Below are 288,358 nucleotides of genomic sequence, written 5' to 3' on the forward strand. Positions count from 1 at the left end.
TATTCTGATAATTCATATAGGAAACAATTTTACCTTAGAATTGTAATTTCTGAATATACAGTGATAACAGATTAAAGACTCAAATGTATTTATTTTTAGTATTTTACACTCTGTGAAAAAAAAAAAGAATGTGAATCATTTAATTGTCCCATAGTTTTGCAATAGGTATACATGTATATAAATGTATTTGTTTCATGAATATATCTTATGCCCAATTTTGTTTAAATTAAAAATGAAACAGCTAACCATTGTGGTTTCTTTATAATGTGTTAACAATAATTCAATCACATTATTTTTGTGTTCCTTCTACACAAAATTATTTCTGTGATCTCTCAGAATTTACTACTTATTAATAATTGATTTCAAATATGCAACAAGATTGTCAATTTTTACATTAAAAATCTGTAAGTTGTTCTTGTCAAGGTAAATGGTAATGTGTGTATGTGTGTGTGTGTGTATATATATATATATGTATATATATATATATATATATACACCAATTACTGTTCTAGATGTCGTAAGAAATACAATGTTGGTTTCCTCTTTTCAATGCCATATACAGAATTTTAATTATGGTGAAAATGCTCAAATAACAAAATTAAGGTATTGCCATATGGAACTTAAAAAAAAAGGCCTTAGGGAAAAGGCTTGTAGTCAGCTGATAAAAACTCATGATACTTTATCTAGAATTTTCTCAATAAAGCATGCTAATTTTCTACAAACTAAAAATGTTCAAATATATTATATAAAATATTTAGATAGTGTTTACTTGAAAGAATCAGTAAAATTATATTTGGGCATAGAGGAAGTAACATGTTGAAGAAATATTATTTTCAAGAATTCGACTGGATTATCGAGACTATTTCCCTATCTGGGGCATAAAGTGAACACCTAACAGCTTTCCAGGAAACTGACGACCAACAGCAGTTTGTCAGCTATAAAAATAAATCTGAAAATGACATGATTTCAGCAAATTCTGGAGCCCTTTAACACCCAAGTTGGACTTTCCCTTGGATTTTTCCATAACATATACTAAACTTATGCTAAACATATCTTGAGTGTTACTTATACCTAATCGTATCTGAACATGTTGAACATTTGCTGATGACAGATGGTTTCTCTAGAATAAGGCTAATGTCAGTTACATTCAATGTTACTACTTTATATTATCAAAATGTCTAATAATGTTCACAGAGCATGAATCCATAGTCAAATCTTATATACAAATGCTACACTACATAAATCCACCCCAAGTCCAAGCTATAGGACTTTTTGGTGACACAAAGACCCAAAACCAGACATGTGGCCATTTTGGATGAATCATGAATGACTTGGGATCAGACTGGAGAATATCCACACGTGCTTTCCGTCCAACTAATATGCAAACACAACACTGATTTTTACAATACTCATGAAGCCATTTCTGAAGCTTGGTCTTAGAGTACTATTAAGTTTTCTGATCCAAATGACATCTTCTTGTTCATTTTATTTCTTGTCAGAGGGCAAGGGTTCTCCAACACTTATCAAGAAAAGGGGCAGCATTCCAGGTACTCCTCACACATTTCAATTTACAAAGTAAGTCAAAGTAAATTATGTTCACTACCAGAGCCAAATTATGGAGTCCTTTCAGTATTTGAATTTCATCTAGTTAGTCAACAAGTTAATGGTGAAATGGAATTTAATCCACAGTTGGCCAAGACAGGAATGGGGACAGAAGAGGGAAAAGGCAAGATAACTAGGAAATCTCAAGAAAGCAGGAACTGGATATTGAAGAACGTGGGCATTACTTCAAAAACAGGGAAGAAAGTCATTTAATATTAATGACAAAACAGAGTGACAAAAATATGGGATATACTTGAAAAATGCAATGTTTTCTATGCCAATAAATTTGTATAATCTAAGTGATAAGGAGTTAAATATACCTAATTAAATTTCTTTTATAAGCTAAAAGAAGATGGCAAAAAAAAAAAGGCAGTGGCAATATTTCGTGTATCTAAAAAAATAATTTTTGCCTTGCAGGTCATACAGTTACTCTCAAAACAGTCACTTTTTTAGCTAAAAAAAAAAAAGAATATAGTTGATGGTACACATAATTACATGCTTCTACAACTGACACTTATATACAGGGATCTAAAGTATGTGCTATATGATGGCTTCAGGTAAGGCTCCAAACAGACAATTAATTACAAGTCTCACATTACGTGACTCTCTGCTTCTTGGATTTGGATAAAGTCAGCTAAAACAGGACTCTTGGAACAGGGATGTGCAGTACTGTAGTCCCACATAACTGTTGCCTATCAAATGAGTATTAGCCCTATCCTCAAAACCAGAGTTATAAAGGAGTTCTATCGCATTTCTCTTTTAAAGATTTGCATCATTGGTTTGCACCGAAAAGGTAACATTTCACAATCCTGAAGGCTCCCCAGTTTTTGGAACTCTGATTTTGTTCAGACCATGTATTAACACTTCTCTAAAGTTATTTCAGTTTCATTATATAATTGTAGATGTGTAATTTAAAAATGGGGTTTGCAACTTATTTTCCAGAGGAAGAAAAAAAGATCATATTTAAACTATGAGAATTTTAAAAAATACTGTTCAGACTGGCTGTTGGTGATAGTTTTGATTTATTATATTTCTAGCCAGTGGCATTCCTTTTATAGATTTCATGAAAAATGAAAATGCAGTTAAAATGAAGTAGAAGTTAACTTAATATTTTAAATATTCTAGTTAGGTTATTAGGTAACATTTATTAATTACTTGTTATGTTTAAGCTCCTGATATCAGTTTTTAGAATTACTAATAATTTCAGAAACTCAGCTACATTTTTGGGGGATATGTTTTACTTGTTCTAAATTTTAGGCTCTGATTTCCACACACCCCCCTCATCCCAAATTTAGAGGCGACATATATTTATTAATACTGCTTTCTACTGTCTCCATCAAAATATATGTAACCCCTTCTTTAATTCTGTTGAATTACTTAAATGGCACAAGAATTTTAAAGTGCATTATTGAATTTTAAGGCTCTCTTTATAATAGACACTAACACCGAACAATAAAGCCAACCCCAAGAAAAATTACTTTCAGTGACTGGGATAGATTTCAGCTACAGATAGGAAAAGATAAGCGTGTAATCCAATGTGATGACTCACATTAAGGCATATGTGCAGTTTTCTCCTGAAATTAAAAAATAAAATGGTTTTTGGCATGATTAAAAGAAAAAATTAAAAGAAAAAATCGCACTTAAGGAAGCCTACCAATCAATCTCCTTGAGGCCACTAGCTTTTTCTATAATGATAAATTTAACAGGCAGCCTGAGGTCTAATGTTACAAACAACTGCAGTGTTTAGCAAGGCGGGAGCTGGATCGATGTCTTGGCAGACATACTTGAACTTGACCGAGGCTCAGGAAGGAACACCGCTGCTTTGCACCTGCCAGAGCAAGCTTTTCACCCGTCCCGTTCCTCCTCCTCTTTTGCAGTGAAGAGGAGCTAATTAGAGTTATCAGAGGAGTGGAGAAAAACCACACTGGGGAGAGTCACCAGGGACTGGAGGAGGTGACAGGGGTTGGATGGTATTTTAGGGGAGCCAGGGGTCATACGGGTGGTAGGATTGAATGATAAAGGCTCAGCTGGAGGATTGGGCCTCAAGAGCTGGGGGCTTGGGTGGCAGAGGACAGGGAATTTCCAGACAGGCACAGCCGAGCAAGCACAACGAAAGAGAACAGGTTGTGATCGGATTGTGTTTAGTAATCTTTGATGGTTTTCCTGTCTGTTCTGCCTGTAGGATAAATAGCACCTAGCAGAAACTCAAGGTGATGGCAACAGGTTGTTGCTTGTACCAAAAGGTTGGACCCCTCTCCTCTTAGTGCCACATGCAGAAGGTCTTAGGGAACTTCTGGGACTCGTTGTAAAATGAATGTTTTACGTGATTCCAAATTCCTAAGCATCCCAACAAACTACCAAACCTTACAAATAGTAAAATTTATTTTTTGCGGATAATTGTGGTCATTCTTAATTTCCAACATAATTGCTTCCTATTTTTCACAATGGCATAATTAAGTTCCTTTGTGGTGCAACATGCATGAACATGGATAGTGTTTAAAAAAAAGTGACATTATCAGTTTAGCTATTTGCTTTAAATTCCTCAAGTTTAAAAATAAGGCAACCCAAATATCAGTGTATCTCACAGACATCTTGTAGACATCTCACATTATCTTAGAAATAGCTCGTTGCATTTTATTTTTATTGGAATAAGATGGACTTTCCTTTATACGTTTTGGCCACATATTTATTTGGCTAACCAAGCAGGGGGGGAATTATCCTGCAAAAGATGCTTTTCTTTAAAAAACTCCTACATAAAACTCCTACATAATCTTTCTTTTTTCCAAGAAAAGGGTCTGAAATATAGTATCTCTATGATCTCATTCACAGAAAATACGTTAAAATTTTATTACAAATATCTTATAAAAACAAATTTTAAAAGTTATGGAAATGTGTACATAAAGTGATAAAAATATATGTAAAAGATCTTCACTGATAAAAACAATCTCGATGCCCATTCAATAGGGACTAATGAAGTAAAGTATAGTCCCACAATGGAATATGTAGTAATTTACAAAAGAATGAGGTAAATCTATTTAAACACTTATGGGAAGGTGTCTACTAATGTATAATAAAACGAAAAAATAGTCACAGGACATTAAGACTACCGTCCTATTTGTATAAAACTAATACACATGGACATATACAAACACACTCATATATATGCACAAAGTTTCTAGAAGGACATATATCAAAACATTAACAGTGGTTACCCCTAGAAAATAAGGGGTGGGCTAGAGCAGTTGAATTTGCATTTTATAATTCTATATGGTTTGATTTTTTAAAAGGAGTATATATTACATTTACAATAAAAATGACAAGCTTTGGATAGAACAATATTTATTTTATGTATGTGTTTCTTTTTCTAAAGTAGCTTTTAGAATTTATCCCAAAAGTTACTAGTGTTTTACTTTCCATGTTGACACTAACATATAAATAATCCTTCTTATTTTCTTCTTTCTTTTTAAGATCTTGATGACACTTAGTAAAAACATTCACAAATTATTACTTTAAGTCACTATCAGGGAAACGCCTAATATATACCAACTTTGAAAGATAAAAATGTATACATCAATTAAAAAAAATCTATGCAATAGAAAAACGAAAATCCTGTGCAACACTGTGACAGTATCTCAAGCATTGATGAGAGAACCTTCAACAATGACAGATGCCACTTTGTAATTGGAAAATTGGAACGTTTCCAAATAATATAAAGGTATCTCCAAAAGATAAGTTATTCAAAGGAAGGAATAAAAATCCCTGAGTAAGTCAAAGACAAGATACACAATAACCTAAGAAAATAGATTATCTAAGACCAGAGAGTATATTACTTAGCTACTTGGTTTATATGTATGTGGAGTTCGTGTTTATATGCAGCTATGGAAATAGTAGATACATGTGTATGTAGATTGACAAATACATATCCATACACATATCATACATAAACATATCCACTAGATTTAGAGTTCATTGCACTCACATATTGTCGAACTAACACCTAAGTCCAGAAAAACATGAATTTACGAAAATTAAGCACTCTCATGACAGACTTACATGAATTTAGGATAGAAACTTTCATTCTCTTGTTTTAATACTAGAGCACATAGAATAGGCACTGAAAAATGTTTGTTGGCTGGATGGATGAGGGGTAAGATGAATTTGTGAAATTAGAGCATCTCTTCTCCTTGCATTGTGTTACGTTTAGAAACGTGCCATCGGAGAATCATAAATGGCACATCCTCCTCTACCTGAATGTAGACGAGTCCAGAAACTGCAGTACACCATTCTGAGTGTGATCCAGAAAGAACAGAAGCTCACTGTCCTTGCAAGTAACTGTCACGAGCATGGACTTCCGTGGGCTGATAAAGATGATAAATGTTTTTCTTTGGAGCCCAACAAGATAAACTATCCATGTTAATGCATGTTTTATCACAGAATTTATTACCATTCAGATAAGGCTGCTGAAAAATAAATGCTACATCTATGCAGATAGCTCATCTTAAGGATCTGGAGACAAGTGGAAACTTCAGGCTTCTTAGTGCTCTTTACGTCCATTCTGCTGATGAACTTCCATGATGAAAACAAAGGAATAGTTTGTTTAGTTTAGTTGCTTTTCTTTTTCTTATTTTTAAAGACATCTCAGTTTGGTAAAACTTCCTGAAGATATTTCCTTCATTTTTCCAAAAGTTGTTCCTATTTTAGATAAACCCATGAACACAAAAAGCTGTGTTTTTAAATTACCCCATCCATAAGAAGATATTAACACATCTGATAGTCTTTGAGCAGTAAACATAAGAAAAACCCTTCAAAACTGTATTTCTTTTTTTAATGAAAATCCTGGGGACAGATAAAAAGATAGAAGAGAGAGAGAAAAAGAGAGAAGAGGCAAGAGGGTAGGGTTTCCAAAACTATCACAAACTGACCTAAAGCAGAATTATTGGCAATTACAAGTTGATTAAAAAATTAGCAGAACAAAAAAAAATAGCAGAACAGTGATTATTTAAAGGCTTAAGCAGCTCTTGCTACAGCAAATTTGTTTTTTAAATTAACTAATCCCATCTGAAGGATTTGTTCATTTAGTAAAACATGGATGCCAAAACATAAAAAAATCTGAAAAGACTAAACGTCTGGTCTTGAGCAGCCTACCAGTTTCGTCAGTTAATAAAGTTTGATGATCCTCGAGGTGACCTTGCACCAATTTCTGGTGTGTGTGCCTGTGTGTGAGACAGAGAGAGAGCAAGCAATGGAAAGGGCCAACATCAAAATAGCCTGTGTCTACATTGACTTTAATTCAGTACATTACCAAAATACGCCCAGAAAGGAACGATCATCTTTAAATATGTCTATGAAAATGTGGAAAAATAGCGTAGAGGCATAGAACTCGACAAGTACAAGGTTATTGGACCTAGTTTTAATACAGATACTTATACACATACACTCACACCCCTGCACAGATATACACGTCAGTAACTCATGATTCTTCTCATTAGTTTTGTTTCACTAGTTCCCTTTTGAGCAGTGAGATTTTTAACAATTATAGCTTCCGAAGGATGAAGGAATTATACTGCTTGGGGCACAGATAAAAACAGGTGCATATGGTGAGCCTCTGTCTTCTGAAAAGTGGCCTTGCTTGTTTGTACAGGTGGGATGATTTCCGCTATTCACACCAAGTCTCAGAAGAGGGCCTGGAAGGAGGTTTAGGTACAAAGACCATCCAAACAATGCTCAGGAGAGGCATGCTCAGACAATTCTGAGGATACCTGGTTCTTAATGAAAATATCTTCTTCCAAGAACCAGTAAGAAGGTCAGAGTTATGATACAGATATTTATAGTCTATGAAAGTGACCATTTTTGAAAAGCAGCAAACTGTCTAAGGAAAGGAGTCAGGATACCATGGAGGGAGTGCACTGGAGCGAGAGGCACTGTGGCCTGCAGACAACCACGGGGTGGGGCAGGGGTGGGGCGGGACAGGACTCAGTGTTTTTCAAGACATGAGTCTCAGATGAGTGTGCCATTCTGTGTGGCTCCTACCCGGGCCGGCTTCGTTCCATGAAATCATCCGCATTTTACCAGTGCATTCCTGTCCGTGATCGCTTTCTCTGTTTTTTACAAAGGCAATAGATAGGAAATACAAATAAACCTGAGGATAAAAAAGATGAAAGGTAATTAGGAGGAGAGGCATTTAGGTCTATATATTTGAAAAGTTTCCATTTTCCATTTTTCATTTTGCAGTCATTTACAAATGATTGCTACTTAGCAAAACGTGTGGATGAAGGTGGGGAGACACCTACACTATGAAATGGATTTACTCCTATAAGATGTCATTCCATGTTAGTTTTCTGGAGTTCTCTCCCCCTTTGAACAACCTCTCTGACACCAGTTTGAATATGGAATCATGTCTTCTATCAAAATACACAATCTTAGGTTGATCTTCTTTGTTATCCCTAGTCGTACCATTTGCACCCTGATGGGATACTTCAGTCTCGGGCAGGACAGCACATTACTTAGGAACATGGGCTGTAGAGCCAAATGCCAGGTTCGAGTCCCTGTTCTGATGCATATGAGGTCCCAGTAAGCCTTATTTCCTCCATAGTAAAATGTAAATAATAACAGTATCTACTTCCTAAAATGCTTCCTAAATTGTAAGAACTTAAATGTCAGTTACTTTATAATTTTATCTGTCCTGTACATGTAAATTACTTGCTCAATAGAAATTTACATACAAAAATTTATTTTATTTAGAAAAGAAAAAGAAATCCCACCTATTATGTGGAACAGTCATCAAAGCAATCTTTATCTATAGTGTTTAATTCAAAATTCTCTAAAGCAATGGTTCTCAAAGTCTGGGGTCCCTGGACCAGTGGCATGAGTATCACCTGGGAACTTCTCAGAACTGGAAATCCATGGGCCCTGCCCCTATATGGAGTCAGAAACTGAGAGTAGAAACCAGGAACCTGTGTTTTAACCAGTCCTCAAGGTTATTCTACAACATGCTGGAGTATGAGAACCACTGTTTTAAAACACATATTTCAGTAGACTTGTATGAAAGAAACTATGCGGAATCACTCATACATTTTCTGTTTGCCAGTGCTGAAGTATATGTTGGGTATAAGTTCCTATTCATGTCGAAGGTATCTTTTTTACCCAGGGTACACTTTCACTAGAACAAACCAATTATACAAGGGTATACCAGAGCCTTTTTTCTTGGTGGTCCAACCTAAACTCAGAATCAGAAAATCTGGGTTCCAGTCCATTAGACTCTATCATTAAACTACTCGTTGTACTAACTTTCATATTAAAAGGGAATTAATAATGCTTTATAAGATATATGAATCAAAGTCTTTACAGACTGCAAAAGTGTCACACAAATACATCCTATATGAAATACACCCTCTGAATCCATAAATCAAGTGCTGATTGCTCATCTAAAGCAAGCATGGAACAGATATGTCCACTTAGTAACTGACTCATGTTACTACATTTACACTCATATTTTCTCTACGGCACTCAAAAGATTCTAATCTCAGATATTTTAAGTGCTTCTTACCGATTACAACTGCTATGGCCCCTAGTGCTAATCCCAAGACCAGGATTAGAGGTGCAACGAATAATTTTCCAGCTGGAAAACAAAAGGCAAGACCATTTAGAGTCTTAAAACTAATTTATCAAACAATTTCAGCAATGCTTTTTAATACCACAGTGTACATTGTTTTTTAAGAAGTGTGATTATAATTAAGGCAATATTTCTCTTAGGAGATGGAGCAGGTGTAGAACAAATATACTTATGTAAATTCAGTAACTCCACAGAAGTCCTGGGCACATTAGTCAAACATCTCATAAATCATTTAAACTTTCTAACCAAAAAAATTCCAATGTTAGTGGTTCACTTTATTCTACCAGGACCATTCATCTTGGTGCTTTTCCTTTAGATCTCTGTCATTTTTCAAGATTCTGAAAGATTAATAAGGAAGTGACAGATTCTGAGTTGGCAGAAGAAAATCTAATTAGCTCACAAAATGGAAAGCTAATAGGCGCTACAGACGGCTTGCATCCAAGCCCACATCTGAAAAAGTGATCTACTTACTTCCTGGGTCCAAAGAAGAGTAATAATATGAAGACCTAGCAGACTGAACTACAACTGGGATGCTTAAATATTGTTATGGAGCACCTGGGTGACTCAGTTGGTTAAGCATCTGACTCTTGATTTCAGCCCAGGTCATCATCTCAGGGTCCTAGAATCCAGCCCCACATCCAGCTCTATGCACAGCCAGGAATCTGCTTGAGGATTCTCTCTCTCTCCCCCACTCTCTCCCCCTGTCAGTGCTCTCGCTCTCTCTCTCTTTTTTTATTTTTTAAATATTTTATTTATTTATTGGATGGACAGAAATCACAAGTAGGCAGAGAGGCAGGCGGAGAGAGAGGAGGAAGCAGGCTCCCTGCTGAGCAGAGAGCCCAATGCGGGGCTCGATCCCAGGACCCTGGGATCATGACCTGAGCCGAAGGCAGAGGCTTTAACCCACTGAGCCACCCAGGCGCCCCTGCTCTCGCTCTCTTAATAAATAAATAAATAAATATCTTTAAAAATAGAAATAGATAAATATTATTAGAGAAAATTACCAATAAACATACAGTATATTTAAGGTTATTCAAATGAATCATTTTAATAAATTCAGAGAAAAAACTGATACTGCCAGAGGGGAGGGGGTAAGGGAGATGGACAAAATGGGTGAAGGGGAGAGGGCGATATAGGCTTCCAATTATGGAATGAATTAAGTTACTGGGATAAAAGGCATAGCATAGGGAATATAGGCGGTGATATTGTAATAGCGTATGGTGGCAGATGGTAGCTATCCATGTGGGGAGCACAGCATAATGTACAGAGAAATTGAATCACTGTATTGTATACCCAAAACTAATGTAACATTGCATGTCAACTAGAGTAAAAAATAAAATTAAAACATAAATTGGAAGGTCTGCATTGGTCCCATGGAAAATATAAAATGTGAGAAAAATAAAAGAAAGCACTTATAAGAAAGCTACGTGCTGGTCAGGTGGCCAAAGGATGGCATCAACCAGCACTTTTTTTCTGAATAAATAGCTGAGGAGTGATTATACTAAATGCTGGTTTCATGTAAACAGGGCACAGAGTTCACAGTCAGAATTCCACTCACTTTGAAAGGCATAGCACACACGGAAAGAGGATAGTAGTTAATATCTTGTCATTATATAGTAACCTTGACCTTAAGGCATGTGAACAGCTGCACCACTCAAACACAAGAAATGAGAAGGAATGGAAAGGCTTTGCCATTTAAGGGCACACCAGCAACAGCACTCTACAATTAAGGACAGTAATTTGGAATAAGCAATTACATTAAAACAAAAAAAGAAACATAATGCTGTCATTTGTTGGAAGTTTGTCAGAAAAGTATTAATTTTTTTTATGTTTAAGGAATGGTCTTTGGAATCATGACCAAACAGCTAGAAAATGCAGTCTTTAATATCTAATTTAAAAAGATGACTATTTAAATGTCTAACCATGAGATTTATTTATATTTTTTGCCAATGGCAGAATCCAGTTAAGTAATATGAAATCTTTTTTTCAAAAGATTTTATTTATTCATTTAACAGGGAGAGAGAGAGAGACCATAAGAACAGGGAGCAGCAGGCAGAGGGAGAGGGTGAAGCAGGCTCCCTGCTCCCCATGGAGCAGGGAGCCTTATGTAGGGCTTAATGCCAGGACTCTGAGAATATGACCCGAGCTGGAGACATATGCTTAATTGACTGAGCCACCCAGGCACCTCAATAATATGAAATCTTATTGAACAATGACATTTTTTACATTCTTAAAGCTGTGCTTAGGAGAGTTTTAGAATATATTGGCCTGGATATTTTATTTTTATTTTTATTTTTTAAGAGGTTTATTTATTTATTCTAGAGAGAGACAGAGAGAACAGGGAGGGGTAGAGAGAGATGGAGACAAGTAGATTCCCTGTTGAGCAGGGAGCCCACCTTGGGGCTCGATCCCAGGACCCTGAGATCATGACCTGAGCTGAAACCAAGAGTTGGATGCTTAACCAACTGAGCCACCCAGGAGCCCCTGGTCCGCATATTTTTCAAAAAAATCTGCTTTTTCCTGTACCCATTGCCTAGCATAATCATTCATGTTTCCTTTTAAAATAATTAATATATTTTAATAATAATAATGAAACATGATTGCAGAGTAACAGCACTAATTTTTTTTTTCCTCTAAGTATCACAAAACTCAAAGAACCAATGAGCTTTTTCTTTGGGAAGTAATAAACTTATTCCAATCATATAATCAATGTTTAATACATGTTTAATTTTACTTTTGAAACTGTTTTGAGGAATTAAGCACATCTTCTTTTATTCCTAGATTATTAACAATTCATTTAAAATACTATTCTCAATAGCTGAAATAATATTCTATTATATCCATATATATCTTACCTAAATATTCATGTATTTAATTTTCTGTTCCTTTTCTTTGCTATTTTAAAATATACCTGCAAATAAACCACTGTCAGTCTAGATTTATCATTTTTTAAAAAGATTTTATTTATTTATTTGACAGACAGGGGTCACAAATAGGCAGAGAGGCAGGCAGAGAGAGAGGAGAAAGCAGGCTCCCTGCAGAGCAGAGAGCCCAATGTGGGGCTTGATCCCAGGACCCTGGGATAACGACCCGAGCCGAAGGCAGAGGCTTTAACCCACTGAGTCACCCAGGTACCCCTAGATTTATCATTTTAAAATATCCTTCATCTTACTATCCAATTTCTTTGCCAAAGAATTGCACAGAATTTCTAATTCATTCAGTAGGGTATGAAAGTCCAGCATTGAGTATTAACAAAAAGGTTTGCTAATCAATAGTTCAAAAAAAATCTCTTTTTAATTTACATTTCTTTGCTTACTAATAGCATTGAATATTTTAAAAAATGTTTATTGGCTACTTGCATTTTTTCAATTCTGGTTCCAGACTTCATTATTTTAAAAAAATTGGATATTTATTTTTGGAGGAGACTCTATTGCTTTTGTTCATATAAACTATCTGCCACTTAGAAATCAGTTAAAGACCTATATTTTCTTTACTATTATACCCTTTAATGTAACACTTTGAGCATCTGTATGTAATGGTATGAGAATTCAGTACTTCTTCTCCATCACTTTTATTCCCAACACCATCCATTGAATAATCTGCCTACTCCCACCAGGGGGATACCCCCATGTCAGAAGCTGCTAAACCCATCCTGAAATCTCTGTTCTCCCTTGTTCTTTAGGAGTAGAACCTCTGATCCATAGGTGGGCACACGGTCACATGGAATGCAAACCATGTTTCCCATCTTCCAGCTGTGAGAGCAGAGCAGGCACTTTCTCTGCCTCTGTCCAAGGACATGTGGAGGCTGCAGTCCCAAATGGAGGGAGCAAACTGGGTTATGCCCCATGAAAACAAAGTGTAGGAGGGCTTTGCTATCATCCCCCTTCTCTCTTATATGGCACGGAGAAGCTAAGTTTGTGACTTCCAGAGTCATTCCTTTTCCAGCCTTTTGTGTGGCTGGGAGAGGTGTGGACCACCTTTTTTGGAGTTATGGTCCAAGAGCAGTTAGAGACAGCCATACAGAAGGTGGGAAAGCAGGTGTGGGAGGGAGAGCTTCTTGGAAAGCCAGCTGCTCCCTACTTGTCAGGTTTGTCCCGACACACAGGTGCATGCACACACACTGTAGAAAAGAGGCCCCAAAGGAAACCATTTACAGAAAGCTGACCATAAAATTTTAAATAAAAACAGAAGAAACTGTGCAGAGAAGATATTCCCTGCCGATAATGTTCACTGGCTGTGCATTTTATAGGCCGTTAAATAACTCAACTCCTATTTTATGACCCAAGAAGAGGATTCTAGTGGCCTCCAGGCAAATAAGATGACCCAAAGAGAATGTATCCAAAATATTACTGGACAAATAAGGCAAGAAATAACTTCCCTTATTTAAGAGTGATTAAACCAAATAACAAAAAGGGGAAGATGATGATGAAATAAGAGGTTATTAAAATAAAAAATGGAAGGAAACATCTTATCACAAAATGTCATCGAAGTAGGAAAAAAACCTAGTAATACAGAAAATATAAGAATTTTGTATTTTTTTGGTTGTTCTCTGTATATAGTCTTACAAATAAGTTATAGCTCAAAACTTAATTTGCAATTTAGTATCCTCATGGTAGTAATGTTATAAATAGGCATTAGATTCCCTAGTTATCCCTTCAAAGTCTATTTAATAAGCAAATATTGGGCATACAATTATAATACATACAAGCAAATAAATAGCAAATATATATACTACAAGCAAGTAAACAGGCAAACATTGAAAATCATTAAAACCAATCTTGACTATATTAAATGCTATTGGTTGTGAGCAATTACATTTAATTAAAGGTCAACAAGGATATTTTCATAGAGATCATACAAGATTTTAGAAAATGATGACACTGTTTTCCATAAGTTAAAATGAATTTTTAAACAAATGTTCTATCTTTTACCTAAAAGAAATGCACCATTAGCACCAGCTTTGTTCTGATTCGCCATCATATGATTCTAGTAAGGTGAGAGACCTACAATAATAATAAAGTGATGGAGGCTTAAAGAGAGATAAAAAGAGATTTTCATGAAGTAACTAGGCAAAAGTAGGCAGGAAATGGGAAATGTGGAAGATGTTTGCACATACATGAGAAAGACTCTCGGAGGAAGAAGTAAGTTTTGTGTAATGGAATAGAGAGAAGAAACCTCACAGTGGATACATTCCAGAGAAGTAGGGAGCTAATGGAGGAAGAAGTATCAGGTCAGAAGAACTCTTATCACACAAAGGTGGTGGCATCAGCCCAGAGCAGGAAATCTGGGTTTATGTTTGCATATTTGTGTATGAGATCATGTGTTGTTGAGGACAAAGAAGGGGGTAAAAACTTAAAGCATAAAGGCATCACATTTGGATATTTAAACTTGGGTTTGTATGTAATGAGGGCATTTGATACTCATTTCATTAACTGTTAGCTATTATATTAACTATTATTACAATAGGAACATACATACAATGGCATCGACTATATAGATACAATAAGAATCCAGTACAAGGCTCTGAAACATGGGGATTTTTATTTATTTTAGTTTTAAATTTTATTGATTGATTGAGAGGTAGGGCAGGAGAGACCCACATGCACTAGAGAGCAGCGGGGGGCGGGGGGGCAGAGGGAGAGGGAGGACAGAGAATCCTAAGCAGGCTTGATCTCACCACCCTGAGATCATGACCTGAGCCAAAATCAAGAGTCCAAGGCTTAACCAGCTGAGCCACCCTGGTGCCCCATAGGGATTTTCAAAAACTGTAATGCCCGTCCTCCATGAATGGAGTATATGTGTACAATAAGTTGCTGGGTATTGTCAACAGAAAAATAAATGTGACATGGTCCCTCTCATCAAGGGGCTTACAATACGGCTTCAGAAATTTAAAATATGAATTTACATTTCTGCAGTATAATAAATAATTTGTTTTTCAAACAAAATCTGCTTGCTCATATAAGTTGTGTCTAGCTACCAAATTTAAATTTCCATTCCAAACTCAAAAGTAGAGAAAATTTCTTCCTCCTGTTTTTGGGTAAAGTCCCCACTAGAATACCTGACAGGTGCTCAGAATTATCATGGCTAATACATCTGAATTCTCTTATCATCGCTTACTTCCCAGAAAACATTCCTATAAAGCATGTCAGATACTTACCACAGACTGACCCTCGCACTAATCTCCTTAGATGAGGTCTCTCTGGGAGGTAGCGATATTTGCAGCCAAATATACTGAGGTTTGATGTGTGGTCTCCAAAGAAACGGAGTTGGCGGTATCTTTCCCCACATCGATAACAAAAATTAGTGTTACATTGTGAGCAGGTCATATGGTCACATCCTTCAGTTCTCTGGATGTGGATCTGTATTGACGACAGAGGAAAAAACAGGAAAAAGTTATTATATGTTTTTACAAGTGAAATCTGGCAAGTGTTATCGAACAAACAATTTCCACCAAAACAAAAGCCTTCCACAGCAGTTTACTTACAATCATACTGTGCAAGATTGTGTTTGTATCAGATACTCTAATGTATAAATCTCAGTAACATTTCAGGTACTCAAGCTGTTGGCTCATTTTGGCCAACATATAAACAGGCACATCCCAAAGAAAACTCACTTATCTGTCTAGACATACACCTAACTCAGTGGTTAGGAGGCAATTTAAAATGCTGTGAAAGTATATTTTGTTTATGCTATGATCAGCAAGAATGAGGTGATTTGAGGAATGAGAAGAGATGAAGAATATTCCATAAAAGAAAGGATCATGTAAAACTCTGTGTGCATAATTAGAAAGGCACAGAAATCTTTCTTTTTTCAAAAAATTTTATTTCTAAGTAAACTGTACACCCAACATGGGGCTCAAACTCATAACCCCCTGAGATCAAGAGTCACATGCTCTACGGACTGAACCAGTCAGACACCCTGAGTAGGAGTCTTTATTTGGGGAAGAAAATGATAGCAGCTGTAAGTGTATTCACAATAACATTTCAGTTTCCAATTCTAATGTCATTCGCAAGTATGTTTTCGGGGCTGTTTATACAACGCCTTCTGTTAAACTCAGCGTTTTCCTCTATTGTTGCAGTCAAGTTACATGTAAACAGAGCTTCACCCATAATGTAACAAGAATTGTACTCCCACAGTCTACCAGGTACCCAGCATGGGGGGGTCACTGTCTCAAGCACTGGGACCATGTTACAATAAAGATATATTCCTTGGGGCACCTGGGTGGCTCAGTCATTAAGCGTCTGCCTTTGGCTTGCGTCATGATCCCAGAGTCCTGGGATCAAGCCCCACATTGGGCTCCCTGCTCAGTGGGGAGTCTGCTTCTCCCTCTCCCACTCCCCCCTGCTTGTGCGCGGGCTCTCTCTCTCTCTCTCTCTCAATCTCTTTGTCAAATAAATAAAATCTTTAAAAAAAAAAAGATGTTATTCCTTGAGACATAATTGGATACCTGGCTCAGAACCTTTATGGACACTGTACATAAACTGGGGCCATCTTTCTTTCAAGTATATGCACCCTTTGTTAGGTGAATTACCATGGAAGAGAACTTAACTCTACTTCATAAAAAAAGAAAAAGATTTGGTTACACTGTCTAACCTTATGTTAGGTTAAAACAGGATCACCAGAAATAGTCTTCCCACTTCACTACAGAATAGGCATTTGCTACTTCAAGTCACATCCCACTCATTCTTGTTTATTTATATATTTATTATTTCTATATTAGTTCTTTGCTTAGAAAATGTATTCAAAATGTCCCCAGTACCTTTCTGACTATTGTCATTTCTACCCATGACTTTGCTTGGGGATGAGTGTGTCAGCGAGTATTTAATGTAATGGGGAATTTCACAACATGTGAGTCAAACCCACCACTGGTTGCCTCTTTTTAGTGAAGCCTTGGTTGCAGTCCACAACTTGCCACAATTTTAGAAGAGTAAATTCTACACCCAGCGTGGGGCTTGAACTCACGACCTCGGGAGTTATATGCTCTACCACCTGAGCCAGCCAGGTTCCCCCAACTCTACACATTTCATTTAAAATCCTACTCTCCTTCCCCTGATACACAAGGTAGTTCCTTGAACTTCAATAGTACAGTTATATATTTATATTTTTCAAAAGCTTCTCAACAATTATGGAAATGAGATCAAATCATCCAGGAAAAAGAGAAGATGTTTAATGTGAAAAGAGAAATTTCAAAGTTGGGAGATAAAGGAAGTTATCCATTACAAAATATGACCGTATTTCATAGTTTTTGAAAAGAAAAATTTTGAAATTGCTAACTCCAAATCATATACAGTATTTCAGTTTTAGTGATTCAATAACCAAAATTTTGAACTTCAATTTAAAAGAACAATATGAATTTTTAGAAGGACTTTTGAGGGTGCTTTTAAAAGAACAGTACATAGTAATCATAGTAATGGCGAAAGTTTGATTTGATAATATACATATTTGTGAATCCATCCTCTATCCATCTATCCATCCATCCATCTACCATCCATCCATCTACCTACCTACCTACCTACCTACCTACCATCCATCTATCTACCTGTTTACCTACTACCATCCATCCATCTACCTACCTACTTACCTTCCAATCTACCTACTGGAGAGTTTCTAGGCAACGATGACTATCTTGAAGAAGTAATAACTAAACGAAGGGCAGTACAATGACTGCCACCATAGCAGGCACTTAATAAATGATAACCTGAATGAACTGAGAAAGAAAAGTGTCCTAAGTGGTTGGCAGGACATTTGGTACTGAAGATCATTAGGCTGATTATAGGTTAAATGTCCTTTCCCTCCCAGTGGCTGACTCTTGGCAGGTAAGCCTTAGCTCATAGGGAGGTAGAAAAAATCTGGGCTTTGACTTCACGAAGCCCTGTGTTTGAATTCTGGCTCCACAAGCTATATAGAAAGAGGTTACTACTTGCTTCAATTTAGATAATGTTACTTACACGAGAATAAAAATGTGATAATGTATATATGGTGCCTAACCCATTGTTGGGCACTTACTGAGTCAGATCAATATAATATTGATTCCATCTATCCCTTTCCCTTCCCCCACCTAAAAATGTGAGAAATCCAATGCCTGATAAATGTAACTGCACACCCTCTGACCGCTGGGTGGTCCCTATGTTTTCCTATGTTTTCATATGGGTAGTTCTTATGTTGATGCTAAACTAGAGAGTGCCTTCCTAGGCAAGGACTAGTTTGTGGTCAGGTGCATAAGAACATCTCTGGTCCAGGGTTACTAACAAATCCTTATGGGCCAATAGAAGCAAAACTTGTTTTTCCTGCTATTGGACACTTCATCTTTTTAAATTATATTAATTTTTTTTCTTTTACCTGACAGTCCAGTAAGAGTGAATCCAGATGTTGTGGGACCTGAAGATTATCCATTTTGAGGGGCCCTCTTAAAGGAGAAGAATGTAAATTACAAGTACAGTTGACCCTTGAACAACAGGAAGATTAGGGGCAATGACCCCCCTGCAGTAAAAAAATCTGCCTGTAACTTTTGACTCCCCCCCAAATTTGCTAATAGCCTACTGTTGACCAAAAATCTTACTGATAACATAAACAGTTGATTAACACATATTTTATATAACACATATTTTATATTAACACATTTTATAATATATTAACACAGATTTTTTAAAAAACATATTTTATATATTATATGCTCTTACAATAAAGTAAGCTATAGAAGAGAAAATGTTACTAAGAAAATCACAAGAAAGAAAAAATACATTTACAGTGAATCTGCACAGTTCAAACCTATGTTGTTCAAGAGCCAACTGTACAAGTTAAATACAAGGCCTAAGAAGGGGCTTGTACAGGTGAGGGTCTCTGGGACTTAAGGTCCTTAGCTTCCTGATAATTTCTCATCTAATCCAGCGCTTCCCCTCTGTTGTGCCTGTTTCTGTGAACAATCCTGAAGAACCATTCCTGTTACCACAACCATTTCATAGTCATGCCATTCAGGAATAATAGAGGCCAAAAGTTCTAGTGGACCCTTGAACTATTTCTGATCCTTCTTCAGATCCCTGAGCACTAGCAGAAATCATGTTCAAAGACAATTGCCGACCACCCAAAATAAAGGTTACTTCAAGTCGACTCAACTTTTTGATTGTATGTTGTATTTGATCTTTAATGGAAGTAAGAACGCTTGACACATTTCCTGGTCACACAGCATAGTGTTGTATGTGACCTATAAAGGGAAAAGGACTAATATTTGTTTAGAGCCCATTAATGTGCCAAGAATTGTACATAGATCAGCACTGTTAAGCCTCCTAACCGCACCATGAGATTGGCGTTCTTATTCTTAACCTGAGGTAGGAAAAGTAACCTACTTGAGTGAACGGAGAAAGGATTTTGATTCGAGTCTCTTTCTTTATTATGCTAAGCAGCCTTTTATAAACTTAAAGTTAAAAACAGAGGGTCAATAGTGTTCTTTGCTAACTGACAGCATAATCTTTGTGCTAGTCAAACAAACGTGTGTGTTCTCACACACAAGGCATATCTTGAGTCTTTCAGCTTGTTTTAGCTGCTCTCTGGACCGATTTACATTCTTCCTGTAACACAATATCAAAACTTTTTGACAGGAGACATGTACTAATAAGTCAAGCTTGTCACTGACATTCACTTGGCTCAAAATTTCACATGAAATTGTCACTGCCATTTTATCTCTGCTTTTTGCTTCATTGGGTTCTAAAATCTTTACGTAGTATATCTTATTTCATTTAAATAGTGAAGACTATAATTTCTAGTCTCTTTGAACAGTCTTTCCTTCTCTCTCTCTCTTTTTAAAGATTATATTGTAAGGAATATCTACATCCAATATTGGGCTTGAACTCACAACCCCAAGATCAAGAGTCTCATATTCTACTGACTGAGCCAGCCAGGCACCTCTTTCCTTATTGCTAAAATAATATCTGTATAGAGCAGGCAACTAAAATATTGTTAGTTCAATAATCTTTCTGCACAGGGACTGATAAAATTCCTTTTTTTTTAAAAGATTTTATTTATTTATTTGACAGACAGAGATCACAAGTAGGCAGAGAGGCAGGCAGAGAGAGAGGAAGGGAAGCAGGCTCCCTGCTGAGCAGAGAGCCCGATGCGGGGCTCGATCCCAGGACCCTGAGATCATGACCTGAGCCGAAGGCAGAGGCTTTAACCCACTGAGCCACCCAGGTGCCCCTAAAATTCCAAACTCTATAGTAAACTTGTACATTGCAGGATTATATGGTTCTAAAGATTAATTTGAATATCTTACACAAGACAAGCAATGATTTAATTATGAAAAAGTGGTTTCAACCTTTAGTACACAGTGCTTCCTTTAATACTATTGTAACTATCTTTTGATTATACATATTTTACAATTTGATAATTACAGAGAAATGAACTGACACAACGCAAATTAATGTGCAGGAGGAGACATTACTTTTCACATGTGCTAAGCAAGTTGTAATTTTGAATTCCTAACACCCAGGGGATGATAAATTTCATGTGCTAAATGAGTGCCCTAAGTATATCATTAAAGGTCACCCTTTGACAATGCCATCTTTGTTTTTAGAACATAAAGCCTGAAAACATGCTTTAAATTATATTTACATAAGGTACATTTTATTTCTCAAAGAAGCTATTTTTACTTGGTATTATAGTTTCAGAACATTTGTCATTTTATCTCTGCTACAAAATGAATTAATTTAGCATCAAAATTCTGGTCTTGCTTAAGAGATGGAGAAAGGTATGACAGACAAGAAACTCTTAATCTATTAGATCAAACTGACTACTCACTCATAAAGCACAACTCTCATTTGATTTGTTATGACTCACAGGGTTTCTTCTCTCCCTTTATAATAAGTGAGTGGCTTTTTACTTTTTAAGTAAAAAGTTGAATATTTAAACATTAAATGTTTCTTAGACCTCTCTACACTTAAAATTCATGAGATGAAATATTCAGAATATGGCACATATTTCTTTAAAAAGACCTTGAGGGTTGCCTGGGTGGCTCAGTCGGTTAAGCGTCTGCCTTTGGCTCAGGTCATGATCTCAAGATCCTGGAATCTTGAGCCCAGCATAGTTGGGCTCCCCGCTCAGTAGAAAGTCTGCTTCTCCTTCTCCCTCTGCTCCTTCCCACACCCTCCCCACTCGTGCTCTCTCTCTCTCTCTCTCAAATAAATACAAAATCTTTAAAAAAAAATAGAAAGAGCTTGATATTAAATCCACTTTATAGTTGGGCAGAAATGACAACATGGACCTTTTTTGAGTCTATGACATTCCTCATAGGGCTAATACATTCACACCTATAATAAGATATTAATTATGAAAACCATACTATAGGTACATTAGTATCTGCCATCCTCAAGTTGTTTATGTTTTGTTTAGTAAAATGCCTACAAAGTATCAAAAAAATACAAGTAAAATCCAGCCATTAATTTTCATATAGATTCTATTTAACCAAAAGGTGGAAGAATAACAATAAATGAACTGCAAGTATCTAACTTATTTTATAATTAAACCAGTACACCTCCCCAGGGTGCCTGCGCGGCTTAGTCTGTTGAGAGTCTGGCTCATAGTTTTGGTTCAGGTTATGATCTCATGGGTCCTGGGATCAAGTCCCATATCAGGCTCCTTGCTCAGTGGGGAGCCTGCTTCTCCCTTCCCCTCTTCCTGCCACTGCCCCTGCTTATATGCTCTCTCTCTCTCTGACAAATGAATAAATAAAAACATCTTTTTTAAAAAAAAAACTAAACATATATACAAAGCCTTCAAAGATCTGATAAAAGAATTATGAACCTAGAATTATTGCCCAACTATAAAATAAATAATACGTGAGGGCAGAAATAAAACATTTCCAGAGATGCTAAGACTCCTCTGTACCTTCTCTTGGGCCACCAATTAAGAAAGCACTTTAGTAAGCAAACGAATGTGAAATTCAAGAAAAGACCATTTAAGAACATACAAAAAATGTTGCAAGAAATCTCAGAGAAAAAGCTGGCAAGCAATTGTCCAATTTAGAATAGAAAGTCAGTTGGTTTAAAGAACATCTCCGAAAAACCCACAATGGAATATACACCAAGCCCTTAAATTCCTGAGGAGTAAATATTCAGTAACATGATAATTAAAGTGGGCATTTCCACTCTCAATAGAGGGAAAAAAAGAAACAACGAGAACTTTCAGGAAAAACAAAACAGAAGGAATGTAATTTCAAATATGGAGTGTAACAAAATACAGCACAATTAAGTAACTGATAGTGAGAAAGGATGCTAGAGGCATTTTTCCTAAAAGTTGTGAACTCACAGAAAAAACAATGTAATCCTAATTCCATAATTATATGTTTTTGATTGTGGAAATACCCAATTGGTTTTTAAACGTTAGAATCATCCTTTAGGAAAAAAAAACAGAGGTATTAAATATTATATTAGAGTAGAATATGAATGTTATTAAATTTAACAATATAAAAACAAAGTTACAGCTTATAGAGAATGGGAAATAAGGAAGAAGGTAAAAGAACTATAGGAGGGCCACATCCTCATAGATCATCTAAAGTTGTCAGGATATGGAATAGACGTTTGAGTACATTATTTAAAGGTAAAAGATAATCAAAAGAAGAACTAAAGTAATAACTATCAAAAATTGGAAGGAGAAAAAAAGTTGGAAGGAGAAGAAAGGAAGGGATTACATAAGTGAAATGAGTGGTCACCTCTATGAGAGTAGACTACATTGCAATAACAAATAAGACGTTGACTGCAAAATTATTTGATGTCTCCTGCTCTGTTAGCTTTTTTTTTTATTTTTAAAGATTTTATTTATTTATTTGACAGAGAGAGACACAGCAAGAGAGGGAACAGAAGCGGCAGGGGGCGGAGGGTGGGGAGCAGGAGAGGGAGAAGCAGGCTTCCCGCTGAGCAGGGAGCCTGATGCCGGACTAGATCCCAGGACCCTGGAAGCATGACCAGAGCCGAAGGCAGATGCTTAATGACTGAGCCACCCAGGCGCCCCTCTGTTAGCTTTTTAAAGCCAATACTCTCTCTGATAACTTTAGTTGTCTTCCAATGCACTGGCTTTCTTTGTTACAGAGAATTTCATATATACTTCAAGTTAAATCTTATGACTGATTCATGATGACAAAGTTTTTTTTTAAAGATTTTATTTATATACTTGAAAGAGAGAGCATGAGCGGGGGGTGGGGGATGGGGAGGGACAGAGGGAGAGGGAGAAGCAGACTCCCGCTGACCAGGGAGCCCCGACAGTGCTCAATCCTAGGGTTCTAGGATCATGACCTGAGCCGAGGCAGACACTGAATCAACTGAGTCACTCAGGTGCCCCGACAAAGACTTGGAAGAAGAGCATAGAGTACTGTCTAAAGCTTATTTTCCAGGTGAGAAATGTACTATAATTTGGCCCCTAATTTTCTTCCTTCTTCTTCCCCATACTTCTTGTGACCCCATGTCGATGTTCTCAAAAATCTTCTGATGCCAATTCTGCCAAAGGCTCAGGTGTCTTCCCATCCTGATAAATCCTTCCTGTAATTCTGCTCGATCTTCTGACCATTGATTACCCTCCTACTTCCATCTTTCCAAGGTTCTTAAAAGAATATACTCACTGCTTTTCTTATTCACCTCTTAATCCTTCAGTTGACTGCATCCCCACGTTACTGAAACATCCAGATCAATTGTCTTTCTCCAGAAAAGATTCATTCATTCACTCATTCATTAATTCATTCATTTACTCAGTAAGTATTTATTTGTTCATTGATAAAATATGACATGGCTCCTGCGCTTAAGGAGTTTGTCGTCTGAGGTGTAGACAGACATTAATCAATAGTACAGATAAATAGTCATTCACAACCTAAGGCAAATGCTGTGAAGGAAAAGGAGGTATGAAGAGAATACTGAATAGGAGGAGCTTGGTCTGGTCTGAGGGTCAGAAGAGGCTTCTCCAAGAAAGTGACATTGATCTGAGAAATGAAGGACAAGTAGCAGCTCACCAACTAAGAGGCCTCAGACATAGGGAGTGCATTCCTAGCCCAGCATCTTCATGACACCATATCCATGAAATGAGAAGCAAACTGCATCAGCCCTGTCACAGCATTCCTCATTCTACATTTTAAAACTCTTATGTGTATCCTTCTGCTCAAATGCTCTACTCTCCCAGTTGATAAGACCTAAAAGGGCCCTAGATCATGTACATCTTGTCTGTTCTTTTATTAAAGAAACTTGCACCGGTCCTATCACATAGGCATGTTCTCAATAAATATTTACTAAAAGAACAAATGAATATTATCCATGACCCTCTAATTGCCAAATCCAATAACTATGTCTTCTTAAAAGACTTACATATTTATTTGTGTGATAGAGAATGCGTGTGGGTGGGGAGAGGGGCAGGGGGAGAGAGAGAATGCTTAAGCAGATTCCTGACTGAGCGTGGAGCCTAAATCTGTGGGGCTTGATCCCAGGACCCTAAGATCATGACCTGACCTTAAACCAAGAGTCTGGCACTCAACTGACTGAGCATCCAGGTGCCCCAATAAACATCTTTTAAATTCTTATCTTATGATATCTATTAGTGGCATTTAACTGGTTGATCACTACTTCCTTCTGACCGTTGATATACTCTTCCTTCAATGCCACCTTTTTTCCAGGTTCTCTTTTGTCTCAAAGGTTCCCATTTCTTCACTTATCCCTCAATTCTCCCCATGACTCACATACTCTTTGAGGGATACTCTTTCATATTCAAACAGTTCCAGCTTCCCTCCACTAGATCTCATTTCTTCACTTACACCGTGGAACTGGCTCTTGAGCAGCAGACTCATGTAACAACTATTTGTGGGTCATATATACCTATATGCCTGACAACCATTTCAAAGTCAAATAAGAAAAGCCAAACTCATCATCATTTCATGGCCCCTTATCCCAACAATGACAAAATAAAACTAGGTTGAATTTCATTATTTTATCTTAGTTTATGGTATCACCATCCATTTAGAACAGAAGTAAATATTTGGTGGTTATTCTCTTCTTACATCGTACATCCACATATAATCATCAAGGTCAGGCAGGTTTAACCACAAGATATTTTATGTAATCCTTCTCTTTTCTAGTCTCTTGACCACTGGCTTAGCTCATGCTGTCATCACTTCCTTCTAGATGTCTACAACTACCCTCGCAGGATCAACAGCAACTAACCCAAAATATAAATTGGACACCATGCCCCTGCCTACCGCTTTTCAGTCTGGAGGCTAAAATCCAAGTTTCTTGACTTTGCATGTAAAACCCGACTTCTGTTTCCTTCTTCAGCCCCACCTTTCACCACTTCCTTCTACAAACTTTACTCTCAGGGAACCACAAAGTCCTTGTGGCTGCTGCACAGAGTACACATTTCCTGGCTCTGTGCCCTTGTATTTTTAATTTAATAATCTCACTGCTGGATACCTTTTATCATGCCCAAATCCATCCAATAATCCTCAACAACCTAGCTCTCCCTGGATTCCTCAAGATGAATGAGATATCCATTAACCATGAACCTTCTAATAATACTCTACGCAAAGCCCTACTGGAGTGCAACAGTGTTTGATCATTGTCGATGTAATGGCTGTGTCTCCCCTTCTGTGAGTTTCACCAGAAATAAAAAAAAAGCACGTTTTGCAGAGCATGTAATGGACTCTCACTAAAAGTCCTATGTGTAGGAAAGAAAAATGGCATTTATCCATTCAACAATTTTCTATTTTGGCTGCAAAATATAGCCACTAATTTATTTTATTTTTTAAACATTTTTAATTTAAATTCAATTTAATTAACATATGGTGTGTTATTCGTTTTAGAGGTAGAATTTAGTGATTCATCAGTGCTCATCATAACAAGTACACACTCACACACACACACTTTCTCAAATAAATAAATAAATCTTAAAAAAAGATGAAAATATTGTCTCATAAGTGGAGAATAGTATGAATTAAGAAGCAATGAGATTTAAATAAAAATGGCTAGGTAAAGTTAATCTCACTATGCTGTTATTAATTTTTTATAAAAATGTCTTATAAATAAACAACTTGCAGAAACGTTTATATATTTTTACGTTACTGTGAAAAAAAAAATCCCACCATGAATAAGCCTCTTACACATGGGAGAAAAATATTTCATAGTAATTCTGGTCATCTGCCAAAATTCAATTATAAACAATAATTTTGACTTCTCAGCATAAGTCAAATCTCTTCATAATATTATACCATACATTAAACTGGTCTTTCCACTTGAGCAAATGGTAAAAACTCATTATGGGAGACACAACATTTGTAAGTGAAGTTATTTTATTTGGAATGCTAACTAAAATAATGAACTTATAGATTATCAAACCATGTTTGAATGGGTACCTTTTACAAAAGCATAATCTTTTAACACTCCCATTTAAGCATGGACTTTTTTTGAAAAATCAGCAGCAGCAAGATTAGGGAGTTAAGAGGAGAGACTTTTTTTTTTATGTTTCCTGTTTTTATTTAAATTCTAGTTAGTTAACATATAGTGTAATATTAGTTTCAAGAGTAGAATTTAGTGATTCATCACTTACATACAACACCCAGTGCTCATTCCAACAAGAGCTTTCCTTATTACAGCCCATCCCCCCATCTGTCTCTCCTCCATCACCCCTCAGTTTGTTTTCTACAGTTACAGTCTGTTTTATGGTTTGCCTCCTCTCTTCTTTTTTCTTTCCCCTATGTTCATCTGTTTTGTTTCTTAAATTCCTATACAGAGTGAAATCATATGGTATTTGTCTTAGAAGAGAGTATTTTATATATATTAATTTAACATATGGTTAGAGAAAAATTACAAATCAATGGGTAGGAGGAGAATTATTTAATAAACAATTAGGTCAGTTAGTCATAATTTGGAAAAAACAGTATAAGTATTTGATGCATAGGAAACATCAAAATAAGTTATGATGAGATTAAAGAGTTAAAATATTAAACTATTTAGAAATTAAATAGTTAAAAGAAAAGGAAAAAATGAACTATTTTATCAAACTTCTGGTTGATAGGTAACTTTCAGAGCTTAGGAACAAAATATTTACAAAAAGTAGGTAAATATATAAAATATGTGTATAAATATGACGTGTGTTTGTGTATCCACCCCAAAAGAAAAGGAATGATATATTTGGTCAAACTAAAATTTTTAAAAATAAACACATAATTTTTAAAAAAGTAAAAAAAGAAAAAGTAAAATACAAAACAAAACCCAAACTATCATTGACATAAAAAGAAAGTAACAAAAGACAGGAGAGGAAAATGCCAGAAAAGGAGTTAATACTTCCAAACAAAGAGTTCGTATAATCTGATACAAAAAATATGCCCTGACCTGATCCATACAAATGGACAAAGAATATGTACAGAAAGTCAAAAAGGATATTACAAATTAAAAAGTACATGAATTTATATTTGATGTAAAAGCAAACAAGGAGATTCAAAATACAAGAACAAAATACTTTTAACCCACTAAAATAGCATTTTAAAAATACTTGAAATGGTAATCAGAAATGTTTATATAGAAACAGGTCCTCAGATTTTTCTTGTGGAATTATAAATTTCAATCTTTTATAAAAGCAAATTGGTAATATGTACCAAATGCTAAAAACACTGATATCCTCTAATTCAGTGATTCTATCTTTAGATATATAAGCTTTTAAAGATCCAAAATAGGGGGGAAAAGATATATTCAAGATGAACACCATCAACTGGTTTAGAAAATATATATATTAGGATATATATATTTTATATTTATACATTTTATGTTACTTGTTTTTTAAATTGAAGTCATTTAATGGACATATTTTCACTTGTTAGTTCAACACTGATTTCCACTATACATGCACAGCCATTTAATTTAACTTGCTTCATATTTATTTACTTTCCAACATGCTATATTTATAAATTTTAAAGGATTATTTATGAAAGTAAAGCCCTGGAGTATAGGACAAACATTAAGTCACTGAGGAATATCTCCTCATGGATTTCTGTTCTAAGAATAGAAATGTTTCACGAGGGAAAAATAATTTCAAGGTCCAACAACAAAATCACAGTTAAGAAAATGCAAAGCTATAAAGTCGTATGCGTAAAAGAAGGAAAACCGAGCCATTTCTATTCAAAAGAAGCCCTAAAATATGACTTAAGTTGACATGAATTGTATGGAGCCGAATCTCACCAGAAACTAGATTCTCTACTACACACCAGTCATGTAAACGGATTCCATGGTTCCTTGGCTCCTTTCTTTTCAGCTCTTTAAAGGCGAATTCCTTTCCAAGCCCGAACATTTTAGCAATTACTTCAAAAAACAACCAGCATGTATGCTTCCTCTTAACTGTGACCTGTCTTTGTTAAAACTGTGAGAAGTCGTCAGTGCATTCGGGAACTCCTTCCAGTTGGTTGTTTTTTCTTTCTATATATCAGAGTCCATTTAGTGTTAGATTGAAGGATTACGGTAACCCATGTATGTTTTAATGTATTACCTCCATTCATTCAGAATGTCCCCAATGTATAATGCTGCATTGCTCATTCAGCATACAGTCTGGGAGCCAGGCTAACTGGTAATTGTTTTCACAGCTTTCCAGAGAAATATAAAGTATACTTTCAAATAAAGTGCTAAATAGAATGACTTAACAGCACTCCTGAATTCCTGGTTTTTATTTGGTTGAAACTGAGTAGCAGCTGGAATAAACTGGAAAGGCCAGAGCAATGGGGAAAGACCTCATCTTCTCATTGTTCTTCCATGGGTGAAAAATAAAAGTGTACTGAGCAATTGATGCTGTGATCTGGAATAACCTTAAAATCAAAAGAATAACTGTGAATGAATTTGCCTTCCAAAGGGAAAACGAAGAAAGCTTTAGCTCAAAGTTCCTTAGATATCCTTTTAAGAGAGCCAGGTCATCAAAACCACTTCAAATTTTTTTTCAACTATTAAGAATGCAACATGTTATTTCAGACAATACTTTACTTATTATATGTATAAACTTGTACATGAACCTAATATAGTGAATCTGTGCATTATATTTATGCTCATTAATAGGCTTCAGGATTTACTACTTCAAGTTGGATTTACAATGATTAATTTTTAACCATTTTCTGAAACTCAGATTTTATTTATCTGGTGCTAAATTTCCAGAAAGGAATTGCAGAAGGATTTCTAAAGATTAATTTGGCAAAAAGTGGAAAACATACCTGGTAGAGTGTACATATGCACTCTATATACATATATGTGTGTGTGTGTGTATATATGTATGTATATATATGTATGCATGTACATACATACATATATATGTATGTATGTATACACACACACACACATATTGTTTTCTAAAGTGAGCTTTGAGAAAAAAAAAAAAACCTCCAAATTTCAACAGATCTCTACCCTGTAAGAATCAAATCCACCGTTTTCGAGCTGGATTTACTTGCTGATTTCTCTGTAGGTGAGTCTTCCCTGGTTGCTTGCACGGTTGACTTTCAACATCTAAATCTCAGCTCAAATACCTGTTAACTCATGATTTCCTGCCTGATAAGAGAAAAATGAAAAATGGGATTCACAAAATCCCCAAGTCCTGACTTCAACTATTAGCTTCTACAATTTACAAAATGCAAACGATCAGCTTACTATAATCCTAAAGTGATAAGCAATGGAAGGGGAAAGAAAAGCAAAGGACTGCAAAGTTTCAGAGCTTACCTAAATGAGAAGTAATTACAGTGCACGTGGCAAACTAGAAATAATACTTTTATATCATTTCCATGCTAACTTTTCCCTATACACACACCTCCATTTTTATTTTTATTTATTTTATTTTTTTAAAGATTTTATTTATTTATTTATTTGACAGCAGAGATCACAAGTAGGCAGACAGGCAGGCAGAGAGAGAGGGAGAAGCAGGCTCCCCGCTGAGCAGAGAGCCCGATGCGGGGTTCGATCCCAGGACCCTGGGATCATGACTTGAGCCGAAGGCAGAAGCTTCAACCCACTGAACCACCCAGGTGCCCCACACACATCTCCACTTTTAAATGGAAAATAAAATCTTTGAAGTTTAAAATCAGTAATTATATGAGGCCTCCTTAAATTGTGAAGAATAATGCAAGCAAGAAGAATATACATTGTTTATATATAATATGTTCCATTTAGTTAGGTAATATAATTACTCTTCTAAAATGAAATAGCAAATACCCTTTTCCTTCACACCTGCATTAAGCAAGTCATGCATGTTCAGGCACCTCGGTGGCTCAGTTGGTTAAGCAACCGACTCTTGATTTCAGCTCAGGTCATGATCTCAGGGTCATGAGATTGAGCCCCAGACCGGGCTCCAAGCTCAGCAGGGAGTCTGCTTGAGATTCTCCCCCTCTCCCTTTGTCCCTCCCCCCACTTGCATACATGCTCTTTCTCTCAAATAAATTAATTTTAAAAAAGTTATACAGGTCATCCACTTTAATATTGTAAATATTACTCTTCAATGATATCCAGATGCACATGTTTTTTTTTTCTTTCGTAAAGGTTCGTTCTCTCACCTTGCACTTTGGACACTTCTGGGCATTTCTCTGTCCATGCTCAATTTCGCTGGCCCAGTGACGCAACAATTTGTCCCCTTTTTTGTACTCCTTGCAGTTAACACCTTCATGCCAAGGAGAATGGCACTTAAAACACCAGACGAATTGGCAAGTGGGGCACTGGATCTGTATAAGGAAAAGTAATATTAAGCACTAGCAGATATATTGAGAGTGTCTAAAAAGATACAAATAGTGATGTTTGAGGAAATTAGCTAAAAGATTATAATTTGTCCATATTTAAAATATTGCTCCCTCTACAAGATTAAACTATAAGAAGATGTGACTCTTAACATTATTAAAGGAGGAAAGAATGGCTTTGGTATAGGTGATAAGGCTGTCTGTACACTATACTGGAATTAAACACTGGGTCCTTCTGGAAATCATTCTGGCCTTATGAAAATCCTCTGGGTTGAAGCACAGAGTAAAACCTGAAGGCTCACAATACCTCTAATCTACACACTCAGACTGTTGCCTTTAAATCCACCTTTCCCTTGAACCAACTTCCCAGGCATTTCCATTGCTCTTTTCACCAATGGCTTTATTCACTTTTAAAAGTCAAAGCCTCAAAAAAAAAAAAAAAAAAAATCAAAGCCTCATAGATGCTCCATCAAATGAAAAACACACTGGCAAATAAACTTAATAAGCTACTAAACCAGCATTTTGCTAGCAAGTACCCTTTCAAATAAAGGATATGCCTCATTTGCTATTAATCTAAGGGAAGTTAATTATAAAATCAATACAAAGGATCCCTATTAGACATATATCTGTATGGGGGTCCTGTGGCCTGTACCTAGGAAACCATCAAAAAGATGTCTTTGTATTCTCACTATATGAGAGTGTGTGTTTATGTTCATTGAAAATATTTGTCTTCCACTTGACATGGAAGACATTTTATCGGACTTCCTTTATTTTGAATGACGGGGAAGTATCCCATTATCATACAGTATTTCTGGTCTTCACTATCTAAGAACATATGGGCATAATTTGATTTTCTCAGCCCTATTTGATTAAAGTGAATGAATAAAATGTTTCACTAGGAACAACACTGGTAACTACTCTTCTCTGTGCTCCTGTATATTATTTCACGCAGCGTGAATGAATTTACAAGTACACTCTGAAGATTAGTTAGAATTTCTTTTGTTAAACTGTTGATAGTATCACTACTTACTTTTTCAGTAAACCACTTTTTTGACACAAAGTTTCCAATATGCAGATTAACCACGGAGCAATTATAATCACAGCTCTTATGTTTATAACTCAAAGCAGTGCAGTTTTCACTAATGTCTAGAATAGGTAATGTTCTTCCTATTTAAATATGAAGTAACAGAAGTACTTTTGCTTTTAATTTATATCAAAACAAAACCGTATTTTGTCATAAAATTTTAAACATCATGTCTATTTATTTGTTGAAATTCTGTCACGTGTAATGTTTATACTGCTGCATAACATGCAGTATTTATTTTTACCCACAAAATAATGCTACAAAGTAGGTAAAATCACAAGTTTACATATAAGAAAACTAACATTCACAGAGATTAAATAACTCACCCAAAGTAATATAGCAAGCTTGTGTTAAGAAGAAATTTAAACATAAGTTTGTCTGGCTCCAAAGCCAGCATTCTTTTCACTTTGGCAAACACTCCCTCATACTAAACAGTATTCTTTCTTCGGTAATTGAAAACCAAAATGTTAGCAGTCAAAGGTCATGTGGTTAAGCTATTCAGTAAGTCAGAATTCTGTATGACTACCAACATACAGTGAATTTCGAAAATCCTTTTCAAAATTTTACTTACATAAATTAGGAGACTCTTCGGTTAAAAAAAAAAAGGCATGTTGCTATTTAGTCCTTTAAAAATCAACATTTTTGTCTTCTCTGATCATTAAAGTTAAAATAAGTCATTTTAAAGAACAATGAATTGAAGTGAGTAAACTCCAGCTACTAAAATGATATAAAATGATCATTCCTCCATGTCCTTGAACAATGATGAATAAATGTAAATGCCACATGGGTCCTCCGTGAATGTCATCTTCGGATATAATGAATGAAATGGGGAAGAAGTCAGAAAGACTTGCTTTTCCTCACTCATCTGCTATTCTCAGAAGGGCTTGAATATTCAACTAAGTTCTCTTCTATTCAACATTATTAGTAGTTCTGTCACTGACCTCTAGCACTGTCAAATTAAAAAAAATTCTCTCTGGTTCTTAGTCAGTATTTCTGAAATAAATAGAAGAGTGGATGAAACAACAATTTGACACTGGGATTAACTCTGTGGATATTGGACATCACAATGGTTTGAGGATTTTTGTGACCAAGTGCTGGACGGTCACCCCTATGGATCCTTAATGAAGAGAGTTAGAAATGTGTGATTGTCCTAATGTACCAGAATGATAAGGAATCTGATACTTGGGTGTCTACACCAGTGAATCTGGTTCCCAACTTTGTGCAATAAACAGCTAAATCCCACAGCAGATCCTACTGCCAATCTTCACCAACAACATGGACTCCATGGCAAACTGTGAAAAAAGTTTGCAGCAAGCTCTCAAGTGAAGAGGAGTAATTTAAATTCAGACCCAACCGCTTATTTTTCTCTCACTGAAAACATTAAACTATTGCTTTGCTCTGGAATAAGATAATAAAAAGACTAATAGGCAGCCCCAACAACTCTGTTGTTCTGAATGGTCTAAATTCTAACTTTCTGGTCTGAAGATGCCTTGTTCTATTGTGGCCTTAACCATATTCAAAATTGGCCTTATTAAAAAAACACATATCGACATCAATGCTGCATCTTCTTTCACTCCTTTTTTAATACTTATTTCTCCACATGAAACACCATCTCACAACCACAGACCTCCCACACAGATTGCCTGCCTTCTGAGTAATTATATTCACCAAGAGGTCACTATAGTTCCAGCCTTGTTACTCAAAGTGTGGTCTGGGGACCAGCAACATTGGCATCACCTGGGAGTTCGCTGGGGACAAAAAATCATGTCACAGCCCACACCTACTGAATCAGAGTCTGAATTTTCACTAGGTCTCCTGGTGATTCAGATGCACGCTCAAGTTTGAGGAGGTCTGCTCTGACCCTGTCTCCCTGGCCACAACTGATTCCACCAGCAATGAATCCCTAAGCAGAAGCATGTATCCTCGGGCTGGCAAGCAGCCTGTGAAATGGCTGCCAAGACAGATTTCTTTTTCTCTTGAGGAGTAAAATGGGAATACACATACGCTTTACCTTTGTTGTGGAGACAAAGTTAAGAAAAGCTTAGTGACCACAGTGCAGATCACAAGAGAAGGGAACAATAGACATTCACATCTAGTGACACAACAGAGGGGCTCTCATGCTACTAGAGACAGTGTCCAATTCTCTGCAAGGTCTGCCTTGGTGGCTGCTGAGGCTGCTCTCTTGCCCTTCCTTCTTCCTGTGGAGACTTACAGTAAATCTCATGAACTGAGATAGCTTGAGACAAAGTGTATCTCTGCCTTTTGTAATTGGAGAAAGTCCAATTAACACAATCTGTCTACTGAAATCTTATCCAGATCAAATGCTACTTGCTTGGAGATGTCTGCCCTATCCTCCCAAACAGATTCAGTATCTTTCTTAGAGAGCTCACATTCAACATGTAGATGTCTAATCTCTCTAACAAGCTACAAGCTCACTGAGGTTACAAAAGCTGTCTCAAGTATCCCCTACTTCCTGAGATAAGTAACAGAACTTCTGGCTCATGGTAGGTCCTCAAAGTTATTTGTAAAATGAATTGTTTGGCACACAGCAAGTACTATGTATTGGCTAATGTTAAATGAATGAAAAGAAAACCAACATATCTAATTTATGATCAATGACTAAGATGGTATCATCTTTTCTTAGATTACCAGATCATGTTTACTAAATGTTTTATCCATGTGACATTTTACTGAACATCAAGATTGTGATCAAACTCTTCTACAACAGACAGGGCTGCAAGAGTTTCAAGAATAAATTTATCAGAGTTAAGAATCTTGATTAACTTGTTCCAGAATCCATGAAAGATAAAAAAAAAAAAAAAACCAAACACCTTTATCTTACATTTTAAACTTCTGAATTTCTTTTGTTTTTCTAGAAATCTGGGCTACTATGACACTTACAAGATAATTTAAATGCACTGACTTGTCTTAAGCAAATGGTATTTTCTCTTGACAGTTCATGCCAAATTAAAAAAACCCCACAAAATATGGAGTTCCAAACCAAAAAGGACCCCAGAAATGTCTTTTTTTGCCTAATTATATAACACTCCTATATACATAATTATTTTAAACAAATCATGAATCCATTACTTATCAAACTTAAAATATTAGACAATATCTATGTTTGAAATAATCGTTGCAAATATGCACTAACTCAGTCTTCCAAGAAAAATTTGCTTCATTAGAACTATAGGGTAAGACAGATACACAATAATGAAACATACTCATCAATTCATTTGCCCATTCACAAATATTTATTGAGCACCTTCAAGTAGCAGGTACTGAGTGTACTATTTCAGGCACATACAAAAGAATGAAAACACTTATCCTCAAGGAATTTATTGAAGATGGACAGGTACAAACACAGAGAGCTATCAAACCATGTAATTACTGCTAAAAGAGAAGCTTGGACAAGTGGGAATCATGTGAAAGGTGCTTCAGGGAAGATTGGGAGGCTAATGTTCAGAGAGAAGGTGGCCTTGAAGGCTGAGTGGAATGTCACTGGGGCCAGTGCTGGGGTAACATTTCCAGCCAAGGGCCCAGCCTAAGCTTCCACAGAGGCCTGAAAGCACCTAGAGCACTAGGGAGAGAGCAAGGGTTCTCATGGGGCCCCAAAAGAGATGCCACTTCAGCTGCTTCAGTCCTGAGCCTTGCTGAAGTGTCCAATAAACAGGGTTCAATTAGTCTTATATTTATGTTCCTACACTCTTGATGTGTCTCTCAAAATACACTGTGGTCCAGGAACTTCTTACATGAAACATAAAACTTACGGCTGTCAGACTAGGCTGTGTCCTAAGGAAACTGATCAATATAGACGTAAGAGGGAAATCTTGTGGTTATAAAAAGTTTTATAATAACTTAAGACGAGAAGATTGGGAAGAAGTGCAGGGTATCACAGAGAGGAGAAAAGTAGTGTTTGATGCATGGCCTCATATACCTTCAAGGAAGCACTATCTGCTCCCTTATCAGATCAAATCCTAAAGCAAGAGTGGCGGTGGAGGGAGGTTCTCCACATGGCAAAACATGGGCTTGACTTCTTGCCTCCATTCTTAGTCCCTAACATTATTCCCTTAGTCCCAGCCTACTTGGGGATATCTCCCTGAATACTGTATAGCGCTAGTAACATGCAAGCTGCATAAGGCACCGTTCCCTGAACACAGTCCGAAAGTGGCCCAGTGACCCTTGCCTTAATTTTTCAGAGCATAGCTGAAACTAAACCAGAAAATGAAAGGGAAACTTTCCTAAAGGTCAGGGATCAAATGAGGACAACAAACAAGCAAACAAACAAACAAACTCAAAAAACTGTTAACACATGACAAGATAAACCATACAGAGTTGTAGTGGTTATTCATACAAACAGCCTTACCGACATCCCTCATATTGGTTTCCAGGATCCTTTTACATATGTGACACATGATTGCACAATACTTTCACTTTAGTCCTGGCTTTCATTTTCAACTGTGAGGCATACTCTTCCAAGGGTTTTATTCTTTGAAAAGAGTCCTCTCTCCCTAATTTGAGAATCATTATTTCATACCAATCTATTTTGATTCTGCTGCCTGGAAACACCTTTAAACATTTATAGACTCTTCCTTTAAACCTAGAAAGCAAGGCCCAGAAAAGTATCTGCCTGAATTTATTTCTTGTCCGAGGACCTACCTCTTCATAGATGAATATAAATAATACTGGAAGATTCTGCCTGATTATGTAGTACAAACTCACTAGCCAGAGCAGATGGCATCACCCCATTCTCAACAAGACATCTATTCTGAAAACAACACAGTAAGGCTAACATCTCACAGAGATAACCTACCTAGAGTAGTTGGAGGGCCATCTAAGTATATAGTGTATCTGAGGAAATGGGACCAACAGGTGAAAGCAAGAGACAGATTTCAGCTTGAAGGTAACAATGAATTCTTTTGAATAGAAAGGAATGATTCTCTAAGTAGAAAGTTTCTTAAAAATGGAAGTGTTTAATCAGTGCCTGAATGGCCACTTTTAGGTATTTTGTAGAGAGGACTTATGCACACGTAGATGCTTGCATTAGGTTCCCGTAAAGATCTGAGAGGGTTAAGTATGGCAAGGTAGGATTACAGAGTGTGGTAGGTGAGAAATGCATAGCCCTAACATCTTCCAGACCATTTCATAATGAGCACCAGACGTGGCTTACTTTTACCCACTCTTTAGCATGTCCTCAGTGAGAAATGATTCTTCAACTTGTCTCTTGTGCTGAAGACCCAAGGGATGATGTAGTGAAGAAAAAAAAAAAAAGTTTTCAGTCCCATTGTAGGTCAATTTATGGTAGCTATGGGCCTTGATTATTGTAATTATTGCAGGGTTTTTTGGAACATCAAATGTAGGTTAGGATACTAAATGAATTCTAGTCTTTGGTTTTTGTTGTTAGAAGTTCAAGTAAAGACTCCATAAAATATTATGGCTAATTTATACATCAATAAAGGAAACAAAGAACAGCTTTAGCAAAGCACCTCATTAGTAACTAGAGAGAAAAATGCATCCTAATAAAATTTAGTGGATCTGCATCATAGCTGGATATTGCACTTTTTTTTTCAAAGTTAGCATATATAACACATCCTTTGCTTAAGCTGGCTTCTTTATTTTTTTAAAATTTTTAAAAGATTTTATTTATTTATTTGACAGAGAGAGAGAGAGAGAGATATCACAAGTAGGCAGAGAGGCAGGCAGAGAGAGAGAGGGGGAAATTGGCTCCCCACTGAGTAGAGAGCCCGATGCGGGGCTCGATCCCAGGAACTTGGGATCATGACCTGAGCCGAAGGCAGAGGCTTTAACTCACTGAGCCACCCAGGCACCCCTAAGCTGGCTTCTTTAAACCAGGCTAGACAACTCCATCTTTATCTTTCTCCCAAATCCATTCTAGCAACAATCATTTAAGAAACTACACTTGTTTTCTATAGCCCCTAACATCAATGATGCATTAATGCCAAGAGAAATTGGTTTGTGTCACAGGATGAACTGATCTTGCAGGGCTCATGCACAGTCTGATTCTCAATTTGTAAACATCGTCAACTTCAAGCGATGGTGTTGGGGAAAAACCAAAGAGCAAAGCAGCATGCTTTTTATAGGAAACCCTTAAACATTTTTACACACAGGAAAAAATTCTCAAATTATCTTTACTAAAAGAAAGCTCAAGTATATTGATTGATGGATTGATATAAATAAAAATTGTTTACTGGAGGAACAACTGAGGACGTGCTGCTGGGATCTGAACAAAGGATTGGCAGGGCCCCAGTAGACAGAGTGGGAAGCCACTGTCACTCTTAGAGCCAAAGAGACAAAGGAGGAGAGAGGTTTTTGCAGCTCAGTGAGAATTAGAAATATGGGGGAGGGACGACCTAGCGGGAGGTACAGTCCTAGAAGGACACGGCTACGGCCAGAGCTTTGTACTGAATTAGGAAGGAGTGAGGAAGCAACGTTATCTACTGTTCTCTCCTTCCACCCTTTTGTCTCCTGCCAATGGCAACAGTTGGCTGAACCCAAATAGGAATCGAGATGTAAGGGAGTCTGGAAAAGCCATTCAAAGGGGCAACTTTCTGGAGTACAGGACAGGTCAGAGAGGGCTGAATAACAGACACAGGAAAAGGGTAAATTGAGTATTACCACAATTCCAGCCTTCCACTTACACACATTTTAAAGTACATTAGTCAGGAACAGCAAACCCATTGATTTGATTATAAAGACCTTAGAAAAGTTCTTTTACCACACAAGGAAATAATGTATTTGCAGTTTTATAAAATGTGATTTCTTCCCAGAGGTTTTAATAATTAAAAGAGAGGGAAAAAAAGACAGCTAACTATATAAGGTAAGAACATAGAGGGAGTTTCCCCAGGACATTTTACTGTTTTCCTTTTCTTTCACTTTACAATGAATTAAAGCACCATTCTGTGAATTTTCAAGGTTCTGTTTATTATTTGTGGGAAGAAGAGTGGGGTTTATGTTAGTTTTGCCTCAAGGAAACCATAAAGAAAACGACCTCTAACACATTCCCTGTGTTGGTTTATGCATGTCCTTCAACCTAGTCCAAATCAGTATAAAGAGGGGGGCTTGTTCTTGGTCTACGCTGGGAAATAGGAAAGAAACTGAGAACTGCCCTTATCTCAGTACAACTCTTAAGGCATAAAATGACTATATTTAATCATTTGTAATTCTTGACTCTTTTTCATGAAAAACGATCACTTTCTCTACCTCTCAGAATATTTTATCCATTTCTGTCAAAGTCACCTCCCTCTGCCTCAAGTTCCTCAAATATTAATGCTTGTCATCAGATCCCTTCTCATAAGATCCGCACTTCTTAGAGATCTCCTTGAAGCCCCAAGGGTCTTCAAACTTAACATCATCAATACATTTCAAACCGAATTTGTTTTTCACTCCCCAAGCCTGTTCTTCTTCTTCAAGACATGGTCAATATCATCCCTCCTTTGTTCCCGCCATCCATCAGCGACCCAAACTTTCATTCCACCTATCTTGTTCTTGACTCCTCTATCTCCATCCCAATAACTCAGGTTGCTTATTCTGTGGCCGCTGCCTAATAATGAGAGCAGACATTATAATTTCTAGCAAATGTTGAGCACTTAGGATGCATCAGACATGGTGCTAAGCACTTTACATGTGAGACCCTGTTTAATCCTTAATCTGCCCTTCTGACAGGTACTTATTACTAACCCCAGTAAAACATGTGAAAACTCTACTCACAGGGGCAGAGCTCGTATGTGGTAGACTGAGCTTAAACATAGCTGGAAGCCAGTGCTCTGACCCATCTTTTCCAGCTTGGCAAATTAAACATTTCAAAGCTCAGTTTACTCTTATTGAAGTCTTTCTAATCTCTCCTGTCCTTTCTTCTCCCAGTGATCTCAGCATTTTCTACCCACATTTACTATGGTACACATTATTATATATGCATTGGCCCATTTATTATTTCCTCCAGCAAATAAAATTTCAAAGCTCAGTCTATCAGACACAGGGCTTGACACAGCTTTTCAGCAGTCAGCAAGCCTGGACCTGGCCTCCTAGAAATGAGTGGGAGAGACTTTAAGCAAATAACCACACAATAACACCCTAAAATCCCAGATGATAGCAGATACAGAGAAAAACTTCTGGTGCTGGGGATGTGTCTGTCACCAGGCATCACATGAGCACCATTAAAGCCACAACTTCAGCATTTTCATTTTCCCATCGCTAATGTGTTCACTGTATTGATATGCAGTTGCACTAATACATTCTAGGAACTGTTTCGGTGAGACATTAGATTTTTTTATTGGATTTGAAATTAGCGTTGAAGAAATGGAATGGTAAAATATTTTGCCTCATGGCAAGAGTTGTAGAAATAAGAAGACAAATATTATGAATGAGAAAGACTGAATTTGCACAAAGGCAAGGTTGTCTCAATGTAATTTCTCCATTCAAGAATATACTTGTCCCATTTGATACAGCAGTAGTTTAATGGAGTTCAGAACATAATGAAAAGCTCTGTGTACTCAAAATGCTGTTAGAAGGGAGATGTTGAGTGAGGGCTTGGAAGCACGTATTGGCACCTAGAAGTTCTTCTTCCTGCTTGTTGATATATTCTGTTTACCCCCTTTTCACTTGCAAAGTACAAAAAAATTAAAAGTGGTATTCACAAACCTATTTAAATGAAATCCCACATATGATATTTTAGATTTCAAATTTCATGTGAGATATATCAAAAGGTATTTCCTATTATAAAATAGCTGTGATATTTCCAAGCAATTTTAACGTTCTATTTAAGTGCTTCTCAATTGACAGAAATCATAAAAAATGTTCAAGAAGTGACATCTTGGATCACAACATTATAATTCAATGACACAAAAAGAGTAATATTGAAATACCTATTATAAGGGTTTCATCAATAGGTACAAAACCCATTTAGGCTGTAAACAGTATTATAAAGAGATTTTAAATTGCTCAGACATGTAAGACATTCACAGTAATCTTTCTTTTTGTTTCTGTTGTGTTATGACTCAGTTCATTACATTCAGGTATTTGAATTCAATACTCTTAAAGTTGTAATGGACTACATCATTTGGAAGTGGGGTCTGTTATTGGGAAAACAGAATTTTTTAAAATAGAGCAAACCTAAAAAATAGCCATTGATTTACCACAAAGAAGAAGGATAATAGTCTCAATGTAGGGTGCTATGCTATAACTATGAAAGTCACAGTTGGTTTGCTGAAGCATCCTTGTCCAAGCTCTCCCTACTCATAATATCCAGACAGGTATGGACATGCAAATCAAGTAGTTAATGTTAACATAAGAGTTTACAGTTTAATGATGGAAAATGCTATCTAATGTTATAGTAAATACTAGAAATCTTTGCTTCAGGAATTGTGTGAATTATCCCTAGATCTTTGTACTGTATAGAATGGGGGGATTATTTATCTTTTCTGTTAGAGATCTTCTCTTCTACAAGAGTAAAGATGAGTAATAACAGTAATCATCCCCAAATTTTGTGGTAGCTATATTTTTCTTGAAAGTTCTTTAATAGTTTTACTTTATGTTGAGATTTTCATCCCTCACCCATTACCAAGAATTTCCACTGTTTATGACAAAATGTTTATTTTGTGTTGAGTTTCTCCTGTTCCTAAAGCAAATATCCTTCTCCTCTGTTCATCAGAAATAAAAGACTGAGCTTACTAAGTTTGAGGTCTTGATTCATTTGCCCCCTACATCTCTTCTTACCTACAACCCAACTGATGGACATTGGAGGAAGCCTGACATAGGGAAATGTTGTCAGGATACCCTTGGTTCACTCAAAATTATACAAATACTGGATCTTATATTTTTTAATTTTTACATATTTCCTTCTCAATACATGCACATTCTGATAAATAATGCTCATCACCAAAGGACTTAGTGATCTGGGGGTGAAATGGGATTTATAAAATTTTACTACAGCTATAATCACACCTTACACTACACCTTTCACCCATTTCATAAGAACAGTATATTTTTGAATGATTTCCACTTTAACTCTATGCATACATGTTTTAATTACCAAAATTCCAAAATAGTATAATCTGAGTTTATATACATATATTTTATAAATATATATTAATTGTATCAACATATATTTTATAAGCAAATAAATTACATTAAAATGTATATTATGTGTGTGTGTATATATATACATATATGTACATATATATATGATTCCAAACAAAATTTAGAAAAAAATAAAATATGCTGTTATGAGATAAGAAGTCCTTCTAAAACTAGCAATTTCTGATCACATCAACAACATAAAATTGGAATAAAAATAACAACCTGGGGCACCTGGGTGCCTCAGTTGTTAAGCGTCTGCCTTCGGCTCAGGTCACGATCCCAGGATCCTGGGACTGAGTCCCGCATTGGGCTCCCTGTTCTGCACGCAAAGCGTGTTTCTCCCTCTCCCACTCCCCATGCTTGTGTTCCCTCCCTCACTGTCTCTCTCTCTCTGTCAAATAACTAAATAACTAAAATCTTTTAAAAAAATAACTTTTAAGAACATACAGAGTCAAATAAAAGTATGCTTTTTTTATTAAGTTAGTATTCAAAATCACTGTGAGTGTATTATTTGAGTTATACAGTTTTGCAACCTCAAAAAGATACTTTTTAGAGAAGAAAAAAAAAGGGGTGTTTCCTGCTAGTTACGAGCCTAGGCTTCACAAAGATAGTAAATAAAAGAACTGACTATGAGAGCCAAGCCATTTCAAAGCCCAGTTACTCATTAAGAGGTTTTGACTAACCTGCTATAGCTCATCCTTCCAACCCACGGAGGGAAGTACTTGCTGAACCACCGTCCCTCAAAGCTACAGAACGCATACGATACCACCACTGCTTCCAAGAGCAGAACGCCGGCTAAGACTTACCTTAAGTGGAGAGAACTTCACACAGCCTTTGAATCACCTCACCCTGCCATTCTACTGTAATGACAAGGATGAAAATCTAGGGCCACAGACCTCATCTTCCTGCTTCATTTACTGCAAAGGTTCCCAGTTCTGCTACACTCTAGCAACACCCAGTGAAGCTCAAAAATGTGCCAGAGTGTTGTTGGGGGGTGGGCCCGGGGCACTGGTTGTCTAAAAGACCCCCAGGTAATGGTGAGGGACAGCGGGCGCTGTGAATCAGGGATTAGCTCCCACAATGGCTGCCTTTGCCGCCCAGCCTTCAGTCTTGCCCTCCTGTGACATCCGCTACTAATGCTGCGAGAATGATCTCTCTGTAATGCCTACAGAATTAAATCTAAACTTCTGGGCTCGGTGTAAGATTCAACACGATCTGCTTTTAAGTACCTGCCCAGCTGCCTCTTGCTGGCTGTCTCCCCACCAGCCCCACCAAGCATTTGTTTCCAGTGTGGCCGCCTCAGCCTCGGGGCCTGTGCTCTTACTCATTCCTTCATTCCTTGCTCCGACGTGTTCTCCAATGTTTATCCGGTTATCTGCCTGGAGAACTGCATCTTCTCCAAGAAGCCTCTCCTCACGTCCTAGCCTCTTCTCCTCCATCAGTGTTCTCAAAGCGCAAGTGTACTGGGGTTCTTGTTTTTGTTTTCTTCTTTTGACTAATCATATCGAACTGTCATTTTAGAACATATGTCTCTCTCACCTTCATTAGACATTTTTGGAGCAAGGACTATGTCATATTTGCCACTGCATCCCCCAAACTTAGCTTACAGTCTAGCTCATACTGGCATTTTGTACCAGAATGAATAGCATTTTATACTATATTCACTTATTATAGATGGAGCCAGAGGAGAATCACATTGGGTCTGCCGAAAAAGTCAAACTTACACTTAAAAAAAAAAAAGGATTAATATTTCCTTAATATTTAGTAATAGCAGTGACAGTTACTTTAGAAGATTAGTCATTCCATTTGGCTACTAAATGAATTTTGAACATGGTTAAAGTCAAAGAAAAACTTTAAGGAAATCCTCAAGAGTGCTTTCTTATCATCAGCCTCCCCAAACCACTTATTTTCAGAATCACAGCCAATATATACTCACCTTAGACTTGGGTAAGGGAAGGAAGCCCACTTAATGCCCACCACAAGTTGGCCTAATTTGGCATCATGTGACATCTAACCCACAACTCTGGTGAACATGCTTACTTTGTATTTGCTTTCTGATCTGGAAGGGGTAGGGATATGTCCTTTTTTCTTGAAGGTTGTAAAGTGCTTGCACTGAGGACATGGCTTGGTGCTGGAATCAATACGGCCAAGTTCCAGGAAATACTTATATTTGATGGAATCTTCATGTGTTAAGTTAAAGACAATCGTTCTTTCTTCCAGGAATTCAAAACATTCTGTGATAGGGCATTTGATTTCTACTTGGCCAAGTTGTACCTGTGTGAAAGAGCACATGGAGACAAAAAAGGGCACTGGTTAACTTTCTATTCTTTTTTCTCCTCACATATTATTGATTATTTCATGATTACAGTAAAGGATTATCCATCATTTCTCAGGATTTCTAACATAATAAATGGTAATCACTTTGGTATCTATGTTAGGCAGTACCAAAATAATCACTATATAAAGTTTCCAAAGCATTCTCTTATCACATTTGTGAACTTAAAGGGACGTAAGCCACAGGCTCACCAAAGAAGCAAATTATCATCCCAACCTTCTGGGTTTTTCCAGAAGAATGGGATGATAATTTGCTTCTTTGGTGAGCCTGTGGCTTTAGCTGCCTTTAGGGTAAGGCAGCTAAAGGATAAAAAGGTGGTTCAGATTTTCCAAGCTTACTGCAAGTCTCAACATTAAACTTAGGGTGGCTTTACTATAAAGGAAAAAAAAAGGATTTTGAAAGTGTATATATATATATGTATATATATATCACCTAGTAGTTTAACAATATTGCAGTAATAACCTCATTTTCCCTGACTGTTCTGTGTAATGAACATACAGTAGTTTTTATGTCATCAGAATCAGAGGAACAAGTAAGAAAATCACACCAATCCCACTGGTTTTTTAAAAAAATCCATACGAGATCTGGCTAAAACTGAGGTAATTTATAGAATGAATTTCTTCCCAGGACCACAGTTAGGTTAGGAGAGAGGAGAAGGATGTACTAGAATGCTACATTTAGCATTTGGTATGGCATTCTAGATAAGGTTAGCATTAAAGATTACAGCAAAAGATAAAAACATAAAGTCTGGACAAAACTGAATTTAAAAAGATGAAGAAAATAAACTACTTAGAATTAAGGAGTTCCATAAATGTTTTCCATAAGTATTGAACAAGAAGCGTTTACTGTATTTATATATCATGGCATCATAATCTCTTTTTGCATATCCTAATATAGCAAAGGGAGGCAGCTAAAGTACCAAATGGCAAAAAAATGCTAAATTGTTTCTTTTTCACTTGGGTGAACCTGACATTCTAAGAAGTCTGTTGACCTTAATGAGAAAAAAGCCTCCATGAGAACTGAGGAAGGAATGGGGAAAAACGATGCTGTCTGGGAGAAGAAAAACATCACTACAAAGAACAATTGAAAAAACACACTACTGACATCATAGTAACTTTGCTTTTAACTTTGCTGTTTATCTGGCACAGACTGTCGATGGGTAGTTACAAAGCCACAGGCTGAAGGATGCATGGGATGATGATACATTTAATATGAATAAAGGACATGAGCCAGACCGATAATGAAATGAAGGAGTCTGGCTTTAGATAAACCTTCTTCTTAGGACCAACCTGCTGAAAGTGTCAATTGCTACATAATTTTATACAACTATTGTACAAAACTCAGTCTAGAAAGGTTTTTCAAGTATCAGCCCCAAATAATATTTTTACTTTTTATGATGTCTGCTTATAGCTGCAATCAGATTTATTATTACACTTGTTAGAGTTATGAAATGTTATTATAAACCCAATTAAGTTTTCTAATAAATTGTTTTCAGTTATAGCTCAAGACATAAATCCGTGGAAGATTTTTAAACAGACAAAAATCCCACCTGTGACATTAATAGAAACTGGGTTAACAAAGCATATAAAACCTTTAAAAAATGAACACGTTTCCTCTTTTAATATTCTGTCAATGTTTATCAAGCCTGCTTTGGAGCCAGGTATTGGGTTAGGCACAGAACTTTGCAGTGCCCATCAGCAAAGAGGTGATCATGACCCAGAGCCGTGAGTCTGCCTGAGAGGTAGAAACAGGGTGTCAGGAGAGGAGATGTGGGAGGCTCAGGAACTGACACTTCGGAGACTCAGAGGAGCCTTCTAGGAAGAAGTGAGGTTTCAAGCGAGATCTTAAGATTAGTAGGACTTCGCCAAACTGGGTGAAGGGGTTTCAAGCAGACAGAAGGTACAGCATGGACAAAGGCCGGGTAGTAAGAGAGTATGGCACTGCAGCTGGGGTACTCCCGATTTTCCCCACCTCCTAAATGGATCCGATGTATGCTGCCCTAAGGTACATGCATCCTAACCTAAGATGACAGCCTTAGAGCACCTGAAAGATGATCAGTAAGCCTGGACCACGAAGTCAGGTGTAGAAAGCTAAGGGCATACAGATGAACTGGGATCAGAGCATAAGGGCAGAGCATGAAGCTGTCCCAAACGTCTGGATGTTCTCATAAGAAAATTAAACAAAACAAAACAAAACAAAAAACCCTCCAGTTTTCAGCAAGTGAAAAACAATTTCTTTTCACTCCACATATTAGGAGCTCCCTTGGGCCATTTCCAGTGACTCGTGTTTATTGGGGAACAGCATAGTTTAGGGGGTGGGAGTCAATTTTTTTCCTCCCAGGTCAATGTTTGAACCTGACCTCACTCCCCTATAAAAATGATATAGCCATAGAAAGGGTAATAATGGAAGCAGTGAGTTCAGAGCCACCCAGGGATAGTCAGCTCTTATAGAAATGGAATATAGTTTAGGGACCAGAACAATCCAAGGCAGTTCAAGGGAGCAGGTTCTCTTGTCACTTCTCCAGCAGTGAGTGCTCACACCACACCACTTTGGGTATGGCTTACCATCTGACATCCAATCAGAAGACCTTGTCTTCTTCAGTGTTTTTCCAATCTGTCTGCACACCTATCCATGTCCGTAGAACACACAATTTCTTCATGCTCTCAAACTCTCTGCATTTGGCTTATTCCATACCTTCTCTTCTTTCTGAAAGCTCCAAAATTCCTACCCCACTGCACTAAACCAAATGATCTCTATTTTATTATGCAGATAGATGCAACATGATCATGGTTCCTCATCTTCCCACTACGAACTCTCTCTGAATCTATGTCTGTCCCCATCTTTTCTGCCCTCCTTCAAGTTTAGGGCCGGAATCAACCTCCAGGACAACTGTGTGAGTCTCTTAAAGGCTTCTCTGAGAATTCAAGTTTTAGGCCCACCCAGGATCTACAAAATTTGAATCATTGCTGGTAAGCTAGTAATTGGTAGTTTGGAAAAATTACTCATACAGTTCTTTGAGTTACTCATAGTTCTTCATACTAATACTATCTCCTTTTTCATAATAAAATGCTACTCATGACCTGTGCAATCTCTTGGCCTCTACGTATCTTTCTCAGAATAATTTCCTCAAAAAACATCACTACCAGATTAGTAATCATGATTAAGCAACATGTATTCATTTATGTATTCAACAAGATACGTGTTTCATCAGTTCAAGGACACATTTTTTCAGCATTTTAATATCTCAAAAGTCAGGATTGTTTATCATCAATAGTCTTCAGCATTGTGCCATAGTTTAATTTGCAGTTTTTATTTTCTTGGTGGCACAAAATATAATACTACCTCCTACAATTGATCATGTCTTAGATTTCAATGAAATGTGGTTTTTACAAGTTAGACATCATGGTGGACTCTGGAGAAATGATGGGAGAGAGACACAGAGCTTCTTTTCAGGAAATGTGTGATAAGTAAACTTGAGACTACAGGCAGTTCATAGTCAGTGCTAGAGGAAACTACACATCAGGGAAGGGATCCCTAAGGGAGGACTTGGACGGGCAACTAAGTGCCCATCATGCAGAGAAACTGGGGAAGACAGTCCAGGCAACAGAAGCAAGCACATGGCCCCAGGGTACAGGGTGTCTGATGGGCTTGTGTTCACAGAACAGAACTGAGTGACTAAGACACAGTCCAAATGAGCCAGAGCACACAGGCCTTGTTGGCTGTGATAGGAAGTTATGGATTGTATTTTAAATTCAACAAGAATCATTGTCTGGTTTTATGAGGTGGAGTGACATACCTTGATTGACATTAAAAACATCACTTAGGCTCTTCCTGGTGAATGGACTGTAGAAGGAGAGAAGTGGAGACTGGGAGAATAATAGGACTCTGGATTGTACTTTTCTTCTTACCAGTGGTCTCTGACTATTTCAGCCCTCTAGACAGTCGATGATGGATGATGCAACTTGGCGACAGGAGTAGCCAGATATGGGGCACATTTTGGAAGTGGATCCAATGGGATTTGGTGAGGGACCAGATATTGAAGATGAAGTTAAAGAAGGAAGCAAAGATAATTCTAGGATTCTGGCTTGAATAATCCGATGCTGAGCCAATGCTACTCAATGAGAAGTGTCTAATAAAATACAGTTTACATGGATATGTGATATCTGCTGGAAAGGATTCACTGCAAATTTATTATAGCAACAAGAATAAAGTTCATTAATTCATCCAAAAAACCATATATTTAGCTCCTACAATATTACATGTAAAAGACATAGGTCCAGGATACAAGGTAGCTTAAGCTATGAATCTTGCCCTTGTGGAACTTGAGACTACAGCAATCAAATTTGTGTTGCTAGTCTCTTCTAGTAACTGATGATTTGACGATACTAATTCATCTAATATTTTATTCACTGTTTAAAACATTTTTATTAGGGTAATCATAAGCATATGCAAAAATAAACGACTGATACTATGAATTCTTAAGTATCCGTTCTCCAGTCTCAACACTTAACAACACTTGGCCAATCTTCTTCTGTGCATTGACCCATATTATTTTGAAGCAAATAGAAAACATCATGTCATTTCATTCATGACTATTTCAGTATCGATCTAAAAAAAAAATCAGTTTCTTTAAAATACATAACCAAAGGGGCGCCTGGGTGGCTCAGTGGGTTAAAGCTTCTGCCTTTGGCTCAGGTCATGATCCCAGGGTCCTGGGATCGAGCCCCGCATCGGGCTCTCTGCTCAGCGGGAAGCCTGCTTCCTTCTTTCTTTCTGCCCGCCTCTCTGCCTACTTGTGATCTCTGTCTGTCAAATAAATAAATAAAATCTTTAAAAAAATACATAACCATGATACCAAATATCTGCTCAAATGACAATGATTCTTTAATATAGTTCAAATAACGTGTCATCTAACTTCTGTCTCAAGGATTTTATGTACTTACTATACTTAAAACAAAGATACTTTATTTAAAAAAAAAACTTTATTTATTTGAGAATGAGAGTGAGAGAGAAAGTAGGGGAAGAGCAGAGTGGGAGGGAGAGGAAAGGGGAAAGAATCTCAAGATCTTTGTTGAGCACAGAGTTCAATGTGGGGCTTGATCTCCAGACCCTGAGATCATGACCTGAGCTGAAATCAAGAGTCAGATGCTTAATCAATTATACTACCCAGATGCCCCCAAAGATATTTTGAATTTGTGTTATGTTCAATTCTAATACCAGTATTTATATCACTGAAAAATATATTCTCCAATTCTTCTGAACAAAAATATGTCTATTCTTGTAAGACAAAATTACTTAATGCTAAAACAGTCTCCAAGTGTCTCCAAGAGACACTACTATTCACTTAACATTCAAACTAAAGGGAGAATTTGCCACTTGGGGCAACTCAAAAGTAATTTAGTGACACAGGTAAGGGGGGAGCCTCTAGAAAAGTGTCAGTTTAATTAAATCATCCAAAGAAAAGACAGAGAACGTTTAAAACTTGGGACTTTGAAGCTCGATTTATCAAAGCTATGCCTAATGACTTTGATCTTGGTTTTAAGTGTTGGTCATAATAGTTTACAGGGTGCCTCCAACTTTTGTTCACTTGATACCAATTTCCTCTTTCCTTAAAAAGGAACATGTTAACATGGCAGAGGAGAATTGACTATCACAACAAAAGCAACAACAATCATGAAAAGGACACAGCCCCTCCTACATGCCAAACAGTGTTCTTTTTTTTTTTTTTTTTAAGATTTTACTTTTTAAAGTAATCTCTACACTCAACATGGAACTTGAACTTACAACCCTGAGATCAAGAGACCATGCTCAACCTACTGAGCCAATCAGGTGGCCCGCCAAGCACTGTTCTAAACATTTTCTGTGAATTAATTACTTTGTGGAGCACCATAGAAGCAGATTCATTTTCAGGTTCATGGATTTCCCCATGACTTTATCATCAGTGAATACAGGAAAGTCGCTGCTTTACTGATAAATATGCTTTTCTGTTTACTCAACAGTGAGTACAGAGCATTGTGCTAGGTGTCTTTAAATTTTTTTTTAAACTAATGAAAAACATCAAACCAAATATCCCAGAAGTTCTCTCAACCCCAAGCAAGAATAATATAAAGAAAAAACACCTAGGCACAGCAAGTAAAAGTGCCAAGTACCAAACACAAAAAAGTATCTTAAAAGCAACAGAGGAGATGGATGGCTGGGTGGTTCAGTCAGTTAAGCGTCTCCCTTCAACTCAGGTCATGATCCCAGGGTTCTGGAATCGAGCCCCACAGCAGGTTCCTTGCCCAGTGGGGAGTCTGCTTCTCTCTATCCTCCCGCCCCTTCCCTGTTCGTGCTCTCTCTCAAATAAATGAAATCTTAAAAAAAAAAAAAAAGCAACAGAGAAAGATCTTCCCAAACAGAAAACTTCAGCCCCAAGTGGGTTGCTGTTAAACTACTAAGAATTTAAAGATGAAATAATGCTTATATTACACAACTACTCTTAAAGAATAAGGAAATGGGTGTGGGGGGAGGGGTCACTGTTCAAGTTGTTTCATTAGGTCAGCAAAATCCTGATACCAAAACCTGATAAAGACATTGCAAGAAAGGAAAATTATTGACAATCTCTTCATAAACAGATGCAAAAATCCTAAACAAAATATTAGTAAACCAAACTGAACAGTACAAGAAAAAGATAATATATCCTGATCAAAGAAGGTTTATTGTAAGAAAACAAGTTTGGTTTAACATTCAAAACCAATTGGTATAACTCACATTAATAAGGGAGAAAAATCATATGATTATCTCCATAGAAAGAGGAAAGGTATTTGACAAATTCAACATTCATTCATGTTAAAATCTTAGAAAAGTAGGAAGAGATGAAAACTCTTCATTAAAATGATAAAGTATGTTTATTTAAAAAAACAAACAATAAACATCACACTTAATGATGAAATACTGAAAATTTTCTTCTTGAGATCAGAAATGAGTCAAGTATACACTGCCACCATTATTCAGCATTAACTAGAGCTCATAACCAATGCAAGAAGAGAAGAGAAATGAAAATAAAACAATCAGAAATGAAGAATCAATTCCTCCATAATCTTCTTCTTGAAGATTATGTAATTACATATGCAGAAAACCCAAAATAATCTACAGATAAACTGTTAGAATTAACAAGTGAATTTAGCAAGGTTGCTGAATAGGTCAACTACACAAAAAACAAATGTACTTCTATAACTGGTAACAAGTGATGTGAAAATAATATTTAAGAAATATCATTTATAGCAATATAAAAACATGAAGTATTAATAAATCCAAAAGATGAATTATACTACCCCACAGACATATTTGAAACATTTTTGAGACAATAAAAAGAAGCAAATGAATGGAGGGATATATCTGGGTCTTGAATTGGAAGTTTCAATATGATAGAAATGTAAATTCAGTCATTTCTATCTATAAAATTTCCTGCAGTTTGTTTCTCTTTTTTTGAAGAGAAAGTGAATTCAAAATCACAGGCTGTCTGTAAAATACTTATGAATGGTATGATAATTTTTTTTAAAGATTTTATTTATTCATTTGAGAGGGTGAGAGAGTGTGAGCAGGGGAGGGGCAGAAGGAGAAGCAGACTCTCCGCTGAGCAGGGAGCCAGACGATGGGATGCAGGGCTCCATCCCAGCATCCTGGAATCATGTACTGAGCCAAAGGCAGGCGCTTAACTGACTGAGCCACCCAGGAGCCCCGGTCATGATACTCCTGACCAAGAAAAACAAAGTAGTAGAACTTGTTTTACCATATATAAGATGAATCATCAAGCCACAGTAATTGCAATAGTATGACACTAGCATCAAGATAGATAAGGATGGGGGCTCCTGGGTGGCTTAGTGGGCTAAGCCTCTCTGCCTTTGGCTCAGGTCTTGGTCTCAGGGTCCTGGGATTGAGCCCTGCATTGGGCTCTCTGCTCAGCAGGGAGACTGCTTCCCCCCACCCCCCCCCCCCCCATGTCCCTCTGCCTACTTGTGGTCTCTCTCTCTCTCTGTCAAATAAATAAATAAAATCTTAAAAAAAAGATAGATAAGGATGGATAATGATAGATACCAGAACACAAAAGGGTATCGAACAGAACAACTTGCATATGGACAGCAGAAGCACTGACACTACGGGGCAGTGTGGAGGACAATTTCTTTCAATAAATTGTTCTGGTTTACTGAAATGTCCTTTAAAAAAACATGTCCTGACTTCCATCTCAAGCCAAGTGGCATAATTCTAAAATATTAAACAATAAAACCTCTAAAGTTGATCAAGGAAAATATCTTCATGATCTCAGGGAAGGGAAACATTTCTTACATGTGACACGAAAAATACTCACTAAAAAAATTGATAAATTGGGTTAAATAAAATTTAAACCTCTGCTCACCAACAGGTACTGTGGAGAGAGTGAGACTGTAAATTAGAACGGGAGAAGATATTTGCAATATGCAAGGACAAGGTTTTATTCATCCAGGATATATAGAAAACCCCTCCATGTCAATAAGAAAAAGGAAGACAGCCAACTGAATGAAAAACTAGTCAAGGCACTTCACAAAAGAGGATGTTCAATGACCCACAAACATGAAAGTGTGTTCAACTTCATGAGTTATCAGGGAAATGAAACTTAACACCAAAATGACATGTAATTTTAAAGGCTAATTGAGTTCTCATAGCTAAGAGTCAGTAAAATAATGTTTAAATAGTTAAAATATTAACGATAGAATTCATGCAGTGTTAATTTCTGTTCAATCATGCAACTGCGTTTTTCTGTACACAATCACCTGTTTATGTTAAACTTCTTTCTCTTGCTTCTCACCCAAATTTTCATGCTCCTTTATTCATTTAATAAAAATTTTTAAATTTTAATTCAGCTTTTTGCATAAGGTCAGAAATTCTCATAATTCAAAAACCAAAAAGTATAAAGTAGATAAAAATTAGCATTTCTCTCTTATAACCTTACTCGCATTCTATCCATCCCACCAAATGGTTGCTGTTTCCTTCAAGAAATGTTTTAGCACATATAAGAAATGCAAATATATGTATTTTGTCCCTTTTTAAACCCAAATGTTAGCAAATGATAATCATCTTGTTTTCTTCACTTGACAATATACTGTGAAGATATTTTCATATCACATAGGAAGGACTTCCTTGTTTTTTTGTTTTTAATAACTGCATAGATTTCCACTGTACTATAACCAGCCTATTTCTCATATTGTTGTACATTTAGACTGTTTTTTTGGTCATATTTTACTATGGCAAATAATGCCACAGTGAATACTTTATATGTAAATTATTCACATGTGGGCAAGTATATCAGTAAGATAAATTCCCTAGATTCTTTAAGAGGATAACTTTCAAATTTTAAATATGAAGGGATTTTTCAAAACAAAGTACCGATGAACTATTTAGACTGAACTCTGGTCAGTAGGGAGCCTGCTTCCCCCTCTCTCTCTGCCTGCCTACTTGTGATCTCTCTCTCTCTCTGTCAAATAAATAAAATCTAAAACAAAAAATGTATATGTAATGTGTGCTTGGATAAACAGAATGAGTACATACTCATTTAACTATGATAAAATTCTCTTTTTGGAAGACAAAGTTTTAGAACAGACAAGATATTTGGTCACCCATCAGAGAGGGAGATATTTCTAAAATAATAATTTTGAGTTTTTTGGTTTACATGTTATCCACACTGATTTCCCCACCATTATGTTAATCTAAATAAGATACTCCATTTTTTTTTTAATTTAAAAGATTTTATTTATTCGACAGAGAGAGAGATCACAAGTAGGCAGAGAGGCAGACAGAGAGAGAGGAGGAAGCAGGCGCCCCACTGAGCAGAGAGACCAATGCGGGGCTCGATCCCAGGACCCTGAGATCATGACCTGAGCCAAAGGCAGAGGCTTAACCCATTGAGTCACTCAGGCGCCCCAAGATATTCCAATTTTTTACAATCAGAATATAAAGACACTACACAGGTAATCTGCAAAAAGGACCCTGAAATGGAAATCAGAGGCAAGATTCTGCTGCTATGTATGTGGCTGAGTGTCCTTGAGTCAGGGGCTCACACAACCAACACTCTTGGAAATGGCTTAATTCACCTTTAGGATTCCCTGCTGTCTCTAAAATTATGTAAGTGTAAGGGGTGTGCTAATTTACAAAATTAAGCACCTAATTTAAGTGCACTTAAGCTTTCTAAAGCTTTAGCTCTAGCTAAAAAAAGTCAGTAGAGTGCAGTAGTTAAAAGAGCAGATTCCAGACTCAGAGCATTTGTATCCGTGTAACCGAATGGCAATGTACAAACCGAACTGGGTTGTTGAGAGGACTGTGTGAGTTAATTTGTGTAAAATACCTGGAACAGTTCCTGACAGGGAAAACACAATAAAAATTGGGTAATATCTATCTTCCTTGATATTTAGAAAATAATATTTCACAAAATTAATTTTAGAAATTAAAAACTCTTATGATGCTTATTTCTTGAGAACATTTTAAATCCTGCACTCATTCATAATTCAGAACTCAGTATTCTCATTCATAATTCAGTGTTCTTCCTTCAAAAGCATATATTAAAAGGAATATAAAGTACAAATTACATGAATATATTGTATTCCAAAAAGGAGGATTGAATGCTGAGGTACATAAGACAAACAGATTATGATTTACACCAAAAGTGCCCCCATTTTCTTAAAAATCCAACCAAGGGTGGAAATACAGACACATAGATATGGAAATATAGATATACAGTTCATAGTAATAAACAGGAAATGGCATTTTTCATTGACCTAGTACCAAAATAATAATTAGCAATCCTCTGGTGGGGCAGGGAAGACAATTTTATTTTATTTATTTACCCATAGATTTGATTTCAGTAAAAAGAAACAAGTGAAAATTTCAGAAACTAGAAACAACTGTAAGCTTTAAAACATTTACAGAACCCACAGGAAACCTTTTATAACATCTATCTCTCCCTCCTCCTTTGTTTCTTTCTCTTGGCCTTCAAAATATGCTTAAATATCTTAAAAATGCCAAAAGCAAGGAAAAGAAAAGCCATTGGTGGTCTAGTTACGGAAAACTTTTTTTTTTTTTTTTTTTTTTTTTTTGCCTTCCACAAATTAGAGTAAATTCTCTGAACAACCCTGAAAAGTGAATAAGAAAGCAAAATGCAAATACGAGTGATCTGGACGATTTATCAGTAGTCAGAGTAGTGCCACTGACTCAAATCTTGGGCATATTTAAGGTAATAGGTTCAGGGAAAATTATTGCAAAATAGACATGTTGACGTAGAAGAGCAATGTAGGAGTTTCCCAATTTTGTTCCCTGAACACAAGATATTTTTAATTTTCTCCTAGGTCTTATTGGAGGTATTTACCCATTCTTCTTGGTAAAGGGTTTTCAAACACTTGAAGACAAGGTGTCATGTCCCTTCAGTTGTTTCTCCCAGGGAAATACTCCACTTCTCTAACTCTTTCTCATATATCCTTTGAAATCTTTTCTTTTTCCTAGCTTTCTTGGTAAAAGTGTACCACCCAGAAAACAAAGCCATCATTCAGGTGTGGTCTGGCCACTGGGGAAACAGGATTATCCTCAACCACAGTAAAAATGGAAAGAAAGGAAGCGGGGGGGAAAAAAGCCCCAGGAATTAGTTATAAGTTACCAAAATTTAGCCAAGAAGAAGTTAAACATTTGAACAGGCCAATTATAATAGAGGACCTAATTTAGGGTATGTCTTCTAGGAAAGTGTCTATTCCCTAGATTTCCCCTCTGCTGCAATAGAATTTTCTCTGTTCTCCCTCTTTCTCTCTGGTTTTCTCTCTTTTCTCATCTCAGCTGTCTTCTCACCTTGTCTCTTTCTCACTGTCTACTTTTACTTTCTTTGATCCTTAAATCAGGCTCCTAAAAGAATTAATCTTGTAGTTCATAAAATAATCAGCTCTTGGGCTTAACCTTTATATTGTTCTTTTTTTTTTTTCTTTTTCTTTTCCTCCCTTGGGGGATTTTATGTTCAGCACTATCTTCTTTATGCTTATATTTGGTTCATTTGTTATTCTTTTCCGAGTTTCTTAAGATGTTCCTTAGCCCCTTGTTTCCTGCTTTTATTCCTTAGTAATGAATAGTTTTTACTATGTTCTAAATATTTTGGAATGGAATGTTCTCTTTTCATTTTTTTCTAGGCAGTGTATAAACTGTTTTCACTTCCTCTTTAAGTGTTACTTAATTTCTATGTAGTTAATACTTTTTCAGTAACTTTTTTCTGCCATTTATTTTCACCTTTGCCTAATTGTGCATTAAGTAAGTGGTCTGTAAAATCTTCATTTAAAAAATATTAAGGTTTTATTTTTAGCCAATTACATGACTTAAAAAAATGTTTCTGGGATATTAACATCTTTTACTCTAATCAAGAGCTGTAAGATTCTGTATAGATCTCTATTAAGTACCAGTTTGAATGGCTAACATTAATTCCTCTATGGGCTCATTTACTTATTTATGTACTCAATCTGATTCCAAAAGAGGAGTTATAAAGTTGCTTACAATATATTTTTTCAAATTATCTATGTATTCTCATTGATGTATTTTTGGTTTATGTATTTAATTGCAGTGTTTCTTGGTGCATACAAGCTTACGACATTATCTTTGTAAACAGTCTTCTCCCTATTTGGTGTTTTTATATTTAAATTCTACCTCTACCTCCCCAGAAATTAGTACTGCCACTTCTTCCTTCTTTTTAGAGGCATAAAACTTCTATGGTTTTGCTCATTTCTTCCCACTTCAACTTCTTTGTAAAACACTTTGCTCTAAATGACTCTATGGATTAGTTTCAACTCAATACCCAATTGTTTATTCAGTGCACCCCATGGGCAAGGCACTCTACTACCTAGGGGAGAGAATTTATAGATGAATAAACTGCTACCGTCAAGTAGCTTTCAGCTTATCAGGGGAGATAAACACAGGCATGAATGACCACTGTTCAATCAGAGAAGCAAAAAGGAGAACTGGTTTTGACCGTTCACGGAAAAGGAGGTATCTTAGTTAAACTGTGAAGAATAAAAAGGATCTCAACGAGTAGATTTGGCTGTATTATTTCTTAAAGAAAAAAATAAGAAAAATATTTTAAAAGATATTTGATAATATTAGACAAGGAGCCATTAAAATTGTACTTACATAAGTATGTAAAAGTATATATGAACCCTGGGGCAAGTAATACATTATATGTTAAATTTTTTAAAAAGTGTATATGAAAAAACATGAAGAGAGAGAAGAATCATTCCACATTGATTTTTCATGCTGTGGAATTATTTTTTTTATTTAATGCTCTAGTGTTTTTGTTAAAATTTTGATAGTACAGAATTTTTTATGCATAAGTATTTTCTGAGCTATAGTAAATGGTAGATCCAGAATTGATAGCAAAACCAGTAACCAAAACTTTGGGTTGGTCTTGAAAACAAGACAGGATCTTGAGAATTATGGGTAAATTCAAAACTGAATTAATGAACATTATTTAAGTCTGTTTTGTAGTCTTAGTTTAAACCCTAACCACTGCACTAATGAATTCTGGGCTTCGTCCCTAATCCTCTGTAGGGTGCAGTGGAGAACGTAGCCATTTCCTAAGTAAACTAAACCCTTTGGGTATCCTGCCCACACAGTGCTGCTCTCACCAAAACTAATTCACAGAAAGCAACGTTCCTTTCCTGGAGCTGATGTCAAAATAGTTATGTGGGTTTTGTTTTGCTTTTTGTTTTTTTTTAATCCAAAACCCTTTCTTCTTGAAAACTTTAACAAATAGAACAACAAAATCACTCCTTATAATACTACTTATAAACTTGAAGATATTCCAAGTTTGACACTTAAAAAATACATTTTCTGTATTTTTACTCACAACCATCTATTTTTTTTTCCTAGAGGTTTTGGTCTTTCGGTATTGGCAAGCATCAATGCTTTCCTAGACGTTAAACAGGGTTCACATAGTTCTTTAACTTAAAAAGAACAATTTCAACAGAGCCTTTTCAGGCCAAAACAAAGTATCGTTGTGCACCATCCACTCAGTTCTAAGAATAGCATGTTCATTACCTGGAGTTTTTAGATTCAATAAAGAAAATTATAATTCCTTCTTCCTGGCTTCTATTCATTATTTCCAAATATAAAATACTATTTAGTGCAGACTGACCAAATTTTCCTTTATATTTGCCAGAAACAAAGTTAAAGTATATTTGAATATGAAAAGAGAAAATGATATATATGTTTTCAAAAGACTCTCCTCTCTTTTGGTATTTGAATTTTAATACTTTCAAGTAGGGAGAGACCTTATTCTAGGAGTAAAGCAATCTCTTTTACAAATATGAGTGGATATGGGTGCCTGGCTGGCTCATTTGGTTGAACATGTGACTCTTAATCTTGGGGCTGTAAATTTGAGCCCCATGTTGGGTGGAGAGATTACTTAAAAATAAAATATTTGAGGGGCACCAGGTGGCTCAGTCAGTTAAGCATCCAACGCTTGGTTTCAGCTCAGGTCATGATCTCAGGGTCATGAGATTGAGCCCCTCAATGGGCTCCATGCTCAGAAGTGTGTCTGCCTGATATTCTCTCCCTCCCCCTCTCCCCCTTCCCTCGTATTTGCTCTCTCTTTCTCTCTAAAATAAGTAAACAAATAAAATCTTTAAAAAAAAATCTTCTTAAAAAATATGAGTAGGATAAAGAGGTGTCTAAAAAAGACTTGCATGGTGAATGGATATACTATCAACTCTTAGTTAAAAGTTTTGTGATTAGACCGAAAAAGGACTAGAATACTTACAATGTCTTGATTTACTACAAATACATTTTAGAAAATTCTACCCTGCTTCAACTGAGTTTTTTCATTTCATTTTTTTTTTGAAAGATTTTATTTATTTGACAGTGGGAGAGAGAGAGAGCACAAGCAGGGGGAGCGGTAGGCATAGGGAGAGGGAGAAGCAGGCTCCCTGCTCAGCAGGGAGCCAGATGTAGGGTTGATCCCAGGATCCTGGGATCATGACTCAAGCAGAAGGCAGACGTTTAACCGACTGAGCCACACAGGCACCCCAGTTTTTTTCATTTCTTCAGGTGACTGCAATACAATAATAAAGATCTCTTGACTTTGCTACTGGTCAATAAGGTAAATATATATAGCTCATGTGTTAGAATTGAGATAGTTCAAACGTGAGGTTTTTGGTTGAAATAACAAATCATTTCAGAAAACTAGCTAAGATAAAGTATATAGGAAGACAGCATGATAGAGACCAGTTAGAAAACTGACCAATATGGAAAAAATAGAACACATTATAGTATTTTAACAGAGTAAATAATAAATGAAACTGGAAAACAAGATGCATTTCAAAACTCTTAAACCTTTCTAAGCCAAATATAAGTATGAGTGTAAAGGAAGAATAACAACATAATTGAAAGGTTTTTATATAGTATTTGTGCCTGCATTGTATTTTTTTATTATTTTTTTATTTTTTTTATTTCTTTTCAGTGTACCAGAATTCATTGTTTATGTACCACACCCAGGGCTCCATGCAATACGTGCCCTCCATAATACCCACCACCAGGCTCACCCAACTTCCCACCCCCCCCATAGTATTTTTTTTTTGCCTGCATAGTATTTTTATAGTATTATTTTACCTGAAGCCTATTGTGGGTTCAGTTCTAGACCATCACAATAAAGTGAATTTTGCAAAAAAGTACGTCGAATGAATTTTTTGGTTTCTGAGTGCATATAAAAGTTATGTTCACACTCTACTGTATGTAAGTATACAATAAGATTGTATTAATACAATAACAGATGTATTATACATCTACTAAGTATATAATAGCATTATGTCTAAAAAATCCAATGGACATACCTTAATTTTCAAACATTATTGTTAAAAAATGCTAACTATTGGGGCACCTGAGTGGCTCAGTGGGTTAAAGCCACTGCCTTCGGCTCAGGTCATGATCCCAGGGTCTTGGGATCGAGTTCCGCATCTGCTCAGCAGGGACCCTGCTTCCTCCTCTCTCTCTGCCTGCTGCTCTGCTTGCTTGTGATCTCTGTCTGTCAAATAAATAAATAAAATCTTTAAAAAAAAATGCTAACTATCAGGGTGCCTGGGTGGCTCAGTCAGTTAAGTGTCTAGTTCTTGATTTTGGCAAAGGTCATGATCTCATGGTTGTGGGACTGAGCCCTAAGCTAGGCTCCATGCTCAGTAGGGAGTCAGCTTGAAGATTCTCTCCCTCTGCTCCTACCCCTGCATGCATGCGTACTCTCTCTCTAAATCTTTAAAATAAATAAAGAGTGCTAGCTATCATCCAAGCTTTCAACTAGTAATAATCTTTTTGCTGGTGGAGGTCTTGCTTCGCTGTTGATGGCAGCTGACTGAGCAGTGTGGTGGTGGTTGTGGCCGTGGTGGCTGTGACACTTTCTTAAAATAGGACAACGATGAAGTTTGCCACATTGATGGGCTCTTTCCATCACAAATGATTTCTCTAGAGTAAGCAGTGCTGAATGATCTCGCTAGAACTTCTTTTAAAACTGGAGTTAATCCTCTCAAACCCTGCCATTGCCTTATTAACCAAGTTGATCTAATATTCTAAATCCTTTGTTGTCATTCCAACAGTGTGCACAGCATCAGATTCCATCTCAAGAAACCCCAGTCTTCACAATTCACTAAGAAGCAGCTCTTTAACTCTTCCAGTTTGATCATGAGCCTACAGCAATTTGGTCACATCTTCAGGCTCCACTTCTAGCTCTAGTTCTCTTGTTGTTTCCACCATATCTGGGGTTACTTCCTCCACTGAAGTCTTGAATCTCTCAAAGTCATCCATGAGGGTTGGAATCAACTTCTTTCAAACTCCTTTGATGTTGACATTTTGACCTCTTGTCATGAATCATGAATGTTCTTAATGGCATTTAGAGTGGTGACTCCTTTTTAGAAGGTTTTCAATGTACTTTTCTCAGATCCATCAGAGGAATCACTATCTCTGGCAGCTATAGCCTTATGAAATATATTTCTTAAATAAGACTTGATAGTGAAAATGACTGACTCCTTGATCCATGGGCTGCAGAATGGATGTTGTGTTAGCAGGCATGAAAACAACATGAATCTGTCCATCTCCCTCAGAGCTCTTGAGTGACCAGGTGCATTGTCAATGAGCAGTAATGTTTAAAAGGAATCTTTTTTTTTTTTTTTTCCTGAGCAATAGCTCTCAGAAGAAGGCTCAAATTACTCAATAAACCATGTTGTAAACAGATATGCTGTCATCCAGGCTTTGTTGTTCCATTTATAGAATACAAGCAAATAGATTTAGCATCATTCTTAAGGGCCACAGGATTTCTGGAATGGTAAATGAGAACTGGTTTCAACCAAAAGTCACCAGCTGCATTAGCCCCTAACACAAGAGTCCACCTGTCCTTTGAAGCACTGAAGCTAAGCACTGACTTCTCTCCTACAGCTATGGGAGTCTTAGATGGCATTTTCTTCCAGTGTAAAGCTGGTTCATTCACACTGGAAATCTGTTGCGTTGTGTAGCCACCTTCATTCATTATCTTAGCTAGATCTTCTGGATGACTTGCTGTAGCTTCCACATCAGCATTTGCTGCCTTGTCTTACACTTTTATGTTATGGAGATGGCTTTTTTTCCTTAAACCTCATGGACCAACCTCTGCTAGCTTCAAACTTTTCTTCTGTAGCTTCACTTCTCTCAGGCTTCATGGAACTGAAGACAGTTTGAGCCTCGCTCTGGACTAGGTTTTGGCTTAACAGAATGCTGTGGCTGATTTGATCTATCCAGACCACTTCCCACTTTATAGTAAAGGTTTAAATTGTAAGCTTTCTAGAAACTTATGGCATTGTCACAGTGAACCTGATGATGATGGTGGTGGTGGTGGTGGTGGTGGTGGTGATGATAGCAGCAGCTAACATTTATTGAATGTGCAACGGCCAAGTAACGTACTACGTACTTTCTATCAATCACCTCATTTTTTCCCGATAAAGATCCTACCAGGATCCCAAAGGATAGAAGAGTAAGTCATTTGCTCCAGGTCACACAGAAAATACTGAAGCTTTAATTCAAACCTCATCACTAGCAGAGTCTGGACACATTGTCACTATGCCTCTGCATATGCCTACTTAGACTGGGCAAAATTAGCTACTTGAATAATAATGCCATGTTGTTACTGGCCGCTGAGAATTCTTCAATGCTTCATCAAAAGCAGGAAATGCCTTACTAAACAAGATACTTCCATGCCTCCTCCATGTGCAATGCTGTCAACAAGCAAATGGTCCTTCCTTGCCTCCTCCATGTGAAGTGCTGTCAACAAGCAGATGGTCTCCAAGCCTGTCTGTGCTGTCATCATTGAGAAGGCCTTCTCTGGGTGGCTCTGGCTCACCCCTTCCGCACCAATGAACCATTTCTAATTTTCATTCCTCAAGGCCTCAACCTCAACCTTCCCTTTCAGCTGGTTGATACACATGCAATCAATAACCTGACTTCCCACTTGACAGGGTAAAAGCTGATGTGGTCAGATGAGAACCCTTCAACGTTTTGTTCCCCACACATTGGGGGTTCATTCTCTTCCATTCTTCCTTCTTCTTTGGTAGAAAGCAGAACCTCTCAAGCTTCTCAAGAGGAATATTTCTATCTGCTTTGTCAGAGACCTCAACTTTCTCTGGTAACTTCAGACAATCAAGCATATCAACATGCTCAAGTCTCTCTCATCATAAAAGCAAAACAAAATAAAAACTCATTAGGATCCCATGTCCCTTAGTCTCTATGCCTTACTCTCCTTGCATTTTTAACCAAGCTAATTGAAAGAATATTTAATGTTCTTTTCTCTGTGTCCACATTTAAAAAACCCGAAACTATCTGTCTCACAGCTCTACTTGAAGTCTCTCTCTCTAAGATTACCAATGACCTTCTCATTACTAAATGCCTTTGTGAATCCTTATCTTACTCTCTTCTGCATTATTGGCACTGTTGACCTCTGCTTCCTTCCTGACTCCTAGTGTATCACACTCTCTTGTCTCCTGATACTTTCTTCTTTCCCCTTTGTGGATTCTTCCCATGGTCTATTCATTAAAGTTTCTCGAGTCTCCAAGGTTTTGTTTCTAACAGATTGTTCTCATTGGTCAGAGTGTTCCTCCACTGCCATTGTTTTAACTCTACACATATGCTGAGGCTTCCCCATGTAAACCTCCAGTCCAGATGTCTCTATTGAGCTTCTGATACCTACCTGCAATTCTCATGTCTCCAGTCAAATACCTCAAACTCAGTCTAAAAGGAATCATCATCTCCCCATCCTTCCCCAACAGACCACTTTACTTTGTGTTCCTCATCACAGTGAATGGCACAATAACTAGAAAACAAAATATTTCTTAACGACTTTTCTTCTGCATCATCTTTACCTCACCCAATCAATCAACAAAGTTCTACTTTATTCACACTTTGGAGAACCGTTTATCTCTCTTGATTTCCACTGCCACTAAGTCCAGGTTTGGGAGTACTCATTCTAAAACACAAAGCTGATCATGATAATCCACTAGTTAAAATAATTCCATAATACCCTTGTTCTCAGGATAAAATGAAAACTCCCTAGCATGTGAAATAAAGCCCAATTCATGTTTGACAATTTTTCTGGATTCCCGATTGCCATTCCCTGCCATTGCAGACTACATCCCAATCACACTCTATTTGCCTCTGAAACATGCTGTTCCTTCTATCTGGGACATTCTGCACACACACTTTTCTTGGTGAAACACTGCAGTTCTTAGCTTTGGTGTCACACCCTTTTGGAAAACTTTCTTAACCCTTCAAAACTGTATCATGTAATTCTTTTTTTTTTTTTTTAAGATTTTATTTATTTGACAGAGAGAGAGATCACAAGTAGGCAGAGAGGCAGGCAGAGAGAGAGAGGAGGAAGCAGGCTCCCCGCTGAGCAGAGAGCCCGATGCGGGGCTCGATCCCAGGACCCTGAGATCATGACCTGAGCCGAAGGCAGAGGCTTTAACCCATTGAGCCACCCAGGCGTCCCTGTATAATGTAATTCTTAATCGCCTGTGGCTAGCTAGCCTGTGCTAACAGTCATTTTATTTATCCTATTCCAGAGTAATTGTTTGCTTTTCCCATTATTCTATAAACTCTTTGAAGGCAGGAGTTGCACCTTATTCTTTTTTAAAAAAATTTTTTAAAGACTTTATTTATTTGACAGACAGAGATCACAAGTACGCAGAGAGGCAAGCAGAGAAAGAGGAAGGGAAGCAGGCTCCCTGTTGAGCAGAGAGCCCTACTTGGGGCTCGATCCCAGAACCCTGGGATCATGACCTGAGCCGAAGGCAGAGGCTTTAACCCACTGAGCCACCCAGGCACCCCGCACCGTATTTATTCTTACATCTCGAACACCTCCCCCACCCCCTGGCACAGATTAGGTGCTTAATAAGTATTTGTTGAAATTCAAAAAGAGGTGAATATAGCTAGTGTTGGATTTCTTGGTGATGATCCTGTGATGAGTCTCCAGCCAGGCTAAGGGTTAGGCAGGAAGCAGAAATACAGACGAATATGGGGAAACTGGGGGCATTAGTCCAATTATAGCATCTATTTTAGGGGAGGAAATGTGATTTTGTTTTGTCTAGTGTATAAAGTGGCCTTGTAGGTAGAATAATTGATGTCCTGTTCTGGACTATTTTAAGGGGGTTCTGGAAGTGAGAGAGGATGACAGCCTAACTGGTCTATCGGTAGTTCTAAGAAGAAAGAAACGATCGATTGTAACTACTAGGGTAGAGATCTCACACAGGCCAGAAGCCCAAACTCCCTACAGGGGAACAGCCACATCCTTTGCTGGCCACAACTCAGCTGTTGTATCCAATGAGCAAACTGAAAGAAAAAGTCTTGGGCATAGGGAAAGAAGTGCTTCTGGTCCCTTCGACTGGTCAGCCCATTCTTCTTTGTCCAAGCCCTTCAAAGTGTACCTCAGCTGCTACCATTCAAGAGCACTGATTTTTACATTTTTTAATTAATTATTTATTTTTTAAATGTACCAGTTGTTAAAAGTGTTACTGGTTGACCAAAATTTCACTGGATCCCTAGTATACAGAGTGGAACTATATAAATTTTATCTGTTGGATAATCTTATCATTTTTTGAAGGAGAGTAGAAATACATTTTTTCCCTCCAAACCAAGTAGATCTGGTTTTGGCCTCACTTGCTAAAACTAGAAAAACCGATATCAGTCATACTGGGGGCCTGGAGCATCGGGAGGTGTTTCATGGCAGTCTCAGAGGGCAAATGAGTTTTTGCAGTTATACATGACTTTGTAAAAGAAATTTGGAAAACAGAAAAAGGGAAAAAATTAGGCTTGGTCTTGTCCAAATATGACCAAGATTAACATACTCATGTATTTCCTTCTAGAATATACTATATCTATTCTCCATCACTCTAAATTAAATTTGGTACATTGTCTCTCCAACATAATATGACATGAGCATTTTCCATGTAATTACCATCAAATCATTGTTTCTTGGTGTTGTGTAATATTTCAGAAAGTGCAGGAGTCACAGTTAACCTGTGGAAGCTATTTCTAATTTTATGTTCTTATAAATACTGTGGTGGTGAATGAGTTTATGCAAAAAGCTTTTTCTGTGGTTCAGATTATTTCCTTAGGATAGAGTCCCAGAATTGGCATTATTGGATCAAAGTGTGTGATTATTGTAAGATTCTTGACACATTCTACCAAACTGCTTTCCAAAAGCTATATTATAGTTATATTTATTTACAGTCAAGTAAACAGGCCATATTCCAAGGAAGATGTGGAGTGTGTTTCAGTCTGTTTTCTGTGATAGCAGATAACTGCCATTCTACCACACCTTGCTCTGATGAGTGCCATGATTAAGAAAACAAAACAAAAAACAAAAAACAAACTAAGACAACACAAAAAAACCTCTGAAACTTTTGCCTTTAATGTGATAAGCAAAAATGGCAATATATTTTGTTAATGGGTGTGGTTTAAAATTTATTTTTACTAATTGTAAGCTTTAATACATATCAATTCATTCACTTGTTGTTTTCTCCTTTCATTTAGTGTTCTAGTCCTGTATGGACCTGTAATAGTTTGATGCTCCATACATACTATGCAATATTTATAGAGATTATACAATATTCCATGTGAAGTAAGAACAGTTTCCAGCAAGCTCAGCCAAAGCAACAAGCCTGGGTCCAGAATCCAACCTTGAACAGATGTTTGCTTGGCAGCCTAGTTGCAATAATTAACATCAGAAAGCAGGGCAATTAAAAAAAAAATACAACCAGATCTCACATCTATGAATCATGGTTCTGTAAATGTCCCAAACCATCTGGATGACTGGGCTTCAATCTTCCCTATTCAGAAAGACCTACATGATAGCACTAAAAAGCCAAGGGACCTCTGAATACCAAAAGCTCACGGGATATTGTTTGTCTGTCTCTTAAATCACTTCTCATTCTCTGCCTTTTAATAATAGATATTGATGTAGCTGTCTCAAGCGCTCTCTCCTTGAAGTATGTACTTACAGGCACATACCACATTTTATTGATTTTGGTATCCCACACAGCACCAGGACGCTGCCCTGCATACAGTAAGCACTCAGTATTTGTTTGTTGAAATAGAATAATCAAAGCCTTGGCAGACTTTGGCCCCAAACCAGAGGGTGTCTCTTAATTGCTCTGGTAGCTGTTTATCATAAAGATAAACAGTGCTGCTGCTGGTGAGAAGTCTGGCACAGGAAACTCACCAGCAGCACTGCATGGCAGGAGCAACAGAGAGAGGACAGTACTTGGCTTCTGAGGCACAAGGAGCGCCTTCATTACACGTATGGTTCTTGTCCAGGTTTTCTTTGCAGTTCTCATAAAGCTGACTAAGCCAAGAAGCAAACTGAGACTTTAGTTTGATATGCAAAGTGGCAGTGCATTATTATTTTTAATGTATATTATTTCAGCAGAGGAATTTTTTTCTTTTCCCAATAAACAGATGGTAAGAGGTAATTCTCAAAGGAAAAGAAAGGGGCATCCACAGGAATTAGCAATCTAGAGAGATTTTCATTTTGATGCCTCAGTACTATTGGATTGCATATCTTCACAAGACTTAACTGAGACCTATGCCACATTGTAGGAAACATGCTGATTGCCTTCAATTCTACACCATTCCTTCTGCAGAATAAAAATCTTCACTAGGTTCCTGTATTGGCAAAGAATTTTCTAAAGCACTTTCTTTTTTTAAAGAATGCATGCCATAATCTTCCCTCAAATTGTTTCTTTCCAGCTTTCAATTTTGAAATGTCTCAAGTTTTTCTACACCCCCTCCTTTCTTTTTCTCTCTCCCACACACACATGCGTGTATGCACACGCACACGCACACATACACACACACACCTTTTTTTTTTTTCCTCAACCATGTAAGAGAACAGAAACATTCTTTCACTTAATCACAATCTAATCAGTGTATCAGGAAACTTAGCATACATAAACTATTTCTACCTAATATACATCCTATATTCATGTTTCCCCAAATGTCCCCAAAATTATTATTCCTAGTTGATTTTTAAAAATTACTCAAGATCCAACCAATGATCATACAGTTCTTTGGGCTGTCATTTCTCTTTCATCTCTTTTAATCCTTCAACTTTTAGAAAAACAAATTGTCACTAACATTTTGAGAAATTCAGGCCAGTTGTTTTGTAGAATGTCCCACAATCTAGGATTGTTCATTATTTCCCTCAAATCAAATCTGAGTTAAACATTTTTGATGTTTACTTCCCACGGTGTCAAATTAAGAAGCACATACTTCCAGTTTACACTATTAATGATGACAAGCTTCATCATTCGGTTATGGTGACGTCTTCCAGATCTCTCTATGGTAAAAGTACATTTTCCTGTTGTAATTAATATGTAATCTGTAATTGGGGGCGCCTGGGTGGCTCAGTGGGTTAAGGCCTCTGCCTTCGGCTCAGGTCATGATCTCAGGGTCCTGGGATCCAGCCCCGTATAGTGCTCTCTGCTCAGCGGGGAGCCTGCTTCCCTTCCTCTCTCTCTCTGCCTGCCTCTCTGCCTACTTGTGATCTCTGTCTGTCAAATGAATAAATAAAATCTTAAAAAAATATGTAATCTGTAATTATACTTGCCCGTATGACTATATTTTGTTCCTCAACAACACTTTGCCAAAAAGTTGTGCCATCCACTGGTGATCCTTCCATCAATCAGATATTGCACTGGGGTTGCAAAATAGTGATTATTTCTAGTTCTATTATTCCTCCTACATTTATTAGCTGGCATTCTTCTTTTTATTAAGGGAAAGAAGGAATTTTCTATTTATTGAGTCTTTAAAGTTGAGGTATAACTGACATATAACATTATATTAGTTTCAGGTGTACAACATAACGATTCAATGTTTGTATATACTGTGAAATGACCACGACAGTAAGTCTAGTTATCACTACAAAGTGATCCTGTTTTTGTCTTGTGATGAGAACTTTGAGGATTTACTCTCTTAGGCAATTTTCAAATATGCATTGCAGTGTTACTGATTATGTTACATATTACATCCTCCAAATTTATTTATTTTGCAAATGGAAGCTTGTACCTCTTGACCTCCTTCACCTATTTTGCCCACCTCCAACCTCCCTGACCTCTAGCAACCACTGTTCTGTTCTCTATATCTATGAGTTTTGTTTTACTTGTTTTATAGATGCCACATATAAGTGAAATCACATAGAATTTATCTTTTTCTGTCTGACTTAGAATATTTCCTTCGATGTCTATCCTTCTTGCCTTAAATGGGAAGATTTCATTCTTTTTTATGGCTGAGTAATATCCCCACTGTGTGTGTGTGTGTGTGTGTGTGTGTGTGTGTGTGTGTATCACATATTCTTTGTCCATTCATCCATCACTGGACACTTAGGTTGCTTCCATATCTTGGCTATTAAAAATAATGCTGCGGTGAACATAGGGGTGCATATATCTTTCAATTAGTGTTCTCAGTTTATTCAGATAAATATGGACCCTACAGTAGTTCTATTTTTAACTTTGTGAGGAACATCCATCCTGTTTTTCATAGTGGCTACAGAAATTTACATTCCCACCAACATTGCACAAGGGTTCCCTTTTTCTACATCCTCACCAACATGTGTTATTTCTTGACTTTTTGATAACATTCTAACAGATGTGAGGTGATATCTCATTGTGGTTTTGATTTGCATTTCCTTGATGATTAATGATACTGAGCATCTTCTCAAGTACCTATTGGCCATCTGCATGACTTCTTTGGAAAAATGTCTACTTGGATCCCTTGCCCACTTTTCTAAAATCTGAAATATAAGTTGGGGTGCCTGGCTGGCTCAGTTGGTGGAGCGGTGTCTCCTGATCTCAGGGTCAAGAGTTTGAGATCCACAATGGGTATAGAGACTACTTAAAAATAAAATCTTTAGGGGCACCTGGGTGGTTCAGTTGGTTGACCATCTGCCTTCAGCTCAGGTCATGATCTCAGGGTCCTGAAATCAAGCCCCACATAGGGGTTTCTCCTCTCCTTCTGCCTGCCACTCCCCCTGCTTTCTTTCTCTTTCTCTCTGTCAAATAAATAAATCTTTTTAAAAAAGGATAAAAAAAGAAATACAACTTTATTCTGATTCTAAATGAAAAGAAATAGGAGTGACAGTGACAAACGAGGTTTTACCACTGGATATTGTGATACGACAACAGCAGTCCCATATTTGAAACTCAGGAAGGAAACAATGGGTTTCCCAAACAGCTTGATATGCAGGTCCAAAAAATGAAGGTACTTTTTAAACTTCCACATTCACTCTGAGGCCCATTCATCTCCTTCAGCATCCCAAAGATTAAGCACATGTTCTGCTCAGGTATATAATAAAGCCTTTACCCACATTTTAATTGAATTTTTGTTTTTTTGCTATTGAGTTCTATGAGTTCTTAATATATTTTGATAAGTCCTTTATCAGATACATGATTTGGAGATATTTTCTCCCATTTTATAAGTTGAGTTTGAGAAGACAGGTATTAAATTTTCTTTGAATGGCTGGTAGAATTCGCCAGTGAAGCCATCTGGTCCTGGGCTTTTGGCTGTTGGAAGGCTTTCATTATTGGTTCAATCTCCTAACTGGTAATCAGTCTATCCAGTTTTACTATTTCTTCATGATTCAGTTTTGGAAGACCGCATTTTCTAGGAATTCACCCACTTGCTTCTCGCTGATGTCTAACTGTTCATAGTAGCTTCTTTGCATTTCTGTGGTTTCTTCAGTTGTAACTACTCTTTCATTTCCAATTTTTTTTTTAGTCCTCCCTTTTTTTTTTCTTTGTCAGTCTAGCTAAAGGTTTGTCAATTTTGTTTATCTTTTCAAAGAACCAGCTCTTAGTTTCATTTACCTTTTCTTTTGTCTTTTTAGTCTCTATTTCATTTATTTCTGCTCTGATTTTTACTATGTCCTTCCTTCTAATCACTTGAGGCTTTGCTTGTTCTTTTCCCAGTTCCTTTAAGTGTAAAAAATTATTTGAGATTTTGCTTGTTTCTTGAGGTAGGCCTGTAGTGTTATGAACATTCCTCTTAGAACAACTCTTGCTGCATCCCATTGATTTTGGTATGTCATATTTCTGCTTTCATTTGTCTCTAGATATTTTTGGCTTTCTCCTTTGATTTCTTCTATAACCCAGGAGGTGTTCAGAAACATATTGTTATACACAAAGATGGGATCCCCTGGCCTATGTTCCCAGAGAGATCTCAATATCCTCTAGATGTGGAGCAAACCTGAAGCCTGCTTTTCAGGCTGAAGCTCCAGGACAAGTAAACAGCCTTTTTTCAGAGGAAGACACGGAGTGTGTTTCAGTCTGCTATCTGTGAGGTGTCCTGTGGGTGGGCACCTGCCAAGAACTGTCTCTCCAATGGTGACAGTCCGTTGGGACTCAGACTACCAGAGCCAGGTGATCAAGGAAAGTCCCCTGTGTGGTCTGCACCTTTCCACCAGCTTTAGTGAGGCCACTGCTTAGTGCAGGGGCAGGGCACACCCACCAGCTTTAATAGGACAGCAGGAGAGTGCAAGCATATGGAGAAAAGGGAAATGTTTGCACTTTTGGTGGGAATGTAAACTGTTACAGAGGGAAACGGTACAGACGTGCCTCAAAATACTAAATATGTAATATTTAATTAATAGTAATATCTAATAATAATATGGTCCAGCAATTCTACTTCTGGGTATTAATCCAAAGGAAACAAAAACACAACTAGAAAAGATACATGTTTCCTATGTTCATTTCAGTATTATTTACAATAGCTAAGAGATGGAAGCTACTTAAATGTCCACTGGTGGTTGAATAGACAAAGAAAACATGGTGTATATGCACATGTGTGTGCATGCACGAGTACACACACACACACACACACACACACACACACACACACACAGAGGAATATTACTCAGCCATAAAAAAGGAAGAACTCTTGCCATTTGGGACAACAAGGATGGGTCTTGAGGGAATATGCTAAGTGAAATAAGCCAGACAGAGAAAGACAAATACTGTATGATTTCACTTCTACTGGAATCCTAAAACAAACAAATAAAAAAAACTCATACAGAGAACAGATTGGTCGTTGTCAGAGGCAGGGTGTGGGTGGTAGGTAAAATGGATGAAGGTTGCCAAAAGGTACAAGCTTCTAATTATAAAACAAATAAGACCTGGGATATAATGTGCAGCATGGTGACTAGAGTTAACAATATTGTATTGTATATTTGAAAGTTGCTAAGAGACTAAATCTTAAAAGTTCTCATCTCAAGAAAAAATTTGTAACTATGGGTAGTGACAGATGTTAACTAGACTAATTGTGGTCCTCATTTCACAATATACACAAATATCAAATCATTATGCTGTTCAGCTGAAACTAATATGATGCTGCATGACAATTATATCTTTAAAAAAATGCAAGACAGAATGTTTGTGACAAAAGTAGTCCAGAAAATGGATGTATTAGTACTAAATCTTCTGGTGGTCTTCAGGACATCTGTAAGAGGTATTCAGAGACAGATATTGACAATCAGATTAACTATGCACAGAATTTTAAAAGCCATAAATACCTAATGTTTTGCATTACCAAATACGTAACACAATTAGAACAGAGTTTTCAAAATTAGGTAAAGTGAGATGTGTTATTATAAGCATTTATTCTTAACCATCAAATAAGCACTAAAAACGTGCTGTGCACTTGACAAGAAGGAAGGGTCATCATTATACATAAGAGACATTGGAAATCATGAAAATTCACCTTAGAATTAAATTTTTTAAATATTTAACAATAGAAGTAGAAATAAGTGAAAAGCTCACTTTATAATAGAATATTCAAGCTAATAGTTCACTTTAGAATAGAAAACTTTAGATGCCTAGGTGCCTCAGCTGGTTAAGTGTCTGCCTTCGGCTCAGGTCATGATCTCAGGGTCCTGGGACCAGCCCAGGGACAGCTCCCTACTCAGCCAGGTGTCTGCTTCTCCCTCTCCCTCTGCCCTTCCCCGCCCCACCCAACTCTTGCGCATGCTCTCTCTCAAGTAAATAAATAAAATCTTCTAAAAAAAAATCAATGAAATAGAAAACTTAAAACAAAAAGTTCTAATAAATAATGTTCCTGCCCTTAGAAGTAAAAATGTTATTAGTGATATGAGCTTTAGCTGGAAATTGATTAAATATCCAGATATGATCACTTCTGGCTTTAAAGGTAATAAAGCCAAAGTGCTATTCAAATGGGACCTGATTTCCCATAGCCTATTAAAACCTTAGTAAGTTAGAAAACCAAATACATTTGTAATAACATATAAAAATAGTATTAATAATACCCAACACTGAAAATATGTACCAAGCACTACATCAGGTGTTTGAATGCATCATTTTCTCTTCATAACATTCCTATGAGGTTATTTTTATTGTTGTAATTATTGTCATTATCCTTACTTTGAAAGTGATGAAACTAAGGCTTTTCAAAAGTAAAGTAACTTTCCCAGGGTCACAGAACGACATCATCTTTTTAGACAAATTAAAAATTAGTTAGGTCAGTCACTATGTGATTGTCCACCCTATTTTTATCCTTATTATACATGTATGTTATTTTTATATTTATTTTTTAAAGATTTATTTATCTGAGAGAGAGCATGCATATGTGCATGCATGGGGAAAAGTTAAGGGGAGAGAGAGAGAGAGAGAGAGAAACAAACTCAAGCAGACTCCACACTGATCGAGGAGCCCCATTCGGGGCTCAATCCTATGACCGTGAAATCATGACCTGAGCCAAAATCAAGAGTTGGCTGTTTAACCAACTGCACCACCCAGGCACCCCCACGTATGTTATTTTTAAAAGTCAAATGATTCTTACAAGGTAGATAATAAAAAGAGACATCCAACACTAACCCCTATTCCTGAAAGACTAACAGTTTTCAATTCTTAGCTGTTTCTTTTGTTACTACCTTTATGATTCTAAAGAATATGCTTATGCTCCAACATTAGAGATTACCTGTTGATTTCTTCAATAGAAGATTAGAATGGAGAACACTCATATCTTCCCCCCACTTTACTTCTTTCCATCCTCCCAATAGAGTTGTAGCACAAGTTTTTGTTCGTTGATAATTCATATTTAGAATATTGTGACTACGTAAGTAACATTTACTATTTGCTGCAGAGCCCAATAATACATTATGAAGATTTTTCTTATTAACTATTGCACTCCTAGGGCTCTAATTTTTCCTCTTTTTTTTTAAAATTGAAGTATAGTTGACATACAACGTTATAGTAGTTTCAGGCGTACAATGCAGTGATTGGAAACTACACATTACCCAATGTGCACTAAAATAAGTATGCTTATCATCGTCCACCCTTCAAAGTTATTGTAATATTGTTGACTATATTCCACTTTCTGTACTTTTAGCACCATGACATTATTTACTTTATAACTGGAAGTATGTACCTCTTAATCCCTTTCACCTATTTCACCCATCCCTCCAACCCTTTTTAGTTAAAATTTGAGCATTAAAATCCCTGTTACTAATATTTGTTACAACTTTCCAATTGAATTACAAACTTCCCCTGAACATATAATCAGATGCGCCAGTTTATCAAGTTCCATTTCTTCTTTCTTAGAGCACACTTTCTGGAGCCTTCTGTTCCAAAGTGAACCGGAGTGAGGACTGCTGCTTCTCTCCTTCGTTGGAGTCCACAGCTTCCTGGATTCCATGTTACTCACTACACTGATTTCCCCTGTTTAGATGGAGACCATCCTTGTGGAGGTGTGGTGTCATCACCATTTCAGAGTGAAGCAGTAAGAAGCTGACTGGGAGGCCTGCGAGCCAACCCCACTGGAGAGTTGCATCGTCGCAGTCACATGACAAGCTAGCCTTTTTTTGGGAAATCACCAAGATCAGTAACCTTAGGTCTTTTTCCCTGGTGTTACACAGTTTGTCCAGAGAAGAATCCTCCAGTGTTAAGCATGGGGGGTGTATGCCCTGCTGCTAGCGGTGGGGCACGTGGCCAACTGGAGTTTGGGGCATTCATCACCCGATGTGTGGACTTGCCCACAGATCCCCAAGGACAGATCCCTATGCAGGCCTCGACCTCATCACACAAAGCCTGCAACATCCCTGCTAGATCTCTAGTCTCCATTACTCTGGGAGAATGAGTAATCACCTTGTTGAGTATAACTGGCAAAGGTGAGGGTGGGACTCCTTTGCCTTAGTCAGATTTTCAACTTCTCCCCGTATTTCCAAGCCCACAACTCACCACCATCTTCTAAATTGAGATTCACTGTTGAATCTCACTTGAGATTCACTGTTGCAGACTAACCTTGAAACTTTCAGTAATCACCTAAGTTCCAAATAGTTCTGTTAAGTCGGTTATCCTTCCCCTGCATACTTTCATTCTAAAAATGGGTATGGATTTTTGATCCACCATTGGCTTTTCCCTTGTCCTCATTGTCTTTGTGACTCAAAATCCAAGTTTTGCGACAGTGAATGTGTTTGACAAACCTTCAACTAAAGCAAAGATACTATCTTTCAAAGAAAATTTTTGTACTCAAAAAGATTTATCCTTGACATACAATACAAGGAGCTCATTCTGTTGTACCAAAATGAAGTATGAACTGAGTTCTGAAAAAAATTGCAAATAATTCTAATTTTTAACTCAATAGCAGGTGCCCCCTGCATTCTCAACAAGTTACTTAATCTTATGAAAAGAAAGATAATCATAACTGTCCTCAAATGTGAGGTGGAAGGCCTCACTAAGAAATTAATGAAAATACTGTACAAAATACGGATAATAAAGCAGCTGAACCTCTTGGTTCTTTACTTTACTGATTGATGTGAATGACAAAGTAAAGGAGCCCTCTTATCATGCCTGTATGAAGAAAGCAAAACTTTTTCAAATACTTACATGTTAGTCTATTACAACTCTCGAACAACCAGTAGAAATGGCTAGTGGTTATACTTATAGAAACTCTAATTCTATTGAGTGTGTACTACTAGAAGTTTGGGTATAACCAAAAATAGCTTAAATGGTTCAGGAAATATGATTAAGGGAAATATGTGGCAACCACTTTTATAAAATAAATAAATGCTTCTCTGTGTCAATGGTTTGAAATTCTATGTTGTATTTTAACCTTTCACCACGAAATGTGTTAATTCATTATGATGTAGGTTTGTGCCAAAATAACTACTGAACACAATTTGAATAGAAGATTAAAGTGATTGGTGCCCAAACTGTAAAAAAATAGACACTGAGTTTAAATTGAATAGTAACTTCCAAAAAAGCTGATGGCATTTAAATGTACAAAATTAAGGAAGGAATTTAATCCCTATTTTATTCATAGAATTATACACACTTGAGCTTAAAGGCCTCTAAAATATATGATCCTTTTTCTATACCTAACTTCTAATTCCACAGAACTCTAGCTTATGATAAGACAGACAAATACAATAAAACTGCAAAATAAGGGCAATAGAACATTTGCCAGTTCATCGAAGAGCTAATATTTTTGATTTAAAGCTCTTGATAATGATAACTCCTATTACTCCCCAAATTTAACTCTATGTTTACCAGTGTACACACAAGTTGATAAAACAATGGAGTAAACAGCTGCTCTTATCCAATAAAGACATGCATACTGACTCATTGGGAGAGAACGAATAATTTTTTCCATGCTGAAGTTCCAAGAAAACCTGTACAACTCTTCATATAAAACATACTGAATACCATGAAAGGCAGTGTTGCCAAAAGTAGTTTTCATATGGTTATGATTTTTTTTTAATTGTACTCAGAGCTAAGATTTACTATGGCTAAAGGAAAAACATGTAAATGGAAAAGGTATATGGAGCAAAGTCCAGAGCAAACCAGGTGGTAGTTTCCAAGGGTCCTCTTCCGGTAGAGTCACAAAGAATGTAAATAATCCCTCCAGCAACAGACAGTGCGTGTGAAGTATTGTAGTTCATTAGACACTTGGGGCCCAAGATTTTTACTGAGAAATGCTCATGTAAGCTCTCTCTGCCTAGCATGTAACAAAATTTCAGACTCCAAGAAAAAAAAGAAGGTTTTCAGAATAAATCATTGTGTACACAAACCATGTAGGCTCAGGGACCCATCCTTACCATGTAAGGGAAGTTTCTCGCCATTGTGGCAAAAAGCCTACCACTCACATTCTCCTATGTTAGCCAAGGGTCCTACTCACAAGTAGGGTTTTCTAAGCAGGGCAGCCTCTAGCCTCTTATATGTCAATTTAACTTTTTTCTGCACAGATTCCATGAAAATAATGTCTTAACAACCCACTAAGTTGACTTCACAACCCATGGGTTGTGACCCGGTTTGAAAACACAGCTATAAATTATCCCATCTTAAACAAACAAACAAAAACCCCTGTATTGACACCAAACTTCCCTCTAAAATCTCTGATTATTTTCTCTGCTCTCTTTCACTGTAAAATTTGTCAGGGTGCTCTATATTTTTTACTTTCACATTTCCAATTCAGTGTTTAATTTTTTTGAGAATTTTTTTTAATCTAGGAAAATACAAATTATTATCAAAGAAACATATTCCTGCCATCTAGTAATAGCAACTATTAAGTTCTTATATTCGCTTAGACTTTCATTTGTGTATGAATTTATGTTTTTATTTATTTATTTTAAGAAACAAAATAGCACAAATATTGAAGTCACTTTTTAAAAAAATAATTTATTTTAAAAGATTTATTTATTTGACAGAGAGAGAGAGATAGCCAGAGAGAGAGCATGAACAGGGAGAGCAGCAGACAGAGGGAGAGAAAAAAGCAGGCTTCCCACTGAGCAAGGAGCCCGCCATGGGGCTGGATCCCAGGACCCTGGTATCACGACCTGAGTGGGAGGCAGAAGGCAGATGCTTAATTGACTGAACAACCCAGGTACCCACTGGAGTCTGAAGTCCCCTTTAATCAGCCCTACTACTTTCACTTTCTTATTTCTTCTTCCAGTGACATTCAATGTCATTAGGTGGGCAGGCCTCCTTCTAGTACTTTTTACAAGTGTAGCTGCTCAAATATATAGCTGGCATATTTTTCTGTATTGTTCATTAGCCTTTTTTAAGACCTATTTATGTTGGTAGATAAAAGATTCAATTTTTTTGGTTGAAACACTATATAATATTCCATCATATGAATATCATATTTTTATTAATCCAATCTGGTTTTGGTGGACTTCGAGGTTGTTTCTAAATCTTAGTTCTTAGAAAAAGTACAGTAATGATATCTTTATGCATGTTATTTTATGTGTGAATGAGTATCTCCAGAAGTGAAAGTCTTGAGTCTTAGGGAAACCGTGTCTCTTTTTACATTGCTATTTTCTTTAAGATGATGTGAAAATATAAAAAATACAGAAAATATAACACTATAAAAATTCTGCATATATGGATGTCCCATTTATATAACCAACATCTACCATTCACCATTTATAGAACCAACATCTACCATTCACATGTTTTCCATGTTTTCTCTATGATTTAATATAGTGATGAACACCCTAGTGAGGAATATTTACAGGTGTGCATACCTGATTTTTTTTTAGGAAACTCGTAAACTTGCTGACTTTCAAAGTATGAACATGATGCATCTAAAATATGGCTATTTAAAAAATTGACACTAATTCTATGAATTTTTTTTTTTTTTACAAGGATGTAAAGTAATGAAGTGCAGGTTTGTAGCTTTCTGAACACATGACCTCATACAGGATGCTTCATATGCCCCTTTACTTCCTTTTTTGGAATATCAACAATTTTTGTTGATCTAATAAAAGGCAAATAGCATATATGTTTATATCAAGAAAACTGTTATGTGGATGCTAAGTTTAGGTGAAAGTCTGTATGTTTCAGACACTAGGTGTCTGCACTAAATGGCACTAAATGGCAATATTGGTGGCTTTCTGTGAAAATAAAAATACGTGACTAATAAATGAGTATAGTCACAGGACCAGTTCATCTCAGGGCACAGGTGGCCTAAACAATATCATGAGCAGGGTCAACATGGTTCGTCAGCAAGGAGCTATATTTGCTCAAAAGTTCAACCAAGCAAATGATTAAGTCTCCATCAATACCATACTATAAAATATGAAAGAGATGACCTTGCTCTGGAATGGTATTAATTTTTAATTAAAAAAGTAATTTCCCTTCATTACAAAAATGGATTCTTCACAGAATTGTACCTCAGGTAAGTGAATGAGTCACTGGAGGAGTGGGATTCTTTATTACTGTCCATCAGAATGCTAAGCATCTAACCAAAATGAAAGAAGTTTGGTTTTGGTATGTTTGATTTTTGAACCCGTTCTCACAATAATTGACCAAAAGATTCAGTTATCTGTGTAGGCTGATTATTCTATCTACAGTTGGATAATGTAATCAGTATAGAGAGGAATTCATATCCTATTTCCATCGTCCTTTCTGATGATAATTAATTACAGCTATTACAATTAACAGCTTTATCACAAAATTTAATTACAATATTAAATAGAAGAAAACAGCTTTGGGGCACCTGGGTGCCTCAGTCGGTGAAGCATCTGACTCTTGATTTAAGCTCAGGTCGTGATTTCAGGGTTATGAGATCGAGCCCCACATTGTCATGTCAGGTTGGGCTCTACGCTCAGTATTGTGTCTGCTTGAAATTCTCTCTCTCCCTCTGCCCCTCCCCATGTGCATGCTTTTTCTCTCTCAAATAAATAAATCTTTAAAAAAAAAAAAAAAAAGAGGATGCCTGGGTGGCTCAGTGAGTCATGTCTGCCTTTGGCTCAGGTCATGATTCCGGAATCCTGAGATTGAGTCCTGCATTGGGCTCCCTGCTCAGCGTGGAGTCTGCTTCTTGCTCTCCTCACACCCCTGGCTTGTGCTCTCACCCTCAGGCTCTTTCTCATGCTGTCTTTCTCTCTCTCAAATATATAAATAAAATCTTTAAAAAAAAAAAAAGAAAAAGAAAACAGCTTTATACCAATTGTAATTTGATTTTTCCATCTCTACCTTGGTTTCATCATTTATACATACCTCAGAGTTTTTCCTAGGATTTGGTGAGCTAATTCATGCAAGGCCTTTAGTGAGTTAATTCATGTAAGGCATTTAGATCCTGGAATGCAGTAAAACTCAATTAAGTGTTAGTTATTACTATCATTATTATTCAAAATCTCTTCCTATCGACTCTACAGGGGTGTTTTAGTAAAAGCACAGAAGAGATTCCAGTGAATTCCAGGATCACCTAGTTTAAAGAGGGCCACCCACTCTGCCAAAGGCAGCAAACTAGTAGTCCCAAATCTGATACAGACACAGTCTCCATTTACAGAACCACAGGCCGATGAGTAAAAATCTTAAATATAATTCTTCTTGTAAATAGAAATTTGCTGACTTAATGTAACTTACATATGTAGCCTAGAGGGCATTATATTTCTAGCATTTATATTAACTCACTTCACAAATTAATTTTCTATCTTAGAGCAATAAACAATAACTGCTTTTACCTATTGGTGCTTTTATGTCATTTAACTTATAAACATTATCCAGTGGGTAAATAATGGCCAAGTAGGGATTTGGACCTTGATCTCTGAGACAAAATATCTTGTGCTCTTTCCAGCTGCCACTCAGTGAGATGACCCATTGAGTGATTTAAGTACAGTGAATATACATGGAGCGTTCTTGTTATACCCCTTCTCTCAGCATTTGTATTCTTTTCTTTACTGTAGTATTTAGTATGAGTTAGATATGTCAGGTGAATAAGAACTGGGCAATGAATATATCTGCATTAACAAATAGCCAAAGCTTTCGGACTGCTTAACCCCGAGCACACTCTGGCCTCAGCACTTTTGTGCTGATCCTTCTCCCTGGAAGCTCCCCCTCCCAGGGTTCCCCATGCTCTTTCCCTTGCTTGGCTCTGGTCTCTTCTGAACCATCCCATCATCCAGGAAGCCTTCCATGATCACACTCTCAGAAACCCCACTCAGACGCATCTGTCTGACCTATCGCTTCCCTTCCTCTTACCTTGATTTTGTTCTTTTGGCAGTAACCATCATCACCACTGTCCTCTTATGTGTATTTGCTTATTACCTATTTTATTCCTCACTAGAATGTAAGGTCCAAAATTTGAGTAGCGACTCATTTTGGCTAACTGGTACATCCCCAGAACCATGAACAATTTATGTTATATACAGAAGATGCTCACTAAATATATGCTAAATCAGTGAAAAGCTCAAAGTTAAATATCAATTATAAGCTCAAAGTAAAATATCAATTATTCCAAATATTTTTCTCCTCTTTTTCTGTGGGCCTTCAAGAAAAATCTTTTCAAAATGCTAACTTTTAGGAAACAAACATTTACTATTCTATATCTGAAAAACCCCGATGACAAATGCATGCATTGTTCAAAGGTACCTTGCTCAAAGCTCTGAAAGGATACATTCAATTTAAGGTGTTATGAAATAGGCATTTACAAAGGAAATTGAATGTAGTTACCAAAATATAATACACATATATGAGAAATTTAAAGAGATTACAGATTTGCCTATGAAAGCTAAAAATCAAATTAAACCAAATCATTACTTCTAATTTATTAAAAAACTATAATAATGACATAACCATATACCAATTAAATATAACTTTGACTCCTCCAGGCTGTCTGCTGCCATATTATGCTAAGGAGGCACCAAGAAAAACATGGGAATAAATGCTTGGAAATTTCTGAGTAGAATACATTTCTGTAAAACACAAAATTCATGCTTTCTAGGAATATGTAAAATATCCTGGTTATAAATCCACCTTTATTAATGAAGCTCAGGCTAAATTATAGACATTATCAAAAAATTTTTAAATTTTTTGAAGGATTTATTTATTTATCTGAGAGAGAGAGGGAGAGCAGGAGTGGGTGGGGCAGAGGGCGAGGGAGAGAATCCTAAGCAGACCCCGTGGTAAGCACGCCAAGCCCACCACAGGGCTCGATTCCAAGACCCCAAGATCATGACCAGAGCCAAAAGCAAGAGATGGATGCCCAAACAACTGTACCACCCAGAGGCCCCAAACTATATTTTAAATTGAAGCCCAAAAGCAGTATATACAGTTGTGAACCACCACCATAATAGGTATACACAGTGTTAATAAAATTAATCTATAAAAACACACTGTAGATATGAAAGAATACATTTAAAACATCATATTCATTGTACATAGTTATATTCATCAGTGAATGTTAACTTGCAAAAACTTCCCAAATTTTGTCAGGTAAACTACTCAAACTTAATAATCTTCATTCTGTTATGCTTAGCAGGATAAGTGCTCCTAATGCTTCCTATTTTGATATTTGCATATATTTAAATATATTTTAAATATTTGGAAACATTTAGAATGCCTCACTTCCTTTTAATTCCTTGTTAGTTCCTTGTTGCTTCCTTTTAAATATATTTTCTCTTTTAAAGAACTAGCTATCAAACTATCTTTGATTATCTCTCTTATTTAATCTAGACCTTTAATAAAATTCAATATATATTTGTTCAATGAGTGTCCTTTTATTTTTTTGTTTTTATTTTTTAAAAGATTTTATATTTAAGTAATCTCTATATCCAACATGGGTGGGGCTCGAACTTATAACACCAAGATTAAGAGTTGCATGCTCTACCATCTTAGCCAGCCAGCCAACACCCCCCCACCCCCATAAGTGTCCTTTTAAAAGAAGAAAGGGCTTTTGATTTAAAAATGAGACCTGGCCAGCATCTCCAGATGCAGCAACCCCCACTAAAAATAAATATGATAGGAACTCAGCACCAAAAACTAAAGCTGGCAGTTAATATCCTACTAGGAAGAGTTTCTTCAAATCCCACAGCTGATAAAAGTGGGTACAGAGAAGGAAGAGTAAAACGGAAAGAAACAAAACACAATGGCAAGTAGAGAACTATATGGAAAAATACCATGAAAGAAATAATACTTTGTTCCTATTAAGCAATCATTTTAAACTAAAAGGGATGTTTCAGAATCTTACATTTCCTTGTTCACTCACGCGGAACTTTTGGATCCGATTCAATGAAAGATGCATCCACACTAGTGAATGGCAGGAGATGCTTTAAGATATTACCCAATCAGGTGATTTTCAGGTAATTTCATAAAGAAAATTGTTCGCAAACTTAAAATAATGAGATCAAGAAACTGAAAATCATGGACAATGGCCCCTGATACACAGCAGATACTCAACAAACAGCAGCTATTATCAACCCATATCATTGAAAGGGACAGCCCATTTACACTCTACTTCCTTTGGGTCTTTAGCTTTCTACTGTCCCTGAAGATTAAATTTTTTGTGGAGTAAGCCTTAAACAAAACTTTAAAATAAGCAAAATTTGTTTTTGGTGTTCTGCTTCCTTTCTTGGTAACGTACCCACCTCATTTCTCGAATTCTTGTTCACTTTGTCGCCACCACACCAATTTCAAAACTATTGCTTTCCAAAGTGGTTTAAATCTAAAGGGTCTGGGCTCATGTGTCTGCAGGCCAATAGCTTAGTGCGTTAGCCTTTCTAGGTTCTATTTCAATTTCACCCTGTCTTTTGGAGACATGTCTTAGCTGAAATCACAAATCTAACAGAATTTTACGTAACATGGCAGACCAGGGAGGGCTGAATATTGTAGTTGGCAGATCCTAAATCATGTCTCATATCTCGAGTCTACTGCACCCAAGCATAGCAGCATCACGGAAATGACTAAAGGCCTTTGAGCCCCTGAGTCCCTGGTTTAAACTGTGATGTCATGGGGTAGCTAGGAACAAAAAGCACTCTTTGCTTAAGGCACTAAGTATCTGGGTCTAAGAGTCAATATATATTTAAACAAAAGTAGTTATTTTTTCCTTAAATTCTAAAAGGTCCAATGAACTGTTTACACAATAAACTTTTTTACTGGATCCAAAAAAAAAAAAAAAACCCTAACGAAGCATTTTTGAACAAAATTTCCTAGAGATTCAATATGAAATAGTTTTCATCAGAAGAACAGGGAAATTGGTAAAGGCATTCAAATGTGCAGGACGTGGAGCTCCTTTGTGCTACTTCATGAACTGCTTACTTAGAAGACAATTACGACAATGCAGATATTTAATGTTGTATTATAACTTTTACACCAAATCAGTTCATACACTATATTTACTTAGCACATTACAACAAGAACTCTCAATTGAAACTAAAGGTGAACATATTTGATCCCTCATAAACCAAGAATAAAACAAGAACATGATAAATCATTATGTTCTGGAAATTTCCATCTTAGGAGGAAATAATTTCCAGTCACATTGACAGCTTTGCATCTGCTACTTAATAATACTCAAAGAGAATAATTTAAGGAAACACTGTTCTTTTCAATTATGTGGAGGGAGTGAGATGCAGAGAAGACAAACAGTACACCCTGAGCATGGCTGGCCAACTGCTATCCTTTCTTCTTTTCTCTGTGAAAGCTAAACCTGCCAGTCTGAAAAACCTATCTGACCCTTTGATTTTGTTAAAAAGAATGCTGAGTTATCTCTGCATCAGCAAAAGAAGGTGGAGGCAGGGGGACATGAGCCGAAAACACTGATTCCTGAAACAAGCTGAATTAACTTAAGCAATAGGAGAATCTGAATATTTTATAAAAGATTCTATAATCCAGCATAGGTAAGATCAGCTGGAAATAAAATTGCAAGGATAGAAATTATTGTAGAAATTCCTCCTAATGAATGTGCATGGAAAGAGAAGGAAGCTTGTCAGCAGATTATCTGCGATACTGGTTAGGACAGTAAAGCCTGTGATATTTGTCTATGTCTTTCAGAAGAATAATACAATAATAGAAGAGAAGGAAAATAGAAGGAAAGAAGGAAGGAAGGAAAAAAGAAATGGAGGAAAGAGGAAGAAAAGAGAAAGAAAAAAAAAAGACAGAAAGTCTGTATCTAATTATAATGCCAGTAGAATAGTTAGCTGCCATGAACCAAAGTCCTGTGGCAGGTATCATGATGTATTATTACACACAGACATAGCTCTCCAGGGCATATATTCCCTCCCTCCTCAATCCATCCTCCCTTCCTCCTTTCCCTCCCTCCCTCCCATCCTTCCTTCCTCCCTCTATCCCTTCCTTCCTTACCCCCTTCCCTTTCTCTCTCTCTCTCTCATCTTTTTATTATTCTTCCTAGAAAGAGATGGCGTCATCTGAAAGAGATTTCTTCTGCTTCTAAGAAAGTGAAAAAAATGTGTCCAGGTGCCATGTCTGTGAGACGGCTTGACACAGGTGTTCTGAAGAAATTACAAGGACACCCACAGCACAAATAAATATGCTCTCTTTATCCACATAACTTCCCTTCATTTCTTTCTTGAAGGAGTTTGTGAGTGTGGATGAGATGAGAAGAAAACCAGTTTTACAGCAGCTTTGATTTTCCTACCCTCTGCCTTTGCCCAAGTTCCAGTAACAGACCCACAAATATGAGTAGAGAAAAAGATGGTGCAAGGGCAAAACCAAATATATTTCTAATGCCTCTGCTTAGGGAAGCACACTCTATTTAACTTTCTTGTTCTTGTAAACTGGTTATATAAAATTACATGTAATGTTACATGTAATATAGAACAAAAATACATGTAATAAGGTATCATTTTCAACCATAAAGTCAGGAAAAAACACTTTAAATGATAACACTGACTGCTAATGCCAGTATGAAAGAACAGCAATAGTTGATCTTTGGGTAGTGTGGAAGTTGGGGTACCAACTCCCTGGGCAGTAGAAAATCTGCATATAACTCTGACTCCCCCAAGAATTTGACTACTAACAGCCTTCTGTTGCTTGGAAGCCTTACTGGTAATATAAAGAGCTGATTTACACATATTTTGTATATGTATTACATGCTGTAGTCTAACAGTAAAGTAAGCTAAAGAAAAGAAAATATTATTAGGAAAATCATAAGGAAGAGAAAATACATTTTCAGTACTATACTATATGTATTGAAAAAAATCTGCATGTAGGTGCACCTGCACAGTCCAAACCCTTATTGTTCAAGGGTCAACTGTCCTCTCATGTATTGCTAGTGGCAGAGTCAATTATAAACCTTTTTTGGAAAATAATTTGGAGACTTTAGTTCAATATGATGAGCTGAGCTAAACAAAAAAATCTCTCCACCAAACACAAACACATAAAAACAATGAATGAAATAAAGCATTTTTACTACCAATTAAGCTTGAAACCAAGAGAAGAAAATCTAGGATCCAGAAGAAAGAGGATCTCCAAGGCAGGGGCCAGATACAGCCGAAAGCTGAGGGCAATCAAAGGAAGGTTAAGAATCCAGTCACGAGATCTTGAGCTAAGCTAATTGTACAGAGCCACAGCGGGCAACTCCATTTGTAGCAGAAACCAGTGTGACCAATGGCAAGAAATGTCCCATCAACCTTCACTGAAGGTAGAGAGTCATTCCAAGAAACTGGAAACCAAGGCCTAGACTCTGCTTAGGCCTGGGATGTCCACACTCATATTGATTCATGGACCCCAAGCAGAAACTGAGTATGATGACTAGTCTGAAACTGATGAATGCTTAACTTCTCTGTAAGTATGGTTCTGTAACCTGGAGCACAAGGAATGTCTGTGGAAAATGATCCCAGTAAAGATGCCTATAACTGTAAGAAAGTGTAAGGTTAATGCAAGAAGCATTAGTCACCACAAACGAGATTTCTGTACCCAAGCACTGGAGACAGCTGAGCAAATGAAAAAGGACTTTATAATACGTAGGTTTAAAATGTTCAAACTGATAAAGGGAAGAACAGGATCTATTAGGAAAGAACGGGGCTGCTGCATGAAAACAGAGCTAAAAACAAAGATATAAAATCTAGAAGAAAAACAGTCGTTGAAGTAATTTAACCAACAAGGTGATTTATGGGCTCGGCAGTGTTGAAGACAAAATTAGAGAAACAGACGTTGGATCTCAGAAAATTATCTAGAATTTTCTCAGAAAATTATCTAGAATTTTTAAAAATAATTGTTGGATATATATATTGAATACATATACACACTCAAATAATTGTATTTATTCAAACAGAACAAGTTCAAAATATGGAGAAAGTGTATATACAAAGATGTTCATCAACAAATTCAATTTTAATAATAAAAATCAAAGCTCAGAAATAATTTTAACATGCACTAACAGACTATTATAAAGTTGTTATATATTTACTTAGTAGAATGGCATGTTTCTATTAAAATTAATTATAAAGTCTGTGGAGCAAACTGGGAAATGCATATGAAATAAACCAAAGTAAAAAAAAAAAGGATAGAAATTTCTATGCAATAATTGTACTATATAACATATACAGAAGAATAACAAATACAGTAAAACAACATCATACTAGTGACTGCACTATGGAGTCAAGTTACAGTCCTCTATCTTTTTTGTGACCCTGTAGTTAGAAGTTGAGTATTACTCATCAGCGGCACTGAATAACTTCTCTCCCTGAAACTTTTCAACTCCCATATCACAGTTATAATGTAAATTTTGGAATCTCAAGAAAAAAGTTCAGGCATCTCTTCTTTTCATTGAATACAATTTAAGCAGCTCCACCACAAAGGGATACTCTATCTACTTCTACGTTCCATTTTTCATTCACACTTTAAATGACACCATTGTGGGCAAAAGCACTCTCATATAATAAGCAGGAGTTCCTGGGGAAGAGTTCTCAGGCCTCTGGTCTTTTGCAGGAGCTATCAGAGGTGATAGATTTTGACAGCACTTTCCTGGGCTTGGCAGTATGCCTAAAAAAAATATTATTGAATTAATAGTCCATTACAGGGTCCTTATAATGAACACCTTTTCTCACCTATTCCTCAAGGCTCTAGCACACGTGGTATAAATCATCTTTCCTTGCCTTTTAAACACTATTCTTAGAAATAGTGCACTGAAACGTAAATTTGTTACATAAATAATAATTTCCCATAATTCCTGACTATGCTTGAATGCTTTATGTTTTATAGAAAACCATATTTAATTAATAAGCAAGCTACACTTGAAAGCCTTCTACTGCATATGATTCAAAGAAGATAACGACTTAGTCATATTTAGAATGTAACACAGTATATGACTTTTTAGCACTATACCTTAAAAATTCTTAAAGATTAAGTTTTTGTTCAAGATTTCAAAAATCTGGATTTAAGAAAAGCATTATTTGAAAAGATTTTTAAAGGAAGCTTTGAAGGTCTGTCATAGGTAAGGACCACCTTACCTAAAAGATAGGTAAGGTGACATAGTCGTCACGACTAAAAACCCACCTAAAAGATAGGTAAGGTGACATAGTCGTCACGACTAAAAACCCAATTCAGATATCTGCTTTTATCATAAAAGGTTTTCCTGCAGAGATTCAGTTTCTCATTCTGTTGCCTGCAAAAAGAGTCTTTCTGCTTTCTCATCATCATTAGGGAGTTTCACCTTGTACCCTTATGTTATGCAAGATGTATCTGTCTTTAAATTGCAGAGTCAACATTTTTGCATGGAATTTTTTACCCTTTTGATGTCTCAATATGCTGATATTTCAATGTCAAGAAGCTTCAGACACTTCCCTGAGTGACCTGAGGCACTAAGTTAGAGGCTGAGTTTACAAAATCAGTCCTTTTCATTGCAGCTGTAAATCCTACCTGCAGGCTTTTAGAATATACCCTTTGGTTTCCACTTTTGTTAACTATTGAAAAAAGCCAAGAACGCTTGTGTAACTATAAAGTCATGAGACTAACTTTCAAAGAAACAAATCCAAATGAACATTTCAGCATGAGTTGTAGCCCTAGTCTTTTATGTATATATTTATGTGTTGATATTTTTACCTCTCTCTTTCCACAAAGAGCTTGAATGAACACAATAGAGGATCATTAAGAAAATTCAGAACCTCAAAGGGCCTCACTGAAGATTTCTGTTCATCTTCCAATGAACAACGCTATCATGGATGAGAACATTTCTGTACTTGTCTTTGGGGACAATTTCCTAGCCAGGCAAGAAAATCATTCTCATTATCTTGATTGTGCCAGACATTTATTCTCCCTAGGGCCTGGGCCTTCTCTGCTCTGCTTATCTCCCCTCAACTTTCACCCCCATCCCTCTTACCATATGATTCATCAGCCACAGGAAAACTATCCTGGCTGGAAGCTGGTGGGTGCGGTTTGAGGGTGAGGGCAGAGGAAAGAGCACTTAGCCGGAGCTGGAAAGCTAGGATGCAGGAGGGAGGGACCTCAGTGTGAGGGCAGCCTTTCCCGCACCAGCCCCTGCCTACTCTTGGGTCCACACCTGGACTGGGCCTCAGTAACAGGGTTACAATTGGATGTGGGCCCTGAGCCGAAAGAGATATTATGTCATCAGTATGCCTTGTTCCTTTTATTTATTTATTTATTTTAAAGTTTGTATTTATTTGTCAGAGAGAGAGAAAAAGAGCACAAGCAGTGGGAGCAGCACATAGAGGGAGAAGCAGGCTCCCTGCTGAGCAAGGAGCCGGAGGTGGGACTTGGTCCCAGGACACTGGGAACATGACCTAAGCCGAAGGCAGAAACTTAACTGACTGAGCCACCCAGGCATCCCATGCGTTGTTTATTTTAATAAGTGATTTGGATTTAATTTTTTCCAGCATTACTTCTGAGAAAGGTAACCTTATTTGCTGAATTTTAAAGAAAAAAAACTTTAACTCATCAATTAAGAAAGATCCGAAGCCAAACTCTAATTTAAAAGCATGCATTTCAAGTGCAGAGTTTTACAGGACTTGACATTATTTGGCTGCTAAATAATGAGATACTAAAACACAGATGTTGGGATCGATTAGTTTTAATTCCTATCACAGACTTTTCTTAACTCCTCTGAACCTCAATTTCTTCTCCAAAAACCATTTACCAAGGAGATTTTGAGGACTAAAGCATATAGCATCAATGAAAGGACGCGTATGAGATCTGACTATAGCTACTCAGAAATACTCAGTAATATTTAGCTTTTCCTTTGCTACAATAACCCTTTGATGATGATAATGATGATGATGAGAATGTGGCTCTCCACCAACTGCCTGTTTTTTATGTACTAGCTACATAATCTTCATTAAAACATGAGGATTCTGAGGCTTGGGGGAAGTTAAATAACTTTGCCAAGGTCACAAGCCAGTGAGCAGCAGGGTTGGGAGTTCAGTCCATTATCTGTTTTACTCTCGAGCCAGTGCTGTTTTCCACTATGATAGGCCTACTCCCTTCCCTTATCGGTTATTGTAGAAACATGTCGTCTCTCCATTCTGCTTCTTACTGACCAGAACTGGAATAAACCTATCATATGTAACAATGTGTTTTAGAGTGATTTAAAAAAAGTGATCCTAGATTGCCAATCACAGCTATACACTTTGGTAACAAATACAGAAACATATTCAAGTGAGAGGAAAAGATGAAAAATGAGAATTCTGTTTTCTTTCAATCAAGGCATTCTAGACTTAATAACAATGCTAATCATTAAATAGTATGATTTCAGCACTGGAAGTCAAGACTTGTTACATCAAACCTCATCTACTATACCTACTATACCCACGTATCTAATTTTTAGCTGCCTTTACATGTCTGAACATGAATGTGTATATGTATATATGTATGTGTGTATATATACACACATACATATGGACAGAGAGAGAGACAAAGACAGGGAGAGAGAGGACAGGAAGCTCACTACTTCCTAAGGTAGGCCACTCAATCTTGGCTACCACTATTAGTAAATCAATCTTTCCAATATACAACCAATTTTTTTACTCTCTCCTTATCCTCCAACAGAGTTTCCAGACTCCATAGCATCCTGTTTGCTCTTATTTATCTGCTATTCCTGCCTTCCACTGTGGACCCAGAATCATTACAATATAACAAGTAGCCTCCTCTGACTAGTAGAGTTGGCAAGATTTTCTCTTTCATCTACATGTAATAGAATCACACAGATTCCACAATCTACATTAAGTCTTAGTAACAAAAATAACACAATAGGGAAGATTTCACTCTGACCAGGGCTATAAAGTTTCATAAGCCGGCACAAAAACCATGTGGACACTGGCAGAACGCAGAGCAGAGGGAGAGTGGGGGCAGGGAGGCTTCCCACAGGAAAGCCCAGGGCCAGAGCTAAGCTGACATTGGAAAGCAACGGAGGAAAATAGGGTGGCAGTGGGAGGAGTACATAATGGCGTCAAAAGAAATAATAACTTTTGGGATGAAAGTCAGGGAAGTTATCCAGGCTGGAAGTAAATGAGGAAATGAAACCCAAGCAGAGCACAGAGAAGCAAGCAATTCTTCTGAGTCCCATGGGGAGATGAGGTGTGGCCAAGAGGGCTTTTAGGTATTGAGATGGAAGCAAAAGTGGGACAGTAATTCAAAGCGCCCACGGCCCGTTAGAGACCACGAAGCTTGTGATGAGCAGGATTAGGAGAACTTGAGGTCATGGTTTACCTCATCCACAAATGAGCACATTGTTCCAGTGCCTGGAAAGTGGCAACTAAATTCCTCAGCAACCAAACCAGCTTCCTCACACTGATAGCAGCACACCAGACAGAAACACACTTCACTTAGATGCTAACAACTAGACAAAGAAGTCCCGACTGGGATAATCAAAGTGGGTCACTTCGGGGATTATTGTTCTTTCTAGTACTTCAATTCACTCTCTAACGACACCGAAATAATTCAGTGTGTGCCGTCCATGAGGAGTTTGGAGTTTGTAAACATTTCTGTAATGAAAGATCTTACTTCATGTTCAGAATACAAAAACATTTAAGACACACCTGCAAAAATGATTTGAGTACACGCTGCCTAGATGGAAACACAGTAATTCTAGAGGTCTGCCTCAGAGTACTCCCTCATCTGTCAGGGATAATTGATGGGAGCAACATTTGTTCTCCAGCTGCTGTGCATTTTTTCACTTATCGTTGCTTTGAATCACACCACTCAGCATTAAAAGATAATCATTTTGTTTCCCTCTCTCAGCACAAATATACAAAATCCATGCAGTGAGGCGTGGAGGATTCCATTACAATGTATTCCCATCACACAAGGGAGAAATCCTACCCTTCGTTCAAAATTGTAAAATTAAAAAAGAAAATCAAGACAAGTGTGTGAGTTTTGGACCAGTACACAATAGTCCCTGATTTTAATGACTGCGATTAAAATGTTGACTTTCTATTTTAACACTAAAGGGAAATACACACACACACACACACACACACACATATGTAAGTATATGTATATATACACACACGTATATATGAAGAAATTAATTTATTTCAATTTATTTCTATCATCATTTTAAAAATTACTAGTTAACAAAAAACATTATTACATCTTTATCTACCATGGTATAAGATACAATGGGTGGTAACAGTCATATGGGATTCTATGTGTCTTAGCCTTCACTAGATGCTTCAACCTCTAGTTCTCAAATTAAGTCCAATGAACCCAAAAGCACAACTCCCATTTGTTACTGACGCCAAAGGCATAGCCTCTCAAAATAAATGGTACCAGGAGTGGAGTACTGGGGAGAATAAACACACAGAAAGCCTGATAACAAGTAAAAAACACATTAAGGATACAAGAGAAGTTATTAAAATTTCACATAAATACTGAATTCAGCATTCTCTAACAGAACTCTAATCTTCAGAATATTTCCCCCTTCTTCTTTTTCCTTCATGAGAAAAATCTCATAAAACAGCAGTAAGTGAAAATCAATAGGGAAATCAAAAGACAATTTAAAAACTAATATTCTGCAAGAGATCAAAATGCCAAAGGACAATTTAAAAATGAATATTCTACAAAAAGCCAAATCAATAATAGGTCATTTTTGAGTGGCTGACTGAAAATCTGACACTCTATTTTTCAAGGTCATTTTGGAATTTTTTAATTATGTGCTCACTGAAAGATTCATTACGCCTCTATATCTTAGAAACTCCTTATAGCATTAAAAAAAAAAAGAACAGAACAGGGGTACCTGGGTGGTTCATTTGGTTGGTCATCTGACTCTTGGTTTCAGCTCAAGTCATGGTCTCAGGGTCATGGAATCAAGCCCCGTGTGGGTCTCTGTGCTGTGCATGGAGCCTGCTTGGGATTCTCTCTCTCGTCTCCCTCTGCCCGTCCCTCACCCACCCACCCTACCACCCTCTCTATCCTTCTTAAAAAAAAAAAAAAAAGGAAGAACAAAAAAAATGCTTAAAATAAGTATGTTACTCTTCAAACTTAAGATTTAAGCTCACTGTATTTTATAAAAATCTGTTTTTTCTTTATTTTACTACATCAGGACTATCTCTTCCCATGAATGACACATGCTACTGGCCTATAAAACATGATTCAAACAGGAACACGGAAAACTTCCTCAAAAAGTATTGGGTCACAAAATTATTTCCATTCCCTTTAAAACATGAAGATACTCTCATGTTTCAGTTAATATATTTGGATACAATATGTTCTAGAGAACCAATTTCTTCTATCTGCATACAAATAAAAAAAGGCCCCATGTTTTCCTTGAATATTTGATTAAAATTTCCTCATGAAATCATGAAAGAATAATATTTAAAAATGAAAGAATCAACAGTTGTATTTTTCAAAAATGATAAAAAGTTCTCTTTACAGCATTTATGTTCATATGAAATGACAGTGAACAAATTCTAACTACTGCTGACATCTCTAATATCTCCCTTGCATTTCTATATTATGTGTCCTATATAACATATCATATGTTAACACATTACATATTAGTGTTTCTCAAACTGGAATCCAGTATACAGTGACCACCACTGTATTCAAGAGTCTTTTTTTAAACCAGTTTTATTATTATTATTATTATTATTATTATTTTAAAGATGGTATTTATTTTTTGATGAAGAGGGAGAGACAGTGAGAGAGGGAACACAAGCAGGGGGAGGAGGAGAGGGAGAAGCAGGTTTCCTGCTGGGCAGGGAGCCCGATGCGGGGCTTGATCCCAGGACCGGGGGACACTCAACCCACTGAGCCACCCAGGTGCCCCTAAAACCAGTTTTAAAGACAAAACTCCTTTACAAGTGATTATTTGTGTCTTACTCCATTTAAATAAAATGTCTTTAGTTTCTAAATTTTTAAATAAATAAAACAGTAATTTAAGACCAAAATAATGACACAACGTGGCAAGGTTTTGTACTATTGACTGCCAAGGGCTAAAGGGAAAGGAACAGAGGTGGAAATGTAGAAAGTAAATATTATCTGATGAGACCCGTTATTTAAGGCAGGGTTTGACAGCAGTCCAGATGGAGAAAGGCTTGAGAGAACTGAGTCATCGCATAACCAATTCATCTGCACTAACTTAGTTTAAGGGGAAAAAAAAATCAGTACACTACACTGATCTTGTAGTTAAGTTATTGGTTATGTAACTGTGTTGGGATCTCTGTATAATTTGTTTCAGTTTAGAGCTGTAGAGCAGTGTGAGAAGTATGAAGGGTGTTTGTGCGTGTGATAGGGTCAAGTCAACAGCAGGGAGTCCGTGACAGTATTTTTCCTTTAAAGGTGGTTTGAATATTGCTCAATTTTAAGAAATACTGCTCTTACCTTCCAAAGCCAGATCCTCAGAATAGCCCTACCTGGGGCTCACCTCCATTTTCAAGACTAGGCACACAAGGCCGGTTAGGCTGTCTGCCCTGCCTGTAGTTCTACTTCAGACTCTAGCAAAGTCCCGGCTTTTGCTCTAACACCTCTCGGTGAACCTGGCCTGCAATTTTAAACCTTAGGGGAAGACAAAGACAGACCAGTGAATTGGCTATTTTTCTAAAAGAAGTGGGAACTTTGGGAGAAGAGCTGCTCTTGTAGGTATTCACAAGACAGAAAGCATCCAGTGAGGCTGGGGAAGGGATCCCGCGGGCACATCGGTTGGGGAAGGGACGAATCCCTGCCAGCCCCCGCACCAGCTTCCCCACACACCTCGGTTAAACACTGATGTCGTAAGAGGGCTGAAAATGGAATGGCATTCCTACAAGAGGAAATGTAGAATGAAATATCCCAGACCTACCAGTCTGGGGACTAGAGTAGGAGAGTTGGAACCAGAGCTAACAAGAGCTGGCAGGCCCCGTCTGTCTTTGTCATAATACATAGTTCCTCCTCGCACATCCACCAGAGGGTCAAAGTCACCTTGAGTCAGGAAGGTGTGTTTGATGTCAAATATCGCTATCAATAAACCGCTAGTTCTAGACTATATGTAAACCTATAAACAGATACTTCTATCCTTGAAAACAAAAAGTGGCAGCAAAAAGCACCCTTGAAGAACTCAGTTCAACATGTATCTATTCAGTGCCTGTTATATGTAAGGTACCGCTCTTGACCAGAATGAGAATATAGATTCATTGCCAACTACAAGTTTACAATCTTTAGGCACTTATAATCCCATGTTGACAAATAATTACTGAAAGTTTGAGAAATGCTATGACTAATATAAAAATCATGTGTGTGGGAAATGGTATATAGAGAATCCTGAGTTTGGGGATGTTAGACAAAGAAAGCTTATGAATTTACATTAGCATTGAAGAAAACTTCAGTGGAATTCGTCTTCATTCTCCCTTGTCCTTACCCAACAGTGGTTTGTGCCTATTAAAGAGTCTGAAACAGGACAAAGGAACTGAGGGGGAAAGGCGACGGGGAGTGAAGCATCAGGTGTCATCCATAAGGCTGGGATAATGGCAGAAGGCAAGGGGGGGGGGTGTATGGAAGAATGAGGTTATAGTCAGAGATAACTCAGATTTAAGGCTAAGCAACTAGGAGGATGGAGATGACAGTGACAAAGGAACACAGGAGGATAAAGTGGTCAATGTTCTGGAGAAAATATAGGAGCTCTCCTTGTGGCCATATTTCATTTGAGGCATGTGAGGAGGAATGTCTTTGAGGAGATGCTCCCAGCTCCTTCTCAGAAAAGGGACTCTGGAGCTTGCAAGACAGACCAGGGCTAAACACAGAAATTCTAGAGTCATCCCTGCATAAGGGAAGCTGAAGGGGTGGGATCGACGGAGTTAAGGAATACTTACAGGGTGGGAAAATGTAAGTCTAAAAGCATTCATGAGAACTACGTTACTTGAGAAGGTGGGGCCAGGAGAAGTCATCAAGGGCAAGAAAGTCTTAAACTAAAGGTGACAAGAACTAAAGGAAGCAAGCCAAGACAGGAGTCTTGAGGATATGGAGAGGGCGAGCAGATGGAAGATGGAGTATGATCCTGAAATCAATGTCAGGGACCCGCACGAGGCCAGGCTCCCTCCAAGGTCCTAGGAGTATATTCATATGCTCACATGCTTTTGCAGAAATAAGATATTTTAACTGCAGTTGGTGAAGAGGACTGCCACTTTCCACTTTGACTCCGCCTCCATCACTGTGCCTGCGGCAATTACCGCAGCTACAAGTGAGCAATTTTCAGGTTTGCCTAAGGAGAATTTGAGTTGGGAATATAGTAAGTCTGAGTTTTGGGGGTATGTCTATATGATTTGCAATCACTCCTGAATATAGGTCACTAATGGGTATAGCTGCAGGATAGAAGGGACTTCCAGGAATACCTCACTTCCTTCTATTCTGACTCACCTCGGGTCATGACATCAAGGTACAAGGATTGTATCACAACATGGATCCTGTCCCCGCAGGGTGGGAAATATGTGCCTAGTGAAGGGGAAACAAGGTTTATAATATAGAAAGCCATAAATTTATCTGTACAAAACTCCTAATCATCATAGACAAAACATTTCAGAGATTTTGTTCTTCATAGCTAGGTCACAAGGGAACTGCAATCAGTTTAACAGTAAGAAACACACTCTACAGGGCACCTGGGTGGCTTGGTCCTTAAGCATATGCCTTGGGCTCAGGTTCCTAGGCTCCTTGCTCAGCAGGGAGCCTGCCTCTCTCTCTCCCTCTGCACCCCCCGTTGCTTATGTTCCCTCTCTCACTCTCTGTCAAATAAACAAATATAATCTTAAAAAAAAACACACCCTACTTTTTCCTCTTTTTTGATAGAAATTATATGAAATAGAATTTATCAATGTGTCTGTGTTTGTAGGACACAAATTTATGGTACTACAGACAAGTCTGTTTGAGGAGGTACATATTTTATACATCCCAGCTATCAATAGTATAAACATATTACAACTACTTGAGAAAAATACTGATCATCTTTATATTCTGTCTTCCAAAATTACAAAATTTTTGTCGTACAAAGGTAAACAAAATGAATGCAGTAAAAAAAGAGAAAGGCATATGAAGATATATCACAGTTAATATGAATATTATTATATGAAATATGAAATTATATGACTTTGCATAATTTGTCTGTAATTGTAATTTGATTTATTTTTTCACTCAAGCCGTTTTATTTGCATCTAATTTTATATTCACAATTTAGGATTCTTTGTCTCAAAAAGCACACCCACACTTTATAAGCTGCAGCTTCTGTAAAGCCTGAGTCTACCTCTGATTATAAATCTTACTTTCAAGAGAGCAGTATCAGTAGGAAGTTGGGGGCAGAACTGAGATTGCAATCGATTAAAGAAAATTAAAACTCTTCCTAAAAAGAGCATCATGAAAAGTATAGAAAAAGAAAACCACAAACTGGGAGAAGATATTTACAACACAGGGTACTAACATAGGATTGCTATTCAGAGTATAAAATTAGAATCCCTATAAATCAATAAGGAAGAGACAACCCAAGAGACAAACAGAAAAATGTGCTAAAGACATGAAAAAGAAAACATGAATGAACCACCATCATCCAAAAAAAAAAAAAAAGCTCAATCTCAATGTAAATGGGCAAAAGGCATACACTGAACATGAATTTTTTTTTTTAATATACCCACCAGGTTTGCAAAACACTTAAAGTATGATACCACGAAGTACTGTTGGGGTTATGGAGCAACAGGAACTTGCATCAGCCGCGAGAGGACGCATAAACTGGCACAACCACTTCTGAAAAAGAATTTGGCATTACAACGCTAAGCTAAAGATGCAAATGTTTGTGAAGCACCAATATCTTTCCCAGATATAAACCCTGGAGAAATTCCTGTACATGGTCATCATCTGTAATAGAAATAGCAAACAACAACGGAAGCAATCAAATGTTCGTCAGTAGTATAACGTCTAAGTAAATTGGGACATATTCATGCAACAAACTCGAAAGTGGCAACGAGAACGATCCAACTGCTGTCCTAGACTTCTGTGTGAATGCACCTCAGAAATTTAACTTTGAATTAAAAATGCTTGCCATAAAAGAATATACATGTCTTAGGGACACCTAGGTGACTCAGTCGTTAAGCATCTGCCTTCAGCTCAGGTCCTGATCGGCAGATCCTGGGATCGAGCCCCTCATTGGGCTCCCTGCTCAGTGGGAGTCTGCTTCTTCCTCTCCCTCTGCCTCTTCCCCTGCTTGTGCCCTCTCTGCTCTCTGTCTCTCTCTCTCAAATAAATAAATAAAATCTTAAAAAATCTTTAAAAAATTAGGAAAAGGAAAGGAAAAGTGAATTGGGGGAAATCGGAGGGGGAGACAAACCATGAAAGACTGTGCACTCTGAGAAACAAACTGAGGGTTTTGGGAGGGAGGGCGTGGAGGGATGGGTGAGCCTCGTGGTGGGTATTAAGGAGGGTTCGTATCGCATGGAGCACTGGGTGTGGTGTATTTAAAAAAAATATATATATATATATATATGGCATATTGACATTTGCATCTCCAAGACCTGGAATAGTAAGTACGTGGAGCATCTAGGAAGCAATGAGTGAATATTTGTGTAACTAGAGAATAATCTTATTCTCTCATATTTACTCAGCCTTTTCATTAAAAAACAAAACAAAACAAAACAAAAAACCCAAGAACTAAACACATGGTGGTGAATAGAAGGGCCAGTAATAGTTTTAACACTACTAACAATAAAAGGAAATAGAGAAAAAAGAGGAAAAGAGCTAATATTTATTACTGCTTTTTTTTTTTTTTTTAAGATTTTATTGGAGCACCTGGGTTGGCTCAGTCAGCTAAGCAACTGCCTTCGGCTCAGATCCTGATCCCAGGGTCTCCTGGGATGGAGCCCCAGAGAGCCTGCCTCTCCCTCTCCTTCTTCTCCCTCTCCTCCCCACTCACGCTCTCTCTCACTCTCTCTGTCTCTCTTTCTCTCAAACAAATAGTTAAAAAAAAGATTTTACTTATTTATTTATTTATTGAGAGAGACAGAGTGGAGGAAGGAGAGGCAGAGGGAGAGGGAAAAAGCGAATCCCAAGCAGACTCACTGATCAGCACAGAGCCTGATGCAGGGCACAGTCTTACGACCCTGAGATCATGACCCGAGCCAAAATCAAGAGTCAGACGCCTAACCAACTGAGCCACCCAGGTGTCCCTATTAGTGCTTTATAAAATGACTTTAGTATAAGCACTCTATATTAATTAATTCACCAGAAAACCCAAGACACTTACTAGAAATACAGATTCCTGGGCTCCATCCCAGAATTACTGAATCAGAATTTCTTTGGGCAGAGCCCAGGAATCTATTTTTAACAGGTGCCTCACACATTTCTTATGTTAAGTCAGTTTTAGGAATAACTGGCCTAACAGGACAGAGCAAAAGAAAGTTCATATTATACTATATACATTTTTCATTCTGAAGGTCATTGTTATATCATATTTATTATTCCATGATGTTCTATAAATTTGCAAATGATCCTAGTGTAGGGCAGGGCTGAGGATATTGGTTTCTCAGTCTATAAAATGCACAAATACTCTGTTAAATTGGAGAATTTAGAAAGCTTCACAACAATGTCTTCTATTGATACCTAACTATGACATCATCAAAGAAACTGTTTAAGGTAAAAGAAGCTGATCAGCTTTATTAGCAAGTAAGAGGAAATTTATTAAACTTCCAATTCTGACTTACTTTAAAGTCAGCATTTGACCACAAATTATATTACAACAAAGCATAATAACCTGCTGAATAATTATTCTTTATAAAGATCTGGAATAGAAATCCCCAATGAAATTTTATCATTCAAAAGTTAATTTCATACTTTCCAAAACCAAATCCAAATTCTGAACAACAATAAAGACCCAGTCTCAACTAGAAAAACCTCCCCCACCATGACATTATTTTAAACTTTCATTATATAAACCCAAATGAGCTAACATAAGCTGTTATTTTGCTCTAGGAAAATCAGCAGAGTAGCTGTTACCTTACGTACATCTATACACCATTGGAAATAAAAAGCATCACAAAACATCCTATGTCAGGTACATTCTTAAAATGAATGTTCTACAGTGTCTCAGTTTCTTGCTTTCTCCTGCTTGACTATGTATTATTTATGAAGCTTTCATCGAAGAATAGGGAACATGTTTTACTCCATGTAGCTGTGTGAGGCCAGTATGAAAGATACCAGCTAGTTTTACTTAGGAAACATTATCCTAACAACAAAAGTGTATCTTTGTGATAAAAATGAATACATTTTCTACTACAATAATATTAGAAGGAATTCTTTTTTTTTTTTTAAGATTTTATTTATTTATTTGACAGAGAGAGATCACAAGCAGGCAGAGAGGCAGGCGGGGGGGTGGGGAGGAAGCAGGCTCCCCGCTGAGCAGAGAGCCTGATGCGGGACTCAAACCCAGGACCCTGAGATCATGATCTGAGCCAAAGGCAGAGGCTTAACCCACTGAGCCACCCAGGCGCCCCTAGAAGGAATTATTTCTTAACATTATTATCGTGCTCTCCAGCCTCACTACTCCAAGTGTGATATCCTAGACCAGCAGTACTGGCATCACCTTGGAGCTTGGAAGAAATGCAGAACTTGGGTCCCATCCCAGACCTACTGAATCAGAGTCTGCCATGTGAACAAGATCCCCAGGGCCATCATATGAGAAGCACTGCTTTGTAATTTTCCTAAATCATTTGGGTCCCCTGGATTCAGTCCCAATTCTGGACTAATGACCTATATGACCTTGGGAAATCTACCTGGCTCCAAGGGCCCAGAGCCACACTGCCCAATAGAGCTTTTTGTGATAATGGAAAATTTCCATACCTGTGCTGTCAAACATAGTAGCTACTGGTCACAGGAGCATGTGAAATGTTGCTATGGAGACTGGAGGAATTGAATCTTTATTTAATTTTAATTAATGTAAATTTATAGTTAAATAGCACCATGCCATTATCAGACAGCAGAGATCTAGAGAATATTCACAAATAAAATCCCTTCCAGTTTACAATCTTTCCTAAAATCTTATAATTCTAGAGCCAGAAAAATAATTTAGAAAATCATATTCAGGACTATATTTAAAACAAACATCCACTGAGTACCTATTATGTGTCAAGTACTCAAGCCTCCTCAAACCAACAAAAGGAACACAACAAAACAAAATCTTTATCCTTGTGGCTTATATAATCTTGCAGGAAGAGAAGGACAGTAAAAATAAATATGATAAGTAAGTCAAATATACATTAGGAAGTAACAAAGCTATAGAAAAGTAGAGCAGATTAAGAAAAGATTTAGAATGCTCGTGAGGGCACGAGGGTGAGAATTTATACATGGGGAGCTGCAAGGAGGCCACCAGAAGAAGCTGACATTTGAGCAAGGGCAGGAAGCAGAGAGAAGTCAGCAACTTAAGTATCAGGGGAAGAATGCATCCAGAGAGAGTAAGCAGCCACTGAAAGGTCATACTGTGAGCAAGATTTTGATGTGAATGAGGAAGAGCAAAGAGTTCCAGGAAGCTGGATCTTGAGTGAGCCATGGCAAGAGGAATGGGAGAAGGAGTCAGACAAGTCAAAAGGGAAACGGCAGGGATCAGAGGGTCACAGATCACTGAGGGCCTCCAGGACCTTTCCTCTGAGGAGCCATAGTGAAGGAGTAACGTGTCAGATCTTACATTTTTAAAAGATCCCTGTGGCTTCATTCTTGAGATCATTTTACAAAGGTGAAGGGCAGAAGCATGGGGAATACTTAAAATATTATTGCTGGATACCCGGCTGGAAATTATAGTGGCTTGGTTCACAGTGGTAGCAGTGAAAATGGTGAGAAGTGTCTGGATTCTCGGATTTTAAAGGTAGAGCTAATGGTACTGCATGAAATAGAAGAATGTAACGTGAGAAAAAGAGAAGGGTTGAAATTGATTCCAAGGTTTTTGTCTAAGCAACTGGAAAAGTGCGACGGCCATCAAGTGAGATGGGGGGCACTCGGGTGGAACGGGTTTAGAGGGAAACTGACATGCTAACTTCGAGGTACCTGTTGCACATCCAAGTGGGGGATATATCACACATACGGACTATACGATTTGGAGTTCGGTGGAACAACCTGAGCTGGAGAGACAGATTAGAGAATCAATGGCATATTTGCCAGAAACTGGATAAGGTGACAAGAGCAGTGAGCAGAGACAGAGGAGAGAAGAAGACCCCTGACTGTTGAGAGTTCAAAGTTAAGAATTAACTCAGACAGGGAGGAATTAACAAAAAATCATTAAAGAAATATTGGGTGTGGAAGGAGGAAAATCAAGAGACTACGGTATCCTTGAAGCAACACGAAGAAAGGGTTTCAAAGGGAGGGAGTGATCGATTATGTCAAATACCATTGAGAAATCAAGGACATAATGTAAGAGTGAAAAAAATAGTCATTAGATTAAGCAATATAAAGGTCAATGGTGACCTTTACAAGAGCAGTTACAGGGAAGAGGTAGAAGCAAAACTTGATTAAAGTGTGTCCAAGAGACAACGGAAAGAAGGGAAAGAAGGCATAGGAGTATAAGCTTTTGCAAAGAATTGGACTATAAGGAGAGCAGAGAAAAGGAACACCAGCTGCAAGGGAAAATGCGGCCATATAAGGGTTTTTATTTCTCTTCATTTTTTTGCTTTTCTTTTTCCTTTTCTTTCTTTCTTTTTTATTTTTTTAAGGAAAAGAGCAATGGGGTGCCCAGTTGGCTCAGTCAGTAGAGCATGTGACTCTAGATGTAGGGATTGAAAATCCCAGCCCCATGCTGTATGTAGAGATTACTTCCCAATAAAGTCTTGAAAAAATAAAAAAGAAACAGGAAAACAGCAACGATAGCTGGTTTGTAGGCTGATGAGAAAGATCCAATAAAGGGAAAAATCAATGATATAGGACAGAGTTCAGCAAACTTTTTAGCCCCTGGGCCAAATCTGGCCTGAAATAGCCCATGAGCTGTAAGTGAGCTCCATTTCTAAATGATTGAAATGACTGATTGATCTAAATGACTGAAATGATTTTTAAATGACTAAAATGATTTTTAAATGACTGAAATGACTGAATGATCTAAATGACTGAAAATAAATATCAAAACAAGAATAATATATCACAACTTAGGAAAATTATATCAAACTCATATTTCAGTGTTCACAAATAAAGCTTTATTGGAACACAGCCATGCTCATCATTTATGCATTGTCTATGGCCACTTTTGTTCAACAATGGCAGAGCTGAGTTGTGACAAGAGATCATATGTGACATTTTAATTGACTCCCACTGCTGCTCAGTGCACTATGAATCACAATGATAGTTATAATTTGACAGCATTTCAAGTGCCCCGGGTGTTGTTGTAATGTGACATTTTATTGTTTATTACCAATGTACATGTCAAAAAGAAGATAAAATGGACTTCAAATGTCATGCTTAGAAAGCACCATAGAGTGCGGATTATTTTGTTACTGAATTAGGTGACAAAGCATTTTGTTTGTCAGGCACTAACACCACAGCTATTCTAAAAGAATACAGTATTTGTCAACATTACCAGCCCAAGGACTCATCAAAATATTCCCAACTCAGAGGAAAACAATGGTTAGAAAACTTAGAAAATTTAAAGCAAAATTATCATATCACAGCAGAATGTCTTCACAAAATGTAAAAACTAAAATTGCTGTAGCCAAAGTGAAGCTTTCAAATGGCATATTTGTTAGACAACCAAAGAAAGCTGTTTACCAGTTATAAGTTAAACTAGATTAGGTTATATTGCAGCTGCCAAAGACAGGTTTTTAGACACCTAGCCTTTCGGTGAGAAGACTGCTCACAACAGTTGAAGAAATTGGAAGCAAAATCAATAGTCAATTTAAAAATAAAGCAAATGATTTCAAGTCTTTTTCCTTGGCCCTTTATGTCCAATAGATGGACAGAGACTGCTTATTGTCACTTGAGGAGTCACTGCTGAGTTTGAAGTGACACGAAAATTACACTTTATGAATAGCCAGGTTGAGATTTTCCTGAATGAAGAGACTCATCTTTAATCATCTTTGGAAATCTGCTTTTGCTGACAACTTTGCAATATATTAATGAATTCAATCTAAAATCACAAGAACTACAGCACTTATATGCAGAACTTACACTTCAGCAAAATCATTTTGACAACTAACATTTGAGTCACAAGAAATGTCAAATGGCTTTACAAACCTCTAATACTACCAAAAATTAAAACAAGATCACCTTTCTCACACAAATTTACAGCAGATGTATTTTCTGAACCCAAACTATAATTCCAACACCATTTTTTGGATCTTGCAGTGGAAATTTCCATATTTCAAAATCCATTTAAGTCAATCACAAAAAAACCACAAATTGTATGATTCCATTTATATGTAATAAGCAATCTATACAAATAGGAAGTAAATTGGTGGTTTCTTAGGACGGGGGCATGGAGAAGGGAGGGCAGAGAGTGACTGTTAATGGGTATAGGGTTTCTCTAAGAAGGAACTAAAATGTTTGAAAAATAGATAGTGGTAATGGTCTCACAACCCTGTGATGCTAAATAACATTTAATTATACACTTTAAGACAGGTGTACTGTGTGGCATATGAAATACATTTCCATAAAGATGTTTTTAAAAATGCGTGAAACTCTGCAATTTGAGGAGCTTCTTCCTACCTTAAGTTGGAAATAATTAATTTGTAACATGACATTCTAAAAGGTAAATATCAAGAAAAAAATCTAATAGAATGCTAATAAGAACTACCAAATAATGAATATATACACATGCAAGAGGGATGATATCACTGTTTGGCAATACTTATCTATGTAAAAAGATATTTTAAAGATGAAATATGTAAAATTTCAGTAGAGAGCAGCTGTAACAGATGAATATTTGCAATTAATATTGAGGACATGGAATACTGTGAACCCCAATTAAGCAAAATCTTATCCCAAAAGAAAGAATTTTATTCCTCTCCATAGTATATCTGTATGACAAATATAAAAAATGTATTATTAGTCTGTTTTCAATTTTGTCAATAAAAATGTATGTGGAAATTTGTTTTTTTCTCTTGTAACTTCTTACATAATATGCTTAATTTTGCTTCTTGGCCTGCAAAACCTAAAACATATACTATCTGGCTCTTTACTGAAAAGGTTTGCCAGCACATGATATAGAAGAGAGAAGGAATTGACGTTGAAAAATTGTTTCTAGTAAGCAAGACAAAGAAGCTCTTGCACAAATGGCGAGATTGGTTTAATTCAGACTTCAAAAAAAAAAATCTATTTGAAACGATTAGGCCCAATTACAACCAGGACACACAATAATCAGAATAGATTAAAGTAAATGTTGAGGACAACTGGGGAAAAGGGATCAATGATGGAAGCCATGCATATACTATCTTTGTAAAACTCCAGAAGACACTTGAGATCAGTTTTTGAAAATACATCAAAGGAAGTCTTGCCTGATGGTTATCCTCCCCTTCCTCTGACCACAAAATGGCATCTTTCCCAAAGTGAAAAAAATGTCAACATGGCAATAACCAAACCAATGTCACAAAAGAAGGGAAGGCATTTGGAACACCTGGGTGGCTCAGTCAGTTAAGTGTCTGACTCTTGGTTTTGGCTGGGGTCATGATCTCTGTGTTGTGAAATAGAGCTGCGAGTTAGGCTCTGCGCTAGGAGCCTTCTTAAGATTCTCTCTCTCTCTCTCCCTCTGCCCCTCTCCTGCCCCTCCCCCACCCCTCCTCCATCTCTTAAAAAAAAAAAGGACAATCTTAAAGAACATAGTGTTCATTATCCCTGATTCTATAAGGGCAACTCAGAGTGTTTGGGTTTTTTCCCCTTAAGATTTTATTTATTTATTTAACAGAGAGAGACAGCAAGAGAGGGAACACAAGCAAGGGGAGTGGAGAGGGAGAAGCAGGCTCCTTGCAGAGCAGGGAGCCTGATGCAGGGCTCGAGCCCAGGACCCTGGGATCATGACCTGAGCTGAAGTCAGACGCTTAATGACTAATCCACCCAGGCGCCCCTCAGAGTGTTTAAAATAAACTTTAAAAATTAAAAATATCCATTTTCTAAAAATCAAATACATACTAAAAAGTAGATTAATGTAACATACACATGTTCATAACACCCATTACCAAATGTTAACATTTTATCTTTCTGCTTCCCATTTTTATATTAAAAAATAAAACAGTATAGATAAAAAATTCAACCCCTTGCCATCCCTCTCTTCTTCCTTAGCTTTAGGAACTCTAATAAATCTGCTTTATATTTTTGCTTCTTAATACTACACTAAAAACATATCTCTGAACAATGTATCATGACTTTCTGTGTGCTTTAAAATTTCACTGCCTTGAAACAGTTTAAATTCTGAAATGTTTTTTTTTTACTTAACATTGTGTTTTCAATATATATAATTATGTTAATATACACAGGTTTAGTTAATTAAGCTTAAATACAGTTGAATATTCTACTTTGCAAATATATGAGAATTCACTCATCCATTTCCTAAAAATGGCAGTTCTTTTCCAATTTTCACCATTATAAATAATGTTGTAGTACATAGCCTTGTATATACCTCTCACAAGTGTGTAGGAGTTTTTCTAGAAACCAGCATGACCTGACTAGCCCATTTTCCCCATATTCTAACCAACAATTGGTTTGTATCAAACTCTTTGATCTTGCCACTCTTAAGTGCAAAATACTATCTCATTTTGTTAATTTGTTTCCCTCACTAGTATGAATCATATTAAGTCCTAATAATGAGTATGAATTTTTTTTTGTATGTTTTTGGACATTTATTAAACTTCGCATTTTTCCACTGATCTGTTTTTTTCTCACTGATTTGAAAAAGTTTCTATATACAAGGATAATATTTCTTTATGACAAATATATGTCATAATATATATTATTATATATCTCATTATATATATTTTTTTTTCTAAAACTATTTTTCGAAGATGTGAATTGTCCTTTACCTTACTTTAAAGTTTTTCAGAGATTTTTCCCTGAGATGAAATAAGTCATTTTCTTTTAGAATTGCATTTCTTAGTGATACCTAAGAAATTTTTTCTTATACTAAGGTTACAAAGACATCTGAAAATCTATCCTAATAGATTTAATTTGACTTATACATAGAGACCTTTAATATACCTGGGCTTCATTTTTTATATGATGAGATCATCATATTTAATTTTTACATGGGAAGCCAATCATCCTTGCACATTTACTGAAATGTCCACTCTATCCTCATTGATTGAAGTGGCAATCTCCATTATGTCCTAAGACCCTGTATACAAGTAGGTCTCACTCTTAGGTCTTTTCTATTCCATTGACTTATTTGTGTACATCTATGAAAATGCTACAGTATTAATTAAAATTTTTAAAGATTTTATTTCTTTGTTTGTTTATTTATTTATTTATTTATCAGAGAGAGAGAGAGCACAAGCAGGAGGAATGGCAGGCAGGGGCAGAGGTAGAAGCAGGCTACCTGCTGAGCAAGGAGACTGATGTGGGACTCGATCCGAGGACCCTGGGATCATGATCTGAGCCAAAGGCAGATGCTTAACCAACTGAGCCACCCAGGCATACCATAATTAACTTATTTTTAAAACACCTTGATATTTAGGAGGGCAAATTTTCTCTCCCTATTTATTCAAAATTCTTTGTTAATCTCGAACCTTTATTTTCTCTCCTCTCCACTCCTCTCCTCTCCTCACCTTTCTTTCCTTCTTTCTTTCATTTGAGAGAGAGAGAGAGAGAGCCGTAGCTGAGGGGCAGAGGGAGAGGGAGAAGCAGACTCCCCACTGAGCAGGGAGCACAACACAGGGCTGGATCCCAGAACATGGAGATCATGACCTGAGCAGACTGCAGATGCTTAAAAGACTGAACAACCATGGCATCCCCAAACTTTTATTTTCAATACAAAAATCTGTTGACATACATTAAATGTATAGGTTAATCAGGAAAACTGACATCTTTAGACATCGCATCTTCCCACTCACTGAGACATATCTCTCCATTAATTCAGATCTTCTTTTATTTCCCCCAATGAATAATATTTTCTGTGTAAAGATCACACATGTCTTTAGATTTACTTCTAGGAACCCGTTTGGATGTAATTTCTGTTTCTCCTTGGTTCTGGCTGGTGAATAATATACCAAAATTTCTGTGGACTCCTCCCATAGCTAGTAAATCTACAAAACTGTCTTACTGGTTCTAATAGTTCATCTCTGAATTCTCTTGGATATTCTACTTAGGTAATCTTACCCTCTAAAACTAAAGACTATTACAAAAATAAATAAAGACTACTTATTCTCTTCTTTTCCAAATTATATGTCTGTCTTTCTTCTATTGCATTGGCTAGGGTATCCACAATAAAGCTAAACACTAACAGTGATAGAAGGAATTTTTATCTTTTTCTTCTTCTAAGATTTCACCATTAAGTCTGATATTTAGTATGAGTTTTTGACGTAGCCATAAAAGCCTAATAAGCATGTTATTTTTTATTTGAATAAATGCTATTTTTTTCTTCTACTAAAATTATTATGATTTCTCTCCTTCAAACTAGTAATATGATAAATAATATGAAATAGATTTGTTGATGTTAAATAAAGCATATCAGTGTTCCTAAGATAAATTCTCCTTGATTGTGACGGAAGAGTGTTTTTTTAAAAAATGCATCTGCTGAATTTTATTTGCTAGCATTTTATTTAGGATTTTAAAAATTAGTATTAATGAGGGAAATGGAACTCCAATATCGTTTTTCTTGTTTTTGTATTCTGCAAGTCTGCCTTTATGAAAATCATATTAGCTTCATAATATAAATACCTTGTGCAATGTGCAAGCTTTCCCATATACCAACCCATTAAATCTCTTTACCAAGAGTTATATATGGTTACTATATGGCAAAAACTGAAACTCAAATCTTCTAACTCCAAGCCTCTTTTTACTGGTCCAGGAAGTAAGCACTGCATTTGAAAAATGTCCACAAGGCACTGGAGGAAAATAATTAATTTTGCTAGGAACAAAAGATCACTATTATGCACCTCCCTCCTTACAAAAGTAAAGGTTACCATGGAAGACGAACAAGAACGACCACTATTAGTATTAATATTTCTTGCTGGTCATCTCTGTTCAAGTAAATGTGATTGGAAAGAAGGTAGCTGGGATACAATTATGTCTAGCTCGAATTAGATGACCTCTGAGGTCCTTTCCAGTACTGAGAGTATAGGATGTAAATCCACTAAACCATTGCCCACGCTCTAAATTTACATTTGTCCCGGCCATATTTCATTTGCTAAATCTGTCTTCTAATTTTTGCACCTTCTTCTCCATAATAAATAGATGTGACTATTCAGAGCTCTAGCCCAATAGTTCGATTATCATGAAAAGCAAATAACCACCAGAATTGGACAGACTGTAACTCCCAAGACATAAAAACCTTTCAAAGTTAGTGGCTCTAAACCTTTTTTTGGGTAATGGCATAAAAACTCAGCAACTGTTACGGAGCTACTCACAACAGAAAGGATTTTGCATAAGATTTAGGGCATATAACCATTCTGAAGACAATCTATAAATTGGTAAGATTACCAAGTAAAGAACTCCTATTTGGGAGGAACAAGCAGGCTGAAGCGGTGAACAGGAAATATACACTTTTTTTTCCCCCTTTAAAACAAAGTACTCTAAAACAAAGTACTCTAAAAAAGTAGACCTGTGTGACAGTTACATCTACTTCTTCCCTTTTCTCACGGACAGCAACCTGCTAGCCAAGGAAAGATGAATGACTTCCCTTCACAGTTCTTCAGTCTTATTCAAAGATAACAACTGAGTAATGCAAACCCATTTCCATTCTTTTTTTTTTTTTTAAAGATTTTATTTATTTATTTGACAGACAGAGATTACAAGTAGGCAGAGAGGCAGGCAGAGAGAGAGAGGAGGAAGCAGCCTCCCCGCTGAGCAGAGAGCCCGACGCCGGGCTCGATCCTAGGACCCTGGGATCATGACCTGAGCCAAAGGCAGAGGCTTTAACCCACTGAGCCACCCAGGCGCCCCCCCATTTCCTTTCTTATCAGAAACTGAGTAAATTATTTTCACATGCTATAATGGTATCAACTTACGACTTTTTTTCTATATATATGTATCAATGATGTATCCAAGGTAACTTGGGAAACAAGTGTTTGTATATCATATAGAAAATTTTAAAGGTTTTAGAGTGTAGATACATAAAACAATTGTTTTCAGGTAGGACCTATCATAGCATCATATATAAATACATTATTAACCATAAATAGTCTACAAGATGATAATAGCTATAAATTATTACATAAATGTGTTATTTATACAAAATGCAACGCAGGAATACTTTTTTGAATGGTTGAGGATGGGGTTTAGACTATGGGATTTTTTTCCATAAAATGGGGATTAACCACATTTTTGCAAGAGAAAATATTAAAATGTCAATAAAGTAAAATAAACATTGAAAAACATTTTGTATTACCTTGTGAACTAGTTTCTATTTTTCAATAAAATGAGTACTTCTGAGAAAAAAAAATGTTAAAGTGTTGAGATCCCAAAACCAAATCCCTTTCCTAGTTATGGAAGAAAAATACTGAATTCACTTTGAAGTGATTTGATTCTTGAAGATTAATATAGGGGGGAAATAGTTAAATTCTCTTCAAAGAATTGAAATAAAGCATTATAAACTTACTGAATATTCTAAACATAAAATATAATGTCTAATCTTTAAATTACTTTACTTTTTCTCAAATTGTTTTATAAACATTAAAGTACTCCTACACACCACCCACTATGACTATTTACCCTATCTAATTTGAAAATATTTTAAATTTAGTGAAGACTACTACCTCATAAATTACTTTTATCCAGTGGTAAGAGTTAATGGAAAGACAACTGAAAAACCTGTCATCATGAAACAAATGTATAGGGTTTATATTCTTCTAAAATCCAGGCAACCTGTACACGAAAGAAATCAAATCTATTTTAAAGATAAATATTTGAGGTTTTCTCATATTCTTAAATAAAATCACATCAACATCTTCTTACTTTAACTGAAATATTTCTGGTTTTACGATCAATAGTAGAGTGTCATAATAGTAAACACTTCAGGATGCTCTGAAATAAACAAATGAAAGTATAGGCAGAGGGGAACTCAGTTACTCGGCATAAAATCAACAAAGCAAATCTTTGTTCAAGTCATTGCTTTCTCAGTGTACTCGTACTAAAAACAAGGAAAAGGACAGCCACAATCAAAATAAAACAGCCATTGCACGGGTAAGCCCTGACCCTGGCCCTTTCCCATTAAAGGTAGAGGAAGTGGAACTGACACCAAAAGAGAACACTGTTACGAAAACAAGAATTAGAAGAAATGAGCCTGCATAATAAGATAGGAATTGACTGAGGAAGCACATGACAGTCATTCAAAAACAATTTATAAAAAGTAAGGACAAGACCTAAGTAGAATTACCACAGAATTCTAATAATTTTTTCTTAGAATTGAAGGTTGACCAGTAAGGTCTCTATGATCTGTGGGAAAGTGGTGTAATGAGTTCCTATTTGTTTTAAATAATGATGAAAGCAAACAAATTGAGGAAAGACTAAGAAGGGCAAAGTGCAAAAAATTAGCAGTGGACAACTCAATTTCCTTGATAAATTGATTCTAACAATCAGTAAAATAACAACTATGGACACCTGTTCAAAAGACATTTTCATATTCTTTGATGGGTGACTTTTTACATGGTGTCTTTGGAACCAAACAATTAAGACCAACCAACCAAACACACAAACAAATCCATCCAAGACAGGTAAAATGTGAGAAGGAATCAAGTTGCACAGAGGTTAATGCTGCTTGAAACAGAAAGACTGTAGCTGATGCATGGAGTTGTACATCTTGGGGCTTCTGAATAGAAAGGCTGCAAAGACAGGCATGACATTTTGTTGTGCCAAAGGCAATGCACTCCCAAACCTTGTGAGAGCAACCCTGAAAAGTGGTAGGACAGGAGACAGAACCATCTCCAATGTTGGCACACTTGTTCAAACCACTGTCATCCCGACTCTGGACTACTGCATTTGCCTCCCATCCACCTCCCTACTGCTCTTCTTGACATCCTACCCCTCAAACACAACTCATTCTCCACATAGAAGCCAGAATGTTTTAAAACATTGTCATTTTGCAGTTCTACCAAATGGTCCAGTGACTTACCATCATACTTGGAATAACACACTAATTCCAGAGCAGGGCAATAGAACTCTACATGATCTAGTTGGCATCCACCTCTGTGAGCCATTTCTAATCAAGCTCCCCTTGGCTCCCTGTTCTTGAAAGAGGAGGATGCTGGGACCATCTGTCTATGGCGCTCAGCTCTATGCTGAGGTCTTTGTGCTGCCGACTCTGCTCATCATTCAGCTCTCATTTCTCCACCTTCTTTGCCATACTATCCATCGGAGCTTCTCTCTCTAGTCGTGGTGCCTTGCACACCCTCTTTATTTCTACAGGCTTCTTCTGAGTGTATACGCGTGCTTGCTCACTCCACCTTACTCGGAGAGATGCCCTACCCCTAACCTCCTTCTCCTCTCCCTATGCTTCAGAAACTATTTTTCAAACAATAGCCAAGTTCAAATTTTTTTGTATTCCCATAAACATAGCTTTCTCTTCCTAGAACCACGTAAGTCAATAATCAGCATTACACAATTTAGTCATAAACATTCCTTGATCTTTGCCTGGAGAGCTTATTTTTCACCTACTACATTTCTAAACTTGCCAAAGAACAGATCACAGACTACTTACGGTGATACACTGTCACTTCTCATAGTGATTAGCATAGCGCTAAGCAGATATTCTATAAATATTTTTCGTAGAGTAAGAGTACTCTAGCTTCCTCCTCCCCTTTGATTCCCTTAAACCCAACTGAATACTAAAGAACAGATCTTTACAGCTTGACCACAGTGGAAGTCTTGGCCAGTGGAAGAGACTTCTCAATGTAAACATCTCCGTAACTCACTGATTATCTATTGGAACATGTGCTTTAATTTGTTTTTCCAGAAGTGGTAATGACATAAATAGTAATTCTTCCATCTTGTTTCCACCAGTCTTATGTTCAGAAGCAGTCAATTCATGACACGACTATGCAAAGCTAAGGTAGTTTATGGCACAGATCAGCACAGCATTAGCCAGCCTGTGAGTAAGCTGTCTGCTTGGTCTTGGCCTCATTAGCACCCTGAGCAAACCAACAGGGCTCTGTCCAATCCATCTAGATTATAACAAGCCAAAAGGGTATTTGAACAACATAATCCAAAAGTTCCAAATGAATTTTTTTAGTATCTTCATTTTGGTTTTTTTTTTAGTTAATGATATAAAACATCTTACTATCCACAATAAAAATATTAATAATTATGAGAGGAATATGTTCGGACTAGATTCCCTACTTTTAAAAATCTTCATTCAGCATTTGGTGATATTGTTGCTCTAAGGTCTGTGTTCAATTTGTTTTGATACATTATCTTAAAGACTGTCAGAACTGAGAAAACATCTCCATACCAGTATAGAGATGCAAAAAAGTACAGCTGCCTGTACTTACTAAAGCATTATACTTATTTTTGTGTCTCATCTACCAATTACACAAAAAATGGTGTTGAATTCAGCTAATAGATTTATATCTTCCCTAATATCAATTAACTATTCTTACAACTAATCAGAAAATGGTAGAATTCTAAACAAATAGGTTAAAATCTCTGAAACAATTCAGTTGGATGATTTTTAACCGGGATAGAAAATTGTTTCCACGTTTTTAAAGTTTGTAGATATACTTTTTAAAGAAAGAAAAACATATCTGAACAAATAATATTTTTCAAAAATCCTGAAATCTGAAAAAAAGAAGATAAACTATTTTTCTTTCAAGTGTTTTCTTTCCCAGTATTTCTTCTAAACTCTCTCTTCATCTTTTTTTTTTTAACATTTTATTTACTTATTTGAGAGAGAGAGAGACACAGAGGTAGCGAGAGAGAGAGAGAGCAGGAACAGGGAGGAGGAGGAGAGGGAGGAGCAGTCACTCCACTAAGCAGGGAGCCCAATGCAGATCAATCCCAGCACCCTGGGATCATAACCTGAGCTGAAGGCGGATGCTTAACTGACTGAACCACCCAGGTGCCCCAAAGCTCTCCCTTCATCTTAAGGGTGAAGCCTCAATGACTCGTAAGGTGGCATTAAAAACTAACTAAAAAGGTAAACCCAAGGGGTATATATTTTGGTTGATTCAAACTATACCTGAAACACATGAATTTACCTGTAAATGACTATACTTAGATTTTTACAAATCAAGATCAGCAAATAATCCTCTAATGATACATCAAGAAACAACCTTGAGACCTTCACACACACATATGCAATGTTACCATAAAGGACCCACACACTGGACACAGAGTATTTTTATTTTTAGAAGTCTATTCTTTTCAAAGTGTATCTTTCACAACCACAAGGAGGAAAAATGATAACATAAGAAAATAAACACTGAAGTTAAGGGTAAAACTAGTTAAAAGCAGGATTAAATGAGAACTCTTGGGATTGCACCTGTCATTTCCCACCATGGGCATCTCTGGCTGGAAATTTTTAAAAAACAAAACAAAACCTACCCTGTACAAAACTATATGAAGAAATTCACTTTCCTCGCCAAGGTCAGATGTTTACATAAAAGAGGTGCACTAAGATCAGGCCATATCAAAATCACTTCTGATTTAATCCTACAGCTCGACTTAGACATGAACTAATTAACCAAACAGGGAACATCTGAAGAAAAAAATGCTATTGTCAAAGGAAACAAAATGCTGGTGAAATATTATGAGCAAGTGTTTTATTTTACCTGCTGTTTTAAATTGTTAAGCAACCAGAAGAAAAGGCTGCAGTGATTTAACTTGCCACATACAACTCAGAGCTAATGAGCTTCAGGAACACTGAGTATGGCCCATAATCATGTGAGGAAATAAGGCAAGAATCAACACCACAAAAAGGGAAGTAATTTGCTAGGTAGCCTATAATTAGCCTCTGAATCTTACAGTAGAGAATATTATTGAAGCAAATAGCTTAGGAAGATTTAAAAAGGGATTAGTCATTCACATGAATGAATAAACCCAGAATTTAGTTACCTGAGCTGGGGGAGGGGAGGAGGGAGGCCCATCACAAAAGCTATCTAACCCCTCTGTTTCAGGGTATGCAGATCCTCAATCCAGAAGAGATTTCTGAGAAAACATATATGCTACTGGAAATTTAGAAATCATTAACCAAATAATAAAATTACCTAATCAAACTAGAATATCACGAACAATAAATATCCAACAGTGGGACAATTTAACAAAGATTAATTAGGGGGCCATCCGGGTGGCTGAGCTGGTTAAGCATCTGCCTTCAGCTCAGGTCATGATACTGGGGTCCTGAAATTGAGCTCCACCATCTGCTCAGCGGGGAGGCTGCTTCTCCCTCTTCCTCGCCTCTCCCCCTCCTTGTGCTCTCTCTCTGTGTCAAATACATAAATAAACTTTTTTAAAAAAAAAAAAGATGAACTAGGGTGGTCAATTCTAAAGTGTCATTAGAAATAATATTTATTTGTATAGGAAGAGCCTGATTACAAAAAAATATGTTACATCAATTGTTTTTACACTTAACCTTTTCAAACACTAATTTAACTACTGCTGAAGCTAAAATTTTGATATAATGGATGGGAAGTTATATTATACAGAATAATTTTAACTGGGGTTAATAATCAGAATAACTAGAAGCTGATCCTACCATGAGATAGTTCCATTACAATGGAATTATCTAAAATATTTAATTTTATTATTTTTTTAAAAAATATTTTATTTATTTATTTGACAGACAGAGATCACAAATAGGCAGAGAGGCAGGCAGTGGGGCGGGCTCCCCTCTGAGCAGAGAGCCCGATGTGGGGCTTGATCCGAAGACCCTGGGATCATGACCTGAGCCAAAGGCAGAGGCTTTAACCCACTGAGCCATCCAGGTGCCCCTAAAATATTTAATTTTAAAGGAGACTGGCTTCTACACAAGTTTTGCTTAAAACTAAATACAGCTTTGTTATTATTCAAGAATAAAGCATGAAAACACAACACTAAGACATATTAATCAAATTAATGACATGAATTGGAAATATTTAATGAAACGAATGATAAGACATTAAATTAAAAAAAAATAAAATTCAGGTTTAAAAGATTTACGACCTAAATTAACAACATGTTTGATTTTTGTCTGAAGCAGTGTGATGGTTTAAAAATGTGGCCCCAAATTCTTTGACACTTGCACAAAAAGAGCTTGGGTCTACATTCTTTCCCCTTGAATCTAGACAGGCCAGTGACTGCTTTGCCAAGTAACACTGAGTGACGTCCAGAGTTAGCACAGGAAAGATCATGCAGCTTACACCTGGCTGCCTTGAGACGCTGGCTCCAGGGGATGCCAGCCTCCGTGTCAGCAGCCTGCTGCCCCGCGTCGAGCACGCTGGCAAGGCGGTGTGTAGCTGCTCTTGTTGACAGCCCCAGCTGAGCTCTCTGACAACGGCCAGCTTCAGCAGCCAGCCACGTGAGTAAGCTGACATCTGACCACATGAGAAACCCCAAGTGTGAACTGACCAGCTGAACCCTTCCCAAATTTCTCATGATATGTCATGGTCAAAATAAAATGGTTGTCTTCACTCCCTAGGTTCTGGAGGAATCTGTTACACAGGAGACACAGGAAACAGAATAGGTTTTGTAATTCAGGAAGTGCCTCTCTGATGGATGGGATGCCAGGATAGACTCAGGCCACAGCATTCCATTACACTCCAAGTTTAAAAACACCATGGAACAAGATAACCAAAAACTCAGGTTCAAGTATGTACCCTATTCGTCCACCAACCTACACATTGTAATTGACTTTCAATCATTCACTCAGCGTTTCAGCAAATATTTATTGAGCACCTACTGTATCCTGGGCTATGTGCTAAGTGCTAGTTGTAAACACAGCTTAAAGAATAGGGGCGTTGGGGGCCGAAAATTAACCAAACATCAAATCATCACTTACTACACATACAATTACAAAAGGGTTTTTTAATAAAAATACAATGGCAGCAGAGGGAAAAGGACTCTAAAAACATTAAGGGCAGACTGATTCAGTCTGAAGACTTAAGGAAGGCTGAGCTCTGAAGGAGAAACACACTCACCGAGGGAAGGGGAGAAGAGAGCCGGAAGGGAGAAGGCACTGGGGAGTGGAGCGGAACCCAAACCTCAGCAGCGGTGTTATGGACTGGGATCTTTACAGAGAAGATGTAAAGATCCAGTGGGAAGGAAGGGCTTCCAGGTTTTATCCAAGAGAGTGAAACATCGAGACTCTCATTTTAAAATATCATTTTAGCTATCCATTGCAATATTTCATATATTGACAACACCAGCCCCCAGTGTATTAATTATTTATGGAGTAAATAAACAAGTCCACTCCAAAGATATTCATTTCATGCCTCCATCATGCCAAGAGCTAAGAAACTAATCAGCAAAAAAGACTGTCTCTGCATACACCAAGCTTTACAGCCTAATGGAACACAGAGCAGGAAATGGGCAATTTAAATACAGTGAAATAAGAATCTTACCATAAGTACAGAAGGTTGTCAAATACTGAAAGGATGCTTAATCCAGATATAAGGAGTCTGGAAGAATTCCCAAAGGAAGAGATGTCTAAGCTGAGAGCAGAAGAATCAGTAAGCGTGAATGAATTGGGGGAATAAGGAAAAAAAGCAGATCCCCCTAAGACAGAATCTCATGTCAGTAAAGGTAAAGTTCATGATTAAGAGAGTCACAGAGAATTTAAGGAACAAAAAGAAGTTTTACATGGGTGTAGGCTTAGGGGGCAGTGGTAAACAAGAGTTTGCTCACTCAGGCACCTGGGAACTCTGTCTAGATTCTATTCCAAAAGCAAGAGGCAGACACTGAAAGGCTAACAAGGGAAATGTCAAGACCAATAGAGCATCTAATAAAAAACTCTTTGCCTATACAATGGAGAACAGATCGGAAACAGTCAAGAACCAAGAACTCACTGGAACCAAGTGAGAAGCTGCTTCTGGAATCCAGAACAGAAGAGGTGGAGGCCTCATCAGGGAAATGTCAGGAGAAATGGGAAAAAGTAGGAAAAAGGATAAAATTAATTTTAGGATGTAAAATTGCGAGGACTTGATGATTAATTAAGCGTGAGAGTAATCAGAGAGGAAGAACTTAAGGATGACTCCCAAGTTTCCGACCCAGGTACAACTGATGGCAAAGAGGAATCCCAGAGGAGAAGCAGGCCTTCGGGGATGCAGGAAGGAAGATGAGAAAAGGGAGATGTAGTTTTGAGAAGTTTAAGGTGGCTGTGGATGGGGCATGCAAGTGGAACCATGCAGGAGAGAAGTGGCGATATGATGCTAATGGTGAGACGAGTGATCCGGGCTAGAGAAAAAGATTGGAAAGTCAAGAGCACATAGGTGTTACTGGAAGAGTGGATGAGAAGGGGTAGGATAGGACAAGGCAGACACCAGTGTTAAAAGATGGTAATACAAGAGAAAGCTCAAATGGAAACAAAAGGAATGGCCAGAGTGTTAGGAAGAAAACAGGTGAGTATGTTGCCATTAAAACTTGACAGTAAGGGGCACCTGGGTGGCTCAGTGGGTTAAGCCTCTGCCTTCGGCTCAGGTCATGATCTCAGCGTCCTGGGATTGAGTCCTGCATGGGGTTCCCTGCTGAGCAGGGAGCCTGCTTCCCTCTCTCCCTCTGCTGCTCCCCCTGCTTGTGCTCTCTCTCCCTCTCTCCCTCTCTGTCAAATCAATAAATTCTTAAAAAAAAAAAAATTGGCAGTAAGTCAAATTATAGCTTTTCTTAACTCAATTTCTCTTGATTTTCTTACATGAATATGAGGCTGGGTTTGGTAGCAATCCACCTCTGGACCTGGGCAAGAGTCCTCTACTTCCTCAAAACATGTAATTTTCTTCTCCTTCTTGGACTAGAATCCTTGTGATTTTGCACAATACAGATATAAATATAAAGGAAAAATAAAATAAATTTATTTAGGTTACAAATAAAATAAATGTAAACAAAGTAAAAAAGTCATGGGTTTCAGAGCCAAATGGACCTGAATTTAAATCCCACTTCCACCACTTCTCAGATATGTGATTTAAGTTATTCAATCTCTCTAACCATGAGTTTTACTGTATAGCATTCCACTATCTGCACCATAGAAATGGAGCTATTCCTATTTTCTCAAACCCACTCTAATCAGAAAGCCAACCCCACCAGCACCAACGAAAACAGTACTTTTCATGGTTGCAAATAACCTCCTTGTTGGGGAAATCGATGGTCAACTTCAACCCTCATCCTGCTCAAATTACCAGAAGCATTAGACAAAGATGATTACTCCTTCCTTTCTAAAACACCATATTGGTTTGCTTCTGGGTAACCACTCTACCTTGGTTCTCTTCTTGCCTAACTGGCCCACTCCCTTTTAGACTCCTTCCTGGTTCCTTCACATGTCCGGGGCTCCATATTAATCTTGTACCCAGACTCAGCCCTCCTTTTCTAGCTACTATCATCCCCCAGGTGAACTCGTCTAGTCTCATGGCTTTAAATACCATCTACGTGCCCCAAGTGTTCAGCTGTGTATCTTTTGTTCAGATCTCTCTTCTGAATGCCAGACACCAAATGCCTACTCAAAACCCCTTCATGAATGTCTAAACAGCTTTTCAAACTTAGCACGAACTCCTGATTCTCCCTAAATCTAGTCCTCCTACAGTATTCCTCATCGTATTAAATGGCAACCCCATTCTTCTAATTGCTTTGGCTCAAAACCTGAGTCATCTTTGGCTCCTTTTCTCTTATCCCACACTCAATCATCAGCAAATTCTGTCAGCTCTATTTTCACAATATATTCAAAATTCAACCAGCTCAAGCCATATTCACCTCTATCACCCTACTCTGAATGCTGGATTATTGCCATAGTATTCTGGCTTTTTAACTTCTATTCTTGACTCCTATAGTATATTCCCTACAAGAGTCATAGTAAATCTCTTTTAAAGGTTGAATTATATTTCGTTAGCTCAAAAATCTTCTTATAGTGCCTTATCTCACTCAAAGGAAACACAGATTCTCTATGGTCCTAAAGCCTTCTCTAACCAGCTTTCCCACTTCTGCTGTTTTCTTCTTATCACTCCCCATCTCATTCCCTATGCTTCAGCCACATGGATCCCTTTCCCATTCTTGGACCACCCCCAAGCATGTGCTGGTCTCTGGAACTTTATACTGTTTCCTCAAATATCCTCATGATTTGTTCCCTTACTGCCATCATAAAGATCTCTACTCAAAGGTCACCTTGTAAAACCCTCCCTGACAACTACCCCCCCCATTGTAAATATATGAAGAACAACCTTCTCCCCACTATTTATTTTCACCCTCCTATTGTCTCTTTCTCCATAGTCCTTATCTCTTAATATACTAAGTTATTTATTTATTTTATTCTCTATCTCCCCCCAGCCTAGTATATAAAGTCCATGAAGCCAGGGACTTTCTGTTTTAGTTCTGTGAATCCCCAAAACCTGCAACAGTGCTTGGTATATAATAGGTATATAATAGGTATTTAATATATAAGTGAATTAAAATTAAATAATAAAATATGTATAAAGTGTTTAAGGTATAGATGTTCAATAAATGGTTGTTCTTATTATTTGTGGAAACTTAAAAACGCCAAGGGTGATTATCCCAAAATTGATGAGACAAATAGTACTGATAAAGTGGAAAAAGAATGACATACTTCAGGAATTATTTTCCTGTAGACACTGAATTTTTATTTTAAAATTTGATTTAATAATTTAATAAATAATTTTATTAAATTAAATTTTAAATTAAATAATTTTATTAAATTAAAATTAGTAATTTCAATAAATAAATAAAATTTAATAATTTGATTTAGGAAGGTTCATTTAGTTTATCATATGAAAATCATCTGACAAAGTGAATTTGAACAAAATAAATGAACTTTTTAAATATTATAAACTTAAAGATTTGCCATAATGTCATGAATGTTCCAAAACAAACTTAGGAAAATTATGTTTTCTTTTAAGTAAAGGTAACATATATTTTGGAAGGAGCAAGTTATTTAACAATATTCTATTTCCAACACTTAGAGCTCTGAGAAATATGTATATTAAGAAATAAATAATGGATGAATTTATTACTCTGGATTAAACATAATAGGAGGAATTATAATGTGTTTACTAAATGGTAAGCTGGTATTCCCAAATTGGTTTAATAAAATCCTCCCCAAAAAGTAAGAAGAGAAAAAGGGACCCACAGTTGTCTGGCAACTTAAAAGCTTACCACCAAATAAAGCTGAGAAAAAACACTGAGCATTATTTAGAAGGCTTTAAGATGGCTCCTTAAGGGAATTTAATGCATTTATAGAGTATCTCATGGTTCTTGGCCTACTGGTACCCAGGAGATGTTTGTTATATGCATAAAGGGTACACTAATACATGAATACATTAATTATAAGAAATTACCACTCAGGGGTCTGTCGACAGTGCCCACAACAGACTCGTATAAGAAGCTGGGAGCTTAAGTCCTAATGCTCTTCTTTTTCTCTCTCTCACATCAAGAGTAAGGAACAGACTTCCCGTATAAAAGCTGAGCTCTTCTCTAGAAAGGAAAAAAAAAATATCCCCACTCTAAAGGTTTCAATTGATGCCTTGGGTAAGCAGTACTCTCAGCGCCTTGGGTAAGCAGTACTCTCCGTCATGTCATTTGAGATCTCAGGCCGTGGAGCACAACGGCGCGTTCCTCCTCGCAGCCCCATCTGCAGACAGCTGCAAGAGGCGGGAAGGGAAACAGCCAGGCGGCCCGCAGACGAGGTCCCGCGGGCGTGCAGCACAGCCCTTAATAGGAGATTCCTCGGCAGAAGGCAGATGCCAGTTAAAGTCAGATTTTGAGAGGTAAGAGAAAAAAGAGACTATTAAAGAGAAATGAAGACGTTATGAGAGACATATTATTAAAGAGACAGAAGAGAGAAATGAGGGCTTGAGTCAGAGAGGTGTGAAAGCGAATGTTACCGCACCCTTCAAATCTACCTGTGAGCACACACACGCAAATTCTGTGCACAAAAGCCCAAGCTGACACAGGCCTTAACCCTCACTTTTCAAATGTGTAGAGTGATTTAACAGATTTCAGTCTCATTATTCTTCCCATGTTCAGGACTATCAAAATCACACCTGGTGTGACAGGATCTGTAAATTCACCTGTGTCAAGGTGGCTGCGTTCAAACTTCATCTTGAGCACGTTACCTCCTAAAAATATACAGGCTGATTTAAGATTTAAAGGGAAAAAAGTAGGTTACACTTGTACCCGTAAAGGTCTGCATGACTCAGAGTTTAATAATAGGATACATAAGATGTCACCCTTAGGTCACTGATTCTGGGGTGACTATAGTAGACTGCCATTTTAAGACATCACCATCTAGCAGCTGTTTTGTTCACAATCTGTAAAAGATATGTGTTGCTTGTCTCTATTAATACTCATTTGACAGGTGTATACATTCCAACTCAAATACATCTGCCAATTGGGAGCCCTTTGAAGCTGAGTGATGAAAGCCACGACAGCTGGTACCTTGAGACAGTCCTTAGGATGCCCAATTCTCTCCTTTATCTAAAGAGCTAAATATTAATACTTCATATTATAGCAGATTTTCCTGTCTATAACCCAAATCGCAAGGGAAAGATATCAATGGAGGATTTCTGAAATAAGCACAACATCATTCTCTGAGACAAAGAAGGAAACAATCTTTCCTCTTAAGAAGATGAGGCAGAGGCCAAACCAGCTGAGAAGGTCAACATTTACAAGAGCTCAGTGACCTGCAGGAGACTGCAGACGTCCCTGGGACTCTGTGCTTTCGCCAGAGGTCACAGGGAAATACTTCTAAAATGTATATATTGACAATTTTTGTACCCAGGCAATATAAACTAATGTAGCTTCCACTAGGTCATGGTGCTCTCAAGCCTCTGAGTCAACACCTACGTAGTGCCAAAGATTATAATTTAGCCGTTTAGCCCTTCACCATGGCAAGTGAAAAGTGGATGGTGCATTACTGCACGGTAAAGTCATTCCGCTAAGGGGGGTTTCCTGCAGCCCATCACGTTGATGGTGGGAGAAGAATTATGTTTTAAAAAATAAGGCTATTACTTCTAAAGCACCGTATTTAAGTATTTAAGTCACAGCTTAATCTACTTTTTCAGTACTGAAATAATGCCCACATGCACTCATCATTGTTACATATTCAGCCCATAGTGGCTCAAGGAAATAAGACATCATCTGAAAATCCGTGTTCTTACCTTCCAAACTTGTACCTTCCTTCAAAGAACTTAGCATCTCCTTTTAGACGAACATTAATTTAAGCAGGCCATATCCCAACTCACATTTAGTATGAATTTTTAATGTTTATATAAAATGCCTAATAGAGGCTCTCCTTTATTTTCTTTAATGATGTTAAATAATGTGATATTTGACATGAATTCAAAAAAATGGTGGAAAATGTCTAATAACTTTTTCTTTCAAATACATCATTTTATCTTAAAAGGTCTTAAGAGCACTGCAAGTTCAGGCTTCATAGATTTTAGTCTGTCAAACCCAAGAAAGCTTATAAAATGAGAAAGAAAGCACTCACTGTGCCCTTTTGAACTGACTCAGGAAGGCAACAAAACAACTCTGTAGTTTGATTTTGTTTTGCTTTAGAGCTGGTATGTCATTGGACATCATAGCCTGCAACTCTATTTCACTGATGAGGAAATTAAGGCACAAGAGAGGTTAAGTGACATGGAAACACACACCTTTTGAATTAACATAGACCAGAAATATTACAACCTCAGGCCTACACTATTCAACTAACTGAAAAAAAAAAAAAGCCATTTTCATTTAAACTAAAAGTTTGTCTAATAAAATCTTTAATTCTAAGTTTAATAGCAAACTTAGCTGACTTATTCTTTTTGTCTGCTGTAAGACTTTGTCTTTTGTCTTAAACCTAAGAAGCTCAGAGTAGAATTTAGTACCCAAGCAGAATACCACTTTCTGGCCATGGTTACTTGGGATAATCGCATCCTCTCTGTCCCTCAGCTCTCCCTAAATTCAATAACTACTAATTGAGCATCTATGCTCTATGTTCTATGTTCTGTGTCCAACAGCATTCTAGGTGCTAAAGATACAGCAGTGAACAAAATCCTGTGAAAATTCCTCTCTTCGGGGAGATAAATTTTTTTAAGTATAACAGAGTGTGTTAACACTATGAAGAAAATAAAAAGCAGAACAAGAGATCAGAGTGTGGAGTGAGGCTAAACTTTAAAAGGAGTGGCCAGTGAAGGCCATTTGGATGACATTTGCATAAAGATCTGAAAGACAGAAGGGGGAGGAGTGAGCAAGCAAAGGGAAAGGTCTCTAGGGGGATATTCCAGGCACAAGGAACGACAAATACAAGAGCCCTGAGGTTGAAGTATGCCTGGCCTGCCTGACTCATAATTTTCTTATTTATTATTTTAAATAAAGTATGTTTTTTCTTCACTGAAAGTTCTGTCCAATACTGTGGTACAGTCATACAGTCATAATTACTTCAGACAAGATTCAGATTCAGTTCTGAGGAAGTTTTTAGTGGTTCTGTATGATATGACACTGCATGTACCCTGCCACCCTTCCACTCCCCATTCCTTCTCTTCTCCATTAGAAATCAAAATATTGACTTCCTAAAACTAACTTAATCTGCTTTGGGGAAAGGGCCTACCTTAATTAAGGAAATCAAACTGCAATGCAGAATACCCCAACCCATAGGACTACCTCCCTTGAACTTCTAAACCCATTGAATTTGTATCTAGCCTTTAAGGATTGCAACTTGTTTACATCTCATTATATGCTACCTTGTATTGTTCCTGTGTACACATCTGTTCTCCCAGTCACTTCCTGGGAGCAGGGCCCATATTTTGGGAATGTATGAATCCCACCACAGGGATTTGCACACGGATGGCACCAATATCTGTTTGCCGATGATGTCATAGAAACTACCACAATGAGAGCAGACATTCCTCCTGTTTTAAGTATCTGTTTGTGGATAAACCATAAAAGAGACATCAGTCTCTTACAGGCGTTTGGATAATCTCAACCATCTTGGCCAAGTTAGTGTTTGTGTAACATTCCATTCTGTCCAAGTTTCCCTTTGCATTTCTGGTTGGGCAGAGCACACACTTTCGGTCTAGACACCAGCACAGATTACCCACCAAACACAGAAGAACTGCACCGTGTGGCATCCTGTTCCGTTCACTTGAGCCAATGTTATTAAACACTCTTAACGGGAAAGGGACTCGACAGAAAACTATCAAACCCCAACCACACTGTCTGGCAAAACAAACACATACATAAGGAACAACTTCTGTGCATCCAACACACACGAGTATTTTTAAAGTATAGAAGCAGTGGCCTGAAGGGTGAGGTAAGACTTCACGAAGAAAAGCTGGCATCTGAACAGCCAGGGTTTTGAAAGACGACTAGGCCTACGACAGTCAAACACGGGATCAAAGGGCATTCCAGATTGTGCACAACACTGACAGAAACAAAACAGACTGCACACTGCTGGAAGAACTCATTCACCATCAGTGAAGGAAAGCTGCTCTGTTGCACTCTTAAGCTTTCCAAGAAAAAAAAACAAGCTTTCAAATAGGGAGCTGAGGAAGAAAGTTCCACCAGGGCTTTTTTTGTTAAACCTCTTAGCCTTGCTTTGCTTTGTTTTGCTCTGTTTTGTTCCCTCTTAAAGAAATAAAGTACTGTGCTGGCATAAAACTTCAGCGAGGAAAAGCACTTCAGCTTTACAGCAGAATAAGAAAACTGCTAAGTGGGCAATGGCCAAAGAGTGAATAAATGAATGAATGAATAAGTGAATGAACGAAAACATAAATAAAACTTTTCTGGAATCTATAAATAGAGCAAAACTAAAAATTCAGTCGTCGTGGACCTGAAATATTAACTCCAACCCTTATCTTCACCCACTCGAGAGGTATTTACAGTATTTGGTGCCCACTATTTGTTAGTTTCTGGAAGACCAGGCCCACCAGGCACTCTCATTGCCCTCCTTTTTGAGGGAGCTCTTGCTTGCAGTTTAGTCAAAGAAGCAGAGGACAATACATTGTAGCAGGTTCCCTCCACTGAAGCCCGAAGCTCATGCAGAGTTAAATTCCAGTTAAGTTAGACAGTGAGGTCAACACAAGTAATATTACAACGACAAACAACTGTGAGATGTGAGAAGCTGTCGGACAGTGGTCCTTGATAAGGCTGTCCCATCACCTCTTCCTGTGAGCTGGGAGCAGACATTTGAAACGCTGAACGAGGGGGACAGAAGTGGGGACAGAAGGGGGAAAGTTACCTGGGAGCTCAGGTAGACTTTGAGGCACTCCTCGCACACGGCCTTCTTGCAGCAGGGCAAGGGCTTGATGGGTTTGTCTTCCAGGCACACCCGGCACATCAGCACCATGAGGGGCACGTAGGGATCCCCTACCCCACCCAGGTCAGAGTAGGGTGGAGCTCCCAACAGGCTGGGCACGGAGAACGGCTCCGGCGCCAGGTAGAACTCCAGCTCGATGCTGCCGCCGTCGGGGGTCAGAGGGTCTGTGGGGAGGGACAGCCGGGGGCTGGGGAAAGAGGAGGGGGTGCTGGGAGCGTTCGTCACCGGCGGAGCCCGAGGTGAAGACGCGGGCGGCGAGAGCTGCTCCGCGGTGGGGGCCTCGGGCAGGTCATTCTCCACGCAGAACACCGAGCAAAAAACTTGTCTCTTGCCGGGGATTGGGCGCCGCTGACCCAGCACGTCCAGGACCAGTCCGTCCGCGGCCCCGACGCGGGTCCTGGGCTCCCGCTCCTCGCCTGGGGGCGCGTCCCGCTGTTCATCCCCTCCCTCGTTTCGGTCCCCAGCTTCCTCCTCCTCTTCCAGCTGCTGTTGCAAAGTCTGGGGGTTGAGGGGCCCGGTAAGTGTCAGTCCCGCGGGCTGCCCGGGCGCTCGGCTCCTCCTCCCGTCCGGGCCCCACCGGCTCCTCTCGGGCTCCGGGGCGCTCGTGTCCGCGCAGCCCGAGTCGCTTCCGCAGCCACCGCCGCTCGGCTCCGCGGAGGCGGCGTGCGGCCCGGACTCCCCGGCGCTGTCCCCCCGCGGCCTCGGGGGCTCCGGGTGGCCCGTGGCGCCGCCAGCGGGGGCCCGCGCCTCTTGGGGCCCGCCGCCGCTCACCGTGCTCTGCTCCTCGCCCATCGCCGCCCGCGGCCCGCGCCGCCGCTGCCCATCCAGCCGCCGGGACCCCCACCCGGCGCCGGCGGGCAGCGGGGGCAGCGGCTCGGCTCGACTCGCGGCTCCGCTTCTGCTTCCGGGTCCCTCCTCCGGGGCTGGGACTCCCCGAGCTCCCTCCGGGGAGCCCGTGCTCCCGGGCCGCGGCAGGCGGAGAGCCCGGCCCGCTCCGCTGCTCCTCCTCCTCGTCCTCCGGCGCGGCCGGGGACCGCCTCTGGGGCGCCGAGGGCCGCTCGCTCCGGGCGCCGGCGCGCCCGCCCCTCATGCAGGTCTGGGCGGTGCCGGGGCCCCCGCGTGCCTCCGGGCGGGGCAGAGGGTCCGGGGAAGGGAGGCGGCCGTCAGTCCCGCGCCATCGCCGGTCCCAGCAGCGGGCCGCGCGGGACGGGCGGCCGGAGGGCGCTGGTCGAAGGGTCCAGGGGCCTGTGGCGCCGCCGCGGCGCGCACCAGGAGGTGCAGCCGGAGGGCGAGCGAGCCACGGCGGCCCCTGGGGGAGAGGCCGGAGCAGGCGACCTCCCTCTGCTCCTGCTTCACCTAGAGCCCTCCTCGCTGCCCCTCACCCCACCCCCTTGGCGCACACCTCCCCACACGTACACACGCGCGCAGACACCCGCGCACTCACTCACACGCACACCCGAGTGGGTGTGATCTAAGAGCCGAGATGCGCTCTCGCGCCCGGAGTTCACACTCGGCCTCAACAAAACCCTTCAGGCTACGCACCAAGTAGAACTTCCTACAAAATCACCGTATACTCAGAGCAGAAACTAGAAAACACGGGCCACTTAAGATTGTGGTTTCTCTTGGATCCATCGAATTTTAAATTCTCCAGAGAGGGAGTTCAAAGAAATAACGCCAGGAATTATTCGTTAAAAGTGTTGCATGTACTAACTCTGTTTTCTGCCTTTTGGGGTAGGAAGGATCTTTGGAACTCACAAATAAGCCAAACGTACTTTTAACCTACTCCTCCAACTGGAGTCCTTTTGAGGTCTGACAAATAACTAATTTAAGATTTATCTTGTTCCCTCCTCTTAAGCGTTCTCTTAGGAACTTTTTTTTAACCCTTTAAATAATACAAAATAGATAACACGAGGTAGTAAGATGGCCTGGCCTAATTAATAAACTAGATCATTGGTGGGAATCATGAGGAGTTAGTTACATTAGCATAACCGTATTTATCCCCCAAACTGTTTCCAAGACAACAATTACATTTGAGCCAGAATTTAATTATGTGTTAATCTATCTTTATTTTACAGGAAGTATTAGTCACCCAAATTGGTGTGTTTTAGTTCCCTAAAGCCAATGAAAACATTTTGGGGAAGCCAACCCTTGTTTTTGCATCTTGAAAGGGAATTCAATTTACACATTCATATAATAGGAAGGAGTTGTGAAGTGTGTAGTGTTATTTTATCTTGAAGTTGTTATTGGTTTGTTATAAAATATTTTCCAAATCAGTTATAAATGCTAGAAAGGCAGCTAACTATGCAATACTTTAAGAAAGCAGCCCAACATCCAAGCTCATTTCTATCCTTTGTGTCTGACACTCCGTTGCACCCTAGAGGGATGAATCCAATCAATCAGTCAAAATGCCACCTCATTTATCAGTCTGACCCAAGAATGAAGAATTGTTATTTGGAAGAATAAATGCTATTCAAGGGTTGTTTTTTTTTTTCTTCTCCTATTTTAGCTAATTAGTTTCCTATTAACTGCTATTTTCTCCAAATGATACCTCTACTGTTTAATGTTCTAAAGACAGGGACAAGAAGCCTACATGTAATGTGCCTTTTGTGTTTGCCATCTGATAACTATTCCTCTATTCTTTCAAAAGAGATATGAAAGTAATCTGTGCTTTCCAGGTGACAACAGGCTAAAAGTAAGACTACAGTAACAATAATGAATACAAAAAAGTATAAACCCACAGGGTGTATAGGAATCAAATGCCTTAAGGTCCTCACATAGTTTTGGGACCCCCATCCTGACACATGTTTGTCATAGGTGTTCCAAGCACTTGTTCTTGCAGTGCCCACCACCTTGCTTATCCCCCAAGCTTCCGTTCACTGATGGTGGCTTTCCTTGCCACGGAACCAACTAGAAGTCGCTGCTAGAAATCCTGAAGACTCCCCAAAACTCTCAGCCCTTCTCCTTGCCATGACTTCAGTCATCCTCCAGACAGACTCAGACTTGCCTAAATCCTGGGCTCAGCCTCGCTGGTGTTCAATCTGGGACCCTGGCAGCATGAAAATGAGTTAAAATGCAAAGTTAAAATTCCGGTCAGACCATCATTTTCCCCTGAAATGAAATGCATGAAACACCTATGATGATTGTGATGACAGGATTCACTTTTTAAAAAGGATTTGTTGAAAACATACTTGCCATAGCATAAATTTCACTTATCTACCATAAGCTTCATATTCTCAAAACTCAGACCATCTGCTCCACATCAGGCTGTTTATAGCTGTTAGTACAACATAAGCACGATCTGCCACTACCAGTTTGAACTTCAGTATTTTCTAATCTTCAGTGAGCCGGGCACCTTCCCTAAAATCAAGACCAGCATTAGGAGACAATGTCAAGTTTGAGAATTAACGTAGTTAGCTGCCTTCAATGGTTATTACTTTTCTTACTCTGGCCTTTAAACATGACTTATTTTTAGTGCCCTTGAGGATTTTTATTCAGACATTAATTTGAACGTTAAAAAGCCTAGATTTATTAACTTAGAAAAATGTTATGAGATATAAGAAAAGCTGTTAAACATTTTAATTTTACACATTCAAGGTAAAACTAATTTCTTCGTGCCTGTTGTGGAGAAGAAATGCATAATATTTAAATACCGTAAAGGAATTATACAGCAAATACCGGACTTGTTTTTCTGCCAGTCTTTCAACTATCCGAACAGGCAAAAAGAAACACGAATCATTTAATTTTAAAAGCGAATTCATTTCCTGGGGCACCTGGGTGGCACAGTCATTTAAGCATCTCTTGATTTTGGCTCAGATGGTGATCTCAGGGTCCTGAGATCAAGCGCACCTCCCCGCTGGGCTCCACGCTCAGCATGGAGTCTGCTTAAGACTCTCCCTCTGCCCCCAACCTCATGCACAATCTCTCTTGAATAAATAAATAAATCTTAAGAAAAAATTCATTTCCTGAAGGCAAATGAACAGAATGGAATGGTCTTCTAGGTCTGCTTCTGAAAGACACAGTGGAAATTTTGTCCTCCCTTTCCTGTTCTCTCCTCTTCGCCCATGGAGGAAGAGAAACTGGAACATTAAAAGAAAGGGCATCAAGAAGAAAAGAAAAGGACTCAATTTTTCCCCTTTCTTTTTCCACCCCAAATTCCCTAAATCCAAATAGTAGGCTTTTATAAGAGAAAGTTAAAAATAAAATAAAACAGTGTATTCCTTCAACTTACAAAATAAAAGCCTAAATGCTTGAAATATAGAGGAAACCAAGAATAAAAAGGATGACAAGGAGGTGGGGAAGGGAGGAAAGGGAGGAAAGAAAGAAGGAAAGAAAAAAGGAAGAAAGGAAGGAAGGAGGAAGGGAAGGCAGGCAGGAAGAAATGAGGGGAAGAACTTTAGTTATTATTACCCAAAATAACCACTTACACTACTTTACCATATTGAGATATTTTGTTCTAGTGTTTGTATCTATGTGTGTAAAAATATATTAAATGATAAATTCTCTTTTTCTGCCTCTTTTAAACTTAGTAATGTATTCTGAACATTTTCTTTCTTTCTTTTTTTTAGGGTTTTATTTATTTATTTATTTGTCAGAGAGAGAGCACAAGCAGAGAGAATGGCAGGCAGTGGGAGAAGCAGGCTCCCTGCTGAGCAAGGATCCCTATGTGGAGCTTGATCCCAGGACCGTGGGATCATTGACCTGAGCTAAAGGCAGATGCTTAACCCACTGAGCCATCCAGGTGTCCCTGAATATTGTCCATGTAATTAACCCTCTTCCTCAGCCCCTCCCCCTGGTCACAAACTCTCTCTCCCTCTCAAATAAGTAAATAAATCTTTAAAAGATATATAACATTTAATATATGTTAATATTTCTTATTTATACTAACATATAACCTTTATAACATTCCTAATACACCATAACATAAAGTCCTAAAAATTAAATTGTTGCAGAAAAGAGTAGATTTTTCGGAGGGGGCTCTTGGCGCATATTATCACAGAAACTTAGCACCAATTTATAGTTCCATCAATAGTGAGGCTGTGAGGGTCTATTCTCCTAACCATTCTAAGGAGATTTTTAAAAATTCAAAATGCTGTAAATAACATCTTGGTTTTTAATTAATGAGTACATTCTTTAAAAAAAAAAGATTTTATTTATTTATTTGATGGACAGAGATCACAAGTCAGCAGAGAGGCAGGCAGAGAGAGAGAGAAGCAGGCTCCCTGCTGAGCAGAGAGCCCAATGCGGGGCTCGATCCCAGGACCCTAGGACCATGACCCGAGCCGAAGGCAGAGGCTCTAACCCACTGAGCCACCCAGGCGCCCCAATGAGTACATTCTTTTAAATAAAAAAGGCTGAGATCAAATATTAACTGTGGATTCCCCTTTGGATATTTACAACTCAGCACTACATTGATATGATTCTCTATTCCTGAAGTTATGGTTCTGACAGCTTCCTTTCTTCATCTTATTTTTGAATTTCCTCTTTGCCTCTTCCAGTGACAACAGTGGTCTAAAAATGTTCAGAGATAGACTCAGTCATAATTAATACCACTAAATCCATAATACCAATCTCTCATTTCCAAAACACAGATTCATTTATTTGAGTGCACAAACTCATTCCCAAATGAGTACTGTGCCAAGAGAATCCCATCTTTCAACCCACACTGTGGAAGCTCTTTAAATTAAGACTAAAAGAGGTCCACTAACAGTGTAAACTTGACCCTTCCTGGACAGAGAACCAGTTCCCTCCACACTGAAGAAACACCAAGAACTTGCGGTTCTAAGGCAACTCAAACTTTCCACTATTATGGCTCTGGTTTACCAGAAAGATGTCAGCCCAGGCTCTGCATTTAGAAATCCCCAATCTCCTCTTCCCAAGGCACATAGTGACATGAATAGAGAGGCAGGTTCTCTCTGTCCGCCAGCTTCTCTTTCTAAAAAGGGTATCAAGTCACAGCATTCTCCTGACAGGCTTTGTTTATAGCAGAAGTCAGAAAAATTTACAGCCTGGCTCCTCCCTGGCCCTGAGACTGGAATGCTTCATTGGTTCAGTAAGCAAGAGCAAGATAAATCTCTCTCTTCCAGTACCGTCGTTGCTAGGTAATTCACAGTGAAGGAAATAATTTTGTTCAAACGAAAGGATAATCAAGCATCAGAGTAACAGAGCTGAAGATGCACTTGTACAAAGCAACACTTCTAGTTCTGAAGAGTAGAGATTTTCTTAGCAGGAGGAAATCTCTTCCAAATCGGGGAAGAAGTAAAGGGTAATACAGAGATTTGTTTAGACAATGGGAAGTGTTTACAAAACTATGTTAAGTGAATAAAGTCAAGAAAATGTAATGTGTGATATGACTACAACTATGGAGGCATGTATATCATAAAATAAGGACAAAAATAATAGAAGTTATTGTATAAGGTTTATGTTGTTATAATTCTCTTCTTCCTAAAATTTCCAAAATACTGTTGCTTTTAGATTGGGCAAGAGAGAAAAAGAAGAATTTTAAAAATTTTTTTTTTTAAGAGTGAAATAGTTTCATCCTAATGAACAGAGAAATAGGCTTGGTGTTAATTAGAATGGCCAAAATTAGCAAGACAGGAAACAACGTGTGTTGGAGAGAATGTGGAGAAAGGGGAACCCTCTTACACTGTTGGTGGGAATGCAAGTTGGTGCAGCCACTTTGGAGAACAGTGTGGAGATTCCTCAAGAAATTAAAAATAGAGCTTCCCTATGACCCTACAATTGCATTACTGGGTATTTACCCCAAAGATACAGATGTAGTGAAAAGAAGGGCCATCTGTACCCCAATGATTATAGCAGTAATGGCCACGGTCGCCAAACTGTGAAAGAACCAAGATGCCCTTCAACGGACGAATGGATAAGGAAGATGTGGTCCATATACACTATGGAGTATGATACCTCCATCAGAAAGGATGAATACCCAACTTTTGTATCAACATGGACGGGACTGGAAGAGATTATGCTGAGTGAAATAAGTCAAGCAGAGAGAGCCAATTATCATATGGTTTCACTTACTTGTGGAGCATAAGGAATAGCACGGAAGACATTGGGAGATGGAGAAGAGAAGTGAGTTGGGAGAAGTCAGAGGGGGAGACAAATCATGAGAGACTGTGGACTCTGAGAAACAAACCGACAGTTTGAGAGGGGAGGTGAGTGGGGGGTTGGGTGATCCTGGTGGTGGGTATTATGGAGGGCACGTATTGCATGGAGCACTGGGTGTGGTGCAAAAACAATGAATACTGTTACACTGAAAAGAAAAAAAAAAAAAGAAAGAAATAGGCTTGGTGTTAATAGATGTTATTTGCATGTACACTTGTAACCGGGAAGGGAAGCAAGTTTTCCTATTAGTGTCACAATTCAATTTAAGAAACACTTTCTGAATGTCTATTAGATCCTATGTCAAGCTCTGGGAAATACAGTTTAGCAATTTGTTCAACAGACAAAATCATCCTTTCCCCAAGTTGTCCTTTATTATTAACTTTAAATCATCTCTGAAACACTTTAAACTGTCCAGAGCATATCTTGCCTGTATATGGAAGCCTAGTTTCTGGCATTCGACATATATTTACTTTTCAACAAACCATTTTTAAAGGACAAAGACAATGACAAAATAGTCTTCTATAGTGACTTAAGCATTATATGGAACTATGGTTCTGAAATTATGTGCCAAGTTGCCCTGAGGCACAGCAACAACCTCCTAGGGACACCGTGGAATTTTTAAAGTTCCTGGGGCATCTAGCTGGCTCAGTTGGTGGAGCATGTGATGACTGATCCCAGATCATGAGTTCGAGCGCCACATTGGGGGTAGAGGTTACTTTAAAAAAATAAAGGAAAATAAAATTCTTCAGGGTATCACAGCATCGCCTCTTGAACACCATGCAAATTACTACTGTTAAGTTGTTTGGACCTAATTACTATTAGGGATTTCTTTTTGCCTAAAGAGCACCATGAAAAATAACTGAGACACACTGGTGCCAAAAACTTAAAAAGCTTGGAAGCTCAGATTGAAAATCTTAGTTAGGTACAGAGCAGAAAACAACAGGATAAGCACCTTAAGCTCTTAGAAACGTAAACTTTAAATTTACAAGAGACCCTTAGGTAGTAAAGGATTAACCTTGCCTAAAGAAAGGTCCTTGCCCCCGGTTCCTAGGAGTAACCTTTCTGTGCTGGCTGCAGGAAATGAGTCTCTTTGTTTACCTGGAGTCCTTAGGTCATGCCACATAGTCTATGTGAACCATGTTATTTATGGTGGAAGTCTTGGGTCGTGTGATATCAATTGGACCTCTGGAGGGGCTGGGAACTAAGGTTAATCACATGGGTGGTTAGCCATGTGTACATCGCTGACTTCCAGCAAAAACCCTGGACACCAAGACTTGGTGGGCTTTCGTGGTTGGCAGTATTCCATTTATGTTGTCACACATGGTTGCTGGGAGAAATAAGCACTGTTCACACAATTCCCCTGGGAGAGGACGGCTGGTGGCTTCATGCCTGGTCTCTCCTGAAGTGTGCCTTGTATAGGTTTTCCTGTTGCTAATTGTAGTCTGTGTCCTCTTGCTCTAATAAACCTTTACTGTGAATAGACATGTTTGCTGTGTATTGAAAGTCCTTCTAGAGAGTCAGTAAAACTGAAGGTGATCTTGGGAACTTCCTGAACTACACAACTACAAAAATGGAAGTTCATTAATTTTTATAGGTTTTTATTTTCCTTTTCTCAAGCAGAAAAATGTCATCGAACAGGTATAGTACCAATTAATGCAAGAATAAGACAAGTTTAATTTAAAAAAAGAGAAATGCGGGCACCTGGGTGGCTCAGTCAGTTAAGCATCTGGCTTCGGCTCAGGTCACGATCTCAGGGTCCTGGGATAGAACCTTAAGTCCGGCTCTGTCCTCCATGGAGAGTCTGCTTCTCCGTCTCCTTCTGTCCCTCTCCCTTCTCACCTCTCCTCACTCTTGCTGACGCTCGCTCTCTCTTTCAAATAAGTAAATAGAAATCTTTAATAAAAAAAGAGAAATGTATTTTTATGTATATTTGTTTATAAATGTATGTTTATGAAATGTATGTTTTATAAAATGTATGTTTATTTAAAAAAAAAGAGAAATGTATTACCTTGTTCTTGTCACACAAGGAAGTTGACTTCCTTAGATAAAAGAGATAAGTAGGGGCACCTGGGTGGCTTGGTGGGTTGGGCCTCTGCCTTTGGCTCAGGTCATGATCTCAGGGTCCTGGGATCAAGCCCCGCATCGGGCTCTCTGCTCATCAGGGAGCCTGCTTCCTCCCCTCCCCTCTCTGCCTACTTGTGATCTCTCTCTCTCTCTCTCTGTCAAATAAATAAATAAAATCTTAAAAAAAAAAAAAGAGATAAGTAATGAGCCCTTTTGATTTGCAGGCTGGTTGAAATTGGCTTTGACATTTTGCTTGCAAAATCTAGCAAAAGATTAAATTATTCTGAAACTTCAAGCTGACAGCTTAAGCCATTGAGTTATATTTACTTTTAAAGTATGGAAAATAATTATCTATTTATTTCTTAACACACTTGCTACCAGGATGGAATGGGAGAACCCAGCTGCCTTTGGGGGCTGTGAAATACCACAAGCTGTTTCTCAAACATTGTGGAATCAATAAAGCTCAAAATATTTTCTCAAATACTTAAAAAAAAATTTTCAATATGCAAGTAGCTTAAAAAGCTTTTTATTCACATGTCGCTAGCTCATTTACATTTTTATTTTTTCTTATAAGACTTTGGAGTTGTGATTAGGAGCTTTATGAGAATGACGGTTTTATTCCATAATCATATAATGGGAAAGCTCCAGACTGAGCCCTTTGCATTTGTATCCTGGTCCTACTTTGCCATTAATTCTCTATTTCTAGTCCTCAGTTTTTGCTTCTATGAAATAGGCAGATTGAACTGGATGACTCTAAATTTCATTTCAACACTAAAATTCCCGTTTTCAATTTAACCAATATATATTAATCCCTACTTTGTGCACGTTGTTGTGAAATATCTAGGAGAACACTCATAAATGATGATTATCGCTCAATCCATGCCCCGAGGAATCTCTTAATTAAAGAGAGAGGACAGATGTCTAACTACACTACCAGGCAGATTTTAGTAAGTGTGATCATAGAACTATAAATTCAGGGGTACTGGAGTTGCAATGCAGGGAGTTTCTGCCCTGGTGGATCGCAGAACATTTCATGGAGGACCTGGAAGATGAATTATATTTTTATAGGTGGAGAAGGTGGTAAGGCTAGTAAATGTTTCAGTGGAATAACTATATGAGCAAACACATGATGGCAGAACACATGAGGGTACCTTGAGCGGTGCTGGTGGTCCTAGTGTCCGATCCTATGTGGCAAGTACGAACAGGACAGGAGATGAGGCAGGAGAAATAAGCTGTCCCAAAATTATTTAGTGACTTTACATTGGATAGTTCTATCTGTCCTTTTAAATCCCCTTCTGCTTTTGTGTACTCTCTGCCCTGGTTACTGATGCATAGGGACACACAGCAGTGACCTCGATTGCCTCCAATAAAGTTCAACCAAGGGAAGGCACTGGCAGGCAATCAGAAGGTTGGAGTGTTTGTTTTTCTGGATCCTTATCTGCGAGGTCCCTGTAGGTCTGTACCCCTCTATCGAACGTCACAGGCACTATCATCTCTGGGTTCTGAGAGTTTCTCCCTTCAGGCGAAAGGGAGGTATATTAGTTTCATAGGGCTGCTGTAACAAAATATTGGAAATCGAATGGCTTAAAATAACAAACATTTATTGCCTTAATTTCTGGAGGCTAGAAGTCTGAAATTAAGGTGTCAGCAGGGCTGTGGTCCCCCCTGAAATCTGTAGGGGAGACCCCTTCCTTGCGTCTTCTAACTTTGAGTATTTACAAGCAATTACTGACATTCCTTGGCTTGTAGAAGCATCACTTCAATCTTTGTTGTCACATGGCCATATTCTCCGTGTGTGTCCCTCTCTATCTATCTTTCCTAGAGGGACATCAGTCCTAATGGATTATGGGCCCATCCCACTCCAGTATGACCTTATATTAAATAATTACATCTGCAATGATCCTATTTCCAAATGCAACATTATGAAGTACTGGGGGTTGGGACTTCATATATCTGCTTGGTGGACATAATTCAACTAATACCGAGATGTAAGGCTCTCCACAGCTGCTGATCCCAGGGTATTGTGCTATCTCTTATGCAAGTCCTAAACTCTGTCCACACTTTTGTAACTGGTTCCATTACTAAGCCCTCCTCATGTTACCCAGTTTGTGCCATCTGTTTTCTTTAGAGATTCTTATTAGGTAGATTAGATTGTCTTGACAATGATTTGATTAGGTATTGTGTTTTGTTTTAGGTAGTGAGATGTATTTAGTAGGAGAGGAATGATCAGTTCTAGGTTTAAGGAAACTAGGTAATGTGGCAAAATAAAACATGCATTAGAGGAAAGAGACTCAGGAGGTAAGACATGAAGTAGAAGCTTATTGTTACACTGTCATGTTGAGACATGATGAGGTCTAAAGTGGGAAGGAACACCAGTGGCTTCCTATATTCCAGAGTAGAACCCAAAGTCTTCCTTAAAGCCATTCATATGGTTCCCCCTTTTCTCACACCACTCCTGCCCCCCATCTCTCCCTCACTCACTACACAGACTCTCACTGGCCCTTTGCTCTTCTTCAAATGTCCCAATCATACTCTTAGCCCATGGCCTTGATCCATGTTCCCTCTGCTGGGGATATTCTTGATCCTTGTCATATGCATGCCCCCCTCTCACTTTCTTCTCCTCTCTGCTCAAAATGTCCCTTTGTCATTGAGGCCTTCCTTAACCAACCTCAAAAAAAAAAAAAAAATCACCACCCTCATCTACTTCATCCCCAGTCATCTCTAGCTCTTTAGGTGCTCATCATTTATTAAATGGCGGTCACCATTAGAGACAGAATCTGGAATACGGCAATAGATATAATGTGGTGAAAGGGGACAAAAAAGAATTAAAGATGACTCCAGGGGCTTTTTATTTTATTTTTGTTTTGTTTTTCCTGATTTCCTACAGGTAATTTTATGCCTTTCTAAAACAGGAAGATGTGCTAGTCTAATTTAGTTATCTTTGTGTTTTACATTTCAAAGAAAAAGTTAATCTTTCATTTTCAATGTCATTTTAAAAGTCCTGATGTTAGTCATAGAAATCAGCAATTCCTGTGAGAAACCTGAATATGTTGTGACTCATAAATACATTTTTTAAAATAGTGCTTCTCTGACTTGTATTCTGTTATTCTTATCAACTCAGTCTATTGACACTATTCTGTCTGGGGTTGTGGCTGGGAATTCTAGTGCTTTTTTCTCCCCTTTCCCTTAACTTCATATAACTTATGATGCCTATGCCTCATCGGTTGACTCAATGCTTCCTTTTGTACATCAAGTAGTTAAGTTAGAGGATTAGTCAATGTGTTTAACATGATTATCCAGCTTGTTCTCTGATGCATGATATTTGTTATTTAATTACTTGCTTCCAGTTTTAGACATGACTAAGAGATAATGTGAAATTACGACTCAACAATGGTCGATGGCACAGGCTTTCCAATACCTAAGAAACTGTCCAGCGTCATGCCAACACTTTTCAAAATGACGTCTGTGGATGAAATTCTACAGGCATATGGGGATACAATCTGCTGACCTCGAGTTGTCAGAGTGAGTCATGGATTTGCAAAACCTCTCAGACCCTGTGTTTCAGAGACAATTTATGTTATTATTTTAAAAAGATAATAACCTTTTACATTCATAGGGAAAATGAAATAATAAAATGAGGATTATGTTTAATGTTACCAGTGATAAGTAACAGTCAATGAACTTGAATCAAACAAGACTTGACTCTTGGGAAACTACCTTCTTTGCTTCCCCCAGAAAATCTGATTAGGGGGCACCTGGGTGGCTCAGTGGGTTAAAGCCTCTGCCTTCGGCTCAGGTCATGATCCCAGGGTCCTGGGATGGAGCCCTGCATGGGGCTCTCTGCTTGGCGGGGAGCCTGCTTCCCCCTCTCTCTCTGACTGCCTCTCTGCTTACTTGTGATCTCTGTCTGTCAAATAAATAAATAAAAATCTTAAAAAAAAAGAAAATATGATTAGTAAAGTATTTGAAGTCTAGATAAAATTGTAACTCTTTATGTTCATTAAAATGCAGCAGGGAAGACTGAGAGTGTATGATCATTCATTTTATTTACAAGATTCAATTGAAAGACTATTCAATGAATGTTAAAAATAGGAACTTAGAAATTCAATTGTTTATTTAAAAATTATCTTAAAACTGAATTACTGTTTAAAAAGTCACATTATGGCACATTCCTTGCTAGGGAGGAATATGGCTGTTGGTTTCATGCCGTTTTTCTCTAACTCCAAAGCAGCCAGATTAGTTTTGCTAAGGTTAGCTTTGGAAAAATATTATGAAGTAGACAGTCTCTGTGTTGATGTTTCCTCTGTCTTGTCTTGCTCCATGGTATCATTGCTGGGATCTTATCCTGGTACTTGGAAAACAGTGTCACCCCTATATTAATCTGGCTCAGAACTTTCGTCCATTATTCCCTCTATCAAAGCTTACCTTACCTATGTCTAATTCCCTCAGACCTTTGTGCTGCCCTCCAGATGACAATGGACAATTACTGTCATTAATAATAATACCACACATATCTGTAGCATGAATTACAGTGTATTTTCACGTGCATCATGCCATACGATTCTTCAACATTATACAATAGAATGTCTAATATATAGGAGTCAACATTCTACAACCCCCATTTGCTTTTTTTACAGCTCCCAAGCTAAGAATAGCTTTTACATTTTTTAAGAAGCTATTTTGAAAAAGGAAAATATGAAACAGAATGCAGCCCACAGAATCTAAAATGTTTACTATCTGCCATTTATAGATAAAGTTTTCCTATCCCTGGATTAGTTTCATAATCTTTATTAAAAGATGATTAAAGGGTGCGTGGGTGGCTCAGTGGGTTAAGCCTCTGCCTTCAGCTCAGGTCATGATCTCAGGGTCCTGGGATTGAGCCCCACATCCGGGTCTCTGCTCGGCAGGGAGCCTGCTTCCTCCTCTCTCTCTGCCTGCCTCTCTGCCTACTTGTGATCTCTCTTTGTCAAATAAATGAATAAAATCTTTAACAACAACAAAAAAAAGATGATTAAACAGAGACAAAGCTACATACAGGTGAAGAGCTAGAAGCCCTTTGACTTTTAATCTATTTTTAATTAGTAGTCTTGCTTGTGTTCTCTCCCTCTCCATTTCTTTTGCTTAGACAGGAGTGAGAACAGTTACTCCCTTCTCACTTGAGTCTGCTGACCTCGCCCTGCTTACTCACCTGTCTTTTTGAAGCTGTAGTAGCCAGAAAACAATGAAATAGATAAAACAAGGGGATGAGAAAGGATGAGACTATGGGAGAGTTGCTCTAATTTTTGGAAATCAGCATTTCCAAAAAAGAATAGGAGTAATACTTCCCTTGCTTTCCCTGAATTCAAACGTGTCTTGAAAGTATAAGCAGTTAATAATAAAAAAGATGAGAAGTAGGAAGAAGATGAAGAATGAGTAGTTGTTAGACACTAACTTTGTACCAAGAACTCTATGATGTGCTTTCACAAATACTATATAATTCAATTTTCAATTGATGCCAGTATTTTCCTATGCATATTAACTATTCAGAACCCCTCTGTGATTCTTAACAGTTTATGAAATAATATGGCCCTAAAGCTATCCAACAGAAAGAGTAGATAGAGTTAGTAATACATAGTGATATAATACAGAAGTAAAATCCCTAAAATATGGTCCAAATAACTCTTTTTTAAGTTTTACTTATGTAAGTAATCTCTACACCCCATGTGGAGCTTGAACTCATGGCCCAGAGATCAAGAGTCACATGCTCTTCCAAATGAGCCAGCCAGCTGCCCCTGATCCAAAAAGCTCTTACTGATCATGCAACATCAGGAAACTTTGTCTAATTCCCATCTGTGTTAATATTTAAATCACATAATCATTTGGTCTTTAATTTCTCATTTGCATAATTAGAGGGTTTACCTAGATCACTTGAATTTATTCCATCTCTAAGGGCTATAAATTTAAAATACTACCACTGGCTAAACTGTAGATAATTACATCCTTCCAGGCCCAAAACATACCAACAGTTAAGACAATAAAATGCGGCAAGGGGGTTATATTAGAACATTGACCCTCCTGAAGGCAATGAAAGTGAACTGAGATTAAGTTCAATAGAACATACAACTGTTTGAAATTCTTATCTACTTTCCTTGACATGGTAAGCACTATAATTGAAACTTAAGAGTTCTGTGTGTTTTTAGGGATGCCTGTGTGGCTCAGTTGGTTAAGCAACTGCCTTTGGCTCAGGTCATGATCCTGGAGTCCCAGGACAGAGTCCAGCATTGGGCTCCCTGCTCAGTGGGAAGTCTGCTTCTCCCTTTGACCATCCCCCCTCTCATGATCTCTCTCGCTCTCAAATAAATAAATAAAATCTTCAAAAGATAAAGAAGTTTTATATGTTTTTAAGTTTTCAAAAACTTACAACTAAGTTTTGCTTCTACAGCAATGTGAGTTCCTAGTGGACTGACCCTATTTTATATAACAGCTATAAACTCTAAATTAAAAACAAAACCAAAACAAACACCAACACAAATACCAAAAAGAAAAAAAGAAAGAAAGAAAGAGAGAAATCCAAAACCAAACAAACAAAAAACCTACCTGAAATCTCTGGACTATGAGCCAAAGCAGGCAGATTCTGGAAGATAGTTGACATTGAAAGAAGGAACTGGCTCATGATGAATATCCTGTTTCTATGCCTTACGTCTAAGGATGGACCATTGTTTATGCTGTACAAGGCAGAGAAAATCTGTTAGAAAACTCAGAGGTTTGAATGACCAGAGGACTGGTTAGTGCGACATCAGCTGCCAGAAAGTGAAGGGGAAATCCCATAAGGAGAGAGCCAGGAGGGGAAGCCACAAATTCTGTGTAATCATTCTGCCAAAATTTCTGGAAGACCCTGAAACACAGATGCATTGGGACAGACACTAAGCAGCCATGCTAAGGATAAAATAATTAAACTGAGATAGCAGCTGCTACGAAGGGCTACATTTATAGTTTTAATCCATCCAAGTTAATTACTTGTTAAAACAAAACCAACATGCAATTAATAAGCATACAAATCCAAATACCTCTAAAAACCAACAATTTGAAATAATATAAAGATTTAAGAATTTCTGCACTATTCCCAATAATCAGGATACAATACAAAATTACTTGACATGAACAACAAGGAAAATATGACCCATTTCAGAAGATGAAACAATCAATAGAGATCAAGCACAAGATGGGATAAAGGAAAATCTTCTCATAATGAAATTAGAAAACTAAGTAAGAGTACAGAAACTACAAAACAGAGCCAAATGAGAATTCTAGCTGAAAAAAATACAATATCTGAAATTTTAAAGTTCACTATATTGGCATAACAACAGAATGGAGATGACAGAGAAAAGAGTCAGTAAAACTAGAAGAGAGATAAATAAAATTTATTTAATCTGTAAAAGAGGAAAAAATTTGAATAACAAAATCCTTAGGTACTTGTGAGACATAACAAAATATCTAATTTGCAAGTAACTGAAGTCTCAGGATAGGAGAAAGTCTTGGAGATGAAAAATATTTAAGGAAATATGTCTAAAAATTCCCCTAAAACTTAGCAATCAAACGTTTCAGCAAAACTTCAGCAAGAATAAATAAGAAACAATGCTCATCATAGTAAAATTGCTGAAAACCAAATATAAGAGAAAAATTGTAATCAGAGAAAAACACACACTCTTTCAAATAATCACTGACTTATCTGAAACTGTGGAGGCCAAAAAATATTGGAATATCTTTAAAATGTTAAAACACTAATACAAAACTGTCAATCCAGAATTGTATAGCCGGTGATAATATCCTTCAAGAATAAAGCTTAGGGGCACCTGGTTGGATTAGTCAGTGGAGCATGTGACTCTTGATTGTGGGGTTGTGAGTTTGAGCCCCATCTTGGGTGGAGAGATTCCTCAAAATTTTAAAAAATTGTAAAAAAAAAAAAAAGAATAAAGGTTAAATCAGAACATTTCAGATAAAAGAAAAAAGAGTAATTACTACCAGAAAACCTACTATACTCTAAGTATACTATAAAACCTACTATACTATAAAGAAAGTTCTTCAGGCTGGAGAGAAATATCCTAGAAATCATTCCTATACTGATGAATACATTAAGAACTTCAGGAATGTGATGTGTTAAATTATTTAAATATTTTTTTCTTTTTATTTCTTTAAACTCATAGGAGTGTTTAAAGCAAAATTACAATATTACTTTCCAGAAAATATCTTTTATTCTGAGTTTATTCTCTTTTTCATTTTCAAAGTGTCCTATCTTATAAGACAAGAGTGTCCAACTTCAACATTTCTATTCATTATTATATAGGAAATCTTAGCTAGTTCAATAACAAAAGAAAAAAATACCAGGGGAAAGGAGTTAGTCTTTATTCACAAGTAACAAAATAGTTTACAAAGAAACTCATACAAAACCTACAAAGAACCTTTTAAAGTAATGAGCATATATAACAATATCAGGGTACAAAATTACTAGTAAAAATCTATTATGTTCTTATGTATTAGCAGCAAATAGAAAATGAAATTCAAAAATAATTTTAAATAGTGTCAAAATAAAATGCTTGGCAGTAAATTTAACAAAATATGTCAGAGACCGCTACATTGAAAATGACAAAATATTGCTGAGACGAGAAAAAACCAAGTAAATGGAGAGATATACCATGTTCATGGATTCTAAGATGCTGTACTTTTGAGAATTTAATTCTCCTCAATACATCTACAGATTTAATACAGTTTTAATCATAGCCCAATGACTTCTTTGTTTTTTGGTAAAAATTAACAAATTGATTAAAAAATTCATGTAGCAATGTGAAGACCTGAATATGCAAAGCAATCTTGGAAAAGAAAAACAAAGCTGAAGAACACATATTACCTGATTTCATGACTCACATAACTACATGACTTTTAATAAATCAAGAATGTATGGCATTCACACAAGGATCAACCAATAGAATAATGGAGCAGAACAAATACCTCAGAAATAAACCAATGACTTATAGTCATTTGTTTTTTTAATAAAAGGCCCAAAACAATATAACAAAGAATAGAATGTATTTTCATAAATGGTGCTGGAATAACTGAAATATTCGTTTGGAGAAAAAATAAACCCTGACCCTTACTTTCATACCATACATAATAATTTACTGGAGATTGCTGTTAAGCCTAACTCTAAAAACCTTAATCACTGGCCTTTGAAGGAAATCATAGGAGAATGTTTTTGTGACTTGAGCATAGGGAAAGATACTTAACTTAGCCTCTGTGAAAACATCCTTAATCTGAAAAGAACACATTTCTCTAGAGACCACATTCATGTCCCTGGATTCATTGTCTCTGAGTCTTAAATATACTAGTTAAATATTGACAGATATTGTGTTTTTGCTAGTTACTCAATTTCTAATGACACGTTCAGTCAAAGTGTTGATGTTGTGTAATGAAGTGTCATCAATTTATTGTCGTGAAGAGTTAGAATGAACATTCACATCTCTTAATTTGACAGACTAAGACCCACATGTCTGGTTCTTGTCCACTTTCTCAACTTCATTTCACAATGTTCTCTCCTTTCCACACCATACTCCACACCTGTAAGCCTATTGCCCCAACAAATATGCCAAGCTAGTTCCAACCTCAAGGCTTTTACACTTGCTATTCCTCTGCTTGGAATATACTTCCTGAAAACCCTCCTGTGCATGCCTGTCTCTTTTCCCTGTTCGAGTGTCAGTCCAGATGTATCCTCCTCAGTTACTCTCTGTCACATCCGCCAGAGTCATTTTCTTCATAGCATTTACTGCCAGATGAAGTTATCTTTTTCATTTGTTTCACTAATTTATTCATTGACTTTTCTATTTGAATACAAACTCCAGAAGAATTAGGACTTTGTGTATTTTCTTCATTGCTATAAAACCATCTCCAATGCTTAGAAGAGTATCTGACACATAGTAGACCACAAAAAAAAATGTGTAACAGATGACTAAAGATAAAGCAGAGTCTGCTTCCTTCCATCAATTGTTGATACTTAGATACTTAGACTGATTTTTTGAGTCCTAGGAACAGCCACAGCCTACCACCTCCTTACCTTTCAAGTTTTAACACCCACTGATCTCTTCAATGAATTCTTAGCTCCTCTGCTAGTCTATTCATTGTGATCTCTGGGTAATTGTAAATACTTTGAAGTAAGAGTTATTTTCTTTATTCTTCTTTGTAACTTGACACCTTTGTCTTCTCAATAGTGAATGTGTGTTGAGCAAGGGAGAGGCCCTCTAGTTAGTGAGAACTATGGAGCTGGTCTGCAATAAGGAACACAGCATTCAGATCGGAGTTTTCAACCAAGGAATGGAGCTCTGGGGCAAAATTATCATGGACAGTTAAGTTCAGAGGGAAAAGAGCAGAGAATCCTAGCCAGGAACTCGGTGGAAATAAAGTAAGAATAGTAAGAAGAAAAATAAAAGCATACTCTACCTATGCAGTGGAGCAGAGAGGGTGGGAGTGGGGAAGTAGAATATAACAGAAGATAGAATTTTAAGGAGTAACTAATAGCAGTGGATTTGGCTAGGAGAACTAGTTTCACTAAAGCTGTGGTATCAAAAAATTACAAAGTGTTCTGGAAGAGGATATTTAGCCATATTATTTGGCATTTAAAAATTCTCCTTTACTTTCTTAGCAAGCAAGGTATGGAATAAATTATTATGATTAAATGGACTAAGTTGTCTGACCTATTTTTTCAGAAGGAACATCCACACAAATGTGTTTCCATTGCCTTAAATTTACTGGTTTCAAATATAATTATATCTGGATGTTCTCCATTAATCTGCACTTCATTCATTTCCTTTCTTGATAACTTCATACTTTTAAAAAATTCTTTCCTTTTGCTATAGTCCTAACTCACATTACTCCTAAAATAAATTTAAAAATGGCCAGTGAGGTTGATAGTTTCCTGAGAAATACAGAGCAGATGGGAGAGAGGACACTTAATTACCATAGAAAAAGAGGTCAGATACAGTAGATAACATAGCTTCACTCTCACCTTAAGAAGAGAAGAAGGGGGAGGCCTGGGTGGCTCAGTCAGTTAAACTCTTGGTTTCAGCCCAGGTCATGATCTCAGGGTCTTGGGATGGAGTCCTACATGGAGTATGCTGGAGATTCTGTGCTTTTTTCCCCCCTTCATCGCTTCCTCCTGCTCTGCCACCCCCACCCTGATCATGCATTCACCCTCTCTCTCTATGAAATAAATAAATAAAATTCTTAAAAAAAAAAAAAAAAAGGAGAGAAGAGAAGAAGAATGTGTCTGCTGGGGGCGCCTGGGTGGCTCAGTGGGTTAAAGCCTCTGCTTTCGGCTCAGGTCATGATCCCGGGGTCCTGGAATCGAGCCCCGCATCGGGCTCTCTGCTCAGCGGGAAGCCTGCTTCCTCCTCTCTCTCTCCGCCTGCCTCTCCGCCTGCCTCTCCGCCTGCCTCTCTGACTACTTGTGATCTCTGCCTGTCAAATAAACAAATAAAATCTTTAAAAAAAAAAAAAAAGAATGTGTCTGCTGAAGAGCTACCCTAATGAATGTTGAGCTGTCCTTGAGAAAGTGAGGGGGAGGGGTGGATCATTTTTCAGGAACATTAGACCTTGATATGAGTGTGAAAAAATACACAGAAGCAACTAATTTGTCAATCCAAACAATATGGGGTTTAATGAAAAGACCATGGTATTCTGGTGTCAAATTGGTTATATGATATAGACAAGACATTTAGCTTTCATGTCTTCTGTTCCTATGTTGAATGAAGAGGGGTGGGATATGGTAACCTCTAAGGTCTCACTGAGATCCAGTTCTTTGTGATTCCTAAGAAGAAAGTATAAATATGGCAAAATAAATAATAAAATAAATGGAAAAATCAGCTGTTAGTTTTTGCATGTAGAGACAGTGAATAATTTTTTTTTAAGTTTTCCACAGTTCTAGATCCCTTAACCATTTCTTAATTTTTCAGTTATTCTCATTGAGAAATTTTATATTTCTTCTCTTTATTGTTGGATAAATAAAACACATAATACACTAAGAAAAATCCCCTCAAACTAAAAAAGAATATAAGTGCCAAATAAAATGTTTCCAACTGTGTTCTTTCCTGTTATACTTGTTGTTAAAGACCAAAGCTTCATAGTCAAAACAAAAAAGAAAGTTGAGGTGATAATTTTGGTTCCTGTAAGGATAAGAGGAAAAACAATTTCCATGAATGATGTGAAATAATATAGAGAGACACATGTTCCTTCTATGTAGGTCCACAAACCATGAGAGATTAGACTGCCTTTTCAATTTACTAAGCTCCCCCTCCCCTTTCCCAAGTAGCTGGTAGTTCTTCAACTACTAGTAACATTGACTGTTTTTAACATATTGTTATTCACTATTTGTAGTTCTCCTGTCATAATATTTGGCCATTTTTCTATTTATTGATTCATGTATATTAAAGATATGAACTTGTTTTCTACTATAGATATATGAATTTGATTTTTAGGTCAGCTATTTAATGACAGCCAAATGCATTTATTTTAATTGTATGTTGTTGTGTTTGTTTGTTTGTTTGTTTTAAGTAGCCTTTACACCAGGGGAACCTGGGTGGCTCAGTCAGCTAAGTGTCTTAACTCGATTTCAGCTCAGGTCATGATCCAGGGTTGTGAAATCAAGCCCCATATCAGGCTCTACACTGAGTGTGGAGCCTGCTTAGGATTCTCTCTCTCCCTCTCTTTTTGCCCCTCCCCCCCTTAAAAATTCTTCTACAGTAGGCTCTATGCCCAAAGTGGGGCTTGAACTATGGCCCCAAGATCAAGAGTTGCATGCTTCTATGGACTGAACCAGTCAGGCCCTCACATTTTCTTTTATTCAACAATGATTTCTTATAGACACCCATGATTTTACTGGTGAAACAAATCAGATGTCAATCTATAGGTCAGTAGTCATAAGAAATGTCTCTAAAGGTCTCACAGGTGCTTTCTAACAAACTATAGTTTTCAGTCTCCCGTTAGTGTTTCCACCACAAATCCAGTTGGTTTGGCCTCTACTGCTTCTGTATACTTCACGACCCCTTCCCAAATAATCATGTTTGATGTGTTATACTTACTCTGTGAATATTTTCCAGCATGCAGGACTTTACCTTTCAAGAATTTAGAAGGGTTAAAAGTGACAGAATTTTAGCAGGGAATGAAAACAATAAAGGATATAGAGGAACGGTTGTTGGCAATAAGGGCAAAGCAATGAAAGAGACTATTATAGATGGGTTACCTTGACTTTATGTCTCGATTAAAATAGTTTCCATTAAAATGAAAGCACAGTTTTAGAACCAGATTGCAGAATCAGAATGAACAGACTGGGGCGCTTGGGTGGCTCAGTGGGTTAAGCCTCTGCCTTCAGCTCAGGTCATGATCTCAGGGTCCTGGGATCGAGCCCCACATCAGGCTCTCTGCTCAGAAGGGAGCCTGCTTCCCCCTGTCTCTCTGCCTGCCTCTATGCCTACTTGTGATCTCTCTCTGTCAAATAACTAAATAAAATCTTTAAAAAAAAAAAAAAAGAATGAACAGACTTTGCCCAATTTTATGTTCTTTGCAAAAGCTTTTAGAGGTATATGAAATGATAACCTAATTTACTGAGAGCTACTGAGAACCCAATTTATAGTAGGATCCACAGAATAGGAATAATTTTTTGTGGGACGCCTGGGTGACTCAGTCATTAAGTGACTGCCTTCGTTCAGGTCTTGATCCCAAGCCCAGCATCTGGCTCCCTGCTCAGTGGGAAGCCTGCTTCTCCTACTCTCCGGGCTTGTGTTTCCTCTCTCTCTCTGTTTTGCTGTGTCTCTCTCTGTCAAATAAATAAATAAAAATTAAAAAAGAATAATTTTTTGTTTCATAAAGAGGAAAACACTGGGTAATATTTTTTATGCTATATTGAAATTAACAATTTAATATTTCCATAGTATTACATAAAAACAGGCAGACTAAAACTATACCCAAGAAACAACTGAATTATAACACATTATTCAATTAACCAGCTGTTCATTCTAATATACAAGTGAATGTTGAAATAAATTAAGACTAAGTCACTGTATTATCCAAATTAGATCTTAACAGGAAAGTTTATCATCTCTCTTTTATTTCTTTTTTTTCTTACTTGAAGTCTTATTAAGCACTGAACATTTATAAAAATTTCATTTAGAGAAGTAATATTACAAAATCCCATTTAATCATTCAGGATATGAGTTTACATTATTAATACTTTTAAAATATTCTAGAAGATCAAATTAAGCAATTAAATATGATCAATGGGTATGGATACAAGGTTGGGTCAAATTTACCATTTAATTATATTTTTTTTTCCCCAGGCAAAAATTTCAAAATTAGATTAAAAAAAAACAAAACAGCTCATACGAATAGGTGAAAAAAAACCCTCCTTTGCTAACCTCAGTTCATGTACTCTGTTTGTTTCCTAAGGAAATTCACTTTATTCAGCAAAACTTCTCTGTTAATTATAGTATGAATCTTCAAATAATGGATTAGCAGCTACATTTTGAAAGTTGGTTCTTCATATGAATTAAATCCAAATCTGAAATTCATGAATAATAAGGAAAAAACTTGTACTTGATGAACTCACTCCTATTTCTTATGAATAGCTTAATCCCCAGAATGTATAGTGTGTGATATCTTTTACATTTCATTTTAGATAAGTCAATGTCTTTAAAAGCATCATTTTGTGGTCAGGTGATGACTGTAAGATTAATCACAATATTAAAAATAAATTTTATTTATTTATTTATTTATTTTTTTCTTTAAAGATTTTATTTTTTTTATTTTATTTGACGGAGAGAGAGAGATCACAAGTAGGCAAAGAGGCAGGCAGAGAGAGAGGAGGAAGCAGGCTCCCCGCTGAGCAGAGAGCCCGATGCGGGGCTCGATCCCAGGATCCTGGGATCATGACCTGAGCCGAAGGCAGAGGCTTTAACCCACTGAGCCACCCAGGCGCCCCTAAAAATAAATTTTAGATTAAGTTTTTCTCAAATTTTTTTCTTTAGCACACATAAACAATTCTGGGCAAGGTCTTGGTGGTCTGATCCACTGGGGTATGTATCAGAAACTGAAGCTGGGGTTATCTTTCCCACCTCAAATTAAAATCATTTTTGTAAGTAAGTCATTGCTTCACAAACTTTTTGTATTTGAGACACCCTTTTGGAAATTTGAACAATGAAAAAGCTCAAAACAAATTAGTGAAATTTACAATAGAAACATCCTGCATATAACAAGATCCCACAGAGTTCAGAAAAGCATCTATGGAAACCACAGTATGTATTTGATGGCTTTTAGAAATATACTTTAGAGAAAAGTTTGTTACTGCTCTGAGCTCTGTCATATACTCACAGAGCAAATTTCATGGCTATTCTTGTAAATACATGATTTTTCTTTTTTTAGTTTTGTGACCAATTGTCCTTTTATGGTGAATTACCTATTTATTTCTCTTGCCTATTTTTCTCCTGGTACCTTTCCCCCTAGGGATGATTATGTCTTCTGTATGAGGCTAAACTTCAGGGCAGCAAGCCTATGTTTATTTAATTCACTTCACAGAAGGCTCAGCACTTACATGTAACGTACTGACTTACAAAACTTAAATATTTTGGATGAATAAACAATAAATGTTTGAAAAGTTTACCCTCCGTTGGCAAGATTAGTTCAAAACTCAACACCAGAAGCTGATTAGACAGAATTAGGGGAATTGTACGAAATTTAAATGTCCCCTTCTTAGCCAGCTTTTAGATGGAATGTGAGTAGGGTAACCCATCCTGGAGACTCCATAATTATCACTGGGTACCCACAGTTCAGAAACATTTAAATAACCCCATGGTTACATGGGAGTGGGGGAAAACTCCTTGACAGCCAGACCCTTTGGTGCTGTGACTCAACACATGATTTTTCTTTTAACACCAGTTGGACATTACAATATGCCTCTTATCTTCTCCTTAGTGCCAGCTCTGTCTCATTTTGTCAATGTAGTCATCTAACTGTTCACGCTGCAATATTATTTAGCTTCATTCCTAACAGAAATTTTTCCACACTAGAAAAAATTTCACAGTACCATACAAAACACTGAAGTTTCCAATAACACTGTGGAGCACAGCATGTATGGCTGAGAAATGTTCTTCTGAAATCTGGTCTACTTATATGTCCATTTCCTTTTCTTCTGACTTATGCTTTTATACTCTATCTAAATTTCCTATTGTTCTGCATCATTTAATATTTTCCAGACATGTAATGAACTTTGCTTCATTTCCTTTTTTTTTTTTTTTTGGTTGCTGTTGAGCCGTTGGCCTTTTTATTTCTCCTTTTCTAAATCCACTACTAAGGACTGCTCTTTTTTGGACTAACTCCAACTTTTGTAGTTAGTTCATAATGGAGGTAGAAGGGAAATTAAGAAATCCTTGAATCTAGGCTCCTGGGGTAGCAGCAGAGAAATACAGCACTGTTCGGGCTATGCTCTTCTCTACCATCCTTGACATGGTCTAAAATCTAGACCATCCAAAGTTGTTCTGGAGAGAGTGCCATTTTGGGACTGGGAGACTTGGTGGAAGTCCAAAACCACAGTTATTTAGAAACCTCCGAGTCATTAGCATGACTCATCATGACAATGAAACTGCTTCACCATACAAATACCAGTTTGTAGCAGTATCGGGGCTCTAAACCTTTTGCTCAAGCAAGAGCAATATTGTACCTTGCTTGCACTGGCTGTCTGGAAATAACAGCGTGAACAGCTTGTGGTCGGGACGATAGCCAAAATTCAACCTTTCTAAAACTGCCAAAGAGCTCACTGTTTTTGCACAATTGTGTCTGTGGACCCTCATTTCCATTAGACTGGAGGAACTCCAGGTGTTTGCTTAAGGAAGTCATTGAAATTCAATGCAAATTAAGGCCAGATTTCCAGGAGAAGCAATTCGGCAGTAAGCATTTTCCAGGCACAAGATTTCAAGACACATTATTTAGATGTTCAATATGTGCTTATAGTATAACGAGTTGAAATAAGTTTTAACTTTTAAAAATACAACCCCTTTTGCAGTTTGAAATAAGAAATACTTTGGTAGGGGTATAAAAGTTAACATAGAAAGAAATTTTTAAGTTCAGGCAAAATTTGTTTATTCAATGGTGATATAATACCATTACATCATTTCCCAAGGACTTGTTCAAGAAGTAATTTTTCATTGAGAATTTAAAACCAATATATTGTACATAGAAAAACCAAGGAAAGTTCATTGTAGTGGAAAGAAATAAAGATTAATAAAAAATAATATTAATTTTCAAAATTCATTTGTACTCTACATGGATCTAGTAAGTTGTTACCTGTGAAAGAAGACCCTGTATAAGCAGTTTAAAGAATAATAAGTTAAGGGACAGACACACATTGGAAAGTCAGACTAAATGAAAAGACTAAGTGATATGCTGTACAACTGCAAAGCTGAATGTTTGCAGCTTAGCTAGATATAACATTCATAGAAAGAAACCTATCATTTTCTGTCCAATATCCTCGTACTGTAGATGAGGAACCCAGGTCATAAAAGGGTAAGAGAGTCACTTGCTGCCACACAGCTGGCTGGCACAGTTAAACTGACTTCTTGGCTCCTGATCTACTGATAAGTAGACCAAATAATACAAAATTATATATTGAACATTTTTTACCAGTAACATTAAAAGTAGTTATAAATTTGGAGCATTCTGATCAGAGAACATATTTTTTTACATATATGAATGTAGAGTAATTAGCTTCCAATAATATCTTCATCTACACAGTCATATGAGTATTGGGATAGACTTGTAGTTATTGATATTAACATGTAGAAAACACAAAAAACTTTATTGGCATAATTAAAATAATCAGTTTCATTTAAAAACGTTAATGTAGCACATTCACTAGCGAAAAATGCCGTTTCACTCCAAGACATACAGAAGCCAAGACTATTTCCCTGTCAAAAATAATGAGTTTATTTTTGCTTGAAAGTGTTTCAAGACAGAAACAGGAGTCTTTTGGGGAAGAAAATAGGTGTTTGGGTAAAGACATAAGAAAGAGAAAGAAAAAAAAAGCAACAGACATATAGCTATCCTTTGTAACTGAGTAGGAAGGAAGCGACTAGAGTGATTTTTAAAAACAAATCACGTTGCGTCTTACTCTTGCTTCAAGTTGTTCATTGGTTTTTCAAAGCTAAGTGAAACAAAAAGTCCTTATCATGGCTATAAGTTCAGCTGACTTTCTCTAAGATGACCCTTCTCTCCTTCCACTCCACTGTGAACACGGTGGTTATGTTTTCCCAAAGGCATTTCCTCCTTAGGGCCTATGCACTTCTCCTGGGTTGCCTTTCATGCTTTGCTCCCAGATTCAGTAGGTTTGACACCTGCACTCCACTTAGGTCTCCAAGGTCTAGCCCGGGCAGAATGGACTTCCTGATCTAGAACATCCTTCTCCCCCAACTATTGCCTGTCTTTGCCATGCGATTATAACCTCTGTAAGGGCAGAAATGAACCCTTCGTAAGAACATACATGCTTTTGCTTTTATAAGAATTGTAAGATTTCTTTTGCATTTATCATAACGACTGCATTATAAGTCCTTTAGATTTATGTTCTCATTTTATTTTCATAATAATCTTATTAGAAAAACTTTATTATCATCATCATTTGCAGGTGGGGAAACTAAAGTTTGCAGACATTAAAATATTTGCCTTGAGTTACACAGGAATTCAATATTTGGGACAGGATTCAAGCGTAGGACTTTTTGGCTTTATATTGAGTTAGAAATAGTAAGAGAAATGGAGTTTCAAAGAAGGTAGGTGACATTATCATTCTTATATATAAAAAGTGATACAGCCAAAGCAGAATATAGGCCTAGTGACCCTCGAAGAATAGAATCACAGAGAATTTTACACAGACCACTAAATATATATATATATATATATATATAGTTAATATTAGTAAATAGTAAATAAATATATGTGTGTATATATACATACACACACACAGTAAATGCTTAAAAAATATTTGCTTACTTGATGCAAAAAATTAGTCATGCTATTATCAAGTCAATTATTACCATCATGTTTGAATATAGAATTATAGATACTTTGAAGTGGACACTGTTTTAAGATCTCATACCCTGGCTTCCTGCCTCATTGAAGATATACCTAAAATAATGGAGAGACTGTCTCTTCATATATAAATATTCCTGAAGTGGATTTTTCTTTTATTCTTCTTTCATCAAATATAGTCTTTCCTCTTTTAACCTGTACTTAATTTTTCTGAAAAAATTTCTTTCTTTTGGCAAGTTTTTTGTGTACTTGGGAGAACAATAGATCTGTGTTTTATCATCGGAACTCATCTTGGTTATAGATGTCCTCCTAACCAGTAGAACTTCTATCTAGTTCTCCTGACTGTAAAGACAACCTTGATTGCTCAGCAATCATTTTCTCCCTTTACCTGAACCATGGAGCTTAAGAGCTGAATGCAAGATGTGAGAAAATTTCTCTCATCTCTGAAGCAGCTTGGAAATAGCTAACTGGTTTCTGGAGTAAGCGTGTTTCTTGGTTTTCCCCTTGGGATCTCCAAGTATCCTGGAGTACATCTTTTTCAGAAGGCTAAGTCCTGGAAACACAAAGACTGCAGTATCAACTACCAAAGTCAGCAAATTATAGGACTGGAATGGAAGATTGAATAGGTTTTAGTTGAATAAGTCTAGTCAAAGCTAGTCCCTCCAATTCAGCCTTCTGTTTAAAAGCACAGATTATAAGCTAATTATTCTACATGAAACACAACTGGCTCATTTGCCTTTTGATGCTTAAATAGAAAACCAATATTGTAGACTGGCTCAAATTAACCTCAGTGAATCAGGCTTCCTATGGAATTAACCAATTATATCTAGTACTGGCACAAACATGCTTTCAGGGATTTTTGAGTAGATGATGTAATGATTAAGAGTGGAAGCAATGGAGCTAGACCATGCAGGCACATCTCTACTAACCACAAATATTTCTTTTTGTAGGGCACAGGATAATTCCTGTCTTTAAAACCTCTAGTGAAATCCCTAAAAGCATGGAATATAATTAAAAATCAGAGTTTTTCAGGTGATTGAGGTTGTCTGTGTGAATAAATATGTGGTTCAGTTGGACTGGCTTAAAAATTCCTGGGTTGGCTTGTCTGTATTTGCTCTTACTGCTCATAGTGCTTTAAAATGGTCCAGTTAAATCAGACTGTCAAAATGGTGAGGTTCCCTGTTTGATTTACTCATGCCACATAAACCCACGCAGACTGTTATGAATGCCACATTTGAGAAAAATCTCCCATTTGTGAAAACATATTGGGTCACATTAAAAAGGAGATTAAATGAATCCCTTTTTCAAAAAGTTTTTGGTAGGTAGAAAGGAATGCTGAGGTGACGCCTGTGTAATGGCACTACAGATGTCTCTTTCTCATGGAAATATGCTCCATGGGCTAAATTTCATCATATTGGAGGAGGGGTGAACTATAAGAAGCATGCCTCAAATTACCCTGAAATGGAAGGCTGGCAAATTAAATCCTGACCTTCTGCAGGGTACTTAGAGTGCAGAGCAAAAGGCAACCCACACACTTTCAAAAGAAACCTATTGTGAGCTTTGCTATACCTCAGCACAGCCAGGAATGCTCTCTTCCACTGTTCTACATTGTAGAATGCAGGCAATTAACTGTGTGACCCATTTATTTTACTTCTACAGCTTTTACTGCAGGCACACTTTGTTTAATGGGTCTCCACTCTGTTTCTTTTCAGTGTAATTATATAAAACTAGAGGATTGACATACATATGCAGGTATATTATATACATGTAATCTAGGTTAGATAAGATGGGGTTTTATAGAAACTGGAGTATCTTCCAGAGTAGAGTGTGTGCCAATGTCCAGCATTTTTAGCATTTTTAGCATTTTAAGTGGACAAGTGTGTGAGAGGTTAGGATGACTGATGACTACCTGGAGACCGTCATTCATAGGGAGCAATGGGTATGAGCAGGATTGAGCCACACCCTTCAATTTAGTGATCCTCCATGGAAGAACAGAACCAGGCCTATAGGAAGTGGTTCTCAATAATACTACCTCTGTTGTAAGTAAAATGTGGGTGACTGGCAGAAATCTTCAGTTGTTTTGGAATAAACCCTAAAACTGAAGGATTTTAGGTTGAAAGATGATGAATGGTAACCAGTGTTCTGTGAAGTAAGTATGGTTCAACTATTTTATTTTTTGAAAGCAGAAGGGTGAGTAAAATTACCATGTATTTTTGGTTATCATTTTACCATTTCAAGATTTAAATTTTGCAGTTAAAAAATTTAAAGAATCGGGGCGCCTGGGTGGCTCAGTGGGTTAAAGCCTCTGCCTTCGGCTCAGGTCATGATCCCAGGGTCCTGGGATCGAGCCCCACATCGGGCTCTCTGCTCAGCAGGGAGCCTGCTTCCTCCCTCTCTCTCTGCCTGCCTCTCTGCCTACTTGTGATCTCTGTCTGTCAAATAAATAAATAAAATCTTTAAAAAAAAAAAAAAAAATTTAAAGAATATACCATTTATTGAAGTCATGGATTTGTGTCCTTTAATGTATTTGTTTATCAAGTGAGTCCTCTTAGAGTCATATCACCACTGCAGTTCCCAACCATTACCACAACGATTGCATTGTTGGAGCTTAATGGGGATAAGACATGTTCATGTTGCTCTTCAGAAGCTCCGTGTAATCCCCTCACGTTTAATTTTGCTTCTACTCCTTTAATACTACTAATTAAGCTATTTTTCATCTGGTCTAATGTGTTGTTTAAGACTGATGTTGTTTGAGGCTGTTTGGATGACCTCTCCATTGAAGTAATAAGGTATTAAATTCCCCTACAATTTCTGTATTGCTATTTCTTTCTTTAGGTCTGTTAATATTTGCTTTATATATTTAGATGCTCCTATGTTGGGTACATAAAAATGTATAAATGTTATAACATCTTGTTAGATTGACCTGTTTACAATTATGTAATACCCTTCTTTGTTTAATTGTAGTCTTTACTTTGAAGTCTATTTCATCTGATGTAAGTATTGCTACTACATCTTTGTTTTCATTTCCATTTGCACAGATTGTCATTTTCCATCCTTTTGCTTTTAGTCTGTGTGTGTTCTTACATATGAAGTGAGTCTCTTGGAGAAAGCATATGAATGGGTCTTGTTTTTTATTCATTCGGCCACCTAGTCTTTTGTTTGGATAATCTAGTCCATTTACATTTAAAGTAATTATTGATAGTTAGTGTAATTTTGTTCATTGTTTTCCAGCTGTTTTGTAGTTCCTCTGTTCCTTTCTTCTTTGCTCTCTTCTTTTGTTTGATGACTATTTAGTATTATGCTTAAATTCCTTTCTTGATATCTCTTGTGAATCCACTATAGGTTTTTGTTTTGTGGTTACCATGAGCTTACATATAACACCTTACATTTGTAACAGTCTATTTTCAGTTAATAACAACTTAAGTTTGAACATATTCTAAAGCTCTACATTTTTAAATCCTTCCCCCCATTTTCTGTATTTGATGTCACATTTCACATCTTGTTACATCCCTTAACTAATAACTGTAATTAGTAATTTTTAATATTTTTGTCTTTTAACCTTCATATTAGCTTTGTAAGTGATCAATCCACTGCCTTTACCTTTACCAAAGAGATTCAGACTTTTGGATGTTTTCTTGCTACTAATTAGTGGCTCTTCTTCAGTTTAAAGAAATCCCTTTAACATTGCTTCTAAGTTTGGCTTAACGGTGATGAACTCCTTTAGCTTTGGTTTGCCTGGAAACTTATTTCTCTTTCAATTATGAATAACAACTTTTCAGGGCAAGATATTCTTAGTTGGAAGTTTTTTTCTTTCGACACTTATTTTTATTTTTTTTTAAAGATTTATTTATTTATTTATTTGACAGACAGAGATCACAAGTAGGCAGAGAGGCAGGCAGAGGGAGAGGAGGAAGCAGGCTCCCCGCTGAGCAGAGAGCCCGATGTGGAGCTGGATCCCAGGACCCTGGGATCATGACCTGAGCCAAAGGCAGAGGCTTTAACCCACTGAGCCACCCAGGTGCCCCTCTTTCAGCATTTTGAATATGTTGTGCCATTCCCTTTGGGCCTGCAATGTTCTTGCTGAAAAATGTGCTTATCTTCTTATGGAAGTTCCTTTGTATGTAACAAGTTGTTTTTCTCTTGCTGATTTGAAGATTTTCCCCTTGCCTTTAATCTTGGACATTTTGATTATAATGTGTCTTGGTGTGGGTCTCTTTGAGTTTATTTTACTAGAACTTTATGGGCTTCCTGGATCTGTATGTCTATTTCCTTCTCTAGGTTAGGGAAGTTTTCAGTGATTATTTCTTCAAATAAATTTTCTGTCCCTTCCTCTCTCTCTCTTCTTCTTCTAGGACCCCTATAATGCTAGAATTGGTCTGTTTGATGTTGTTTGGCAAGTCCCTTAAGTTATTTCCCCATTTTTTCCTTCTCTTCTCCTTTTCTGCTCTGGTTGTGTGAGTTCTTCTACTCTGTCTTCTATACAGTGATCCTCTCTTCTGCTCTGTCTAGTCTGCTGTTGAATCCGTCTATTGTATTTTCCAGTTCAGTTATATTTTTCAGTTCTGTAACTTCTACCTGGAACTTTCTTATATTTTCTACCTCTTTGTTGAAGCTCTAACTGTGTTCATCCATTCTTCTCCGGAGTTCAGTGAGCACCTTTATGACCATTACTTTGAACTCTTTATCAGATAAATTACTTATCTCCATTTCCTGAAGTTTTTTTTTTTTCCTTAGAGTTTTATTTTGCTCTTTTATTTGGAACATATTCCTTTGTGTCTGTACATTGTTTTATTTTTTGTGTTGGTTTCTATGCATTAGATGAAATAGCCACCTCTCCTAGTCTTGAAGGGTTGGCCTCATGTAGGGAATAAACCTTAGTGTTCACCCATGCCCTAGTTCTTGGTTGTCTTTCAAACTTTTGTGATTGTCTAAGCAGCCTATTTTACTTTTAATAGATCCCAGTTGTTGAGGCTGTGCCAAGACCAGTCAGTGTCTCAGAGGGAAGGATCATAGTCATCACTTTGCTTCAGACTGATTGGAAGCCAGTCCCTCAGGCAGCAGCTTTTAAAGAATCCAAATATATACAGTCTTATGGGACCACAAGCATAATCCCTGCTGGCCACCAGAGCCAGGCAACCTGGAGGTGTTCCCTAAGTGTCAGGAACAAAAATCTGGATGCCAAATGAGCAAATAAGCTCCTTTCTGGAAGAATCTAGTGAGCTGTAATGAAGGAGAGGAAAAGCACAAAGGCAGCATGCTCTGACCGATGTTCCTGAGGGCAGCTCAGCAGTCTTTAGATGCATGCCAAACCTGAAGCCTGCTGCTCAGGTTAATGCTACAGGACAAGCAAGTAAGCTTCTTCCACAGAAAGTTTGGGCAGGGGAGTGTTTAAGTCTGCCATCTGTGCAGTGTCCTAGGGGGTGGTAATCCACCAAGAATTGTATCTGCAATTGTTATGGTCCAATTGGACCCAGGAATGTAAGCTCCATTGCCCATCAGAGCCAAGTGACCAAGGAGGCAGCTACAAAAAACCAGGGTACCAGACATAAGAACTGGAGCACCAGACATATATAAGAGTTGCCCTCTGAGAGATGCTCATGCTTTGGAGTATGACAGAGGCAGAGCAAAAAGACCATGCCCACCCTCTGAGGTCTCTAGAAAGGTCTGTAGTCTGCCCCTTGTGTTGCAGTTATGATGATAAAGTCATAGTCTTTTTTCACAGAAAGGCTGAGCTTCTGGGTATTGCTTCTTGCTGTACACTGGGGGCGGTAGCTGTTTAAGAACTCTTTCTCCATTGGTTACTGTCATGTAGGACCGAGGAGCATGAGTGCTCATGGTCATCAGAGCCTGGGGAAGTGGTTGTCCGGTGGCTGCAGCTGCTCTAATGTGCTTTCTCTGTCATTTGGTCAATGTGAAGGGATCCTTTGGCCAGCTTTTAAGGTTTTTTGTTTTAAGAGGAAATTGTTCCATGTATACCTGTAGATTTGCTGTGTTCATAGCAGGAGGTGAGTTCAGAATCTTCCTATGTTGCCCTCTTGAACCAGAACCATCAAGCTATTTAATTTATTTATTTATCCATTTATTCATTTATTTTTATTTAATTTGGGGGGTCAGAAGGAGAGGGGGAGAGACACTCTTAAGCAGGTAATACTTGACTCGGGGCTTGATCTCACAATCCTGAGAGTCAGACACTTAACACAACCAAGCCTCACAGGTGCCTCTGGAAGCTATTTTCAAACCAAATACTTGGTGTTTTAAACCTAAATACTTGGTGCTAGAAGCACTAATTTCATAAAATAAAAAAGACCTAAATAAAAAGAACACATTATCATTGTTTTTTTATTATTGTTTATTGCTATTTCCTCTCAGACAGGAAAGGAGCAGAAGTCTCTACCTAGAATTGGAAAGAAAAATTTTCTCCCCAATCTGTTTATAAAAGGCTTCATACCATTAACTTGCTTTAGAGCCCAGATGACTTAAAAATCAAATATATATGAAGGGTTCTTTCTTTCTTTCTTTCTTTCTTTCTTTCTTTCTTTCTTTCTTTCTTTCTTTCTTTCTCTTTTTTCTTTCTTTCTTTCTTTGTCAGAGAGAGAGAGAGAGAGAGAGAGAGAGCATGCATAAGCAGGGAGAGAGGCCAGCAGAGGGAGAAGCAGGCTCCCCACTGAGCAAGGAGCCCTATGCAGGACTCGATCCCAGGATCCTAGGATCATGACCTGAGCTGAAGACAGATGTTTGACTGAGCCACCCAGGCATCCCAGTACTTTTCTTTTTGTTAAGTCTCTGGGATTGTGTCCACAGGATTCTAAACATATAAATGAATGTGTGTAGATGAAAGTGGATGTAATACACTTGAAGGTGTACCTGGAGTGTACCTAGCAAGAATATGGCTGGCTATAGGCTACTTTACAGTAGGGGCGGCTAGCTAGGCAGATTCCTTTAGCAGGACCATGAGTATGGCCAACATGAAGACTTCCCTGAACTTAGCACTGTATTTCTAAAAGAAGCATTAGGACCTTGTGATTATACTGCCTCCTACAGAATAGATTTTTGTCTCACTCTGATTAGTATTGGGTCTTACCCAAGAAAGCACTATGTAGATGTAGCAAATTTTGTTTTTAAGTGATTTCTCCCAGAAGGCTGACACATTGTAAGGATTGAAAGGTCAGCATGATTAGGAATGTACTATTTTATTTTTCTATTTGGGAATGTACAATTTAGCTCTATGACCAGCTGCTATAATAAGACTATATTTGCAGTATTGATTTAATGTTTTTGAAAAGTGGTGAGAATCTTAATACCAAGAGAAGATTTTGGTAAGTTCTTGGCATGTAAGAGTACAAAAAGATAATAATTATCTTATTTTCAAATTCTAAGATCATAGCCAGATATGTTTTCCAAAACAGATGGGACCTAATACACTGTTCCTTAAAAGGTACATACTGTTAAAAACAGGCAAACAGATTATGTTGGCAAGAGAATATATAGCAGAGGCAGAATTTACTAAATTATACTTTCTCGTGATAGCACAATGATTTAAATATATTGAAGAATCAGTTTAATAGAACAAACTTAAAAGTTTACCACATCAATTTTAAGAGACATCTGAAAAATAATAGGAGAAAGAGTCAAAGGAATTTTGCTTGGAGTTACCAATCATGACAAAAATTTATTTAAAATACCAGGACTTAGAGGTAACTTAGTAGAAAAACACTCATATGCAATCCATCTTGTATAGATAGAAAATTTGAGCAAGTGTATAAATTAACTAAAAAGTGGCAATGTTTAGACAAATCCAGTTGTAACAGTTATTCTGTGTAATGATTTTCTAACAAAATTAATATATACTCTAAATGCATAGGCAAGATTTAATAATATATGGCAGATGAATGATCCATTTTATTTTCTTCTTACGGAACTAACAATACTTACTAGAATGAGACAATATACAAGAGGGACCAACTATGTTAGATGTGGGAAAAATTATGGGGGATTGTTAGAGGGAAGGATCTAGTCTTAGAGTAGTTAGAAGAGTTTCTGAAAGAAATTGAGGTTCCAGTTGGATATCAAGGTAATTGAAGGGCCCTCCTAGTGAAGGAATTTAAGTGAGACCTGTGGATAGGAACTGCAAAAAGAAATAAAAGAAATAGAGATGGTGGTTTCAGCCTTCATAAAACAATGATATAAATGAAGGACTATATACACAGAAAAAAAAAACCCATGAAATATTTTTTAAGATCATATTTCATGGGCAATGCAAATTAATATTGTGGCTATCTCTATACAAAACTAAGGAAGCATTAGAATTGCGGTGTTATTTTGGGGTAAATTATGGGAGGATTGTGGAGGAAATGGGCTTAGAGTTGCAGTGTAAAGAGAGCCTTTGGCATAAATTGCTTAGACTTAATTTGACATTCTCACAAAAGAATTTGATTGCCCGGTAAATATATCTTGACTGCCCATTTTCTAGCAGGTTTTTAAAGCTTAATAAACTGAATTTGAAAGGTTTTTCCCTTTATTGTTCATTATAAATGTAACTTGTAATTGCTACAATGAACCATAATTACCTAAAGCCAGATTAGATGAAATCTAAGTGCCCTTACTATCTCTCTTAATTAGGAAAGGCAAGCTCAAGGGAGAAGGAAAATGGATCCGGTGATGCTGGCTTTTACTTAAGCCGAGCAAGGACACTCAAGGGAAGTGGGTCTACAGTATTCTAATTCTCAGCTTATTAATGAATTAAAAAGTTTACCATTTAAGAACTATTATTACTGTTCCTTGGGGGGCTCACATCCCAATTTTCTGAAAATTATAGTTTGTTTTTCTGCTAAAAATCCTTTTTTATGTGTATCCAATGAAAATCCCTCTTCTGACAGCAAAATATAGAAAAAGAATAACTTGATGTTTGGAACCAGTGAAAAGACTTCCCACATCTAATATTCATGTATTTTGTTTTCTCTTCAATTACATGGCAGTTGTTTTATTTTTTCCCGTATTTTCATTTATATGGGAAGATAACTCTAACCTAGAGGAAACCAAAGAAATAGCCTTCTGTTTTTGTGTGGAGAAAATAATTCTGCAAATGTAAAGACTTGCCATATTTGTTTTCTTCTTTTGTAGGCCTCTTTTATTACTGTGGTGGTAGCAAATACTTCTCAGAGAATTATGTAGAGAACTGTTTTAACTGTCAAGACAATAAAACCCAGACCAAACCAACAAGGAAAGAGTGATGCAGATGTTCGCTTGTGCCCTCTCAGAGCACAATTTCTGCACCGTGTCTGTCATGAGGCAAGCTCTTCCCAGGCAACTCAGCCCTCCTGGGGAACTGCTAGCATCGGTCTCAGAAGGCTCACCAGGAGAATTTAAACATATTTTAATACAGCTAGGATGTTTTACTTTTCTTTCATGGTGGCAAACAGGGGCTCAAGACCTCTTTCTGATGAATTAGTCAAAAGGGGTTATGGGAGTAATGACTTCTACATGTTTGAGACTGGAGCTGGGATACAAAACAATATGATGCCTCAGGGTATCACATGTGTAGTAGGGAACTCAGGGTTTGAATTACTCTTGCTGTGTGACCTTAGAGAACTCCTCTTTTTTTTTTTTAGCAAACACATTTTTGCTACAAAACAGTGTAAGACAGTTCTAATAAAAATAGTCAAATCCTATCTAACTGACATACAGTAAAAATGAATAATCTCTTTTTCCCTTTCATTCTTACTGCTCAGAGGAAATCATATTCACAGTATGCCCATAGGGACATTTTTCTATACATATCCTTTTTCTGTCATATAGATGTTTTTTATTAGCAAAAAAAGGGGGATTTCATTTATTTGACAGAGATACTTCTACTGAAATTATGTAATTATGTGGATGAATAGTGTTCTCAACTTTAAAATGGGGTCATTAACTCCTTTTTAATTTTATTTAAATTCAATTAATTAACATATAGTGTACCATCAGTTTCAGAGGTAAAGTTTAGTGATTCATCAGTTGTAACTAACACCCAGTGCTCATTACTTCAAGTGCCCTCCTTAACGCCCATCACCTAGTTACCCATCACCCCACTTGCCTCCCCTCCATCAACCCTCAGTTTGTTTCCTTATAGTTAAGAGTCTTTTATGGTTTGTCTCCCTCTCTGATTTCATCTTATTTTATTTCTCCCTCCTTTCCCCTCTGGTCCTCTGTTATGTTTCTTAAATTTCACAGATGAGTCACATCATATGATAATTGTCTTTCTCTGATTGAGTTATTTCATCCAGCATAAAACCTTCTAGTTCCGTCCGGGGTCATTAATTCTTATTTCAAAGAAGTTTGACGAGGATTTGATGAGTTAATGAAAGCCCAGTGCGGCAGAGAGACTGGAATACAGGAAGGGTGCAGTAAATGCTGGGTGTTCCCTGCAGGTCCGACTTGTGCTCTCATCTTCGGTGGTCCTTCACTTTCAGGGCTCCATGACCACACAGACACATGTCACTCACCCATATTGTCCCAGATCCTAGAAACGGTCACAACCCAGGGAAGGCTCTTGATCAGTGATCATGGAGTGAATGAATACACCCCAAGGCTAACACACACTGAGCTTCTTCACAAAGTTCCTTTCACGCTGAAAGCTCCTTAAAACGGGGCATTATGTCCTACTCATTTTCTTCCCTTCAGGTCACAAAGTGGGGTCTTCAATACTTGCTGAACATTTTGGCATGTTCCTAATTTAGTGAAGGCCAGACAGAGCTAATCTTTACTTCAGTGGGAAGGTCTCAGAAGGAGTAAATTCTTTAAAAATTTTTAATTCGTTTGGGGCACCTACCTGGCTCAGTGGGTAGAATACGCAACTCTTGATCTCGGGGTTGTGAGTTTGAGCAGATGTTGGGTGTAGAAATTATTTAAAAATAAAATCTTAAAATTTTTTTAAAAATTATTTTATTCAAAGGTATTTCTTTTAATTTATTTTCAGAGGTTTATTGAAGATCATTGGCATATGATAAACTGCTCATACTGAAGTTGAACAATTTGGTGACTACTGACATATATATGATTTATAGAAACCAACACTTCAGTCAGGATAGTGAGTATAATCATCATATTCCACATGTTCTTTTGTGACCCTTTGTAATATTTCCCTCCTCTATTTACTGTCTGGCTCCTGAAGGAGCAAATTCTGAAGGTTCACTGTAGGGTAGAATGAGAGCCTCAGAGCATCATTTCTCTGAGGCCAGCTGTCGTTACTTTAAAACACCAGATAATTCTTTCTAGCTCCTTATGAAATTTTAGATTGAGGATATTTGGGGACTACTAGGGGAGAAGTGATGCCCGGATGCATGACTCATCTTTGAGAGAAGACACAAGGGGAAAGGATTCACAGATGATTGAGAAAAAGCCAAAATCTCCGGGGTCCCTCTGGACTTGGGCCTAGATTGACTTCTCTCCTCCTAGTTGACTTTCCAGAATTTTCTGGAAGCTCTTCGTTTCTTCATAGTGCCACATTATCAGCTTGTCTACCCTGGAGCATAAAAATCATTTATACAAGCGTCAATTACCAATATTTCTTGGTTCCCTATCATAGCCTCCATCTTTCCCACAAACTCTCAATTACACTTAACTTTTAAATTTCTGTGCATCTATAGAAGTTCCTATTTAGCAAAGTACTATTATATCAGACAATGAACAGACCTTTTAAAAAATAGTGATAAAATACACAGAACACAAATTTTAACCATTTTAAGTATACTGTTCAGTGGCATTAAATAATATTCATAATGTCATGTAACCATCACCACTACCTATTTCCAGAATTTTTCTACCATCCCAAAGAGAAACAAAAAAGACCATTTTTTAAAACCAGACTTTTTTTTTAAATTTTTAAAAAAGATTTTTAATTTATTTATTTGACAAAGATCACAAGTAGGCAGAGAGGCAGGCAGAGAGAGAAAGGGGGAAGCAAGCTCCCGCCGAGCGGAGAGCCTGATGCGGGACTCGATCCCGGGACCCTGAGATCATGACCTGAGCCAAAGACAGAGGATTAACCCACTGAGCCTCCCAGGCGCCCCAAACAGACTTTATTTTTTAAAGCACTTTTAGGGGTGCCTGGGTGGCTCAGTAGGTTAAGCCTCTGCCTTTGGCTCAGGTCATGATCTCAGAGTCCTCGGATCAAGTCCCACATCAGGCTCTCTGCTTGGTGGGAGCCTGCTTCCTCCTCTCTCTCTGCCTGCCTCTCTGCCTACTTGTGATCTCTCTCTGTCAAATTAAAAAAAAAAAAAGTCTTAAAAAAAAAAAGGCAGTTTTAGGTCCACAGAAAAACTGAGTGGATTGTACAAAGATTACCCAAATACCTATTACCCACACACACCCTCCCCACCCCATATGTATAACTTCCCACATTATCAGCATCTCCCACCAGGGTGATACAGTTGTTACTATTAATGAACCTACACTCTTACACCATTATACCCAGAGTCCAGAGTTTATATTAGGTTTTATTTTTGGTGTACATTCTATGGGTTTGGACAAGAGTATAAATGACATGGGCACCTGTCTGGTTCAGTCAGTACAGCACATGACTCCTGATCTCCAGGTCATGAATTCAAGCCTCATGTTGGGTATAGAGCTTACCTAAAAAAAAGTATAAATATGACATATATCAATCATTACGGTCCTATTCAGAGTATTTTCACTGCCCTAAAAATCCTTTATGCTCTGTCTATTCATTCTTCCTTCACCCCAACCTCTGGCAACCAGTGATCTTCCTACTATCTCCACAGGTTTGCCTTTTCCAGAGTGTGTCATATAGATCATATAGGTTGGAGTCATATAGTATGAAGCTTTTTCAGATTGGCTTCATTTTTAGTAATGTACATTTAAGATTTTTCTATGTCTTCTCATGGCTTGATACTTTATTTCTTCTAAGTACTGAATAATATTCCACTGTCTGGATGTGCCCACAGTTTATTTATCCATTCACCTACTGAAGGACATCCTGATTTCCTCCAAAATGCTCACTCTGGTAATTATTAATAAAGTTTCCAGGGGTAGCTGTGTGGTTCAGATGGTAGAGCATGTGACTCTTGATCTCAGGGTCATGAGTTCAAGCCCCACATTGGGCAGAGAGCTTACCTAAAATAAACAAACAAACAAATTAATTAAATAATTTTCCATAAATATCCCAGTGCAGGTTTTTGTGTGAACATAAGTTTTTAGCTCCTTTGGATAGATACCAAGGAGATGATTGCTGAATCATACAGTGAAAGTGTGTTTTGTTTCTTCAAACTATCTTTCAAAGTGGCTGTACTATTTTTACATTCCTATTGGAAATAAATTAGACTTTCTGTGGCTTATGTACTTCCTGGCACTTGGTGCTATCAGTGTTTGGTGTTTTGGCCATTGTAATGGGCTACATAGTAATATCTCATTGTTTAAATTTGCATTTACTTGATGACATGTGACACTGAGCATCTTTTCATATGCTTGTTTGCTAGCTCTATAACTTCCTTGATGAAATGTTAAAATAGATCTTTTTTTATTTTTTATTTTTTTTATTTTTTATTTTTTTATTTGACAGAGAGAGAAATCACAAGTAGGCAGAGAGGCAGGCAGATAGGAAGGGAGAAGCAGGCTCCCTGCTGAGCAGAGAGCCCGATGTGGGGCTCGATCCCAGGACCCTGGGATCATGACCTGAGCCGAAGGCAGAGGTTTAACCCACTGAGCTACCCAGGTGCCCCTAAAATAGATCTTTTTAATAAGATATTTTAAAACATCATTAATTCAGAAAGCATGTTGAAAAAAATTTACGCAGTTCCTCCTCAAAGTTGGGAAAGTACATGATGAAACAAAGTGTAGGATATTGTCTAAGCAGTTATTGATATTTTCCTCTTTAACCCAGCATTTAAAAGAATGTAAAAGCAGGCTGGAAATATCCTACATTGCATATAGAACCAAGGTTGAAATAGAAGGTAGGAGAACTAATTGATCAGTAAACATACCTTTCCTCAACTTGTTCTCCTATTTTTTTAGCCCTAGTTCAACTTGTACTTCCTCAAGGAAGTCTTCTTTGTTAACCTTCATCAGAAAAAGTTTCTCATTTTCTTGAAATCTGCTTAGTTTTAGTTTCCTTCATTGTGGTTTTACCTTGTGTCTCATTTAGAACACATCTCTCTGACCAGAGAACTAGCTCCTTGAGAAGAAGTTCCCATTCATTCATGAATAGAATATTTTATTGTATGTCTATGATAAGATTCTTGTCTTAAACTTACTTTTAAGTCCATTTATTTCTGCAGGAAAAATTACTTTTTCCTGGGGCACCAGGGTGGTTCAGTCGGTTGAGTCTGACTCTTGATTTCAGCTCAGGTCACAATTTCAGGCATATGAGATAGAGCCTTGTGTAGGGCACTGTGCTGAGTGTGGAGCCTGCTTGAGATTCTCTCACTCCGTCTCCCTCCCCCCCCCCCACCATTGTATGCACATACTCTTTCTCTCCTTCTAAAAAAGGATAATTAGTTTTTCCTGAATAACCAAGACAATCTTTAAAAAGAAGAACAAGGTTAGAAGTCTCACACTCCCTGATGTCAGATTTTATACTACAAAGCCACAGGTAATCAAAGCAGTGTGGTACTGGCATAAAGATGGACATACAGACCTACGGCGTAAAATACACAGTCCAGAAATAAACCCTCATTTACATGGTCAAATATTTTGGACAAGAGATGCTGAGACCACTCAATGAGAAAGGGACAGTCTTTTTAACAAATTATGTGGAAAAAAACTGGATATATAGATGCAAAAATATGTTAGACCTCATCAAAATTAAACACATTTTAATTTTCAAAGGACACTAGCAGCAGAATAAAAGCAACCCACAGAATTGTAGAGAAAAATTGCAAATCCCATCTTTGATAAGGGATTGATATCAGAATGTATAAAGAACTCCTACAACTTAAAAAAAAAAAAAACCCACAGAAACAACCCAGTTAAAAATGGGCAAAGGACTTGAATAGGTATTTCTCCAAAGAAGATATCAAATAACCAACAAGCCCATGAAAAGATGCTTAACATCACTAGTCATTAGGAGTATACAAATCAAAACCACAATAAGGTACCACTTCACACCTATTAGAATAGGTATTATGAAAATAGCAAGTGTTGGGGAAGATGTGGAGAAATTAGAACCCAGCAGCTTCTATGGAAAACAGTTTGGTAGTCTCTCAACAAATTAATCATAAAATTAGTTATGATCTAGGCATTTTCACTTCTGGGTATATACCCCCAAAAAGTCAAGGTAGGAAGTCAAAGTGATATTTGTACACTGATATTCATAACAGCATTATTCACAATACCCTGAATCTAGAAGCAACACAAGTGTTTATATACAGATGGAAGGATAAGGGTAAAATGTGGTGTATATATACAGTAAAATATCATTCAATTTTCACATGAAAGGAAATTCTGAAATATCATCGGTATGGGTGAACCTTGAAAATATAAGTAATAAAGTCTATCACAAAAACACTTAAAGTATATGATTTCACTTATATGAAGTTCCTAGAGTAGTCAGATTCATAGAGACAGAAAGAAGGATGATTGCCAGGGTCTGGGAGAGGGAGGAATGAGGAGCTCATGCTTAATGGCAAAGAGCTTCACATGGAGAAAATGGAAGAAGATGGATGGTGGGGACGATTGCTCAATGTGTGAATGTACCTAAATGCCCCAGAACTGTGCACTTAAAGATGGTAAAAATGTAAATTTTATTATGTATTTTTTACCACAAAGATTTGACTTCTGCAGTTCAATCTTTATTCCTTATTTCCCTAGATGTCTAAAAATAGATCTGATGAGAAATAATGAGACATTTTTTTTCTCCTTATTTCCATGTTTACTAATATTTTTCTGGACCTTGCTCATGGACAAAAATGATCTAGTGAGATTTGATCAATTATACTCTGGAAACATCTGTGACAGCTATAATTTTTCCCAGAATGGAAAATCAACCACAGAATCCTTGAGCTCAAAGATAATCAAATCTGACTCCTGAGTTTTACAGACAGAGATGCTGAGACCCACGGGGATTTCGTGACTTGAGGAGATAACACAGCTGCTCTCTGACGTGGTAGGTCCACTGGCGTTACTGCTTTAAGAAGCCAGAAGGTTTACAGGCTTGTGTGCTACTTGTGGTGCAAATCATATTAGCTAGGAAAACAAAGTTCTGATAAATTCAGCAAACAAAACAGCTATTAGAAAAACAGGATTAGGAAGGGGCTCAAAGAAGCTTCAAGGCTTTGAAGATTTCCGTGCTTTTGATCCCCAGTCACAGCACTCATAGTCAAGGGCACTCAACTGCTCACTTCTCTCTGATGCAAATTGAATTTAATTGCAGGGGATCCATTCTAGAGCTCCTATGAAATTAAATGAGAGGGGTGACTGGGTGGCTCTCCCTTCAGCTCAGGTCATGATTCCGGGGTCCTGGGATCAAGCCCCACATTGGGCTCCCTGCTTGGCGGGAAGCCTGCTTCTCCCTCTCCCACTCCCCCTGCTTGTGTTCTCTCTCTCTCTCTTCTCCTCTGTAAAACAAATAAATAAGTAAATAAACAAATAAATCAATAAATAAGTAGATCTATCTTTTAAAAAAAGAAGTTAAATGAGAGAGCACCTATCGCGTGTCTGGCAGGCAACACACACTCTATCACTATTAATCTTTGCTGTACATAATCTGAAGTTATCTATTCCATTAAGAAAGAATGAGCTTATTTTATTTGTTATTCGCTTGCTTTTCATAAATTTATCAGAACATAAGGGAAATGTTTAATAGAAACATATTCTTTTTTAAAATTTTTTTTATTAAGTTATGTTAGTCGCCATATAGTACATCATTAGTTTTTGATGTAGGGTTCCATGATTCATTGTTTGCGTATAACACCCAGTGCTCCAAGCAAAAAGTGCCCTCTTAATACCCATCACAGGGCTCACCCAGTTCCCCCACCCTCCTCCTGTCTGAAACCCTCAGTTTGATTCTCAAAGTCCGTAGTCTCTCTTGGTTCATCTCCCCCTCTGATTTCCCCCCTTCATTTTTCCCTTCCTTCTCCTAATGTCCTCCATGTTATTCCTTATGTTCCACAAATAAGTGAAACTGTATGATAATTGTCTTTCTCTGTTTGACTTATTTCATTCAGCATAATTTCCTCCAGTTCCATCCACATTGATGCAAATGTTGGGTATTCATCCTTTCTGATGGCTGAGTAATATTCCATTGTATATATGCACCTCATCTTCTTTATCCATTAGTCTGTTGAAGGGCATCTCGGCTTCTTCCACAGTTTGGCTATTGTGAACATTGCTGCTATGAACTCTGGAGTGCATATGGCCCTGAAACACATTCTTGAAGAGGAAAAATGATTTCTCCTGAGAGACCAGGTAGAGATGCTGTTAAAGGGAAATAGGCAGGAGTACAGGAACTCCAAGATTGAGTAAAGGTCTAAGGGCCTCCTCTAAACTGACTCCACATCTTTCTTTTCCTCTGGCCAACCTCAGGGTATTGTGGCTTCTTTCCCTCACCACTGTCCTAAGCATCCTGAGGCTTCCTTCTCCCCAGGAAGAGCCCCAGGGAGAGCCATGCAAGAAGACATCATCTCTCAGATGGTCACTACAAGTCTACAGGGCCTACTCATCGTAAGGATTTCATTGTATTCACTACAGAAAAGCAAACTAAAATGTTGAAGAGGAGTAAAGGAAATGTCAAAAGGCTCTCAGTGGTCAAGTCCTTGGTTATGCTAAACGTTTTACAAATGGGCTTAAATTTGCCATCTGCAGAGTCAATTTCTACTTTTAGATGACCCTCTGGAATGATCTATTATTGTTATTTCTGATTCTTTTATCCTAAAATTGGAGCAACCTAAATGCATAGAACAGCTATCACAACTCCAAAATTATAAAATTATTGTGCCATAATCTGTTTTTTTTTCATTTCTTTATGGATTTTGTTGACCAAATTGCTGCCTTAAATGTCTGGGAAATTGTGCTAAGAGTTATTATTCTAAGATACTCTTTACAGAATTTGGAAGGATGAAAAAGTATCAAATAGTAAACTTATCTATAATTATTTATGTCTACTAGAAACTTATTTGTTATAGTAATTCAGTAACTTGAGGTTTGTATGTACACCCAGATAGTAGACTGTAAGATCTGGAAGATAAACAACATTATCTCTTCCACACATTTCTAACAGTAGTTGTAGCCACAGAACAGATGATTGTTGAATGGTCAAATAAGTAAAAGAATTAATAGAGAAATAATGAACTGCCTTGCTCAGTAATAGCTTTGATTACTTTTTCCATTGTATATTTCCAATTCATGTTTTATGTACTATCATTTTTTTAAAAGATTTTATTTATTTGTTTGAGAGAGAGAAAAAAACAGCGTGAGAGGGGAGAGGGTCAGAGGGAGAAGCAGGCTCCCCGCTGAGCTGGGAGCCTGATGTGGTGCTTGATCCCAGAACTCCAGGATCATGACCTGAGCTGAAGGCAGTCTCTTAACCAGTTGAGCCGCCCAGGTGCCCCTGTACTATCATTTTGATTGAGTTCTTTCATTTAAAAAAATTATTTAAGATAGTAATGCCACGATGCTGGGCATTCGTTAGCCTCCAGCTCATTATCTCTGTTCTGTGGGAACAGATTAATCTTAGCCACAGTCATGTATCATTGATCAAGAACTTTCTGGGTCATGTCAGAGATTGAAGTTGGAAAGGAGCAGCTTGGGGACATCCCAGAGTGATTTGAAACAATGAATTTACTAAGTATGCAGGACTAGGTGTCAGGCTTATGGTGACATCAGTGAGCATTAGACTCACTGGTCTAATGGGGTCCTCACTGGTCCTCTATGGGGACTGGTCTTACAAAGATGCCAATAAGTTCTCTTTCTTTTTCTTTTCTTTCTTTCTTTCTTTCTTTTTTTTTTTTTTTTAAAGATTTTATTTATTTATTTGACAGACAGAGATCACAAGCAGGCAGAGGCAGGCAGAGAGAGAGGAGGAAGCAGGCTCCCTGCTGAGCAGAGTGTACGATGTGGGGCTCGATCCCAGGACCCTGAGATCATGACCTGAGCTGAAGGCAGAGGGTTTAACCCACTGAGCCACCCAGGCACCCCAATAAGTTTTCTTTCTATCATAAACTTGCTTTCTTTTTAACTTTAGCCATCTTAAGTGACACATTTTTTACATTAATTTATATTTGTCCAGTTGTTGATTTTTTTTCTTCTGTACGTTATTTTTGGCTTTGGTCATTTCCTTTATCATAAATAAAAGTTTCTTCTAGCATTATTATCTGTCCCTCAGAGCCTGTAAGAATATCCACAAAGTACAATTACTGTGAGAAGAAATATTGCAGAAATCTGATATGATTTATAATCATTTTGTTGCTGGAGCAAGACCAGTAGTTAGTCATGGACAGAATTTTTTTTTTTTTCCTGTTTGCTGCTGTCTGGGAAATAACTGCTAAATCAACTCTACCCTATGATTCTCTTGTTCTTTCTCCAAAAAGGAATTAAAATGACCAGAGAAGTTAAATTTATGGTCACACATCTCTTCTAGGAATAAGTATTATCTCCAATGAAGAGAGATCATCTCCATTGAACAGAAGTAGATATATAAACATTCAGAAAATATAGAAACATAATTAAATAAAAAAAAAACTTCTAAAAGCTTGGTTGGTCAAACATTTTAACATTTAAATTCCAAGTTCCTTTTCAAATAAGAGGAAATTTAAGAATTCTGTTCTTGTGAAGGAAAAGGTAGAGAGCCAGCATCACTGTGAACCTAGTCATATGTGCTTCTCTACAACCACTTTATCAGTAAGCTCATAGCCCTCTCTTAATTCAGACATGGGTTAATTTATTGAAATTATTTCCTAAAAATATAAGTTCACATTTTTTCTTTTTTAAAAATTGATTTATTTATTTTATAGAAAGAGAGAGCGTAAGTGGGAGGAAGGCCAAAGGAGAGGGAGAGAATCCTCAAGAAGAGATCCCATTGAGCACATAGCCTGTTGCAGGGCTTGATCCCAGGACCCTAAAATCATGACCTGAGCCAAAATCAAAAGTGAAAGCCTTAATAACCAACAGAGCAGATTTCTGTTTTCTAACTTTTCCTGTGACTAGTTTAGAACTGGTCCATCTGAAGACTTTTATTTTTTATTCCAGAAAATGTTGTTGTTATTATATTTTACATTACTTCAGTTAATCTTCCCTTTTAATATATGCTGATATCTGATTTACAAGCAATATGCAGATGTAGGGGCTGCTAATTTCTCAACTGCTTTCTGCCAGACTTTCATTAGCATTGGTTAAGGTGAGTCAGTGACAATGGGTTATTACCATTTACTCAGTACAAAAAGATAACTGCAATTGACAATGCACGGAGTCATAGAAAAGCTCATCCAAGGATATAGAAAATGTGGTGTAGGAAAGCAGGTGGCAAAAGGCAACAACGGAAGAAAGTGTTAATTCATTGTCCTTAATACAGATGGAATATTTATAATGCTGAAATCTAAGTCCAGGTGAGAAGCCCTGAATGTTCAAGGGACAAGGGAGAGGATAAAGTAGTTGAAGGGAACAAGCAAAAGGGGAGAGTAGTAGGAGTTGACATCAGACATAGGTAACACTCTCATCCCAGCATCTGTGTTAAGATCGGACTATAGGCAGAAAGGTTGAATGAAGAGTTAACATTACAATACAAATATTACAATAATCCAGAGTAGAAATGAGAGTGGCATGGGTTACATGGCAAGTAGTCAGATACTCGGTGGGCTATGAAGACAGAGCCAACAGGATTTGCTGATACATAGGATGTGTAAATTGAGAGAATGAGAGGATCCATTCTATATTTAATGAGTCAGGCATCGTGCTAAGTATCTTGGCCTAGAAAGAGAAAAAAGCACAGCCCCTGCTTTTAAGGAGCAGTTGACCTAGTACATTTTTTTTTAAACTTTTTGACTCCATAGTGAAAAGTAAATTTTGTCTGTGACCCAGGATGCACTTATACATATTTGTATAACTGTAACAAAGTTTTCAATAAATGATATTTACCCATAAAATGTAAGACATAAAAATTACTGTAAAATATTTCAGTAATATAAAAATACAGTGTTGTTTTATATTTTATTTCATTTAGAAAATGCTGGTCAAAATCCATTAAATCAATGGTTCTCAAACATTTTGGCTTCAGGAGCTCTTTATACCCTTAATTATTAAGGATCCTAAAAGGCTTTTCATTTATGTGGGTTATACAAATTGAGGTTTACCATATTTTAAATTAAAATGGATAACTAAAAGATATTTATCTAAAACTGGCAATAACAAAACCATTATATGTTAACTTATTTTTAGTGAAAAATGTCCTTAAGGTAACCCACACAAAAATTAGTATAAAAGGACCTTGCTTTACATTTTTGTAAATCCCTTTAAGGTGTAAAGCAACTAGATTTTTATATCTGCTTTTGTATTCACTTGGTTGAGATATGCTATTTAAACTGAAATAGATAAAGAAGTCTGGCTTTACATGGATGTGTAGTTAGGGAAAAGAAAAGTATTTCAATAGCCTTTTGATGATAATTGTGGATTTTCTTTCTTACTACACCAAATTTAATGAGTAGTAGTTTCTTTTTCTTTTCTTTCTTTCTTCTTTTTTTTTTTTTTTAAGATTTTATTTATTTACTTGACACAGAGAGAGAGAGAGAGAGAGAGAGAGCGCACAAGCAAAGGGAGAGGAAGAAGCAGGCTCACTGCTGGCCTGATGCTGATGCTGGGTGTGATCCCAGGACCTTGGGAAGATGACCTGAGCTGGAGGCAGAGGCTTAACTCTCTGAGCCATGCAGGCGTCCAGTGAGTAGTAGTTTCTTAAAGGCTACTGCATAATGAAATCTAAAACTGTGTCAATGAACTTTTAGCACTTTTTTAAAAGACTCTGTTGGTCTGTCTTGCACTTTGAATGGATCTTTTACCCACTCATGAGTTGGGCAAATCATACACTGGTCACTTGGAAAACACTAGTCCACAGAATCATGAAGATTTTCTAAATGTTTATAAACTGCATTATATAATATCAAAAAATTGTATTTGTTAATATCACCATTCATCTCATCAGAAAAATCATTAAATATAGCTCACAGTGGTGAATATGGGATTTTTCAAAAATTCCCATTTTTGCTAGAAACTTTGAATTTTATAATGGCAACATTGATACACACTCATTTTGTTCATATTCACCAAAGTGGTGGCCAAATACCCGAGACTGAATAAAAATAGATTCTTAGTTTCAAACTGAAATGGTATGTCATTTAAAAAAGTATGTAGTTCCTCTGGTAGCTTAATCGTACAAGAATTTTCCTTGAGACAACATTTGACTTCACTATTCCCCCATTGTCACCAAGAAGATTGGAAAGGTATATACTTAAGTTGAGATTTAATGTAATTAATATTCTCACTGTTTCATCAAGGACACTCCTAAGTGAAATTGTTAATTTTTTTTTAAATTGTGGGTGCAGTGCAATGAAGAATATAGTGTCTACTAGTATAGTTTGGTGCTATTGCTTTGATTTTTGCTAAAGGCACACAGTTTTACCCACTATTCCTTTTGCCCCATGATTGTGGAATATCATATACTATGTTGCAAATGTTAACACAGTGGGAAAAGCAAGTAATATCTAAGTATCATTATGAAAATAGTTTTGGCCTAATGGACCTGTCTCCCCCACTCCCTGCCCAGGTTCCCATAGACTGCACTTTGGGAACTATGATGCTAAATTAGATTGGGAAGTCATGAACAGGTAGCCAGCCACAGTTTAACATAGAGAACACATTAAGTCAGGAAACAAATAAACAAACAAACAAATATTAATCTGGAGGAAATGAAAAAAATGTCTAGATTTTAATTTTATCCCCACCAGCCAAGGTCATGATCATAACTGAATGGAAGAGAATGCAATTTAAGTTTATCCAATTTCAAAAACCATATTCTTCCCAATATAAATGTCATCTTTTTATAAAAATATGCTGCAAAAAATGATCACTTCTATTTGAACAAATATTTACTTAGTATCTGCTATAAACCACATGCTATTCTATCATTAGGATTCCTATTACTCCATTATCTTAACAGGCAAAGTCTACCTTTAGTCCAGTGGAGCAATATTTTCATTTTAATTAATTAATTAACTAACTTATTTGTATATTTATTCATTTTTACAGGGGGAGGGAGGGAGGGAAAGAGAGAGAGAGAAAATCTCAAGGAAGCTCCACACCCAGCATGGAGCCTGATGTGGGGCTTGATCTTACAACCCTGAGATCATGACCTGAGGAGAAATTAAGAGTCAGTTGCTTAATTGACTGAGCCACCCAGGCACCTCAGTAGCAGTATTTTTTAAATGTAGATAAAAAACAAACAAAATAGTATTCTGGAAAGTATCCAATCTCTGATAGGAATGTAGAAAAGTAAAAGCAGTACTACCCAAGCTCCATACTTTAAAGGACTCCACTATGACCCTCCTGTTGTACTTCTACTCACAAAGCCGAGAATCTCCGGGGCCAAGAGTCATGGTCACTCAGAGTCAGCAATTTCAGAATTCCCCACTTCCAGGTCCTTCCTTCCCCCCCCCGCCCCCCGCCCCCCAGGATTTATTTCTTTAAGAGGGAGAAAGAGAGCACAAGCGCAGTGTGGGGGGCAGAGGGAGAGGGAGAGAATCTTAAGTAGACGCCCCACTGAGCACAGTATCTGACCTGGGGCACAATCCCATGGCCACGAGAGACCATGTCTTGAGCAGAAATCAAGAGTCCAATACCCAGGTGACTGAGCCACCCAGGTGCCCCTCCACTTCTAGGTCCTTCTAATGGTGTTTGTATTCTAAAGGGAAAAAAGAGCTGCATGTGTGTACATTCCTAGGATGACTTCTGAAAGCAAGGAGGCTGGACTGGGCTGCCTGTAAGCAAGGGCATGGAAGACCTCTTTCTCGGCACAAGATGACGTGAAAAGGGAAGGATAGTGAGCATGAGGCAAGAGGTTCCATTTATAGTCTGCTCTGTCCTGTAAATGTTAAAGATAGGTTTGAGTGAATGGGTAGAAAGTTTGGGTACTTAGTTTGAAACTTACTTTTAGTTTGGTAGATTAGGAGGTTATGCTTGAATATGGACAAGGCACTCTTGTCATATCAAACACATCAAAAATGTACTTCTTGAATATTAATTTTTGCTGTAAAAATTTTAGGAGTATGTATAGTGTTGTTTTTGATAGAATTTGGCCAGAAGAAACTCACTTAATTTACAATTGGCTATGATTTGATTTCTTGGCAGTTATCAGTATACTTGGAATTCTTATAAAAAAGAGGAAAAATATAAACAAATCATTTGGAAATGATGCAAGTTTCTTGAGTTCTTAAATAACTTTTTAAAACTGACAAAATATGTTTTATAGTACTTAATCATCTATCAACTTTGATTTTGAAATCTGTTGCTCGTTTGTAATAATATTTTTCAGTTCTCATACATTTCCCTACAACCTTGAAAAGCTTATGGTGTTTAAAGGGTCCAAATCTCATAGTCTCATTTGATAGCCTAGGGCCTAGCTTTACACTACTAGCCACTAGCCTCATGTGGCTATTTGAATTAAAATTAAGTAAAATTAAAAATTCAGTTCCTCAGAGGCCCTCGCTACATTTCAGGTATCTAATAGCCACGTGCATTTAATGACTACCATATAGAAAAATGCAGGTATAGAATCTTTCTATCATCATAGAAGTTTTTACTGGACAGAGCTGATCTGTACCAACATTAGCCTGGAAGTATAGACATTGATGCTGTGTGCAGACTACAAATCAAGTCAGTTATGAAGTACTGGGAGAGGGTCTCTCCCTGAATTGTGAAGGAAAGGAGTATGAAGATGACAGATAATGTTCGCAGAATGTTTTGGAGTCAGGTTTCCAAACCAAGTACAAATGACCTAGGATGGAGCCCATAACCAAGAGGCTGGAGGACAGTGTGAAAAATAAATGGGTGGAACCAGTGATACCAACAACTTCAAGACTTTGGAAACGAGAACTTGTGGCACATAAGGAAATCGAGCGCCAGCTTAGTCAAAGAAAAGAGGATCTAATTCAGGTATCCGTCTGCCACCGGAGAGGAAGAAACAGATCTCTGAGATCATGCAGAGGAAGTAGCGGCGCAATCTGGCAGCTGATGAGGTGTGAGGGGAAGCTGCCAGGAGACCAAAGAGAAGGGAGAGATGGTCCTTCAGAGCCGGGGCCACTGGGAAGTGTCCTGTTTGTGAGGAAATGGAGCCGTCACTGAAGAGGATGGTCAGAGGGCATCACCCTGAGAAAACAGGAAGAGATGTGGGACGTGATGGGGTCAAGGGTCAGTAGGTAAATGATTCACACACACACCAGAAAAACCATGGCTCGGGCCTGAAACAGATGGGCTTTCTCGAGGAAGAAAGAAAATAACCAGCGTCCCTTGTTTGGAGGGCACTTGCTCCTGGAGAGGAAGGAAGAGCAACACCAAAAGGAATGCATAAGAAGGGGTTGGTAAGGGTGAAGAGTCCAGAAGAGGAGCGGTTCTGAAATCCAACGGGGAGATCTTAGGGAGAAAAAAATGACACAGAGAACCTCAGGTAGAAAAACTTTGAGATTAGAAAATGAATAGACCTACACCTATTACTACATCACTGAAAATCTTTCTCACACTACTTGAATATAAGAGGGTAAGGAAATGCCTTGACACCAGGGCATGGCAGACCACATAGAAAATTCTGGAATCAGGAATTTTATTGCAAGGAGGGCATGCATACTGATTCATGGGGTGACAGCAGAGGAGAGGTGGTTTGGTAGGCCAGTGTTTAAAAGATCTGAGTCATATGTTCACGGTCATTCAGTGAGAACAACCAAAACTTGTAAAATACTGTATTGTTTCCAGAATGCTTTTCTTGAACACTTAAGTGCCAACTTGCATCCTATAAAGAAGACACTACTCTCTCATTTCATGCATGGATAATGAAGTAACTGAGACAAGAAGAAGATTATTTCTCTGGGACTCTCCATTCCGTCTCGTGTGCCTGTGTTAGTTCTTCATTCCACATTCCTAAGGATGCACTTAAGGGTTTGGTAACATGTTTCTCTTGCAATAATAAACAGATTCCACCTGTTTGTTTTTTGAACTGGCCATCAGATCTTGTTGAATTGAATCTAATTGCTCTAGGACTTCGTAATGCTTTAAAAGTTCACCTTGGCCAGGAAATAAAAGAAATAAAAGGGTTTTCAAAGGTACTTTCATAACTATGTTCCTGTGTCAAAAATTGTCTTATGTTTTGGTGCAAATCTGTGGGAAATACCATATGCCTAGTGTAGCTTTTGTTTTTCTTTTTTAAAAGATTTTTTTATTTTTTATTTTTAAGTAATCTCTACACCCAACACGGGGCTTGAACTCACAACCCAAGATCAAGAGTCACATGACCTACAGACTGAGCCAGTCTGTTAATGAGGCTATTTTCTCACACCGGGGAGAAACAGAGTTTGAGCTTCTATTGCTAGAAACAGACTTGGAGTAATAGAGGAAGTTTATATGTAGATGGAGTTATAAAACAAAACTACTGACAAAAAGTATATTTCTTTAAGAGCAAGGACAGAATTTTTATTTGAGAGCTTTAATTAAAAGCAATTCACTCCTATTGGAGACAGGGATTAGGAACTTGTTTTTATTCCTATTTTTGCTGTGCATGTAAAATAATGTAAGAACAAGTCAGAGACAATAAGTCTGATTTAAGCTTTTTAAGACTATGGCCAAACCTTTAATTATCTCTAGCAAACAGTTTAAAGAAGATGAACAGACCTCATTATGTCACTTTTCTGGTTAAAACTTTCCTGAGGCTCGTATGTCTTTTTGGGAAGAATCTAGGTCTTTCACAGAAGTGGAGAGATGTTCTCATTTGTTAATCCTGACCCACTCTTCTATTTCCGGGTCCATCTCCTATCAACCTTCACCTCTGTTCTCCAATCTCAACCACACAGAAACCCCCAAGTTCAAATACTGTTTCATACTTGTCTTCAAGATCCACCTCACACTTCATCCCTGTGTGAATCTTCCAGAATTCCCTGAGACTCAGTCACTCTCCCCAGTGCTTAGCAAAGCTTTCTATAAACCTTCCTACAACGTTCAGCACTCTGCTCAGTGGTTATTTGTTCCTGCATTTTCTCCATCTCCAGTTTTTGAGCTCATTGACGCAAAGGATCCTGCCTTAAGTAATCTTTGTGGTTAAGTGACAACCCCCAAATATTTCAGTACCAAACACCATTTATTTTGTAAACTAGGTGTCCACCAATGCAAGATACCACTGTATGACAGGAGTTGAGTGAATAGGAAGGGGCTTAGGTAGGAGGTTATTCAGTTAAGGAGTAGAAAGTGAACTAGCATGTTTAGATGTCTCTGAAAAATTGGTTCTAATATTTCCGTGTTTAGACATACAGTTGATTTAATGGACAGCTGAATTTAGGTGGGATATCAATTGGTGTCTTATTCTCTGAGAAGGTGAAAAAGCACCTTGTGTGTTGGATGACTTGAAGGATCCATTTGTGATCTGGCATCATTCCGTCACTTTGGTGGAAGAGCATGTACAGAAGAACCATAATGTCTTTGGGGTTGGACTTGAAAATATAATTTGACGTGGTGGCAAGTGCCATGGCAACAGTAACATAGCAGTCCAATGTAGTGGGCTAATTAAGGAAAATCTACATAATTTTTGATCTTGAAAATTAAATTCAAATGTTTTTAACCTGATAAATATTTTTCTTTTCGTGCAGTTTAGCTATGTTCTAAATCTGTGATTTCTAAAGGGTATTTTTAAAAAGATTTTATTTATTTATTTGACAGAGAGAGACACAGCGAGAGAGGGAACACAAGCAGAGGGAGAAGACAAGTGGCAGAGAGAGAAGAAGGCTTCCTGCAGAACAGGGAGCCGGATGTGGGGGCTCGATCCCAGGACACTGGGATCATGACCTGAGCTGAAGGCAGAGGCTCTAACCCACTGAGCCACCCAGGCACCTTCTAACGGGTGTTTTAAAGCATACAGTCTCCGGGCGTCTGGCTGGCTCAGTAGGTAGAACATGTGACTCTTGATCTCAGGGGTTGTAGATTTAAGCCCCACATTGGGTGTAGAGATTACTTAAAAACAAAACCTTTAAAAAAATAATGAAGAACACAGGCTCTGTAGAGTATTAATAAATATTATATACATATATGTTTAAGTTTCACAATAAACTTTGGGAAACATTGTGGTAAAAAGGATGAGAGGGCTTTCTTTACTATTTTTTTAAATTTAAATTCAATTAGCTAACGTATAGTAAATCATTAGCAGTAAGGAGCACACGTGATGTGATGAGCACTGGGTATTAATGCAACTGATGGATTACTGAGCTCTACACCTTTACTATTGTTTTTAATAACTGATGGTGAATTACACATCTCCAAAAGAGGTATGCAGTATGGAGTAGTTTTAAATTTTCTTCACAGCAGATATCTGTCCCTGTCTGTCCGTTCATCTCTCTCTTACTTTCTTTAGCTTTGACTTGCCATCCTAGTCTATTTGGCTGCTGTAACAAAATATTACAGACTAGGTGGTTTATAACAACAGGAATTCATTTCTCACAGTTTGGAAGGCTAAGAAGTCTAAGATCTAGTTGCCAACATGGTTGTGCTCTGGGAAGTGCTTCCTGGTTCATGGTTTGCTCCTTCTTATTCATGGCTTGTCCTCATGTGATGGAAGGGGCTGGGTGACTCTCTGAAGCCTCTTTTATAAGGGCACTAATCCCATTCCTGAGGGCTCCACCCTCACAAATTAAGCACCTCCCAAGTCCCCACTTTCTAATACCATCATCTTTGAGAATTTGGATTTCAACATACAAACTTTGAGGGGAACACAGGCATTAAGACCATAGCTTTTGAGCACCCCAGAAAACTGTCTCCTATGTTAGTTTCATCTGGATATAAACGGTAAAGGCATTTACTCTTCTGTTTTCTCCTAATTTAAAAGAAAAAAGAAAAACAAACAAACAACAACAACAACAAAAAACATAAGCAAGCTGATGTTACCTGATGCTGTGAGATTTTCAAGAGCCATCCTTTGAATGACAGTGTTGGCCTGACTGGCAAAAGGGAGTTTCTAGGAGGCTGGATACTTAATGTTTATTCCCATGCTTGCTTAACACAAAATGTTACAACTGGTATACTGTGTGGTACAGTTCCAGGGAACTCACTTCTTATAAAACTCTTAATTTAAAACAACATTTCCTAAAGAATATTTCTCTAAACAGTAGTGTCTCCTAGATATGAAAGAGAGAAAGAGAAAAAGGGAGAGAGAGAGAGAGAGAGAGGGAGAGAGAGACCATTGCCCAAAGAAGCAGTGAACAACTGAATAATTGTAAGGAATCTTTGAGCCAGTGAAATGCCAAGGACACTTCAAGTAGACAGAAATAACTGAGACATGCAGGCTACCCTCAGAGGATTTGAATTGCACTGACGTGGAAGTATTTAATGTTAAAGTTAGAGAGGGACAGAGTCAGAAAGGGAATCATCTGGAGAAAGCAGCAAATGGTCCATTTAGTTCCATGGATTTATTTTTTTTCGGCTCTAGTGTGGAAAAACATTTTAGAACATTTTCCTTTCTTAAATTAAACACCCACATCTGTGTCAGCTGAAGATTTCCTATTTCCACAATAAATAAAACAAGGTGGGAAGGAGAATGGGGAGAAAGAGGAAGTGTTCTTAACAGTGAATCACCCTGGGCTTGGAATAAGGCTGAAACCTTTCAAGAAATGAAATTTATTTTGAACAATGATCACAAGATGAAAATACCAGTGTATTTCACAAGGCAAATAGTATGCTAGACCCAAATAACAATACAAAGCAAAACAAAGGCAACCGAGAAAGGATTGTAAAATAATGTTTTGTCTGTCTGCAAATTTTTTTCTGACCAAATTTTATATCGCAATTCACACCTTTTTGGTTTGGGCTGCTGGAGGTTTCTTTTTTCCTCCTTGAAAGAACCTGAGAGGAAATGATTTTTGCCGCTAAGTCAAAGGGGGCATATTTACATAGTTCCTCATGATGTGACCAGGAAATCCTGTGTAGAAAAAAAATCTGCAGAAAAAGGAGGGAAAAACATGTCGCCTGCTTATGTTTTCTTAAACTTCCCTTGCCCCACCCCCAGAGCCATTTAAAATAAGGCCTCACTTTTTTTTTTTTTTTTTTTTAAGCTATGGATGTCAGCACTGAGGCTCATATTTCAGAGTTTGCTCGTCTTTGCTGATGAGAACCTAAAGCAGTGGAGATTCCGATGTATTTTTCTCTCCCTCCTGGGGCCGCCCAGTCCCACTAGGGACAGGTGAATCGCCATGTGACGAAGGCATTCCTGCTCCGGAGGCTTCTCATCTCTGGCCGGACACGCCATCAGCTCTCCCGCTGACATCTGGGAGCCCTGTGTCCCGGAACAGAAAGGATATAGGCTCTGTGATCTCTCTCCTGAATGACAGTGACCCTGCCAGCCAGGAGGGGGCTGTCACTTCAGAGCCCACAGCCCGTGGAGCAGCTGCAGCTGGCCCTTAGGGGAAACCAGATGCACCAATATTTTGAATGTGCTTTCAGATTTGCTAGGAATGTACAGACTTGCTGCAGTTGCTTTGCAGGATTCTGGGATTTGAAATCTGTCACACAGCCAGTTCCAATGGGGGGAATGATATGATAACTCTGAGTACTAGGCTCCGTGGACTAAATTTTACTTGCAGGTTCACACATTCTTGCTGACAAGTTCTATGGACCCTAGGTTTTAAATAAGGAAACTCCCCAGAATGTCTAAGAATACATGGTGAGTCAGAACTATAAACGGTAATCCTGTGGCACATGTATTCTCCAATAACTTGGAGCGGTTTTTGTTCTACCTATAATGTATTCTATCTTTGAGAAGGATGGGGCCCTTCTTCACCACCTGGGAATGAAAACTTAGCAAGCTAACTCAATTGCTCTGGAAAAGGTTAATTTTATTGGGAAGGAAGCACTGTTATGGCGATTCAGAGACAGAAACTCATGCCTTCTGTACGATCTCTCTTTGTCCATGGTGGCTATTGGATATTCAGATGGACTCACTCTCCTATTCCTTTTCTCTGTAAGGAAGGCAGATTTTGCATTCCCTTGTTTGGGTTCTCTCATCCTATAGCTCTTTCCCAAAATTGGCTGTTTTTGTCACTTTCGAAAATGTAAGCGTGACACCTTAAGCTTATGTTACAGAGTTTAAAGTTTTAAAGGCCGTGCTTCTTCCTGGTTTGATGGATGGAGTCTCTTGGCCCTCAACCGAAGTGGCATTTGACACTTTTGAAACTCAGCTGGATTCTTTGATCAGCTAGTAAGGATTTTCATTAAGCCAGAGCAAAAGCAGGAGAAATGGAAGTCATCATGTGATGAACTTCCCCTTCAGGAGATTTTTAGTGCTAAGGACAAGGCCAGGAGCATGTTGCATAAACAAGGACGTTGTTTGACTTGTTCTACCTGTATCTCAGGCACATTGCACAGTGCCTGGCAAGCAGGAGGGACGACTAATGTTTATTGACGGAAAGCATGAGTGAGTGCGTAAGCACATTAGTAAGTGGCAGGTTTTTAGAAGGAGCTCTCTCTCCGTGTTATTTTGGGAAGAAAAAGGAAGGCGACTGTTTTCAACCCTCTTGGCCATTTTTTCCCCCTTAACTTGAATAACATAAATGTATGTTGCATGCATTCCAGGAGCTAAGTAAGGTCTCTGCCTTCCAGTCATTTTTGGTAAAAGCTTCGAATTCTGATGGCTGGCTTCAGATCATGGAGACTTCAAGTGTCAGAATCACACCAGTTATTCCCTGCAAAGTGCTCTCTTAGGCGGATGCTAAGATTCTGGGAACATGGACTTGGTGGTTTGCATCATTGTTTCTCATCTCTAATTCCCAACACATACTTGGTGTTCTGCTGGTATAGTTGTGGAACTGAATTAATAAATTTCAAAAGCATATTTTCAGATACAATTACAATAGTATTTTCACTTAGTGTAAATAGTCCTTCAATTACTTTCTGCTAAAGAGGGAGGCTAAGAGCACTGCGAAAAGTTCCTTAGGACTGAACTTCTTCTACATGAACACTTGTCTCTCCCCCTTACATGTCATGTGTTTTTTTCTGACTGTCAGTTTTCTCGTGTATAAAATAAAGATATATTTACCTTTTGAAGATTTAGTTATCTTTTCAGGAGAACCCATATAAAAACACCAAAATTCTAGCACATTTTAAGTCCTCTGCTCAAAGCTGCCCAATGAAAGTATTGTACGGGATCGATATGCGAGATAGGTGATGAAGACACTAAAACGAGAAGTACTCTGACTTTACTCTCAAGCAGCAACAGTTTCAGCACTTGAATAAATGAGTCATAAAACAACTGTGTAATAATAATAAATGAATAGAGATTAGGAACACAGTGATTAACTTTATCAAGGATCCTCCAAGAAAACTTGCTGGGAAATGGGAACTTGGCTTCAGAGTGGAAGAATGAGTATAACTGTGTCAGGCAAAGAATATAAAAAGGGTCACTGTAGGCAGTAGAAAGGAATTTGCAGGGGCATCTGGGTGGCTTAGTTGGGTAAGTGTCTGCCTTCTGCCCAGGTCATGATCCCAGGGTCCTGGGATCAAGCCCCATGTTTAGCTCTCTGCTCAGCCGGGAGTATGCTTCTCCCTCTCCCTCTGTTCCTTCCGTGCTCAAGCTCTCTTCCTCTCTCAAGTAAACAAATAAAATCTTAAAAAAAAAAAAAAAAAAGAAATGAATTTGCAAAGACTCGATACATGGGATAGTCATGAAATAGAAGTCCAGAGTGACCAGAACCTTCAATGAGGGTTTAGACAAAGCGGAGGTGGGGAAGCAGGGTTTGAAGCAGGGGGGAAAGTACACTGGAGGCAGACTGTGGAGGAACTCACATGGTAAGGCAAGGAATTTGATTTTCTGCGATTCAGTGTGTGTTTTAGGAAACTAGTTTGGAAGATAGTATGAATGATAGCAGAGTGGTTAAAAGGATGGAATCTAGAGCTAGACTGCTTGGATTAAAATCTTCCCTCTGCTATTTACTAGTTGATGAGATTAGGATAAGTTACTCCTACTTCCTGCGCCTCCTTGGTTTTCCCAGCTGTAAAATGGGGAAAAGTTATTGTGAGGTCTAAATGAGTTAACCTATAGTTAGAATAATACTGGGTCCCTAATTAGTGTTATAAATAAATGTTCATCAAATAACCATAGTAAATTAATAATAAGGACAAATAAGCGTTGGTTTAAATAATCATATAAAATAGAATGTGGATCATGTGGAGGCAAAACCTAGATGGTGGTTTTCTTAGGGACCAGGTAAGAATCAGGTCTAAGTCTTACAGTCATTTTAGTGGACTATGGTAATGCAGAAGGAAAATTCTCAGGTCCCAAACATAGAAGAATCTGAATAAAATAGCAAGTTTTCTTAAAACACAGGTGAGCTTGAATCATCAGTGAATAGGAACAAGTAGACAAAAATACATAATAGTATTCAAACCAGACCCAAGTCCTGTTGCTGGGTCTGGGACGAGCAAGACTTGGAGAAGCCAAGTTTGAAGACGTGTGCCTCTTAGGGTGCCTGGCTGACTCAGTCGGTAGAGCAAGTGACTCTTGATCTCAGGGTCCTGAGTTCAATCCCCATGTTGGGTGTAGAGCTTACTTAATAATAATAATAATAAAAGATATGTGCATGCATATGGAGACCTGAAAAGAAGCTATCCATATAAAGCTAGAAGCATCGAAGAGCTGCATAAACTATGAAATTTGGACCAGAAAGATCTTTATCTATTGGCCTGGGAATGTGACAGAAACATTTTATTCTCTGTACTTCCATAAATGGAAAAAGTGTCACCTGCAAAAATATAGGTAGGCAAAGCAGCTCTGGGATTCTAATGACTATTACTTATAATGTATGGAGATTTTAAGCCAATGAATTGAATATAAACTCTTCCCGAACAGCCCAAGTATGTGCTGTATAAGAAACACAGTTCAAATCCAATGACATGAGTGGGTAGAAAAAAGATGGAAAAAGAGATACATGCCAATATTAATTTAAAAAGAATGATGAAGGGGCTCAGTCGGTTGAGCTGCTGCCTTCATCTTGGGTCATAATCCCAGGCTCCCAGCTCAGCAAGTAATCTGCTTCTCCCTCTCCCTCTCCCTCTGCCCATCATCCCACACATGCGCGCACATCTCTCTCTCTCTCTCTCATGCTCTCCATGTCAAATAAATAAGTAAAATCTTTGAAAATAAAAAAAATTAAAAATGATGAAGTAGGGGGCACCTGGGTGGCTCAGTGGGTTAAGCCTCTGCCTTCAGTTCAGGTCATGGTCTCGGGGTCCTGGGATCGAGCCCCCGTGTCGGGCTCCCTGCTTAGTGGGGAGCCTGCTTTCCCCCTCCCTTTGCCTGCCTCTCTGCCTACTTGTGATCTCTCTCTCTGTGTGAAATAAATAAATAAAATATTTTTAAAAAATGATAAAGTAGACTTCAGAGGAATAAAAATTCCTAGAGAAAAGGAAGGACATTACACAATGATCAAAGTTTTAAAAATACTTTTCCTTTTTTTTTTTTTTTTAAAGTAAGCTCTACTCCCAACATGGGGCTTGAACTCACAACCCCAATATCAGAAGTCCCATGCTTGAGCGACTGAGCCAGCCAGGTTCCCCCGTGATGCTAAATTTTAGACTAAGGACATAACAAACTTACTGGTGTATACACCAAACATATGTGAAGGGGAAAAAAGAAAAAGTGGGAAAAAAATGGATAGAACTGAGAAAGGAAGTAGACAAATCCAAAATTATAGTCACCTAGGATGTAAAAGATCTGAACGATCTGATCAGTCAACAGACCTAGTTGGTGGATCCAGGGCATTTCACTCAAGAGCAGCAGATTACGCTAGTTTACAGATCTCCACGAAAGGGCAACCAAGAAACCTTTAGCACTAACACAAAGAACTGAAGTCATATAAAGTATATTCTCTGATCATAATGAAATCACACCAGAAACCAATAACAGAAAGAAAATAGGGACATCATCAAACACAGGTAAATTAAACAACACACTCTAAGAAATGCATGGGCCAAAGCAAGTCTAAAAGGAAACAACAACAAAAATACCTACAATGGAAATGAAAACATAGCGTATCAAAATATGTGGGATGTAGCTAAAGCATTTCTGAGAGAGAGAGAGAGAGAGAGAGATGTATGGCATTAAATATTTACATGAAAAATGAAGCAAGTTTTCAAATCAGTATTTAAGTTTCTACTTTATCTTACTAGAAAAGGAAGAGCAAAATAAATCGAAATTTGCAGAAGAACGAAAATAATAAAGAACAGAAATCAGTGAAATTGGAAATAGGAAAAATGGTAAGGAGAATGAATGAAACAGAGGCTATTTTTCAAAACAAAGACAACAAAATTAATAACAGCTAGCAAGAGTGATTAAAATAAAAAGTGAAAAATGAAATCAACAATATCAAGAATGGACTAGGTGGCATCCCTCCTACTACAGCCATTGAAAGGATGATAAGAGAACATTACAAACAATATGATCCTCATAGATATGATAGTTTGGAAAAAACTGAATGAGGACAACTCATCCGAATAGCAGAATTAGCTACACACACATATATGATCAATTTGTTTACCAATCTGTTAAAATATGCTAGTTGAAACTCTACCGCAAGTGACTTTGAAGCAAACTTTCTGTTTCAGAATATCCTTGAGCAGTAAAGGGCAATGGTTAAGAATTCTGGCTTTTGTGGTGCAACACTTCTGCTCTGTTGATCACTGGTTGTGGTTTGGAGTCAAGGAAGGAGCCTCTTTCACGCCTTCTAAGGTAAAAGGATGACAACAAGGAGCTATCTCACAAGATCTCAGCCACTGAATAAATTCCACTTTGTGACATACAATGTCTAATAAACTGCTCAAAAAATATTCAGCTTTATTAGAATTTGCTATTGCCTAAGTGCTGTCATTAGATAATCAACTATCAAGTCCATAAATGAGAAAGATTTGTGTGGAAATCTGATTCACAGAGTATGGGGTTGGGATAGAAATGCAAACTTTGATGACAATGGTCTTATAGAATGAGAAAAGTAGGAAGCCGTTTCTATTGACCTCTGTGTTACAGGTGCGCTGTGAGCAAACTCAGCATGTAGTATCTCATTTCGTCTGCACAACAGCCTTGTAGAATAGTAACTATTCTTCTCATTCAGAATTGGGATATGAGAAATTCTGTTTCTGGTTAGTTAGTGGCAGAACTATATTCAAATTCCCCAAGCCCCTATTTTTACTTTCTTTTTCTTAAAAAAAAAAAAAGATTTTGTTTATTTAAGAGAGAAAGAGAGAGAGCGAGAGAGAGCGAGCGAGAGCGAGCATGCACAAGCAGGGGGAGGGGCCAAGGTAGAGGGAGAAGGAGACTCCCTGCTGGGCAGGGCTCCATCCCAGGACCCCGGGATCATGACCTGAGCTGAAGGCAGAAACTTCACCGACTAGGCCACCCTGAAGCCCCTATTTTTACTTTCTTGTAGCAAATTTGATTAAGCCAAAATTGATTGAATGGAGATGACTTTTCTTCCTTTTGATGCTTTATCTAGTTTAACTAATTGAAGCAGTTCACAGCTTGATCTTGTATACCTGCTGTTGTGTATTTAACTTTGCTGGAAATAAGTCATGAAATAATTATGATTTTCATAGTTTCTGGTTGGTCTCTGATAAGTTGTCAATGTGTAAGTTATAAGTTCTGTTGGATGAAATTATAGTTAGGTAGATAGGTAGGTAGGTAGGTAGATGGAGGGAGAGAGAGCGAGCTAGCTATCAAGAAAGTAAGAACCAGTCAGTCTTGTCCATAATGAATAAAAGACTAATTTTTTTGTGAAGTGTCACAGGACTTGGGCATTTTTAAAGTCAGAGGAATGTGCCCCTAAATTTAGTAACCAGGAGAAATGAAACTAGAAGGATATAACATGGGACAATGACCCCACCTTCCACAACTCTCCAACATTTTTAAACATCAGAATTATGGAATGTTGCAATCAGTATATTATACACCTGAAACTAATATTACATTGTATGTTAACTAACTGGAACTTGGATAAAAACTTAAGAAACAAACAAAACATTCTTGAGAGGAATTTAAAAAAATGTAGTAAATGAGAAGGAGACGTAAAAAACTATAACCAAGGTTTTAAAGAGTCAATATGGTAAAAGCCAAATTTATGTAGAGATTCACAGCAATCTGAATTAAAATCTCAATAGTTTAAAAAAATGACATATGACAGTACACTTAGGAAACCTTTTAAATATTTATATATATTCAGATATATGAGTGAAGTGTTGTATTATAAACACACATTGAAATAAAGTGTTTCATAGTAATAAAAATAGAATTCATATTGCATTTGGAATAAAAAATCAATTATTCCATATTCAATCAGTAGAAGATAGGACTCTTGGTCTTGGCATTGTGAGTTCAAGCCCCACGTCCGGGGGGTAGATTGTACTTAAAATTAAAAAATAAAATTAAAAAATCTATGAATAAAGACTCAAATATATTTTTTGTTGTCTTTCTGGATTTTTTTTTTTTTTATCTCACTTAGGTATTTTTGGCTTAAGATTTTGCTTCTATTGAAAATTTGAGGGCAGTAGCTTTAAGAAGGTGTAGTCTGTAATTCAATCTTAGAGCGCCCTCTTCTGGTTATTGGTAGGCATGATAAATTCGGAATTTTATCAATGGACACTAAAATTTGTGCTAAAAATCTGTATTTCTATATTTTTGTAATTAAACTTCTGAAATGTGACTGCAAATCACTACTGTTGATTGTTAGTGAGAGACAAGTTTACCTTAACTACAGTGTGTGATGAACAGGAATTATTTATATGCACCAGAAATCCCTAAGAAGCTTATATCTGAGAGGCAAGAGATACTTAGGGCACAAATGGGAATGCCACAAAGGGAAAAAAAGGAAGATGGAAGAAAGCTGATGTAATTCATCAGTTACTGCATATCAGATGAAGCACTAGATATTCCCCAGCCATCATCTTAAAGAGTTCAACAGTCGCTGGTTTGACAAAGAAAATTGAGCGCATTTTTGAGCTCTTTCCTAAGCGACTTTTTTGAACGACTTTCCTAAGATCGCATAATTGATAGAGCCAGGCATCTGGGCCTTCTTGACTGCAAATCTTGTCTTCTCTCCATTAATACGTGATAGAAAGTAGAGAGAGAAGCAGAAGAGTCATATGGACAGAGTTTGTGACCTACTCATTCAATTACTCATTTAACAAGCATGATTAGATTTGTGGATTGGAGACTATATATGGTTAAAATCTGTTAAATATATTTTAACTTAAAATATTTTAATAGGCAAATAGATTTAGCTATAAATATTGTTAGATGTCAGGTGCTCTTTTCATTACATAATAATAAGTACTGACAAATTGTGTTCTTATCCTTTTTTAACACAAAAATTGTATTTTTACATTTTTTACTTATTTTTTAAATTGTACTTTTTTAAAGTTTCATTTATTTATTTTAGAGAGAAAGAACGTGCATGCGAGCCGGGAGAGGGGCAGAAGGAGAGGGAGAGAGAGAGAATCCTAAGCAGACTCCCTCTGAGCTCTGAGTCTGACACGGAGCTCCATCTCATGACCTTGAGATCATGACCTGAGCCAAAACCAAGAGTCAGACGCTCAATAGACTGAGCCACCTAGGTGCCCCACCCTCCGATTTTTTGAAAGATTTATTTATTAATTTGAGAGAGAGAGAGAGAGAGCATCAGAGTCAGGGGAGGGAGAGAATTTTTAAGAAGACTCTGATTGAGCTCATAGCCCCCCGGGGCGCTCCATTTCACCATGCATGAGATCATGACCTGCCCTGAAACCAAGAGTCAGAGGCTTAATCCACTGAACTACCCAGACACCCCAAAATTGTATTATTTTTTATTCCCCAAAGGAGAGGGGGAAAAAGGTAGAAGAACAGAGATTTTTGCCTAGTGCTGACTACATGCTGAACGTTTCTTTGTTTCTTTTTATTAATCGTTACAACAACTCTGTGGTGAAAGGCAATGAATTTCAATTACCCTGAGGAGATAACCACACATCCTGACTTTTGCATAGTCTTGCTTTACTCTCCTTGTCCTGGGGTAGTTTTTAATAGGACTCCTCTCACTGTTCAAAACATCCACATTTGGACAATGTGTGTATGTCCTTCTAATGATCTATCTTTTGTTCTTGTGGAAACCAGGGCCCAGAGAAGTGAAGCAACTAGCCCAAGGTGGCCAGACTGTAAACTGCCAGGTTAGCGCTGAGAGAAGATTCTGCCTGACCCTAAGCTTTCACTGTGCCCAGGTTGGGGCTGTCACGTATTCAGGATTTCTCCAGGGCCTTTTGACCCTCCCCTGTCTACTGAGGCGTGTAATTTATTGCTCATCTTGTAGTCTTTATAGGCTAAGTCGGAACGGTGATTAAACTTTCCACATAAAATAGAGTTCCGTTTTCAAAATGAAACCCAGGTCTTGCTGACACGACCACTCACGAGCGCTAGCAGCCTTTTTGATGGCTGCATTTGGTTGCTTTGCAGAGTGATGGCCAAACAGTTCTTTACCAGGTCGAATCCAAAGTTTCTCAGGATATTGAAAGGCAGTGTTATCTTTATTGAATATTTGGTCCTCCCGGTAGCTCTCTGTCAGATCAAAGTGTTCGCCTTGTTGAATAATAATTTTATTAATTAGTTCCTGGGAAAAGCGTGTCATTGCCAGAGAGAAGACAATCCTCTGTGTTAAAACCTTCATTACTGGGGGCGCCCGGGTGGCTCAGTGGGTTAAAGCCTCTGCCTTTGGCTCAGCTCATGATCCCAGGGTCCTGGGATCAAGCCCTGCATCGGGCTCTCTGCTCAGCGGGGAGCCTGCTTCCTCCTCTCTCTCTCTCTCTCTCTCTGCCTGCTTCTCTGCCTACTTGTGATCTCTGTCTGTCAAATAAATAAATAAAATCTTTAAAAAAAAAAAAAACCTTCAGTACTGGGGTTATCAAATGCATAGGTCCTTGAAATTCATCTTCAGGATATTTGTCCACAGATTAAAAACAAACAAAAAAAAAAACAAAAAAAAAAACAAAAAAAAAAAACAAAAAAAACCAAATCCATGCTGTATGAATGCAGGGTCAGAGGTGGAAGTTGGGAGCAGGATGAAGCCAAAGCTTCAGCAATGCGCCCCCCTGGGGGAAAAGCCTGCAAAACGTCAGCCTTGGGGGTGTATGGGAAGTGTCTACCTAAAGGGAACCCGGTTCATCCCCCCACCCATCCTTTTTTTTAAGATAGTAGAAGTGAGGGCCCCGAAGAACCAGATAACAAGATACTATATTTGACAAAACTCATTAACTTTAATGTGACTTGACACACGTCTTTCCCCAAGAGTATTTGAATTTGAAGAAGTGATAAGGCAGACAGAAACCTCAGCAGGGGTGGGCAGCCCAGCTGGATGTCAGTGAGGGTCTGCTTGGAAAATCCCGAGGCAGAGGTGGAGGTGGAGGCTCATGGCTCTGACAGTCCGCAGGGGGCCTCTCAGGGCAGCACCTGCATTTACGTGGACTTAGAGAAAAACTATGAATGAGGATTTTTAAAAAGCTATTCTCTTTCTGGGCTTTGGTCCTGACATAAAATTCCAAATGATAGACTCTTTCTCTTCTCTCCGGTCTTGGCTTAAAATAACATGCACATAATACGAGTATATCATAAACTTTCTCACTTTTGTGTGAGAACCACTTTTGTGTTTTATGTGGTGAGAAAAGAATATTTTGGTGGATAATGAGGAAGAAGGAGAGAGAAATATTTCATACTCTGCACTTTGTACAGAGAAAAACCATCCTGAATCTTGCAAGGGCACACTACAAAGTCAGCTAACTGAGAAGCTGTCCAATTTTTGCAAAATCCGATTGGAAGAATTCTTTACCGTTCTATCAGCATCGTTGTCCTTATCTTGACTTATTAGGAATTGCCAAAATTTATTCCAATGTACATTTAAAGAAACCCCCCCTTTCTTTTTCTATTCACATGTCCTCATGTCTAGCTCCTTAATAGCCCATAATCAGGTGAATTGTTTATGCTGTTAAGTGAAAACGGCCTTATGCTGGAGGGTCCCTGGTGTGTTGCCATGGAAATGCCATGATCACTGATTCAGCATCAGGATTTTTGGTCACATTGTGGGAATGAGCACAGAGAAGAGGCAAGTTGAGATGTGAAAAAACAAAAACAAAACAAAAAAAAAACCCAAAAAGCCCAGTATCCAAAACAACCTCAGCCGTACTCAACCCTTGTTTATACAGCAGGTGTGTCCTTTAAAGAGTCTCATTTTTGTATTTAACTTTTAAAAATGAAATCCAGTTATAGATACATGAAAGTAGTCTGACAGCTACAGTTGGCTAGCCTGGAAACAAAGAATATAGAGATTTTTTGTTTTTGCTCTTTTTGTTAGGGATAATGGTAATTATCTCCTGGTTAGATTGCCTTAAATAGTTAAATGCCATCATGTACAGAAAGCATTCAGCATGGTTTTTAAAATGTAGTAGGCAGGAGCACCTGCGTGGCACAGTGGGTTAAGCCTCTGCCTTCGGCTCAGGTCATGATCTCAGGGTCCTGGGATCGAGTCCAGCGTCGGGCTCTCTGCTCAGTGGGGAACCTGCTTCCTCCTCTCTCTCTCTCTCTGCCGGCCTCTCTGCCTGCTTGTGATCTCTCTCTGTCAAATAAATAAATAAATTCTTAAAAAAAATGGTAGTAGGCAGCTGGCTAAAGCTGGCCCTGGAAGATTCCCATCCCTGGTTATTCAACCAAAGGCTAATGTAGACATTGCTGGGAAGAGGCTCTACAAGGTGGCATTAAGGGTACTAACCAGCTGACCCTGAAGAACTTGTCCCGGATCATCTGGATGTCCCCCCTGTCCTCATAGGAGCCCTCCGAAGCCTAGGAGGAAGGCAGAAACCTCAGCCAGAGAGACAGAGCAGAAGTCAGAGAAGCACAAGAAAGACTGAATCCAGTGTCACTGTGAGCCAAGGAACAAGGGGAGCCTCTAGAAGTGGAGGGAAAGCCCTGAGCCACAGCGGGCGTGGAAACGGTCTTCCTGCCCTACCACTGCATGGAACCCAAGTCTGCCAACAACCAAACGAACTTTTGAAGCAGATTCAACTCTGGAGCCTCCAGCAGGGAACACAGCTCTGTTAACCCCTTGATTACAGCATTGTGGATCCAGAGAAACTATCTGACTCCTGGTACTTTGCGATAATAAACTGGCATTGTTTCAAATAGCCAAATAACTTTTGGTTACTGTCTGTGGCCACAACAGAAAATTCATGCAGGAACTAAGGAATGACCAACAATGTCTTTCTTTTTCTTTTTCCTTCTCTGTGCCTTGTTCACTGATCCCTTATTGCCCTCTTTCTCCCTTATCGGTATCCTTAATTGATGATTTTTTTGTTATACACTTGCGATCAGAGGGAGTGGGAGAAAGAGAAGCATTTTTCCATTTTTAGGGTCATTTTCCCCCATTGCCCGCCTCAGATGCTCGTTTCTCTCTTACTCTCTTTCTCTTGTTCATCGTCATCCCTTCTTCCCCCAGGACGTTTCGAGGGATGGAATGGGCTGTGTTGTTTGGGAGTGTGGCCAAAATTATTTGGGGAATGGGGGAAGAAACATGTAATTTGTTTCTTCACCAAACACCCCTATATCCTGCTCTTAGGCCAAAGCAAATGTGAGTAAAGACAAAGAAAAAGTGGAACCTGTCTTAGAAATAGGGTTGTTTTTAACATCGTGCTTCCTTGCTTTTGCAAAGCACCATGGAGGTCATTGAGAAGGTAACAATGCACTTGTGAGAAGGATGGAAGTCTAGGTTGAGGTCAAGGTTAGAGTCATTAGTGCCCAATGTCTGTACTTAACTGGTTTCCTCCTCTTCATGAGTTGATACCCAACAGGTAAAGTGCCCAGCTCAACTCTATTTTTTTAAATTTTTTTTAAAAGATTTTATTTATTCATTTGACAGACAGAGATCACAAGTAGGCAGAGAAACAGGCAGAGAGAGAGAGAGAGAGAGAGGAGGAAGCAGGCTCCCCGCTGAGCAGAGAGCCTGATGCGGGGCTTGATTCCAGGACCTGGGATCATGACCCGAGCCGAAGGCAGAGGCTTTAACCCACACTGAGCCACCCAGGCGCCCCACCAGCTCAACTTTAATACCATATAAGAGATGACATCCTCCCAAACCAAATGTATCCCTTAATAAAGACAGCTCATGATAGAAGGACATGATGTGTTTAAGCAGGACATAAAATGGACCAGACGGTGAGAACCACATCTTTTAAGACCTTAGTGGGGGCTTCTTCCTTAGGAACTCTCTAGAAACTAATCTGCCTTGGTTGTGTGTTCTCTTCAGTGTATTCAGCAACTCAAGTTTAAGGAGAGGAGTTTTTTCCAGACAAGCAAGAGGAGAGATTTTGGGAATAGAAGATATTTGCAAAACAGTGGGTTGGAATTTCACACCGTGAAGGCTAAGCTGGTCATGCGGGAAAGTAGACTCCCATACTGGAAATGATCATTCTGGGGTAATGAAAGTTCACACTTGACATGTGAAAGGTGATTCAAAGATATCAATGTGTGCTATGAGAATGGACGGCTTAGAAGAATGTCAATCATTTCCTGTAGCTGGATTTCTTGTCATCATCATTTTTGATACAAAAATCCTTCATGAAGGTAGACAGCTTTAGGAATTCATTTAGAAATTCTCACTTACAAAACCTTACTTCTCACAAGAGCACTGTGAGGTAGATATCATTATTTCCGTGTTACAAATGAAAAGGAGCCAAGATGCACATAATTACGTTATTTGCCAATGACCACTCCTTTAGAAGTGGTGAGGACGAGGCTCAGCGTTTATGCTTCCCAGCACTACCGTGGGATCTGTTTTCTTTCAAGCTCTCCGTGGCCCCTAGAACGGCACTAGGGGAGGATGAGCATATAGTTCCTTCCCCTCCCCAAGTTTTTGAAACAACTGTGGTAAAACATACATGACCTCAAATTTACCTCTTAACCATCTTTAATTGTACCGTTCAGTGGTATGAAGTACATTCTCACTGCTGTGCGGTCAACACCAGTCTCGATCTCCAGAACTCTCTTCAGCTTCCAAAGCTACAACTCTGTACCCGTTAAACATGAACTCCCTTGTGCCCTCTTCCCGGGCTCCTGGCAACCACCACTCTGCTTCCTGTTTCTATGAATTTGAGGTACCTCATGCAAGTAGAATTATGTAGCATTTTTCTTTTTGTGACTCTGTGGTCATTTTAATTAAAAATAAGAATTCCAGGGCTCTCGTAGGTCTAGATAAACCAAGAAACATTTTATTTGGATTCCTGGCTTCTCAGGTGATATTGTCTTCATCACTGTCTGTGACTCGCTTGCAGACTTCATGCTTCTCACCCCTGTAGGCTCTGCTCGGTTGCAGATCCCAGTCCCTACAAAGGATACAGTAAGTGGCCCAGGGAACCTGGAACTGTGTATCGCCACTGTTCACTTAGTAGTTCTCATGCCAAGGGATCAGAAGGCACAGAAAGGCAAGGGTCAAGGATCTGTTTTATTTGTTTTTTATTTTTATTTTTATTTTTTTAGAATTGCTGTTCCATATGGGAACAGGGAGAATTATGTCTTGAACGTAACAGATTCACTGGAGGGCTTCTTGGTACTGCGAGGGGTGATGATCATGTTGATGGACTAGTGTAGCAACTGAGGCCAGGCAGAGACTCGTCAGTGCTGAGGGCCTGAAGCATCCCACCACGTAAGCACTGTGGACCAGCTGAAGATGAGGCAGAAGTGAGGCACATCTAGAATGCGCAGAGTTAGGAGATGATGAAAACAAATTACAGCCAGATTAGGATCAGCAACCCCTCAAGGCATCTAGGATAGAGTCGACGCAACGTGGGCATGAGCAGATCTGAGGGCTGCAAGGGGTGTGTGACAGGACGCCCTGGTTGCCCCTGGCCCCATCTCCTGGGTCCACCTCTGATTTACCCATTGCTGAGGCGGGCAGTTCTTTAGGAGCTGAAACTCAATGTCTGCAGGCAGCTGAGAAGTGATATGTATCTTTGCACTTTCAGGTTGCCCGGGGTATGGGTGGATTCTAAAACCTGGAACTGGAATCTTTAGGGCTACCCAGCTGGCTGTAGGCTGGGACTTCTGCTGGGACTTGATTAGAGCACCCACAGGCAGGCTCGCCGCAAAGCCTGGGCTTCCTTGGTGCCTAACAGCTGGGTTCTAGGCATCAGCATCCCAAGAAAGAGCGAGCCAGATGCTGTATCGTGGTGGTGTTTCTATTACAGTCTGTTCTCAAGGCCATCACAGAGGCCGGCCCAGGTGTGGGGCGAGGGGAAGTAGATTGTACCTCTTTATGGGAGAAATGCCAAGTTCTGGGGAAACTCCTATGGGAAAGGAGGAATTGTTATGGCCATTCATGTAACAGACAACTTATCACAGATCCGAAGAATAGGTAGAAATGAACTGAGCTGAGAAGGGGGGGATGAGATGGGATAAGGAGGCAGAACATTCTAATAAAAGACAAGATTACAGGCTCTGTGTGAGGTGAGGGAAGGGCCGTTCAGCTTCAAAGCAGAGAACCCCTATGGGAGAAAAGGCAGGGATTCCTAGGCAGGCAGGGTCAGGCCAACTAGGGCCTGGAAGCCCCTATTAAGGATTTTGTCTTCATTATAAAAGAATTAAGAAGACTGGAAGCATTTTAAATGGAAGTGAGTACGTGTATGTGTGGGATGCTGTGGTGGAGAAGGGGATAATGTGGTTGATCTGATTTGCGTTTTCAAGATACCATTTTGGTTATAGGGGAGTGTGGATTGGAGGCAGTAAGGACAGATGACATGTTAATAGGGAGGTATGATGGGCCTACTGGTAACGTGGACCTGAGAAGTAATGAGAGAAATGGAGATAAATAGACTAACTTGAATATGGTCAGATTATTAACTTATTTTATGGGGTAGGGGTAACAAGAGCACTCAGGAATGGCTCCGGTTTTTGACTTGCATACTTGGAGAAAGAAATGATACCATTTAACAAGGGATGCTAGTTTTGGGGGGGAAGATTGAGTGTGCATTTTGGGTTTGAGGTGCCTTTCAGACATTCAAATGCAAACACCAGTTTGCAGTGCCAGGAGCTCAATATTTCAAAACATACCAAATAGATTTTCCTCTGGCTCAGCCCCCACCTAGGAACTGGAGATTCTAGTCTTCTACAGATTCTTCTCTGTCACATCAAGAATTCCTCTTCAATCATGTGTTTAACCTATAAGTATACACTGAATACTGTAAGTACTAGTCGCTGTTCTAAGTACAAAGGACACTTGGGAAGAAATCAAAATCCTTGTCCACATGGAACTTATATTCCAGTGATGGAGATAGTCAATCCACAGAAAAGGAAACATGGATTATAGTTGGAAGTGCTATGTAGAGAAAAAGTGCTGGAGAGTTGACAGGTGGCAGTCATTTTAGATTTTTAAAGGGAAGACATCTTTAATGAGATCTTTAATGAGATCTTGAATGCAGCCCACTGGTGGGGGTGATGGGGGACCAGCTCTCCAAGGCCAAAGAGCACCCATCCTTCTGCCTAGGCAGGACTCTGACATCCCACAGACAGTAGATTTGTCCCATCCACTCCTTAGCCAAGCATATATACCAAATGTCTGAGGACTTGATTAAAGTGAGAGTGCCAACATGCAAATGTCAGTGGGAAGAATGAGGCAAAGGGAAAAGCAGTTGTAAAGGCCTGAGTTAGGTGTGTTCCTAATCTACTGAGAAAGTTTTGGGAGCCGGTATGACAGTAGATAAAGTGGTGGGAAATGAGGTTGCAGATGTATTCGAGAGCTAGCTCATAGAAGACATTTTAAGTCCTGGTAACCAAAGGTTGATTTTATTTTCACTGTAATACGAAGATATCAAAAAGCTTTAAGTAGTAGAGTGACTTGATCCGAGTTATATTTTCAGTGGGTCCATCTGGCTGCTGTGTGAGCACATTGTGGAAGGGACTGAGGAGAGAATGAACAGGGAAACTAGTAAGGAGGTTACAGTGGTGATCCAGAAGAAGACAGTGACTTCGGTCAGGGTGGTGGAGGCAGAGATCCTGGAAAAGGTCAGATCCGGGATACACAGTTTGGAGGTGAAGCCCATAAATCAGGTTCTCCTCTAGGTTCTAGTGTGGTATTGTTTCTGTCTCTGCATACTCGGTCACCTCCCCAAATGAGCTGGTTTGATTTGCTTCCCTGGCCCTTGTGCTGATCACCCGCTGCTTGCCTCGTGCATAAAATGCCACCTCCTGTCACTTCATACGTTGCTCTACTGAAGTGGGGACAACACTCTCCCTGTCCCTCTGACATGACCCATGGGGCTTGGTCCCACTCTATTTCTTCAGAGTGACTTTTTTCCTTCAGGATGCTCCTTGGTCACTTAAGTAAAAAGGTCCCGTTGACACCACGCCTCTGCTCTCTAGGCACCCTGGATGTGTCCCCTTGCAGCCCTACCAAAAGGCAGCCTGCTCCCCGAGAGCTGGCTGAGGTTGTACTGCAGGTAAGAGAAGGTTGAGAATCTTGTGTGGTAAGGTTATCTTCAAGTTCAAATACATCAGTTCATGATTTTCACCATTTTAGGAATCTTCGAACTTTATAAACTAGAGCTGGCTTATCATGAAGATAAAAGATAAATAAAAGATTTGCTGTCTCACATTTGAAGGCATTTGCTCCTCCTCTTCTAATGACACTCATTAATTTAGCATTTAAATATTTTACTTGCCTTTGACTTCCTTTGTGCTTTAATTCTAAAAATTGTCTTTTAAATCTGTAAAATGCCTGGAGCTTTTTTTGGAATCAAGAAAGGATTTCAATATTAAATGAATTGCAAGAGAGGATTTCAATATTAAATGAGTGAACAAACAAGTGAGCTTAGGTTAAGTAAATAAACTACTTTGCTTCAAACTACTTTGTAGCAAAGACCTGGAAAAAAAGAAACAATTATTTATTTGCAGAGGAAGGCTTCAGGAGGCATCATAAAACTTGTTTTTATGTATATGAAAGGGAGTCATATACTAATATCAATTTCCTTTGACTACAGTCCCTCAAAAAATGATCTTGGGTATTTTTTAATTGAATTATATTTAACATATAACATAGTGTAAATTTTAGGTTTATAATATGCTAGTTTGATATATTTATATATGTAATATGATTGTCATGGTAGTGATAATTAGCACCTCATATTTCTTAGATATCTAAGAACAAAATAAGTATTTATTAGGAAAAATTCTATACAGAGAGAAATGTGAATTCTTGGAAAGGATTAGTAAACATTGTGATTGGGATTCTTTAGATCATTCTTTAGAATAATTTGTTTTCTTCTGCCTGAGTCCACTTCATTGCAATTCTACATGGAAAAGCGAAATAGATGGCTTAAATGAAAGTAATTTTTACAAACAGAAGGTATAATTAATATGTGACTTTCCAATAAATTTATTTTTAGAAAAGAATAACATGAAGTTTTAAAATGTTCCAATGATAAAAATTTTGGTTATATAATAGCACTATATAACACTTGAAAGCAGTTTTTAATGGGATGCTTAAAAGAAAGATGTTATGAATTATGAGCAAAACATAACAGAAAGTCAACTTTATGATTTTTTTCTTGTTGGTTGTCTCTATGTTCAGCTTGAGGACTAGTTTCTTAATTCAACCCAGGGGCGTCTGGGTGGCTCAGTGGGTTAAGCCTCTGCCTTCGGCTCAGGTCATGATCTCAGGGTCTTGGGATCGAGTCCCGCATGGGGCTCTCTGCTCAGCAGGGAGCCTGCTTCCTCCCCTCCCTCTCTCTCTGCTTGCCTCTCTGCCTACTTGTGATCTCTCTCTGTCAAATAGATAAAAAAAATCTTAAAAAAAAAAAAAAAAAAGAATTGCCAGCCCAGAGTCAACCATCCACTAAAGCCACAATACATTTTAGGGTTAAAGATGAATAACTCGGGAAATATTTTGAGGAAGCTTTTTTTTTTTTTTTTAACCATTGCAACTTTAATCAGCGAGTGGAATTTAAAAGCACCTGGATTAAGCAGAAACTGATGAAGTAAAAATTGCTTCCTCTCTACATCCAATTTTTTTTTCTCATTTTCACTAGCTCTTTTTAAAGGAAAGGGAAAAATCACTCAGAGTATATTTATTGAAAACCTAGATGCTATAACAAGGTAGCAGAGAGTATTCCACATGACAGAAACGATAAATGTTTGTGGATCAGAGAGAATTTACAGCGAAATGTACTCAGTTGGGCTTCTAGACAGAGGGACTTACGTATGTCGCTTGTCACTTAATACACGGATTCTCACTTGCACCCATACTCCCCTATTGCTACTGTTACTATCCAAGATTCAGTTTCAATCAAGGGAATTTCCGCCAGGCGCTACTCATTTGCCTAGCGCCCCCTGTTGGCCTCCCCCCGAGATTGACTGCGGAGTGTTCGGTACCCACACTGTTGATGGATAACGTCCCGAAATAACTTATCCAATATTTTTGTAAATTCCTGGGGGCCCATAAAGATCTGAGCCTGTATTACGCAGTAGAAGCTCCTGACTTGTGCAAGCCTGGGCTAGACTGGACATCTGGGGGTTGTTGCCCCTGTGGAGTCAGGCCGACTGAGAAGTGAGTGAGGGTATGACTGGGACTGCGCCTCCCACGCACTGAAGCGGGAACATCCATCCACGTCTGCAGCGAGTCATCACTGTGTCCCATCGCTGCGTCCGAACAAATGCCTTTGTGCGTCGAAGGGAGTGCAGTTTGCGACTCTAAGTTTTAAAAAATAGGCCTAGGGTAAGATCATTATGATATTGTGGTATTTGTAGGATGTATCGCTTTTAAATATTTGTAATTTCCCTTGACTTTGTTTTTCCATCTTAATTCTTGGAATGTAAGAGAAGTATGAATTTACTGGCATATAAATTCAGCCATTTCATATGAACAATGAATTAACAGTGAAAGCAGGAGGAAGAACAAGTCTGCTGCCTACCTTTTGTTATTTCTCCCGTTAGATTTGCAGAAATTTTTGTCTTTGGTTATATGTTTCATACATAACACTAATACTGGCTAAGTAAACCTTTGTATTGTTAACCTAGTATTGTTTGCTACAGGACAAGAATAGTAAAACCAAGTAAGCTATGTTATTTTGATAAAATGAAAGAAACATCTCTTTTTGGTGATGGTGATAATAAGAAGTGTACTGATTTGCTAAATAAAATTTTTGCTTTTGATAGAACTATAAAATTAGTGGTAAAAAATTCTTATATAAGAAGATATCATATGCAGTTTAAATTCAGCTTGATTTGAATCAAACATCTCCTTCTAGACCTAAGAGTCCATGACAAAAGTGTATCTGATGGGGCATTTCGATAAGAACTAGTCTCTGTCTTATGGTAGTTGAGGTCCTAACTGACACCTTCTATTAGAATAATGAAGGAATGATTTAATTCCTCTCCTTACATAATAACTGATTTAATTTCTAGAAACTCCAACTGGCCTTATAATCAATTATTTTATTGTCAATATCTAATATCAAATCTCGGATGGAATCTCTGGGATGTAGAACCAAAGAATATGTGTTGACAAAAAAATTAAAAAATTGTTTGCTTATTATATCTCAGATGAAATCTTTCAAACACTAGATGGCACTAAATATATAGCATGATAAGTTCTGTTTTCATCAGGAGGAAATATTAGCAATTTCATGATCTCATAAGGTGGTGCATTATTTGTATTTTTTTTAAAGATTTTATTTTATTTATTTGACAGAGAGAGAGTGAGATCACAAGGAGTCAGAGAGGAAGACAGAGAGAGCAGGGTTAGGGGGAAAGCAGGCTCCCTGCCGAGCAGAGAGCCTGATGCGGGGCTCGATCCCAGGACCCTGAGATGATGGCCTGAGCCGAAGGCAGAGGCCCAACCTACTAAGCCACCCAGGCGCCCCTGTTTGTATTTTTTTAAAACATTTAAAACAAGTAATGCTACTAGTGCACTTATTATTGAAATAGGTGATAAAATTACCGAACAATAGAAATACATAATTTGTAGTTACAATTATTCAAAAATGCTATTTCAGTGGTCCACAGGTTTTGCCTTCCTGCACACTTTTTCATCAAATGAATTTTCTCCCGCTAAGTTCATGAAGAGGAAGAAATACATTGTAATGGAAATAATGACTAGGCTCTTGAACAGTTTGATAAACCGATTAACGATGAGGCATGAATTGTGTGAACACATTGATGAAAGATTTAAATTCTTGACACGTAATTCTTCCTCCAACAAAGATAATGTATACCTGATGATATGCCACTACATTAGAACATCAGTGTTTCATGACTGACTTGCCATCAGTCCAAGGAATACTTAAAATTTGTCACTGCTTAGAATACTTTGAAATAACTTGAAATCTCACAATTTAAAGGGTTTTCTGAATTTGACAAAGGTCCTCAACACTTACTCATTGTCAGTAATATTTTGTGAAGCTCAAAGAAACTTATGTATACTATTGATAATAAGCAAATTTTGATCAGCTGTGCTAGAGGAAAATCTGAGTTACCTTCCTTGGCAGATGGAGACATGAAGAGAGAGGGTAGCCAGTCAACGGGGAAGAGGGTGGGTATGTAAGATAGTAAAGTAGCTCAAGGGTTCCATAGTTTCTGGATCTTGTGATATTTGTAGCATTTGCCTGCTTTAAAAGTTTCTGATTTGTTGTGACTTCTTTTCTCATTTCAAATATATACTCGATTTATGTATAATTTTCTATTCTTGTTCTTAAATGTGGTTCAAAAAACCGTCTTTGCTCCAACCCCTTTTAAGTCCCACAAATGTCTTGCTCTTACTTAACCTTCTGGCCTTACGTAAAGCCAGCCCTTTACCTTGTGTTCCTATAAAAAGTAATTGTTGATTGTTATTACATAGAGTTTGTTTGTTTGTTTGTTTGTTTCTTCCTTCCTTTCTTTCTCTCACTACTGGACTTTGTTTATGCTGTTCTGTTGATTTTTTTTTTTTAATGCCCTTTCTCTTGGTGTTGCCTTTGGAATTTCTACTTGCCTCGGTCTATAAGACCAAGTTTGTATATCATTTTCTTCATGAAAAAGGCTCTGATCTCTCTCCCAAGCCTCCACATATCCTCAAGCCAGTCAAGAGTAATTTTTCCTTCCTCTAGAAAAATGTATCTTTATTTCTTTTGTGATTCACTTCCTTGCATACTTTGTACTATGCATATTTATGAATATGTGTTATTTTCCCCATTGGGCTATTAACTTCCTCATGAAAGAGTCTAAATCTCACCCATATTTGCATCCCTTATGGTACCTATCACAGTAATATACATCATAGGCAACTTACAAATACGTGTAAAATAAATTAATGAATATATGAATGTTGTTTGATCTGAGGGCCACAGAACATGTTTTTCTCTGCCTGTTTATTTTAACTCTTAATATTTTGGCCTTATGTGTATCCTTATGTTTAAAATAAAATATGAAACAACAAGGGATTACTAGAGAAAATAAAACAGGTTGTTTTCTTCTATGTCTATAAGAAATCATGATTCTGTCATGATATAGACAATAGTAAAAGACTATAGTTTCCTCTTCCAGCATATTTTAAATCTATAACAGGAGCCATCAAACTACAGCCCTTGGGCTAGATGCAATAAATTACGTTCTCGGACATAATTCCAGAGAGCATATGTGGAGGCTTCTCCACACCGACCAGCAATTCTTGGATACCAATAGGGTGTCAAAAATACAAATCCATTCTGACACTACTTACCTGAAGAGAAAATCAGATTCCACAGGCAAAGGGCTTGGTCCTGCAAGACTGCCCTGTACTTTACATGCCAATCCAAAGCCCAGGTGTTACCTGTACTTCTGACCAACTGGCTATAAATCTGAGGTTCCCATGACCCCTTCCTTGGGTTTGGTTAATTTGGTAGAATGGCTCACAAAACTCAGGAAACCCATTTACTCACTAGCTTATCAATTTATTACAAAGGACATTAGAAGATACGAATGAACAGCCAGATGAAGAGGTGGATAGAGTGAGATATTGAACAAAAGAATTTCCATCCTCATAGAGCTTGGGGCCCCACACAGTGTCATCTGGAAGAGTTCTGATTCCTCAACCTATAAGCACTCTGAACCGCTTCTCTTCGGGTTTTTACAGAGTCTTCATTATACAGGTGTGAGAGAATGAATCTTTGGCTGTTGGTGGTTGACTTGACCTTCAGCCCCTCTCCCCTCAGAATTCAGGGCCTGGACTGAAAGTTCCAACTCTCTACTATTGGTTGGTTCCCCTGACAATCTACCCCACATCCACAGATGCTTTCCAGAAGTCACTTCACTAACATGAACCCAGTTGTGGTTTAAAGAGCTTGTTCTGAATAAAAAGGCAACCTTTTTACTTTTGTGGCTCTGAAGCATTTTCAGAAGCTGAGGACAAGAGCCCAAATATTATAATAATAAAAGGTGTTTCCACTGCCTTCATCACTTAGGAAATTTCAAAGGTTTTGGAAACGATAAACCAGGAACTGGGAATGAAGACCAAATACATATGAGAAATATATATCTGCATGGCCAACTGTAAGTATATCTGAATCCCCAAATATAAACAATTCTTACAAATCACAATACCGCATCTAGCCAGCCGCCTGTTTTTGTAAATAGTTTAATTGAAACATAGCTACACCCCCTCAATTTTTATCGTGTCAATGATTGCTTTCAGGCCACAGTAGCAGAGTTGAGTTGTTGCAAGAGAGGATGTAGTGTGAGCAAAACCTAAAATTTTTACTGTCTGGCCTTTCAATAAAAAAAGTTTTGCTGGGAAAAAAGAAAAAAAAAGTTTTGCTGGACCCCGGGCTAAATCTTACTGGTAGCTAGGTAGCCAGATGACTAGAAAGGAGAAACTTCTCTTTTAAAAAATGAGTAGGGGGTGCCTGGGTAGCTCAGTGGGTTAAGGTCTCTGCCTTCAGCTCAGGTCATGATCCCGGAGTCCTGGGATAAAGCCCCTCATTGGGCTCTCTGCTCAGCAAGGAGCCTGCTTCCCCCACCCCCCGCCTGCCTCTCTGCCTGCTTGTGATCTTTCTCTCTCTGTCAAATAAATAAATAAAAATCTTTAAAAAAAAATTAAAAAATGAGTAGGAATCAGAGAACTACTAAAATTTCAGTTTTACATATAAAATTTTCAGTTGGTACATATAAACATTATTGGATAGCAGAAATTATTCAACAGAAAAGAAAGAAGGGAGGAAGTGTATGTTAGCATTTTTGTTTCTCTTTGCTCAAACTTGATTTGCAATAATTCAGTGGTTTTTCGTTAGGCCTACTGCAAAGGAATAAAGTTGCATCATCTCCTTTAAAACAGGTGATGGGGGCACCTGGGTGACTCAGTGGGTTAAGCCGCTGCCTTCAGCTCAGGTCATGATCCCAGAGTCCTGGGATCGAGCCCCGCGTCGGGCTTTCTGCTCGGCGGGGAGCCTGCTTTCCTTCCTCTCTCTGCCTGCCTCTCTGCCTACTTGTGATCTCTGTCAGATAAATGAATAAAATCTTAAAACAAACAAACAAACAAACAAAAAACAGGTGATGTATAAATAACCAAACCATTAGTACAATTAACATAAAATATACCATTTTCTACAATGTTAATGAACTAGTGTGTTATAAACTTAGGTGTATTTGTAAATTGTCACACTTAAGGGTAAAACAACCGGTTATTTTACTAACAAAACGGGTTTATTCAGGAATAGTGGAGGAATTGCAATTCAGGAAAACCAAGCTACAGCAAAAGCTATAGGCAGGTCTGGAGAAAAAAGGGGAGAAATGTCTTTTATAGAAGAAAGGGAAACGGGTTGTCGAGAGGGGCTGTTAAAAGCAAAAAGTCCACTGGCATTAACTGGGAATTCCAAGTATAATGGCTTTTCATTGGCTTAGTTGTGGCAATCTCTCATTGGCCGGGCTACTGCTGGACAAGGAGAAAATCTTCCTTTCTCTGGCTAGAAGGCTTCTTCCTAACGGAAATGCAGAGTATAGTATACCTTTTCCTCATGGGTTGACCAAGGGTTTCAACTAGTGGTACAGTTTGGAAGCTCCTCTTGCTGGCCTGTGACTCTATCTTCAAAGAGGTTTCCTTTATTCTGTGCCATGAAATGCAATGCAGAGAAAGCTGACATCAGGTTAAAATATATATACTGAAAGAATCTCCACACTGAGCAGTCACTTACTATGGGCTTTGGTGATGGGAAGGTGGTGCAATTTGTGTAGGTCAAGCCAAGGAGATATTCCCAGGAAAGGTCTTGGTAGAAAGCTGTCAGCCACTAGGGCTTTTAGGCAATCAAGGGATGAGGGTTTCAGTCCTAAATAGGGATTCTGGATAATGTACCACAGCATCCTTGTAGTTCATATATATTCTAAGATTGACCATGGGCCAGAGAACAAAAGAGAATTATGGGAAAGATCCCCAAAGACGAGGTAGTCTGGGAACTGGAGGACAGCAGAATATGTCATCCCCAGATATGCCATTTTGGCATAGTGATTATTTTGAATTAAAGTTACTTAAGAAATAGCCAGTGCAAGGACACTCTGGCCCTACTCTGTCCCTCTGAAAGCAGAAAATAAATCTTTTATGTGAAAGATTCCCTCCCTGTACCAGGAAGGTAGAAGTCATGTTTATCACCAGAGAGATGAAATTTAGGGCCAAGAAAGCTATATAAACAAACCTTGTTACTTCTTCACTAATTTACTAGCCCATGCCCAAACCCCTTTGTCTTGTCAATTCTTTACAAATTTATTATTTCCTTGCCTAAAAGGTATAAAAGCTGCTGTTTTAGCTGTTTCTTTGAGTCCTTTAGTTTTTGTGGGGCTCCAGTATATATGAAATTAAATGTATTTTTCTCCTGTTAATTTGTCTTGTGTCAGTTTAATTATTTTTTAAAGATTTTATTTTTAAGTAATCTCTACACCTAACACAGGGTTTGAACCCACAACCCTGAGATCAAGAGTCACACATTCCACTGACCAAGTGAGCTAGGTGCCCTGTCAACTTAATTGTTAAGCCAGCTGAAGAATCTAGAAGGGAAGATCGGAAAAGTTTTCTATTCCTACAAACCCAAGAGGCCAGTGGGCTGGATTGGTTATTCATATGGATGTTTATTTTCGTTAAAGATGATGGAAATGGAAGAAGAAGGAAATGTCAGAAGGAAGACTAGGAGTTAGGTGCCAGTGTTCCTCATTGGTTTCCTGACTTTGAGGGGATAATAATTATTCTTCTATATCACATTTACCTCAGGGCTGGGATATGGTTACATGTCTCCTGATTTCCCAGGAAGTGTTGCTTCACAGACCTTGATTTCTCCACCTCCAGCTCCAGTTTTGTGTTAACCTGATAGGCTCACATCAACTCCTCGTCACTGATGAACTCAGCTCAAACTTGGGCCTCTGGACCATGATCTTCTTCTTTAATGCCTCAGGGCATCCTCCATATGCTCCATGTGAGCATCCTGTCAAATAACCTAGTACTTAGTTCTTTGATCACCTCATCTCCAATTCCCTATCCATCCCACTCTACTTAGCTACCCAAATGACCATGGCCATATAGAAGCAAGAGTGACGTAAGTATTCAAAATGATTGATGGACAGTGATATGGAGCCATCTGAGATTAAAGAATGTGAATTTTTAGTGGCAAGATCTTGGATTTTTCTTCTTTTTCCTTTTTTTTGTATCTTCAGCAGTATTTAACAAAAAATAGTAGAGATAAGGTTTTTGCTCTACAGGAGTGGAAGCTAAGCATACTAAATAATTCCAGATACAACTGATGATCTGGGAGCCCATGAGAAGGGAATTAAGAGAGCTCAATAAGTACTTAATAGACTGAGAGAAAATAGAAGGGTCAGTGGCTAGACATCTCTCTGAGATCAACGGCTCTCTAATAGTCTTGGGTATGAGAGGACAGTAATGACAACAATGTGGTCAGAATGGACAACTGAAATTCAGTATTTCTGAGATGGAGCAGACCATGGTTATAAAGTAATCTAGGAGGTAGCCTGAGAAGAGCTCGAATAGAGATGGGGGTGACATGGGGGTGACAGCCCTACTCAGGGTGGAGCCATCTCTTCCAGTGATGGATGCATACAGAGTTATGATTGGTTGCTCACTGCCAGGACTTCCCTGAGACTTGTAGAGAAGAAGGTGTGCAGTTTGGGGGTGAAAGGTCTCCATCCCGAGAAAACTAGGAACTAATCTGGAAGCTAATCCCTCTTCATATTTTAAGAGACGAAGTCTTTTAAAAGGCTATTGAATTGGTTGCCCTATTCTTTACAACTCTTGAAAATTTTATATAACTTCAATTTAACATTTCATTATAGAAATTTCAGAGTCACTTAAAAATTGTTTCTTGTAATATAATTTTTGTCTCCTTTGAGAGATATACTTCTGGATGGCACAAAGTTTTATTTTTATCCCCAGAGCTGATCTTCTTGTTTCTCTGGTATCTCCAAAAACTATAAGTTGAAGAAGGATATGGAATAGGGACACAAGGAACCCAGTGCTTTCTGGTGATTCCAATTTTATGTTTTTATGATTTCTGCACACACATATATATATTTTATAATTGTTGGAGTTGAATTTAACCTCTAGGGGACTACTGGCTTAACTGAATTTTCTGGGTAAGCTTCACTTTGTCATGAAATTTAGGGAAGTGGATGGGTTAACTTGGAGGCCTTTGTTCTCCTTGTACCTTTGCCAACCCATGAACAACACTTTGTTTGGGTTTGCCTTCTCCAAGAAGGCATGACTGACAACATTCACCTAATGTTGATTGTTCCTTTACCCTGGTTGCATTTGTCCTTGTGTAACCTCCTATTAAGAATGTGAAGGGAAAGAGAGCCTTCCGAGATGTTCATAAAAGAGTGGTTCTTAAAATGTGGTCTTTGGGTAAATAGTTTTGACATCATCTATGAAAACACATGGATTCCATCCTCACCTACTGAATCAGAATCTCTGGGGTTGGAGACTAGGCCTCTATTTTTTTTTTTGAAGATTTTATTTATTTATTTGACAGAGAGAGATCACAAATAGGCAGAGAGGCAGGCAGAGAGAGAGAGGAGGAAGCAGGCTCCCCTGCCAAGCAGAGAGCCCGATGCGGGACTCGATCCCAGGACCCTGAGATCATGACCTGAGCCAAAGGCAAAGGCTTAACTCACTGAGCCACCCAGGCGCCCAGGCCTCTATTTTAATAACAGGCAATCTGGATGATTTTTTTTTCACCAACAATCTTTATTTATTCATTGTCTTTTGCCAGGGAAAGAAAAAAGAAAAAATCATTTGTGTTATAAAATAATAGCAAACAGGAAAGGAAGTACTTGGAAGAGTAAAATCAACCATTAAATAAACACTCCCCAGTGACGGAATCACCAAAACCCATGGGGACTCAGTCTTCTACAGTTCAGTAATGAGAGAAAGGGATTGGGGAAAGAACAGAGAGGCACAGCAGAGAAAGATAATTATCATATGGTTTCATTTGTATGTGGAACATAAAGAATAACATAGAGGACATTAGGAGAAGGAAGGGAAAATGAAGGGGGGGGAATCAGAAGGGGAGACGAACTATGAGAGATTATGGACTCTGGGAAACAAACTGAGAGTTTCAGAGGGGAGGAAGAGTGGGGGTATGGGTGAGCCCAGTGATGGGTATTTGACTAACATAACATAACAAAATAAAATAAGAAAAAAAAAGAAGAACAGAGAGGCACATTCTCTCCCACCTTTCCTCTCTCCCTCTCTCCCCATAAATTCAAGGTTTCACACCAAGCTTTGGTTTCCAGCAGTAACATGAAATTATATTTGTTTGTCTCCTATTAAACAATCTTTTGGCCACATTGACATGTTTCTTGCACCTGCATACAAGTTCCTGAACAACTTGGATATACAAGTTCCTTGGTCTTCTGACTCTACTCTCTACGTGGAAGACCCTCTCATTGCTTCTCTCTACTCAAGGATTAGAGATTAAAGGAGGATCAATCCATCCAAATACAGTGGCGTAAGTGTTTGACATTAACCACACCAAGGGATGGTCTTGACTCGGGTGGGTAGGAACAAGGGATAGAGTGTTTCTAGCTTCTTCAAGATTTTTACACAAATCGTTTAAGAGCCGTGAAGACATCCCATAAATTAAATGATTATGGCAATGGGTATGTGGGCTTTTCTCGGGAAGGGAGAGAAAGGAGTAGGGTAGGAGTCAAGTTTTTAGGTTCAAAGTCCTGGTTAAGAAGAAGAAATAGGGGAAGAGGAACACAAAGAAAATATGGCTCAGGACCCCCACTTCAAGAAGAGGATACTGTAAGTTTATGTTTTAGATCCTTTTGCCTGGTGCCAAAACTTTTGCCGAAGATGCTTGAAGTATTTTGCTCTCAATACAAAAAGAAGTTGTTCAACAGTAAACCTCCAAAGGAACATGAGGAAAGACAAACACACTGTATTTACACAAAGCAGGCCAACTCTCAATTACAAATCAGTAACTTGTGAAGTCCTACAAATCCCAGACAAACACAATGACAACGGGGGCAGCGGCTGGGTGAAACAAGGACCCAGGATCAGACATAGGTCACCCAATGCGTTCTATTGCATTTGCCCCACTTTGACCCAGCGAGTCGGGTTTGGAGTGGTCTCACAGCGTGCAAATGAAACCCCCTTTTCTCCTTTAGCTACCACAACACTATTAATCACTGCTGCAGGACAGGACCCTGGCTCTGGGCCCCAAAAGGAGACATTACTAATGGTTTCTCTGGAAGCTATAGAAGAAGAGCCCAGAAATTTTGAAGGTTAAGGATTCTAGTCCTTCCTTTGTATATGCATCCCTGGGCAGCCCAAGATGGGTGCAGAGGTCCTCTTCTTAAGACCTATCTTTACCAACTCGCATTTTATATAATGACGAACATCTATACCCTGTCATGCAAGGGAGGCCTGGCCCAACCCCATGGAGGATACATCCAGTATATAATGCCAGGGCCATGCCCTAGGATTAGAGGTCTGGGATAGGAAACATTTATCATAGATTAGGCAAGCCTCACTTAATCTTGGCTTCCTCCAGATGCCTTTTAGCTGGCCAAGCCTCTCCTAAACTCTCTGTACCACCCTTTCCTGTTCGGACCATTTTCCAATCTTGCAGTAGAAGGAAATCAAGCCATAGGACAAACCCGTTAAAACCTAGGCTCCTATGAAACATTTTAGGTTGGGGGGGGGGCGATTTCAAGCAGACACAGTGGCAGAAGAGCCAGCTGTAATTGGCAAAAGTGAGATAGCTCAATAAGCTACACACTCCAAATAGTTCTTCTCTGTGATGGTAACACAACAGAAAGTATTCCTGCTCTACAGACCCAGAGCTGTTGCCCACTTACCCCTGGGCTTGCTCAGCTACCTGGGAACACAGTGTGGGAACGAGGGCATTAGATTAACATGCACAAAGGTACAAACCCAGAATATTTATATTAAGAAAAAAAAAGTGCTATATGCCATTTGGACACAGCTGCTATAGTTGGCATTGACCCAAGGTATCATTATCCAAGGGAGAAAATAAATTTGTGTTGGCCCAGAATGGGCAATATGGGTAAGAGGCGGCTGGGGGGAGCAGGTCTGTAGCTGGTCCCCCAACAGCTCCTTTTGCCTATCATTACAACCTATTTCTTGGGAAAGTTCCTGGCACCCTTTCCCAGGAGTGGGTTAGGAGGAGATAAGACATGGGGATGCCTGGGTGGCTCAGTGGGTTAAGCTTCTGCCTTTGGCTCAGGTCATGATCCCAGGGTCTTGGGATTGAGCCCCGCATGGGGCTCTCTGCTCCGCAGGGACCCTGCTTCCTCCTCTCTCTCTCTGTCTGCCTCTTTGCCTACTTGTGATCTCTGTCTGTCGAATAAATAAATTAAAAATCTTAAAAAAAGAAAGAGGAGATAAGAAATGAAGAAACCCTGCTTTATACCTGAGAGTTTCCCTCCAACAGAATGTAGGGGCATGTGGGTAGACCCATTAATCTGGTCTCATGCTTAATCATCCCATTCTGGCATGAGAAATATTGTTACATATTTTTTCTTTAGAAAGAAAACAACTTCCTTATCGAAGTCACTTCAAAAAGCTGGAGATTCTGGGGTGTTGACTCCATTAAAACACTCAGGCTCTGGAGGTATTTCCCCAAAAGCCCTCCCATGCATCTGCACAGAGCATTATTGGAGTTCCTTTGCCTCAGCCTCCTGCCCCCCAAAAGGAAGAAGCAGTGATTGATGTGGACTTGGCCTGAAAAGCTGGGAGTGCCAGCTACCTATCCTATCCCCACCTTCTCCAGTATGGTGGTTGGGGACTGTTTCTAGAAATTTCCTGATGGCAAAAGGACAGCCCCCACCCACTGTGACTCAGTTCTGGCCTTCTGGGAGCAGGGTCTGCCTGTGGATCTCTTTTCCTTCTGAAAGTAGGCTGGCTTTCCCTGAGGGTAGGGGTCTTATGGACCCTTCAGTGACACCAGACCATCACGGGGCTGGAACGCTCAGACAGAAGGGGCACTTCTGGGTGGGGTGGCAGCCTGCATCCCTTGGCCTGATAGTCTAGCCCTCCATAGTCATAGCACTGACTTCCTTTGGTAACCCTTTAGCATATGCCTCTTTTTGGTGCTCTATTGCTCTCAACACAGAATACCCCACCAGAACAGTGGCCTGAAGAGATTCTGAGCCCACAGGGACTTCTTAAAGGCCAACTCCACTGCCACCCCCTCCTTCAGACTCTGGAAGCCCTCCCTGAACAGTTGACTCAGGGGCATAAAGACATCTACTTAAGGGTCTTGTGCGAACCCCGCCCTGAGGGTCATGGCAAGGAAGCCAACCCCAGGCCCACATGACCATTTGCAGATGCTGGCAGTGTCTACAACTGTGACTCCTTGGCACCAGGCCCACGTCCTCCAGCACTTTCCTTCGTGCTGCCCCCTGCACACTGCTGGCTGGACAGAGCCCATGGTGGGTGGCTGAGCCTGTGGTCCCAGTGCCCTTGATTGAGTAGCTGCTGGCCCTCAAGAGGCCCACAGGCAAAGGGGTGGCAGGAAAAGTGGCTGTTGCAGCTTCTTTTCCACCCCAAGGAATGTTGATGACACCAACATTTGAAAACTGTGAGTCGAGAAAGAGGGTGAGGAGCACATTGACAGACTTGTAAGGATGTGGAAGAGTTGGCTTGTGAATAGACCAGTGGACTCCAAACCATAAAGGGGATGCGGTGAGGAAGGTGGAGGAGGGGCGGGATTTGAGATTGGATTGAGTGATGGGCAAGACATCAGATGGACAGCATCTGTGTTCTGAGGTGGCTCTGGGAGGTAGACTTGGGTTGAGGTGCATGAGAAGAATCTTAGTAACCTTGATTAGAGGCGACGTGTCTGAAAGAATTCAAAGGACAATAAAATGGCACTCAGCTGTGAAAAACACACAAGATCCAGTCATAATTGTAGATCTACTCAAGTCCACTCGGGTCTAATAGCATAGCACCAAATTGAAGTCACTGCTTTTACTACCTGAAGGAAAACACGCGATTTAGCTTCTCAGGGTTTTATTTTTCAGGTGTGTCTAATATGAAAACTAATGTATTTTTCTTAATACTTGGAATAGGCAGTATTTCTTTTCATTTTTAATTTTGAGTCCCCTTGGTCTAAATCCTTTAGGACTAGTTAGTTAACACATGTTTGGGTCAAAGTGTTTGGGCATGATTCAATTAGAACCAGGACCAGGATTTCTCATTCTTCAACTACTTATTTTTTATTTTTTAGTTTTTTTTTTCTTTTTGGTTTGAATTTTTTGCATCTATATTCTTTTTTTTAATTTTATTTTTTTCAGTGTTCCAAAATTAATTGTTTATGCACCACACCCAGTGCTCCATGCAATACATGCCATTATTTTGAAAGTGAGATGATTCAATACAAACAGGGAGAAAATCTTTGCATAATTGCAAGTTATTTTGGTCTGTGCCTCTCTCTCTTTGGGTCGGCTTAGAGAGAGACAAGTTGGGATAGAAGAAAACAATGAGAGCAAAATGAGTTTTACATTTTCTGTAGTTGACTGCTTTGTTCTACTACTTGACAATACCAGACGATCAACAATTTGTAAGTTTTTTCATAATATAAGTACTTATCATCAGAAGTATTTTGTTTTTCCTCACTAAGACCATTCAATCCCATTTGTTTTAGTGAGATCTCAAAAACATGCATAAGACAGAAATCATTGAAATTTCAACTATTTGTTTTTAGCCATAAGTGGTTCCCATCAGCACTCTTACTATCTACAGCACTCACTGCATATTTAACCATGCACTATTAATTCTTTATGTTCGCTGAGGCAGGCATCTGTCTTAAAACTCCTCTGTATTCCATCAGATTTTATAGTATCTAGTAGATCCTCAATACATCTAAGCTGATTTATACAGCAATGAAGGATCAGGTAGGTTCAAGTTCATTGATAATCCTGGTTGGAAAATTTGAGATCTGTTCACTGCTCATGGCTGGGTTCATGAACAGTCTATATATGACATATCTGGTGGATAATGTGAGAAAATTCTAGCAAAAAAAAAGTTATTTCTGAAAAGTAGGCAGTTATTTGTACAATGAGAAATTTACAAAAAATAGTGATATCTTTCGAAGCTTATCTTTGTAAGATCTTCACCAGCAAACATTTTTCCAAAATCAGAGAAAATAAATACATGTTAAATCATTTTTGGAACCAAAAATAGTGTTTAACTACAATCTTTATTGCAATTTGTGTAAGTATACACTCTCCAGAGAACTTGGGTTATCAATTTCCTCTTACTGCTGAAGATAAACCGTTGTTGCCTCCATTGTTGACCACAACTTATACATATAACACATCTGTCAGTAACACTGTATTCATCTTCCGTGTGCCTCATCCTAGAGTGTACTCATGGTTTGCTTTGTTTTGTTTCTGGCTGTAAATGCTTCTCTTCTGGTCTGTTATATCGAAGATTGGGGTTGTCTTGAAATATTAAGAAACAGGGATCTTGGTTGGCTCAGTTGGTTAAGTGTGTGTATGCCTTCCACTCAGGTCACGATCCTGGGGTCCTGGGATCAAGCCCCCTGTCAGGCTCCCCTCTCAGCAGGGACTCTGATGCTCCCCCTGTTTGTGCTCTCTCTCTCTCTCTGTCAAATAAATAAATAAAATCTTTTAAAAAAGGAAATATTAAGAAATAAATGAAATCCATATGGAAGAGATTATTTTAAAGAAATAGTTATCACCATTTTTTTGAGTGATAAACAGCTATTCTGTCTTCATTGAGGACAAAGCAGTTGTCGATGTGCTGAAATCGCTGGAGAGTGCACTTGGGATAGATGCAGGAAGAGTGTCTCCGCAGTGAGTGTTGATGGGCCCTTAACTAAGCAACGTAGGTGATAGGTTGGCCTCAGAATTAATTAAAAAAAAATTAATTCCATCAGAGTTAACATACAGTGTTATATTAGTTTCGGGTGTACACTATAGTGATCCAACAGTTCCACATATTACTCAGTGCTCATCATGATAAGTGTCCTCTTAATCCCCTTCATGTGCTTTACTCATCCCCCTGCCCACCTCTCCTTTGGTAACCACCTGTTTGTTCTCTATAGTTAAGGATCCGTTTTTTTGTTTTGTTTTGTTTTGTTTTTTGTTTTTGTTTTTTTGGTTGGTCTCTCTCTTTCCTTTGTTCTCTGTTTTGTTTCTTAAATTCTACATATGAGTGAAATCATATGGTATTTATCTTCCTTTGACAGGCTTATTTCTCATAACATAATACTCTCTAGATCCATTCATGTTATTGCAAATTTATGTCCAAATAATATTCCATTTCATATTACACACACACACACACCACCTCTTCTTCATGCCTCCATCTGTCTATGGACATTTAGACTGTTTCTATAGTTTGGCTATGTTGTGATAAACATAGGGGTGTGTATATCCCTTCTAATTAATGTTTTTGTATTCTTTGGCTAAATGCCCAGTAGTGTGATTACTGTTACTACTACTGTAGGGTAGTTCTATGTTTAAATTTTTTAGGAGTCTCCATATTGTCTTCCGCAGTGGCTGCGCCAATTTGCATTCCCACTAACAATGCATGAGGATTCCACTTTCTCCACATTCTTGCCAACACCTGTTCTTTCTTGAGTTTTTGATTTTAGCCATTTTGAAAGTTGTGAGGTAACATCTCATTGTGGTTTTGATTTGCATTTCCCTGATCAGGGTGATGTTGAGTATCTTCTCATGTGTCTTGGCCTTTTGTGTGTCTTCTTTGGAGAAATGTCTGTTCATGTCTTCTGCCCATTTTTTTTTTTAAGATTTTATTTATTTATTTGTCAGAGAGAGAGTACACACAAGCAGGCAGAGAGGCAGGCAGAGGCAGCGAGAGAAGCAGGCTCCCTGCTGAGCAAGGAGCCCGATGTGGGACTCGATCCCAGGACCCTGGGATCACAACCTGAGCCGAAGGCAGAGGCTTAACCAACTGAACCACCCAGGCGTCCCATTCTGCCCATTTTTAAATGGAATTTTTTGTTTGTTTGTTTTGTTGTGTGAGTTCTTTATGGTCTCAGGATAATTTTTTATTAATGAGTTTTAACTGCCTACATAATAGTATCTGAATTATCATAAGGAAATGTACACTTCCTATGTTTTGGAAATACAATTTTCTCATCATGAGGTCCTTTTAAACAGTTCTTCCCAGAGCTGATGATAATCAATGGACATTGAATAGATTTCGCTGAAGTCTGAGTGCTATTATGGAAAGATCTTCAAGATCTTGAAGATTTTGATTCAAGATTCAAGATTTAAGACCTTGACGATCTTTCTGTTCAGTTCCATAACACTGCAATAAAGCTGATACTACAATAAAGGGAATCAAATGAATTCCTTGGTTTCCCAGTGTTCATAAAAGTTATCTTTAGGGATGCCAGGATGGCTCAGTGGGTTAGGTGTCTGACCCTTGATCTCAACTTAGGTTCTGATCTTGCAGTCGTGAATTTGGGCCCCACATTGGACTCCTCTCTGGTTGTGGAGCCTATTTAAAAAAAAAAAAAAGTTGTGTTTAAATTGTACTGTAATATATTAAGTATGCATTAGTATTATGTTTAAAAAAACAATATATGTAGTTTAATAAAAATATTGCTGAAAAGTGCTAATCATCATCTGGAAGTTCAGTGAGTCATAATCTTTTTGTGGGTGGGGGGTCTTGCCTTGATGGCTGCTGACTGATCAGGGTGGTGGTTGCTGAAGCCTGGGATTGTTGTGGAAATTTCTTAAAATAAGACAAAAAATTTGCTGCATGGGTTGATTCTTCCTTTCACAAATGATTTCTCTGTAGCACGCAATGCTGTTCAACAGCATTTTACCCACGGTCGACCCTCTTTCAAATTCGGAGCCAATCCTCCCAAACCCTGCTGCTGCTTTTTCAACTAAGTTGATGTCATGTTCTAAATCCCATTGTCACTTCTACAACCTTCACAGTATCTTCACCAAGAGTAGACGGCATCTCAAGAAGCCACTTTCTTTGCTCATCCATAGGAAGCAGCCTTATCTGTTCAAGTTTTCTCATGTGATTTGGCAATTCAGTCACATCTTTGGGCTCCACTTCTAGGTCTAGTTTTGTTGCTGTTTCTACCGCATCGGAGGTTACTTCCTCCACTGAAGTTCTGAACCCCTCAGAGTCATCCATGAGGGTGGAATCAGCCTCTACCAAACTCCTGTTCATGTTGATGTTGTGACCTCTTCCCATGAATTACAAATGTCCTGAATGGCATGCTGAATTGTTTCTAGAATTGTGAATTCTTTTCAGAAGGTTTTCAACGTACTCTGCCCAGATCATCAGAGAATTCACTATCTATTGCAACTAGACACTTATGAAATTTACTCCTTTTTTTTTTTTTTTAGATTTTGTTTATTTATTCAACAGGGAGAGACACAGTGAGAGAGGGAACACAAACAGGGGGAGAGGGAGAGAGAGAAGCAGGCTTCCTGCCGATCAGGAAGCCCAATCTGGGGCTCGACCCCAGGAACCCAGGGTCATGACCTGAGCTGAATGCAGATGCCCAAAACCTGAGCCACCCAGGCACCACTGAAATTTGCTTCTTAAATTAGCAAGACTTGAAAACTGAACCTACTCCTTGATCTGTGGGCTGTGGAATGGATATTGTGTTATCAGTCATGAAAACATTATGAATTTTGTTTTACATCTCCATTAGAGCTCTTGGGTGAACGAATGCATTGAGAACAGTAATATTTTGAAAGGATTTTTTTTCCTCCTGAGCTATCGCTTCCAGCAGAAGGATCAAAATATTCAGTAAACCATGTGGTAAAGAGGTGTGCTGTCATCCAGGCTTTTCGTTCCATTTCCAAAGCATAGGCAGAGTAGATTTCTTCCTAAGGGCTCTGGGATTTCAGAGCCCTTAGGAAGTACTCATAGAGTAAATGAGCATGGGCTTCAACGTATAGTCATCAGCTGTAGGAGCCCCTAATGAGAGGGTCAGCCTGTTTTTGGAAGCTTTGAAGCCAGGCACTGTCTTCTCCTTTCTAGCTATGGAAGTTCTAACTGGAATTTTCTTCCAATACAAGGCTGTTTCATCCACACTGGAAACCTGTGGTGGAGTGTAGCCACCTTCATTCACTACCTCCACTAGATCTTCGGGATGACTTACTGCCACTTCTTTATCAGCACCTGCTGCTTCACTTTGCACTTTCATGTCGTGGAGATGACTTCCTCATATCTCAGGAGCCAACCACTGCTAGCTTCCAACTTGCCCTCTGCAGATTCCATACCTCTCTCAACCTTTAGAGAACTGGATAAAATTAGGGCCAAGTGCTAGATTAGGCTTCAGTGTAAGGGAATGCTGTTGCTGGTTCGCCCTATCCAGACCATTCAAACTTTCTCCATCTCAGCAATAAGGCTGTTTCAGTTTCTTTTCATTCGTGTAGTCATTGGAGGTGCACTTGTGATTTCCTTCAAGAACTTTCCCTTTGCATTCACAACTCAGCACACGGCTTCATGCAAGAGGTCTGACTTTCAGCTTATCTTGTCTTTCTACATAGATTCCTCACTAAGCTTCATTGTTTCTAGCTTCTGATGTAAATTGAGAGGCTAGCAACTCCTCCTTTCACCTGGACACTCAGAGGCCATTTTATTAATTGGCTTCCCTCTAATATTGTTATGTCTCAGGGGACAGGGACAGGGAGACCTGAGGAGCGGGTGAGAGAGGGACCGGGAACAGATGGTTGGTGGAGCAATCACAACACACACAACATTTATTAAGTTCGCCTCGTCTATGGGTGCAGTTTGTGGCACCCCGGAAGGATGACAATAGTAACAGCGAAGATCACAGGTGACCATAGCAAATATAACAATGGTGAAAAAGTTTGAAACATTTCAAGAATTACCAAAATGTGACAGAGACCTGAAGGGAGAAAAAGCTGTTGGAAAAATGGCGCTGATAGACTTGCTCCATGCAGGGTTGTCACAAACCTGTAAAACATACAGTACCTACAAATTGCAATAAGAGAGTGCAACAAAAGCAGGAGGTGCCTGCGGTTTTTTTTTTTTTTAAGTGAAAAAAAAGTAAGATGCCCCACAAAATGTATATCTATGGCTACCTTCAAAAAGAGAAGTCACGTTTAAAGAAGAGGAGTTCACACCTCTGTTAGACCTTTTTAATTTTGAACCAGGTACATATGTTCCCTTTCCTGAAATAAATAAAAATAATACATTTTCAAAGGCTCTTTGTGACTGAGACAAAACAAAGCAGAACCTTCGAATCCTTCTTCTGTTAATCATTAAGGGAGCGGTTAGATAAATTACGATGTTCCATATACTAGAATATACTCTGCCTCTATTAGAAATCATGAGGTAGGTTGGCATCAATAAATTCATAAGCAAACAAAAGTAAAGTGCAGTATGTGCAAAGTTTCACATCTGTACATTTTTAGAAAGCACACCAGAACATTCTGCACATACGCCATTCTGTAAACTGTTGTGTTCTCTGGACAGACACACATGAAAAGAGGAATAAGTATTACTTTGACAGAGAGGAGATAGGATGAATGTATGGGGAGTATGACTTTATTTGTCATTTTATAAATTTCTTTAGTATTTGTATTTTTAATATGCTTATTTAAAATATTATTTTTATTTAATGAGTACTTAAAAGTCAGTTTTATTATGCTTCTGTGAAAGGAAGTTTCGTGTCATTAAGAATATTTTCTTAAGTCAATGTGAACCCAAATCAATAAGTTATATAATATTCCAGAAAACTCCTGTAAAAACTTCATAAGAGGATAGATGGCAGCTAATCCACTCTAGACACTTTTTCTTTAGGTCACACAGTCTTCAGAAGTGGTTTATTAGGGGCACCTGGGTGGCTCAGTGGGTTAAAGCCTCTGCCTTCGGCTCAGGTCATGATCCCAGGGTTCTGAGATCGAGCCCCACATCGGGCTCTCTGCTCAGCAGGGAGCCTGCTTCCCTTCCTCTCTCTCTGCCTGCCTCTGCCTGCTTGTGCTCTCTGTCAAATAAACAAATAAAATCTAAAAAAAAAAAATTTAAAAAAAGAAGTGGTTTATTAAAAATGAGTTGGATTTTACAGATTATTAACAACAACACGTTGTAGTGGAAATAGCGGTCTCACATGCTCTGAAAGTCTCGCTGAGCTCGTCCACTCAGGTGTCGCCGGCCTGTGTTACAAAAGGAGGTGACTGGTTCATCTTCTGTCCTGCTTCACAATTCTGGGATTCTAACTCTTACTGCCAGAAAGCAGAGATTTGAGCTTCTTTAAGTAGTTCTGTGAATTCTTTAAAGAGTTTTAAGCAGCAATGAGAAAGGCTAACCCTCAGTAAGAACACCTTACGTCAGGGCCTGTGGGTCGTAGCTAAGCAGAGACACGGGCGATTATGGTAGCTGGAATCACGGCTCTCCAAAGATGTCTGTGGCTTAATCCCTGAAACCTATGACTTTGTTACCCCATACAACAAAAGGACTTTTGTAGTTCCTTCTACAGATGTGATTAAGAATTTTGAGATGGGGAGATTTTCCTGGATTATCCAATATAATCAAAAGGGTCCTTTAGAAGAGGGGGGCAGGCGGGTCAGTGTCAGAAAGAGATGTGATGGTGAAATCACAGGTCACAGATGAGGGAGAGAAGAAGATGCTGCACTTCTGATTTTGAAGATGGACCAAAGGGACTCCAGACAAGGAATGCAGGCAGCTTTTAGAATTTGGAAAAGGGAAAGAAATGGATTTTCTCTCGAGCCTCTGGGAGGAGCAAAGTCCTGTTGACACCTTGATTTTAGCTCAGTGAAACTCATTTAGGACTTCTGATCTCTAGAAGTGTATCTTAATATCTTGATAAGTTTGTGTTGTTTTAAATGACCAACTTGTGATAACTTGCTTCTACAGCAGCGGGAAACCAGTACAGTGATTTATACCTAGAATTAAAATTTGAGGGTCAGAGCAGTTGTATGTGTTTCCCTCTCCTTTAATACAAATAGAAATTGTCAACTGGAGTAAGACTGAAGAGAATTTGTGACCACCCACTAACAATCAATAATACATATAAAATGTTGTTGACTTTTATGGATAAAATACAAGAAAAGATGAGTCAGTAGGTCAATTTTTTTTTAGGAAATAGATTTTTTCTTTTTGTTCACATACCTGGCTTTAAGTTGCAAATGTATACTACTTAAGAAGGAGAAATTGCCAAAGACATTTGATGAGACTAGGGATGAGGGAGTACCATTATGCTTGGCATAATTGGTGGAAAACTGTAGGGACTTGCTTCAATTTTTGTCTAGCCTTTTAATATAAATAGTCCTTTAGGAAGATGTGACTTTTTGTACTGATATTAAATTCTGTCTGTAAGAATGAATGACACTGGCAACATGTTCTGGTTTACTGCCCATCCATATCCCTTTTCACTCTAGCTCAGCATTTCTCTGTTGAGTTTCAATTCTAAATGTCAAGCACAACCAAAGTGGGACTTATGGAGAAGGGAATTTATAAACACAATATATTACAAGTGTCTTGTTTTCCTTCAGAGTTGACCATGCTTACCAAGATTTACTGTGCTTTTATTTCTCTTTGTACAGACAGGGAAACAGTGTTGGTTGGGGGGGTGGTGTATGGTCATGAGGGCTTAAATGGATGACATGTAATCCATGGTGTCCCTGAGGGAGGGATAATTCCAGAGTTTTCCCCTGAAGTCTACCCTCTGTCTAACAGCCTTCCTTGTCAAGAAATCTCATTGCATGTCTCAGTGTAAAGTGTTTGGGGAGGTGTGGTGGATGGAAGGGAGGAATTTGTCTGAGTTAGGGGAGAACTACATATTCTGTGGATGAATGGATAAAAATGGCTATGATCAGAGACAGATCTTCTTTGATATCGAAAGGAAACCTGGCTACTCACATCTGCATCCTGCTCTCTGGAGATTTTGTTTAGTAGAGGTTAGAACGGTGGGCTCCGCTGACAGATTGTGTTTGATATTTGGATCTGTCACTTAGATGTTATGACCATGTCGAGTACTGTGTGGTGCTCCTAGCTTTAATGTCATCTTTTACTGAAGAATGTTGAAAAATAGAAAAGAGGAGTAAAGGAGGGGACTCTGCTACTGCAATGCTTTCAACATATGCCCACACAGAGAAGTATGAAGGAAAAAACTCCCAATTACATAAAACGTAGTTATTTCAATTTATTCTTTTGACACGTGGTGTCCTGATTCACAATGCATTATAATTAGGTATATTTTCAGTTTCTTTTAAAAAACATTTATTTATTTTAGAGAGAGAGCATGTGCACACATGCTCCAGTGAATGGGGGGAGGGGCAGAGGGAGAGACTCTCAAGCAGACTCCTCGCTGAACGAGGAGCCTAAGGCAGGGCTCAGGGTACCGCCTCAGGACCCGTGAGATCATGACCTGAACAGAAACACAGGAGGTTTCACTGAGTGAGCTACCCAGGCACCCCTATGTTCAGTTTCTAAATGCATTTCAACAATATTTCCATCTTATTTTAAATATATTAGATATATACTGTCACTAACCTCAACAAATTCTTAGTTCAGAATTTTAACAAATTCTTAGTTCAGAATTTTAGTGGGAAGGATTCAGAAACCTTTGTTGTTACACTTGAGATTTATTCTTTAACTTGCAGAACCAGATTGAACTATTGCCATGAAATGTTAGTGCCCATGCATCATAATGGATTTCAGTTATCACGATGATACCTTTCCTTGAATAGAGCTGTAATAAAAATCTGACTAATTATGCACATAACTAGATGTTTGATCTAGTTCACTAGAGAGTGTGAAACTATTCACCAGCCTTGGTGTCCAAGTCATCCAATCTATCCTTTTTGTGTTTTGTTCTTTTTTGGAGACATAATCATCCTTTCATTCTTGGTGAAAACATCCCAGGCCTATTTTTAATAATAAATGAAATATCCTAGTTCCATTTATTCCAGTAACAAAATGGGGGTAAGTTTGAATTGGGGGTAGATGCAGATTTTTTTACTCTTGGCTTCTGCAGCTAGCAGGGCTACCTAGCTTTAAGGATGTGTGGGCATGTGACATGTGTCATTGCACATGGTCCTCACACTCAGGGGAGTCTGGCATTCAGCTTAATGTCCTCCTCTTCGTGAAATTCTTAATATATTAATATATTAATATATTTTTCTTGAGCATGTGGTGAGCAGACAAGATACCCTGGGGTGATAACTTGCGAGACTGTTTGTGATCTGGCAGCAGTACTGGAGGCTACGGGCTCAGGCCCCTGGGTGCAGCGTACAGTGTGCGCAGCAATTGGCCTGGCCTGCCTCAGGGCAGTGGAGAGAGCGGCTGGGCTGGGGAGTGACCTGGGACCAGACCGGCAGTGGTGACAGTGGCAGCAACAGCTGTGGAACAACAGTGGCAGCTCTACCCCTGGGGGAAAGCAGGGGTCCTGGGCGGACCTAGGAACTGGGGGAGGCCAACTTATCTTTTAAATCCCCAAAAGTGCTTGCCCCTCCCTCCCCGTGGCTTGTGCACACATGTTTACTCTGGCTGTGCTGGGACAGCGACGGCTTGCTCAGGCAGCAAGCATTGTCACCGAATTATTGTGAGATGAAAGTGTACACATCGACATGTAATAAAGCATATCAGAGACTTATTAGAATTATTCAAAGAGCTTGGAGGCTCTGGTTTTGAAAACTGCTGTAATATTGTAAAACAAATCCACAGGCTTACCCTTAAAAAGTAAAGACTGTTGCGGTAGTAGTAGACAGAAAATAACTCTCTTTTCACATGATGCTTCAGATGAACAAATTACTAACGAGAAAGGCAATTTTAAAATTATTTTCCTTGTAATTGAATAAGTAGCAATAGATTATTTAAGTGGGTGTTTTCAAGTACACGGAAACCATGGAGCTATTTTCAGTTTCTTGAACAGCAAGTTACAGGAAATGTCAGAGAAAACATTAAGAGGTTACTGTATATTTTTTCTTTAAAATTAGACTCAGACTTACATGAAAGTGATTTTTATGAAGTTAAATCTTTTTAGAAAAGTTGTCCTGTGAAACATTAACTCAAATGATTAAAAGTTATATTTAAAAGTATCGGGGCGCGTGGGTGGCTCAGTGGGTTAAAGTCTCTGCCTTCAGCTTAGGTCATGATCCCAGGGTCCTGGGATCGAGCCTCGAATCGAGCTCTCTGCTCAGGGAGCCTGTTTCCTCCTTTCTCTCTCTGCCTGCCTCTCTGCCTACTTGTGACCTCTGTCTGTCAAACAAATAAATAAAATCTTTAAAAACAATAAAATAAAATAAAATAAATTCAATCAATCAGAAATTTATCTCAATGTTGTCACTGTTAAAAAAATGTTCTTCCTGCTTCTAGTAATAGCAGAAGCAGCAGGAAGAATCTTCTCAAAATCAAAAATTATCAGAAGTTGTGATGCATTTGCCAAGAGTGAGTGACATCACATTCGTTTTATTGATTGAAAATTAACTGGTTGAATGCATACATTTTGATGACTTCATGATAAGTTGTAGAAAGGTGGGGGAAACATTTTATGATCCAAGATGTCCCGTTAATAATGTATATTCATTGAATTATTTGGTGATGACACCGAAGTATTTTTTATTATTTATATTCTATATTGTTACTTAAATATTACTATTTACCTTTATTATATTTTATAAGTAATAAAATACTTTTACAGGAAAATTCTTTGGGATGCCTGGCTGGCTGGTTTAGTTAGTTGGCAGAGCATGTGACTCTTGGTCTTGGGGTTATGAGTTTAAGCCCTGTACTATGTGTAGAGATTACTTAAAAAAAAATAAAATCTTTAAATAAATAAATAAATAAATAAATAAATCTATCTTTGTTTTGGGGGGGCTTGAACTCACAACCTTGAGATCAAGACCTGAGCTGAGATCAAGAGTCAGTCACTTGGGGCACCTGGGTGGCTCGATCCGTTAAGCGTCTGCCTTTGGCTCAGGTCATAATCTCAGAGTCCTGGCATTGAGCCCCACACTGGGCTCTGCTTCTCCCTTTTCCTCTGCCCCTCCCCACCTCTCCTGCTCTCTCTCTCTCTGTCTCAAGTAAATAAATAAAATCTTAAAAGTAAAAATAAAAAAGATTCAGACACTTAACTGATTGAGCCACCCAGAGGCCCCAAGGCAAAATTGTTATATTTCAGTGTCTTTATTTATTTTTATTTTTATTTAAATATTTCATTTATTTATTTGAGAGAGAGAGAGAGAGCGCAAGGGGTAGGGAGGAGCACAAGGACACGGAGAAGCAGACACCCAGTGGAGCCAAAGGTAGACACTTAACCAACTGAGCCACCCAGGGGTCCCTATTTTAGTACTTTAGTGACACTTTTTTCCTACTCTCCGAACAAGAGCTTCACATTTTCCTTTTTCACTGGGTCTCACAAACTGTGTAGCCACCCCTGATAGCCAGATTTAGACAGATATCTGGCTCATTAGAAATGGCAATGTTTCATGTCTAGGAATATTTGCCTTTCAGCACTCAAAACAATACAAACAATGAATCCGGTTCCTTTTCCTATGAATTATTAGCATAAGCCCCAGCCTCTCAACCCTCCAGCTCTGCCCTATTTATCTGCTTTTGCAGATGGAAAGACTAGTGCCATGGGTGTTTCTGTAGCACCGAGTTGTTACATCATTGCCAATGGAGAAGTTCTCAGAGTCTTCACTCAATTTAGTAGGTTCCCGTGACTTCTCATTTAGAGCTCAGGGTCCCTTTGCTTGACTTCATCTTGAGTGTCTTGGTCAGCCTGAGATAATGACGACAAGAGGCTCAGGTGCTCTGGTAGCCTCTAGTCTGAGGCTTGGAAGATTTATGTCTCAACAGCAGTGTGCAAAACCCCTCTGCACGCGGAGATCAACATATCCCCAAAGGATATAATGAGTAAAACTAGAAGAATAATGAAGAAAAATGACAGGCACATGGGAGGGGAATAAACAGGGTATGCCTCTGGTAAATAACTCCCTGAAGGACTCTTAGAAAAGACTTACTGATTAATTGAATCAATCCATCATCCTTGGGGTGACAGCATCAATTTGCAATCTTTTTTTGGGAGTTGTTTTATTCCATTGCTGTTACAGCTTCAATTCATATGAGGGTAGAATGAGAGGTTAAAAAATATAACTGTTTTATTATTAAGGCACCGCAATTCTGTGCTCTCATTATGGAGAAGGCTTACATTAATTTTAATAAAGGTTTGGACTGTGTCAGAACATCAGCATGTGGCTCGTAAAAGGATTTTTCATCTGGACTTATCTTATAGAAATAAACTTCCAATCCCTATTAAAATTTCAGGCTCCTTTGCTTCTAAATCCGTGTTTGAAGATTTTTAACAATAACCTTCATTATAATTCTAAACAATGTAAAAAGCTGTGCCTCTATTCCTTTTTCAGAGGAAGGCCCCTTCATTTTCTTTGTTGTCAGTGGCAGGCATAACTCATGATACCTGTGCGGATTCCAGTGCCAAATGAGACCCTTGAATGCATTATCTAGTTCAAGTTTTTGCTGAATTAAACGGCAGAGAGTACATAAATGTCTTAGAGATTTTGCTCTTACAGTTATCAGAAGTTGTTGTTTCAAGATACTAGCACGTTTTAGATTGGACATAATATATCAATCACAGATTTTGTTCTTTCCTGTCTTGGGAGTGGGCGGAGGGAAGATGTAATAGAACGAAAAGAGGATTGACTGTGCATCCTAAGCAAAGATTCGCATGTGATGAGGATAGCTGGGGCTTCATTTTTTACAATGTAAGGATCTCGATATCAAAGCTTTCTGAGTACAAGCGTTCAGTGCTGAAATTTTACCGAAGACAGATAAAATGTCTGAAGGAAGGTTATCTTGACAATCACAGTAAGTATTTTCATGATGGAACGGTTTAAGTAATCTCAATCTCTCTAATATTAACTATTCATAAAATGTATTATAAAAGAAATAACAGGGGGCGCCTAGGTGGCTCAGTTGGTTAAGCATCTGCCTTCGGCTCAGGTCATGATCTCAGGGTCCTGGGATTGAGCCCCACATCGGGCTTCCTGCTCAGCAGAGAACCTGCTTTTCCCTCTCTCTCTGCTGCTCTCCCTGCTTGTGTTCTCTCTCTCTCTCTGTCAAATGAATAAATAAAATCTTAGGAAAAAAAATAAATAACAGAAAAAATTCTAACCCTGAATACAAACATAATTGGTTGACTATGTTTACATATGGGTATGAGTTTTTGTTTTTTGAAAGAATTAGAAGATAATAAAATATATTTAAATGTATTTCACATTGAGACTATATTGAACTTAATACACAAAAATTCAGACACATTTCATAATTTTATACTGTCTTAGGGTCTTCCTTCTCATGGTTCATTCTGATTTAGCAGTCTAGCATCAGTTGACAGATCTCCATTGCCTGCGATTTTGTTTATTTTATTCTGACCAGAGTACACATTCCAGAATTTGGTGTAGAATGGCGAGTTATTTGCATTTTCAGGATAAATGGTAAACTAGAGTAATTTCTTACCTCTGTGGGCCTTAGTTTATTGCCTCTGTAATAAATGGGTTTGGATCTCAAGAAAGTTTGTTCTGCAATGCGACCTACTTAAAATGAATTTGTATTTCTGAGTTTATGGTCCACTCGTTATAATACAATGGAATTCTGGCTGTTGCCTTCACTGTATTAGAGATGATGATTTTAACAGTCACCAAACAAAGATCTTGGCACCATCAACAAATAATAACATTTATTATTTACCACATGCACACCCTATTTGAGAACTCCAGACGCTGGAATCTTCTTTAGGGTACCTAGATAGAGTTGCTTTATTAACTTCTGTCTCTTTTTATGCAATGTAGATATTGTGTGCATTTGACCTCACAGTGTGAAGCATAGCCTGACAGTCATCCACAATGAACCACATCAACATCCCTTTCACACAGGGAACAAAAGTAAAAACAAGCTTGATCATTTACAAGACTCACCATGTGGCCAAGAAGTCAAATACTACAAGCTGATCTCCAGTTTCTTGGAATGCCACCTCAAAGCCTTTTTTGTTTTCAATCAATTTCTGCATTTTGGCTTGGGGGGTGGGGTGCTGCTGTGTGTCTGTGTGCAGTGAGAAGAACCCCAACGGCAGCTCAAGCCTGAGATGGCCCAAGCCTGGAGCAGTCTAAGGCCCCAGGCTTCTATCCATACAGTGAAAATTACGGTTGTGCAATCACAAATGCCAGGGGTTAATCTTCTCTACTTGCCCATCCCTCCCCAACACTCTCCACTGAGAGTATTGTCAAAGACTATGTCATCAAAGGAATAGTAAATAAATGTGCGTTAGATTATTTTATTTTAAAGAATTTGGCCTTTAAAAAAATGAAAAACCCTGCTTACGTTAAGCAAAAAATTTTAATATAGTGCCCGAACACCTCTGTGAGCTATTAGCCCGATGCTCTAAAATCCAGATAGAAAGGCGGCGGCGGGGGGGGAGGGGAGTTCTCTAAATGACAGCAAGTCTATTCCAAGCAGTCTCGTAAAAGAACTCTTAGTGTTCAGGGATAATGAAAGTACGCGCTACCTATGACTGAGCTAAAATGGTGCCGTGACCTGGCGATTTCTTTTTATTGCTGACGCGTCCATCCCTGCATAGCACAGAACACCGCGTTGCCTACATGTAAATTTAATAGGGTTTCCTTGTCAATGACATAAGCAAATACGCTGGGTGAAGGAGAAGGGGTTTTCAGGGATGGCTCAGAAACTTAATTGTTTTTCCATTTATTTTTAAAATGCAAATTACACTAGTAAGTCAAAAAAATCACTCTGTTAAAAATACATTCAGAATTAACAAACGCAAAACAAAAAAAAAAAAAAAAAGAAGACACATCAGGATTGTAACTCTTGCCTTCTGAATATTAGGTTTATAACAAAAGCTCAGCCTAGAAAAATAGCATTCTTCACCGGATTTTGAGGAGGATTCAGCTGTACAACTTAGATGTTTTTCCAGATATAATCACACTACTGTGCTCACTGCTCCCAAAAAAGGACCTGTCCACTGATTACTTTTTAGTAGTCAACAACTGTTTTTGAAAATTTTGGTGGCGATGATAGTAGTGATTAGGTGGTAGCTTGGCTGTAACTTAAAGCAGGAATATGAGGGCTTGTTGTCTGTGCACTTAAATTCTATCCATATACATGTCCTAGAAGGTGGAACCCCATCACAGCATGAATGTACAGTGAAACCTCATTATAATAGTCACTCTAAAATGTGACTATATAAAATGAGTAGTTTCTGGCATGTATAGTATTTATATTTTAAGAATCAGAGGACAACACATTGGTAAATATTTTTCTCATACATTAAACATGCATGTCACTATAAAATCATCATATGAGGTTTCACTGACATGTTTGCAATTATAGATTTTATACATTGTACGTATGGACAAACATATACAAGCCACTGAGAAAATTCAAGCACAAGTGCTGGAACCTTTTTGTTTGTTTGTTTATGTTCCAATATCACCTTTGTTCCTTTATCGTTTTCAAATGTGTATGTGTGTATTTCACAGACATCCATGCAAACACAGTAATGGGACTGGTTTATGTAGATCTGGATGGGCTAAGGTCCAAAGTAGGTTAACCCAGTAACTGAAACTACATAGAAACCAAGAGGAAACATTGCTCCATGCCAGTTAGTAACTTTTCAAGTCTCAATTTCACTGCATTTAAGGATGTTGTATTCGTTTAAAAAAACTGATTTTAGCATCTCAGGTGGATTTTCCCAAGAAAAAATATGAGTCTTCTGAGTTCCTGACAAGCCTGAGCTAAGTATGTTTTCCACTAATGAAAACCAAATAATGCTTGAATATATAGAACAAAATTTCCTAGGAATTCAGAATATTCCATAAACACATTGACCTACTATTAAGTTTCCAAAGGCATCTTGTTGCCAACTACGTTAACAGCACAGTTTTTCTGCCACAATAATACAGGAGGATTAAAATACACTCTAACACACAACAGATCCCCCAAATACCACAAAGAGATCTCAAATATTTCACCAAGGTAACTATTGCTCCCCCCCACCCCACCCACCCGAAAAATAATCTCGTACGCTGAAGTTAGGAAAAAAAGTTCACCTACGTAGGGTCTTCAGTTTGAATTAGATATAAAAGAGTAAACATAGCTAATACATATTCAGTTGGCCTCTGTTGATAGAAATCCACAGCTGTTTCTGTGTTAGTAAAAGACATTTGTAGATACTTATAAAAGCACCTAGAGTGCGAGAAATAAAATCAGTGAGTTAAGCCATTTCTGCTCTCTGCTTCCAGTAGATTAATGAGTTTAGTAGATTAGTAAGTTTTACTTCGTCCCACCCAACCCCTTCAAGAAGACCATATTTAAGCATTATAAAGATGACGATTTTTGTCGTTGTTACTGTCACTTGTCTGTTTTGGCCACCGTGGAGGTTCAATGGTAAAGCACTTTGCTGACAGCGGGCAGCTTTTGTACACAGACACACTGGAGCTGCTGGGCTATGCAGTCTTGTTTCTTGACATGAAACACACAGACTCGAACTCATTCGGAATTAATAGCAGTGTGTTAGCCTAAAGGAAGGGACTTGGGGAGGTCTGCACTGAGACTCGGGCGCACAACTTAGGTGGGTTAAGGCAAGTATGTACGGTATAGCCTTTAGGGCAAACAACCTGCCATTTCGGACTTCGGTTACAAGGTCATCATGGCGTGTATTGTTTGTTTTTGCAATTACATTGCCTACATAGCCGTGGTGCTATCAAAACGCATGGAGTGCAGAAGACGGGGCTCTCCAACTAAAGCGCCCCCGAAGACTTGGCAGCTGGCAGAGGCCGACCGGCTGGGCTGCGGAGGAGTTAGTGACGGCCAGCAGAGGGCGCCAAAACGTCTCCTTGAGAACTTTCCGAAGGCCTAGGAGAAAGAAGCCTGCTTTCAGGAAATCCAAGATGGGCGTGTCCTGCATGTTTGTTCAGTTAGAAAAAGGAGGCCAAGTGGAATTAGTATGGGCCTCTGTGTACGTGTGTGTGAGTGCACACACACGCGTGTGCGTGTGCGTGTGTGTTTGTGTGTGTGTGTGTCCCAGTGTATGTGGAGGCTTTATGTTTGTTGTGTCAATATGTATATATATTTAGACTCAGTTGCTTCTTGCTCTTCATAAAATGCAGGAGGCCACTGTGAATCAAGTTCTTTGAAAGGTCCAGGAGCTGACATCCTGAAGCCATCTGTATTATTTTGACCTGGGAGAGAGAACGAGAGAGAGAGAAAAAGATGTTTTTAATCCAGGGGGAGAGCTCAGTGCCTTTTCTCGCCTCTCCAAGCACAAGAACAAACAAAAATTAAAAAAAAAAAAAAAAAAAAAAGTCCAAGCCCCAATTTTGTTTTAAAAGAGACAATTTTCCTTTCCTTTCCTTTTTATTCTGTAACCTCCTGGATAAAGAGGCCACTTATGATCATTTAAAGTCCATTTCTGGGGGCACATGAAATGAATACGTATTGCTGTACAATTAGCCTGCCAAAAAGAATGCAATATTTTCAGATGTTACCAGTGAGATACCAAGGGATATTCTCACAGTTTATATAGCAGGGAGCCCGGACAGAGCTCTATGCACAATGGCATGGAGGTCAGGGGTCCTCAAAGCACCTACTTTGTTAAACAATTAACCTGTGGACATGGGAATGTGTGGGAGCAGCAGCTTCAGAGCTATGATTTGTTTCAAAGAGGTGTGCCAAACCCTAAGAAATAAATTCATGAAAACCTTTTCTTTTAGGATGAGTGATAGATAATCGGAAGAATTACAGGCCAAGAGCATTTGCCTAACTTAACTGAAAAAGAGAGGACAGTCTGTTCGGTGACGGTAGGCGATGAAGCATGGCCCTAAATGGAAGTCAGTCAGGGCAGCGTTTTCAAAGCTCTCAGCCATAGATTGACTGGGTATAATGGAAGCCCCACAGCTAAAACTGCACATTACTTTAAAGCATTTGCTTTCCTTGTAAGGAAGAGCTTTTATTTCCAGTTGCTATATAATATTGTTAAAGCGCTTGAACTAGCCCATGATGTTAAATTACTCTTACTTTATGAGACTTATTTATGGCAGGTTGACAGGAAAAGCTACACCCAAAGGACAAAGACACAGGAGATGTTCGGGTCCCTGCCTCTCAGCAGAGGATGAGGTCTGTGCGTGAGTCCTTTTGGCTTTTCACCGGATCTGAACAGGCAGTGGTTCTCAAGTGACTGATTTTGAGGGCTACCACGTTGAAAAAGCCCTTCATTCCTCAGGGCATAATGTAAAATCAGAAGGGGATAAAGGGATTGCAGAGAAAGGGAGGGAGGCAGGCCTGTTTGGAAGCATGGCAGCTAAGTTAGTGTGGAGAAGTACAAATGAACGAACTGAAAATCAGGAAACACAGTGAATGCCAGAGCAAACTGGCAGGTCTGTCTGAGAATTTGGAGAGAACATGGAATTAAGGGGTCAGGAAAACAGGCTGATAATGGGGGGTTGTACAACTACCAAGTGTCGTGGGACCTTTGTTTTCCTTTAACTTCATCCAGTTTCCTCATCATAAAATAAAATCTTAGTGTTGTAGTACTTGAAGTCTCATAGGGGATGTTTTATAGAAGGGACAGGATTGTATTTTGACTAGCGATTTGTTATATGCAAGTATTTCTAACTTCCTAAATTTGAATTTCATTAAATATTTTACTTATTTCATGAGCGGTAAGACTTGAAACTTCTTAGATACTTTTATCAGTCCCAGGCAGTAAGGAAGAAAATATTTTTATTACTCTCGGTTTGGCATTTAAAGTCTTATATTTAATAAAATCATGGGAAGTTTTGCTCAAGGAATTTAATGTTGGATATTAAACTTGCAGAGTCCCCTCTTTAAGGACAACATTAGAATTATAAATGCCTGATTTGAAACAATATACTTGATTGTGTATAATTAGCATTCTCGTGTTATTATTGTAATTAATCCTACATATGTGGTTACATGTCATTTATTATAACTTGGTCACGTTTATTGATCGTGCATATTGATCAACACAGTGAAATGCTACATGGTGAAGAAATATATGCGATATTGTCAGAAGCAAACAATTGCAAGCTTTGTAGATGTTCTGGTCTACTTTTAAGTACAAACATACTGTTACATGTTACTTGGGTAGATATTCTATGTGATACATTGTTTATAGAGGAAATCCTTTGGGAATGAAATATAGTACATATTTATTTCTGACTTGATAAAGTCTTTTCATGAGTAATATTCATTAATATAGCATTGTTGCTGCTACTAATAAGTTAATGTTTATTAAGCATTTACTCTGTGGCATATTTTATGTCTTATGTGCCTCTAAATTCAGAATAATTATATGAAGCATATGTAGGCTATATAATCTCTATTTTGCAGATAAGGAAACTTAGGTTTGATGAGGATAGTTACAGTTATTCAAATAAAATTGTATGTCCAAGGTCATAAAGAATTTTATCTCCAGTACTCTGCTTTTTGTAGGTCATCTTAACCACTACCCCTTACTGCTTTGCCTTTATTTTTTAATGGAATACTTTACATAAGGCTATGCTACAATATTGAGAAGAGTGGTAAAGAATTTAAAAGATTTATCATTTTACTTTTTGTGTAAGCTATCAAGTCTTCCTGGGAGCCTAGAAGATGCATAGTCTAAATAGAAAACAACTGCAGTACTAGGTAAAAGAAAAAAAGAGAACTATCAGAGGAAAAAGGGATTTAAAAATCTTCCATAAAATATGTATTTAAGATATAATTTGAGGGATAGTGGGATTTCATTTTGGAAAAAAATAAGTTTGGTGTTAAGAGAACAGTGTAGATAATTGGAAAAATACACATCATGTTTGCAGAAAGCAAGAGTTCTAGTTTGGCAGGCAAAAAAAAAAAAAAAAAAATGGATAAGGGGAGATATCAGACTGTTAATGTCTTCCGTAGAGTATAAGCTTCAGGAGGACAGAGCCAGTTCTTACTCATGATCACATTTTCCCAGTGTCTCTGAGCATCTTCTGCATAAGATTGGCAGTCAAGGGTTGTTAAGGCTTGAAGGGAAGAGAGAATATTTCAGCAGAATATTGGGGCCAGATGAGAGTCTACTTGCAGGTTATGGGGAGGAGAGCGGACTTTGCTGAGTAGGTAGGAGGGATTCATTGATGGTTTGGGGGCAGGGGAGGGAATAGTCAAAATGGTACTTTGAGAAGATTAATTTGGCAGCCTCATGGAAGAAGGGATGGAGATAGTAAAGTTAGAATGCAATAGGTAATGGATGCCTGAATTAGGGCAGTGGTTGCGGGGTACTAAAAAGAAAATGTGTGATGTACTGTTTGCAGAGGGGATGCTTTGAATGACATATCATACTGACTGAATTCTGAACCAATAAGAGTCTTTTTTATGGGTGCTGTTACCAAATACTTCCAAAGAAAATTGCAGGCGTGATGCATAGGTCATTCCCCTTTTAAGGAGAAGCTTACAAGGAGGTGTATAAAAATTACTTTAATCTCTTGGAGGAGAAATACTCTAAAAATCCATGTATTATCCTACACATTAACAATCTTAAAAGGTAAAATGATTCAATGGTGGAGGACAACGACGACAAACACATATCTTCAAAGAGAGAAGCTCACATTTCAAAATGAATTGGAATCTTACTTTCTATTTTGATCTTCGCTTGCAATTCAGCATATCACTTGATGCTGATATATAGAATTTGTTATCAGTTGTTATCCAAGGGAATTTGCCTAAACACAGATATAAAAATCAGGCTCTGATTGTATGTCTGCTCTCTTGAGTGCTAGAGCTAAGGGTCTGATAAATTTCAGTGTTACTATTCTGGCTTAATTTTCACTTTTCACATCAGAAAAATGATACAGAGCATTATTGTTCAGTTTTTAAAATTTTTTTAACACTATACATAATTAATGTTATACTATATGTACAGGGTTATACTATATAAAACCAATAACCTATCTTTTATCGTCCAAATGAGAATACTTTTGAGAAGAAGAGGAGGTACTGGTAATAACTATGCCAGGACAACCATGTAAACCGAGACTCTCCTGGGAAAGCCAGAACACATAGTTTATATATAGTCATAGTTTATATATAGTCACCTCCCATGTTATATTATTCTCAAAACGTATAATTTGGGGGTAATTCAAAGAAGTAGTATATTAATAAAGGCCTTTTAGCTCTATAGTTGATACTTTTGATACTTATATATAAGACTAAAGGTAACTTTAGAGATGGCATTTTGGTAAGTTAAATTTAAAAAAGAATTATGAAGAAAATGTTATAGAATTATCCTAGTCAAGACAATATTAATAGAAGAGAAAATACTGGAAGTATGTAATTGGAGGAAAGCTCCTTGCCATCTATTTCATGCCACAATATTGTTTACTTAATTATCTTTTAGGATCACAGAAGATTATCTCCAAAGTACAGTACTTACATGTACATAGGCTGTAGTTGTAAATGAGATGTCTTCTGAGGCCCTTGATAGCCATAAGAATCAAAGCCACCTATGAAATCAACTGAAAAGGGACAAGTGCTTTCATTAGTTCGCTTTTCAAAAGAGGTCAACGATCATGATCAAGATCTTACACAGATTACTCATCTAGACCGTGTAATAACCTATTGAAACCAAAGTGATTAATTGTGGATGAAACCAGATAGTTCCTTCAGGGTAGTGACTTCCCCCACTCAACTGTGAGATTCAATTATTGCTTCACAAGAATCTATTCATTTGGGAGAAGAAATTATGTACTCCTCTCAAGCAACTAAGACCTAATTGGAGTAATAAAATTCACTTGCACAGTAAAGATGCTATATGTCTTTTTGGTTAGTGTGGAGATTTTCTGCAACACATTACAAATGTAAAAAAATAGTGATTACTTAAGTGTATCTATCAGCAATTGCAGCACTAGTAATAATATCATATACTACGATTGACAAGGACAAGTTGCTATGGGGGGACTTGTGTAAATTAACTTAACATGGCAGTCCTTGTCATTTTGTGGTTTATAATCTGAAATAGGCAATCAGAAATAAAGTCTAACTGAATACTCAATGCAATACATACTTAGTATTTGAGGTACAACAAGATATAACAAAAGTTACTGTGATAGAGTCTATCACAAATGGCTCCAACAATATCTCCTATCCCGTATCTGCTTACAGTATGATCTTGACACTCCTCCCACCTGGCGGTTTTGGTCTGTGTCCCTTCCTCTTGGACCTGGGTACAACTTATTGGTCACTTTGACCAACAGAGTACGGTAGAAGTGATCCTATATGACTTCCAAGACTAGATCATAGAGGTGTAATGCACTTCCCCTTGCTCTTTTGAGATGCTCTCCCGGCACACAGCCACCATGCCCAAACTAGCCCACATGGAGAGATTAATGGAGACCCCCATGGGCAAGTACTTTGACCAACCAGCTAGTTGAGGTTCCCTCTGATAGCTAGCCTCACCACCCAGAAACATGAGAAAAAAGGCATCCAAGTGATTCCAGCCCCAACCTGCTCAGTCAGCTCAGTCGTGGAGTCTGCCCAGCTGAGGGCCATGATATCAGGGATCAGACAAAAGCCATCCTCACAGTGTCCTGTCTGAAATCTTACTCACAGACCCATGAGCATAATAAATGTTTCCTTTACACCACTAGGTTTTGGAAGCAGTAGTTGGGGAAACCGTAAATACTTAGAGCACTGTTAAAAGATTTTGTTTTTATTTTTTTCTTTTCCACTCCTGGATATAAAGGTTGTGTGGTAGGGATAAAAGAGGTAAAACAATGAAAGGCAGGCAATGTAGATGACAGGAAGGAGAGAGAAAGGGAAATTGAGACTGAATTAGGATGCCTGAGGATAGCTTCACTTCTAGAGTCACATTCTATACTAGCTTAGCTTTGACTAGTTTTTATTTTCTTTTTAGTATCTTACGTGCCACAGGTAGAAAATCAAGCAAGGTGTGAAGTAACATCAAGCCTATGATGTCTGTTTAGTGGGGGAGATCTTTATTTAATAGATTTTTATTCTTTAGGGCAGTTTTAAGTTTATGGCAAAATTGAGCAGAAAGTACAGAGAGTTCATATATAGCTTCTGTCTCCGCACATGCACAACCTCTCATACTGTCAACAGCTTACACCAGAATGGGACATTTGTTGCAACTGGTGGATCTACACTGATTCATCCTTATCACCGAGTCCAGAGTTCACATTAGGGTTTGGTGTTTGAAACTATGTGTTTTGATGAACGTATAATGACGTGCATCCACAATGTCAGTCTCATACAGAAGAGTCTCACTGTCCTAAAAATCCTCTGGTTTCTGTCTTTTATCCCACCCTCCCCCAGTCTCTGGCAACTACTGATCTTTTTACTGTTTCCATAGTTTTGCCTTTCCGAAAACATCATATAGTTGGACTCAGTATGTAGCCTTTTCTGATTGGCTTCTCTCCCTCCATACTGTGCATTTGAGGTGCCTCCCTGTATTTTTATAGTGTAATACCTCATTCCTTTTTATCTTGGGAACACTTTTTTGAGGCTGAATTTCTCTTCTCATCAAACGTGGAACAGTGTAAGAACAAAGGCCCCGATGTTAGAAGGATCAAGGTTCAAATACTGCTTTGACCATTTTAAGGCCAGCTGTGTGACCTTAAATCATTTAACACTCTTAAGATAGGAATTAAAATACTTATTTCATACAATTAGTGTGAGGATAAAATGAAATATAGCATGTAGAGCCCTGGGTAAGACATACAGCATGGAAGAAGAAAATTAAAAGCCCCTGAAAAACTTCAGGATTTTCTTTATAATTTTTCTAAGTCATGTGGCGTAGGAGAAAGAAAAATGGGAAGCATGTGATTTGGGACAACTATGAAACTTTACCAGTTTTACAGAATTTTACAGAAGATGGACTAAAAGAGAAGGAAACTCCTTTGTTTTCTGAATTACCCACATTTGTACATTAGCTAATATAAGTGGTACCAGGAGAGCTATACCGTAATTGAGTGGCAACTATATTTAAAATTTGTATTTTGAGAAATTATTGCCTGTGATTGGAGATTCACTGCAGATAATATCTAAATTCCTTTTCATTTGGGTTCGCTCTTGTCAACAATGAGACTTAGTTAAGGATTAGTTTGCTGAGAGGTGTTCACAGCATTAGAGTTTCCTTGTTTTGAGGTTCCTTTTCCGTACGATGGTCCCTACCCTGGTGCTGGAGAATAGAGCGGGCTAGAGTAGAATGAGATCGCAGCAGATGTAAGTGGTAAGGTCTCCTTCACTGAAATTGAGATCTAAGTCAAACTCAGCTTTATTGCTCTTAATGGTGTTATGAAATATTTCCTTGGCTGGTTTCCAGGAGTTTGAGATGGATAGCAGAAAAAAACAGATGTAATTACAAACCAAGTATTATGGAATGAACCAAGGGATAACTAGAAGAAACCAAGATGAATCTTCTAGTCCAATGGATAGAATCAGGACCAAAAATGGAAAATAAAGCTTGAGTTGGGAGCAATGTAGACCATTCTAAGACATGAGAAAAAGCCATAAGATACTCTTAACTATAGGGAAAAAACTGAGGGCTGTTGGAGGGGAGGTGGGTGAGGGGATGGGGTAACTGGGTGATGGGCATTAAGGAGGGCATGCGATGTAATGAGCACTGGCCATTATATTAAGCTGAATCACTGAATTCTACATCTGAAACTAATGATACACTATATGTTGACTAACTGAATTTCAATAAAATAAGTTAGGGGTGCCTGGGTGGCTCAGTTGTTTAAGCATCTGCCTTCAGCTCAGGTCACGATCCCAGGATCCTGGGATCAAGTCCTACATCGGGCTCTTTATTCAGCAAGAAGCTTGCTTTTCCCTCTGCCTCCCACTCCCTCTGCTTGTGTGCTCTTTCTGACTAATAAACAAATAAATAAAGTTAAAAAAAAAAAAGAAAGAAAAGGTGAAAGGGGAAATGAGGTGTGTCCTTGAGTATGTGTCACGAACAGTGTTTGAGTTGTCTGGGGCTTGCTCTTATTAGCCATGATGTAGCTGGTGTGGGGTGTGGTAGAGCTGGCTTACAACCACCCAAGTTGGAAGGTTTGCCATTGTTCTGATCACTCAGATCATCTGGAGCCATAAAAAGGCTCTACCAGCAGGGGACTCAAAGCCAACATGAGAAAAGAGGAGGATCTGAATCAATTAGGATGGACGTTTACCATTTCACTCATGAGGGGGGCATTCAAATTTAAACAACAACCAAAGGGCATATTTCTGTTGTATATTTTATAAATATGCCTGAGTTCACAGCCAAGGAAATTGTGAAGGTCAGTTTCCACCTATATTCATTCTCCGTAATTGTCGGGCTGTTTTCCTGAAGACCCCAGGGAGAGGAACAGCCATATACTGGGTCCAACTGACGACTACAGTTAATATTCTGGTGATCAGCATAGGTAGACTCGATTCCTTGCACATTTACAGATGTGCTTCAACTACATCTGGAACTCTTTGTGACGCCATGTGCATGGAGAGCAGAAGCAGAGGAAACCAGTTTTTTTTTTTTTTTCTTGCTAAAAAAACTGAGTCAGTGGGGTTAACTTACATTTTTAGAACACCCTTAATACCACTTTGGTCTGTTTTCCTTTTCCTTTATATAATCACATTTATTTAGGCTTTAAAGAAGGTACCACACGCTATAAAACTTTTCTGAGCAATAAGGGCCATAAAACACCTGACAGGTCATTTTCTAAGTAATTATGATAGCATCTAGATGCTTGGATCATCGCTCATCTCCGCATTATTGAAAAAAGAGTACCTTTTATTCCTCCGATATCTCCTTAACTGCTGAAAATAAAAATAAAGTTCTAAACAATTGCATGATACTTAATAGTTTCTAAAGCCCTTTCAGGTGATATCAATTATCTTTACAAAGTTACTCTAAAGTGGGTAGGAATAATTATCTACACTTTACAGATAAATGCAGTATTACTTGACTGCTTGGGGGCACACAACAGCTGAGGACAAGACTAGAAGGTAGATACTCTATTTCTTTCCCAAGTATATTGAAAAAGTGGTTTCTGCTTTTCACTCATGCCATTCTGATAAATTACTAGGAGGTTATCAAAGGCTTTGCATCACATTTTGGATTAAATCTAAAATATTCAGGCTTTTTTTTACATTATTCATTTAACAAACATTTTTTGAGTTGTTGTTTTGAGTCTTCTATTGGTCATAGATGTTCCCCTTTGTTATTTATTCTCCAGAATTTTTCCTCTGTTCTTTCTAGAAAATTTACTTTTTCATTTTCTTCTCATTTCCAATCTAATATTCTAGGAATATTCTGAAGTGAACAATGATCGAAGCAAAACCCCGTGCAGGCTGGATTTGCCAGTGATGATTACTCGTGAGATGTCTTAGTTTTCTGTAACATATCTTTCAGAGGCAATAAGGTGAGTGTCCTTCAAGGTTTAGTTCATTTCTTCTGTGTCTGCTAACTTATGAAGGATATCACATAAACATTTAAATGATCTTTCTTTCGAAAATTACTTATATCCTCAGCCCCATCTCGTACAACTCTGATTACAATGGTGTTTTTCAAAGTAAGGAGGAATGTTTTCTTCATAACCACTTGGCATATTGTCTATTATTCAAGGCTTATTGGAAAATATGAAGGATAGGAATTACTGAAGGACTAAGTTAGGATTAGGAGAATGAGAAAGAAAAGATGATAATGAGTTCAAGATGTATGGAGAAAGAGGTAGAAAACATACTACATGCCGAGTTTTAAATATGGGGGAAGGAGAGGAAAAGGCAAGATTCAAAGTTGACTCAGAAACGTGTTGACTAAGAGAGTGTTGTTGCTTCTAACAGAAGAGTAAAGAATGTCAGGAGGGAGCTCGGGCTTGGCTTCATTCGGAAATGCAGTAAGTGATAAGTGGCATATTCAAGGGGCAAGGGCCAGGACATCCCTGTAAAAAGGGAAACATAACTTTGACTGGTGCAAGGCCAGTTGGAAACACGCTGGGATTTTTAGAGGTTAGTTTCTTCTGGCTCAACTTTATTGGGGCTTCACTGGAACATATCTACTGCCATCTGACGTTGCAATCTACTTGTTTTGTTGATTCCATTGCTGTAATGTAAGCTGGGTGAACTTTACTGTTTCCTGCTATTTGCTACAGTAGCCCAGAACCCAGAACAGTGTCTTGGCTCCTGGAAGACCGTCTTTACTGAGTGAATTCTCTAGACCTATTAGCCTTTCAAGAAAATTAGGTAATCATTGGAGTATGGAAGATGTTAGTAAAATTCCCAAGTAAAATTCAACTGTTTTCACTCTTTCCTCCTTAAGACCTTCAATGATAATAAAGAGAAGACCCTTTCTAGAAGATCTAGAATGTTAGTTGTTGACTGGGTCTTGTGAGATAAAAGAAAGTTTTGAATGCCAATGGGAAGAAACCACCGCAGTAGTCTCCTTGGACAAGAGGAGTAGAGGAAGAGAGGCTAAGACATTCTTGGCCTCAAAGTGACTCCAGTGAGTCATTCTTCCATGAATCCTATCAAGTGCTGCAAATGGTAAATGGTAGGGAAACCATGATTCTCTTTCTGGCCAGTTTACACCATCCTAGTGGGGCAGAAGGTGACAAAATAAAACAAAAATTATGCTCGTTTAACTTTTGCCTCATTGGAGGGATTTGCCTTTGGTCCTTTGAAGATAACTCAGGAATGTTATCATTTTCTTTGCAACTGTTACATTTTCTCTTTGCCTTAGTTTTTCTACCTGCAACATGGGTGTATTTATATCTACTGAACTATGGAGACCCGTGGAGGTCCAATGATTTTAAATTAGTAAAGTGCCATATCAGTTTAATAACTATGATTTAATAACATTAATAATAGTGGAATTTAAAAATTATCAAGTGAGAGAAGAATGCTTTTTGAATACCTATTCCTTGCTAAAATATATTCCCTGTTGTGAGCTTCCTATTTATTTAAACTTCTCAATCATGAACACTGTGTTCTGTAAACTGAAAATTACCTTTTTAAAGTACATGTTGATAGTGAGGTATTGCAATATAAAATGGTATCCTGGTCATTAATGACAAAGCCACTAGTCAACATACTCCCTTTTGGAAACAGAGCTGGAAAAGACCATGAGGGGAATTTTAAAAGGCAGATCATAGAAAACAGCCTAAATGTTTAGGAGAACTCTTTGAAAGACATTAAAGAATTTGTGTGGGCCTATGAAAACAGAGTGTATATCCATTATCTCTGCAGGTGAGAATTTCAAGGGTACTTATCTCCAGTTGCACAAAAGAAATTTAGAGCATAACCAACCATAGGCCAAATTCAAAAGAACCACCTTTCTCCCACACAGACTTGCTTGGTAGCAGCAATTCAGCTTACTGTGTGAACCTGAGGGGTTTGGTCTGGGCTAAAATCCCTGAGTGGATGCTGAGTTACTTTTTTTTTTTTCTTTTTCTGATTAGGGAAACAACCCTTTGTAGGGGTACTTTACCCTGTTGCTGCTTTAAGGTCACTAAAATGACTCTGATAATAGAGAGGGCTTCTGAAAGGCAGAGCCCACACTGAATGAAATGAGACTTAGGAGCTAAATCAGTGCAGATACTTCACTTCCTAACCTTGCTCAGCAGATGTGTTTTCTCAGGGTCTTATTGTCATGTTTCTCTCTTAGTTGTATTAGAACCAGATCTTCAATATTTTACACTCAGTACCAAATGCAATTACATATGCCAAAAAATGAAAGCGAAAAGCAATCACTACAATGGTATCATAGCAGAAGAAATATTTTTTTAGTTTGAAATAGCCTGAGCAACCATGTAAAGCTTTGGGTTTTAAAAACTAAATAAAAAATAAAATATAAGTTCCACATGACAAAGTATTCTGTCTTTCTGCTCTTGCCTATTTCTGCCTGGTTTGAGGGAACGTAGTACCTTTGGGAGATTTGAAGAGACACATGCTGGTTTTCTGGGGACACCAGGATGATACTATCAAACAATTCTCCAATAGTATAAGTCACCCCTGGATACATCACAGGGAAGGGTGAAGTAGGGTAAGGATTGAGGGCTTTGGAGTCAGAAGACCTGGCTCAGGTTGTACCTTCACTTCTTATCAGAATTGTACCCACAAGAAGGTCACAGCTACTCTGAGCCTGACTTTTGTCCTCCCTAAAGTGGGGATAATGAAATAATTCCAACTTCATAGGGTCATTGACAGAATCAAGTGTCATATGCAATATTTAGATGCATGCCTTTTAAAGATACACCATGGATAGATTTAGGATCTCATCTTTTTTGAAGGGGAATTATGCGAAGAAAATAATGATTTTTAAAAGATTTTTTTAAATTTATTTAACAGAGAGATAGGGAGCACGAGTAGTCAGAGAGGCAGGCAGAGAGAGAGGAAGAAGCAGGCTCTCCACTGAGGAGGGAGCCCGATGTGGGGCTCGATCCCAGCACCCTGGGATCATGACCTGCTTAACCAACTGAGCCATGCAGGTGCCCCATGAAGAAAATAATTTAAAATGCATATTTAGGTTCTTTACTGAAAGGGTGAGAACTGTATATTAGAATTTCCAAGAGTTATTGTGTGGAATGACATAGTATTGGGTCATCAGCAGAAGCTGAGGAGAGCTGAGATAGGTCTATGGAAACCCTTCAACTGACCACTCTGTTGGTTAACTGTGGTGTGACAAGCAACAGGAATATCTTGTGTGACACAATTTCGAAAAAAAAAAAAAAAAAGGCGGGGGGGGGAATCTATATGGAACTGAGTTTTCATACTTCAAGTATATATTTTTTTATTTTTATTTTATTTTATTTTTTTTGGGAAATCACCTTGTATATTATTTAAAAGGCCAGAGACAGGCTGGGACCAGCCTTGTTTGTGGTCTCTGAGATTTCAACCTGTAGATAGGCCAAAAGAACTATCCAGTGGAGTGCGCCAGAATGAAGAGCCTGAAAACTTATCCTTCTGGATCAGGCAGAGAGGATGAGCTCAGTGTCTGGTGAAGGATTACTCAGGAAGAAAAAAGCTGTAACTGTTCCTCTCAGATTTAGGTAGGGTTGCAAGGAGACAAAAGGATAATTTCCAGTATAGAGAGTTTTTCAGGTTCTGGGAGAAAAATGGAAGGTTTTCATGTTTGATAGCCTTAATTTTCTTGGTTTGAGTACTAGCCTAGGTTCAGAACCCATGCCTAGGTTTGGAACAGGTCCTGAGGAAAGTCCACGGGAGGAAGTGAAAGCGTAATTGAGCAGGAGAGAGCATCCAGCCATGTTTAGAGACTTTCTCCAGCTGTGTGCAGCAACCCAGGATTAGCAGTGGAGAAAGTGAGCCTGAGCCTCATCAAGTGTGGCTGTTGAAAATCCAAGCATGATTCAAGTGCAGGGGGCCGGTGGGGGCATCATTGCATGACTATACTGGACAGAGTTGAGAGGTGGAACGATTCGAAGAACGAGAAAAACAAAGTTTCCTGTGGAGTGAAATTCCTAAATAAGGATGAAGGGAAGTTTTTCGAGGAGGGAGACAGAGGAACAAAGTGGAAGGGTGAAACAAACAAACAAACAAACAAAAACCCCAAAAAACAGGACTTAACAGTCAGGCAGAGCATTTTTAATTTTGGAGAAGTCTCTTTTCTCCACAGTGAAGGTGACCCAAATTAGCCTCTTTGAGGAAGGAAATTAAGGGGTAGATGAAGTGAGTGGTAACAAGAGTGGCAAGTGCTGAGGAGGTCAAGAAATTGTAAAGCTAGAGTCAGAAAATTATGTATCCAGGCACATTTAATGCCTTCAATAGATGTGGAGAAGCATACAGAATGGGATGAGATAACTAAGCAAATTTCACCTTCAAGGTACCTGGTCTCACTTTGTGTCACGCCATTTGGATGGACCGGATTCACCAATCCGTTTCGTTCTTCCCTCTCAGACTTGCTTTCAAGTAGATATGACATGCCTTTCAGTTAAACTCGGAGAGAACCGTTATTACAAGCTATAGGTGGGCGAGCCAGACATGATTGGGCATGTCTTCCCCGCTGACATCCAGGGTGTACTTAGAATGCACGGCCCATTTAAATGCAGAGATTTTAATTAGGGGGTGGGCCCATTTATGAATGCAAGCATATTGAAGAAAATAAAAAAACCATGCATGCCTTGTCTTATAATCCTTGCTAACATATATTTGTGTCCTTTTGCATTCTCCAGAAAGGAAAATCACAAAACTCTGGAGCTGAAATTAATCCTCTCTTTAGAAGGACCGTAGCAATTTAAGGAAAGAGAATGTCCAGTAGTTATTCTAACATTTTTATTGATGTTTGTGAAAGCTGAAACGAGATTTGCTCTATTGAGCTCATTATTATTATTATTATTTTTATTATTATTATTTTATTATTATTATTATATATTATTATTATTATTATTGAGCTTCAGATTATTCCTGTGTGAATTGTGGTGTACATTTGGTCGATAGGGATTGTAGTAAAAAGCAGTCCTCTTTAACAAAGGCACACCTGTATTTGTTAAATTCTACGTATCCCTCTGACATCTCCTTTAGATTTTAGCCAAAATGTCATCGTTTGAGGGAAGAATTTGCTAGTCTTCTCATTTGGATGAGACATATGGGGTGCATTCCCGCCACACCTCTTTGTCTTGCCTGAATTCTCACTATGAGTTACAGTAGTTCGTGTGAAATGCACCCCTGACTCTAAGCACCATGAAGGCAAAGGTGGTACCTGCTTGGTTCCCCACCACCCCGCCAGTGATAACACACAGCCTCCCACAGAGTGGTTATTGATAAATACGCGTTGAAAGAATCTATCTTGATTATCTCAGAGAAGTGATGTGGAAAACATATTTAAATCAGGAGACTTAGGTTCTATTCCCAGTTCTGCCTCTAAATGACTGTTTAACTTAGAGAAAGTCAATTCAAGTATCCCTTTCCTCAACTGTAAAAAGAAGGGATTAAAGTAGGTGATTGCTAATATTGCTTACAGCTCTAAGATTCTGCACAGTTCCATATTTCTTGGATGGTTTTACAGACCAATGATAGCAATGAAATATTTAAAATGAGCAAATCTACACAGGCATAGTGAATGGGAAAAATTATTGTGAAGAAGTTATTTCTGACTGTTACTCCTGTTATGCATTGATTTTATTAAGCAAGTTCCCAGGGAGATGAGCTGCTGAGTCGTATGTGTATATACTGTAGGGTATATGAGGTATATGTGTATTTTACATTTATATATTTACACACATACACACACACAGCATTTGGAACCTGAGACATGACAATGTCCAGTTGAGAAACAGGGTGATGAAAAGAAAATGTGGGAACTGGGAGAAGGGAATAGGATTGGCATGTTTGGAGCCAACAGAAACACTGTCCCCGGATTCCATCACTTCCGAGAGGAAGGCGTATGGATGTTACTCTGCGCTTCCCTTGGCTTTTCCGCTATCGGGAATTCCTTAACATCAACTTCATTAGTTACAAAGGGAACAAGCAATCCATATCCAATTTTCTTTTCACATCAGGATTGTTCATGTATAGACTAGGCTCCTTTGTTGGAAACATTTGCAATTAATCCCATAAACAAACAAACAGAAAAATGCAAATCTTGCACTGCCTGCCCCAGCCAACCTCACCGCCTCCGAGCCTGACCACCATCCATTATACACAAAAATGAATTGAAATTCCCACTTTGGGCCTAACCTAATTTTCAAGTGATAATAGGCATGGATTCCCAGAAGCACTCTATGCCTCTTGATAGCAACATCCTAATTTCCTTTCCTGGTAAATGTTTTAAATAAGATTTTAGCACCAAAGGAAATTAACCTTTAAATTAATTGTAATTATAAAATGCCATCACTGATTTTTGTCTTCAGTCTAATTACTTTCTATTATTTAAACAAACCTCACCTCCTGCGAGCTTTAAGTTTGTTTCTCCCCCACTTCCTGCCACACAACGGCAGCCAATCCTCGCGGAGTCGTGGCTGCTAAAGCAGCCTCATTCAAATGTCACGCAGGACTGCGGGTTTGCCCTCTGCTCGCTTATTTACAAGGCACTCTCCCAGAGGCTACGTGGGAGGCTGCTGTGCTCAGAGGTTTTCCTCCTGCATACCTGGTGGCCATCCTTAGAGACACATTGGTTTTCATCCTTCTGCTGTTTGGAAGGAGATCGCGAAGCCCAGCCCTCTGTCTCTATTAGAAGCCACTTCCCCAGCGGAAGCGCAACTGCACGTAATGAAGTGGGCACCTGCCAGCACCATTTATCAAAAGACACACGCTGAATCTCGAGCCTTCTTGACCAGCACCGCTCAGCTCTGGAGGGCTTTTAGCGCTCGGTGTCCTGAGCCGGCTCTTTGTCTTGCTCTCGTTTGTTCTTTCGAAGATAGGACTATGGGATCTCGGGACCTTTATTTTGTTGGCCTGTGTATCTACACTGTGGTGCTAAAAGCATGCTATTTTCCTGCCCCTTAGCTGCCTTCTTTGTCATGTCATTACGGATGCGAGTCCAGAGAGATGGTGTGAGTCCATTACAGGTGGCCTGGGTACCGCAGAATTGGAAGATGAAGCAGGATGATCAGAAGGGAAGGTTTTTCTTTTAATCGTTTCTGTTACAACGTCATCACTTCTCCTTCCATTCATTGTCTGGCTTTCTTTTCCATTGAGGCTGATTAAGACAACCTGAAGCATATTGGATAACTTCAGTTCTCCTAGGCAGACATATCTTGTGCATAAAATACTTCCTTTATTACACCCCAGGAAAGGGTCCTCCTTTGTGCTGGTCTGAATATTGTTACCTCAACATGATTCGTTAGAAACAAGGTCCCGGTCCTTCTGAACCAACAGAGGGCAGGGAACAAATCAATTTTCTTCCCCTGCATTTTTGACTCGGGGACTTGAAATTTTTGTAAAGATGATTATGGTGTGTATGCGTGCCGCACGTACGTGTGTGGGCATAAGTGGGAAGCAGTATGATACAATGGGGGAGGCGTTGTGAGAAAAAGGGGATAATAAGAAGTGACCTTTGAGGAATCAGACGCAACTTTCACCTGAACATCCGAAGTTAAAAATAAACTCATCTATTTTCCCTTCCGTGACCACAAGAGGGAGGAATTTACCAGAAGGCTGAAAAAAGGGACCAGTACCAGCAGCTAACGGGGAAGACAATGTAATGTTAAAACTGTATTTCACTGGTAGGGAATGCTGTTGCCGCTGATAAAAACTTGCATGTGATTGATGGGAGGCATATGCCTATGTCAGCATTCGTTTCAGGTGTTGATCATTTATTCAGTCTTTTTACATATGGCAGCAAGTCTCCATCCCATCCTTTTCTGTCATTTGCTTAGAAAACGACGGAAGTGTTTTATTATAATTGATTATTCATTTACTTAGAATAAACTGGGGTCTAAGGAGATGTCACATTTCCTTACCAGTTTCCAGATAGTCCAAGAAGTGTTTGAGGAGAGCTGATTGGTTGATTCATTTATTTCCCAGATCTTATTGAGTCCTGCTCCGGGTTGGAGATGTGCTAGATGCTGAGGATACAGCAGTGGTCAAGACACGCGTGGTCCCCGAGGGGCACCGGCTAATATTCCTGATCCTGAGGGAGTCCATATGTGCGGCACCGGTGTCACAAGTTCAGGAATAAGCTCAGTGACCTTGGGCAAGTCATCTAATCTTTATGGGTCGACAAAATTAAGGTGTTAAAAGGGTGGTAGACAACAGTTTTCCATCATTTTAAAATCTGCAGTGTTCCTAGTCCAAAAGAAATTCTTAAGCAGGAACTTGTAAAAGTTGTAAAATTAAATAGAAGCCGAGCTTCTGTGGTTTTGGGGGGTTGAGGAAGGAGCAAGGTGATGCCTTTTACCCTGGCCTCACTATGATTCTATACAGCATAGGTAGATATTAGAAATTTGGGGCTCTAGGCTTTCATAATATGTGCTTCTGTTCAGAAATGGGGAAAGAAATGGCAAGTTTGGGTTTTGTGAGAGGCTAGCAGATGGGGACAAGATTATTTCACTCAGTCACTTTGAAAATCACAAAAGAAGTGTTTTAAAAAGACAATGAAACAGTGCCATACTAACAATATATTAATCTCTCATTTGATTGCTTGAGTATGATACACCAAAAGTAAAACAGACACAACATTATCTTAACTCTGTCAATCTGATACCCAAGAATGATCTGATACCCAGGCACCTTTTTTGAACTGCTGATTGTCTACTCCTTAGGTTAAGTTTGAAGAGTGATTTGTAAATAACAAGAAAGAAAACTTAGATGACCAAACAGACTGTATAGTATGACCCTAACTACCAGATACAAAGAAAGGAAAAGAAGGAAAGGGAAGAAAGAAAGATGATCCATAGATGACAGATAGACAGACAATAGGAAGGGAGGGAAGGAAGAAGGAAGGAAGACTAGGAGCCATATAATACACTGAGCTGTTAATGGAGAAACAGAATTTGAAATTGTGGGGTCTTTCTAATTTTGTGTGTGTGTGTGTGTGTGTTGTTTGTATTTTCTATACATTCTGCAGTCAACTTACATTTCTTTATAAACAGGAAGAAACAAATATTTTTTATAAGGGTAGTACTCCTCCCTGCTGCCACTTCTACCTCCCCCAAAAGTGGGAGTGTGTGTGATTGTGTTCAAAGAATTGCCTTCAAACTCAATGATCCTGACGAACTGGAAAAATGATCAAAACATACAGAATGGAGTTCAATACACACAAGTGTAGGCCAGCAGCCTTTAGAAGAAAAATCAAACAAAAATAACAGAAAATTATTAGCCTCAGAGAAGTGAATAATTTCCTGTGGTTTGCTTTTCAAATGAACGTTTCTATAAATCGATTGTGACTTTTATCCCAAGGCCACTTGAATTTAGAGAATTCAGGACAGGTTTTTATGCATTTCTGCTTGGTTGGTGGGTTTGTACTTGTGTGTATCTATAAGTTTAAACATCTAGAATTCATTTTTCAATATTTTTTTCAAAACAGGTCCCTTTAGGATATTATTTTTTAATGACATTCTGAATCTTTCTAGGGGTGATTTGAATATTTAGTAAACTTGAAAATATGTGAATCTCTTTTTGAAAAGATAGTGATTACTTAAGAGAAATGGATCCATTTTCTAGGGGACTGATGTTTCGTTTTAGTTTAACTATTAAATAAAAGGTTTATGAGAAAATATAATAAAAATTGAGAAATCATATGATTTTTTTTTCTATTCTGGATTGGTGCTATTTTCCATGGCTGTATGTCTTCCTTTTAATTGTCACATTTCACAGTGCTAACGAGGCTGAGAGGGAAGTTTTTCATTCTATCCCTGTAAGTGGACATCCAACTGTGGTGCAGAGAGCTAGGGATTAGGTGAGAGAGGAGCTACACAGATCATAAAAGGCATCCTAGACTGAGAATCTCGGAACATTTCATTTCTTTCACAGAATATTGTAAAAGAGAACATGTGGGGGAGAATAGAAAGGACTGGAGGTCATAAGGAAAACGCAGCGTGGTTGGCAACAGATGATACAGGGAAGAGCCTCGCCACAAAGACAGTGCAGCAAGGGTCGCCTGCTCTCCTGGAGAAAGTCTTTCCTCCTAAGAAATATCACTGCCTTTTCATGAACAAATATATAAAAGTATGTGGCAATGGTTTCCTCACTTGAATAGGGTTCAAGTGTCAAGGCACACCCTCTGGAGCAGGCTCCCAGGTTTTTTTCTGGCGAGGAGCTTCTCATCTGAAGGGAGATCACCCCATGCCAAGGCTCGGGGGGCTGACCGGGAACTCCTTAGAGAGCATGGAATCAGGGAGTACAGCCTGGAGTCTTTTACCCACATGTGTTTGATGGGCTGGGGGGGCCACTGCTTGCCCCAATCTATGCTCCATAGGGACGGTCAAAGGTCTGGGAGCCACACGGTGTGTGTGTGTGTGTGTGTGTGTGTGTGTGTGTTTTGATATGAAATGTTGGATCTGAAATCTGTCCCCCCCATTTATATGTTAAAGGCCTAACCCCCCCCAGTAGGATTGTATTTGGTAGGCCCCTTAAAAGAGGCAATTAATTTTAAATGAGGCCATACGGGTGGGGCCCTAATCTAGTAGGACTGGTGTCCTTATAAGAAGAAGAGACAGGTCACCTGGGTGGCTCAGTTGGTTAAATGCCTGCCTCCTGCTCAAGTCATGATCCCAGGGTCCTGGGATTGAGTCCCTTGTTGGGATTTCCCACTCAGAGGGGACTCTGCTTTTTCCCTCTGTCCCTCCTCCATGTTTGCACACATGCTCTTTCTATCTCAAATAAATAAATAAAAATCTAAAAAAAAGAAAAAAAAGAAAAGAAAAAAAAAAAAAAAAGAGGAAGACGCCAGGGGTGTTTCCACACAGAGAGAAGATCCTGTGAGGACAGAGTGAGAAGCCAGGACAGAGGCTGAAAGCAAACCTGCCAATAATTTGATCTTGGACTTCTAGCCTCAAGGACTGTGAGAAAATAAATTTGTGTTGTTTAAGCCACCCAGCCTGTGGTATTTTGTTATTGCAGCCCTAGGCAACTACTATACGGGAGGGGGGGGGTGTGCAGAGTGCCCCCGTCTTCCTGCTCCCAGGAAGCAGCTCTGCTCCCAGGGCTGTCGCTGTCTCCAGGAAGGCACAGCAGATGGCAGTGCTGTCCTGTGCGTTTGCCCGCTGCTGGCCTGTCAGGCTGTGCTTCTGGCTTCCAGAACTGAAGGGCCGGAGATGTAAACTTCGAGGTCCAGGCTTTTTCACTGGAAACCAAAACACCTTTGTACTAAAGCATATCTACCGATCTTACCTATTTATCTCTCATCTCTCTACCTATCTGTTGAGCTGGGCTTCACAAAAGTGAATGAGATCCTGTTTAAAAGGAGAAATAAGGAAACAAATTCTCAGGCATTTGGTGTGCCTACGGTCTAACTCCCTCTAGCTCACTGATGACGGATGGCTCTTTCATGCAGTGAAGTGGCAAAGTTTACTTCTGGAGCCTGAACCCTTTCCATAGTTTCCTTGGAGGCTTCTGGTCCCACAGCTCCCCGGCTCCCCTGGCGACTAAGGCCTCAATATCAAAATGGAACACATAGCCGGTCAGCTCTGTATTGATGTCAAGAATACCTTAGTTTTCCAGTTTCCAAAATTGGGTCCTTATCCCTTGCTCTACTGCCTGTTTTCAGCACAGTTATAGAACTAAAACTGTCCTCTGTTCTTCATGAGGCTCTTAGGAGTGAAAACTTATCCAATTTGGCAAGCACATGGCTAGCACGGCCTCCTGCCAGTCTGCTGCTAACTGAATGTTCCGTTGCAGATCCATAGCAGGTAAGAATGGACACGTCCCGAGCCCTCTTCCCTGTTTACACATACAATAAACTTCTCCCATACTTCAGGCCTTACTTTCTGAGAGCATTTATTCTTTTTGCCAAGCCAGAATGCTTTTAAGAGATCAAAAGAATTTTCTCTAGAATATGATTACCAAAAATTAGACAGAAATTTCCAACCTGAGGATTTAGGTAGTGTCTGCAGGTGACCATACAGACAAATAATGGAAGCAAAAATACAAGGGAACTATCAATCCAAAACATCGTGTTCAACGAATACTCACAATTTACTCCTGTGTGTAAAGGACTATAGTGAAAGAACTAGCCGGACACAGAACTGGCCCAAATGAGCATCTACTCTGGGCTTGTTAGGGGTCCCACAAATATCTAAGGTAAGGATCAGTCTTTTGGGGTATACAAATAGACAAGTAGTTCATCTAAACCACTGAGCAAAAAGACTAAAATTGAAAAACTTGTTTATGAGGAGTCTACTTGGGACTTGTATTAATAAAGGCAGATAAGGGGCCATGGTTAAAATACACATAACAATATAAGCACTATTTTTTGGAGTTTTTTGGAAAATAGTTTATTAGATGCTTGAAATAGAAACCTAACCTTCCAAAAGATATTTGTGACTTCATATCCCCTTGGATTTACATTCCTTTGGCCAAAACTTGACAGAGGTTGGAATTCCCTAAACTGAGTTCCTCAACCTTCTAATTCTCTGGAATATTAAGATTTCTTACGAAGAAGTGTTTTGTGTTCAAATGTCGGGATATTAACTATACTTCTAATTTCTGTAACTTAATGCTTTCACATCTACAAAATGACTACTGGGTATTCCCAAGTCAACCCTGTCTTGCTTAAAACATCTGGAGAATTCAGGTGCGCCCAGACCATCTGCTCTCATAGTCACAGTGAACAAGGGTTCCAACTTAGCGAGCCAACCCTAAACCTGTTTATGCTGCCTAGCCCCGGCCTTTCTGAGGAAACCACAATAAAGGTGCTTGGCCAACACTTCAGCCCTCTCTTTCTGCCTCATGACCCTTCCCAGTGGCCTTGTATGGTGTGCTGTGTTCTTCCTGGGGAACTGTGAGCATTATAAAACTGCAGAAATCTTTCTAGTTTCTTGCTTTGATTTGCATCTGGCCTCACCCAAGTAGTATGGTTAAAACAACATGGTAGATTAGAAAAAATCAAACATACTTTACAACAAAGCCCTCGGAGTTGTTAATATGTAAATGCGCATCCTACATTTTTAGTATCAAACTTACTTGGCTTTGGAATCTTTCTGAGCAGTATATCTTATGGAATTGGCATTTCTGGGATCCCCTTTGGGAGGTACTCTTCTGGAGAGATACTGATTATCTGTCCAGGAGATTTTGTGTGTCAGTATTTCCTGAAGATGAAAATGCACTGATATCATTGTGAAATGAAATCAAACATTATAGTTTAAGGAAAGCTCAATTCCCATATGAAATTTGGACTTGCCCTTCACCAAGGAGTTGGCACAAAGATACAAAACGATAATATTTGAATGAACTCACATAGGTTGTGGAGTCCATATATTTTAAAATGTATACATCTATTACCCTTACTAATCTTTGAATAAGGCTTTTGTGCATAAGACGAGTGCTTGTGAGATATCTTCTCATGGCTATTCATTAGGCATCTCAGTCTCGACCTGTCTAAATAGAACCAGTTATCACATCCCTATTCTACTTTCCTCAAATGACATTTCCATTTATCCATTCATTCTTACCAGAAACCCAGGAATCTGTCAGTCCTTCTCTTACATAGTATGCATCCATCACCAAGGAACTACTTCCTTTTAGCATGTTTCTTACCAGATCTAGCTGCTCCGTCTCTAACACAGAGATGTCCAGACCTTCATCATCTCGTATCTGTCATTTTCATGATGTTCTAACTAGACTCCCTTTCCCTCATCTTGTCTCTCATCAAAGACTTTCTTTCATATTGATACCAATGTGATTTTTCTAAAGCACATTCCTGATGATGTTATTCTTTTTTCATAAACTACCTGCCAGTTGATTTGCCGTCATGCTATGCAAAATGAAGTCCAAAGTCCTTACTCTGACGTGACCGTGTTTGTCTACTGACTCACTCGTGCTCTCTTTTCCAATCTTCTCTGGAAATAGAGATACAACTCAGTCATATTAATCTGGCAGCTCTGCCCCTGACATGGCAGGCTGTGATGTGTTGTGGTACTTTATCATCTTTTGCCTCAGATCACCTTACTCTTATCAGTGACCCAACAATATCTATTCATCTTTGAAGATCACACTCAAGAGTGTCTTTCTCAATGAAACCATTCCTGGTCCCTGTCTCATCTCCCCACAATATACACTCTACAGAGTTTTGTTATACTTACATGTTCACATGTTTGTTTTCCCCTACTAGATGGTAAATTCCTAGAGGTAAAAGCTTGTGTATTACGAATCTTAAAATTTCCAAAGCCTGACATAACACTTGACATATTGAAGAGTGTTACACAAATGCTGTTTTTAGTGACAGGACCATCATTTCTTTTAACACACAAAATAACAAACTATGTGCTGTGTATTCCCGATTTTACATCATGTATTACTGTGATTGAAAAAGTACCTCCTCTAAATTAATCACCTGATACTTCTTCCTCCTTTCTAGTATGATTGGAAAGTGAAGAAGAAACACATATTTCTCTTTGGAATTTTTCCTCAAATTTTCCTTTGCAGAGCAATAGATCTCATCTTTTGTCTTGAAATCCCAATCATTATGAATATTTTTGGAAACCAGAAAAAAGAAAAAAGATGCCCAGCTCTAATTTTTTCCTCAGAGTAAATATAGCTGCCTAGGCAACTATCCATGATAGTACCATGAGCATAGAAGTATTTTTCCAGTCCTCCCATTTCAGATCCTTAGCGGGGCCAGGAAGGAGTGAAACTTTCCATCTGCCATGTTTAGAAGATTCAAACACAATGGAACCACTTGGAGGCTTGGAAGAGGGTATCGGCATCTACACTCTGGATTAACCAATAGGCCTCAGTGCTGAGACTCTGACAGAGAGTTATAGCTATTTGCATCCGATTGTATGAACAAAAAGGAAATATGAACATTTGGTTTCCCGAAAACACATTTATTGAATTAATCTGAAGTCAGTTCTTGAAAATTTTAGGAACTATTCCAAATTGTTGATTGCTGAGAATTTTAGTCCTGGGTGAAACTGATTAGGTATCAATACTCAATAAGGGTTCATAAAAAGAAAGCAGTCAGATTAACCACACTTAAAAACCATTTCCATCTTCAATTTCCCCTCTTTATTCTCTACTAGAATTGTTATAAGAGAAACACATCTTTTAAAAATACCTTTAATGAAATGAAAGTAACATGTTTTCAAAATGGGTGCTTCTCCATTTTTTCAATATGCTGGATCTTTTATGAAAACACTTTAGTCTGATGGATACAAAAGGCTTATTCCCTGTTCCAAAGATGTGTTGGAGGATATTGTCTGAGAAGTAGGAAGGCTAGGTAGGAGGCAGTAAAGGAGATGCTTTGAACTTGAAAGAAACAGAATAGGGCTTTAATACTTACAGCTGTCCTCTTCTTCAGTTATACATTTCACAACATAACAGGCGTAGATGAACCCTGCCAGCTGAAACAAAACAAAGATGCTTTAGACAGGAGGCAAAGGCAGTGGGACTGGACCTCCCTGGGGGAGTGGCTTTCCAATGGCAGGCAGTTGGTGACTAGCTAGATACAGTGCTCCAAAATGATGGTCCCTCATACTGAATCTTGACTCCGTTGTGGATTCTTGATTCAAGTGATGTCTATCTTCTTTGTAAATCTGTACATCGCTCCTTTTTCTCTGAGCTGCGTTTATGTGTAAGATTTGTTAACTGCCAGGCAATCTAAAACAAGTGGTTTTAGGTACAGGAGAAAAAGTTATGGTCATTTATTAATGGAGTAGCATTTGCACTTGTGCCAATCAACTTCTAATTAACTTTCGTTAGCCAAGAGCCTGAGATCCTAAAATTGGACTCTCACTGACTATTAGAAAAATGTTTTGAGGGATAAATATTAAGATTTTGTGGTATGCTGCATGGATGCTTTGTAAGTAAGAAAAGCCCTTATTTAGACCTGTACCAGGAACCAGCGCATATGAAACACGATTAGGATGATATGTTACAGAGAAGCAATGGGGTGGATACCTGTAGCTAAGACCTGTCACGATGCACTGAATTTGGGATGGCACACATCACATCATCCTTTCTGAAACATTCTGCACAAAGGTCCCTATGGTCGGAGAAGTCCTTGCTCACTGAAATTATTAAGGAGCACAGCGAAGTTCCTTGATATCTAGCCCCTCAGATGGAGTGGTTTTGTATTTCTTCATATCATTGCAATACTTATTTAGTGAAATTGTGAGTGCTGGTGAAAATATGAAAACTTATATAATTTCCAGATAGTGGCATTTTTCCCAAAATATTCTTGCTTGGGGGAATCCTTAAAGGATGGAACAGTGATGAAGATTATTCTCAATGACATTTCAGAAAGGCATTGATCTGGATAAGAACTGACCATATATGTCAATAGTTGGGACACTGTTTGGCCTGGGGAAGGGAACATCAGGAAATCTTGTAGTCTTCCAGCAGGAAGCTAAGGTAGGGCAAGAAGGAGATGCTGTGAGAAGCCTAATGAAGTTGTTTTTCATTAGCTGACAGAGATCTCTCTGGAAGATGTGAGTGGAACACTTTAAGCCAGTGGGTACACTGATAGGTATTTAATGAACGTAGTATTGTCTGGAGACAAAGAGGGGTCCGGTTAAAAGAGAAACTTTAGAAAATCCCTAATATTGTATTTGAGGGAGAAAAGCATATTCTGGCAGATTCTAGCTCTCTTCCGAAGAGAACCAGCTTGGGATAAAACAGTGGTGACCCTGCTTGGGGGAGGAATGGATGAGGAAGAAGACCCCTGCAAAATAACTTTCAAGGGCTTTTGTTTCCACATCCTGTTTGAGTGGGAATGTGTACTCCTGCCTTTTTCCACCCCCTGAATGTAGTTTCTGAAGCAGTACACATAATGGAGAGCTACGTAAGAAACCACTACTGTATTAAATTAGTTTTCTTAAAAACAAACAAACAAACAAACAAACATATCTTAGAAAAATCATCCAATCAGCATTTTTCTCTTTAAATTATATGTTGCTATGGGCAATAAAAAAGTGGCAGTAAGAACTTTTTCCTTATAGGATAGAATCATCAGGATTGTTGTTTTTACAGGCTTATGTTTAGAGGACAAGGTGGAATTAGAGATTTGGCTTCAGCTAAGGTTTTGTTTGACCAAACAAAATGACATAGTAATTTGAAATTTTCATAGGTACTGGAAAAATAGGCAATACGAACACTTCTTAATCTTTGATCCACCAGGATCCATGAAAATGCTCTAATCATGGAGTGAGTTGGTCCCCTGGGTACTCACTAGTGTTTGCATCTGACTGTGGCTAGTTAAAGAGGCTGTGGCTTTGGTTAAATCCCCTGGGTACTGCCTTTGCCGCTCCTTTCCTTCCTCCGCTGGAAGTCCTGACCATCCTTGGCTAAATGCGCTCCATTTATCAATAATTTATCTCTTCTTTTCAGTTTTAAATACTTACTACTTGAATTATCTATGAAGCAACCTTTTCCCAGTCACAAACTTTTCTTTTGATTTTCACTCATCACTTCATTACTTCTAAATGGAAGTCTAGGTAGAGAGCCTTGATAAATTCTGAGATTCTGGGCCAATAAATTTAAACTTCTCATTAAAGTGTCACTAGATCCTGGATTATTAAGTGTACTAGTCTCCCAGAATGCAGCCAGGCACTGTATTCTGCTTACCAGTGATCTTTTAATTGTGTTCGGTTGCATTCTTTAACTATCAGGGGAGCTCCTTTGATATAAAAGTAAATCCTGCTGCATTTCATTACAAAAGCTTGCTGATTAAGAGAACTTTAGCTTTTAAATTGGTCACCTCTAAATACAAATGGAAATTAGTTTCCCCCAAATTAATCAAGACTCATAAGCCTTTGTTATCTTATACTTTTCCTATACCACAGAAATTTATAATTTAATTTTTACTCCATAGCAATTTATAAAGTTTACCTACAGAAAGAGGCTTCAAATCATTCGTAACAACTCTGAATGCTTCTTATAACGTGCAACTCCTATAATTGCTACGTGGGCTGCAAAGACAAACTAAGCCAGAGTTTCTCAACCTTGGCACCATTGACATCTGGGTTGGGTGATACTTTCTTGTAGGGTTTGTTGTGAATTATAGGATGCTTAAGCAGTAACAGCCTACAATCAATCCGGTTGACAACTGAGACAATCACAAATGTCTGCAGACATTGCCACGTGTCCCTTAAAAGACGAAATTTCCCTAAGTTAGAGCCACTGTTTCAGATGCAGTCCTATCTTCAAGGAATTTGCAATCCTGTGGCTGGTATATGCATATAATTATAATGTGAGGTAGATTAAGATAAGTGTCATGAGGAAGGGAGACAATTGAATGCGTACTTAGTGACAAACAGTAAACTGCATATTTTCATGCATTAGCTCATTAATTCCCACAACCACCATTGGAAGAACGTCATATGTATTTTTGTAGGGGAGAGATAACGGATCTTGCTTTTCTGGAGTACGTTCATCGAGTGGGAGAGGTGTGGGTTGTGTCCAGAGAAAAGCCTGTAGTTGGATCTGAGAATTTGGGGATCCCACACTAGAGCAATGGAAATAGAAGCTGGGAAGGCAGATTAGGGCCTGGAGGCTTAGACTGGAGGGCCTTGGGTATGTGTTAAATTGCAAATCTAACTATGTCATTTTCTACACAATACACTTAAGAAGCACCTCATCTTCATGATAAAGAAGATGTGACATATATATATATATATATGACATATATAATATATATACACACACATACATACATACACACACACATACATACATGTCACACATGTAAGGGAGAATTACTGAGCCATCAAGAAGAACGAAATCTTGCCATTTGCAACAACGTGGATGGAACTAGAGGGTATTATGCTAAGTGAGATAAGTTAATCAGAGAAAGACAAACAACATATGATTTCACTCAAATGTGGAATTAAGAAACAAAACAGATGAACATGGGAGAAGGGAAGGAAAAAATAAAAGAAGATGAAAACGGAGAGGGGTGCAAATCATAAGAGACTCTTAACTCTAGGAAACAAACTGAGGGTTGCTGGAGGGGAGGTGGGTTGGGGGATGGGGTAACTGGGTGATGGGCATTAAGGGGGGCACTTGATGAAATGAGCACTGGGTGTTGTATGCAACTGATGAATCGCTGAACTCTACCCCTGAAACTAATAATATGGTATATATTAACTAAATTGAATTCAAATAAACAAATTTTAAAAACCTCATGCACTTCAAAAAGATTAAAAGGGTACACTTAACCTTAAAAAAAGAGAAAGAAGCACCTCATCTTCTACTCATAAAGTAGAAAAGTTTTCATGGAATACAAATCCTTCCTAATGTGATCCTTAGCTACCTTCCTAGCCTCATTTCCCACTACTCCTAGTCTTGGACTTGGTGCCAATAGTCAGTAAGCTGTTGGTAGTCTGCCAGTCTACATGAGGTGGTTTCATTCTGTTCTTTAATTCATTAACCCACTCTGCCAACAAAGCGTATGCTTGCCCTATACCTCCCTGCCATCCCTACTTACCCCGGCACCTCTGAGTAACTCTAACTTATCCTTTAATACTGAATTAAAGTATGGTGTCCCCCAAGAACAGGCAATCCATTCCCAGGATAGGTTGCAGGATTGGCATTTTGGAAACAAGAGCTTGAGAGATGGGAGAGCTTTGAGAAGGAATAATGAGGGGAAAGGTGAGGACATCTTTCAAGCAGAACTTGGGAAAACTCTGCAAGATGTGGATTATGCTTAGGGAGGAGCAAGCTGCCTGGTTTAGAGGACTTTGGGCAATGGGAAGACAGTAACGGTGCACAAGTTAGAGAAGAGTGATCCGTGTTGTCAAAGTAGATCCCAGTACATGGAATTAAAATAAAATTGTTTTATTTTCCTAATTTAAAGATAACTAGAATAATAATGAAAGATACGACTGGTGTTATACTAGGCAAACATACAGTTGTCCACTTATTTTAAAAAAATGAAATATTCCAGTTGTTTTAGTCTTTGGCATTCAAAGCAGAGTTAAGCCTAAATCTTTTTTTTTTTTTAATTCATCTTTTCACCTTGATACATCTAATATGATTTGTTCATTTCTAATTCACCTGATAGGGAATTCATATCATCTTGATATCATTACTCGCTGAAAGGAAATCATATTTTCTCTCTATAACTAATCAGATTAAAATTCTTTTTTGTATCTGCAAACCAAATTATGATTGCATGTCCCAGAAACTCACTTAGAAGCTAATAGATAAGAGGAAACCAAAGCCTTTTGGTAAGTATTTAAAAAGATTCAATTGTAGTAATTGAAAATGTAAAAACCTTAGTGTTTAATATACTATCTTCTGGATTTCTCTTTCCAGGAAGTTGGAGTACACATAGTTGTCCCTAACTCTCCCAATTACTACAACTGGAAAAAACTAGGAAATTTTATGCATAACGAACATAGGAAGATTCTGGAAAGTGGAAAGAATGTAGACTGGCCAGGAATCTTAAGAGCCAAGGAAAAACATGGGAATGAGTTCCCTATATTTCGTTCTTTTTATATCTAGCAGACCTGGAGCTGAAGAAATTCACAACTCAGAAATACCAACACGCACACATCTAAAAACCCAAATAAAAGCCAAAGGACCAGGAAAGGGACAGCCTAGTAAGACAAAATTTTAAGACAATGATAGGGTTTGTTGTGAATTATAGGATGCTTAAGCAGTAACAGCCTACAATCAATCTGGTTGATTTCTTCTTTAGTCAACACCACAGAAAAATCTGTATCCCTTTCCTCAACCACAGCCGCAAAGAGTGGAGGGCCGACTCCTCCCATCACCATGCTGGAGTGTCTGAGATGTTAGACAGGAAGCGGGACTTGCTTTCCTGTCAGGAAGGAGGACGACCCTTTTCCTATTATCAGGTAGAGACCACAAGGGGAATCTAGAATTCTAGCCTCACTCTGTAGTAAGGAGGTATACCTCCCCTGAAAATCCCTCCTCAGGGAGTGTCGGGGAGATCTAGCGGAGAATCAGGATTTTCACAAATGCTCAGCAGTAAGGAAGGTAATCCTCTGCCTCCATGATGTCAGACAAAGTAATCTGGGAGCAGTAACAAGGCGCTGATACCTCTCCCAGCCACAGAGATCAGTGGAGGCCACTTGGGGAGCAGGAGTTTCCACTGTCTCCTGCTTACTGAGAGGCCCTTCCCTACTTTGGTTTCAAAGAAGGTTGAATGGAGAACCCGGACTTCTATCCCACTTGGCAGTAATGAGTGTGCATCCTCCTTCCCCTGCCAAAGCAGTATCAGAAGAACCCAGCTAATACAGGAAGTTTAAGAAAGACCTAGAGTCTCAACACATAATATCCCAAATGTCCATGTTTTGATTTAAAGTACTCAACATGCTCATGAAGAGGATCTCAAACTGAGTGAAAAAAGACAATCAGTGGAAGATAACACAGAGCTGATGACGGAGATGTTAGAATGACCTGTCTGACAAATATTTTAAAGTAGCTATCATAAAAATGCTTTGATAAGCTATTATGAACGCATCTGAAATAAATTTAAATCACAGTCTCAGCAAAGAAACAGAAGACCTCAAGAAGAACCAAATTGAAAATTTAGAGCTGAAAAATATGCAATAACAAAAATAATACCAGAACAACTCAACTCCAGAATGGAAAGGAATCCATGAACTTGAAGATAGATCTGATGTGGACAAGAGAGAAAAAAGTAGATTGAAAAAAAATGAACAGAGTTTCAGGGACCCTTGAGATTATAATAAAACAGCTCACATTTGTATTATTGAAGTCCTGAAATAAAAGCAAAAGAGAGCATACTGAAAAAGTACTAAAAGAGTAGTGGGCAAAAACTTCATAAATTTGACAAAAGATGTGAAGTTACACGTCCAAGAAGCTGAGTGAAGCCCAAACGGGATAAGCCAAAGAGATTCACACCAAGCAAGACACATGACAGTCAAAATTTGAAAAATCAGAGACAAAAATTTTGAAAGCAGAAAGACGGAAATATTTATGTACATGTTCTGAAAAAACACCTTGTGGGTTTCTTTAACAACTAAACATATAACTACAATACAACACTGCAATTGCATTACTGGCCATTTACTGCAAAGGAATGAAGACATGTTCATACGAACAACTGTACACTAATGTCTATAACAGCTTTATCCATAACAGGCAAAAACCGGACACAATCCAGATGTCCTTCAGTGGGTGAATGTTAGACAAACAGTGGTGTGTCCACATCATGGAATATTCCTCAACAATAAAAGGAAGGTACTACTGATATGTGTAGGAACCTGTATGAATTTCTATAGAATTATGCTGGGTGAAAAAAAATCCCCAAAAGAGTATATATTACATGTATGATTTCATTTATATAACATTCTCGGCATGACAAAATATAGAAATGGAGAACAGATTAGTCCTTGCCAGGACTAAGTTAGGTGGGAGTCACAGAGAAGTGGATGTGGTCATAAAGAGGCAGCTGGAAGGATCCTTTTGGTCATAGAAGTTCATCACGTTGACTGTATCAACATTGCTACCCTCATAGTGATACCCTATAGTTTTGCAAGATGTTACCATGGGGGGAAACTGGGTAAAGGGTATACAACCTCTCTCTGCATTATTTCACATAATTGTGATCTGTAATTATCTCACAGTGAAAAGTCTCATTAAGTACCGTATTTTAGGCAACTATTATTTATGGTAAAAAACATTTGTAATATAATTTCTAAATTTGCAAATATATGTAAACATGGTAGGTATATTTGTTTTCTTAAGTACAGAGACACGGGGTGCCTGGGTGGCTCAGTGGGTTAAAGCCTCTGCCTTCAGCTCAGGCCATGATCCAGGGTCCTGGGATCGAGCCCCGCATCGGGCTTTCTGCTCAGCAGGGAGCCTGCTTCCCCCTCTCTCTCTGCCTGCCTCTCTGCCTACTTGTGATCTCTGTCTGTCAAATAAATAAATAAATAAATAAATTAGACACATTTTAATTCCAAGCCCTTAGACCAACAGAGAAGTCTACAATAGTTTTTAATGTTGAAACTGTATAGAATTACTATTTAACACTCTTTTTGGCCTGGGGTTGGAGATGGGAAGTAGGAAACCCCACATTTTTATTTGCAATTATCTCTTTCTCAAATAAATTAGTTTTATATTTCAATTATATCAAATCATCTATTTTTGTTCTGAGTTCATAATTCAGATGCTATAAGCCCATGCTTTTTGTAATATGAATTTGAAGGAAGGATATTATGCCCTCACAAAATATACTTTTAAGTTGCAAATGATTTTACTTGCTCTTTTGTATCTTACTCCATTTACATAATTTGAGATTGCTTCAGCAAAGGATTCTAATATGATTATATCAGTGTTATTAATGAAGGTCTTTTATATGAAATACTTTTTATGTGGGCTGGTGTATCATCTATCTTGTCCACCAGATGATTCTTATCCCATACTATTCCACTGACTGGACTGTTAGAAAGCTTGTTGCAAATTTTCTTTGCTATGGATAATCCAGGTGCAGTTATCAACCTACAATAACTCATGGAGGATTGCCTTTAGGGCTATTGTGAATGTTCACAGCCTACTGAGTCAGAAAAGCTTTTCAGAGGATCAGAAACATATCTTAATACCAGCCTTTAGGTATTGTGCCGCATCATCAAGCATGACTGTATTAAACACTTTTTAAAAGATTAAATAAAAGTAGACGCACATGCAAACTTGTATTATCTACTTAAGGCTGGGAAATGGACTGAACCAAATGCCAATGCTGGCTTAACCAGTAATTCCCATTATAAACTGGCCTCTGGAGACTGGAAGATTTCTTCAGGTCCAACTTACCCAAAAGTTATCTGAGTTCAAGTGAGTCCAAATGGATTAGTAAAGTTGGCAGAGCAAAAGATATTCAGGTGGGGTAGAAGACAACTAATAAAATTCAAATGTCATGATGGTTAATACTGCTTTCAGAGTTTAAATATCAAATTAGTTTTAAAAAACTGTATTAAGAGCAATAGTTCAACTGTTCTCTACATATGCTGTTTGGGAGGTGATCAAAGAAATACTATCTAATGCAATAGAGCTGTCACAAGATGCCTTCAGTTTTAGGGGTAGGAGTCATAACAAAAACTCCTTAACCAAAACTGTTCATTGAAAATAACTGGCGTTATGTCATATCCCTAAAACTAATACATTCAAATGTTAATTATATCTCAATTAAAACAAGAAAGTGATTGGGAAATGCAAAAAGCAACCTATCAACAACACCCTACAATTTCAAAAGTAAAACTAAGTTTATATAAAATTAGATTATATAATTACATAATTATAAATAAGACTATATAATAAAATAGGGACCCTGATTTATTATAATGTAGCATTTGAGAAAGACAATGTGGTTTTAAAATGTTCTGTAAAATATAAACATCTAATATTGTCCAGCAAAAAAAAAATTAAGTACACAATTTCTTGTGTATGGTTCGAATAGCATAATTTTTGCTCAGAGATAATAGGGAACTGAAAACAAAAATTAATGATACAAATAAGATGTATGCAGAAGTAAATGAGCCCAACTTAGGTATGTCAACATTGGCCGACAAAGCTAACAATGTTCACTGTATTTCACTGGAGGGAGCAAGCTGCTCCAGTGATGAAGATGGGAATACAAGACCAGATTCTTCTGAAGAGAGGAGAAATGAATTCTAATATTAGTTGCAAAAATAACCAGTTTTAAAAAGGCGCTAAAACTGTGTCAACATTTTTTTCTTTTTTAGCGAGGCTAGATTAGAAGGAAAATGTAGATTATATAATGCACCTTGTCCTGCAGCACATAATACAATATTATATATCAAGAAATCATAAATGACATCATGAGATTATTTATACATATATATATAGAGAGAGAGAGAAAGATTATAACTGAAATAATACATCGCATCATAGATTATATATATCTATATTATATATTGTATATGGAGACTATACACTGGATCTGACTCTGATTAAAGACCTGGACTCTGAAAAGAGCAATGATAAAGAGATCAGTTTGAAATTGAGGGCCAGTTCCAATGAGCATGCTTTAGGCTCTCACCTTAAGTCCTGCTCTATAGGATATTTAAAAACTCTTTTTTTTTTAAAAGATTTTATTTATTTGACAGAGAGAGAGAGGAGAGAGGGAGCACGAACAGGGAGAGTGGCAGGCAGAGGGAGAAACAGGCTCCCCTGCAGAGCAGGGAGCCCTATGTGGGGCTTGATCCCAGGATCCTGGGATTATGACCTGAGCTGAAAGGCAGTCACTTAACCAACTGAGCCACCCAGGCACCCCTAAAAATTCTTGAGGAAGGACAACAACGAAACAAAAACAAGTTTGTCATTAATGGAGGATGCCTATACAAGTAGTGTGGTCCTAGGTTATCCGAAGAAAATACTTTATCTAGAACTAGGGAGGAAAATAGCCCCACTTCCTTCTGGTCTTCTCCTCAAAATGCTGACAGTGTTCAATGCTGGTACCATAAATAAGAGAAATACCCAACAGAATTATAACCACACTGTGATGCGAGACAGAGAAATGAGACAGGATGAGAAAACTTCCTGGATCATAGAAAGTTCTCAGTAAACTTTGTGATGATGATGACACAGAATTCCCAATGCAAGCTAATGGTTGACAGCTTCCTAGGAACATCATTGAGGACCAGATGACCTCTGTGGTCACTTCACCTCAGAGATTTTAAAATGAAGTAATGAGTAAATTATCATTGTTTAGAAATAATGATTTAGAAATTGCAAGTGCATTCAGATGTCTCTTATGCAAATAAGCTGTTAAATTAGTATTTGTCAAAGGACAAAATGAACATATCCACCCATGCTTGAGTAGTAAATATTCTCTATTTTTTCTTGTTAAAATAACTCTGATGAAATACAGTGGGCCATTTAATGTTTTGGGAATGGAGAACAAAAAAAATTATCTTTGGTTTCTAGGATTCTGTCTTGTTCACATTTTTCAAGGAATCTGGGGTCATCTAGGGTCTTTAGAATAATACAGATATATGTAGGTACAAGGCTTAGGTAGAAGTCATTCCTTCCAATTTCATCTGACCATACTAACTAAAGGAGATCCCACTGGAGATCTTTCCGGAATTGACCTAGTTGTCATTTACCAGTTAAAAGGTAACTTCCACTTAGGTGTTTCATTACAGAAACAGGGGCTGAGTCAAGAAATATAACTGAGAATCATGAATCTCATTAGGCAAACTATAAATCAGACCTCAAGCGTCTTGCTGGCCCTATGTGAGTTTTGGCACAGCCAGTTGGGACATCCCTAGGGCTTGGAAGCCAATGCTACACTCTCATAATATACGAGAAATCCTTGGCCCAGGCAGATTGGCCATGTGGTGGGATGTGAGAAAGAGTTAATGTTAACTAACTTCGACAAATCTTCATAAGGCATTTTTTTTTTCTTTTGGCAGATAACAAGTGTCAGAAGAGATTGCTAAATGACAAACTCACCATTATCAAAAATAATTTAGTGGTTAACATTACAGAAAAATGGTGTCAACAAGAACAGAGCTCTCACTGTACTAAGAAAGTAAAAAATGAAAAAGAAAATATCAGAATATATCAGCTAGAGAGAAAAGTTGCTTCAAAATGTTATGGTAAACTTAGATGTATTATTTGGGGCTTGAAAACATAGTTAAAAGGGAAACTTAGAGCAATTGGTAGGTCCATTTACCATGACATCTGTGGGAATAAGCTTTATGCTCTATGAAAAGGTATTTTATGTAGCATTCAATGGAGCCTGTTCTAAAGCAAAGTACTTGCAACACGAGGCAGGAGAAGTTGAATGAGAGTGAAGGTAGTAACAACAAAAGAACCCCAAGGAGAATAAGATATGGATTGGAGAAGACACAAGTTTGAAGACCAGTTTTTTTCCCAAAGCAATTTTAAAGGGCACAAAACTGAATCAAACTGTTACTTTTAAAAGGCCCATCAACCCTATCCATGTGCAGCAGTATAATCTAGTTGGATCGAGTAAATTTCGCATCAGAACTTGGCTCTGATTGGTGTTCTTCACTGACCTCTTTTTTCCTTTCCATCTGAATTACCTCCTTCTCAACAGAAATTCTAGATTATCTTTTTTCTACATAAGTCATAGCCAATATGAGGGTGCCAGACACTATCAACTACCTCAGACTGAAACGATTTCATTAATTACTGGTAACAGGATTATTACCATTTGGGAACATATAAACTAGAAAAACTGTAAGTGTATTTGTGTATTTTGTTTCTAATTTTTATGTGTTTAAATCTCAAAACAACCAATCATCTAACTAATCCCCTCATATCGCAGGAAGTAGGAAAGGAAAGGCTAGTGATTAATTTTCAAGGTAACAGCTAGCATTGTTGAGTGTGCACCATATTCTGAGCATATGCTAACATCTTTACAGCTATTGTCTAACCATTCTTTCCAGAACCAAGGAAAGACCTTTATCCCCATCCATGATTTATAAATGAGAAAAACAAGGCTACAGAAATTAGTTGATGTCCCAAGATTAAAAGATAGAAGAGGATTTGGATTCATGTCTACAAAACTGAAATCTTCTATTGTCCACTCTTACACAGGATTGCTAACTTCTCCAACAGGCAAAACTGACAACATTATCAAGTGAAGGGAACATAGATTCTAAGAATCAGAGTAAATTCACATTTAGGAAAACAATTCCTAAAATTAAGTTCACCTAATTTTCCAAGTTGGAAATTTGGACGTAGAGGATAGTACTGAGCTTCGGATTGGCAGATCTTGGAAATCAGCAAGGAACAAACTGGCTGAGCTACCAGATGAACCACAGAAGGGCTTAATGCCACTCATGGGAAACCTGTAGTGTGCAGGAGAACTGGAGTTTTCCTCCCACTCATTTAATTACTATTTCGGTTCTCTTTCATTTGTTTCAACTCATCATGATTTTATAGTCCTCCTCTGAATAGTTTGTATGTGTTTCTAAACAGAAGCCCAGAATGGGCCTCAAATATCAGAAGTATATTGGTGAGCCGCTAATTACCTTCAGCTTACTGCTGGTGATACTATAAATAAAGCTCCCTTAAACAGTTTCTACAAATCTTTTGTGAACATGTATTTTTATTATTCTCTTAAAGAAATACTACAGTGGAGTTCCTGGGTCAATTGCAGGGTAGAAGCCTGGTAACTGGAACTGGTCTGAGCCTCTAGAAATAATTAGCAGAGAGTATAAACTGGCTTCTTCAAGAATGTAGACTGCTATGGGGCGCCTGGGTGGCTCAGTGGTTAGACCTCTGCCTTCGGCTCAGGTCATGATCTCAGGGTCCTGGGTTCGAGCCCCCCATCGAGCTCTCTGCTCAGCAGGGAGCCTGCTTCCCCCTCTCCCTCTGCCTGCCTCTCTGCCTACTTGTGATCTCTCACTTTCTGTCAAATAAATAAATAAATAATCTAAAAAAAAAAAGAATATAGACTGCTTTAATCCAAATTTTAGTTTTATTAATTTTTTTGGTATGTTTGTACAACGTGATTATTTTCCCAACATCTCATTATACTCGTAACTTTAGTAAAGTCTTGCTATGCATTCTTAATATGTATAGTACTTTGGGGAACTGAAGGAATCAAGGTGACAGTGTACAGAGATGAGATGCAAAAAGATAATTGAGAATTCAGTTGAAAGAGTCAAAGTCTCCCGCCCCCAAATCCTCAAGTGATATTGCAGAATAAGTGCGTATGGTATGGGAGTTTGGGTTTTCTCTTAATACCTCAAAATAAGTTGATCCCAGTAGATTGGAAGACTTTAAGTGGAAACTGTATAAGCATTATGCCCACACTTAGGAGGCTCTCAAAAATTAACTAGTTCCTGTTTCCACCTAGTTCTGATCTTATCTCTTGGACAAACTCGTTTAAATAATTATGCTTTAAAGATTTCACAATTAAGTAGTGATAGGAAGATGTTTCATATAGTTTACTGGTCAATGTGAAGATAACAATGTGAAATCATTTTGAATTTTGAACTCCTAGGAGAAACATCTTATTTTTTAGTCATTCTCCTCGTCTCTAAATGTTCATCAGACTTAGACTGGTTGTAGCCATTCCCTTAAGAAGGAAGACAGGCTTTTTATTTCTTTTTTTGTCCCCATTCTGCAGTGATCATCTCAAGTGGTTTCTGTTTCTTTCCTCCATTCTTCTTTGTCTTCATCTTCGCCTTTGTCTTTGTCTAGCATTAAGGGTGTAGAAGTTGTGAACTGTCGGCTAAATTAGAACTTTTATGAAAACAGCTTCTAAAGTCGAAGTGGGGTTTAGAATTGTGCCCCCTCCACTTAAAAGTCCTCTGAAAGATACTTCTTCTTTAGTAGTAAATTTCATTCATATTTCTGAACTCTAACTTCCTCGACTTCAGTCAAGCTAATTCCATCTGGATTATCAATTCTTATTTTCGTCCTGTAATTATTACATAATTAACATTTTCTCATTATACACTTTTCAGAAACTATCAAGGAGAGTACACAGCATTGATGACTTCATTAAAGAAGTGAAAAGAGAAGGGAAAACAAAAGAGAGAGGAAAAGGATTTGAGAAGTTTGTAAAGATACGAGACGAAAAGATTGCTGAGAGTGGTCCCCATGCACGGACTAATTGTAATTTATTATTTTAAAATTGTGATCCAGATGCTGTAAAAACCAAGTTTTCATTTTTTAAGTTCAGCATATTAGTATTTACACTGACTTGTAGTTTTTCCCCCACTCCAGGAAAATAGGTGTTCCATCCCATTATTTTTTGGTTACATTTGAAAAGATACAAAGGGGCACATGCTTTGTGACCACAACATCAGAAATCAGAGGGAGAGAAAGCCATCTGCTTTTGTCTTGTTTTTAAAGATGCCACCGTTATCAGCTGTATCTCCCAGAAAAGTGAGGCTTGATGACAATCTATCTCCTCACTCTGCCTTAATGACTTCAAAAGCGTTGAAACCTCATTACTGAATGTCATCACTGGGGGCATGTGTGTGTGTGCATGAGTGTGTGTGTGAATGTGGGTTTTAAGACAGGAAGAAATACTGCATAAGAGAGTACATTCTGTTGATTTTCATGATCTTTTATGAAGTTTGACTGAATTCTTTTAATATTAGCCTAGTCTGCTTTTGCAGATCAATTTTCTTAGATTAAGACCGTTTAGAGATGTTTTTTCTATACCTGACATCTGCTCTCCATCTCAGAACTCCCCATCTGGAATACATATGATTCCTTCTAAATCTCCTTCTTCAGAGAGCTGATCCCCAACTACCTGCAACTTTATTTTCCCTGTCATATACCATATTCAATCTTTACAGCTTCCTGAAAAGCAGGTAGACTTCGCAGTTCATCATCTCCGATGAACATACTCAATCTGAGAGTCCTGGTGAATCATAATAATTAACATTTATATGGTACTTCTTCTGTGCCAGACACTGTTCATATGTAAAGTCTATTATCCTCACACTTTATGAGGTAGCTATAATTATTATGCCGTCCTTATAGATGAGGAATTTGCGGTAGAGAGAAGTTCAAGTTCAATGACTTCTTTCAGGTCACCGGCCAGTTAGTCGTAGAGCTAGGGTTCAATCCCCGGCTGGCTACAGAATCCATGCTCTTTATGAGGCTGTGCTGCCAGCTCAGCCCAGAACCCCAAAGGCTGACTTCTCCCTGGCACTGTGGATTTTTAGACCACCCACCTCATGGACTAAAATTTATCCCTTGAGATATAGCTGTTTAGGAAAGTAAACACAAATAAATACCAAAAAGCATAATTTCCTTCTGGGCTTTAATATTATTTATTCATTAAAATCCTGTATAAAAAATACATTCTCTTATAAATTTTGAGGCAATTAAAAAATTTGCCCATATGACAGTATATTTCCTTGATTACACTTTATTTTGCAGAGGTAAACATTTTAGGCTCATATCAACTATTTCTACATATTATTGACATCTAATGGAAACCTAAGCCTTTGACCTAAATTGTACATCTATGAGTAAGATGAAATAAACTATAACAAAGATGAAATATAGACACCCAATATAAAAAAGGAACTTTTACTTTTTCTAAAGGTAAAATAACTGAGAAAAAACTACTCGGCACAAATATACTTGAATAATTGTCAATATGGATTGTCTATAATTTGAAACTTGATACTGTAGTTATTGTTAGAGAAATAAAAACTATAAACCACAGTTTTATCACTTAGAAAATATAGTATAATAGAAAGATGTCACAAAAATGGAGATGTATAATAACATATTTAGACTGTATTAAAATTGAACTACAGAGCTATCATAGAGATAAAAGGTACAGCCCCATCCGCAGGAGCTTACACTATTTGGGAAGGCAATGGAATGCACGCACATGCACTATCACTACAACTTGAGTCAGGTAGAATACAAAATCCCAATGGTGGTGCATTTTTTTATTACCTTTTCATGGCGGTCATTCCTTTTCGCACTGTCAGGGGGTGAACTGAGTGATTAAAAGGCAAGTGAAAAGGAGGTGAAACAATCCATTTCCTATTCCCAGTTCATCTAGCTTAGAATTCCTGCTCTTTTCTCAAGTCAATAATGCCCGTCTCAGGTACAGTGCCTTTGGTAAAAATTGAGTGGAGGGTACAAGAAAGCCGAGGACACTGCCGTTATTAGAGAAAATTCATGGTATACTGTTGGGGAGAAATATGACGTTCATAGTTATACAAAAATATCTGTGGAGGCTTCATGAATAATTTAGACAAACTAGGTTTTATCTTTTCTCACAGGATGGACTGAGTGTGAACAGAGATCTCTGCACTTTGTTTCAGGACCCCACATCCTCAAACCCAAACTGTAAGTGGAGTCAAAAGATGAGGGTTGATTTCCTTCTCTGCCAGAGACGCTAACTTCAGTCACAAGGAGCAGAGTATTGAAGTTGGCACAGCAAGCAGGGCATCCTCACATTCTGGAACCCTCCTAGGCTAGACCACTTCAGATTTCTGTTTTGGTCCCCTTGGCCCTGACTCTTTAGATGCTCTTGGTACTTTAGGAGCTTGACCTCTGTAAGGGAACAGAAATATTCAGGATAGTAAAAGAAAAAAAAAATCTTTATTTCAACTAAACTGGTGTCAAGAGGGTTCTGAAACTGCCCAGTGTAATCACCCTGACTGGTACAGTTTGGCTCCTCACAGTGTTATCACAGCTAAGATGGCAGGGTCACCGCTCAAGCTGAATGAAAGATTGAAGCCACAGGCATTGTACCACTTCAAAGATAATGTTCTCTTGTGTTCACGTGGAATTACAATACATTCTTTCATGATAACCTGCAGTTTTACCTGTATACAACTACATTCCTATCAAAGAGCTTTTGGGGAAAATGAAATGGGATTAAACAAATAATGTAATTGTTCTCTGGGAGGTCAAAATTTCCTAAGTAATTCAGAACTGGAATATACTGTTTGGAGATGACTTCAGTGTATAATGCAGGTTTTTAATCTGTTCGGTATCAACTTCTTAGGTAAAATGATTAATCCACTGGGTTGAAAACAGAAGTTCCTTTGAGGAGATTAAAGGCTGGCTCTGTCCCAAGAAAGCTGCAAATGAGGGTTCAGAATGATTGGGCTCAATTAGCCTCCTGGGAGAGTGGCAGATGCAGAGCTCACTTCTGAGTTTCACTTTTGCTCAAAAATTTTCTGAATACTTACTCTTGCCTTTACTATTCAGTCCACTGAATACTTAATATTCTAAAATCTTATAGTTAGAAGAGGTGAAGCATTTTCCTTCATGGAAGTAAGGAATGTGCTCAAATTATTTGATTATCAAATATTGACTGTCCCCCTTCCATATGCTGGGCCCAAGCATAGTGGGGATACAAAGAATTGAGGGGTCAGGAAATCAAACCTTTCTCTTTTCTGTCCCTCTGGAATTGGAAACTCTATGTTAAAAAATTATCACCAGATTCCTTGGCATTATCTTTGAGCTCCATATTGTGTTACCAACTGCCCACCAGACATCTCCCCTTCGGTGTCTTAGTAGATACTGCAAACTTACCATGCTCAAATGAAACTTATGCTCTTCTCCCTAACACTTGAGTGCACCCACAGCCTTTCTGTTTCAGGTGATGACAGTGCTATCCTTCCAGATGTTAAATCCCAAGCCTGTGGACTCATCCCTGGTCTTCTTTCATGCCGCAGAACCAACCTGTCAGGAAACTGCTGTAGGACTGCCAGAATATGACCACTTTAACCACAGGGTCTCCAGATCCAAGTTGCCATCTCTCTCACCTGGATTGCAGCCAGGTTACTCCTAACTCATCCCTCCACTTTCAACCATTTCCCCTCCACCTGTAACCTATGGACACCACAGCAGCCAGCTTGATTATTTAAGAAAGTAAATTAGATCCTTTGTTCAAACGCTCTCTAGTATTCCAGTTTACTCAGAGTAAAGGCCAAAGTCATTGCAGTGGCTTCCAAGTATGACATATTTGTCCCCCCATTAACTCTCTGACCTGATCCTGACCTCTTGATCTCCTTACTCATTCTTCTTTAACCCCCATGAGTTTTCTTGCTATTACTTGAACAAACAGACCCATGGCAGCCTTAGACACTGGATATTCTCTCTGTACCTCTTTCCAATTCTGTTGAAAAGTTACCTTCTCAAGGAGGCTTATCTTGACTACTCTATTTTAAATCTCTCCTTCCTTGGCACTCTTAACATCTCTCACCGTTGTCTGTTACTTTGCCATAGTAATTTCTTCTGATTCATAAATAAGTCCTTTTTATTCCATTTCTGAGGTTAATTGTGTGATCGATTTGGGTTATTTTGGCACTAGTAGTCTGGATAAAAATTTCAGTCTCTGTTCCCTTTTGGGGAAACTGAATATAAATTATCATTTGGTTCTAGTGCTCTGCTTAGAGAAAACACCCCGAAATTTCTTCCACATTCAAACTTACCTCCAACCTTGTTCATGCTGAAGGCCTATGGTCCCACTTCCATTCTAGTTTTCATCCTTCAAGGTTGATTCTTCCACTATGGTTTAGATGCTACATGCTCCTGCTTCTTTTCTCATCAATTATCATTACCTCCAACTCTGCCCTTAAATGTTCCCATTCTACTGATCTTTTCCCCTCCAAAAACAAAAACACTAAGTTACTTACAAGCCTTCCATTGACCTCTCTTTCTCTTCTTCTTCCACTCCCTCCCCGCCACTCCTTCCTACTTAGAGCCAAGCATTTTGAAGCCTCATTCTGTCTCTCTGCCCAATCCAGAGCAATCAGGTTTCCACTTTCTCCTCTTCATTTAAACTGTTTTAAGATGATATCCAACGATTTTCAGGAGTTTAGACCTTATTTTACTTGCCTTGGCTTTAGTCTACTACTGTTAAAAAGCTCCCAGAGTCTTAAAATTCTCACCTCACCCTCTGCTTTAGTGGAAACAGTCTCTTCCCTGCCCCCAACCCCATGTATCAATACATTTCAGTCCCCTTTCCAGGTACCGTTTTTCTTAACAGAACACTAGGTAATTATGATCCCACCATTGTCTCCCAGCCCCTCTTTGCTGGGCACTTCACATACGTCTGCATTCGCTCTCACAAGTGTTTAAGGGCACATCAGTTGCCCAGGTCTGCAGACTAATGTCAGCTTGTCCATGGGCATCACCACTTGAGTGAGCTGTGGGCATCTCAGATGCATCCTGTGCAGCCCTGAGTCCTCTTTGCTCTCAGCTCTGGCCCTCCTCTCTTGTTCCCCATCTCAGTGAATAGCACTATTATCCATTCCATCACATCAGCCTGAATCTCAGAGATTATCACTGTCACCTGCACCCTTGCCTCCAACTTACTAAGCCCCATTTCTACTTACTAAGGATCACTAAACCCGGTTCTTGTTTTTCTTTTCTTTTTTTTTTTTTTTAAGATTTTATTTATTTATGTGACAGACAGAGATCACAGGAGGCAGAGAGGCAGGCAGAGAGAGAGGAGGAAGCAGACTCCCCGCTGAGCAGAGAGACCGATGTGGGGCTCGATCTCAGGACCCTGGGATCATGACCCGAGCCAAAGGCAGAGGCTTTAACCCACTGAGCCACCCAGGCGCCCCCCGGTTCTTGTTTTTCTAACCACATTGCCAGTGCTTTCATTTGGGACCTTGCCATTTCTCGCACAGTGTACTGTAATAGGTTGCCAATTCATTTTCCATAGTGCTGCCACACTGATCTTTCTAAAAATGCAATCTTATCATGTCAGTCTTCTCTTTAAAGAAGTCCTTCACATTCCTTCAGGACAACATTCAAAATCTCTTACCTGATATAGGCTGTATTTCAAGATTTGCCTCCTGCCTGTCACACAACTTCATTTCCATTGCATAGTCACACTGAGCTACTTGAAGTTGTTCATAAATTCCATCCTAATAACTCCCCAACAGCTAACAGCTGTTGCCCCCATCTTGCTCCTTCTGCCTGAAAGGGAACTACTGCATTCACCTTGAGAACTTTTTCTCTTTGTTCAAAACTCAGCTTGGATATCTCCTCAGTCTTTGTTTGGGGTCCTTAGTTAGTGCAGCAAGCCCCTTCTTTTTTTTTTTTTTAATGTATTTTAAATTTCAAAACTAAGCTACATTCACTAAAAAAAAGAGAGGAACTAGGAAGAGAAAAATAGAAATTACAGTTCTGCCATTTACTTAACCTCTGCTAACATGCTCTTGTCTATCCTACTCTGTCTACCTCTCCAATAAAATGTATATATAATATATATATAAAACTATAATTCTTCAAAAATGTTAAATGCCATCATATTATATATGCTGTTTGAAACCCACTCTTGGGGCGCCTGGGTGGTTCAGCTGGTTAAACATCTGACTTTGGCTCAGATCATGATCTCAGATCATGTCTCTGTCTCTCTCTCTCCCTTTCCTTGTGCTCCTTCCCTGCTCATCTTGTCTCTGTCTCTCTCTCTCAAATGAATAAATAAAATCTTTTTAAAAAAGAAAGAAATCTACTTTTTTCCCTCAGCAAAATATTGTGAACATCTTTCAATGACAATAAATAGAACTCTTGATCATTTCTTAAATGTTTACTTATAGTCCATTCTATAGATGAAGGATAATTCACTCAGTCCCCTATTATTTTCAGGTAGCTTCAGTTTTTTTTTTTTTTTTTTGATTAAAGTTCCTATTAAAAATATACATGTTGGTTCAATTATCAAATTATTTCTTTAGGATATATTCTGAATGACATTGCTGCATCATGGTCACTAACACATTTTGTAGCTTTTGCCAAATTTCAGTTAATCCTTCTATAAACAATTTCAAGCTGTATTTTAAACCAGATAAAACATATAATACTTTCTGAACTACTTCAAAAGTACAGGTTCTTCAAAATGCCTTGTGTGAAGAAACTGTCTTAGACAACACATATTTCTCTGTTAGTTCTTGAAGAAATTAGAAGCAAGGGCTATTGGACTGGTCAGGATGCCCACGGAGTCAGGATATTTAGGGGAGTCATAGGGTGTTCTGAGAACGTTTAAAAACAGAAAATGGTGAGAAGAGCCATTTCTAGATTTCCTCTTGTTCCCTCTCCTTCCCAACTTAATAGTTCTCCTGATGTGGCAAAAGGAGGTTAAGCTGTGGATTTTAAAATTATTATTATTATTATTATTTAAAGATTTTATTTATTTACTTGACAGACAGAGGTCACAAGTAGGCAGAGAAGCAGGCAGAGAGAGAGGAAGAAGCAGGGTCCCCACTGAGCAGACAGCCCGATGCGGGGCTTGATCCCAGGACCCTGAGATCATGACCTGAGCCAAAGGCAGAGGCTTAACCCACTCAGCCACCCAGGCAGCAATCCTGTGGAGGTTTAATAGTCTTTTAAGTTACCTCTGGTGGACTTAAAACAGTCAGATGGTAAGAGAGAATCAGAGAGCAGTCAACAAGAGAAGGCAGACTTTAGACAGTAAAGAGAAAAGGGGAAAGATAAAAAGAAGAGAAGAAAGGAAATTAAAATGTGTAAATTATGCAATGGAATCTTGAAATGGATGACATTCGGAGGCAGAAAAAAGAAAAAAGAAGCAAATAAAAGAAATTATCCAGAAAAATGGAAGCCAAACCTCTGAATACCTCACTCCAGAAGGTCCAATGCTGTAGGAAAATGGGATGGGATGGTAAGGTGTTCGGCAGCACGTTGTTCACAGACAAGTAGCTAGAATTTTGCTAAAGAGGTTAGTGAAGTTTTGTCACCTCCTTTTTCTGAAAGACTCAAAGGAGTTCAAGGGTGTGAGGGAGACCAAGAGGTAGGAAACAGAATTTCCAAGGGGAAGAGAGGCAGGCGTGAGAGGCGGGCATTGCGGAGCCCAGCTGGGAGGAGGGTGGGATCGGCGATGAGGGCATCATATTGCAAGATTTAGTTAGGGGTTTTGGCTTTAAAACTTGATGCTTTCATATATTTAAAAGAACATGTTTGGTTGGTTAACGTTTTCCTCTTCTCCTGTTAAAGCAAATATGTACTCTATTTTCTCTAACCCTATTGAATGTGACTGTTTTCATTTGAGGGAGCTGTTGAAGTGCTCACAGAATCTGTCTCTGGAGAGGACTGCTACCTGCCTTCAACCAAGCTGAAGATAATAAAAGAACAAAGTTAACTCCTGAATTTTCAGAAGAAGGTGAGTTATGAAACTATATGCACCCACCCTCCCTCTTCCCCACTCCTCTACCTAAAACAAGAGTGTCAAGATAGAGTGTGCTTTGGGGACCTAAAAACGGTCTGCCCAAGTTATGATTCATCATGTTAGAGTTAGGATTAAGGGTTTGCTTTTGAAAAGCAAATAGGGTTTGAAGTTGCCAGGTAAACCCATCCATCACTTGTAATTAATCTAACAATCTCAACTGTCCTGAATACATCTCAGTCCCTTTACTATTAAATGTACCTGAATGAGAACAAGAAATAAGAAGAAGCAACAAAATGGAATAAGTGTGTCTTTTAGGAGGGCTGTTTGAAACAGGGAAAAATACTCTTTTGTGGGGAGACATGGAAAATTCTAAGCCCTTTTATAATCTTTCAAAGTTAATCAAGTTGATATTTCTATACAACAGATAAAGAAGACTTCTTAGTAAACATGCATTTTAAAACCTATCATTCCTCCTGTTCTGAATTTTTTATTAATAGGAAAAACCATAGAGGCAGAGAGTGGGGGTTGGAGGGTAAAAACACATACAGCATGTGTGAGTTCTGGAGGTTTTTTGTTTTTTGTTTTTGGGGTTTTTTTAGCATTAAACATTTAACCATTTCCCCTCCCCACCCCCTGCTTTGTCTTTGGGGAATGCTACAGAATGGTTTAATCATCTGGCTTTGGTATCTGACTGCCTAGGGCTGCTGTAGCCTTTCTTATCATTATGTCTCACTGTGTGTCACCTTTTCCAGACAGCTATAGGATCAGGATAAGAAAAATTGTTTCTTTATGCTGTAGATCTAACAAAACCACAGGCTGCTCACAGCCCACCAAATGAATGCCTAGCATTTAAAATCGACCTGAATTAAATGAAGCAGTTGATTATAAATGCTAGACACTCAATTTAGAAACTGTGGCTTAAAGAAAGAAACAACATATGACTATGGATTGTTCGTTTTGCATGAGAGAAAAACTGTGATGTTATGACCAGAATGAAATATTTTCTGAGGGGTGAGTGAATTCCAATGATTGTGGTGACCCAAAATGTCTTCGTAAATGCAATGCTACAGAATAGGCATTTAAATGGCATTTGCATCAATATTTCTATCTCTGGAAAGGAGTACAACCCAGTAAAGGACAAGATATAAATTCTTATTTCCTAGACCATGCCAACTATTAAAATGCTGCAAACAAGACAGACAGCAATCAAACAAAGGGGTTTTCCTCCCTACGAAGGAAAATTTTGAAGTAAGAGTAATTATACAACCCCTATATTTAGGAGATGATAGAGAAGGTGTAATGGGTGATTGACATCTGTTTATAGTTACCTCAAAAGTGTTGTATATGAAGGTTTTGCTGTTGCTTTTTTAGCTTAAGAAGCACTCTAGGATCAAGACAGTCTGATTGGTTATTTTTCTGATAGTAAAGGTTAGGAGTCTGGGCTCTCAAAAGGCTAAGATGGAAGGGTGTTTCACAAAATGGCTAGTGAGTGCTGCTGAGATGACAGATGAGATTGATGTCCCGATGGAGAGGAAAGAACTTAGCTGACACGACTGGTCAGCATTCTCAGAGGGAAAATCTATTATTTCTCCACGCTGACAGAAATGTAGAGTTTGTCCAGGCTTTCCTTCGCAATAAAGTTGGACACATAACCTTAATAAAGAGTTAATTAATTCCATCCTGGTGTGTCATATTCAGTAGTTTCACACGTTCTATAATAGACCATCTAAAAATGATATAAATTTACATACTTGGTTTTTAAGGACACCCTCTTGAGTCTAAATGATTAGCATTTTTATTTTAAATGTTTTGGACTTTTTTTTTCTATCTGCAAAATGGGGATGCAAACATTCTGTTTATTTTACTTTTAATGGTATTGCACAGATTAATGCAATTATAATGCTACTATAAAGCCATTGTCATGTGGTATGATGTAAAATGTTAATAGGTAATTATTTCTTGAAAATCTGCTGTGTGCTATGCGTAGCATCGTGTCTGAAATACTGTGGTGCCAGATAAGGAATCTGTTCTTCCACAAATTATACTTTAGTGGGAGAAATGAGGCAAAAATACAAGTAAAATATGAATGGACCAATAAATAAATAAATGGGGCCAGCACAGTGTGGATCAGCTAAAACTGAAGTTGAAAACCATAGCCTTATTTGCCTCAGTGATCAAAGGATGGGTGCAGGACCTCCGAAATGTTGAAAAAGAGAGGGCAACAGTGAAGGATACCAAAATCTACCTGTACAATTCTTTCAAACTGTTGACTAACCCCTTTCCTACATATTGCATGTAATGTTCCAAGTTGCCCAGGAAGAAAACAATAGGTGCAAGGTTAAAACAGATAAGCAGAGATTTCAAATGCAAAGGTAAAAAAAAATTGGAGTTCAAGTTCAGCCAAGCCAAAAGTTCTTGGCAAACCCCCAGAGTTTCTACATAGAGTTAAGACTGTGTCCTAGGACTAAGTGATTTCCTTGAATTAGCAGATAAATCAACATAGTCTATCTCTAACAAAGTATAAAACCAAACCTCTACAAATTTAAAATAATCTGCTAGCCATTTAACTCCCTAGTAGGAAAGAACTCACCAATCTTTAGGGAAAATGAACAAAATCCTAAGACACTATATTGTTTTACTTATAAGGTCTAGTATGCATCAGGAATTACTAGGCATATGAAGAAACAGGAAAGTATGAGAAGAGGAAAATAGGAATAGAATAAAAAATGACCCAGATCTTGGAATTTTGTAATAAAGAATTAAAAAACTATTAAAGAATCTATAGAGAAAGATTGTTATAATAGATGAAGAAATGAGGGGATTTCAGGAGAGATTTGTAACAAGAACCAAATAGAAACCTTAGATGCAAACAATCCAACATCTGAAATCAAGTATTTGTTGAATGGAATTAGATGCACTCTATGTAACAACGAAAGAGAGGATCATTATACTTGTAGATTGTACAATATCTACACTATCTAATTGAAGCACAGAGAGAAAAAAATAGAAAACAAGAGAGATTCAATGGCATTTGGGACAGTATTTGTAAGCTGTCTTACACAGATTGTTTTGAAGTCTGAGGAGAAGAGGTGGAATATGGGACAGAAGGAAAATTTGAAGAGATGCTGGCTAAGGTTGACTTTTAAGAAAACAATCTCTAACAAGCTCAGTAAATATTATATACAAAGAAATGCAATAAAAACGAAGCCTAGGCTCTTCATAGTCAAACTGCTAAAACTAGAGAGGAAATCTTTGTATGTATATATAATATTTCAGGTGTATAGTTTTATTATTTATCATTCATTCCTTCATTCATTCATTTCTTCCTCCTTCCTATCCTTCCTTCCTTCCTTCCTTCTTCTTTGCTTCCTTGCAAGGAACCTCTATGCCCAGCGTGGGGCTCAAACTCATGACCCTGAGATCAAGAGCTGCATGCTCTACTGAGACAGCCAGGTGCCCCTAAGGTGTACAGCTTTATAATTTGATATTGGCAGGCACTACAAAGTGATCACCACCACAAGTCTAGTTACCATCCATCGTCATACAGTTGTTCCTTTCATCCATTTCACCCATTTGCCAACCCCCTTCTACTCTGGTAATTACTAGTCTGTTCTCTGTATCTAGGAGATTGTTTTTATACTGTCTTATTTATTTTGTTTCTTTAGATTCCACATTTGAGTAAAACCATATGGTATTTGTCTTTCTTCATTTGACCGATTTCACATAGCATAATACCCTCAAGGTCCATATCCCAGATAAAAAGATTCCTTTCTATGTTTGAGTAGTATTCCCTTCCGTAAACATAACACATCTTTATCCATTCATCTATTGTTGGACATTTAGGTTTCTTCCCTGTGCAATGAACATAGGGGGTGCATATATCTTTTTAAATTAGTGTTTTTGTTTCCTTTGAATAAAGAAGTTGAACAGCTGGGTCGTATGATAGATCTATTCTTAACTTTTTGAGGGACCTTCATACCATTTTCCATAATGATTGTACAAATTTAAATTCCCACCAACAATGCACAAGAGTTCCCTTTTCTCTAGATCCTCACCAACACTTGTTATCTCTTGTCTTTTGATAATAGTCATTCTAACAGGTGTGAAATGATATTTCATGTTGTTTTGATTTGCATTTTCCTAATAATTAGTGATGTTGAGCATCTTCTCATGTGCCTGTTGGCCATCTGTACGTCTTCCTCAAAGAAATGTCTATTCTGGCCCTCTATCTACTTTTTATTACTTTATTTTATTTTTAAAGATTTTATTTATTTATTTGACAGAGAGAGAGACAGCATGAGAGGGAACACAAGCAGAGGGAGTGGGAGAGGGAGAAGCAGGGTTCATGAGCAGAGCAGGGAGCCCGATGTGGGGCTCTATCCCAGGACCCTGGGATCATGACCTGAGCTGAAGGTAGCCCCCTGCCTACTTTTTAAATTGGGTTGTTTTATTGTTCTTGCTGCTGTTGTTGAGTTATATAAGTTCTTTACATATTTTGGTTATTGACCCCTTATTGGGTATATGGTTTGTAAATATCTTTCTCCCTTCTGTTTGCCTTTTTTTCTAGATTATCATTTTTTTCTTGATTCTCATTTCCTTTGTTATGCAGAATCTGTTTAAATTGATACAGACCATTTTAAAAATTTTGGTTTTTTTCTCTTGCCTTTGTAATCAGATCCTCAAAGACATTACTAAGACTATGCTATTTCCCTATGTTTTCCTCTCAGAATTTTATGGTTTCAGGTCTTATATTCAAGTCTATAATCAATTTTTAGTTAGTTTTGGTGTATGTTGAAAGATACTGGTGGAGTTTAATTCTTTTGTATGTGGTCATCCAGTTTTCCCAATACTGTTTATTAAAGAGACTGTTCTTTCTCCATTGCATGTTCTTTGCTCCTTTATTATAGATTAACTGTGTATACATGTTTGGGTTTACTTCTGGGCTCTTAATTCTGTTCCACTGGTCTGTGTGTTTGTTTCTATAGCAATACCATACTGTGTTGATTACTATACCTTTTCAGTAGAGTTTGAAATAGGGTTGCATAATAATGTCAGTTTTGTTTTTCTTTCTCAAGATTGCTTTGGCTTTTTGGGATCTTTAGTGGTTACATACGAATTTTAGAATTATTTGTTATAGTTCTGTAAAGCATGCTATTATAATTTTCATAAGTATTGCATTGAATCTGTACATTGCTTTGGGTAGTATGGGCATTTTAACAATATTAATTCTTCCAATCCAAAAGCACAATGTATCTTTCCATTTATTTGTGTTTTTGTCAGTTTATTTCATCAGTGCCTTATAATTTTCAGTGTACAAATCTTTTCTCTCCTTGGTTAAATTTATTCCTAGATATTTTTGATGTAATTATAAATAGAATTATTAATTTATCCTTCCAATTTTTCATTATTAGTGCATAAAAATGTCACAGATTTCTTGTATATTAATTTTTGTGTTCTGCAACTTTACTGAATTTGTTAGTTCTAGCAATTATTTGGTAGTATTTTTAGGTTTTTGGT

At 38.2% G+C, this 288,358-nt stretch overlaps 2 protein-coding genes across 5 annotated transcripts in view; both read right to left on the reverse strand.

The window, feature by feature from the left end:
- Nucleotides 1–6,428: 6,428 nt before the first annotated feature.
- On the reverse strand, nucleotides 6,429–127,662 carry RNF217 (ring finger protein 217). 2 transcript variants are annotated; one of them, XM_080807024.1, is made up of 6 exons: nucleotides 126,575–127,662; nucleotides 44,140–44,373; nucleotides 30,744–30,908; nucleotides 15,372–15,573; nucleotides 9,149–9,220; nucleotides 6,429–7,741 (listed from the first exon to the last, which is right to left on the reverse strand). In XM_080807024.1, the coding sequence occupies exons 1-6, from the start codon at nucleotides 127,442–127,444 to the stop codon at nucleotides 7,668–7,670; spliced, it is 1,617 nt and encodes a 538-aa protein (XP_080663150.1). In that variant the 5' UTR covers nucleotides 127,445–127,662; the 3' UTR covers nucleotides 6,429–7,667. The 2 variants fall into 2 exon arrangements, with proteins under 2 accessions (XP_080663150.1, XP_080663149.1); XM_080807023.1 differs by lacking the exon at nucleotides 9,149–9,220 and having other exon boundaries at nucleotides 6,875–7,741; nucleotides 126,575–127,574.
- Nucleotides 127,663–240,102: 112,440 nt separating this feature from the next.
- Nucleotides 240,103–288,358, reverse strand: part of NKAIN2 (sodium/potassium transporting ATPase interacting 2) — a gene marked incomplete at both ends in the record, with an annotated part of 994,683 nt that continues 946,427 nt past the window's right edge. For all 3 annotated transcript variants that reach the window (XM_080806156.1, XM_080806154.1, XM_080806155.1), the window contains 2 exons: nucleotides 240,103–240,188; nucleotides 260,564–260,624. In XM_080806156.1, coding sequence (XP_080662282.1) covers nucleotides 240,103–240,188; nucleotides 260,564–260,624 — 147 coding nt within the window. The remainder of the gene's footprint in view (nucleotides 240,189–260,563; nucleotides 260,625–288,358) is intronic.

Source organism: Martes martes (assembly GCF_963455335.1).
Source record: "Martes martes genome assembly, chromosome: 6".
In the NCBI taxonomy this organism is placed as follows: domain Eukaryota; kingdom Metazoa; phylum Chordata; class Mammalia; order Carnivora; family Mustelidae; genus Martes; species Martes martes.

What these genes read in the sequence shown, in the direction of transcription:
- RNF217 (XM_080807024.1), bottom strand. Translation starts at nt 127,444, where the DNA reads ATGGGCGAGGAGCAGAGCACGGTGAGCGGCGGCGGGCCCCAAGAGGCG. An exon ending in GATCAGAAAGCAAATACAAA is followed by an intron (nt 30,909 to 44,139) that starts GTAAGCATGTTC and finishes TTCCTTATACAG; the next exon opens with ATCCAGTGCCCCACTTGCCA. An exon ending in AGTGCGAGGGTCAGTCTGTG is followed by an intron (nt 9,221 to 15,371) that starts GTAAGTATCTGA and finishes TTTGTTTTCCAG; the next exon opens with CTGGAAAATTATTCGTTGCA.